The 288,358-nt window shown below is 42.7% G+C and overlaps 6 protein-coding genes and 1 long non-coding RNA gene across 22 annotated transcripts; 3 read left to right on the top strand and 4 right to left on the bottom strand.

The window, feature by feature from the left end:
- The first annotated feature begins 47,811 nt into the window (after window positions 1–47,811).
- Window positions 47,812–81,460, top strand: TSC1 (TSC complex subunit 1). 8 transcript variants are annotated; one of them, XM_075185299.1, is made up of 24 exons: window positions 47,812–48,037; window positions 60,760–60,947; window positions 61,611–61,643; window positions 62,615–62,718; window positions 62,941–63,093; window positions 63,535–63,679; window positions 64,825–64,979; window positions 65,928–66,001; window positions 67,154–67,317; window positions 67,537–67,643; window positions 68,742–68,865; window positions 69,385–69,497; window positions 69,578–69,638; window positions 70,534–70,626; window positions 72,363–72,906; window positions 74,075–74,104; window positions 74,208–74,251; window positions 75,036–75,202; window positions 75,280–75,462; window positions 75,599–75,709; window positions 76,486–76,608; window positions 76,812–76,999; window positions 78,595–78,753; window positions 78,967–81,460. In XM_075185299.1, the coding sequence occupies exons 2-24, from the start codon at window positions 60,842–60,844 to the stop codon at window positions 79,433–79,435; spliced, it is 3,450 nt and encodes a 1,149-aa protein (XP_075041400.1). In that variant the 5' UTR covers window positions 47,812–48,037; window positions 60,760–60,841; the 3' UTR covers window positions 79,436–81,460. The 8 variants fall into 8 exon arrangements, with proteins under 8 accessions (XP_075041400.1, XP_075041397.1, XP_075041398.1 ...); XM_075185296.1 differs by having other exon boundaries at window positions 60,760–60,953; XM_075185297.1 differs by having other exon boundaries at window positions 47,812–48,056; window positions 60,760–60,953.
- Window positions 81,461–82,136: 676 nt separating this feature from the next.
- Window positions 82,137–85,915, bottom strand: LOC142101116 (sperm acrosome-associated protein 9-like). Of its 2 annotated transcripts, none has more exons than XM_075185317.1 (4): window positions 85,798–85,915; window positions 83,824–83,982; window positions 82,804–83,006; window positions 82,137–82,551 (listed from the first exon to the last, which is right to left on the bottom strand). In XM_075185317.1, the coding sequence occupies exons 1-4, from the start codon at window positions 85,819–85,821 to the stop codon at window positions 82,212–82,214; spliced, it is 726 nt and encodes a 241-aa protein (XP_075041418.1). In that variant the 5' UTR covers window positions 85,822–85,915; the 3' UTR covers window positions 82,137–82,211. The 2 variants fall into 2 exon arrangements, with proteins under 2 accessions (XP_075041418.1, XP_075041419.1); XM_075185318.1 differs by lacking the exon at window positions 85,798–85,915 and adding an exon at window positions 84,700–84,755.
- A 369-nt stretch (window positions 85,916–86,284) lies between these two features.
- LOC142101115 (sperm acrosome-associated protein 9-like) lies at window positions 86,285–122,457 on the bottom strand. 2 transcript variants are annotated; one of them, XM_075185315.1, is made up of 4 exons: window positions 122,350–122,457; window positions 89,381–89,539; window positions 87,311–87,513; window positions 86,285–87,101 (listed from the first exon to the last, which is right to left on the bottom strand). In XM_075185315.1, exons 1-4 carry the CDS (start codon window positions 122,407–122,409, stop codon window positions 86,777–86,779), a joined length of 747 nt encoding a protein of 248 aa, XP_075041416.1. In that variant the 5' UTR covers window positions 122,410–122,457; the 3' UTR covers window positions 86,285–86,776. The 2 variants fall into 2 exon arrangements, with proteins under 2 accessions (XP_075041416.1, XP_075041417.1); XM_075185316.1 differs by lacking the exon at window positions 122,350–122,457 and adding an exon at window positions 91,102–91,158.
- On the top strand, window positions 88,501–275,880 carry AK8 (adenylate kinase 8). 7 transcript variants are annotated; one of them, XM_075185307.1, is made up of 15 exons: window positions 153,783–153,896; window positions 155,198–155,256; window positions 160,956–161,160; window positions 197,803–197,887; window positions 211,494–211,543; window positions 213,198–213,311; window positions 216,722–216,790; window positions 232,395–232,476; window positions 234,737–234,808; window positions 235,159–235,359; window positions 236,653–236,784; window positions 239,522–239,611; window positions 246,520–246,661; window positions 274,288–274,368; window positions 275,448–275,880. In XM_075185307.1, exons 3-15 carry the CDS (start codon window positions 161,104–161,106, stop codon window positions 275,701–275,703), a joined length of 1,431 nt encoding a protein of 476 aa, XP_075041408.1. In that variant the 5' UTR covers window positions 153,783–153,896; window positions 155,198–155,256; window positions 160,956–161,103; the 3' UTR covers window positions 275,704–275,880. The 7 variants fall into 7 exon arrangements, with proteins under 7 accessions (XP_075041410.1, XP_075041408.1, XP_075041407.1 ...); XM_075185306.1 differs by lacking the exons at window positions 153,783–153,896; window positions 155,198–155,256 and adding an exon at window positions 155,388–155,529; XM_075185308.1 differs by lacking the exons at window positions 153,783–153,896; window positions 155,198–155,256 and adding an exon at window positions 156,388–156,489.
- On the top strand, window positions 96,042–116,660 carry LOC142101118 (uncharacterized). Its single transcript, XM_075185321.1, has 8 exons — window positions 96,042–96,166; window positions 100,393–100,611; window positions 101,316–101,375; window positions 103,646–103,705; window positions 107,139–107,180; window positions 108,506–108,570; window positions 110,776–110,864; window positions 115,785–116,660. The coding sequence occupies exons 1-7, from the start codon at window positions 96,088–96,090 to the stop codon at window positions 110,854–110,856; spliced, it is 606 nt and encodes a 201-aa protein (XP_075041422.1). The 5' UTR covers window positions 96,042–96,087; the 3' UTR covers window positions 110,857–110,864; window positions 115,785–116,660.
- LOC142101117 (sperm acrosome-associated protein 9-like) lies at window positions 159,219–164,411 on the bottom strand. Its single transcript, XM_075185320.1, has 4 exons — window positions 164,308–164,411; window positions 161,987–162,145; window positions 159,924–160,126; window positions 159,219–159,713 (listed from the first exon to the last, which is right to left on the bottom strand). The coding sequence occupies exons 2-4, from the start codon at window positions 162,140–162,142 to the stop codon at window positions 159,389–159,391; spliced, it is 684 nt and encodes a 227-aa protein (XP_075041421.1). The 5' UTR covers window positions 162,143–162,145; window positions 164,308–164,411; the 3' UTR covers window positions 159,219–159,388.
- LOC142101119 (uncharacterized) lies at window positions 175,555–194,669 on the bottom strand. The gene is made up of 2 exons (XR_012678965.1): window positions 194,535–194,669; window positions 175,555–178,874 (listed from the first exon to the last, which is right to left on the bottom strand). It is a non-coding gene; the product is annotated as an uncharacterized LOC142101119 (long non-coding RNA).
- Window positions 275,881–288,358: the final 12,478 nt, after the last annotated feature.

The following is a 288,358-nucleotide window of genomic DNA, read 5'->3' as shown; positions in this document are numbered from 1 at the left end:
TGTGATGAAGGTACATGTTAGAGCATAATACATAGAAAAGAACTAAAATCATCAAAAAAATTGTCTGTTATCAGCTTATTGTGTCAAGTTTTTTGTTCTGAAATCTAACACCTGTAGTGTATACCTATAATCTAGAAATCACGTGCTTGCCACTGGGCAGCAGTGGTGTCTGGAAAGTGTTCTGCATGAAACATCACTGCATCTGGGCCGCTGGTGGAGGTCAGGCTTATCTTTTTTTTTTTTTTTTCCTTTTCTTACAAAATCAAGTTTGTGAGGATCTGGGAAGTAGGTATTTGGTGTGTGTTGGAGGGGTGGGGTGGTAGTTGTAAACTTTGCCTAGGGCGCCGAGACACCTAGCACCGGCCCTGCTGACAGGCAGGATAGCTGAAACAGAATACAGTTTGAGTTATCTTGCCTGTGAGAACCATGTTTTTGGGGTATCACTGTACAAATAAGTGGAGGTTTACCAAGCGGTTTGCCCAACCTGAATCCATCCCATTTGAAAAATCAGGATTGTAGTTTCAGGTCAGGTGGTTTTGATTGATGCGCTTTGCTGTGGGGCCACACATCACATAGCATGAAATCCTGCGGTTTGCTCAAGCCACAGGCTAGTAAATTTCCACCTTAGTCTGTGGCTTCCTGCTGCCTCCATTCCCCTCCTCACATCATGTCACTGACCCTGTCACATGCAGCCCTGTCCTCACTAACACATCACTCATCTCCTGATATACTCTGTGCTGCTGGGGAACCCTGCTCCTTCCACTATATAACTCTCAGTCTGTGGCTCCTGCTGCCTCCATTCCCCTCCTCACATCATGTCACTGCCCCTGTCACATGTAGCCCTGTCCTCACTAACACATCACTCGTCTCCTGATATACTCTGTGCTGCTGGGGAACCCTGCTCCTTCCACTATATAACTCTCAGTCTGTGGCTCCTGCTGCCTCCATTCCCCTCCTCACATCATGTCACTGCCCCTGTCACATGCAGCCCTGTCCTCACTAACACATCACTCATCTCCTGATATACTCTGTGCTGCTGGGGACCCTGCACCTTCCACTATATAACTCTCAGTCTGCGGCTTCCTGCTGCCTCCATTCCCCTCCTCACATCATGTCACTGCCCCTGTTACATGCAGCCCTGTCCTCACTAACACATCACTCATCTCCTGATATACTCTGTGCTGCTGGGGAACCCTGCTCCTTCTACTATATAACTCTCAGTCTGTGGCTTCCTGCTGCCTCCATTCCCCTCCTCACATCATGTCACTGCCCCTGTTACATGCAGACCCAGTGGCGGATAGCAGGGGCTTGCTGCTGGCGGCTGCACAGTCTGTGCAGGTCCACTCGGCAGTGACAGGTAGGGACAGTGTGCTGCCCGGCTGCTATGATTGTGTTTTAAACACAATCAGAGCATCCGGGCAGCACACTGTCCCTACCTGTCACTGCTGAACGGATCTGCACATAGTATGCAGCCGCCGACAGCCTCAGATGTAAAAAAGGGGGCGGGGCCTGAATGCCCCCCCCCCTAAATCGCCTCGGGTAGAAGTATTAGAAGTATTCTCTAGATCCGCCCCTGTGCAGACCTCTCCTTTCACAATCATAGGAATGGACAGGCAGGGGCGGTGCAAGGGTTCTTGGCGCCCTAGGCAAGCCGCCCCCGCCCGCGCCCCCCGAACACACTAAATTAAAAAAAAAATAGATTTCACTTACCTTATCTTCCTCTAGCTGCTCCTCGCGATGCATGCTGAGAGGGGAGAGGAGGGGGGGAATAACTTTATTCACACTGTCTGTCAGTGACAGACAGTGTGATACCTCAGAGGCGCCGGACAGACTATCACATGATCACTGACTGACGTCAGTGATCATGCGGACATTAAAAAACAGCGGCGGCCGCCCCGCCGCCGCTGCTGTGCATCTCTCTCGTGCCGCTGAACCGCTGACTAGATTAGAAAATCTAGTCAGCGGCGCCCTGCAGGTCCCGGCGCCCTAGGCAACTGCCTAAGGTTGCCTAATGGGAGCGCCGGGCCTGTGGACAGGGCACTGCCTCCCACAAGATCAGCTCACTCATCTCCTGAAATAGTCTGTAAGGACACCCCAGAACTGCAAGAGTTGATGATTACAATGCAGTGCTTAGACCTTAGTCAAACACACCTTAAAATAATACCCCATTGTTTTTTTTTTTAAATGATTACTTTATGGACTATAATTACACTTTAAACAACCATGTATTGATTTTGAATATTTTGCTCTGAAGTCCTATTGATAAGGATCTTTACCATGAAATTGACACCACATTCTATAGATATCATAAGTTCACATGTGAATCCGTGCTACACTCAACTGGCAATCTTAATGTAGATAGCTGAACTTCGCTAGATAACAGCCAGTCATGGGGTAACTTATAGATAATATGGACGAAATGTCATGTTGAAAACCACAGTACTCAGAAACCTCCCAGTCACACACCCTGATTAAAGGATATCATTTTTTTTTTTATCAACCAACTCATACAATACCAGCAGATGGTACAAAATCTTTCATAGGTCGATAAATGGTTATCAATCATTTTAGGAGACCTTGTGTTTAATGGCTCTGGGACATTTGAGGTGGATTTACTAAAAGTGGTAAAAGGAAAAGTGGAGGTGTTTCCCATAGCAACCAGATTCTAACTGTCATGTTCTAGAATGCACTAGATAAATGATAGCTAGAATCTGATTGGTTGCCATGGGTAACACCTCCACTTTTCCATTTAGAATGAAATATACTCCTTTGTGTTATAAATAAAAATATAAGTTGGATTTATGAGATTTGTTCATTTATATGTGCATTTGACCACAATCTTCCTGCACTGGTTCCCTGAAGCCGCACATCACTGCTCTGTACCGTTAAAAATTAGTATTGACCATATTGGCTCCATCCCTCCGACTTCAAACTGGCCTTCACGTGAAGTCGCTAAGCTGACCCTAGATGAACACTATATAAAGATTAAGTAGATGATAGGTTGCAATGGGATTCCCAATAATATGCTTTATCACTTCTTCCAGCTTTGACGTACAGCCCTGTATCAATATAGGAACTTTGTTCTCAAAGTTGCAAGGAACTTGTATGTGGCTGGGTACCTCGTTCCCCTCCCAGCGCAGTATGCGGGAAATAGAACTACAATACTTATGTACTTACTGAACCATATTGCCAAGGCAGTACCTTGTGTAAATCATCATCATCATCATCATTTATTTAAATAGTGCCAACATATTCCGTAGCGCTTTACAATTGGGGACAAACACGGTAAACTAATAAACAAACTGGGTAAAACAGACAAGGAGGTGAGAAGGCCCTGCTCGCAAGCTTACAATCTATGGGACAATGGGAGTTTGATACATGAGGTTAAGTCTACATTTTGCATTTCGGCCCAGCCAGACTGCAACGGTAAAAGTGACTTATAAGCTAAATGATCCTGTCACACAACAATGTTGGTCAGGGGGTAGTTGTCTTGTGTGAAATTGTGTAACGGGTGGTAATAGACTAATGTAGTGAGGCTAAGAGGGTGGTTGAGGAATATTATAAGCTTGTCTGAAGAGGTGGGTTTTCAGAGAACGCTTGATAGTTTGTAGACCAGAGGAAAGTCTTATTGTGTGAGTGAGAGAATTCCATAGAGTGGGTGCAGCCCGAAAAAAGTACTGTAACCGAGAATGGGAGGATGTAATGAGGGTGGATGAGAGACGCAGATCTTATGCAGAACGTAGTTGCCGAGTTGGGAGATATTTTGAGACAAGAGAGGAGATGTATGTTGGTGCAACTTTGTTGATGGCCTTGTAGGTTAGTAAAAGTATTTTATATTGAATTCGGTAGAAAACAGGCAGCCAGTGTAGAGACATACAGAGTGATTCAGCAGAGGAATAAGGATTTGCAAAATAGATTGTAGGGGTTTGAGTCTGTTTTGGGGAAGACCAGTAAGGAGGGAATTGCAATAGTCAATGCGGGAGATAAGTGCATGAATTAAGGTTTTTGCAGTGTCTTGTGTGAGATATGTGCGAATTCTGGAAATGTTCTTTAGATGTATGTAACATGATTTAGAGTCAATGTGGAGAACAAAGGATAGGTGTAAAATGTACTGATATATTTCTGATGTGTGATGTTCACAGCATGGTTTAGTATGGGGCGTGCTTATTAAGTATCTGCTCTGAATAAAAGGAAAGGGAGATGGCGTTACGCCACGGCTCGTAACATCCAGGCAACTCAGCGAAGTGCGTTAAATGCGGCTGCATGGTGATAAGTTTAAAGTGCATCAGGATAGAGTTTAAATGTCTCTTGATGGCATAACAGAGACGCATCATCATTAACTAGATGGTGATTGTCGTTTCAATCTATATTTAAAAAGAAAGCAATAATGACCCCCCAAATGTGATGTAAGCACCATTGCTCGTAGCCTGGATACCGGTAATACGGGAGAATGAACAGCGTGGGGTTCTCCCTGCAAAAGCCGCAACCAGCACGAGGCTGAGCTGGTCACACTGTAACAGAGAGAGTAGTGGTACACAGCCCTGGGTGCTTGAGTAATAATGTGTAAAAATAAGAAAATAGTATTATAATATGTGACACTACTGCTCCCAACATTGCTGCTCCGAGCCCCGTATTATCTGCAACCCTTGAGTGAGCTATGAGTGAATGTCTCACCTCTGGGCATGGCTAGAGTTTAGTGGCGAGACCGGTGCATTGAAATATCCACTTCAGTGCCCGGGAAATAACTTGGTCAGGACAAAACTCCATCGGGGGAAGGACACCATCTTTGGTCTATGGGATCAGAGATGCTTACCTTTGAGATGTCATCCTTACCCTTTGGTTGTGGGTGAGACTGAGTTGCGAGAGGGAGGTTCTGGAGCTCGGTGATGGAGAAATCAGTCGGAGAGTTGCAGTGATGGCTTGAGAGGTACAGCCAAGCCAGGCCCCCATCCTACCCAAGTCCCCACGTGAAGAAGCTTGTTCCCTTCACTTGATGTCTATATTCGGATGCCTATTCTGGTACCGTACTACATGTGCCACTGTTTGTATTGGCTTTGGACGGTTTATGCTACTTATAATCCTCCAATTGTTATACACAATAGTTTTTATTAAAATATCAAAGGATAATTGCACAATGTTCCATATCTGGTGCTTATATGAATATGTTGCTAAGAAAATTGAGACAAATCTCTTGCCAAATATAAGAAAAATGGAAAGCACCGTCCCGTACTCCCTGTGAGGACTCTTATTTCTCCTGCAACAGCTGGAGTCCTCAACAAACCTCCCAATGATTCCAATTTAGGGGCGACAGTCCCGGTTTGAGGGGTCGGTTCCATAGACCCAACCATTGGCCCAACAATTGGAATGTACAAGGCTGCTCTACACAGGGGTATGTGGAAATGCATGGGGGGTATTTAGGAGAGGGAGATAAGGGGTGACCTAGAGTTTGAGGAGCTCTAGGTACACCCTCAGGGCTGTGGCCATGCCCCATTGTGACATGATATGTCCCTTTTCATCTTCATGGGGCTGCTTTGGTATGTCCCGATTTAATGGTTACAAAAGTTGGGAATCGCTCATAGTCCCCTGCTCTGATCGGTAAGGGAATGTGGCTCTATTACCAGTATTCTGTGTCAGGCCTGTAAATCAGCTCACGGACTGTATGTTGTGCCCAACTGCCCCACAGCCTCCTTAGACTTGCCATTTCAGCAAGAGACTGGATGAGTCGGAGTCAGTTGTAATGTACAGTATATGTATAGTGTTGGAGTTTCATTTCCACTTAGTGTAAGAAAAACGCTGCAGTCCTTTTTAAATGCCACGCTTTGCATGGGGAAGATTTCGCTGGAGAAAGCCGGCAAATCTTTGAAAGATAGGAAGAAGCTCCATCTCTGGTGAAAACCGATTGGTTAATAAATAAGACCGATATTGTAAAAAGTAAAAAGTTCAAACTAAATTAAATTGCAATAATATGAATGGGGTTAATAAGGTCATACATTCTAATTCTCCTGGATCTCTCTGCTGCATTTGACACTGTTGACCACTCTCTCCTCATACAAACGCTGCAATCCCTAGGTCTTGAAGGCACTGTCCTATCCTGGTTCTCATCCTACCTATCTAATCGATCTTTCAGTGTTAATTTCTCTGGATCCACCTCTGCTCCGCTTCCTTTATCAGTTGGAGTTCCACAAGGCTCAGTCCTAGGTCCTCTGCTATTCTCTATCTACACCACTTCTCTTGGAAAACTAATAAGCTCCTTTGGAATTCAGTATCATCTCTATGCGGATGATACACAAATTTATCTATCCTCTCCTGATCTTTCACCATCTGTGTTGTCTCGCGTTACTGACTGTCTTTCTGCCATTTCATCTTGGATGTCTTCTCGCCAACTCAAACTCAATCTTTCAAAAACTGAATTAATAATATTCCCACCCAAGAACAGAAGCTTCCTGCCTGACATTTCTATTTCTGTCGATAACATGACCATAAATCCCACCCCGCAAGCTCGTTGCCTAGGTGTAATCCTTGATTCACAACTGTCGTTTATTCCACACATCAACTCTATATCTAAATCATGTTACATACACCTAAAGAACATTTCCAGAATACGCACATATCTGACACAAGACACCGCAAAAACATTAATTCATGCACTCATCATCTCCCGCATCAACTATTGCAATTCCCTCCTTACTGGTCTTCCCAAAGGCAGACTTGAACCCCTACAATCTATTTTGCACGCAGCGGCTAGACTGATTTTCCTTACAAACCGTTCTTCCTCTGCTGAGCCACTCTGTCAGTCTCTACATTGGCTGCCTGTATTTCAACGAATCCAATATAAAATTCTTCTACTAACATACAAGGCCATCAACAAAATTGCACCGACATACATCTCCTCACTTGTCTCGAAATATCTCCCTACTCGACACCTCCGTTCTGCACAAGATCTACGTCTCTCCTCCACTCTCATCACATCCTCCCATTCTCGGTTACAGGATTTTTTCCGGGCTGCACCTACTTTGTGGAATTCCCTCCCTCGCACAGTAAGACTTTCCTCTAGTCTTCAAACCTTCAAGCGTTCACTGAAAACCCACCTCTTCAGACAAGGTTATGATATTCCTCAACCATCATCTTAATTTCCCTAGATTACCCTATTGCCATCCTCTACACTGCTAATGCAAGACAACAACCTTCTGACCAACATTGCAACACACACAGCCCACTCAGTACATTTACCTTTGCAGTCTGGCTGGTCTATTGTGCAATATGATGTAGCACATGCCTTGTGTTTCTAACTCCCATTGTCCTATAGATTGTAAGCTTTCGAGCAGGGTTCTCTTACCTCTCTGTCTGTATGTATTACCCAGTATTGTCTTATTAATGTTTGTTCCTAATTGTAAAGCGCTACGGAATTTGCTGGCGCTATATAAATAAATGATGATGATGATGATGATACATTATACGGCACACCAGGAGGTACATAGCACAGGGAATCTAGATGTACACAGATATTCAAGCTAAATTAATTGATGACAAGGGTGGTTTTAAACATGAATTAATTGGTTCAGCACGCAATAGTAAATCAAGTGGAATTTTTTTATGTAGGAGAGTCTAAGAAAGGTTTTTTTTTATTGTGCAGTTTGATTAATGACAGTGTCTTTTTAAATCATACTTTCCTAATCTACTGGAGTCTCCTAAATTTAGGGTAGTTCTCCTGAAACCCCGGGAGAGCAGGTCTTTATCCCAGATCCCGCCCATTTCCTACTGAACTGGGCTGGATGGGACGGAGGGCCTCAATGATGTGATTTTAGCATTTTGGGGTGGGGCTAAAAATGCATTGACCTCCCCTTCTGGATCTTCGCAAGTATGCTTTAAATTAAAACAACCTGCACCTAGCCTTAAAGTTCTGACATCATTCATTAGCCAAGTCCTTGTCACAGTTCTGGGTACTGTGGCTACTTACTGGTATTAGCTCTGCTAACCAGAAGGCGCAAAGTCTAAACATATCCCTGGTCTTCACCAGGGACCCTAGCAAGGAAGTTTGGGGTTCGCTGCAGGACTACGCAGGTTGTGGCCCTCCAGGTCAGCCACCAGTTCCAGTGGCGTAGATAAGCGATCCAAGGACAGGCTGCAGGTAGTACGGTACAAGGGGTCAGGCAAAAGGTAGTGAGACAATCCAAAGTCATGCCGGGCTGGCAGCGCAGTACAAAGGGAGCAGGCACAAACTTAGTCAGACGGTCTGAAGTCAATACCAAGGGAGTTATAAATGCCAAGGGAAGATCCGCAGGGAAGGTCAGGACAAGCCGAGTCAGGAGCCAGGAAACCAATCGGGGTGCTGGGATGCACAGTGGGACGTTGGAGAAGAAGGACCATGCCTTGATACTCTGGCACCCTAATGATGCCAGAGACTTCCTGATATAGGAATTACCTCCCTCTCATTGGTGGACAGGGATCAACCTAGCAACAGACGCCCGCTACTTCTCATGCGCCCGGCAGCCGGGCAGAAGTACGTTGTTCCGTCAACGGGACGCGACGAGCAGGAAGATCAGGCGTCCTTGGCACCGGGTGAAGGTGCGGGGACGGCGCCTGACAGTCCTACTATAGTAAAAAGTTACTTACATTAATAGTTGCTGCCCGGTATTGGGGTGATGGTTAGAGGGCCCCAATTACAATCCTGCTCCTGAGACCTAAATAGCTAATTCCCTTATTTATTGCTCTTCCCACTTGGACATGCCTTCAGGATCGATGCAATTAGAAGATGTACGTCAATATACCATCCTCATGATTGCTTTTATTTTATTTATTAATTGCTTATTGTTGTTAGGAACCCCTCCAGCCGGCACAACACAACCCGGAATCTACTCTGCCAATCAGGTGTTCACTGGAGCCCCTGATGGTGGGGACAGACTGGGCCGCAGACTGACAGAGGGTCGTGAAATGCGTAGCGGCTGGGGAGAACCCAGGCAAGCGGAGTGAGGTCCACGCAGAGGTCAAAGGCCGTCAGCAGACAACAGTATCGGTAAACAAGCTGAGGTCAGGGGTCACAGGCAGATAGCAGAAACGGTAAACAGGCCAGAGATCAGGGTCACAGGAAACACAAGCGAAGTCCAATTCAAAGCCAAGGGTCATACACGGGAAATCAGTAGCGGTATCAGAATACGGGAACAGGAACAAGCAGGTCAGCAGACTGGAGCACAGAAGCTATAGCCGGCAATGAGGTAGCAGACCTCATTGCCTTAAATGTACAGGTGAGCCAATCAGAGCCTAGCTCTGCAACTACTCCCAGGAGCTGACTAATAAAATAATTACAGCCTAATAGCCAGCAGGCTATTAGGTCCTTCTGCGCACGCGCCCGGCTGTCCCCTGTTGCCGGGACGCGGCGCCACACTGCTGGGCGTCCGGCCGTTGCCTCGGCAACGGTCGGGAGTTGAAGGGAAGTGACGTCCCGGTCGTCATGGTGATGGCCGGGACGCTGGAGCAGACAGGAAGCGAGCCGCGGCGGCTGTGAGTACCACCGCGGCTCGTGACAATTGTGAAATAGAATGTTTCATTTCTACTCTACCATCATCATCTGTACAGTAATCTGATTTTTTTGTATATTTTCTTTTGTGAAAAATAAATAAAATATACTCACAAGAGGACCTTTCAAGTTTGTAAGTTAGTAAAAAGGTATGATTTATATAGTGCATTGTGAGTATAGAGGAGGATAGTGTATGGGCGAGTACTATACTGTATAGTCGGCAGCTATGTTGAAAAGCATACATTCAAAGTGGTAAAAATGGGAGGTGCGGATTAGTATTTATAGATAACTGTGTAAATAGAGTATAAATCTACTGGTCGTTAACTTTCTTGCTACACATTTCATCCTGGAGCAATTACTTGACAGACATGCATTTCAAGCATAGCTTTTATCTAAATGAAGAGGAAGTAGGACTGTCATGAGATGAAACTCTTGAAACCATCACCCCCTGGTGGTAAATTCATTATCTTAGCTGTGCAGTGAAACATTATCAATGTGTAGGCTACGCAGTGGGACTCACTAATATCGGAACACAAATTGCACTGAACCACAGCAACCAATCACAAACTTCCTTTTATTGTCTACCGGATGAAAGCTAATTGCTGATTGGTTGAGCATATTTTGCTCATAAATGTGCTTAATTTACTCAAATTATCCCCAAGGTGCAAAATTGCATGTACGTATTAACCCATACCAACCTATCACACATTATCTCCCATAATCTAATGCTGACCACGCACATTGCGATCTCTGCATGTAAAACGGAAGAACTTGAACCCCAAACTGTCATCCAACTTTGGCCACTTGTTTGCGAGGCCTAATTGGACTCAGAAGCTGTTACTCAGTGCTCGGGCTACACTTGTGTGGACGTGTAGGTTGCATTAGCTTCATTAAGGCTAACTGTTGATTAGTTGCTGCATTTTAACTGAGAAACCCTTTTGGAAATGGGGCTACCTTCATCATCATCATCATCATTTATTTATATAGCGCCACTAATTCCGCAGCGCTGTACAGAGAACTCATTCACATCAGTCCCTGCCCCATTGGAGCTTACAGTCTAAATTCCCTAATATATACACACACTCACACAAAGACAGACAGAGAGGGAGACAGACAGAGACTAGGGTCAATTTTTTTGATTGCAGCCAATTAACCTACCAGTATGTTTTTTTTGGAGTGTGGGAGGAAACCGGAGCACCCGGAGGAAACCCACGCAAACACAGGGAGAACATACAAACTCCACACAGATAAGGCCATGGTCGGGAATCGAACTCATGACCCCAGTGCTGTGAGGCAGATGTGCTAACCACTAGGCCACTGTGCTACCTATATTTAATTTTCAGGAAGAGGATGGGTGTATGAATTTTTATGAAGTTTATATTACACACCTTTTACTTTCCTGCCGCAGTTACTATTGCAGCTTTTGAGAGACGCGTATAAAAGTTGGTGTTAGTAATCTTAAGAAAATGTGCATATTAGGTGAGGGATATTAAGATGTACTTTTTAAAACTAATCTGTGACAGGATGGACCGCCTATGCGATCCTGTCTGTTGTTGCTGGGAACCGGCTGGGCTTACTTTGCCACCGTCCCCTTTCGTTATTCCGAATACGCCCCTCCTGCCGCAGTAGGAGGAGCCTGCTGCCACCACTGGACTCCTTTATGGCGCCCAGAACCAGGTTCCTTCTGGGTTACTGTCGCTGCTAGTGTACTCCCGTGCTGGTACACTTGGGCTGGTACCTCTGACCGCTTACTATGGATCAGGGTGCTGTGGATGGATCACCCTGGCCTATCACACTGGCCAGCTGCCGGGTAGCGGCAGAGCGGTGGTACTGGAGAGCTGGGTCCAAACCTCAGAAACAGTCGGAGGACGGATTTAGGGTCTAATCTGTAGGTCACAGGATTACAGCAATATTGAAGAAGTTGTCAAACTGAGTGATGTTTATTTAGCTCAAGGACAGTTCTACTGATTAAAGGTATCAGTGGTCAGGTCAGATGGAACATCAGAATGATACCTTTCAGTGTACAGGACAGTGCTTTTTATACTGATTTGGACACAGGCTATTTTTGGAATCAGGATGCAAAGGGTTTACACAAACATAGATTTACATGCACTGCAAAGCTAACAATATTTACGCTTATCTGTGATATCTTAAAACCTTGCTGTGATATCCTGCATCTTACAGTGGACAGCAAGTCTAATTACATCTTCTTATAACCCTCACACATCAAAAGGTCTGATTAGAATGAGTCCTTTCTTCCAACAGTTGCAGAATATAAATTTTCTCCAAAGAAAATAATTCCCCAGGAAAAGTTGTAAACCCCAAACAAGACATTTCCTTACACCAAGATCTACAACAGCTTTCAAAACAAAGGCTTGTTGTATCAAATATATACATCAGAAATAAAGCATTTCCTCTAGAAAGGTTAAAACAGAAAAAAAGACATTTTCTCCCTCTGGTCTTAGAAATTAAAGATTTCCCTTACCAAAATATACACAATATCAAAAATAAGTGCATGTGTAATTATATAAATAAGCACCCTGCGCTATTTCCTTTAAATAAATTTATACCATAAGTTATTTATAAGTGATCCAGTCGCACTTCTCCCCCCCTTGTCCATGCGGCAACCAGCATGCCATGTCCCAACAATTTGGCTCCTGGTCCGCAGTTCTTAGGGTTACCGGGGGTGACCTGGGGGTTCTGGCTCTTCTTGCTGAGACAGTCCGTCCGCATTGCTGTGAGCCTTTCCTTGCTTGTGAATTATGTCAAAGTCATAAATTTGAAGTGCAAGGCTCCAGCGCAACCAACGGCCATTTTTCCCTGAGGTGTGTTGTAGCCACTTTAAAGGATTATGATCAGTCATGACAGTAATTAGCCTGTTAATTAGCCACAGTGTGTCCACAAATTTGTCTCATTTCAATCATATGGCTCTGTAAAATTAAATTGTGTTTTGCGCTGCTCCAGAAAACTAGGCGCACTGCACACAGGATGCGAATTAGGTGATTATTAGTGTATGGCCTTATATGGCAGAACATGTGATAACAACAGAAGAACAGAAATATAATAATAAATAAATGCAAACATACATCTTCATATTAGAGATAAGAGAAGCTGCAGAGACATTTCATGCAATATAGAGAATTAAACCAACAAAACTGTATATAATACAGAGCCCATCATAGTCACTAGTATAGAATACAGAGCCCATCATGATGACTAGTATACAATACAGAGCTCTTCATGGTGACTAGCATACAATACAGAGCCTATCATGGTCACTAGCATACAATACAGAGCCCATCATTGTGACTAGTGTACAATACAGAGCCTATCATAGTGACTAGCATACAATACAGAGCCCATCATTGTGACTAGTGTACAATACAGAGCCTATCATAGTGACTAGCATACAATACAGAGCCCATCATGGTGACTAGTATACAATACAGAGCCCATCATGGTCACTAGTATAGAATACAGAGCCCATCATGATGACTAGTATACAATACAGAGCTCTTCATGGGGACTAGCATTCAATACAGAGCCCACCATGGTAACTAGTATACAATACAGAGCCCACCATGGTAACTAGTGTACAATACATAGCCCATTATGGTGACTAGTATATAATACAGAGCCCATCATGGTAACTAACATACAATACAGAGTCCATCATAGTGACTAGTATACAATACAGAGCCCACCATTGTAACTAGTATACAATACAGAGCCCACCATGGTAACTAGTGTACAATACAGAGCCCATCATGGTGACTAGCATACAATACAGAGCACATCATGGTGATTAGTATACAATACAGAGCCCATCATGGTGACTAGTATACAACACAGAGCCCACCATGGTAACTAGTGTACAATACAGAGCCCACCATGGTAACTAGTATACAATACAGAGTCCATCATGGTGACTAGCATACAATACAGAGCCCATCATGGTGACTAGTATACAATACAGAGCCCACCGTGGTGACTAGCATGCAATACAGAGCCTATCATGGTGACTAGCATATAATACAGAGCCCATGATGGTGACTAGTATAAAATACAGAGCCCATCATGGTCACTAGTATAGAATACAGAGCCCATCATGATGACTAGTATACAATACAGAGCTCTTCATGGGGACTAGCATACAATACAGATCTCACCATGGTAACTAGTATACAATACAGAGCCCACCATGGTAACTAGTGTACAATACATAGCCCATTATGGTGACTAGTATATAATACAGAGCCCATCATGGTAACTAACATACAATACAGAGTCCATCATAGTGACTAGTATACAATACAGAGCCCACCATTGTAACTAGTATACAATACAGAGCCCACCATGGTAACTAGTGTACAATACAGAGCCCATCATGGTGACTAGCATACAATACAGAGCACATCATGGTGATTAGTATACAATACAGAGCCCATCATGGTGACTAGTATACAACACAGAGCCCACCATGGTAACTAGTGTACAATACAGAGCCCACCATGGTAACTAGTATACAATACAGAGTCCATCATGGTGACTAGTATACAATACAGAGCCCATCATGGTGACTAGCATACAATACAGAGCCCACCGTGGTGACTAGCATGCAATACAGAGCCTATCATGGTGACTAGCATACAATACAGAGCCCATGATGGTGACTAGTATAAAATACAGAGTGTCACTCACCGGACTGTGAGTGCTTCTTCCCGGACATTTAGGAACCGTGGCCGTCCTCCATCCTGAGGGACTGCGCATGCGCAGCCCTTTCTATACCTCCAGTGTATGTTCCTTTAACTTAATTGGCAGATCAGGCAACCTCCCTATATTAAGCACCTGTGGTCATCACCACATTGCCTGATCTTGGAGTCTCATTCCCCATGAGTCTCTGAAGGTGTTCCTGTGTTTCCTGGTTTATTCAGCCCTGCTGATTCCTGTGGTTTCCAAACCACTTCTACCTCTGTGGTTTCCAAACCACTTCTACTACTGTGGTTCCCATACCACTTCTACCATCTACTGTATCATCGTGACTGTGAGCTGATTCCTATCCGCTGCCTCCGTGCACTACAGTCTTCTAACCACTTCAACTCTACCATGTATTATGGGGACTGTTAGCTGATGCCTATCCGCTGCCTCCGTGCACTACAGTCTTTCATCCACATCCACTCACCTGTTCATGATTGTGACTGTTAGCTGATTCCTATCCGTTGCCTCTGTGCACTACAGTCTTCAACCTGCAACTCGTCTGTATTTCATCATCGTGACTGCTAGCTGATTCCTATCCGCTGCCTCCGTGCACTACAGTCTTCTACCTGCAACTCGTCTGTGTTTCATCATCGTGACTGTTAGCTGATTCCTATCCGCTGCCTCCGTGCACTACAGTCTTCAACCTGCAACCCGTCTGTGTTTCATCGTGACTGTTTAACTGATTCCTATCCGCTGCCTCTGTGCGCTTCAGTCTTCAGTCCTTGTCTACTCTACCGTGTTTCCTTGAGTCTGCTGCCACTATTGCTACCCGCTACTCTCCGTGATCACCTGTTCCAGTTCAACTCTGCTCCGGTGTCCCATCGTTACTGCACCTGCTGGTTGCTATTGGTTACCTCCGTGTTCCCGCAGAGACCCGCTGCTGTTACTTCTCAGCGCTACTCATCCATCTACTGCTGATCCGCTCTCCACGCCTTCCTGTGTTCCCTGCTGGTCTACCTACCTGTGCGCTGCACCTGCTAGACCCCTGCTTCACCCATCCAGGGACTTGTATCCTGCTGGCCTCCGGCCCTTCAGGTATCTCTGCACTCCTGTCTGACTGCCTTCTCCTGAACCACGGTATGCATACTTCCCATTGACTGTGCTGTGTATTGCATACCTTGCTGGACTGTGTTGGTTCTCCTCTGGAGTGTACTATCCGCTGAGTCTATTGCCATCATTGACTGTGTTATCTTATGCCGGATTACTTCAAGAGACTTTCTATATTGGCAGTGTTGTTCAGTCATTTATACATTTATATTGTGCATATTACTGTGGATCAAAGTCAAGGTGCCCGTGTATATATTGTGTTGCAGTCTCTCCCCGTGCACCTCCTCACATATATATTCAGTAGTACCACTTGCTAGTGGCAGACCACTGACTCCTGTTTACAGTTTCACCTGTTCCAGTATCCTCTCACATAGCAGTGGTACAACTTGCTAACGCAGACCACTGACTCCCCGGATACCTCCACTTGGATTCCATTCCTTCACTCAGACAGCGGTACAACTTGCTATCCGCAGACCGCTGACTCTCATCACCTCCTCGTTTCTGTTGGACATTCCTCCTCACTATAGCAGTGGTACAACTTGCTACCGCAGACCACTGACTACCTTCACGTGTCCTTTGTCCATACAGTTCCTCGTGTATTACTACCTCCATATTGCCAGTGCTGCTAGTCATAGACTTTCCTGAGCATCTCATCATCTGCTATTTCCTGTTCCGTGATCACCCTGCTACCAGAGTACCATATTACCACCTATACTGCTCTGGTAAGCCTATCACCTGGTGATCCCTGGGTAAAGACTCCTAGTGCCCGTGACAGTAAGATCAGGCCATGACAGACCCAGATACGGAACCTACTGCTAAAGAGATGCTGCAGCATCTGGTCAGCCGTGTGGAGCAACAGGATGCTCGCCAACAGCTGTTACTTCAATGTTACCAATCGTTAACCTCCCAAGGAACATCTGGACAGACTGTTACAGCTAGTATTGAAGCTCCTGTGCTTTCCTCCGTTTCCCCAGTGCCATCCCAGGTGTCTACAGCTCCTACGCTTCACCTGCCTACTCCGTCAAAATATGACGGGGACCCCAAAACTTGTAGAGGTTTCCTTAACCAATGTTCAGTCCATTTTGAACTCCAACCTCAAAATTTTTCTACCCATCGTTCCAGAGTGGCCTATCTTATCTCATTGTTTTCTGGACAAGCCCTGGCTTGGGCCTCCCCTCTGTGGGAGAGAAACGATCCAATTCTACAAGATAGTGCCAAATTCATTTCCACGTTCCGAAGTGTGTTCGATGAACCAGGTCGTGTGACCTCCGCTGCTTCCAGCATTCTTCGTTTGCGACAAGGCTCCCATACAGTAGGACAGTATGTCATTCAATTTAGGATCTTAGCCTCTGAACTTCAGTGGAACACTGAAGCATTAGTTGCCGCCTTCTGGCAGGGGCTCTCCGATAAAATTAAAGATGCACTGACTACCCAAGAGCTTCCTTCGTCACTAGAAGATTTGATCTCTCTTTGCCATCGTGTAGACATGAGATTTCGTGAAAGAGAATCCGAGAAAACAACTTCTGCTAAAGCACCTCTTCGTTTAAACCCTCAATTTCGTCCAGTTTCACCTTCTGTGATTCCCATGGAGATAGGACGTTCCAAATTATCTTTAGAAGAGAGGAAACGAAGAGTAAAGAATAGACTCTGTATCTATTGTGCTGATTCCACACATATGCTCAGTTCTTGCCCTAAGAAATCGGGAAATGCCAGGCCCTAACTAGTTCTGGAGAGGTGAAGTTAGGGTCCCTGGAGTCCTCTCCATTGTCTATGAAATCTAAAGTCTGCGCTTTCGATGTTACGATTTCCTTTGCTACCAAATCCTTTGAGTCACAGGCATTGATTGATTCCGGAGCAGCAGGAAATTTCATTTCTAAATCACTAGTGAATCAATGGTCCCTACCAGTGATCACTTTAAAAACACCCATTACTGTGACGGCTATAGATGGATCACGTCTCATCAATGGTCTCATCACCCAGAGTACGTCTCCAGTAACCCTTCAGATTGGTGTACTACACCATGAAGAAATTTCGTTTTTAATTCTTCCTGTTACGACAAGTCCGATTGTCTTAGGCCTTCCATGGCTTCAATGTCACTCTCCCCAGATTGACTGGCGCACCCCTCAAGTTACGTCTTGGGGGCCTGAATGTCACCATCGTTGTCTCTCTCAAGTTATTCCTCTTAAAGTACAGCAATCTTCCATCTCATCTTCCTCCCCGGGACTCCCTCCTCAGTATGCTTCATTTGCCGATGTGTTTGATAAAGCTCAGTCTGAACGTCTTCCTCCTCATCGTTCTTGGGATTGTCCGATCGACCTTCTACCTGGCAAGACTCCTCCCAGGGGTCGGGTCTATCCTCTCTCGTTACCTGAAACTCAAGCCACATCTGAGTACATACGGGAGAATCTCCAGCGTGGGTTCATTCGACCTTCCACCTCTCCCGCTGGAGCTGGGTTCTTCTTCGTCAAAAAGAAGGATGGATCATTACGCCCTTGTATAGATTTTCGTGGACTCAACGCCATTACTATCAAGAATCGGTATCCCATTCCGCTGATCACTGAGCTATTTGATCGCATCAAGGGAGCTCGGATATTTACTAAGTTGGATCTTCGTGGTGCCTACAATTTAATTAGAATCCGTTCCGGTGACGAATGGAAGACCGCGTTTAACACCAGAGATGGGCATTACGAATATTTAGTAATGCCCTTCGGGCTGTGTAATGCCCCCGCGGTTTTCCAGGGTTTCATCAATGAGATCTTTCGGGACTTATTATATGTATGTGTCGTTGTCTACCTGGACGACATATTGATCTTCTCACAGGACCTGCCTTCTCATCACCAACATGTGGCAGAGGTCCTCTCCAGACTACGGAAAAACTCGTTGTTCTGTAAATTGGAAAAATGTTCATTCGAGTTACCCCAGATTCCATTCTTGGGGTATATAGTTTCCGGAGTTGGCCTGAAGATGGATCCAGACAAAGTAAATGCTGTACTACATTGGCCTCAGCCAACTACTCTTCGTGCCATCCAGCGTTTTTTAGGTTTTGCCAATTACTATAGACGCTTCATTCAAGACTTCTCATCCATTGCATCTCCCATTGTGGCCTTAACTCGGAAAGGGGCTAATACTAAGCAATGGTCATCTGAGGCTCTCCAAGCCTTTCAAATCCTCAAAGAGTCCTTCTCGTCTGCTCCCATTCTGCGACAACCTGATGTGACACTCCCCTTCTTCCTAGAAGTAGATGCCTCTAATGTGGGCTTAGGAGCTATTCTCTCCCAACGCTCGGAGCAACAAAAATTACATCCTTGTGCCTTCTACTCTCGGGGTCTTCTGCCCGCAGAGAAAAACTATACTATCGGGGACAAGGAGTTGCTGGCCATCAAAGCTGCATTAGAGGAATGGAGATACTTGTTGGAAGGAGCTCGCCATCCGGTGACGATCTTCACGGATCATAAGAACTTGTCATATTTGCAATCTGCTCAATGCTTGAACCCTCGTCAAGCAAGATGGTCTCTTTTCTTTTCCCGTTTTGAATTAATTATAACCTTCAAACCAGCTGCTAAGAACAAGAAAGCTGACGCTCTATCTCGAGCTTTTGTGACGTCCTCTGATGTAGAAGAGGTTCCCAACCATGCTATTCTAGACCCCAAATGTATTTCTCTGGCTGCTTCATCCACCAAAATGCTACCATTTGGGAAGACCCTCGTGCCTCCTACTCTGAGGAGGAAAATCCTTTCGTGGTTCCATGCCTCTCGTTTTTCTGGACACGCCGGTGAACATAAGACCTTTGAGATTCTCTCTCGTAGTTACTGGTGGCCTTCAATGAGGAGAGACGTCAAAGAGTTTATTGCTTCCTGTGATTTATGTTCTCAGTTCAAATCCTCCCGCAGAACTCCAGCAGGGTTGCTGCGACCACTACCCATTCCGTCCAAGCCTTGGACCCATATTAGTATGGATTTCGTTACTGATTTGCCACCAAGTAAGAATCACAATACTATTTGGGTAGTGGTAGACAGATTTTCGAAGATGGCTCATTTCGTCCCTCTGTCCGGTTTACCTTCCTCGTCTACTCTGGCTGAACATTTCATTAAAGAAATCTTCCGCATCCATGGATGTCCGTCTGAGATTGTGTCAGATAGAGGAGTACAATTCGTTTCCAGATTCTGGCGGGCCCTTTGTAAAACCTTGGGCATACGATTAGCACTCTCATCGTCTTACCATCCGCAATCTAACGGACAAACGGAACGAGTCAATCAAGATCTTGAGACTTTTATTAGGATGTTCTCTTCAGCCAACCAAGACAACTGGGTAGAATTGCTCCCTTGGGCTGAATTCGCCCATAACAACATGTACCATGAGTCATCATCCAAAACTCCATTCTTTGTGGTCTACGGTCACCATCCGTCTTTTCCGGAATTTCCTGCCCTCCCGCCCACCCAAGTTCCTGCTGTGGAGACTGCTTGTCAGACCTTCAAAAATATCTGGTCTCAGGTCAAAACCTGTTTAAAGAAGACATCTAACAAATATAAGTCTTTCGCAGATAAGAAGAGGCGGGCTATTCCACCACTAAAAATTGGAGATCGTGTCTGGTTATCTACCAAAAATATTCGTTTGAAGGTTCCATCTATGAAATTCGCCCCTCGTTTTATTGGTCCATATAGGATCATTCAAGTTATCAATCCAGTATGTGTTAAACTTCTTCTTCCTAAGAATCTTCGGATTTCCAATGCCTTCCATGTGTCCTTGCTCAAACCTCTCATCATCAACCGTTTCTCGACTCCTTCCTCAGCACCGCAGCCAGTTCAAGTTCATCAGGAGGAGGATTTCGAGATTACTGAGGTATTGGATGCAAAAATTTCGCGAGGAGTCCTCCGTTTCCTCGTTCATTGGAAGGGCTTTGGTCCTGAAGAGCGTTCATGGATCAAAGCTGAAGATCTTAATGCTCCTGCCCTTCTGAAGAAGTTTTATTCCAAAAATCCGGACAAGCCCGGTTCCAGGCGTTCTGTGCCCACCTTTAAAAGGGGGGGTACTGTCACTCACCGGACTGTGAGTGCTTCTTCCCGGACATTTAGGAACCGTGGCCGTCCTCCATCCTGAGGGACTGCGCATGCGCAGCCCTTTCTATACCTCCAGTGTATGTTCCTTTAACTTAATTGGCAGATCAGGCAACCTCCCTATATTAAGCACCTGTGGTCATCACCACATTGCCTGATCTTGGAGTCTCATTCCCCATGAGTCTCTGAAGGTGTTCCTGTGTTTCCTGGTTTATTCAGCCCTGCTGATTCCTGTGGTTTCCAAACCACTTCTACCTCTGTGGTTTCCAAACCACTTCTACTACTGTGGTTCCCATACCACTTCTACCATCTACTGTATCATCGTGACTGTGAGCTGATTCCTATCCGCTGCCTCCGTGCACTACAGTCTTCTAACCACTTCAACTCTACCATGTATTATGGGGACTGTTAGCTGATGCCTATCCGCTGCCTCCGTGCACTACAGTCTTTCATCCACATCCACTCACCTGTTCATGATTGTGACTGTTAGCTGATTCCTATCCGTTGCCTCTGTGCACTACAGTCTTCAACCTGCAACTCGTCTGTATTTCATCATCGTGACTGCTAGCTGATTCCTATCCGCTGCCTCCGTGCACTACAGTCTTCTACCTGCAACTCGTCTGTGTTTCATCATCGTGACTGTTAGCTGATTCCTATCCGCTGCCTCCGTGCACTACAGTCTTCAACCTGCAACCCGTCTGTGTTTCATCGTGACTGTTTAACTGATTCCTATCCGCTGCCTCTGTGCGCTTCAGTCTTCAGTCCTTGTCTACTCTACCGTGTTTCCTTGAGTCTGCTGCCACTATTGCTACCCGCTACTCTCCGTGATCACCTGTTCCAGTTCAACTCTGCTCCGGTGTCCCATCGTTACTGCACCTGCTGGTTGCTATTGGTTACCTCCGTGTTCCCGCAGAGACCCGCTGCTGTTACTTCTCAGCGCTACTCATCCATCTACTGCTGATCCGCTCTCCACGCCTTCCTGTGTTCCCTGCTGGTCTACCTACCTGTGCGCTGCACCTGCTAGACCCCTGCTTCACCCATCCAGGGACTTGTATCCTGCTGGCCTCCGGCCCTTCAGGTATCTCTGCACTCCTGTCTGACTGCCTTCTCCTGAACCACGGTATGCATACTTCCCATTGACTGTGCTGTGTATTGCATACCTTGCTGGACTGTGTTGGTTCTCCTCTGGAGTGTACTATCCGCTGAGTCTATTGCCATCATTGACTGTGTTATCTTATGCCGGATTACTTCAAGAGACTTTCTATATTGGCAGTGTTGTTCAGTCATTTATACATTTATATTGTGCATATTACTGTGGATCAAAGTCAAGGTGCCCGTGTATATATTGTGTTGCAGTCTCTCCCCGTGCACCTCCTCACATATATATTCAGTAGTACCACTTGCTAGTGGCAGACCACTGACTCCTGTTTACAGTTTCACCTGTTCCAGTATCCTCTCACATAGCAGTGGTACAACTTGCTAACGCAGACCACTGACTCCCCGGATACCTCCACTTGGATTCCATTCCTTCACTCAGACAGCGGTACAACTTGCTATCCGCAGACCGCTGACTCTCATCACCTCCTCGTTTCTGTTGGACATTCCTCCTCACTATAGCAGTGGTACAACTTGCTACCGCAGACCACTGACTACCTTCACGTGTCCTTTGTCCATACAGTTCCTCGTGTATTACTACCTCCATATTGCCAGTGCTGCTAGTCATAGACTTTCCTGAGCATCTCATCATCTGCTATTTCCTGTTCCGTGATCACCCTGCTACCAGAGTACCATATTACCACCTATACTGCTCTGGTAAGCCTATCACCTGGTGATCCCTGGGTAAAGACTCCTAGTGCCCGTGACACAGAGCCCATCATGGTCACTAGTATAGAATACAGAGCCCATCATGATGACTAGTATACAATACAGAGCTCTTCATGGGGACTAGCATACAATACAGAGCCCACCATGGTAACTAGTGTACAATACAGAGCCCACCATGGTAATTAGTATACAATACAGAGCCCACCATGGTAACTAGTGTACAATACATAGCCCATTATGGTGACTAGTATATAATACAGAGCCCATCATGGTAACTAACATACAATACAGAGTCCATCATAGTGACTAGTATACAATACAGAGCCCACCATTGTAACTAGTATACAATACAGAGCCCACCATGGTAACTAGTGTACAATACAGAGCCCATCATGGTGATTAGCATACAATACAGAGCACATCATGGTGATTAGTATACATTACAGAGCCCATCATGGTGACTAGTATACAACACAGAGCCCACCATGGTAACTAGTGTACAATACAGAGCCCACCATGGTAACTAGTATACAATACAGAGTCCATCATGGTGACTAGTATACAATACAGAGCCCATCATGGTGACTAGCATACAATACAGAGTCCATCATGGTGACTAATATACAATACAGAGCCCACCGTGGTGACTAGCATGCAATACAGAGCCTATCATGGTGACTAGCATACAATACAGAGCCCATGATGGTGACTAGTACAATACAGAGCCCATCATGGTGACTAGTTTACAATACAGAGCCCATCATGGTGACTAGTATACATTACAGAGCCCATCATGGTGACTAGTATACAATACAGAGCCCATCATGGTGACTAGTATACAATACATAGCCTATCATGGTGACGAACATATACAATACAGAGTCCCTTTCAGTGATTACTATACATCACACCACCCATTGTGGTGACTAGTATACAATACAGAGCCCATCATGGTGACTAGTATACAATACAGAGCCCATCATGGTGACTAGTATACAATACAGAGCCCATCATGGTGACGAGTATACAATACAGAGCCCATGATGGTGACTAGTACAATACAGAGCCCATCATGGTGACTAGTTTACAATACAGAGCCCATCATGGTGACTAGTATATAATACAGAGCCCATCATGGTGACTAGTATACAATACAGAGCCCATCATGGTGACGAGTATACAATACAGAGCCCATGATGGTGACTAGTACAATACAGAGCCCATCATGGTGACTAGTTTACAATACAGAGCCCATCATGGTGACTAGTATACATTACAGAGCCCATCATGGTGACTAGTATACAATACAGAGCCCATCATGGTGACTAGTATACAATACATAGCCTATCATGGTGACGAACATATACAATACAGAGTCCCTTTCAGTGATTACTATACATCACACCACCCATTGTGGTGACTAGTATACAATACAGAGCCCATCATGGTGACTAGTATACAATACAGAGCCCATCATGGTGACTAGTATACAATACAGAGCCCATCATGGTGACGAGTATACAATACAGAGCCCATCATGGTGCCGATTATACTATACAATACAGAGTCCCTTTCAGTGATTACTATACATTACACCACCCATTGTGGTGACTAGTATACAATACATAGCCCATTTTGTTGGTTAGTATACAATACAGATGCTGCCGTCATGCTGGTCACCTCTATACCCCACTGATGGCAGAACTGGAATCTTATTTAGCTGGGAGCAGCTGCTTTTGTCTTCCTGATTCATTCAGAGTCAGAGGAGAATAAGTGACCCATGACACACAGCACCATCATCACATGTTCACGTGAATAGGCTGTTATGGGAAGGAATATGTACAAATGTAATGAACCAGTACGATAGCCTTGCCTGCACACTCCTTACTTCTGATTACAGACAGGAGGGACGGCATTAGTGCCACCTTTTATACCCCAAATATATGTTGTAAAAGGTCTGATCATACCCTTGGCCTAAAATATGTCCTGGCCCTGTACTCCATTGTACTGACATCCTGCAATATTCAGATATCGGGATGACTGACACTCGGGAGTAGTTAGGAAAGGGGAAACCCCCCCCCCCCGAAAACATGGCTAGCCTTTGACATTTGTAGGGTATGAGTCTACATATTTTATTTCCAAAAGACATGTTTGAAAATATGACCCCTGTTAAGGGCCAGTGAGACCTATTACAGAGTTTCATTTGCCAGCAATCCCTGAACATTGTATGTTATACAGAAATGTATATGTCCTGATGTGTGAAAAGGCCACTCTAAGCCCAAGCCTATGTGAGCTTCTCACCCATTAGGCCACCTAGGTGTTGGCAGAATCGCAGGGGCGGCAGGCTCGTTCATTCTTATTTACATATATATTTTATGTATCTGCACTTCTGCTAGAGGTGAGGGGTCTGTTGCTTCACATCTGCCATCTAGCATAAAATATCATGATTTTTTTTTTCATTATTGGCATAACACATTTGTTTATTCTGTAGAGATGCAATTATAGACAGTAGAGCTGAAAGGACAGCACAGTAATAATGACCTGGATCGCCAATCTGCAGTGGCTCCTCATTACTTCCAAAATTCAAGTAGCTCACACTCACCTACAAAGCCTTCACCAGCGCCTCCCCATTCATCTCTGACCTCCTAACAAGATTTTCCCCAACTAGCCATCTCCGTTCTGCCTTGGACCTATGCCTTTCTTGTCCTCTATTAACCGCCTTTCACTCCCGCCTCCAAGGGGTATATTTACCAAACTGCGGTTTTGAAAAAGTGGAGATGTTGCCTATAGCAACCAATCAGATTCTAGCTGTCATTTATTTAGTGCATTCTACAAAATGACAGCTAGAATCTGATTGGTTGCTATAGGCAACATCTCCACTTTTTCAAACCCGCAGTTTAGTAAATCTAGCCTCTAGACTTCTCTTGTGCTGCTCCCCACTTATTAATCTCCCTACCCTGAATGATCTGAACTCTCCCCAACCTTCAATCTTCCAAGAGCTCCCTCAAAACACCTTTCTTCACTCTAGTCTATCCTACCCCCAACTGAGACTACTACCTCTACACAACCTACCTACCACATGTACTCTTGTCTCCTTGGTGTCTATTATTTCTTATTTGCCCCCTTCTTCTAGTCTATAAGCTCTCACGTGCAGGGCCCTCTCTTTTATGTTTAACGAGCATTTTGTACAATGTTGCATTTTGTACATTGTTTAACTAGCACTTGCATGATTTGTAATGCTGACTGGTGCTGCAGAGATTCAGGTGCCTTACAAATAAACAAGGATGATGAGGTGTTAGGGCTAAAATATGCAAATGCAGGCCTAGGTAGAACTCCTTTCTACAGAGAGGACAATCCATCTCAGCTATTAGATTCAGGCTAACACAAGATGAAGAGCTGTTAATTGAATGTAGGTTTTATCCTTTCATTATCTGACATGTCGCGGGTCACCACTCCGCAGACAAGGAACATGCTCCCACAAACAGCTAGTCAAAGCTGCCCTATACTAGGAAGTTCACCCTGTCGCCCTTTTTGGAATTTGATATATCTGCACAGCGAGTCTGCTTTGCATGAAAGAAACGGTGAATTATCAGCTCCCAGGAAACTTTGCATAAAAAGAGACACTTTCTGTTCCAACCTTGGCCACAAAACACCTATTGTTAATATATATATATATATATATATATATATATATATATATATATATATATATATATAAAATAAGCACATTATTTTTACTCTGTGCTTGGTAATGTCACACATATCCTCGGATTACGCTGAGATATAAAGACCTCTGAACAGAATTTTTTCTTTTTAATCTCTAAAGACTTCATGTGTTGGAGCTTAATAAGAGTAAGCGAGTTAGCTGACCTCTGCTGTACACTCTATGACAGAACAAGCAGCCCCCAAGATCTGCACCGGAATCCAGATAACCCCAACATCTAAACAACCTAAGACCCAACTGAAAATTTCAAGCGTGACAGGGGGGGTACAAATGGCTAAAATGCAGAAAGCAACCGAGTTATTGTCCACAGCAGTGAAGAAACACCAACTAGGTGAGACTGATTTCTTATATGAGAAGGAAGAGACCCTAGATGAGTCATTAGCAGCTGGGTGGATATCACAAAATTATTGGCACAATCTGTATTCAAAGATCCTCCCTACAATAACTACAAATATTGATAAAGCCCAATATTGCTCAAATCCAAAACTATATTGCACAATTCTAGCAAAGATTTATAAAAAAAGATTGCTCCGGATGACAATTGGCTCGTGGGGCTACCAGGAACATACAAACCGGCCAATCCGCAAGACTTATTTTGCTTCCAAATTGCCACAGGCATTGGAACCTCCCTGTAGGTCGGCGCTACCATGATATTGGCACAGATAATGTTCATATTGATTCCAACACTTATGGAAGGCCAGCCAGAACATCAGGAACGTGTCAGTAGTATTAGAGTGGGCAGAGACCAAGCATAAGACAGTGCCAATCCAATAATGCCAATTGTAGATGCCAAAAAACCTTGGATAATGTGCGGCCAAGCCTTGACTCATGAAAGTGTAGGGCAGGATAAGATTTCAGGGGTTATCATATCGCTAATACAGGCAATGTACCCCGTGCCCTAAACCAAGCATGTGCCGAAAGGCAGGAGAGAGGGGGTTCCACCTGTCTCCATCTTTCAACATGGCCATTGAGTACACGGCTAGATATCTCTTCAAAGAATTAGAGTATATTAAATTGAGCGAAATGGCGGTAAGGATTGCATTATTCAAAGGTGATTTAATATTACTTTTTACGAGACTCTAGGCTGCATGCGGAGAAAGATAATAAAAAAAAAATTTTCAGCTTCTCTCTGTCAATAGCATTCTGAGATGAAAGACAGCGAAAGTAACGCCGGAGATTATAGGGTAACCGCTATGATGTATAGGGCGATGCGTAACCAAGCCAGTGAAAACGTCCATCTTCACTGACAATAGGAATTTTCACTCTTTGATAAAAAAGAGTCCTTTGTTTTAAACAGAGTATTCCGGGTTTGTACAAGAATTCAAGTCAACAGATTTTGTGTTAAAGACGTACATGGCTGCCACCTTGGCACTGGAGAGATGATGGGTCTTCTTATGATGTCCTGTGAAAGGGGGAGAAAGAGAGAGAAGGATAAGTGTACATGACATGGTATGAGCAGAGGAGAGAATGAATGACAGCTGGAGAGCACAAGACAAAGCAAAATGAGGTGAGGTGTCATCGCGTTGGCATACCAGCTGCTGCCCATTTATGTCCTCTGGCAACCACCGTGGCACTGGAGAAAATTATAGATGGTAATTTTCTGATCAACTAGGCTGCATAAAATACTTTGAGTTAAACTATTGTAGTGTTCTTACACTGACCCCCAAATTATTGTACTTTTCCAGAATAAATATGCTGACTTGATCTGGATATCTAAATGTAATAACAAATATAAAAAAAACTCAACAACAGGTAACTTTTGTAACACAACCAATGCCCTGGAACGAGAGCTCGATGGAACTCCTAGAGACAAAAACAAAACATATTTATTCAATCAATGCATACATACCTCAACAGCTTCATGCTAAACACTAACATTGGCAATAAATTAAACAAACATACTCATATGAGAAGAATTTCTCAATGATATGGCAGTGTCGGATCTGTCTAGACAACGCAATCGGCTTTAAAGGTGCGTTTTATAACTCCTCTGGAAGTGGTGTACAATGCTGGGTTATTTTTTGGCTATACAATAATAGTACATCACAGAGAGAAGACATCATCAGATATTTATATAGCGCCATTAATTCTGCAGCGCTGTATAGAGAACTGAACTCGCATCAGTTCCTGCCCCATTGGGACTTAGAGTCTAAATTCCCTAACACACACACACACACACACACACACACACACACACACAGAGACTAGGGTCAATTTGATAGCAGCCAATTAACCTACCAGTATGTTTTTGGAGTGTGGGAGGAAACCGGAGCACCCGGAGGAAACCCTCGCAAACACGGGGAGAACATACAAACTCCACACAGATAAGGCCATGGTCGGGAATCAAACCCACGACCCCAGTGCTGTGTTTCAGCACTCAGTCAGTCAGCTACCCTGCTGGCCATTTGTAGTCTAACTTTCAAGAAGACAGTTGAACAATTGAAGATTTATGAAAGGGAAACGGGGCAGAGCCAGGAATAAGCAGTGCAGGTATAATGGGAAATACATATTGCAAGGTAGAGAGTAAAGAATGAGTGAGGTAGCTGGGGGGTCACCTCACAGCAGCACTGACAACTTTTAAAAGCTGGTAGTGCAGGTCTCCAGCCAAGCCAGAGTGCGGCCATTTTTCCTAGGACTATTCACACAGACCCAGGAGGACCAATCACAACCTGCACTTGTCATACAACCCTTGGCAAACTAAAATGTTAGGCAGAACCGGCATTTACACAAGAAAAATGGCTCCTGGGACTCCAGGTGGTGGAGGAAAGGGGGGAGACAAATGGCTCTGCACTTAAAGTTAAAAATAAGACCAGCTAGAAGGTGCAATTTTGTACCTCAGTAAAACCATGTTAAACTGCAGGGGAATTTGCATCCAAATGTTTGTGTTATGATTTACAGGTGTATCGCCAAGTGAGTGAATGACAGCGGAATTGACTCTCAGAAGTGCTTACCACAAAGCCACCGTCATTTTCTATTGCTACAGTAAACATCTAGTAAAAAAATACACTTTCTTCATGATATCCATTATTATGATAAATAAAGTGAAAGGACATACAACTGAACCAACTGATAATTATTCCTATGATATATTATTATTATTATTATTATTATTATTATTATTATTAATAAACATATTGACATATTAAAAGAAGGATAGCGGATGCATATCACATGCTCACATAAGTTCTGAGGTATTTCCTCATTAAAGTTGATGATGTGTAAAGTGATTCACCACCTTCTGAGGTGAGAACTGTTTAGAGTATTTATCACCAACGCACTAATGTGATAACTTCACAGGTTTAACACTTCTTTGACAGCGCCGCGGCTGCTGTATAGTACAGTGCCGCTATGTAGGGACACTGTTCTTTACGGAGGGGAGGAGTTTCTGGAGAACCAGAAACCCCCCTGCGTGCGCCCCTGCGCACCAGTTCACAGGACACCAGCGATCACCCTCAGGACACTTCACCCCTCTTCTTATAATCTGGCAAATATGATGCTATACGCTGATTCTGTCTTCCTCAAATAGAGCAACGCTGCCCACCGGGAGTCACATGTCTTGTCTCAGTCTAACCCCTCCTCTCCCCTACGTCCCGGGCCCTCCCTTCCTTATTACATAACAGAAAACAGACCTCACACTTCGATATATCATTCAATGGTTTGGTATTTAATACATACTTTCCAACCTTTGAATAGTGAATTCCGGGAGATCCTGGGCAGGGGGCGTGGTTGGAGGGCGGGAGGGGACGAGGCGCGGTCAAACGCGTCATTTTTGCCGCACCCCCGCAACAAAAACGTCATTTTGTCGCGGGGAACGGTGCCAAAATGATGCAATTCACCGCGAATCGCGTCATTTTGGCGAGTAAATTGCAGTATGCGGGATACTTGCCTGCTCTCCCGGGAGTCCGCGAGACCTACCCGGATTTCAGGAGTCTCCCGGACATTCCGGGAGGGTTAGCAAGTATGATTTAATACTTTGAGACGATACAGGCCACCCAATTGAACGTGTATTTTATATGCTTTTTTGTTACTTTCTTTTTGTACTTTCTTCTGTGTAAAGGCTGGGGCTGCCAACCCCCTTCCCCCTAGTTGCATATACTGTCACCTATGTTAGCCTACTATAACTTTTTACATTGTATGTGTACACTGTGTGTTGGTTCTTTATAAATAAAGTTATTACAATTTTTTTTTTATAAATGCTTAGATAGATAGAAGACTGATTGGGAGGAACGTATAATACATCCCATCTCTGGAGGTACAATTTGCAAAATCCTGGACATGAGGGAGAATAATGTATAGTAGGAGAGCAACTTTCCCAAAGAGATAAGAAGAACCCATGTACTAATTACAGAATCTACAATACCATAAAAAGCATACAGTAAAACTATAAGTAGACTGATTATTTTTCTATTCATTCTGAAATAACAAAAATTATTTACACCTTAGCTCAGTAGGGAAGAAGAGATTGAGGACAATGGTCAACAGGAGTCTTTGGTGAGGACAAATGCCTAGCTAGCGTCAAGGAATTCTGGCATAAATATGGACTACCGACTGCTTCCTATTTTATGGTCAAGTATATATATATATTTTAACTGGCAACTAATGACAAATTTAAAAAGCAGACCTACCAGACTCGTATGTGTCTTCAGTTGGTATATTTTACTAAACTGCAGGTTTGAAAAAGTGTAGATGTTGCCTATAGCAACCAATCAGATTCTAGCTATCATTTATTTAGTGCATCCTACGAACTGACAGCTGGAATCTGATTGGTTGCTATAGGCAACATCTCCACTTTTGCAAACCCACAGTTTAGTAAATATACCCCCAAGTGTTTAAAGTTCAGTCTGGTAGATTTGGGGAAGGAGGAGGAGGAGGATTGAAGTTTTTAGTGTTGATAAAAATTTTACAACCTGACAGATGTGTGACTGTTAACATTTATGTAAATATTTGTGATGTTTCACAACCTAAAGCAAGATCTTCTTCTGATAACTGGGACCTGTGTCCTCCTAGAGGGAGAACATTTGCTGTGTTAGATTCCTATGCATGCCAGAACAGGTTTCTTTTACAAAGAAAGTAATTCTGACATTTGTGTCTCCCCCTTCCGTTTGGAATGTAAGCTCTCAGGAGCAGGACCCTCATCCCCCGTGTTCTCCTTCAACTATTCCATCACCCTCTGTACCTCTAGGCTGCTTCCCTATTTCTGTCTTCTTGAGCCTAGGCCTATTTCACGTTGAACATTACCATCCCTCTCACTCACTGTCCCGTAAATAACATGATCTGCATTACCAAGTTATCTGTGCATTTGTTTAATCAGTATGCCTGATCTTTGTATTCTTTTGTTTTTTTCATGTATTATGTAATTTATCATGGATCACTGCAGTATGTTGATCTTTTGTGGCGCCTTATAAATAAAAGATAATAATAATAATAATAATAATATATAATAATAATATAGAATTTTGCTCCTGCTGTTGTGATGAGCTGGGTTGAGAAAGAACCTCACTTTCTGGTCACATGCAAAAGCAAGATATTTAAACAACCTTTAAAGGGTGGAGACTGCGCAATGAGATTGGACATCATCATCACCACCATTTATTTATATAGCGCCACTAATTCCACAGCGCTGTACAGAGAACTCACTCACATCAGTCCCTGCCCCATTGGAGTTTACAGTCTAAATTCATTAACACACACACACACAGACTGGGGTCAATTTGTTAGCAGCCAATTAACCTACCAGTATGTTTTTGGAGTGTGGGAGGAAACCAGAGCACCCGGAGGCAACCCACGCAAACACGGGGAGAACATACAAACTCCTCACATATAAGTCCATGGTCGTGAATTGAACTCATGACCCCAGTGCTGTGGCAGAAGTGCTAACCACTGAGTCACCGTGTTGCCCTGATTTGCCATAATTGGCTAAAACCCAGGCGTCGACAAAAACAAGTGTTTTCTCCAATGATAAGGAGTTTTTTTGCTTCATTCTATAAAGGAAAAGTCAACTGCCAGCTATTGACAGTTAACGGTAACCCCTGTTGGTGGTAAGCTTTGCCGACTTTGCATATATCACATATATATATATTTTATTATTTGAATAATGAATTAATGAATAACTTTTTTTTTTACTTTTTAGAATACTTTTTATCTATTTTTGAATGTCTTTTCCCTCCACATTAGTGGAACTGGATCCCACCACCCCAGTGCATCTTACCATGAAGTTTGAAAATAGTCACACAACAACACAAACACTTTATTGGCAGTGTCAACCCAAATTGTAATTTACCAAGCCGAAAAAAATGGAGTGTTCTGTAAGAACAAGTGGTGGAATGAATGCCGGAGAACCTGGCACCTCAAGTTTATCTCCGGTTATGAAATCCCAAATTAGTGAAGGAAAGGGAATGTTGATGAGACTGTAGTAGGGAATATTTGCCTAGTCTTCTGGAACATCTGGGAGACTCCCGAATTTCAAGGAATCCTCCCAGACTCTGAGGAGTGTAGACTATCCTCCCAGATCTCTTCTCTTGTAAAGATGGCGGAATGGGGCTGCAATGATGTAACCCAAAGAGGGGTTTCTGATTAGAAACCTAATCTAAGTAGAGTGTGTTGCAGAGTTAGTGATATTTGCAGAAGATCTGCCAAGCAGGCTGTTCAACATTATTAAAGCTGCAGAAGCATTTAGCATTACCCTGGAGGAGCACAAACACGATAGGGATGTTACTCAGGCTTAATAGAATACAGTGGCTATTAGATCTAGCTGTTCTCACAGATCAGACAAGTATAAAGCTGGGTGCACACTACAGAATTTTCCACCAACTTTTTATGCCGCTCGATTTTACATGCGATCGATGGTCCGTCGCTCGGTCCATGGACTGCATACACACTAGGCTTGTTTAGGACGATAAAGGGAAGAGCGGACGTCCCTTTAGCGACTTTTTACAGCCATGTTGTTGTGAGCAATGATTGCAATTGTGTACACACTGAAGCAACATTTGCGGGGCATGTAACGATATAACAAAGACATTAGCATAAAGGGGCGGAGCTTTCACTATAGTTAACACCCAAAACCGCATAAAAAGAGAATACTAGTGTAACGGTCTGCAGCCAAACAGGTGCAATACACATCTATACAAAACACGAGCCTGTGATGTGCGGATACCGCACTACGTGGGACTGGTACAGGCATCACAAATTTACATACACAGGCCCCACCAGGTCGAGGAAGTATCGGAGGATTGTCGTGGTTCGTTTGGAAGTTTATACACAATACACAACGGAAACGAGATTGGAACGAAAATATTTAACGGTACGACCGACCAAATGAGGCGACAATCGTCCATTTGGGCAGACTTTCGACCATCGTGTCACTACACACACTGGCCCGACTTTTGAACGAGCGGTCGTATGTCGGCTGGTTGAGCCGATTATTGGACGAAAACCCTGTAGTGTGCACCCAGCTTAAGTAAACATTTCCCTGCAGAGAGAAACACCCACTCTTGTTAAAAATGTTATAATATTTATGGTCCCGTTACCCCTAACGTATAATCAGCTCAAGTACGGTCACTTTACCCACTTGCCATATCTTAGTGAGGCCCTGACTGTGAGCTCTATTGTCTCCCAAACCAAGCCCAGTGCGTGACATCACGAAATGACTTGAAGCCCTTCCTATCTTTGCTCACTGATCCATTAAGTTCTGATGTTCGGAATAGTGAGAAACATGGCGTGTACAAGAACCATTTTGAGGAAGAGTTCATATTATGCAAGCACTTGAGGATGGCAAACGTAAACACTTGAAAGAAAATATTTCTCAACTTTGGAGAACTTTCCCAGGCTCTGTTATACACCAGTCCGCTGCAAAGTTGTTGTCTATTATTTTTTCTCACTTACACATGTGAATATACATTATCTATCATGGGGCACATTAAAAGCCCTATAGTGACATGGCCATGATGGGACGTATGCCGTTCGGCAGCACCAGGTACTGGAAGACCCCTGATTGGAGCAGCAATATGGACCTCAACAACAAATGATCACATCTGACCAATTTGGCAGAAACGTGTGGACAAATTAGATATAGATCCAGTTGTTCTGAGATTAATATGTCCACAAATTGCTACAGGTATGGCTAACTTTAGGTTTGACTCACTTGTGGAGTTCTGGGTAACTAGAATATCCAGTCTAAAGAGTAGACTTGCTAAAGCTTGTAAAAAGCAAAAGTGTAGGTGTTGCCCATAGCAACCAATCATTTTCTAGTTATCATTTTCTAAAATGTACTAGATAAATGATAGCTAGAATCTGATTGGTTGCTACAGGGTAACACCTAGGACCTGATTCGTTAAGGAAAGTAAAGCAAAAAAAAAGAGTAACTTTGCACCTTGGCAAAAGCATGTTGCATTGAAGGGGAGGTAAATTTAAAATGTGGAGGCTGATTGATAGTTGGGATAGGGCATGTCCTAGATCAGGCTTGGCACTCCAGGTGTTGTGAAACTACAAGTCCCAGCATACCCTTCCAGCAATAAGCTACTATATATTGGCAAAGCATGCTGGGGCTTGTAGTTTCACAAACACCTGGAGTGCCACAGGTTAGCCAAGCCTGTCCTAGATCAACTTTACATTTCAGTGTAAAAATTAAGCTATCAAGTATTTGTGTGTCACATGAAGAAAGAGCCAGTATTAAACTTATGTGCAAAATAATAAACTCATTTGCGCCCCTTGCATTGTAACATGGTCCCGAAGAAAATATTGGTTCAGCTCACCAATGGCTGCCTGCACCATGTGTACACAGGTAGACTTTAAATAGCTTCCAAATGACAAAATAAAACAAGGGTTAGTCATTTGCATGTCTCGACACCTGAGTCTGAACAGCGGTATAACCAAGTTTTCTATTGGACAGTGGAGCGTGTGAAATAGGCTGTGGTTTCTTCAGTCCCTGATCATGTTTACATTGGCCTCGTCGTCTTAAAATCTTTTTTCTATGACACATTTGCCTTATATTTGCTTTGTTCCAGTATTTTGTGGACAGCGTTGGCTTTCTCAGGCTCTAGCCTCTATTGTTCTCCTACTGTAGTGATTGAATTTCATCCTTAATTACTGTATTCCGAAGTCAGATTCCACTTCGCAAATAAGCTAAACCAGAGAAACCAACAGCAAGACTTCTTACAGCAGCGGAGTATTAATCAGGTGCTTTCTGACACAACCAAGTTGGCTTGTGGTATCTGGGGTGGTCCCATGGTCAGTTATTTGCTATAATGCTCTAAAAATAATTATGTTGATTTGTGTAAGGAATAAAGTCACCTTTTAGCGTCTGACGCTGATAAAATGATCGGCTCCTTGCCTATTTCGAGACAGTGCTTATTGCATATTTTCCAACTCTCCCGGAATATCCTGGAGACTCCCGAAATTGGGGTCGGTCTCACGGACTCCCGGGAGAGCTGGCAAATCTCCCGCATCCCGTAATTGCTGGGCTAAAATGACGCGTTTCACGGTGTATTGCGTCATTTGGCCCCGCGACAAAACTGCATATTTGTCGCTGGGGGCGGGGCCAAAGTTACACGATTCACTGCGTCCACCCCCTCCCACCCTCTAGACACGCCCCTCTCCTGGATACAATTTGCCAAAAATAGGCAAGTATGGCTTATTGACAATACTGAATACCCAGAAGCCAATGCTTCAAAATTGATGTACTTGTCACTAGGGGATTAGATGAAGGAAACTAAACCATTTTCAGATATGAACCATAAGGGAAAAATACATTGTTCAGTAGTAATCGGATGTCATGGGGGCGTGGCCACACGAATCACATCGTTAGGCTCCACCCCAGTCCACTAAAGGCAGCTGAAGCTCCTCATACATCTTTAGGACAGTGTCCTAGTACATACCTCCCAACATTTGAGTCCCAGCAGTGCGACAGGGGACGGGGCCATGTCACTATGGGGGCGTGCCTCTGATAAATGAACCCTAGCTTATGTGGTAGAGAATTTAGACTGTAAGCTCCAATGTGAGTGCTGAAATATCATCTGTACCACACTACATCAAATGGTGGCGCTACATAAATAAACAATACAAAGACATATTTTGCTCTGTTCCTGTACAACCAATCCCAAACTTTAAAATCTGCAGGTGGAGATTAAATGGACAGGAAAATTATGGGGGAAAAACATATTTAGTTTGGAGTGCTTTAGCAGTAAAAAAGAGACCACATTTAAGTAAGACTACACAGCACAGTTCTTTATAACATTTGTTTTTCATAGGAAGTCAACTTATATTACCGCTTTGTTTACCCTATTACAGTGCCCTGGCATTAAGCCTTCAGTCACCCGCATCACACCTGTTCCCAAATGTTTTATTCTCTGTCTTATTTGCTGTCATGCCCGGCTGCCTCTATAAATATATGTTAATCTCAAACTGATTTAAGGGGTGTGGAAGGCTGTTTCCCATGGAAAACGAGTAAAAATATGTGTCACAGTCAGATGTAGTCTGCCCGTGATGACTGGTAATATTAGCATGGTTTGATTGTTCGTTCCACGTTCAGGGATGTATTAGACTTTCCTATGTTTTAAACATTTAAATACATCTCCATGTAGACTTTTATAGGTTCGTCTATTCATACTGTGGCTGTGTAGAGTCAATTCCGCTGTCATTCACTCACTTGGCGATACACCTGTAAGTCATAACACAAACACTTGGGGGTAAATGTATTAAGCTGAGAGTTTTCCGGGGGGTTTAAAAAGTGGAGATGTTGCCTATAGCAACCAATCAGATTCTAGCTATCATTTTGTAGAATGTACTAAATAAATGATAGCTAGAATCTGATTGGTTGCTGTAGGCAACATCTCCACTTTTTCAAACCCGCCAGAAATCTCTCAGCTTGATACATTTACCCCTTGGACTTGGATGCAAAGTCCCCTGTAGGTTAACATGGTTTTACTGAGGTGCAAAATTGCACCTTCTAGCTGGTTTTATTTTTAACTTTAAGCGCAGAGCCAATTGTCCCCCCTCCCCTTTTCTCCCGCCACCTCGAGCCCTAGGAGACATTTTTCTTGTGGAAATGCCAGTTCTGCGTAGCATTTTAGTTTGCCAAGGGTTGTATGACAAGTGCAGGTTGTGATTGGTCCTCCTGGGTCTGTGTGAATAGTCCCAGGAAAAATGGGCGCACTTCGGCTTGGCTGAAGACCTGTACTACCAGATTTTACAAGTTGTCAGTGCTCCTGTAAGGTGACCCCCAAGCTACCTCACTCAATCTTTACTCTTTACCTTACATTATGTATTTCCCATTATACCATCACTGCTTATTTCTGGGTCTGCCCTGTTACCCTTTCAAATTTCTTCAATTGTTCAACTGTCTTCTTGAAAGTTAGACTACAAATGGGCAGCAGGGTAGCTGACTTGTTCTAAAACGCAGCACTGGGGTCATGGGTTTGATTCCCGACCATGGCCTTATCTGTGTGGAGTTTGTATGTTCTCTTCCGTGTTTGCGTGGGTTTCCTTCCACACTCCGAAAACATATTGGTAAGTTTATTGGCTGCTGACAGAATTAACCCTAGTCTGTGTATCTCTGTCTGTGTACGTGTTAGGGAATTTAGACTGCAAGATTCAATGAGGCAGGAATGATGTTAATGACAAATTAAATTATCAGTCGTCCCAAGGCCTGCTGGGTGCTCTCTCTATCTGCTGGAAATCCCTCCCTCCCGTCAATTTTACCTGTATGCATGTTATGTCTAACCTATTTTCTTTCCCTTTGATACAGAGCAGGCAGAAAGGCAATTGTGACACGGCGACCAGTTCATACGGTGCTATCGCCGATTGGCCGCAGGTCACTGCCCTCTTTAAGGTACTTTGGCTCTTGGTGCCCCTGTGAGGCTAGATTGATTTTCCTTGCAACCCCTTATTCCTCTGCTGAGCCACTCTGTCAGTCTCTACACTGGTTGCCTGTATTTCAACGAATCCAATATAAAATTCTTCTACTAACATACAAGGCCATCAACAAAATTGCACCGACATACATCTCCTCACTTGTCTCGAAATATCTCCCAACTCGACACCTCCGTTCTGCACAAGATCTGCGTCTCTCTTCCACTCTCATCACATCCTCCCACACTCGGTTACAGGACTTTTTTCGGGCTGCACCCATTTTGTGGAATTCCCTCCCTCGCACAGTAAGACTTTCCTCTAGTCTTCAAACCTTCAAGCGTTCACTGAAAACCCACCTCTTCAGTCAAGCTTATGACATTCCTCAACCACCATCTTAATCTCCCTAGATTACCCTATTACCATCCTCTACACAGCTAACACAAGACAACAACCCTCTGACCAACATTGCAACACACACAGCCCACTCAATACTTTTACCTTTGCGTCCTAGCTGGTCCATTGTGCAATATGATGTAGCACGTGCCCTTGTATTTCAAACTCCCATTGTCCCATAGACTGTAAGCTTGCGAGAAGGGTTCGCTTACCTCTGTGTCTGTATGTATTACCCAGTATTGTCTTATTAATGTTTGTTCCCAATTGTAAAGTGCTACGCTATATAAATAAATGATGATGATGATGATGATGGATGGTCTTTGTCAAGGCTTTGTCAAGATTATCACCTTACTACATTTTTCATTCATGATTCCTGTTTACTTTAGAGAACAACAATTCTCTTATATTTAAAAATGAATTTCAGTTTATACTGCTCCCTTTCACAATTTTGTATCCAATAGCTTAGTCAGCCTATTGGATAATCAGGCCTTGAAAATGTGTAAGACTGTGTGTTGGGCGGTCGATGAGATAGGAAATGGATGGAAACTAGAAGAAAGGGTAATTGAGACCAGATCTAGGACCCCTGGTACCCCAGGTCTAACATGGAGGAATCAACGCATTTTAATGTAACAGCTAAACTAAACATTTAGCTAAAGCTAACGGAAGAAGTCTGACAAGCCCTCAGCAGCATCTCTTTCGGTAGGCGGACTATTATAAATTAATTAAATTATATTTGTGAGACTTGTTATTTAAGTGTGCAGAAATTTTCTCCATATTCGCCAAGAAACATATTTTATTGAGGAGCTGTTGTAGGGATGGAAATCTGGACAATTCCTGCACTTTGCAACTAAGCATCTAACTGCATTGAGAATTTGCATGGAGTACTTATCCAATCAGTGGGGAGCCAAGAAGGAAGGACCATGGGCAATTAGAGATCGAGACTTCTGTAATGTCGCCGATGGGGCTGGCTACACTATCCCAAAACTGAGCAATTGTAGGACAGGACCACCAGATATGGACAAAAGATCCTATCTCACCTCAGCGTCTTCAGCATTGACCAGGAGCGATATCGTAAATCTTTCTTAACCATGTTGGAACTATCATCATCCTCAACATCATCATCATTTATTTATATAGCGCCAATGATTCCGCAGCGCTGTACAGAGAACTCATTCACATCAGTCCCTGTCCCACTGGAGCTTACAGTCTAAATTCCCTAACATACACACACAGAGAGAGACTAGGGTCAATTTTGATAGCAACCAATTAACCTATTGGTATGTTTTTAGCGTGTGGGAGGAAACCGAAGCACCTAGAGGAAACCCACGCAAACACGAGGAGAATATACAAACTCCACACAGATCAGGAATTGAACTCATGACCCGCTGTAAGGCAGAAGTGCTAACCACTGAGCCGCCATGCTGCCCATAACTAGGAACCATCTACAATATACTTTATAGGCCTTCTCCTGAAAATATTGAAGCCACAGTTGTCCAGGTGTCCTCCTCTGGTGGCTTGTCCAAGTCAGTTCCCACATTCTCTCTCTTGCTAAATCCTGCCGCTTCCAGCTGCGTAACATCGCTCGCATCCGGCCCTTCCTCTCCCAAGATGCCACCAAATGTCTTATTCACTCTCTGATCATCTCCCGCTTGGCCTACTGTAACCTCCTCCTCACTGGCCTCCCCCAATCTCATCTTGCTCCCCTTCGATCTGTTAACGCAGCCGCTAGGCTCATCTTCCTCTCTCGCCGCTCCTCGTCTGTCTCCCCCCTCTACCAATCCCTTCACTGGCTCCCCTTCCCCTTCAGAATCCTCTTCAAGCTCCTCACTCTTAACTTACAAGGCCCTCGCCAACTCCACTGCACCCTACATCTCCACCCTCCTCTCTATTCATGCTCCATCCCGCCCTCTCCGATCTGCCAATGACCGTCGCCTCTCATCCCCCTGATCACCTCCTCCCATGCGCGTATCCAAGACTTCGCCCGCGCTGCCCCCCTCCACTGGAACAAGCTCCCTCCCTCCATCAGAACTTCCCCTAATCTGTCCATGTCACTCACCGGACGGCGAGTGCCTCTGCGCTGATGCGTGGCTCCCTAGCCTTCCTGCCGGCACCTATCCTGAACCGCGGCCGTCCGCCATCCTGATGGTCTGCGCATGCGCAGCTCCCAAGAACTCTTGTGACTGTTACTTTTAATCCAAATTGGTTGATCAAGCAACTCCCTATTTAAGGCACATGTGTGCATTACCTCATTGCCTGATCTTAGAGTCTCATTCCCTGTGAGTCTCTGAAGGTGTTCCCTGTGTTCTACTAGTGTCTTCAGTTTCCTGCTGATTCCTGATCTACTCATCGCTGGTTTCCATACCCACTACTATCTCCTGTGTACTACTAGTGTCTTCAGTTCCTGTGGATTCCCTGTGCTACTCATCGCTGGTTTCCATACCTGCTACAGTCTCCTGTTTCCTGCTTGTGTCCTCAGCTGGACTCTGATTACCGGATCTACTCACCTGTGGTTCCTACACTCGTCTCTGCCGTCCAGCGTCTCTGCAGTTCCTGCATCTCCCTGTGGACAGACTGTTCTACTGAATAGCGGTATGCCTATCTGTTATTGACTTTCCACGTTTACTCTGCATATCCGCTAGGACAAGTTTCCCCTCTCAGCAGCGGTATCCATACCCGCTATAGACTGTTATTGTTACGCTGCATACCTGTTTAGAATTAACCATACTACTCAGTCGTTATATGCATAACTGTGATTGACAATCCATTATTGGCCTGCATATCTGTGCTGAGCAAGTCTCTACCAAGCAGCGCCACACATACCGTTATATAGACTTTGTTGGATACGCTGCATACCTATTGGGATCAAGTTCCTCTGTGCTCTCAGTGTCTGCATCCTATTATCTTTGTATGCTTCCACTCATCAACACTTGTACATATCCTTACCTATTAAGCAGTGGTACAACTTGCTGTACGCAGACCACTGACTTCCCCACTACCTACCTGCACCTGGACAAGTCTTCTCACCATAAGCAGTGGTACAACTTGCTATACGCAAACCACTGACTTCCCCGCTACCTACCTGCACCTGGACAAGTCTTCTCACCTTAAGCAGTGGTACAACTTGCTATACGCAGACCACTGACTTCCCCGCTACCTACCTGCACCTGGACAAGTCTTCTCACCATAAGCAGTGGTACAACTTGCTGTACGCAGACCACTGACTTCCCCGCTACCTACCTGCACCTGGACAAGTCTTTTCACCATAAGCAGTGGTACAACTTGCTGTACGCAGACCACTGACTTCCCTGCTACCTCCCTGCATCTACTCACGTCCATCCTGATCTCCGTGTTCAAATCTGCCTTTCCACTATATCAGCTAGTCGCTGATTCATTGACCAAAGATTGCTGCAAGTCACTGACTTTCCTATTATTTATTGGCATTCTCTCTCCATCTGCTGTGATATATGTTCCGCTAGTCACCCTGCTACCAGAGGACCGTTGTGTGAACTTCACTACTCTGGTAAGCCCAGTCATCTGGTGAATTCCTGGGCAAGACTCCTAGTGCCCGTGACAGTCCAGTTTCAAACGGGCTTTAAAAACCCAGCTTTTTCTTAAAGCCTTCCAGTCTCCCACTTAATTTCCTATCTTTTCTTCTGCCTCTTCCCCTTCATTCCCCTTCCCCTATCCTCCGTTCCTCCCTCTCTCCCCCGTGTCTCTCTGTCTGTCTACCCACCCCTTAGATTGTACGCTCCTTTGAGCAGGGTCACCTCTCCTCCTGCCTTCACCACTGTTAACTCTGCTCTCCAGCTACCTTGCCCTCCTCCTCGAGGACCCTCTCCCCCCCCCCTCCCCGTCCCCTCTCTCTCCCTCCTCTCCCCCTTGGGGGTCTCTCTGTCATTCGTGCCCTCCCTCTTGGGCTCCGTCGTGTGCAGACCTTCCCCTCTCCCCTCCCCCGCCCCTAGCTGTGCTTTGAGCTCACGGAGTTACTGTGCTTATTGTTTACTGTACTATGCTGTCTCTCCTAGTATTGTAATTTCGTTTGTCCCTGTACGGCGCTACGGACACCTAGAGGCGCCCTATAAATAAAAATTAATAATAATAATAATAATAATAATTGATTTAATGTTTTGGGACAATGGCTTGTTCGGTGGTGACGAGTAGATTGTAGAGAATGGAATGGAGATAATGCCTTTTGGGAGTGGACGGTGCACACAGTGGGACCAGAACAGGGTTAGGGATCCAGTAATGTCAGGTTTAAGGAGCAAGTCGACAAAGTTCTTCAGCTGTAGGTATACAAAGGGGCTGAGTGGTGGGAAATCAATTTTTTCTTGCTGAGTAGCCAGCCGGACGCAATGACCGGAGTCAGTAACATCCCAAACCATCCTGGTACCTGTTTTATGCCAAGATAGGAAGCAGGACGAACATTGCCCTGAAGAAAAGTCAGGGTTATTATTACAGAGGGGCGTGAAAGTCAGAGGAAGGTGAAGTGGTCCCAAAATGGGATTTGCACTCTTTAAATCGTATGTTTATAATGTAAATTTATGTGATTTCTGCTCAATAGGTATACATTATATACTGAGCGATGTTTGCATGCCTTGCTCAATATGCTATATTGATAAATTGTATTAGGTATCAAGTGAATCTATTTGTTGTTTTGCGATTTTCGAGTTTTAACCCTTTTGCTGCCTTGTGAGCTCAGAAGTCCAAATTAAAATTGAATTGCATAGTAGCTGTGACATGAATTAGAATTGTATAGGGAGCAATGAGCTGTAAGACAAAAGATGTAGAAAGATCTGCGATCCCACAGATGGTTAGCTTATTGACTGCTCCCACCACTGTATTGTTCTTGTAGAAAAACAAAATGCAGTATGATGAATGTACTCTAGAGGGTGCAGTCATATATGTTTTACATTTATGCTGAGGATGGTTGTTTACAAGTAGAACAGAGAAAGCATTAAGTGAGTTCTACAGTGTGGCAAAGAATTCCCACAATGTTATTTACAGAAGGTTAGAAGCTGCAAGAATAACTGTTTTATTCTGACAAACTCACTGCAAAATATGGCAATATGAACTATATAACTACCAAGTACCCAGCTTTGGGGCCCCAACACACCTCTCACACTTTGCTTCCAAAGTTAAAAATATGATTCTAAAACAGACTGACCCCTAAGTGCTATTTTTTATTTTTATTTTTTTTGGGGGGAGGGGGGGGGGGGAGAGGGGCGATTGTTTGGTGTTTGTGGCTTTTTGTAATAACATGTGTGTTTTTTATGTGTATATATCTGAAATGCTAATGGCGTTTATGAACACAGTGGCTTCTTGGTGTCCCTCTTTGGGATATATTTCTCCATAAACAAAATGTAGAATTACATTATTAAACTAAGCTATTTTGAGCTTTTGTTTGCAAGCTGGGCAAGGTTGAAAAGTGGGCAAACGAAGGCTCGTTGGGCCGCTGACGGCCTGCAGACCCCCTGTTGCCCAGCGCTGGTCTATAGTTAACAAACAAGATTCTGTCTTAAAGGAGTGGAGCTAATGGATGGGGGGGAATCTTTCACAACCCTGCTAGCAGATTCTAAAAACACCTGCCCAATCTCCTGTTGGGGGCAGTTACAGGCAACGTAGGATCAGGAGGAGTGCATTTAAGTGAGATTTCTTTTAACTTACCCCACTTAGGGGTAGATTTATCAAACTTTATAAAAAAAAAAAGGAGAAGTGGAGGTGTTGCCTATAGCACCCAATCAGATTCTAGCTGTCATTTCTCTTGTACCGTCTAGAAAATGAGAGCTAGAATGTGATTGGTTGCTATAGGCAACACCTCCACTCTTACTTTTAGAAGGATTTGATACATCTACCCCTTAATTAATTAATATTCATGAGAATGTACCCTTCAACTCATTAGGAACAATTACCTCATGAATGCAAGTCAGATCTGAAGCATATTTGTCAGTTAGTGCCTCATAATGTCACTAGTCTCAAGCAGCAACCACAAAATGGATACCTCCGATGTGTGTAAATGGCTGGTCCACTGCATAGGAGCCCCAACTTCTCTAAGCTAAATTAATGCTCCAGCACAACCCTACCCAACACTGCAACAGATAACATTTGTATTACTCTGTCGCTGTTACCTGATATATATTTACATGTAATTCTTATAATATACCTATAACGGCATATGTTTTATATGCTGTATGTCCGGCACGGCACTATATGTGGCGACTTATAAACAATGATGATGGGGTTTTACAGAACTCCAGATTGTAACCTATATATGAAAAGGCTTCAGTGTTCAGCATCATATTAATGTGTGCTCGCAGCAGTATAACTTTGCACTTTTAATTAAACAGACTGTCAGGTGCATCTATGCAAATCGAGCTGTGCACCAGATTTGCAGCGAAGGCGCTTAATGAAACAAGCATAAAACAACGATATATAGAGATTGTGTCCTTGACTGTACTATTCCTTATACAGCTCTGATATAAATATGTACTGGAAAGAGATAGCTATCAAGTAATAACCAACATACAAAGACGTTTAAGAAAACAATGGTAGCAGCTTTGCAATAAATAAATCTTGTCTTATAGAACATTGTTATACAATACAGTAACATGGCTATTTTGGAATATACTCATAGGTGAGAACTTGTTTCTTAATTTGTTGCTTTTTGGTTCTTCTCATGTAACTGGTAACATTGTAACCACGGGAAGTTATTCCGCAACCAGCCATACTTGACGACTGTCTCCCAAATTCCCAACAGGGTGTGGCAATTTTCCTGATGCCCATGCACAATGAGGTATTTAGGCCATAACACTGTGTGGCAACGCGATTTGCTTTGTAATCAACATGATGTCATCATTACCACAGGCAGCACGGTGGCTCAGTGGTTAGCGCTTCTGCCTCACAGCACTGGGGTCATGAGTTCAATTCCCGACCATGGCCTTATCTGTGTGGAGTTTGTATTTTCTTCCTGTGCTTGCTTGGGTTTCCTCCAGGTGCTCCGGTTTCCTCTCACACTCCAAAAACCACTCCAAAAACATACTAGTAGGTTAATTGGCTGCTATCAAAATTTACCTTAGTCTCTCTCCTTGTCTGTGTGTGTATATTAGGGTATTTAGACTGTAAGCTCCAATGGGGCAGGGACTGATGTGAATGAGTTCTCTGTACAGCGCTGCGGAATTAGTGGCACTATATAAATAGCTGCTGATGATTGCAAGTTGCAGAGTGTGATGAGAAAATTGCATCATTTAGACCCACCTGACCTGATGGAGGTCCCCTCCTCATCTAAGCAGAATGAATTGGGGGGGTTGCACCTTGGATTCTTCTTGCTGGTAACCGATGATTGTACCCCATACATGACTTATTCCTTGAACATCCTAATACACAATTCTGGTGTATTTTTATTTCACCACCAATAATACATATCTTATACAGCATACAAACAAAATATTGCATATTTCATCTGCCTGGCCTAACCGGAACAGTGGTAGGCCACAGATGTGCATGCATACAGAATATGCTAAGATATCCTGCATAAAGTATAAGGGAAGTGGTACTGTGAAGCTGTCTATAACAACAACAACAAAAACCCTAGATACTGAGCATTGCATCCAGCAAAACAAGGAGAGAAGCGATACTGTGCAGTTCTTGATATAATCTAGTAGACAGCTACAGGAGAAATTATACTGTGCAGGTCATAGGCAAACTGAGGGGGGGTTTCCTAGTGCCTGAAACCCCCCTCCAAGCCTGGGGCACTGTATAATTGAGGTGGCTGGACCCTGCTCCCGCTTCACATGGCTCTGCTTGAAAAGAGAGAGCTGCGTGCACCTAACAGTAGTGCACGCAGCATGGCCCATGTATATTATGGGGATAGGGAGAGTTGGAGAGCAGCCAAGCACTCTCTAAAATTATAGCCACGCCCCCATGCATGCTGGTCACGCCCACTGGCGGCATGGTGTGGAAACCCCCTCTACAAATCCTGCGTTTGCCCCTGCAGGTGGCTGTGCATGCAGAATGAGAACAGATACTGAGCATGACAACAAGAAAAGTGTTGTTGCAGGATTGTCAATACCTACAGATTCTCAAGATAATAAGTGCCACTTATTATTACAGGATCCCTACCTCTGGTGCTCAATGGAGATATAAGATAAGCCTGATTTTTCCTGCTCTTTGGTTCACAGACACTCCCACCTATATTGAAAGACTCTTTTCTATTACAATTATTACACTATGTTGTGCATCATTTGTTACTAATTACCCAGGCCCGGACAAGCACTGTATTTTATAATTACCACTTATTATTAATTACCCCAATAATAAAGGGCAATTATAAAATGATAAGAAATCAAAAGGCAACTATATATAAGATACCTCAAAATATATTTCAATAAGGACCATTATTATAATACAAATTCATTGTGGCATGGAGTGAGTTTCAACTCACTGTTTTGTATAGCAACATTACACAGAGCACAATGTTGAGTTTAATACTTGCTGTTTCCTTATTTTTAAGGATTTTAATTGATGAATAATAAAGTATAGGTTTTTTTTTTAGACTTATGCCCAGGAGAATAGAGGCTAAGTAATTAAAGCAGCAATTACAGGCTGTGAGTGAACCCTCTGGAGGAAACTCTGTTCTTTCTAACTTTTATGACATATTTAACAGTTTCTGTTTGCACCTGTCCATAAGAATTACAGAAGAACAAAACTAATATTAATATTGAAAGAGAAAAAAAAATTGGAAACTGAACATTCTTTCTAAATGCTATAAGCTTTATACATTCTATGTAACAAGTGCAGACTTGCCAATTCTCCCTGAATGTCAGGGAGACTTCCTGAAATGGGGGTGATCTCCCTCACTCCCTGAAGAGTCTGGCATTCTCCCTGATGCTGAGCCAGTACAAGACATGGTTGGCTTCGCCATCTGTGGCATGGTGACACAGTTCAGAAATTGTGTCCTACGTTCATGTATTGATGCCTATGGAGGTGGCCATTTTCATGGAGACCAAGATTTAATGAAAGACTGACAGGTAAGACAACATGACTTCAGTAATGGAGACAGAAATGTAAAGACACTTCAGTCTCTAGAGATTCATTAGCTGCTTTTCTTTAACGCATAGTTGCCTATTGGAGACTCCCGAATTTCTGGGAGACCTCCCGGGAAGAGCAGGGCAACCTCCCACCTTCCCAGGGATCTCCCTGAAGCCAACGAGGAAAAGTTGTACTGTTCAGTTGTTTGTTCATCCAGAATAAAAAAAGTGGTAGTGTGCACAAACACATTAACATAGAATAAAAAGTTGTACTATTCATTTGGTCAATAATTAAAGAGAAAAAAAACCTAACTATTGCAAAGGCTTCATGCACCTGCAGAATATTGTCAGTTTATGAGTTTTTTGCTTATATAGCACCAACAATAAATACTGGTAAACAGAACCAGACTCTGTCTAGCTGCAGAGATAAGGGGCTGCCTCCTAGCTGTTGACTTGCAGGTAACATGACACTGACAGTCCTTATTCTACTTTGACACTTTGATAATCACGTGCACTCGGGCCCCGCCCCCATTTGAGACTTTTATAGGATTCCGATGACGTCATCCCAGGCAAAATAGTGCCGTGCTCTATAGTCACGAGTTACACTGAAAGCCCGATGGTATCCTTCCGCGCCGCTGTCCATAGGGATATCTCTACCGAGAGGCGGCCAACGGGTTTAGGACGCTGACGGACGTACTGGGGAACGATCTGGGAGAGGCTCTGGAGGGTGTTCTCTTTGGGGAAGCTGACGGCAGCGAGAGGAGTCGCGGGACTACTTTCTCTCTCAGGCGGAAGGAGAACGACGGAAGGGGGAGGCACTGCGACGCAAGATGGCGGCGCCCTGAGGAGTTGTGAGGTAAACAGGCTGAGTGCTAGTGAGTACAAAAACAGAGGCATCTAGTGGGCATTCCTGGTGTGAGAGGCGGTGTGAGGTATTGGGAGAGAGTAGGCAGCTGGCAGAGGGAGGACACTGCGGAGAGGTACAGGGGGGACTGCTGTGTTATGTGTAATTAGTCATGGGGCTGCTGGAGATGGACAGGGGGCTCTTATTCCTTTCTTATTGTTATTGGTGTCATGGTAGTGTGCAGATCTGAGTGTGTAATACTCAGTATAATTATATCCCAGCTCCCCTGCCTTATTCTGAGCTGTGCAATGTGCAGGTCTGAGTGTGTAATACCCAGTATAATTATATCCCAGCTCACCTGCCTTATTCTGAGCTGTGCAATGTGCAGGTCTGAGTGTGTAATACTCAGTATAATTATATCCCAGCTCCCCTGCCTTATTCTGAGCTGTGCAATATGCAGGTCTGCATGTGTAATACCCAGTATAATTATATCCCAGCTCACCTGCCTTATTCTGAGCTGTGCAATGTGCAGGTCTGAGTGTGTAATACTCAGTATAATTATATCCCAGCACTGATACCTTATTCTGATAGGTGTCTTGTATAGGTCTGAGTCTGTAATACTCAGTATAATCACATTCCAACTCTCCTGCCTTATTTTGATAGGTGCAATGTATAGGTCTGAGTGTGTAATACTCAGTATAATTATATCCCAGCTCTCCTGCCTTATTCTGATAGGTGCAATGTATAGGTCTGAGTGTGTAATACTCAGTATAATCATATTCCAGCACTGCTACCTTGTTCTGATAGGTGCAATGTACAGGACTGAGTGTGAAATACTCTGTATAATTATATTCCAGCTCTCTTACCTTATTCTGATTGGTGCCCTGTATAGGTCTGACTCTGTAATGTAGTATAATTATATTCCAGACATCACCCCTTATTCTGATGGGTATCATGTAAAGTCTGAGATCTAACATCCAGTATAATTATTTTCCACTGTCCCCACCTTATTCTGATACATGTACTGTCAGTGTACAGATCTACAGCTCATAATACTCTTCCAGCTCTCCTTATTGTGATAGGTGTCCTGCAGGTGTGTTCCTGCAATCTCTACCCTCGGTCCCATGCAGTCAGGTCTGTCACCCATGCTGGAAACACAGCCTGACAGACCACTGCTCTCCCCCTTCTTGTCTGTATCTCTGCACAAAGTCCTGTTGGTGGACAGGGTTGTAGTGCTTTTGGGAGAGGGGATATGTGGCTGCATCCAGTTCAGAAGTGTGATCTTTCCTTACTAAACATAACTAAATCCTCCCTGTAATGACAGGTTAGTGGAGTCCAGTGGCCTCCGTGTAACTAAGAAATACCTAAATATGTTCTAGTTATCTCCTCCACCTTAGTATGATATCCAATCCATGTAAATTGCTGGGGTAATAACATCCATCATAAATGTATTGCAGGCCAGTCACTCCTTATTGGCATAGGAGTCTTGTCCTTGTGCTGGTGTAGAATTATAACACCATGTATAATGATATTTTAGGTCTTGTCCTGATGTTATAGGTCTGGTTTTAGAGCAGCTGACAAAATTATATTCCACCTCTCCCTTATAGTGTTAACTGACCTGTCTGTGCAGTCATGTTATTCCACCCATGGTCTCCTTTATTTTAATTGATTTGACAGATGTCCACACAGTAATTCACCTCCTTGCTTGTGTTATCAAAGTTTATAAACAATTGTAAACTTTTGTTATATATATTTGTATCTGGTGAAGTTAGAGTATTTGTTTTTGGTGCATTTTAGAAAATAGGATTCGTTGCTTTGTCTTTTTGTGAGATTTTCTTACAGCAATCAAACAATTGTTCACACCCAAAAATATTATGTTTTCAATATTTGTTGTGTTGTCGCTGTGTGATCTAATAGGATACTTTTTCAGTACTAAATAACTATGCAAGGTTTGGCAGGGTTTATCTTGAGAGCTGTGTAAGATATTTGCCAACAAACAAACTTCTTTAGATAAGGCTGTACTTGGGGGTGCATTACATAAGATTTGATAAATCTGCTATAGTTCCAAATATTTGTAGTAATGAAGTGTTTGATGGACAAACAGTTTAATGAAGCCCTTGCTGTGAGAGGTGATCCATCTTAAGAGACCTCTCCTTGAAGACAGTCTACTGTTGTGTTATTTTGGACGAAGGGGCGGTTTGTGGTTCTTTCAATTTTAATACATGTAGCTGGGTGTTCTGCTAATCCAACGCCTCTCATTTATCTGTTTATATTATGAATGTGGATAGCATGTTATGAAAGCTCACAATATCTAGAAATACTATTTTGCTCTATTCTAAATGCTTCGTTCCAGGAAACCTATAGATAGCTAATGGAAATCTGTTAGAGTGATTAGTTGGTGTCAATGCATATGTCTGCCTCAGGCTTTGCTCCTTTCACTGATGGTATAAAGAGATATTTTAATTGATGTGTTATCTGTCTTCCATATCTATATATAGGCAATTATTTATATAATGTTTGTGTTGTGTTTTTTATGTAAAGTTTGTTGGATTTATCTCTTCCTGTCAAGTTAGTACAGAAATTTGGATGATGTCTACATTGCATAATTTAGGCTATGAGGCTTACTTACTAACATTACTCAAAGGTGCAAATCTGTACGAATATCATGGCATCCAATTTAGCTTTAGTCTGGCTAGTGTAATATGTACAATTAATGCAATGTATGTAAAGGCCTCTCAATGTCCAGGTAAGATTTGCTTGCATTTCTGCTACAGGAACTGGTGTTGAGGAAGATGTGGTTTGTTTAATGAGCATTTACTTTGGTTTTAAGTGACTTACCAAACCATTAACCCTGAAACTATATATCTATATCTATTCTAAAAAAAATTCAGCTTTTTGTAATGGAGAAAGGAGAAATTAATCTTTACCATTTATCAGGGCTGCAGTGGACAAAAGAGTGCTAGATTAGTAAACACACATTGGTGTAGCTGTACTATATAATAAAACTTTAGTGACCCTCTGAAGACTCCCACCACCACCCCCCTTTTTTCCATTCTTTACCTAACGTTTGTTCTCTCCTTGAGCTCTGTATATATGTACCCCATTGTCCTGTTTCTTGGGTTTTGTATTATTTGAGCATGTGAGGTTGGATTGTTATCTGTACCAAACTTTATTGTTGCACTAGTTACATCTCATGTTTTTGTTCAATAAAAAGATTGCACACACAAAAACTTTATTCACATTATCCTTGTTTTAAGCCTTGGCGATAGTAATATCTTGGAAATATCTACTGGATAACTTGCTAGTGTTATTTTGAGCATTGTATTTCTGATAATTTTCCTTGGCCTTTACCTGATGTGTGAATTGTCTGCACGTAATGTTATGGCCAAAGTGGAAGAAGGCTGATAAGAGTATTGGGCCCCAAAACGTTTTGTATGTTTTGCAAATGAATCCTTTAAAGATCTCTGAGGAAATCTTTTCACTATTGGTCCAGTCACAAGGCACAGCTGAGCGAATAGGCAATGTAGTGTATTTAGTTTTACTTGGAAGATGTGACTGACAACCCCTGAAGCCCCTTATGGGACGGCTTCAATTGTTGGCAGTTTTCGCCGCAGAAAAAGTGTTACCGTTATTACTGTAATATTAAGCAGGATTTCAGCCCTGAGTCGCGAGCTGAAATCCAGCGGGAAATGTACTGTAATAACTGTATTTACGCGTAATGACGGTAATAGTGCACGCGCCGCGTTACTTTAGGCAGTAATGCCAACAATTGAATATGCCCCTTAGTGTCTGAATACCTCAGTCATGTGCTTAGTTTGCAACATTTGCATTGGATCTGCTGAAATGTATTTAGTTTTGCACATTTGATAGTTGCATATTTGTTGTAGTTGCATATTTTATAGTTATTTAGGCGGTGGGAGGTCCCTGCTCGCATGACTACAGTCCCGATCCTGTAAATGCACCTTATTACATTTTTGGTACAGTGTTAAACGCAACAATAAAACTGTTTGTTTTTTTTGTTTTGTTAATATAGTGCCAGGATAATTAAACGTTGGTCTTCCCTGCATGCCTACAGCTGACACTTGGTGTGATTTCTTACTTTTACAAATAAGGACAGATGTATGTAGAGTCTAGAGGTGTCGAGTGGTGCTAGAAGATTGCTTTTTCCCTCTTTAACGCCATTGCTTAAATGTGTTGGACGTTGCTGAGAGCTAACAATGCCACCATTCCTCACCATCTGGCACCCCTACTAAGAGTGCAGTCAGTAGTCGTTGCTCTACGCTAGGCCCATCTCTAGCTGAATCAGCAAGTTGTAGTGGTCACATGAGGTAATGAGCAGCTATTAGCCCAGATTCTTCTGCTAGACTGATCCCTTCTTTTTTTATTCATCTGGTATTTCACAGCATAAATATGGGCAGGTAGAAATGCCCATCTAGACGAGACTTTGTGTCTGAAAACAAAAACACATAACTTTGTTTATGCTACGATAGGAAATAGTCTAATCCACAGCTTTACATCTCCATCTACTGGGTTTGTTTCATATATGCAATTAACTAGAGGCTTCCAATGGACAAACCTTAAGAAATCAGTATAAGGTTGTGGGCTAGATTTACTAAGAAAAAGTGGGGATGTTGCCTATAGCAACCAATCAGAGTCTAGCTTTCATTTATTTAGTATATTCTACAAAATGACAGCTAGAATCTGATTGGTTGCTATAGGCAACATCCCCGCTTTTTCAAATCCGCAGCTTAGTAAATCTAGCCCTGCGTCTTTGATGGATAGGTTTAAGTCTACATATTGATGACATTGGCAAGGCATTTGTGGCTGTGTGGAAGCTTTTTAATTGTGTAGTGTTTGCTGGTTTTCTGTGAAAGCAACAAAAGTACAAAAAATCTTTAGAATGGATGAAAGGTTTGTCCCATTTTTAAATCTATAATATTAGTTTCTTCAGCAATTGGGGGGGGGGGGCACAGATAGTGGGCTATATTTACTTCTCTCTTCCTGCAGTTTTATTTAATAGAATCGTTATTTAGATTATAATCCAATGATTCTCTTGACTTCTATTAATTAATGCTGCGTATACATATCTAGATGTTTTGCATTTTACACACAAGTGCAGTTGTATTTTTATTTGGTATTTTGCAACATATATGTGTCCATGGTAAGTTCTACTATTAAACATGTTACTTTGTTGCTTAAGTACTTTTGTCCAATGTTCGTTTTTTTTTTATTATTTTACTCTGTTTCTGGTGCCAATTTTGGAGTTAAACTTTTTGCGAGTTAAAGAATAGTAAAGAAGCCAAAATAGTCATTAAGTTACACCTAGAATTACTGGCTTGGTATGCTTGTGTACATATGATTTCACTAACCACTTAGAGTAAATTAATTAGCAATGTAATTATTTTTAAATATTTTTCCTTTTGGATGTAAGAGGGTTAGCAGTAGAGATGGTCACTGACCCCCGTGTTTTGGTTTTGGATTCGGTTTTGGATCTGGATTACCGTCGTGTTTTGGTTTTGGTTTTGGTTTTGCAAAACCTCCATTGCGTGTTTTGGTTTTGGTTTTGGTTTTGTTTGGTTTTGTTTTGCTATTTTTTGGGAAAATCCATGTTTTTGGGCCTAAATTAACCCAATTTAGTGCTCCAACTGTTTTAGAGACAAGTAATCTAATTGTTGAGGTAATAAATCATCCCAAAAAACAGTTTAATTCTTCGTTGGTAGGCCTATTCTACACACAAAACAGATTGTCTTCCTCTCCATCTATGCATATTGGCAATGCAGCCATCGTCTTTGAATGTATATTACACCCTACACTTATAGTTAAATATGTAAAGAAATGGAAAAAGCCAGTTTGGTTTCTGTCTCTCAAGGCCCCCCTCCACTTGTATAAAATACCAAAAAATTCAGCCATTATAGACTGTACAATATTAATTGACATGGAGAAAGCCAGTTTGGTTTCTGTCTCTCAAGGCCCCCCTCCACTTGTATAAAATACCCAAAAATTCAGCCATTATAGACTGTACAATATTAATTGACATGGAGAAAGCCAGTTTGGTTTCTGTCTCTCTAGGCCCCCCTCCACTTGTATAAAATACTAAAAAATTCAGCCATTATAGACTGTACAATATTAATTGACATGGAGAAAGCCAGTTTGGTTTCTGTCTCTCTAGGCCCCCCTCCACTTGTATAAAATACTAAAAAATTCAGCCATTATAGACTGTACAATATTAATTGACATGGAGAAAGCCAGTTTGGTTTCTGTCTCTCTAGGCCCCCCTCCACTTGTATAAAATACTAAAAAATTCAGCCATTATAGACTGTACAATATTAATTGACATGGAGAAAGCCAGTTTGGTTTCTGTCTCTCTAGGCCCCCCTCCACTTGTATAAAATACTAAAAAATTCAGCCATTATAGACTGTACAATATTAATTGACATGGAGAAAGACAGTTTGGTTTCTGTCTCTCTAGGCCCCCCTCCACTTGTATAAAATACTAAAAAATTCAGCCATTATAGACTGTACAATATTAATTGACATGGAGAAAGCCAGTTTGGTTTCTGTCTCTCTAGGCCCCCCTCCACTTGTATAAAATACTAAAAAATTCAGCCATTATAGACTGTACAATATTAATTGACATGGAGAAAGACAGTTTGGTTTCTGTCTCTCTAGGCCCCCCTCCACTTGTATAAAATACTAAAAAATTCAGCCATTATAGACTGTACAATATTAATTGACATGGAGAAAGCCAGTTTGGTTTCTGTCTCTCTAGGCCCCCCTCCACTTGTATAAAATACTAAAAAATTCAGCCATTATAGACTGTACAATATTATGAAAAATGGACAAAGCCAGTTTAGGGTCACTCTGTCTATGACACCCTACCCTTAAGGATAAATTGCCCTAACAGCAGCCTTTCAAGATGGTATGTGATATGGAAATGCCACAAGTCCCTTTCCTCTTTGGGGGTAGATTGCACCCTACACTTACATAGAAAGTTTTAAAAAGATGTTATCGGCATCATCTTCAGCTTCATCCTCACCCTCATCAGTGTTATCGTCATCATCACAGACTATCAATTCATCGCCGCTTGAATCCGCCATTAGAGAACAGTCAGTGCTTGCATGTCTTGGATGGTGAAGGCCTTCCTCGTGGAAGATGTAGTTCATTTTTATAAACATCATTTTCTCCACATTTTTGGGAAGTAACCTTCTACGGCGATCACTGACTAAGTTCCCTGCTGTGCTGAACACTCGTTCAGAGTACACACTGGAGGGTGGGCAGCTTAGGTATTGCAAAGCAAGTTTGTACATGGGTTTCCAAATAGCTTGCTTTTCTTCCCAGTAAGGAAAGGGACTGTCTGACATTTCCATATCAACTACCTCTTGAAAGTAATCCTCCACCATCCTTTGCATGTTTATACTCATATTGGATGGACTTATGGGCAAAGTGACACTTTTTTTTGAAAAATCCTTCAAACCAGCCCAGATGTTAAATTGTTCTCGTCTGCCCCCTGTGTCTTCCCTGCTTCTTTTTTGGAAATTTAATTTTTTACGAGCAACAGCTTGAGAAAGTGAAGGAGGACACGTCGTCAAGCCGAGGCCCAGTTCAGCGGCCAACTTGCTGAGCAATAGCTCCTTGCAAAAGTTCACATCTCGCTCATTTACAAGTAAAGACTCAATGTAGGTTTTAAACCTTGGATCAAGCACAGTGGCCAAAACGTACTGATCCGAGTTCAAGATCTTAATAACTCGAGGATCATTGTGAAGCGAATTAAGTACTTGATCGACAAGGCCAACATACTTTGCTGAATTGCTTGCTTTCAGCTCCTCCTTCATTTTCTCAAGCTGCTTTTCCAATAGTCTAATTAAAGGAATGACTTGGCTCAAACTAGCAGAGTCTGCACTGACCTCACATGTCACAACTTCAAATGGTTTCAGCACCTTGCACAGCACTGAAAGGATTCCCCACTGTGCAAGAGTGAAATACATCCCCCCTCCTTTCCCAATGTCATGACTTGTGCAATATGCTTGGATGGCTTTGCGCTGTTCCTCCATCCTCTGAAGCATGTACAGGGTGGAATTCCACCGAGTTACCACCTCTTGCTTAAGTTGGTGGCAGGGCAAGTTAAACTGCTCTTGGAGCTGCTGTAATCTCCTACATGCTGTGGCTGAATGCCTGAAATGGCCTGAAATTTTACGGGCCACCGAAAGCATCTCCTGCACCTCACGGTTGTTTCGTAGGAAGCTCTGCACCACCAAGTTGATGGTGTGAGCAAAACAGGGAATATGTTGGAAATCACCCAGCTGTAATGCTCGCACTATATTGTTGGCGTTATCTGAAATGACATACCCTGGGGAGAGTCCGAGTGGTATAAGCCATGCATCAATCACATCTCTCAGTTTGCGTAACAAATTGTCAGCCGTATGCCTGTTAGTGAAGCCGGTGATACAAAGAGTGGCCTGCCTGTGACAAATGTTACGTAGTGGTGTACATGCTGCTGCTGTTCCTGCTGGTGAAGGTGAATGACCAACCCAGTGGGCTGTCACAGTCATATAGTCTTTGGTTTGGCCACTTCCACTTGTCCACATATCTGTGGTTAAGTGAACAGTGGGCAGAATGGCATTTTTCAGCGCAATCTCTACATTTTTACACACTTTTTGGTATAGTTGTGGAATAGCTTTACGGGAGAAATGGTGTCGCGATGGAATTCTGTAACGCGGACACAAAACCTCAATTAACTGTGAAAAACCAGCTGCGTTTATGGTGGAGATTGGACGCAGATCTAACACTAACATTGCAGCCATGGCGTCTGTGATTCGCTTGGCGACTGGGTGACTGCTGTCATATTTGCTTCCCCTCGCAAAGGATTGTTTCACAGTTAATTGCTGAAATGTAGGACTGCTCATTTTATTCACCTGCCTCTGGGATGACGATTCACCCCCAGCAGCAGCAACAGCAGCAGCAGGACTAACGCTTTCTTCAGAGGAATCAATAATAGTGCCGGAGTCATCCAGCCTTAAGTGGGATGCCGGGCTAACTCCGAGCGCTACTGAGGATATTGATGAGGATGGTGTGGTGGGTGTATTTTGTGGCCGTCGGTATGTCGGTGAGCGGAGGGTCTTAGCTGATGAGGGAGTGCTTGTATTCTTTTGGGAAGAACTTTCAGCTTTTCCCAACACTTTGCCATGAACTCTCGTTAAATGGCGTAACATAGACGAGGTTCCAAGATGGTTAAGGTCCCTCCCTCGACTGACTGTGGCTTCACATACACTACAAATGGCTATACAATTGTTGTCTGGATTTGGGTAGAAATAATTCCACACATAAGAAGTGGATTTTTTTGTTTTATGCCCAGGCATGACAATGGCCTTTTTCTTGTCACGTGCCAGAACTGCTGCCACTGGTGCAGGACTTACACAAACAACCTCATCCTCATCAACATCCTCATTAGCGCCCTCGTCGCCTACACAAATCTCCCCCTCATCCTCTTCTAATTCCAAAGTGGCATCCTCAATTTGGGTATCACCGGCTACACTCGGGCTATTAAGGCACACATCAGCAGAATGCTCACGATTAGACATCCCACTGTTGGATGGACTCTCCACAGGGATTGTTGTCATTTGTGAATCAGAGCAAATATTCTCCTGTAATGCCTCACTGGTATCTTGCAGCTCAGCTTTGACGCGTAACAGTAGTTGTGCACCAATTGTAGGCTGGGTAACTTTTTGGGATCTGCCACTAATAGCCAAAGGTGAAGGCCTCATTCTCTCTTTGCCACTGCGTGTGTAGAATGGCATGCTTGCAATTTTTTTTTTATCGTCACTTAACTTTTGCTCAGTTACACTTCGTTTTCGCTTCAATACAGTAAATTTTTTTTTGGTTTTTGTTTTTTGCACTAATTTGAAAACACTCTGTTGTTTGACATCGCCTTGGCCAGATGACGTACTGGGAACACTAACATCAGGACTGGTGACAGAACCTGGTTGCTCATTTAGATCATATGTGGACTGCTTTGAATCCATTGCGTAGATACTGCTGACAGATATGACTTTTGACAGCCAGAAATATTAATGCACAATTAGAGAGGACACCCCAAAAACACTGAGGAGTGCTAACATTTATTGAGTAGATACTGCTGACAGATATGACTTTTGACAGCCAGAAATATTAATGCACAATTAGGGAGGACACCCCAAAAACACAGAGGAGTGCTAAAATTTATTGAGTAGATACTGCTGACAGATATGACTTTTGACAGCCAGAAATATTAATGCACAATTAGAGAGGACACCCCAAAAACACTGAGGAGTGCTTAAAATTATTGAGTAGATACTGCTGACAGATATGACTTTTGACAGCCAGAAATATTAATGCACAATTAGGGAGGACACCCCAAAAACACAGAGGAGTGCTAAAATTTATTGAGTAGATACTGCTGACAGATATGACTTTTGACAGCCAGAAATATTAATGCACAATTATGGGGGACAACCCAAAAGCGCTGGGGAGTGCCAAATATGAAGAAAAAATAATAAACCTCTATCCTCCTCTCTGCACTAGCGATTTTGGTTAGAGCAATTGCAAGAACAATATTGTATTCTTTCTCTGTCCCTGCTCTAATTAGCCTATGACTACACCCTGCTCTCTCCCTCTGTCAAATGGCGATGGATTGCTGTGGAGGCGTGTATTTATAAAGTTGAAGTATCGCGAGAACCGAGTCCCGAGATCCGACGACGTCACAATGACGTTCGGCCTCGATTTGGATTCGGAATTGGCGGGAGAGTACCGAGCTGCTCAGCTCGGTACTCGGATACCCAAAGTTCGGGTGGGTTCGGTTCTCGGAGAACCGGACCCGCCCATCTCTAGTTAGCAGTAATCCCTCCTTTAATGTAATGTGTTTTAATGTGAAGACTAACAGGGGTTTCTCTGTATATTCAGAGAACACCTGTGGAGGATGACCTTTAGAATGTTTTAAAACTGTCAAAATATCTTATTGGTTGTATTTTTGGGTTGTCATTCCATTTTAAAGAGCATCAGTTGTGTGTACACAGGTGGCAGTGGTTTTGTAGGCTGAACTGGTTTATGAAAATGCAATCTATTAATTCACCAGTAACATTACTGAGGTATGAGACAGGCAGTGCCTCGTGCCTCTTGCCTTATTGGCTGCTTCTCCGGTGAGCAGCTTTGTTGTTGACAGTTGCTTTCCTGCACTTTGGAATCGGTCTACAAGCACTGACACATTTGCTTTCTGTGGTAACTACTTTGTGTGTAATACAGGGAGCCTTGTGTGTGTCTGACAGTAAAACAGGTCTATTTGCCCTGGAGAAGGAAACAAAATAAAACCAGTTCTTTGGTGTGGACATGGTACATGTACTAACAATGCTGTGTCAGTGACCAGATTTCCTAGCCTCTCAATGACACATTTTCTTACCCGAGGGCATTAGCAAATCTTCAGCTGTTTGATGCTCTGTCTGAATGATCTTTGACAGGACATGAAAATGCCTTGGTTAATATGTATCCTAATTACAAAAATATTACACCACTGTCAGCCTGTGAACAGAACTACTTGTACATTAGGCGTTTGTGGCTCTTTAAAAGTTTATATTACTGTATTTACTTGGAGGTAGAATGTGCCCATTTTTAAAGGTTTTTGTTGTTGTGGTCTCCCTCACCGTTTCAACAAGTAAACTTTCTTAGGCCTCATATCCAGTGGGCTCAAACTTGTTTCTTATGGTTTCTTATTTTTTTAACAGTAGTTCAGACCTGGCCAACCTGCAACTCTCCAGGTATGAAGCTACAAGTCCCAGCATACCCTGCCAGCTGTCGACTAGCTGTCTACTGGCAAAGCATGCTGGGGTTTGACAACACCTGGAGAGCCACAGGTTGGCCAGGCCTAGACTAGTACAAGTCACAAAAACAGGCCTGCACATGGAATCCATTGCTTCCAGTGACATCACTTATAATGCACTGTCTGCTCCATTCAGTGTATTAAACACATGTTAAAAATATATTGAGGTTAATGGAGTTGCTGCCGTTGACCTCCCGAATATACGTAAAAACAAGGTAACATCAACACTTGCATCGAACATGTGGTTTTACTGGTGCCTTAAACTTGCGCTTTTAAACTCTAATCAAATGCATATGGATGTGAGGCCTTAGGAGGTGGAGTAAACAGACTATAGATTTGGCGCAAGCACATTCAAAGACTTAGTGGTTAAAGTGCAGTATATCCTACATTGCTTGTGAATGTCCGTCATCTTTACTTCAGGAACCGCATATTTCATAGATATACACCTGATTGAGGCAGGGACTGCAAGGATTGTAAACATACTTGCAGAATAAAACTGAATCTAAATGACTGATTTGTGGAGCCTTTTGTTAAGTAATAGAAGATTGTCCTCCTATTGAAAAGCTGTTGTGTCCATAATTAATTTCTTTGAAGTACCATGCAAGTAGTCTCACTTTTTGTTTTGGACTATTTAATAATACTCATATTGACCTGAAGAGGCTGTTGGACAAGTGTAAGAGCTGACTTGTCAAAGCAGGAGTGCAACAATTCCATCTAAACAGAGGGCCCCCCAAAAGTGCTGGCAGTATTTTTATTTAATGCCTCTTATAAGTATCGAGCCCCCTTGTTTTGTTTTTTTGTTGATGTGCAGAACTTGTGCTTTACTTGAGAGCATTTCCCCTATTTGTTTGGTTTTGTAACTTCCCTGGGTTCTGTTGTATCCCTGCAGTTTGGAGGAGGCACAGATGAGGACCTTGCTGTGACCTTGAACCTCCGGAGCCCTGTGACGGCACTTGAACCTACACTGCAGCATGGCCCATCCAATGAATGTGTTGGAGCACCTGTACCTGCTCGAGTCTCCAGACCTGCAACAACTGGATGAAATCCACAGGCTTATAAGAGATCACCTAAATTCAGGTACAGGTATGCACCAGTCTGTGAGAGATGTGACCCGGAGGAGTCTGGTCTAGAGCAGTTTCTTAAACCTGGTCCTCAGGGAGCCCTAACAGTGCAGGTTTTCCATATCTCCTTGCTTTAGCACAGGTGTAATCATTGCTGTCTGACACATTGTAACAGATCCACAGGTGGTGTAATTATTTCCCTTGTCTCCTGGAAAACCTGCCCTGTTAGGGGGTCCTGAGGACTGGGTTTGAGAAACACTGGTCTAGATTAGAGTCTGCTGCCTGATTGCTCTAGTGGGCCAATTTCAGTGACTGAGGCAGTCTGTTACCTAAATTCTGTTTTGCTCCCGTCAAATTATTGTATGTAGCAGCTAAATTGGTCACGGCCAGGTTGCCTTGCAGTACCAGAGCTGCCATATGCTTAGTAGAAAATGTAATTAAAATCTCTCCAGATATTTCCTTATCGATAGAATACTAAACATAAGATTATAGTGATAAACATTCTACCATCAACAATGGGGTAGCTGTAAGCTGGTGTACAGAATGGGACCCTCTTATTCCTGGTGAGAAGACTGGCCCCTTTTGCTGAGGACTCATCTAATATGTTGCTGTCTCTCTTTCCTACTTCCTTGTTCCCTTTTTTTTCTCCTCATATTTGGTTGTCTTTCTGATCTTCGAGGCCTTTGTCCTACAAAGCGTACAGAGGCAAATGGTAATAACATTCTCAGTTTATTTTCAAATGGCTTATTACAAAAATTTAAGTCTGACTCCAATACAAACTTAAATGATTATAAATGACTTGTATAAGAAATGTAGCAAATTCATATATTCTGGAAAGTAGGGATTGCCAACTTACTGCTGGCTCTTGGTCACGTAAACGGTGTGTATGCCACGGTACACCAAAACTGCTTCCTTATCAGGAGTACACAGCGGTAGAGGGTCTGTAAAGCCAATCTTGTGCCACGTTTATCAACACGTGGATTGTTTTGGAATGCATTGAATGGGGCAGCGTGGTGGCACAGTGCTGGGGTCATGAGCTCTCTTCCAACAAGGGCCCTATGTGCAGATTGTATGTTCTATCATTGTTTGTGTGGGTTTCCTCCTACAGTCCAAAAGCATACTGGTGGGTTAATGGGCCTCTGACAAAATGGAAATGTGTGTTAGGAAACTTAGGCTGTAAGGGGGGAATTCAATTACCCCGGAATTTGCGCGGTGTTAAAACAATTACCGTTATTACGGTAGTGTTAACCCAGCTTTCTGCTCGCAGCTCGAGCAAAAAGCCAGCGTTGAAACTACCGTAATAACGGTAATAAAGCACAGGCCGCATTACTTTTACCCGTAAGGCAGCCAATTGAATCCCCCCCCCCCCCCCCCCCCTAAGTTCCAATGGGGATTTGAATGATTACGTTTTTTTTCTGTACAACAGTGTGATACGATTGGCGCTACATAAATAAACTATGATAGTAAATTGGAAGTTCCTGGTACTTTTATTTTTAACTTTTGCATAAATATTTAAGCTTTGTATAAAAAAATCTCATCAAAGGGGATAACTTGGCTCCAGAACCGAAATCTGCTGCAGTGGGAAATTCCCTCGAAAAATTTACTCAATTCACTTTTGCAGCAAATTGAATATTACATGTTGAGCAAAATACAAATCATTACGACTTACTGTCTCTATCATAGACCGCTCCCCAGTCCTTGTGAACAATCTGGTGGATCATTACCTGGAAACCAATTCTGAACAAGCAATGCTCGTCCTCTCTATGGTACCTGAGCCTCATGACAAGGTAAGGGATGAATCTCATGTACATTTTGGGCTCTCCATATTATCTTTATGTTGCTGCAGATGACTGTAGTTGGTGGTGATCACCACTAGGGGGGTAGCACAAGTGTCCGTTGCTCCACTTATAAATGTTTTCATCTTACAATACGGAGTATGTCCGTGTAACAAATGTGCAAATCCTGTTAAAAGATCATGTTGTGAAATGCTCTCCTCTCCTCTGTGACAGCACCTATTGGACAAGATAAATGAGTATTTAGGTAAAGCAGCTACCCGTCTAACAACCTTGACACTACTGGGCCATGTGATTCGTCGTCAGCCATCTTGGAAGCACAAGTTGTCGCAAGCACCCGTCCTGCAGTCCCTCTTAAAGTGTCTTAAGGTACGTTTTCCATGTAGAGCTGTTGCCGGATCCACTGACAACTCCCAACTTAGTGAGGGAATCTTCCTTCTCGTTCACCAAGGATGGTCCTCTCATTAACAGCAGTGTCAGATGGATGATATTAGAACCCTGCAGTTGTCAGGAAACCACGGTGGTGGTAGGTGAATACCCTCTCTAGACAGAAGCTCCGCTCATTATCGGGTTATTCTCATACTTGGAACCTATTGAAACTAACTTTCAGCCTATTAAAACTAGCTTGAACCTGCTCCGTTTTGCTTTTCACGCCAACGGCTGCTAACAATTGAAAATCTTTCACTACTCTTGCTTACAAACCTGTAGAGTATAGAAATGTTTCAGTGCACAGTCCAACCTAGACGGGACAGAAAGCTGGAAGTAAAACTGCAGAAGACACCTGTTTACACAGTTTGTTCTGCTTTACAGACAGACACAGATGTTGTCGTTCTCACCACTGGCGTCCTAGTGTTAATTACCATGCTGCCAATGATTCCACAGTCCGGGAAACAGTATCTTCACGAGTTCTTTGAAATATTTGGCCGCCTGTCAGCCTGGTGCTTGAAGAACCCAGGTGAGACTTTCCACTCTCCCTCCAGGGATTTTTGTGTGTAATATGGATATAAAATTGAGACATCAGAAATCTGCTATCTGTCTATAACTGCCACCCATGTGCAATACTATGTTTGAAACACCAATAACTTTGTTGTGCTCCAAACTTATTTTGCTGCAAATGTCTTGTGAGTTCCCTGTGTATGCACAGAGTACCCTGCGAGTTCATGTCCTATAGCCTGGCACAGGAAATACATTCTGCCCTAGCCAAGTGGCATGCTGCCACTTTCTAAGTTTGCAGTTGGGAACGGATTGCTAAGATACTATACTCCGGCTTTTAACCTCAAGCACTAGCAAAATGGGCAGGCTAGCTAGACTTGTATTCTCTTCGATGATCAAATTCTGTGTTTTGATTTTTTTAAAAAGCTGAAAGGCTTCAGCTTTCAAGTAAAGCTCTGAAAGATAATCATGCCGTTTATATTTGCTGAAATGTGACCTGTTGGTAGTCATTATCTGTGTAGATTTTTGCTTTAACTGGTCCTCCTGGCTGTTTATGCAAAGTGACCAGTGGTCTTTACTGATAATACTGTCCCGGTTTTTTAAAAAAACATATTGCACTAATATAAAAGAATGAAATACCACAACCACACTCTTAGCTTAGTAAAACTGTCCAGCGTGCCATCTGTTCAGCCGCTTATATATGTTTAGAAAGCTGTTTAGAGAGCACCAATCTGAAATGAGAGTGGAGCAATAAATAGAATCCGGAAGTGCAATAAAGGAAGGATTGGCTTGTAGTCACCTAGGTAACGGAACTCTTAGACTTTTTGCCCCTCCCGTTAGTAACAGTGATGAAGGAATTCCTCTGTCGCCGTTTCGTCTTTAGCAGTGCAGCCATCGATAGTTCATGTTTTCTATATACACTTGTAGTATTAGGTTTACTTTCCTATTGTGCTATAATCTGCACCCAACAGAATCTTAAGTGGTTGTAAATAGAGGTCTTTGTTGTGCACTTTGTGCTATTTTTATGTAGGAGACCTTGATACAGTACAGTGTTCTGTTTAATCCAATGCTTCTACTAGAACTCTTCCCCCTCCCCCCCCCCCTCCCCTTGATATTAGAGAGGGTTGCGCATGGATTAATTGGGACATCTGTTTCTGCTCTTGGCAGGTCGTGTAGCGGAGACTTGCCTCGTCCATCTCCATGCCAGTGTGTACGCCCTCTTCCACCGCCTCTATGGGATGTATCCGTGTAACTTTGTTTCCTTCCTGCGCTCTCATTATAGTATGAAGGAAAATCTGGAGACCTTTGAAGAGATTGTGAAGGTAAAAAGGACGTCTTAAGTGCGCGGCTTTTTTCTGCCATGGAGGTGACAGACAGGGATGCTCCCAGTCTATTGCCTTGAAGTTTAAAGTAACGTTACGTTGTTGGCAGTCCTTTAAGCGGGTATGATGATGGACTGGCAAATAGCAGTTGAATGATGATGTCAAATGGTTTTGGTCTGAGAAAATGTAAAATAAATAAACCAAGACATACTTACCTTTTGCTGGTGCAATATGTGACCATTAAAGCCATTGGTGGACCCGTTGAACTTAATATTGAGACCACCTAAAGCTGTCCTATCTCACGGAGCAAAGCATCTGTGTCTAACTGAGGGGAGGGCTCAAATGACATGTGAGTCTTCGGTGTCCTTTGGCACTGCTTCACATGGGTGACTTTTGATGTAGTTGACTTTATACATATAAAACAAATTTATTTTTTTCTTGTACCCCCGTTAATCTCTATCTCTAAGAGGTTTTTCTTTAAGTCTCTAATTGTTGACATTGAGCATTTGATATTTATTTTCAGGGCTGTCATCCTTTTTAAATGTTCATGTTGCTTCAGTGTGTTTGTGTTGTGTTTTTTTTTTTTAAATTTAATATAGACCTCTAGACTGATCTGATCACCACCGACATTGTTTCTGGGAGTTTATTTTTGTGTGCACCTTGGCAGGATCTTCTTTCCCAATCACTTCTATATATACTTCAGTAAAACTGTTATGAATTTGAAATAGTTAGACTTGGTCCCCTAACCGTAGACCTGTCCTTGAGCTCTGACTGTCGTGTTTTGTTTTTGTCTTGTTTGTTTTTTTTGTTTTTTTTTGGGTGCAGACCATATGATTGTTTTATGAGACCACTGTTTAAGTTCTAAGAATTTACTGCAGTTCTTTAAATGTCTACCTTTTGTCCCCTCCTCCTAATTCCACACCTCTCCTTCATCCCCCTTATCCTCAGCCAATGATGGAACATGTGCGAATTCATCCAGAGCTGGTTACTGGTTCCAAAGACCATGAACTGGATCCGAGCAGGTACTTGTTCGTCTCCAGGAATATTTGTCAGCTTCCTTCTTAGGGAGTCGTTTAGCTGGTGTACAGATAACGGGTCACCAATTGGTTAAGAGGGTGTCATGGGTTTGTGTATAGATAGCCACATGGGAAATCTGTAATAGAGAATGAGATGGAATAAAATATATACATTGTTGGTCTTTCTGTAGTGCTCCCTACTCTTCCTTATGCTGTGCTTCACCAATCCCTTTAACTGACAGTTTAAGCCTTAAAACCATTGAGTACTAAATGTTCTTTTGCCAAGACAAATAATTGTTTATATGTTACATGTATGTGTCTATAGCAGATTAATCTGTATTACTGACCTACATAGTGAAAGTATATACATAATCTCTTGCTTTGTTATAAGCAGGGCCTATGTTGTACCCTAAACATGATTACCTACTCACCTGGTATTTCCGTGAGGCTCCTAAGGAGTAGGCTTCATTCTGGATCCTGGCGTCCTCTGCATTACATGGCAGGGGCCACTGTGATGTCATAGCGTCACACACCCCACCCCTTACGCACGTGACAGCTGGCCTCTTGGGTGTGTGTGGGGGGGGGGTTTTGAAATTGGGAAATGAGCCACTGAGCAATCTGTCGCTAATGAAGATTTTGGTTTTTCTGGTTCTGGACACACAAGTCTACATAGGTTCCTTTTTATATTCTTTTTCCTTTTCAATAGGAGTTCACTTAGGCAACCTTAAAATGTACTTACCACATATGCACAGTGGTGGCAGTAATATTCATGAGTTATTGGTTTCCTGTTATAAACGGTTCAGCACCATTGTTCCGGTTAGACCACCCGCTAGTAATGTCTAATATCCTCACATACTGCATATACATATATACCTTTTTTTTTTATTTTCTTTGGACTGGGGTGAGAAGGAAGCAATTAACACTCCTGGCTGCTCATTGATTAAACAAACTCTCCGCCCCCACACATGTATTTATCCAAAAATAAACTGATGCAGTTGAAACTGGTGACATGAGAAGGCCAGTTACGTATATGTGAATGACATGAGAAGCCATTCCTCATACATATATTTGTTTTTATTCCCGAGTTCAGTAGTGCTCTCTGTATATAGGACTGAAGTGTCTAGCATTCAGTTCCCATGTCTTCTGATCCTGACGCAGGTGGAAGAGGTTGGAAACTCATGACATTGTTGTAGAATGTGCCAAAATCTCTCTGGACCCTAATGAAGCCTCCTACGAAGAAGGATATTCTCCCCTCTCTACCCGCCTCTGGCAAAGGCAACAGGACACAGCCCCTAGCCCTTTCACTGAGACGAGCAACTATGGTATGTAGCTGTTCTGCTTATTCAGGTACAAGTCTGCTAATGGTCATTTATCCCTGTCCTGCATTGATGCTTTCAATCCTGACTGTTCTAGCAGCTGCGTAATGTACATTCCTGGTATTTACAAAGGTTTATCAACATATAATTAGGAAAAACTAACCTTTCTTTTGTTTGTTTGTTTTTTAATCCAATTTTTTTTAACTTCATGCTCTTCTTGTTTAGGAAGCAACTACTCCACGCCCTTTTCCACTCCTAGGCCGTGCTCACAGGGGCCCTTGCTGCACTATATCGGTGTTCAGACTCTCTGGGTGCAGGCAGAGATACCACAGGTAAGCGGTGCTAGTATTATGTGGAGCTAGTATTCATCTGTGATAGCACCTGTATCTGGTGCTGGAATTGTGTTATACAGTATTGGCCAGCTGCTTCAATGAAATCTGATCATTGGTGTCATTGGAAATCTTTCCTGGATGCAAAATAAAGTGTAAATGGTTATCGGCAATGACCATTAACATCATTAAAAATCGGGGAACTCTAATTTGCTGATTAAGTCACTTTGTCAATATAATGGAGAATCGTAGATGAATAATGGGTGATTCAGTGACTAGCAATGTGCACTATTCCGGGTCCTACGGTACCCCAATATTACATATTTTACTACGCAGCTCTAGGAATAATCTGCAATGCTTAGCCGTGGTGTGCCTTGGAGACCACTCTGTCATTCCGCTGCACATCGCTAATAAATTAAATGGCAAAATGGGGTTTAACTTCACCTCCTGCATAAAAAAACAAACCAGAAATAAAGAACAATGAACCACAGCCGGCAAGAAAGACTGCACCTTATGGGCCTTCCTGGGAGGATTGGTTTGTGTCCTTCATTGTCTATATTTTCTAATGGAATTCTGAGGAACTACATTTATATAGTTGTACATATTAAAGATTCTGCTACCACTAGTGGTTAATTAGCCAATAGGAGCACCTCTCGTGGGTGTTAACTCGCCACAATCTGTGCCTCAGCCCCCCCCCAGTATATTGAAGCACTGCAATTTCTACAGATGAGACTGCTCGTGGCTGCCTGTTGTGCATGAATAGTACAGAAATGTGTCTATCCCAGAAAGTAAACAATATTATTAGTTGCTTAGGACATAAGTGACATTTGGTTAGTGTCCCTTTTGTTAGTAAGGGATGAGGATGAGTTTTCTTCCAGATACAGGGTAGTATTAATATGGTCTGTACCTTTTGCTGAAGGAACGGTTTTCTTACCCTGAAGTTTATACGGAATGATTGTGTGCATCTAGTGGGCTGTATAATCCACTATCCTGCATTTGGTGATGGGTAATTTGTCCCCAACACACGGTTTCTTCTGTTGTGCTGAACACCACTTTTTGTCCTCATGAAATATAATTACTGTCCTTGTGTTGATTATCTAGGACTCTATTTGGAGCCCTTCCACCTTGTGCGGTATGACCACACCACCCAACTCTCCCATCAGTGCGCATCCGGATACATCCCTGCCTGCTTCCCGTCCTCCCAGCAAAGCTCCGAGCACACCTGGTAGGTCTGGAAAGGAAGAGGACCTGGCTACATGGTGTGGTAGAGCTGCAAAGTTCACTTATTAACACTTTGTTTCACTATAATGCTAGCTAGACATATGTATTGATTGTGTTTGTATTTCCATAAATATTGTGTAATCTAATGGGAGGACTCTTGCGATAACGGCTGAGTGGAAGGTTTCCTTGCAACTTATCGGACCTCTTCCAGTCCCACCAGGTTCTCCCATGCCATTAGTCTTTTCCTGCCCACCTGCCACCTTTCCTAGCTCTTAGAGTTCTGTATTTAAATCAAAATTTAAAGACCTCTGACCTGATGACAATCCTCGACCTGGAAATACAACTGCTTCTGATGGTCCTCATTGCTGAAACGCTACAAGTGGCTTGTATAGTACTGCTGTGTCCTGTGTTCCCGGTGGATTAGATAGACGTAATGCTAGGCAGTTCAGAGGTTGTGTAACTTGATGAGCAAATCTTTCCTTACATTTACGTTAAACCACACGCACTTAATTTTATTTCATAGGTAATAAAGGAACTCCAATGGGAACACCAGCAACCTCCCCTCCTCCAATTCTCAGTTCCGATGACACAACGAACGTCGCACATGTCCCATCCACTGCAACGCCCCCCAGAAAGGCAAGTTATGTACATGTGAATATAGAACTTGGTTATCCTACTCTGCCACATACAGCTGACCTGCAATTTTCACCTAACAGAGTGAATCCTCTAATCAGGAGAAGCTCAAGCAGCAGCTCAGCAAGGGAGAAAAGGGCTCTGGTAAGTTGCTGGTGGCCACTTTAGACATATTTTTGTGCGCTTCACATTTTGGCCACTGGAGGGAGCTTGGATACTTAAACATTTGTATTGGTGGGGGGAGTGGATGTGTGGTTATTTTTGTTTTCTTGTCTTCTGTCTATTTTTTACTTTTTTACAGTTTTCAAGATACATTGTATCGTCTGTAACCTAGCGTGAGAGGGCACACATGCATGGCAACAGTTGCCACATTAAACACTACTCAAAACATGCCACTGTAACTAAATAAGACTCGCTCATATAAAAGCAAGCAGGGCATTGAGTTTATTGCAAATGCTGATGTGTGTAAATGGATCCTGGATTACAGGGATGTGTTCATACTGTTTATAAATCTGTAATTCGAGCGTTCAGGAAAACCGCAAATGTTCACCCAGGTTAAGACTGATTTAGATTGGCCGTGGGACAATGACACGCATCCACGCTTCTAAAGCTATATCTCAGACACGGGAGCCAACACTGATCTATAAGTCTTATATTGTGCACCTCTTCTAGAATAGTCCTTTTATCTATAAGGTTGTAGGGGGACCATTTGGGCTCTTTTAAAATGTAGCTATTGCCTACACGTGGCGGATGGGGTAACTAGGAAAAGCAGACGTCTGAGACGAGAGTTACAAAGTGATGTCAGCTACACCGTGGAAGCAGCCTGAACCCACAAGTGCTTTTCTAAAGGTTTTCCAGGTACACACTTTGCACACGGATATTTAGAGCCCTAGTTTAAGCATAATACTGGACTAAACTGCTGACATCAGCTCGTTATAAAGAGATATAGGATGAAACCTAGCGTTTGTTACGATGCCGTTGCTATGGTAGAAACGAGTGTGCTTAGAGATATAGGATATCTTCCTTTTATTCCCCACAGATGACTCTCCCAAAATTGTGAAGACTGTGTCTCTGAGTGAGCTTCCTGCGGTTATAGGAGTGTTGGCTGCTGACCCCAACAGCACAGAAGAAGGTGAGGGTAGCTCATTGCCTGTCCTGACCTCTAACTTCAATGGGTTGTTAAAGTCCCTTTCCCCCTATTGCCTAAAGGTTGCGTTTGTGTCCAGCCAGCTTGTATCTGCTATAGCTCTGCTCAGAGTAATACAATCAGTGTTCCTCTTCAGTGGTGTGGAGGGCTGGGTGGGTTGAGACCTCAATCATTGTGAGCGTTTTTGTTTTGTTTAAATTCTGCTGAAGTGTGTCTACGGTAATTTTTTTATTTTATTTTTTTTATTTTTTTTTTAACAATCATTTTTAATCCTGTCCATTTAGATAATGGATTGCCCTTTGGCTTGTTAAACTTTTTTTTATGGGAGGAGACGTGTAGATCCAGACCGTTCAAAAAAGTTTCACTTTCTGGTGTAGTGTTTTTTTAAAAGGAGTTTCAGACTGCAGATATTTGGACATTCATAAATGTGATCAGTTTAATAAAAAATCAATAGGTGTCATTTTTATTGTACAAATTGATTTTACTTGGCTTGTTTAGCCAGTTTCTGGCTGTGGCGAAGTAGGGGCCATTTAACATGAATGATATGCAGCAGAAGTGGGTTGCAGAGCAATTGCCTGATGTCAGGGGCTGATCCTACTCGCCTCAGCCCTCCTTAGTGGTATCCATAGGTAACTGGGATCTGGAGCAATGGCTCTCTCTGTAACATACACCCATGTTGTGTTTGAATGTTTACTGACCTTATCTTCCTTTCCACCCATCCCATTCCCCTTTAATGATTCTTTAACATCTTCTTGACTGACTATTTTTAAGTGGCGTTAATTGTCTCCTCCTTTAGGAACAAAAAATAAAGGTAGGTTGTGTAATGAACAGGTAACTTTAGCTGCAAATCCGAATTGGTGACTGGGATCACGGTGAGGGCTCAGTGGTCACTTAAGTTGACTTTTTAAAAATGAAAGAAGTTTGGAAATGAACATTCTTTAGAGTCTGCGTGTTCACTTATACTTGTACAAAAACAAGCATCGGAATCCCTGTATTAACAGTGTATCAGTGAATTGTGAACTCGAGACTTTGCCTTTACATAGTCCTTTTGTATTTATTTTTTTGTCACTTTACCCCATTGTTTATACAAGCAAAGACCAACAAAACTGGGAAGGAATGATTACATATCTAATAGTGTAAGTGGATTGGTTCTTCGTTTAGATCAAATTATGGAAGTATCCATCATGTTGCAGTTGCCTAAATTTTTTTTTTTCTCAACATTATTTTATACATAGACTTGTTGGTGATGGCATCTTTTTGTTAAAGGCCTCCACTGTATTGGCAAAATCTTCTGTTCTTGGTACAAGCAAAGAGGTTTTTCAATAGTTTTTGATGCAGCGTGTCCCTCTCTTCCATCCTAAAGAATGAACACGTGTCGTTGGTTTTGAAAAAGTGTGAAAAGTTTTATTAGTAGTTTCATATATTTGAATGTATTGATCATCTGCCTTTTTCATGCTGAAGTATTTTTATATTGCACATTTTCTATTTCTGGCCAGGGAGCGTATAAGTGAGCACGTAAAACATGTTGACATGATTGAATTGAGTGTTCATTTTCAAACTTTCCAAACTCTTGTTCCGTTTGACAAGACTTCAGGAGCTCACGGTTTCACACAGGCTTGGATTTTGCACCCATGTATACTGGAGGGGGAGGGGGAGCATTGTTTTGCACATAAGAATTTTAAGGTCTATGTTTTAAGGACATGATTTTATTACCCCTCCAGCTGCTATATCGCAGGAGCTGTCTCAGATCACCACGTCTGACCACGAGCATGCTGTGCGTCGCGGAGGCTTCGATTCACCCTTCTGTCCTCGGTGTGACAGTCAGCCCACTTCTCAGAAAAAGGTGTCCACTTGTAATGCCCCCCAAAACTTTGATACCCCGACTGCTGACAAGCTCCGCTATAATGGGTCCCAGGACTCTTCTTCTAAACAAGCATTCACCCCCATTGAGCCACCCAATGGCAAGGAGAATGTCCACTCAGGGAAGCCACAGACTAATGACAGGAACATCCTCACCCCAAGTCCTTGCAAAACTCAGGCCCACTGCAGATCCTGTTTCAATCCTGTCCCCTATGAGCACCTCTTTGAGCTGGCCCTGCCCAAAACGGCCAGCCTCTTCATCTCCAAAAAGTCAGAGGAGCTGTACAAAAAATTCAAAGGGAGCAGCGAAGAAACCGAAGAAAACAGCACATCCATCTCTCCTGCAGAGGTCCTGGACCGGCTCATACAGCTAGGAGCGGATGCACACACCAAAGAGCTGAACAAGTAAGGCACCCTGCTGGTTAGGCATGGTATTACAGGCAATATTGGTACTGTGGTTCTGTTGCGTCTTTAAGCTTTAGTACTTTTGTCTAGTCTTGGTTTGGTCTACCAAATACAAGAGCCAACAAGGTGGAGTGAGGTGATGACAAACTACAGGTTTTTGTGGGGTTTTTTTTCGTTTGTTTTTTTGTTTCATAAAATAGGATATTTTAGACACTAGTTTAAAGGAACCTTCACCATACTTATTGAGCCCCGACCGTTTGTGGAATGCAGCTGTCCAACATAAGCCCTTGTATTGGCAGCTGCTGTTTGGATGGAGCACTGGCAACGTTTGTCCTGGTGGGCCTTTTGTTAAATAGCGATCTAGGTGCAAACGTCCTTGGAGGAATCCAACCCACAGACCAAGATGACGTTGGCTCCTAATCAGACAAGTGCCAGCTGTATCGCCACTCAGTCTGCCCTCTCCTAGTTCCATTAAAGTGTGAACTCTTATAGAACTTTTTATTTTTCAACATTGATATCTAGCATAGAGTGTGTTGCCTCTGCTGTTGTCTTAAACTGTATCTTGTATATCTCTCATCAAATGTTCCACCTTGCCACGTCAGTATGGTGCTTTTCCTCAACAAAGCTGTGTGAATACATGTTTGAAGGCAGGTATGCAGGGTAGCATGTAACAGTCGTGGATCCTGTCGAAACTCTCAGCCCAGAATTTGAGGGCCTAAAATATGACCACATGCGCCTGGGATCTCTCCACCTTTATTGCAAACTGCTAAATTATTTGCTTTTTACTTCTATTTAAAATACAATGCCACACTACAAGGAATCCAGCACTGTTTATGAATAGGGCATCACACATGACACAAATGTATTGTGCACAGAACTTGGCACACATCTTCCTTTATTAATTGCATTTTATTTTTTGGGGGTACCTGCTGTGCACCTCTTAGCTGGTAGAAGTTCTGCTTTCTTGGAATATTTGCCCCTCTTTTTAAGCAGTTAACCTCCATCATTACCCCCTTAAATCGCTATTGTTCACGGCCATGTTTTCATGGTGAGAAGCGATGGCATTTGCAGATATTGACAACTGTTAATATCTGTTCTTCCTTTACACTTACACAAGCAGTGTCCCATAAATTACTGTATATTTATGTCCATATTCCTCTGTACACAGGATTCAGAGATATCTTCCTGCAAGTGACAAGTGAGTTTAGGAAAATCTAATTGGTGGTGGTTTTAGAGTCTGAGGTGAAGGATCTAATACTGAACGCTTACCCACATGTAAACTGTCCTGTTTTGTCCCACAGGTTGCCTTTACCCAGCAAATCAGCTGATTGGACTCATTTTGGAGGTAGGTCTCATTTACATGTGTTGATTGGGGATCCAAGAGGTCTGGAGCTGCTATCATTATTAAAATAGTCATTTTTCTTGGAAGCTTCCTCTCTGTCCCAAATATTATCACACAGCAGCTTTGAGCTAGGGGTTTGACAGCGGTATTGTCGTGGTGACTGGTGCAGAAGTGTAAACCCTTCATTCTTGTGTTCATGCAGTATGAATAACTATCCCCTGGCAACGATGGTGACTGGAGCTAGGGGCAGCAGTCATTACATGACTTACAATAATTTGTATCCTTAAAACTATGAGCCAAGTAGGCACTTAATCAAGAATTACCCCGGCGTAGCTCTATTATAGATAATTGGGATTAGTTGGACTTGCTAAATTAAACATACCAAACAATAGTTACCTACTATATGAATGAGCTCACAGTAAGGAAATATAAAGCCTTGAGAATATAAACTGATTCGTTTATGGAATATTTTAGATGGGATTGTCTCCTACACCCAATCGGTAATAGGGCACAGATGTGTGTAACCTACTTGGTTCAGAAAAGAGATCATGCTGATCGTGAATTGTTAGATCTTACCCCTTCCTAAATGTATTTGCTTTGGGGTTTTGTTCTTGGCTAATGCACAGGTAAAGTACTATGTATTACATCGCTAAAGGGTTTTCTCAACACAAATAACTAACCTGTGTGGAACTTGTCTTAGCAGCTGCTGAGCCACTGCTGGCTGACTTGTAGTACAACACCTCGTCCTGTTATGCTGTAGTCTCTAGACTTGTCTTGTACTTGTCAGGTTCTCCTCCAACCGATGAGATCCACACCCTGCGAAACCAGTTGGTGCTTTTACACAACCAGCTTTTGTATGAGCGATTCAAAAGGCAGCAACACGCCCAGCGCAACCGGGGCCTCCTGCGCAAGGTGATCAAGGTGACGACACTCGAGGAGCAGAACGCTGCTATGGTGAGTGATCTGTCTACATCCTTGGGGGTGGGCCTAAGAAGGGTCATCGTCATAGGACTTGTTTCTTTTACCCGCAGAAAGGCCTGTTGAAGATGCAAGAAGTGGACATCCAGTCCATGAAACACAGCCTTGTACAGGAGCAGGCGCGGTACAGGAGGCTACAGGAAGAGAAGGACACCGTGGTAACCCAGCTTCACAGCCAGATCAGGCAGCTGCAGCAGGACAGAGAGGAGTTCTACAATCAGAGCCAGGAGTTACAGGTGAACACTAAAGACTAGTCTGGGAGACCCCTTGTAACAATCCACTAGTTAGATATCGGTCTCATCCAATGACTACAGATCATGTGTTGCTGATGTCCACAGTTCCTTACTGAGCATGCTCCCCCTGTATTGACAGACTAAGTTGGAGGATTGTCGCAGTATGATAGTCGACCTGCGGTCAGAGGTGAAGCAGGCAAACAACAAGGTGTGCAACACGGAGCTCCGACTCAGCCAAGTGTCTCAGAAGGTTAGAGCCGTTTAGTTCTATCTTGTTCTGCGTTTGTCCTGTAGCTTTAGTCAGCCTTTTATATCACATTGCTGCACAGCAACGCTTACATTCTAGTATGTTTGTGTCTGGGACAATGACTATGTTTTATAGGGGCTCTCCACTACGTATAGCAAATTAAGGAGCCTACATCAGCTGAACCGTAAAGTGCTCAATCGTAGAAAACTAGTTGTGAGCTGTGGACAGACTTTGTATCGGGTAACGTGGTTTATGTGAGGCAAAGATGAGTATTTTTCAAGAGTGGAAGATGACACCGATATACGCTCAGTAATATAAACGATAAGCATCCTAATCCACTAATTAACAAATAATTGGGCATTTTTCTATAAGGAATAAAGCGTATACTAGAGTTGTTTTTGCACCTCTACTTATCTGCTGGAGAATCCAGCTAACCTTTATCCAAGTGAGTTGGAAAAGCTACCAGTCTGAGCATTTGAACCTGCCCCTTTCCTGATCACTACAACAGACATTAGCAGGCTGCAGCAGTCCTGATTCCTTTTAATACTTTGAATTCTGACAGTTTCATGCAGCATTTGAAATTGCTTACAGAGTGTACACGTCAATCTATGTCCATGCAAAATACGTTGCAAATCATCCAATTGTTTGCTTGGCAAATGGTGTACCCTTTCTAACATGTTCTGGTTGTATGAATAAAACTGCAGGAAATGCCACATGTTAATCTTTTTATTCATTTAACCTATTGCTGAGCTGTGTCTTCTGTGTCTTTATCCTTGAAGCTGTCAAACAGCGAGTCTGTGCAGCATCAGATGGAGTTCTTAAACCGGCAGCTTCTGATTCTTGGAGAGGTGAACGAGCTCTACGTGGAGCAGCTGCAACATAAAAACACCAATGCTGATAAGGTATTCTATTATCCGTTCACTTCTGTAGTGTCTCCTATTCTACATGGTGGTGCTGTTAGATAACCACTCTCGGGGGTCATGGCCGTGAGAGAGGTTGTAGCTGAAGGGCACAGTATTTAAGTCGCAGGACTGTTGCATTGATTTCCGCGACTCTCTGCGTTCCTATAGACATATTTCTCACTCTGGTAATGTGGTTCCTCCAGGAAGTGGAAATGCTGCAGGTCTCCTTCAAGAAGGAACTGGAAAAAGCTCGCTGCTTGGTGGCTCAGCAAAGTCAGAGGTTGGAGTGCGTTCAGAAACGAATAGCAGAGCTAGAGGCGCAGCTGACCAAGAAAGAGCTGCTCTTACAGGAGCAGAAGAAATTCTTGGAAGATATTAAAGTGAAAACCAGGTAACGTCTGACTATGGGGATTTGCAGATTATGAAAATATACCTCCATTTTCCTCTTCCCTGCCATTGTGAGACACTGTAGAAATGGAGCCGGGCCACTTTAAATCTGAAAGGATCTCCTCCCCACTATGCTCCTTCATCCATAGCATCCTCTGATTTGGTAAACTGTCTTTTGGAATAAGTCTTGGGGTGTAGCTGCTGAACTGTGGAGAGGAACGCTCCGAGTTGCTTTCCTATCCCCTTGGCAGTGAGCAGCTCTTCTCAGGAAGGGTACTACTGATAGGGGACACGCTGCCGGTGCAGATCTCCTTTTTGGAGTGAACAGCTTTTGCGTCCAGAGCAGCAGGTTGTAGTAAATAATACTGGATAGAGGAACAGACGCTGGGAACACAGAGCAATTCCTAGACAGGGCGGCAGTGAGCACGCTTCGAGTGTGGGGCGTGTTTTCTCCTTCTTGTGTTGGCGCGCTTTCCTCAGCGGAGAACGCCCTTTCTAAGTAGTCATCACTGAACTTCGTCGCTGGCATCAGAGCTATTGTGTTTCCCTCATCCTATATCCGCTTCTTAGACTGATAGGCTTATAGACATCCTCCCATTGGTTGCTTAAAGACCACCACTATTTCAGTGCCACGAGTGGCCTTGCTCTGTACAGTGCAGAGAAGTGTGATTTTTCTTCTCTGGTCTGCAATAGGCAGATTTTACAAAGCGGTTATATTTACTGCCTGGGTAAACAAGGCGATACAAAAAGGGGTGGTGCTATTGGACTCTGAGAAGTTGATTTTATGGTAATTAAAAATCCTTTAGTTGTCTCCTACATAGTCAAGCAGCCTTTTTGTGGGCTGAACAAATATTCATAGAATTGTAGTCTCTTAAATCTCTAAGAACCTGGTCTAAAATTTGCTTGTCTGTTCCTTGCTTATAGCTACTGATCTGTTACAATGTTACAATTATTGCCACTCTTGTCAAAGCATAGTAGGTAGACTGGGCAGTTTGAATCACTTGGCCCATTGTTCACTGACAAGATTGAAGCAGCCCCCCCCCCCCTCCCCCCACATCCTTCCAGTTTCTAAGCCAAGTGGGTGGTGGCAGTACCTCTGTGATGGTACTGCTGCGTGCGGGGCGCACTGGGCTGTCATGTGATTCTTGACTGTTACGTGACTCCCCTAGAGAGGTCCTGCAGTGTCTCGTTTGCACTCCTTTTAACCACCTATTGATTTAGAACCTGGACATGCATTCATGCTTGGTCAGCCATGCGTGCACATGCATGTTGCCTTTCCACATATTAAGTATGAGTAAGCGTCACCCATGAGGACTTCTCATTACACAGTGAGGAGAGAAGGCCCAGCCCCCCTCCCCCATAGGCTCCCTGTTATCCTTTGACTGTCAATCACCCCCATAGGCTTCTTGTTATCCTAAAGCTTTGTGTTGGGATGGCTTTCACAAGCATAACCTGCAAACAACCAATGGTAATTATTGCTTAGCTACTACAACAAATGTAAAGTTGTTATGTGTTAATTGGTTGGTTTAGGTTGCAAAGAAATATATTATAATTTAGCAATTCTAATGGTCTTCTGTGTCATTAACCTGATGTATTTAGACAGCAGCTCCAAGCCTCTGAGAGCAAGTATAATGCTCAGAAGAAGATAAGCCAGGTTTTCGAGGTGGAAATCCTTAGTCTGTACAGCCAGCTGGAGAGAGAAGGTCTGTTCAAGAGGCAAGAAGAGAAAGCGGAAACTGCAGAGGTTGCGGAGGAAAGGTGAGATTGGTCAGATTACACTTTAACCCTTTCCAAATGGACAGTGTGGTCAACTGGGCCTAGCTGCTATCTGTAACCTGCCTGTTCTGCCAGCTGTCTAGGCAGTACCGGATGGCAGCAGTTTGCCATCTCATATTATAATTGATTCTGTTCTTTTCATGATCTGAAGTCACAATTAAAGTTTATAAACTATATTCTCATGTCACGTTGCAGGTTTGGTATTGACAACGCAGTTGTTTGTATTCCTGAACCCTCCACCAGTGAAGAGGTAAATGGCAGTAATGGTAACAAGGGCGTATTGCCCAGCACGGTCCTCAGTAGTCGTAGCAGAAGCAGCACTACCACCTCCACCTCCACCCCAGAGAAGGGAGTTACTTTGCCGCTCAGCCGGAGAGAGATGTTGGAGTTACCTTCCAGCGGCCCCTTGACTGTTGGCTCGTACCCGAACGCTAAGAGCTTTCTTGGCATCCGGGCCCGTGAGCTGTTTCGCAACAAGAGTGAGAGCCATTGTGACGAGGGAGCAATCAGCAGCCTCTCTGAGATCCTAAAAACTGAGCTCTGCCAGGAGCCAGGGTCGGAGGCCACGGCCGCCGGAGGCCCATCCACAAGCAGTGCAGGAACTCCATGTGTACGGGATTTTCAAATCATGGACTATGACGAGACAAATAATGACCACAGTTAGGAGACAAGCAATCAGTGTTATCTATATTTTTTTTTTTTTTTTTTTGCTCCTGACTTCAATCCTTGGTGTCTGAACTTTCAATAAATGACTCGCTACTTCTGCAGTGCAACAGTAGCAGACCCACCGGAACTGGAAGGGATAGAAGAATCTCTTTATGCCACACCTTACTTTATTTTCACACCTCCGCTGTACCCCCCCCCCCCCCTTCTCTTAGGTCACCCACCATCAATACACTCCCTATCACCACCATGAACCATATTGTGTTCCATTCCCCTTCTCACCACGAGCAGATTGGGCCCTGTGATTGGGTGAAATGAGCAGCTAATTACTCTCAGCAGAGACCAGCTCTGGGCACATAACTTTCCTCTGGACTTTCAGTTCTAGGTTAGAAAATTGGCTTTCTCTTGGTTCTTGTAATCATGGTCTCCATTTAATTGCTGTTCTTGCTCACTGGGTTGGGAAAGATGTAATTAAATTAATTGTTTTTTGTTTTTGTTTTTTTTCCTTTTGTATTTGGGCTTTACTATCAGGGCGACCTGGATATTTAAGAACTGGAAAGAATTTTTTATTTTGGCAGAACAATGCCGAGTCATGCCCACCTCAGATAACTTGGGATATATCGCCTGCGTCTTCCCCATGATGCTGGCAGCTTGCTCCAGCATAATGCTTGTTAGAAGTGGCCTTAAATATTAGTTGGATGCCAAAATGACATAAGGGACCAACATTTTTTTTTTTTTTTTTTCTGGGCTCATCCTCCTTTTCTAGTTGTCCACACCCCCTCACTATTGCCCTGCCACATCGTGGAAGCATCCATTTACATTACAGCAAGCTGAGCTTGCCTCTGGCTCCTTCATCATTTCATTCTGCAGCTTATTGGCCCCTTGTCAGTGAGCGGTTCCACTTACAGGAACGGCTTCCATTGTTAGTCTGAACCTAAAAGTTAATTTGAATTCTGATGTTTGCACTTTGAGGAAACCCTTCCTGATTTAAACACTACACACACGCACCCTGCGCAGCTTCGTTATACAATAACAAACCATGCTGATCTTGAAGGAGAAGGGGGATCAGAAGTTGGTTTTCGCTCCACCTACAAGTTCCCTTTTCCCAAAGTCAGTATCTTGTGTTAATGATTTCTCATATCCATATATCACATCAACATTACACAGATGGTAATGGTTCTTTAGTTTGAATTTTCTCTTGACACTTTTTTTTTTTTTTTTTTTTTTTTCTTCTTTGTTTATATAAAGCAACTTTATAAACACTTCAATGTGATGACAGCCTCTGCTGGACATGTCTGCTGGTTTCTGGTAATAGTCACCCTTGTGCACTGCAACCTATCTTTAGTAATTGTGTCCTAGTTACAGCTTTGAGATCTATGTGGAAAAGATACAATGGTTATCGTATTGTATAGTTGCAGGTAACCTATACGGAGACCAAGTAGAATGCGCACACCTCGTTGATCCCTGCTTTATCCTCACTAAGGCTTTTGGATTAAGGAGATTTTCAGAGTGTTGTGTATCGGATGTGGGAAGAGTAGTTGCCTAATTGCGGAGATCTTGAAAGCATTTATCCATTCACTTCATATATCCATTCGTCACTGGAACAAGCTTTAGTCGCCCACATACAGTGGAATCCACTGGTGATTGGCTCGGTGATATCACTAGGTCCTAGTGAATGAATAGGCTCTCCTGGATGTCGCTGAAGCTCAAGTATCTGTTTCCACTGTGTGCGGATGGATGGCTATATACAGAATAACCTGGCTGCAACACAAGCAGCTGATGCCCTGAATTCTATTTTCTGCCTTTTATTTTAATTCCCCTCTCGGTGTCTAGTTCTTGCCATTCTCTATGTAAGCTGTCCAGCAGGTGACCCGTCGCCATTGAAGCCACATTACTGCCAGCGGCTGGGCAGGCTGCAGACAGATTGTTGGACTGGAGCAGTCTACACCAGGATGTCCTGAAATGTTTAAGACTATTTGCTTGTGTTTAACTGTGAACAAATAAAACAGATTGTTTTGCACTATGATCATTGGATGGCTGGTCATGTGTTTTTCTAATTGCATTTAGTAAAACACCATTCAGTTGTTAGACACTGGGGGAAAAGTACTGTAATAGTATAGAAACAAATCTGAGGTGTTTCTCTAGCTCAAAAATTCAATGTTAGGTTGTTGTGCCCAAAAGTGAGAATATGTAGCTGTTATCTAATGTACAGACAAGTGATGCATCCTATTACTGAAGATGTTCTTAATAATGAATTTTATATATGATTTTTAAGTTAAAAACTTTAATTCCTAGTTTGCAGGCATGAATATAATTACATTAGAAGTGATATGGGGCTATTGGGTTTGTGTTGTGGCGCAGACTCATATCAAACTGGATTATCTTGATGCTTAAATAAGGTTCTAGGTGGGGGAGGAATAAGTGGGCACTGTAGCTTTTATAGGGGCAGCTAAACATGTGTAATATGGTTAAAATTCAACATATCTGAACTATTTATAGTGCTTGGAAATATTATTTTTTTTTTATATAAACTGCCATAGCTGGGCTACAATGTATAATGTACCAGGGAAAGATGGTCAATCTATCGTAGAACATCGTATTGTGGAACACGGCAGAACATCCTGTTTAAACCAATATTGTGCACAGCTGCATATAGATAAAGGAGACAATAGGACTAAGTGGATGTATCAATTACTGGAAGATAAGATGCCAAAGTCAGATTTTAGTTTTGTTTTTTTTTTGTTTTTTTTTCTGCTGCTTTGGAGAATCGTTGCTATTTAAGCGTTGTAGGATTTCCCAGGAGGTCTCCAGGCGGGTTTGGATGAGTCTACGTAGCTGTCCATGTCATTTATCTGGAGAGATGAGAATCCCAGGCTGACTTTGGACTGGACCCCAGTGGTCTGTTTGTCACTGCAGTAACACAGATTAACCGTGCTGGGCTTCCTGTCTCTCTGTCCGGCCCTGTTCAAGATATCACACTGGGGTGGCGGTATCCTCTCCATCCTGTACAAGGCCTCCCGGATGTTGTCCAGAGCTATGGGGAGGAGGCTCACTACTCCGCCATAGAAGTTCTTGGCTTCATCGCAACTCAGGTGGTTCACAACATCGTGAGGGTATCTGTGGAAAAGTAGAAGTTTATCATTTACAACTTAACCTGTTCCGGACAGCTCAAGCTTGGTAAAGAAAGCTGAAAATACCTTATTACAAAGGATGGACTTGTCAACCATTTAAAACTACACATGCGATTAATGTATTGCATTGGCTGCATTGCATCGCAGAGGAGTCTGCTGGATAACTACAGCCCCTTGGCACTGTGCGGGCAGCTCTACACGGCCATCATAATCATAATGTTGCTATATGTTCACTCACTTGGCTCTTAGAGCAGACAATTTGTTGGTTGGGCCGAGAAGAGTGATGGTTTCCTCCACCAGGCCTCTTGATGATCCCGTCTCACACTGCAAAGCTTCCAGCTGAACGCAAAACTTTGCCAGTTCCGTACAGGTGTCCAGGAAATGGGAAAGAATGCGCTTGTCTGTACTATGGTAACAATGGTTGTCTAAGTAGCTACGAACCTGCAATCACAGTATAAAAAAAATTATCAGACAAATATAAACTTCTTTATCTGTTTCCGCTATCTCTCTCTACCCTGCTATATCTTCCTCTATGTCCATGCCACTTCTCTCTCTATATGGATAGTTCTCTCTGAATCCGTCTGTTTAAGCTGCTCATACACGACGGCCACACACATGGTGGTTGACCAATAAGGCTTATTGGTCAACCACCAAGATGTCCACAAGTAACAACTTGGCTCTAATTGGCTACTATAAGGTGTTGATGTGAACTGTCAACCTATTTAATTTTTATTTATTTTTTTCATCCTATCCAATTCTGTTTGTATCAAATTTAATTTGCATAAGATACATTATAATGCACGCTCTCATATCAACATTTTGTGATCACCATGATCTCTGTGCATCTGGCTACTTTTCCAATTGCTCCCCATCCTACCATCTCCCAGTATTTTTCTTATGTACACACCTTTTTCTTGGCAGTGCTACTAATCCACAACAATATCTTTCCAGGTATTAGGGGGTCAGACAAAGGTCAGATTTCTGGATATCACAAATTAATTCTTAATATGGCATTAACCATTACTGCTTCAACAAATGACAATAGTGATAAACGAGGGGATATCCCAAGTGTATGACCTGTGTCTGGTTATGAGACCTGAAGAAGTGCAGTCCCTAAACATCTCTCTTCTAACCCTAGCACTGTCCTCACCTTTGTTCTGTTCCTTAGTCCTCTTGCCTTTCTAGGTTCACTTACCTGTCTAATTTAGATAAAGTTCAAGTTTGTGTAGTGCCCACGTGCTCGTCGGTGGTTCATTACCTGTTGTAGGTTCCTCACAGGCCCGATCTTATCGTTGGCATTCTCACGGCATCGCGCCAAAGCTGTGATGAAAATCACCTGTTGTTGCCGCAGGAGTTTATAACGTTGTTCCAGGGTCTTAAAAGTCGTCTTGGTTTCATTTGTGGTATGAGACATCTTCTGGGGGGTGGGGGGGACGGGACACAGAGACATCTGCATTAGATTGTCACTCATCCAATGTTTTCTCCAGGTCATGAATATTTGTGTCAGAGTATTATTACCACCATTTATTTATATATGGGCAGCACGGTGGCTCAGTGGTTAGCACTTCTGCCTTACAGCACTGGGGTCATGAGTTCGATTCCTGACCATGGCCTTATCTGTGTGGAGTTTCTATGTTCTCCCCGTGTTTGCGTGGGTTTCCTCCGGGTGCTCCGGTTTTCTCCCACGCTACAAAAACATTCTAGAATGTTAATTGGCTTCTATTAAAATTGACCCTAGTGTCCATCTCTCTCTCTTTCTGCCTGTGTGTGTTAGGAAATTTAGACTGTAAGCTCCAAGGGGGCAGGAACTGCTGTGAGTTCTCTGTACAGCGCTGCGGAATCAGTGGCGCTATATAAATAAATGGTTATGATATAGCGCCAATAATTCTGCAGCGCTGTACAGAGAACTCGCCCACATCGGTCCCTGCCCCATTGGGGCTTGCAGCCAATTAACCTACCAGTATGTTTTTGGAGTAGATACTATTTAGAGATGGAATTATTCTTTAAAGGGCTCTTAATTACTTCACACATTGCTGGCAGCTGTGTTGGGGACTGACGTAATATTTATGAGCGTTCCTGGCAAACTGATAGACCAAATTTTCATGCAAGGTTGGGGAAAAAAACAATACATTACATCCATGAAGTTGTCTTTTAGAAGTTCCTCCTGTGCTGATCTTGCAGCACACAAGAGAAAAACCCCAGTGAGTAAAATTTAAATTCCTTCCTGACCCCAAAAATTTCCTCCACACCCCTGTCTGTTATATTGCAACTACACCTATTGTGGAACTACATGTCCCAGCATGCACTGGCACCATCTGACTGGAAGATCAGTGACCATTATTTGACACAGCCTAGTCATGACTGTTTGAGTGGTTACCCATGGGTATGAAGAAAACACCAGTGATACAACATGGTAATTGTATTTGAAATGCGTTCTGGGAGGGTCCAATAGAAGCTGCCACTGGTTCCAACAGCAGGCACAAAGTTTACAGACTGTTTTCTAGCGTTAAGCACATATGTAAAATTTATATTTTTTTAACGTTGAGCAGTGATTTGTAACTGTTATTACCCTGCAATGTCAGTCTTCACAATCACCTGAAACAGTCTTTACTTTAGTAATTGATTTATTTTTAGGAGAGAACAATTGCTCATTAAAATAATCTGAGTGTTTTTCCATTGCAAAACTATCCTTAGGTGAAGATTTCTTTTTTTTATTTCTTTTAAAGCAGTTTATTGGCCAAGTCTCCAACCACCACCACTTATAATAATGTGTGACTAATTAAATGTGTCTTGTTCTAATTGGTAGAATAAGCTTAACCCTTTATCCACTGAATTACAACTCGCCCACGTCTCAGAAGAAGAATATCTTATCCATAACGGGAACCATAGAGGAAATACTAGTAACCTATTTGTATTCAGTTTCCAATACTGCAACATTCTGCAGGTAACAGTTATTATGTATCAGAGTACAATCTACTTTTTTTGGAAACAAAACCTACAATGAAAGTGCTGTGTATTAAAATGTGTTTTTATTCTTTTCACTTTATTTGACTATTTAAAATTATATATCTGTTCAAATGTATCATTTCTATATTTTAGTGCAGTGAGTGGGAGTTAAAACAATGTAATGCAGGATAGTACAGAACATATTTGTTATCAAGAGCTACAATGTCTATAACAGATAACTGAATCCTATAGTAATCTCACATGTGCTGCGGATATGTGTCCTTACCTGGGGCAGGTTATATAAGCTCATAGCTGTTACCTCTGGGAGCTTCTGCAGAGTGACGTGGAGGTAATGGTCTCCCAATGTCTCTGGATACTCCTTGCTGTGTCCAGTGTGATTGTTTAAGCTGTTGCTAGGTGATCATTATGATTTATCAGTAATTATTGCAGCCTGTGTCCTCAACCTCTGTACACACAGTAGGGCTGCTGTTTAGATGCACGGGGGTATACATGTGAAATGGTGCACATTGACACTAATACAAATCACTCAAAAGTTTATTATTTTCCAAACTGAACTAGGAAAATTCCTGAAACAAACAGGTTACAGCGCTTATTTCTTAAATCGTTTTAATAAAAGTCCCCCATTTCAGCAGCAATCTCTGATCACTCTTGGTTGAATATATATGGGGTAGATTTATTAAACCGTATAAAAAGTAAAAGTAAAGGCGTTGCCCATAGCAACCAATCAGATTCTAGCTATAATTTATCTTGTACATTCTAAAATATCATAGCTAGAATCTTGTTGGTTGCTATGGACAACACCAACACTTTTCCTTTGATAAATCTACCCCTAATCCCAATGTGCCATAGCCCAGAAATTCATTATCGGTACAATGAAAAGTGATACATTCTGTAGTAATGAAGGTGGTGCACAGTAAAGGATGTAGTTTTAGTTATTGATCAGACAGAGAAGAGTTGAATTACATACGTACTGTAACTGATCTTTTTAATGAATTTAGTGTATTTGACATTTAAGTGTTAATTTCTGGATTGCAAAAATATATACGGTATACATTACATTAACTGATTAAGAGGAATAGCAAGTTTGTGTCTTGTTGCAGCTGTGTCCTATCAAACTGGATTATTTTAATGGTTTAATAAGGTTCTAGGCGAGGGAGGATTAATTGGTTCCTCTAGATTATAGGGGGGGAGCTAAACACGTGTAACGGAGAGCGGTCATATCCTGCTTTGGACATCCTCGGCATTTATGTGGTGTAGGATCTCCCAGGAGGCCTCCAGGCAGGTTTGGATGAGTCTACACAGCCTTCCATGTTGGTTAACTGGAGAGAGGAGTCTCCCGGACTGAGTTTGGTCTGGACCCCAATTGTTTGTTTGTCACTACAATATCCTGGCTTCCTGTTTCTCTGACCGGGCCTGTTCCCCATATCACACGGGGGTGGCTGTTGCCTCTCCATCCTGTACAAGGCCTTCTGGATGTTGTCCAGAGTTATGGGGAGGAGGCTCACGACTCCACCGTAAAAGTTCTTGGCTTCATCACAACTCAGATGGTTCACAACGTCATGAGGGTATCTGTGGAAAAGTAGTTTACCAATTATAACTTAACCTGTTCCGAACAGCTCAAGGTTGGTAAAGAAAGCTGAAAATACCTTATTACAAAGGGTGGGCATGTCAATTAGTTGCATTTAGTCCATATGTATTGAGCATGTGCTGGATAACTACAGCCGCTGGCACTGGGTGGGCAGCCCTACATGACCACTATAATCACACTATTCACTTACTGGGCTCTCAGAGCAGACAGGTCATTGGTTGGACTGAGAAGAGCGATGGTTTCCTCTACCAGGCCTCTTGCTGTGCTCGTCTGGGACTGCAGAGCTGCCAGCTGAACGCAAACGTTTGCCAGTTCCGTACAGGTGTCCAGAAAACCGGACAGAATGCGCTTGTCGGTGCTGTTGTTACAATGGTTGTCTAAGTAGTGACGCACCTGCAATTACAGTACATGAAACAGATTACCAGGCGAAAATGTAAACATCTTTATCTGTCTCCTACAGCTTCCTCTATCTCTACCCTTCTGTATCTTCCTCTATGATCATTCCACCTCTGGCTTCTGCTGGGTCAGTTTCTCATGTGATTTGCCTTTCATCGCTCACTCTGATTCCTCTCTTTAAGCTACACATTCATGGCCTGAGGAGCCTACATCGTCCCTAAAACTGCCACATATCTGGGTATTGACCAATCAGGCTTAACGGTTGGGTAAGACATGGCCACAAGGACCCAGATTGCTGTAATAAGCAATACAGTATAATGCAGTCTATTATATCTGCATTATTTGATTATTATTATTATTATCCATGTGTGTTTGACCACCTTTCCCATTGCTCTCCTCCCCATCCAACTATCTCCCTGTATCTTTCTTCTGTATCGACCTTGTTCTTGCCATTGCCACTAATCCATACCTATACCGTTCCAAGTATTAGGGGTCAGGCAAAGGTCAGGTTTCTGGACATCACAAGTGAGTTCTAAGTACAGTATTATACATTGCTGCTTCACTAGCTGCCCAATGTGATAAACCAGGGATATCCCAAAAGTGTGACCTGTGTCCAACTGTCCAGGCCAGAAGTTGTGCCGTCACTAAGCATCTCCCTTTCCTAATCCTAGCGCCATCCTCACCTTTAGTCGGTTCCTTTAGATTCTTTTATCCTCCTCTTTCACTTCCCTATCTAATGACATAAATGGTAATGTTTAAAGTTAATAGACATAAAATGATATCTTCATGATGGTTTCCATTGAATGTCCTTCATATTTTTTCTTCTTACAGACCTCTAATGATGACATGAATTCTGCCTGTTATATTAGTAACTATAGCATAATGCGTAACCCTAATCCCTGCTAGAGACTCCTGCAGGTGACAACAAGACATGAAACAGGGTGAATTAGTTTCTTTGGCAATCTTGGTTCATATCAAATGTGCAAGTTGATGGGCCGTATGACGGTGGTTCCTGCTTCGCAAAATGTTGGAGAGGTAAGAAACCAACATTCACTTCAGATAATGGAGATGTGTTTGTCCTTTGTTTAAATTTCACTACTGGTAATACATTGCCAAATATTGTAGATTAGATTGCTTATTGTGTAATGAGTGAGAACTAGCTACTTGCTGGAGATGGGCCAGTATAGATGGCCAGGAGATTGGGCAATAATCTTATGCACAATGGAAGTGTGCCAAGATGGCGGAGGAGGAGACTGGGTAATGCAACACTACACAATGGAGGTGAGCCAAGATGGTGGAGGAGAAGACTGGGTAATGCAACACTACACAATGGAGGTGAGCCAAGATGGCGGAGGAGGAGACTGGGTAAAGCAACACTACACAATGGAGGTGAGCCAAGATGGTGGAGGAGAAGACTGGGTAATGCAACACTACACAATGGAGGTGAGCCAAGATATCGGAGGAGGAGACTGGGTAATGCAACACTACACAATGGAGGTGAGCCAAGATATCTGAGGAGAAGACTGGGTAATGCAACACTACACAATGGAGGTGAATCAAGATGGCGGAGAAGCAAACTGGATAATGAACTGCCATACACTGAAAACAATGTGACATCACTCATACCCGGGCACTAGATGAGTCCACACTCAGGTAAGTGTGAGGTAAGTGCCCCGATGAAGGAAATCCTCTTCCTGTGAAGTATTGCAGCTTTGTACTGTATAAATACCAATCAAAGTTTGGTGCCTGCACAAGAATTCTTTGCTGGATGGATATTGTAACATAACGGTGAGATGCCATTATTGTTCCTGCCCCTCCATACTGAGTGTGAGCAGTGGCTACGTGCTCGTCAGTGGTTTATTACCTGTAGCAGGTTCCTCACAGGCCGGATCTTATCATTGGCATTCTCACGGGTTCGCTCCAACGCTGTCACAAAAGTCGCCTGTTGTTGCCGCAGGAGTCTACAACGTTGTTCAATGGTCTTAAAGGTCTGCTTGGCTTCATTCATGGTATGTGCCATCCTCTAGGGGGACAGGAGAAGACGTCTGCATTAGATAGTCACCCACCCAATGTTTATATATTACTATATGACGTATATTGGCTTCATACCCGATACTATGTACATTCTTTAAAGTGCTCTTGATGATTCCACACATCGGAGGCAGAAATATTCTGGTCTGACCTAATGTACATGAGAGTTCCTGGCAAACTCATAGGGAAAAATTCAATTGGCCACGTTACTGTAAAAAGTAACGCAGCCTGCGCAACTATTACCGATATTACAGTAATACTGCGCATAATTACAGTTAATACGGGGTCAATGGAGATCCAGTAGAAGCTGCCACTGGTTCCGACCACAGGCAGAAATATATATAATTATTAAAAAATATTTTTTTAATGTTTTTAAATGTGTGGAAGGAGTGAACAATTCGCAGAACAATTGCTCATGAAAATAAACTCAGCGTTTTTCCATTTACAAATCTATCCTGAAGAGCTTTAATTTAAAAACAAAAAAACATATATCAAATATGTGGAGTTTATTGGCCAAGTCTCCCAGATCAATCTCTCATAATAAGGTGTGCATAATTAAATATGTGAATCAAATAAATAAAGAGAGACTTGAAGTAAATTTTGCCTATGATGGCTTAGTCATGGGAAATCCATTTCTAAGCCGTCATAGGCAAAACGTACGTCGGGCTAGACGTCACGTGACGTCAGACCCGGTAGGAACTGTTTGCGGCGATTTATCCAATATAAGAAATGCTCCCATTGGTCCAAGATATATGAAGCCCAAATTTTGTGACATATATGAACTACTACTTGCATAGGACCACATATCAATAATTCCACAATAATACTTCAGCTGATCCAACCTATGAGAAGTCTAATTTCTGAGACATACATAGATCAAGAACAATCCCACCACAGGATCTACATTTTATTCACCTTTTTACTACTTTTCTCACATCTTGAAATTTTATATACATTCGCCTAAATTTTGTTTTATTGATGGCAACCCCTCTAAACCTGGGGATAAATGTATCGAGCTGAGAGTTTTCCGGTGTGTTTGAAAAGTGGAGATGTTGCCTATAGCAACCAATCAGATTCTTTCTATCATTTTGTAGAATGTACTACATAAATGAAAGCTAGAATCTGATTGGTTTTTCAAAACCGCCGGAAAACTCTCAGCTTGATAAATTTACCCCCTGGAGTGCGTTAAGATTCAACTCTCGCTCTTTTTTTTTCTCTTTAACATTATGCAGGTAACAGTTATTATGTATCAGAGTAGAATCTAAGTTTTTGGGAAACAAAACCTACAATGAATGTGTGTTAAAATCTGTGTTTTTATTATTTTCACTTTATTTGACTATTTAAAATGATATTCCTGCTCATCTGTATCATTTATATATTTTAGTGCAATGAGTGGGAGGTAACACAATGTAAAGCAGGACACTACAGAACATAATTGTTATCAAGAGCTACAATGTCTACAACAGATAACTGAATCCTATAGTAATCTCACATGTGCTGCGGATTTGTGTCCTTGCCTGGGGCAGGTTATATAAGCTCATAGCTGTTACTTACCTCTGGGAGCTTCTGCAGTGACGGACATGGAGTCAATGTTCTCCCAATGTCTCTGGATACTCCTGGCTGTGTGTGGAGTCCAGTGTGAGTGTTTGGGCTGTTGCTAGGTGATGACTTTGATTTATCAGTAAATATTGCAGCCACAACCTCTGTTTCCACAGCGTGGATGCTGCTTCTTGTAGGACGTAACGGCTGGTTGTGGCATATTGTTATTTTATTAAAGACTGACTACATTATTGTCAACATTTGAGAACACCTTACACTATTAACCTTTAATTAGATATAGCCACTATTATTACGCAGAGTATTACAGATAATCTTTTATTCAAATCAGTATCTGCCCCAATGGAGCTTACAATCAATGTTCCATAACACACACAATGCACAGTACTGTCTATATATATATATATGGTCCTTCATGTGCTACAATACCCATAATGATATATTTAGAAAACTTGGTCAGCTATGGTCTCTGTATAGAGAGTGCATCTATGTACCCCTGACTCGAGTTGAACTTCATTTCTAAGGATTGGGCTGAAGTCTGAAAAACTTGGAGAAGTTTGAGCCCGACTAGTTATACTGTAGGAACTTGAATATTAAAAATAATTAGTTACACTCTGGTCTAAATTACCCCTTTCCCAAATTTCCATCCTTCCTTCTATCCCATTCCCTGCCCAAGACACGTACGGACATGGCTCCATGACCTCCTATATGGTCAAGATGAATGCTGCTGCATCGAATGGGTTTAAACCTGATGTTGCTGGGCCGAATGGGTTAAACCCAGCAGTTAGAGATTACAGCTGTATTAAAGGGTATTGTTTATTCATTTAAAAGTATATATTTAATGTATGGGTACTGTGGCGGTGATTAGTAACTGGCACGCAGCGCCAGAAAGGGCTATGTCACGACGCTGGGTGAGTAAATGTATTTATTTTCAAAATGAATATGTGTTGATTTAGGAGGTAATATGCCATGTTGGAGGAAGCTTGTTTTTGGAAGAAAGGAACTCCCATGCTAATTAAGTCTTTTCAACTCAGAATGACCAACAATTTTTTTTTTTTTGTCTGAACGCACAGCAGGGGGATGTTACCTTTCTATACTGTGTAGTTTTTCATCCTGTCTGAATAATGGACAGCAAGTGATTTGGGAAATCACAGATTGATGTAAAAAAATTTAACTCAATTTATATTTATCTCCATGTCTAGAGAATATTACAACCTGATGGTAAACTTTGAATGTAATATCTCAGACATTGTGGTGCCAGCTAGGATCAGAGGGCTGGGTTACCCCCTGCCACAATGTATCAAAAACTGTATAAAAAGAGCCCTGATTGCCAATATGTATTTTTCCATCTGTAACTTTTCTGGGTGATCACTAGTACCTCAAACTAGTGTGAAACTGTCCCTGTAAGGAATTCTTGAGCCAATAAACATCACTGCTTAAGGATCCTGCTTACCTGCTGTAATTCCTGTTAACTACAGAGTAGACCAATCTAATCTGTTATCTGGCTGTTCTGATGTTGGGACCGACGGACTATTACTAATGCATTTGTACCAATACACTGCCCAATGCCCGCTACCTGCAGCTCTGGCCAGTGTTATAGACCAGGTGGAACCATCCACAGCAACTTTGATCTGAAGAAAGGGATCAGGGGTACCAGCCCAGGTGCCCAGCAAGGGGGCAAATGAGCAGGAAGCGGTTCTAGGTACCATTGAAGGAGCCTAGTGGTGGCAGTAGAGCCCCTCCTACTGCGTTTAGAGGGACGTAATTGGTATAAAGGAGGACAGGGGCAAGGCAAACCCAGATGGTCCCCAGTAACACTACAGGGTGGCATAGGAGGTCCATCCTGTCACAACACGGTTATACATTTCACTATATTTAGTTTTGTGTGTTTTTCTTTTCTTACCGTTACTGGATATCTACAAGTACTTGGCGATTTACTTTCTTGTATTAATTTAAATAGTTTTTTGTTCACCTGGTGGTGGGTTTATTATTCTGATTGTCTACTTTGTACAACAACTACTTTTGTCTTTGAAAACATAAATAAAACACTTGCCAAATACAATACAGAAGAGCAAATTCTTAAAGGGAAAAAATATAGTTACAATGTAAGATACAATGTCCAGGTTATGGGCCCGGGGTACTTCACATCATATTTTACTTAAACTAATTCAAATCACAATAGATTGGTCCAGAAAGCCTATAAAATCTACTTGCTGTTCAAAACCACAGTGCGCTTGGAGAGATGTTTGGAGATATCAATGTTTAATGTTTTCTGTTCCTCATACGATTCGTGCTGGTGTTATAGGCCCAGTAATGATGTTTTTTTGTAAGAAGTGATTTGGGCCCCTCTCCCTGCCAGCGTATCGGTTGCTGGAATCCTTGTGGGTAATTAGTTGCTAAATCATATTTAATGATTTCTAAATTCAGTGGTAGCTCGGATATTAAACTCCTGCACCCAGATGTCCATGGTCTAGGTACCACCTCCATTCCTTACGTACCTGTCGAGACCGGTTTGGCCAATCTGTTTTAAAATTCTAAAAATCATTAAGGTCCTCAAATTTAGAAACTTAAAATATGACAACTGGTATTGACCATATTTGATTGGTTTGAAATTCATTGAGTTCAATTTGAATAATTTTGGCACTTTTGTAACCATAGTGTGTCAATGCTTCTCCTTTGTGAACTTTAGAAATGGGTGTAATCTACAGGGAAAGTGAGTGTGGGTGCGATTGGTGGAGTTTTGGCACGGCCTGGTCTGATTGGGTCTGGTTTCGGTAGATTTTGGGCTGTACATCTTTTGTTCTTTTATTTTGCTTCCTAAAACATTGGAAGGTCTGGGCCCACTTTACCTGGTGAGGAGACTGAAAGGTCTGAGAAGTCCAGTGGATGTTACCTGAGGACAAAGCTTTGACCAATGATGAGCCTAGATTTATAATTGTCACTAGAATTATTTTTTTTTTTTATAAAGTGGTATTACATTATTTTATATTACTTCACAGAATATAAAACGAATGTTAGAATACTAAAAACGAATAAATTAATATAAAGACAAAAACCACAGAAGTAATTGTAATGCTGGTTTCCACATTATTTACTAATACAAATTAGGTTTTAGCAGAAAATAATAAATGCATGTTAAATACATACAGACACGTGACATACAGAATGCTTCATAGATCTGTGCAGGCCGGTGATGTGCCCAGTGCAGTCTGTACAGTTAGTTCTTTGTCAGTTTGTGCTCAGTTGTCCTTTCAGCCACTTTATAATCATATGGACACAGTTGTAGGATTCTGGGAGGTGATGTTGGGTGCAGAAGTTATCCCCACATCTGTACTGGAAGCTGCTGGCCAACCCGGTCTTTCTGCTGCACAAGTGGCAGCGCTTAGATCTTCTCTTCTCATCCCCCACATTAGATGTTATGGGGAGAATAAGGGAGCAGCACCCACTCTGCTCTTCCCACAGCCACGAAGTCTCATTTTCTCCCCGAGACCATGATCGGTCACACTGGTCTTTCTTCAGGTCATTAATCGGGGGCAGTACCGGGAGTGCACTGTAGGACGGCTCTGTGCTTTGTACATTGCCGGAAATTTTTCAGGTCTGTTAAATGTTGAGGAGCAGGGCCGCCTTCAGAACAAATCGGGCCCAGTACGGGCCCCCGTGCCCCCCCCCATGAGCAACACATACTTACCTGGGGCCCGCCGCTGGTCTCCGCTATTCTGTTTTCAGCCTGGCTGATACCGTGATAGCCAGGCACCAGGATCCGATCGCAGGGGTGGAGGAATCCTTCCCCCTGCCTGCGATCTGTCACAGGCAGAGCACATGATCGCAGGGGGAAGACAGAATAGCGGAGACCAGCGGCGGGCCCCAGGTACGTCTGTGCTAAGCTGTTGTACCGGGCCCCCTGGTGAGCCCGGTACAACAGTACCCCCCGTACCCCCCTGATGGCGGCCCTGTTGAGGAGCACTATGTAACTCCTGCGACGGTAGCATGATGGTGCAGCCATAGCTGGCCGTGGAACCAACCATGGTTGGTCTTGGTGTCATCTTGCTTGTGTTCAGAGATGGCGTTATCTGATATGTTGGCCAGATGTAGAAGCCATCATGGCATCCTCTTGGGCAGAACCCCCGCTCAGACCCGCTGATGATGAAGTCCCACTGTCTCTGGCCACAAGCTTATTTGAACATTAAACCGTGAAAATAAAAACTCGTATAGTTTTTACTTACAGTGCTCTCGTTTACATTAAACTACATATATTTGGCATGTTTATACTAACATAGCAGATGTCATTTTTGGGTAACTTAATGGCTTTGAACTGTGTAAAAGTTACAAAGAGCTAAAATCTCTAATATGTTACAAAAAGTCTTATCCCTTCCCAGGAAAAAAAAAACAATATAATATAAAAGTAACTCCCAGAGGAATAACCACACCACAAAAAAAAAAAGAACTGAGCTATACTCTCATTGCGCGGTAAGAACACTGACACTCAATGGACGACACTTGTAACTATGGCAACTGACTGAGGCGTGACGTCAAATTCGCGGGAAAAAGATGGGCGGGAATATACAGACTGCCGCCAGCAGAGAGCACTATAAAGAGGTCTGCGCTGCGGGCTCCAGGTGAGTGATAGACAGAGGCTGCGGGGATAGGACTGGTGTATGTACAATAATAAGAATATAGTATGAGTGAGTCCGACATCCGGGGCTCTGATAACTGAGGTAGAGCTGGTTCCTATGTGAGCAGGGGGTTTCCTGTATGTAGTCAGTGGGGAGAGCCGGACGCAGCCGGGGCGCTATGCCTATGTCACAGCGTTAGTCTGTGGGAGTCTCAGCTGTCACCTAACACACACACCCCCCCTCCCCGGTCACATGACCGCCTCGGTGCCTATTGGTGCAGGTGAGTTCGCGGTAAATGTTTGAAGGGGGATCATCCCCGATTCCCTTTAAAACATTTACCACCAGCTGCGCCATATTAGATCTAAGTATCATGCTTAGATGTACTATGGCGCAGCTGCCGCTGCTCTTCCTGGTGTTACCGCTCCTGGTGCTGAGCTGTGCGGCCACAGGTAAGCCGGGGAAGGGGTCAATGAGGTCTCCCCCCTTCATAAATGTACCTGATTGTTGCACTGGGGGAAATGTGTTCATAGTGAAACTTGTTAGAACGGACAACAAGGCAGAACCTGCTACATTGAATGGGGCTTAATGTGCATTGGACTTTTTATTTTATTATTTAGTTTTGGTATAACTACTCTAAGAATTGCTCCACATGACTGCAGCAGTGTGATTTATATAAATAAAGCCATGCACCCTTATGTTTGAAATTTTAATCTGATTTTGGGGATACTTTGACAGCACCTTGGTCATAAATTGCTTAGAAGAGAATCTGTATCTTGGATTCTTACCCAGCAATTGCATGAGTTGTGCAGAACTCTTACTGGCGGTTTCAATACATATAATCTTTGTTTTTATTTCTTGAACATATATTTTTTACTTTATTCTGTTTTCATTGAATATACTTACAAAACATCTATTGTAGAACGTTAAGCATCTGCTTAATATGCATACAGGCATTTTTTCTTCTTCATGAAGGATGGCAACAAAGTGCAGGCTTTCTTGTGAGACAAGAAAGGATTACAGCATGTTTTCTGAAATTCTTCATATTTTAGCAGCAGAAGCTTTTTATGATGGTAGCAGACTGAGGTTTCAGGATCATTGGTTATTGCATCAGAATCAAAAGTTGTTTTTTTTTCTTCATCTGTAAAGTGGTCCCAGCAATGTAATCCAATGGTTTTTGAGTAAATAGTAATATGGCAGTACATATTTAAAAGACTACTAAATGTGCAGCTGCCATGATTGACACTTTCTGTGTCTCCCTCTCTTTCTCTGGAAAGTTTCAGTTTTGGTCTCTCTAAAGGGAATCCCCTTTCTATCCGTTTCTGTTTGTTTAATTTCCTTGTATGGGAGTTTTATCCCATTGCCTCAGTTTAGTTCACTTTTTGGTATGGTTTTTAAACAATGTGTAAATTATGTATGCGGTACAACAGTAATCGAGCATCAACTAAATTATTATTTTTTCTCCACTATGAAAGAGTACCCGGCTGATTTTTTTTTTTTTTTTTTTTGTGGTAGTAATTTATACCTTTTTTTTAAACACCCCCCAAAAATGGTATTCCTAATGTCAATTGAATCTAGCGTTTTTAATTATATTCGAAAAATGTGCGTTTTTGCCGTAACACTAAACATGAGGCAGATAAAGTAATTTGTTTTGGATTCGGGAGGAAGTAACCTTAGGGGTCAAAATTTTGTGTTGATTCCTTAATAAACACCCGTAATACTTCAAATAAACTGGATAAAGAAGCCGCGATTAGTAAATTATTTAATAAACTGAAAAATCGATATTTAATCAACTAATTGTCACAGTTGAGATATTTGGCGAAAATAGTTGTTTTGACATCCCCTCAACTAAAAAAAATTTCAAGAAAATCTGAGACGGGTGGTGGACATTTCATGTTTTTTGGGTGATCTGATGTGGAATGACCCAGCAGCTGAGGTCTAAAAGGTCAACATTGGTATTTAGTTTTGTCTCAGAAGGTTGTCGTTTAGGTGGAATAGGGTGTGTGAAGAGAAACTTTTTTTGTATTTGGACCACAGCTGAGGCCTGCCTCAGAGAATTAGGCCTAATGGCGTTGGCCATAGAGGTAGTGCCATAGGCCAGACTACACTTGAAGTATTGAACTAAATTTCCTATCCAAATGGAGCAGAAATACACAGGATCAAGGTCAGCTTATTTCACTAACAAAAAGGTCAGAGGGGACCTGCATTGTTGGTTTGCAAACAGCACTCTGGAAAGTGGCAGTTCCTTTACAGATCATGAGCATATTCTCATTACAACAGACGCAAGTCTATTTGGCTGGGGCACAAAATGCATACAGCAAATAGCACAAGGCCAGAGATGGGAAGAGATAGCTCTGCTACCCTTAAGGGGGGTATTCAATTGTCCGCGGGTTTGAGCGCGGAAAAACTAATGCCGTTAATACGGTAATCTCCGGCTGGATTTCAGCTCACAGCTCCCTGAGCTGCGAGCCGAAATCCAGCGAGTAAATTACCGTATTAACAGTTTTTCCGCGCAGGATTACCGTAATAACGGTAATCCTGTGCGGACCGCAGGATTTTCGGCAATCCCGCGGACAATTGTATATGCCCCTAAATGTAAGGGAAATGAAGGCTGTGGTCAAAGCATGCATTTACTTCTAGGGCCTCATTACAGGTCAAGATGTCAGAATACACTCTGACAACCAGAGTAGTGTCTTTTATAACCCATCAAGGTGGAGCGAAAAGGTCGAGCTATGATGGAGGTACAGCCTCTACCGTTGTGGGCAGAGAACAACTTGACAAGCCTGACAGCAGCTCATATAGTAGGTGCTATCTGCACCAGAGCAAGATTATCTAAATTGAAATGTCTTGCACCCAGGAGAACGGGTATTGAACAAACAAATATTTCACGATCTAAGGTCGTAAGGTCGGGCCATCTACAAGTCGACCTATTATACGTTCATAATTTAACTGAAGCTTAATGCGTTCAACTTGAAGGGTTCTGCTCTAGGCAAAATGCAGCTTTGGCATCACATCATAGCAATGGTTCCCAAACTGCGCCAAGGCTCCCTGGAGTGCCAGGGTCAGTGGTAAGGAAGGCGGGGGACTATTTGGTAATTATTTTGGCTTAGGGGTGACTTGAAAATTTTTTGGAGACCCTAAGGGTGCCTTGAACTGAAAAAGTTTGGAATCCACTGCCCCGTAGTGACAGTGTATGCTGCCATGCAGGTGTAAGAGGAAACGAGTTATTTTAGGCTGGTTTCCTTTACTCTTCCATGGCAGCATACTGCCCGCCCTAAATTTTTGTTTCTAATATGGTATTAAGATAATTTTTTCAGCGACCTGGCCGGGGGTCTGGTCATGTATAGGTGGGATGCGTATCGGAGATGCGGTTTCCTGGGATAGACTGGTACCTCCCCGCAGCCTGTCGAGTTCTACCCTGAGGCCCCTCCCCTGAGATCGCCACACTAGCTGGATTGTTGACTCGTGTTGATATGTTCATATAAGGCTCCGCATACTCAAACCTTGACTCTATGGTTAAACTATTTATTTATTTTCCCCCCTAAATGTACAGGACCTTAATTCCCCGACTAAAACACGATTAGCAATTAAAACATTTTTTTCCAAGATAAAGAGGGCACGGTGGCACTACAAGAGACTTATTTCTGTTCCAGAGTGCCCTCCTATCCTTACGGATCAAGATTACCCAGCATGTTGTTCGGCAAATGGCCCACTTAAATGCAATGGTGTGGCCATATTATTTAGATCTAACATTTCATTTACGCTACATCAAAAACTGGAAGATAAGCAGGGACGATACTCAATCCTAATGGGCCAGCTGGACAACAAAACGGTCACATTATTCTCCTTGTATACACTGAGCTCCCATCAGATACCCTTTCTAAGGACAGTATTTTGGGAAATGCAGAAAATCTGAATGGGTAGCCTTATACCAACGGGAGGCTTATCTAATTTCATCGAGTAATTGCGGAATATGACTTATGATGCCTGGCACGCATTTTCTCCTGGAGAAAAACACTTCACGTACCACTCCCATATTCAGAAACTTGCTCTAGAACTGACCTAATCCTTACTGACAAATGGTTCCTCCAACATTCAAAATCAGTGTCCAATCACATGGTCAGACCATGCTCTACTACTGTGGTCCTGGTCTCCCTTGGTTCTGACCTCTCCTAGTCCGTGGAGATTACCTTCTTACCTCCTTAACTCCCTCAAAGGTAAAACTGCCCTCCAGGAATCGCTAAATGACTACCTTGCCATAAATTCAGCGACGGACACCTCGGTGGTCACACATTGGTGTGCCCTTAAAGCAGTACTTCGGGGAACTGCGATCCATACATAGGCCAGACTTTAAAGGGCCAACGTCTTTATGCAAAAAAAAAAAAACTAGACCGCCGCCACCAAAAATTTTCCAATTCGCCCTTCTCCACTCCAAGAGTCCTGGCCCTATGTCTTCTTTCCTGTCCTGACTCATGTGCTAAGCCCATAGTGTATGCTGCCATGGAGAAGTAAAGGAAACTAGTTTAACATCTAAAAACAACCTGCCGTTTCAAATGGGATTACCTCTGTGCTGTCTGACATACCTGTAATAGACTGGTTAAGAATAATTCCCTGGTAATTTTGATATATGTAGGGTAGTAAAGCAATATATTTATAATCCTCTCTTTTTTTATTACAGATGGTTGTCCTGTGATATTTGTAAGTAATGTGACAGATGACTGCCGAGCCATCTGTGGTAATGTTACTTATGATATAAACACAGACTGTTTATTAGCCAAACAAGCCAACGGTGGTGGATATTGTGTGACAATCCTACATAACCTTGCAGCTTGCAATGGTACATGGGAATACACTGATGGATCTGGCCACATTACTACGGAAAATGTGACCTCTGAAGGTGATTATTATAAATCTGACTTCTGATCTAAGGAGGAAAATGTCAACAGTATCAGTGGCGGACCCAGGGGGGGGGGAGCGGGTGATCGCCCCCCTAGCAGGGGCTTGCTGCTGGCGGCTGCACATTGTGTGCAGGTCCGTTCGGCAGAGAGTCCTGCCCGGCTGCTCTGATTGACACAATCAGAGCAGCCGGGCAGGACTCTCTCCCTAACTCTCTCTGCCAAACGGACCTGCACACAATGTGCAGCCTTAGTTGTCAAAAAGGGGGCGTGGCTAAATCGCCCCCGGTACAATTAAGTTCTGGATCCGCCTCTGACCAGTATTGTAATCAAATGACCATGTGGTAAATCATTCAATGAATGGTTAGGAACTTTAGTGTATTACACAAAATGACACTTATAGCATTGTAGTTATCAGATATCCATCCAAGTGCCTTTTATTAGAGCTAACCTTTAATGAGCCAATAAACTTTGTATGTCCATTAATGAGTTGATCTACTGTGAAGCAGAGCTCAATCCAGTACATTTACCATATATAATCAATAGTCGGTATTGAACATTTGTTTGTGTGAAATGACACACAAATTAAATAGCAACTGGTGAAACCCCTACTCTAAATTCTGTCTAGTTCTACAGTCATTACTACAGGTGATTTTGTATTACTTTTTATTCTTTGTACCTTTATTCCATTCTTTTCCCTGTATAGAAGCGCTGCAGAGATGTCTTCCACCTACAAACAGTTCTCACACCGCAGTTTCTGTTACAGGTTTGTTGCACCTTTTTCCTAGAAATAAGTTTACACCCTCTTGCATGTTACTGGCATGGGCAATGGCTGAAATGACGGTGGGTTCATTTTCTTCTGAAACATTACCTTTAACATGACCTAATACATCATAAAAATTACTAGTTACATTTTTAACATTTTTTTTGGCATCGGCTGTACTTACCACTCCAACCGCATTTTGCGGCGGGGGCGCGCTTGCGCACAGTTCTCTTCGCTTTGCACCGCTTGCTTCCGGTATGCATGTATTACCCCGCCACGTGTTACCTTCCTGTTGCCACAGTTTTAAGCAGTCATAATGTTTAATTCTCTTTTCCGTTGGTTCGATCAACCATATTTTATCCGTTACAGTATTTAGTGCCACTAAATCAAAACTACCTTCCTTGTGGAAAAGATCTGGCACACTCCCGGGTCATCTTGACCCATTTGTCGCAGTACGCCGTTGCGTACTCGGCATATTTCTTATGTATAATATACCCCACCGAACCAATCGGCCATTCCTTAGGCAACACTTCCCTGACCATCTCTAGTGTTTCCATAACGCACCACTCCGCAACAACTGGGATCAGAAAAGTACCAACTTCGCAATACCCTGTCTTTCCAGTTTGGGCACTTTACAACTGTCAGCACTCGATATTTTATTATTATTATAATTATTCATTTTTATTTATAGGGCGCCACAAGGTGTCCGTGGCGCCGTACAGGGACAAAACGAATTACAATACAAGGTGAGACAGCACAGTACAGTAAGCACAGTAACTCAGTAGGCTCAATGCACAGCTAGAGAGGGCGGGAAAGGGGGAGGGAGGATCCGCAAACAACGGAGCCCAAGAAGGAGGGCGCGGAAGACGGAGACCCCCAGAGGGGACGGGGCGAGGAGGGTCCTCGAGGAGGAGGGCAAAGTAGCTGGAAAGCAGAGTTAGAAGTGGTGGAAATAGGAGGAGAGATGGCCCTGCTCAGAGGAGCGTACAATCTAAGGGATTTACTATATTTACTATAATATCAGCGGTTGCAGCGTATTTCCCCCCCACAACTCCCAAGTCACAATCACGGTTGCACAATCAACCATGCCGCTCCGATCGCACCACTTACAGATGCTAGCTATCGGTAAGCTTTGCGATTATTATTGGCAATGCGACGAAAACCTCTTGTTTTCGCTTCGGCGTCTATTTATAACCTGTTCTTTTAGAACACAACGCCACAAAGGTTTCTTTAACTGTTCTCTCTTCAAACACAGCCTTTATTTCGTTTCCAGTATACCTGCCCTGTATACCAATCCTCGGCCGTCCAGCCTGCCTCGTCAGGCAGCAACCAATGTTCCCTGTCTCTTCAACAGTAAATCAACTTTTACTTCAAAATAATACAATTCATATACACATACACATTTGTATTCTGTGCAGAAAATTAATTTCCCAAACAATAGTAATATCTTTTCAGAGGCTTTAACAAGTGATTATACTTATACATATATAACGGACTATCAAAACGACTGCTCAAACACGTGGCAACAATACCGGTAGTACACATACGCAATGCAGGCAATACACATACGCTATGCAATGCAACACATTTAAAACGCAAAACGACAATAAAAAAACAATTTTTTTCTTGTCCCTAGATTCAAGTTGGCGCTTCTTGGATTACACAAAAACAGACATTCGGATTCACAACACAGAATGAACAGGTTTTGAACACATTGCGTTCTTACCCGTATATGACGCGTCTCCACCCTTTGTTGAGGAACCGAAATCCGTAGGCTTTGTGAATCGTCCGGTAGCATAACCTCTGCTATGAGCCCCCAAATTATTAGTTATTTAATCGTTTTCCAATAACCATTGTCTATGCGATTTGTGTGGTTCCAAAGCACAAGCAATTTATTTCGCAAAAGCAAATAGAAAAACAGTTCAATAAATAAGTACAGCTAATACATACTGAAGACTGTGGTCAGAGTGACTGCAAGCTGATTCCAGGGAGCGATATATATTAATGTTACAGTAAATACAATACAGATGACTTGGCATGTTTCCATAGGTTCAGGCTTCAGGAAGGTCCAGTGTAATGCAGTCCATAGGTCAGTTCAAACGGCGCCCTCCAAAGTTGGTGGTCAGCTCTCCAGAGGATGAATACTAATTTTCCCGCCAAGGACTAGTTTAAACTGGTCTCTAAATCCAATTTAGTGCTACAGTCATTACTACAGGTGATTTTGTATTGCTCTTTTTATTTTTTGTACTTATTCCATTCTTTTCCCTGTACAGAAGCGCAGCGGAGATGCCTTCCACCTATAAACTGTCCTCCCACCGCAGTAACTGTTACAGGTTTGTTGCACCTTTTTCCTAGAAAGAAGTTTACACCTTGTTTCTATGATGCTAACCCTTCTATTAAACAATGCTGAAACACTAACGATAGTCCTAAATCCTTCAGGAATAATCCTGCCCCATCCTCTAGGACAGTGGTTCCCAAATGTTTCAGTTTGCAGCACCCTTAGAGTCTCAATTTTTTTTCAAGTCGCCCCTCCAAAATAATTACCGAGTAGTCCCGTATAATACACATAAATCCAAGGGAAAAGTATGTTTTTATATATTTTTTTTTCAATTATATTTCTGTCAAAGAATAATTTACAGCGCTAGTAAGAGGAATAAGATCAAACAAAATAAAACATGTACAAAAATCATCACACTGCCCCCCTTCACGATCTCACACTCTGGAGGGGGGGTCCCCCTATAGATCTCACACTCTGGAGGGGGGGCCCCCCTATAGATCTCACACTCTGGAGGGGGGGCCCCCCTATAGATCGCACACTCTGGAGGGGGGGCCCCCCTATAGATCGCACACTCTGGAGGGGGGCCCCCCTATAGATCGCACACTCTGGAGGGGGGGTTCCCCTTCACGATCACACACTCTGGAGGAGTTTCTAGTCACCGTCTCCCATTTATACCTTGTCCGTACATTTGCCTCCTGTTGCATAAAATAGTTCTATATAGACGGGATACCAGACCCTTCCTACCAGAGCAAACCTGGCCAATCTGTGGCTTTCCAAGTGTAGTGAAACTGGAGGTCATCGCTGGGGGCTTGTAGTTTCACCTGGAAAGCCACAGGTTGACCAGGCCTGTTCTAGAGTACATGGGGTATTCGGTTATTGTATAAGGGTTCTGTAGGTTGTGGCTGCATGTCTGAATTGGGAATAATTATAAAAATTGTCTATGCAGGCAAAATGCAACTTGTAGCTCTCTAAATTTACTTTAGGAAGTTGTCTCTAAGCACATGCTGCCTCCTATAGATTCGCAATTACTTTGACTCCTTAGATGTTTGGCTTTTGGAAAAAACTGTATTTTCCCACCTACTTATTTAATGAACGCAGTTAGGCCACTTGTCTTTACCATATACCAGGTTGTTGACCCACACTAATGATTTTAAAGACAGCCAGCAAACAGTCATTCGTACACCAAAAAATGTGTAGGGTGTTATCTGCGTACATCTCATCACTTGTTCATGGCACTGGTTACATCACAATCCTTTCCATCTGCCACCTCTTAAGGGAATAGGTAGTGGCTCGATGGCAAAGGTGCCCAAGAGGAGGACACTGTTGCCATTTGTCCTAATCCCAACGATCATGCAAAGGTAGGCACAGAGAAACAGACTTTTACATTATAAGATGTATGTGACCTCTCCACAACACCAGGTATTTAAAAAGATAGAAAAACTCTAAAAAAAAAAATTTCCAAGTGTTCTTGTATGAGTAAACTATTTTTGTTACTTTGGGGGGGATACTAGAAGTCAGTTCCTAGAAAGGCCATCATGTGGACTTTTGTACTTTTTTTTTATTTATTTTTTTTTTATTTATATGAATGTAGAAGTACTTAGCAACTTGTAATGTCCTTAAATTTGACAGTAGAGGGGACTTTTTTTTTTTTCACTGCTTTTGTACTATTGGTGCATTATAAAGGGCATATTCAATTGGCCAAAATGCCAAAAATCAGTATGAAGAGTCCACAGCTATATCTACTAACAGAGGGAGCCAAATGAATTGTTTGAATCCCAAGTAAACCCAACATGCGAGGCATGAAAGTAACATGGTTGTGGGATAAACCTGGTGTCTGTCGGTCCTTACCCTAGTAAGACTGATAAAAGGTGATGCTTAGTGTTGCTGAGGAACTTCGGGTGAAACTAGGACTTGTGATTTTTTTTAGTTTGACTTCTGTGGGGCAGTTTAGTGTTGGTTCTGTTCCTATCAGCTGGGTTCAGTGAGGTATCCAGAGTAAAGTGGCGGGAACTGATCCTTGGAATCCTGTCGTGGTGGCAGAATATAGTAATGATGGACAGTTGCATTGTATGTTTCACTAACAACAACCATATGAAGAGGGATAGTGTAAAGTGCTAAGAAGTTGTACATACTGAAAGAATAGAATTAAAAATAAAATAGAACGCAATAAATGATGTGGTAAGGCTATGGTTGTAAGTTAGAGGAATGGGAGTCTTATGGTGAGTTGGCAAATCTGAGTATAGTTCATGGGGTGGGTGGGAGGTGTGAAAATATATGTATAACTCCCAAGATTTGGCCTCAAGATTTAGTGGCACATTCAAGCCGAATTTGGCTTCTGGGGCGACAGACCACTGGCTGGTGAAGCGATATGTCTCCTGGGTCTGCCTGGAGGCAGTGTGTTTGCATTTATTTGGTAGCCTCGTCGCTGGCAATGCTCAACAGCTCCCAACCATGGCTGAAGTGTGGCAGCTAGCGCACTTGGGCTGCAGCGCCTCAACTGGACCACAAAGTACAGACAACCCTCAAGCACGGTTTCAGTGCCCTCAAATGGAACCAGATATAACTGGCATAACTCTGCTGGGTGCTCTCAGATCCGACAGGACCACCAGTGTAACTGTCCTCTTTACTAATATAAGTCTATCTTTGCACATACATTTTACGAAGCACCACGTCTAAGTAAAGCATGTGCAGAGGTAGGAGAGACCTGGCCACAGAAATAACTTTTTGTCATAGTGGAAGTGGAGGGGTAAAATTTTAGCATGACTCTGGCAGCCAATCGCAATCTCTCACTCTGGTTTACTGTGAATTGGAATCTTGGGGACTCTGCTTTAATCATTTAGCGGCATGTATTGCTAGTGAGCTTGTGATAGAGATATATATATATATATATATATATCTCTATCTCTATCTCTCTTTCCCATAGCTTTATAAACTGCAAAAGGTTCTGTATTGGAAGAGGTACTTCCGCTGTAAACTTTAACGGTCTGTACTTTCAACATTAGTGCCTCGTTGTGTATTAAGTTCTGTACACTTCATAAAATCGCTTGGCCTGAAGTAACATGCTTATAAATCTGATCATGGAACTACTTTTAATCTTGTAATTTACATTATGGGCAAATACAGTTTCTAAAACCAATATTGGTGCACGTGTAGCAGCCCCAATGCAATCAATGAGTGATAAAATTGGAGGTGATTAAATTTTTCAGTCATGTCCAGTAATCTGATCGACGGAAAACCAATATTTGCCTGTGCGTGCGGTGATCTGGTTATCCCCATAGCAACAAGCCTTTTGGTACAAATGTCATACACACCTGCATGGAAAAAATGGAAGCTAATTCTGTCTGGCTGATTGGCAGGATTGGTCCATGTGTGGCTCAGGATAAGCCAATGAGGGTTAAATTAACATCTGCTTATATAACACTTATAGCACAATTTTATGTATTACTTTGTCCTAACTTAATCACAATTTTTTTTTATTTTTTTTAAAGTTCCATGTGGTGGGAATGATTCTTCTTCAACCATGGGTACAGGTAAATGTTTGAAAATATTTTTCTGTAAGTCTTCTATTATGTAACATGAATTGTTCTGGTGCTAAGTTTCTTCTGCAGAGTTGAAAAGTTGTGCAATAAGTGTATAGTTCAATTGCTTCCATCACAGATGGCAAAACCAATTGTATCACACCAAGGTTTCATAGACCCCTCAAGCAATGTGATCACTTGTTTCTAAAGCTGGGTACACACTACAGAATTTTCTACCAACTTTTTATGCCGATCAGATTTTACATCTGATCGATGTTCCGATCGCTCGGGCAGTGGATTGCATACACACTAGCCTCGTTTTTAGACGATAAAGGGAGGAGCGGACGTCCTGTTTTGGACTTTATTATGTCCATCTGGTGTAGACATAAATTGCTGCCAATAGTGCTAGATCCAAAATACCTTTTTAATCTCTACATATTAAATATAGAACATATTCAAGAACATTTAGACATAATTATTTAGTCTTATTTAATCCTATAAATCAGCCGTCTTCCGATCCTGCTGTTTGGAGAGGCTAAACCATCAATATTTCAACAGGAAGACTAAGCCAGAAACTACAATCTATTCTACAGGATATAGATGAGCTGTTAATACTTTTTTTTTTTCTTATGTGTTTTGTATTTAATACGTAGAAATTAAAGGTATTTTGGTGTAGTGATGACTTCTACACCTGCGTGAGATACAGACCCTAAGGATGTGGGGATATGAAATGTGAGTGAACATATCAGTCCCTTGCAGTTATCTGTTTAGTATGTAGATCATAGGAGGGGGAATTCAGATAAAATGCATGTACAAGCCTCTAATGTTTATAACCTGTTTTGCACAAAGAAAGTGTTTAATTACATTTATTCTGTGATGTTTTTTTTTGTTGTTTTTTTGTAATTGTATTATAATATTGGATTATAATGTAAAATAAACACTTATGAAGACATGATTATCACTTATAGTGCCTACTTTACAGAAATCTTTTGCATCCGTCAGGCAGGGCTTTAGTGATGTAGCAAAGTTCTGTATTCCGGATACAGAACAAGTGTAGAGCAACAATATCTGTGAGGAGCCCCGGGTCTGGTTTACCATGATTTTGGGCCACTGCAGGTATTCCTTGAATTGCCCTAGTCAGCCTTACTGGCTGGTGACTGATCAGAAGGAAGAAGCCCACTTTGCCTTTTTAACTGTATAAAACCTATTAAGGACGCAAACATGTTACCAATGTGGAACTCTGGTCTGCAAAACATTTAAATTAAGAATTTGTGTAACAAAGCTAAAGTAAACCATTAATTTACCAAACTTATTTATGGATTTTGTTCTTTTTTTAGTTATTGGTATCACAGTAGCTTTTGTCTTAGTTGCCATTGCCGGTGTCGTCGTTTGGGTTGTGTTGGTAAGTAGCTATCGATTTCTACAGCACCATTAATTCCGCAGCGCTGTACAGAGAACTCACTCGCATCAGTCCCTGCCCCATTGGAGCTTACAGTGTAAATCCCCTAAAAGCAGTCAGTTAAGCTACCAGTATGTTTTCCTTTCCCTACTCCATTTCAGCCCACACAATGGGTTAATTCTTCCTGTCTACACTAGCTGATCAGGGGGTTATGTCCCACCTGGCCCCTATATAAGGCAGCTCCTCCCTCTCCATGGTGTCTTTTCGTCCTGTTTCAGCAGTGTTGGGACATGGTAGTGAGTGTTTGTTTGTTTGTTTTTTATTTGAGAGGGCTTACCTGGCGAGGTTTCTGGCTTTTCCTCTGTGCTGACTGTTGTGTGCAGTTCCAGCCGGGGAGTTGGTCAGGAGTTCTCTCTGATAAATTCTTATGAGACTCCCGGTGGTTGTGCACGACGGACACGCGCGCATGTGGCATGCGCTGCCTGTAGTGAGTTTCTTGTTTGGCGCAAAGCTGGACAATCTAATGCAGAGGTTAGCAAGTGGCAATGCTAATCGGTTACCACAGGACAGAAAGGTGAGACGTTTCGGGGTTAGCACTTGTGTGTGTGTGTGTGTGTGTATATGTATGTATATTCTTGTGACATGCTAAGTACAGAAATCCACTAGCTTGACGTTGCACTCCCACTCTCCTAAGTATAATTAACAGATAAATAAAAACCTCTATACTGCATTTGAAAAAATGAATAAAGGCTATCTAGACTCTTAAGTACAGAATATGCAATGCCTGTAAGACAGGCAGTTGTAGGTATGTTGTAGCTTCACTGACCATGATATAGTCTAGTGATGGCTAACCTGTGGCACTCCAGGTGTTGTGAAACTACAAGCCCCAGCATGCTTTGCCAGCTATCGGCTAGTTATCTACTGGCAAAGCATGCTGGGGCTTGTAGTTTCACAGCACCTGGAGTGCCACAGGTTAGCCATCACTGATATAGTCTATAGTCCAATGAGTCTTGGGACCTAAAGGGTAAAATCCCTATGTTGGTCCCTGTGACTTGCTGCCATAACTTTCAATATATGAAAATGATTTCTGCCTGAAAATACCTGTTGAAACCTCATATCTGTTGCTGCAGTCTGACCTATAGCTCACCGACCTTTAGCAATATCTGTAACCATGGAAACAGCGGACTGCAGTAATGACAGACAGGCACTGCGCTGATTCCAATATTCAAACTTGGTATAATTAGCAAGTGACCATCCATGCATCATTATTAGTCAAACAAGGGTGCTGTTTCTACTCTGTGCAGGTTAACTTATCGGCCCCTAATAGAAATGTAAAACTATGCCTTGGATAACAAAAAGAAAGTACAATGTAATAGTAGAACTATAGCGTAACCATTTTATACAATCTTGGCACTCTTATGGCATGAAATATTGTAACCAGCTCCAGTCCAAAATATTTTGACTTGACAAGTTCCTTGACACACAAACTGGTACTGATCAGTGTTGCAAGACCTAATCGGCAATAAAGCACTGCACAAAGTTGGGCTCACGTTGCTTTATTTATGCACCTCATTCATATCTAGTTACACAACTGCTTCCCAGTCATTGGACCTGCTTATTTAAAGTGGGAGATGAGCTTATATTGGGTTTACCTGAAAATGGGCATTGTGCAAACGGTAAAACGGCCACTGGAAGTCTGACCACGTATTGAATAATCTATTTGTAACATGATGATGTCTGCTGCCCCGTATGACTTAATCTTAGCAGAACAGCAGTATAGAAAATATTACTCCCATCAGACTTGCGGTTTAAACTTTTTAAAATGAAATATTTCTTTCTTACACACACTTCTGCACACATTTCTCCGCTAACCTAGTAAGAGGAGGATCTGTGCTTTAGTAACCCCTACAACCTGGTGTGCAAAAGCCGTGCCTCACCCCCAGCAGGTCACATTGTACTCATGCAGACGTCTGACCTCAGATGTGGATTGGCTGGAGTGAAAGGTACCTATGCTTGAGCATGTCTTCCCCATAGTGCTTTTGTAAAGCTTTATTTCCATAGAGTTTGCAAAGATCTTTTGGATCTACTGTGAAATTTGCAGACTTGGTCCTGTGATTTAAGATGAATTTTTATATTAAGCTCTGAAGTCATTGTGCTTTAATTTATTCCTTTTTTTTTTTTTTTGTTTGTTTTTTTTAATCCTGACAGGATAGGATCCGGTTTCCATGTGGGCGTGAATATAGAGGAGTAACACAGACTGACCCAACACAGCAGACCACCTCTGTATAACGAACTATGTAGGTTTCTTAATCTGTAGCATCCAAGTTAATTTCTCTTTATAAATTTGAATGTATTTTGTGTTGCTAATAACTGGCTATGCTGTTCTTCATACAGTCTGTTGTAGGCGAATCTGCACTCTACCAGGTGGACTGCACCTTGTAGATTAGGGAATTATACTGAAAAGTGGAGATGTATGGAAATGAGGCCCACGATTCCCACACCTTGTTGATGGCCTTAGATGTGTTATGGAGAATACTAGGCATAAATCCATGTGAAATGCCACATTCTACTGATGACTGTCTGTAGGGTTGGAGCTTGAGGTTGCTTTTGCAGGTAGCTGCTGAAACGATGTGGCTAAACAGCTTGTTCAGATGTTTGGTGATTGATTGGACCACTAAGAGGAGGAACCTGGGGGAGAGGGTCATTGAGGTGTAATAGAATGGACAAGAAATTTCTGAGTTCCAACTAGACAGTTGCTAGTTTGGGATATTGCCACCATATGGGGAGAAATCGGCAGTCTTTTAAACATCCTCTCCAGCGTCCGCCAGTTGTGTCAGGAAAAAAACTCCTTCTGTATTGTTGGTACTTGGTCCCCTCCAAAATGCAGGAGTTTATACGTGTTCTTCTTTACCCTAACACAGAGCTAGAGGCTGTGTTTTACACTTATTTCTTCCTAATCCTTGTCCAGGATCTCCCCCAGATCCTCCTCCCAAGCTTGCTCAGGTGCATCTCTTGTAGCATGTTCTCCCAGTACAAAAGAGATGACAACCTTTAGTTGTTGATTGTCAGAGAGATGGTCTAGTGCACAATTCAGATTTGACAGAGGTGTGAATTCCTCAACTGTAGGAACTGAAAGAAATATTTATTTGGATTATTTAAATTTAGTTTTTATATAGTCAAGTGAACCAAACGAGAAGTCTCTAGTAATAGAATTCAAATATCTGATACCTTTCCTTTTCCATGACTCAAAGGAGAACAGACTGCAGCCTGGTGAGAATCTAAGATTGTCATAGTGTGGGATAATGGGTTCCAGGACCTGAGGCTAGTTTAAAAATTTTGTTTGCTCTATTCTCAAGTGTCAGTCTGTGGGAAATTGCCAGATGGTGAAGAGCTCTCTTTGGGCGGCTGACCTCGGGAAGCCAAAGGACAGAAGAGACTGGTGAAATACCCAAAATTTACACCTAGAGAAAGTTCAAGTTCTTGTTGAGTTTGAGGTTTTCCGTAGTACACACTGGGCGAGCTGTGCTGTCAAATATCAATGTTATTTTTTATCAAAGTTTTTATTGAAAAGTTTTACATAAATATGGGGTACAGAATATAAAAAGGGAGTTAAACAATGAAGAGGGGGACGGAGTAGTTGCTCAATGAGTATTTTCATAAGCATATTATGTTACAATAAACTATATATTCTCAAAGAATAAAAACATTATTCAACCTGAGTAAGAAGAATAGATATAACATAGCCAAATGAAGAAGTATAGACCTTTCAAGGGGAGAAAATGGAACCATTAACCTACTGATCGACCTGTGGAACTTCAAGTAGAGCTTGTGGTGAATGGGTAGTAGAAAGGTGTAGGAGGTCTACCAGCGCTCCGGCTCCTTCCATGACAAATATGTGCCAGTTTAGCCACTTCAAGAGTGGGGCTTAAGCGGAGGTAGAATAAGGCATATCGATCGTCTCCATCTTGAAACTGTGCTGAATTTTCTAGATAGCGTAGGAGGAGCAGCAACCTTCCAGTTTTGGGCTATCGTTGCTCTGGTTGCTAACGGTATAGGGCCCAGAAGATATCTATCTTGTTTAGAAATTGAGGAGGGATATATATGAAGTAGAGCCAGGCCTAGATCGATGTCAATAGAACCACCCATAACAGGGAAAAAAAATAAATCTAAGACCTCTTGCCAGAGAGGACGTATCCTAGGGCATTCCCCAAAAACATGAAATATATCGGCTGTTTGGTCGCATTAACGTCGGCATAATTTTGTCCGTGAGAGCCATATAACATGGAACCTGGCCGGGGTGAGGTATAATCTGTTCATCAATTTAACATGCATCTCTGTGTGATTGATGCATTCAGATATGTGGTGTGAAGTAGAGTCAATCGTTACCCATTGTTGGGGAGAAATATTAAGGTGTAGATCCAATTCCCATTTAGTTTAGGCTGGGTACTTCGTGGGGACTGTGAGAGACTGAAGGTATTGATACCAAAAGGTTATACCTCCCCTGTTGGGGCTTTTCGTCAGTCTGTCACCTATGGGGGAGGGAGGTAGAGCTAGAGAATGAGGTGTCTTGGAGGCCGAGTGTATCCAGTGACTATTTTGAGCATATTTAAAAAAATCTCTGGCAGGGATATTAAAAACCCTCCTGGATCAGCGAAAAGGGGAGGAAAGCGTCCTGAGCATATAGATCTTTAAGCGAGAACCCACCCCTAGAGCACCAGCTGATGAGGTTAATATCTGGGATGAGTTACGAGAGGGCCTGAAGGGAGATGTTACGAGTTGGTAATGATAGCTCAGGATGCCAGTTCATTAATCTGTCCCAGATCAGCAGAGCATCAGAGATGGAGAGGAGGAGACGACGGGGAAGAGGGACGAGCGTTTTTAGGGGTCCACAATAGGTCTAGCAGGGAAAAGGTTGAGTAGGAGCCCCGTTTTAAATCTACCCATGGCTTAGTATTAAGAGGGAGAAACCACTCTCTGAGGCAAGTTAAAATGTAAGCCTCTTGTTCCCCAGGTGGGGAAGTGCCAGACCCCTCCAAACCCCTGCCCCCCCCCCCCCCCGTTCCCCTGTTGCTTGGAGAGAGTCATACGTTGGTTAGCCAGGAGGGGGCGTTTTTGTTTCCATACATACGATGACGTTGGTTTGTAAAGAAGATCCATATAACGTTTGGGTGCAGCATAAGGAATAGTGCGAAATATATGCATTCATTTCGGAAGCAACATCGTTTTAAAAGAAGCAATACGACCCAGCCAGCAGAGCTCGTAGTTGATCCAATTCTTGGTTAGTAACAAAAGAAGTTTGAGTAATTGGCTTTAAAGATATCAGCAATCTTAGGGGTAACCTGAATACCCAGGTATGGTTAGGATTTCTGAACCCACACAAAAGGAAACCTTTGCTGCAATGATGCTAGGGGAAGAGGGGGATGGAAACGGGCAATGCTTCTGATTTAGTGACATTTAATTTATAAAAAGAAGCAGCAGTATATTGATCTAAGATGAGTTGCGGTGCCACCAACGAGGTCTCTGCCCTGGTAACAAACAGAGATACATAATCTGCGAACAGGAATAATTTATGGGAGGTTAAGTAAAGTTTTATCCCTGGAAAGTCAGGGACAGAACAAATTGTTTGGGCCAGAGGCTCAATGACAAAGGCAAACATAAGTGGGGACAGAGGACACCCCTGTCTAGTTCCATTAGAGATGGAGAGAGGGGGGGAGGGAGGGGGGGGGGGGGAAGAGACAGGAAACCATTGCTAAAATCCTAGCTGTTGGATCCTGGTATAATGCAAATATTGAATGGAGAATGTTGCCTTGGAAACCAAGTTTGACGAAGACCTCCCGCAAATAAAGCCAGTGGAGCCTATCGAAGGCTTTCTCTGCGTCTAGGGAGAACAGTACCAGTTCGTCTGGCGTAGACTGTATAGAGTCCAGCACATTCAACACACATCTAGTGTTATCAGATGCCTGACGGCCGGGCATAAAACCTACCTGGTCCAGGTGGATAAGGTGAGGAAGGAAAGGGTTTAGTTGAGTAGGGAGAAGTTTGTCAAAAATCCTCAAGTTGGAATTCAATAGGGCTATGGGCCTATAATTTTTGCACTCTGAGGGGTCTTTACCCAGTTTCAGTGATGGTCAGAGCTTACAGCATTTCGGCCGGAAAGCTGCCTCCCTCCATCACAGTATTATATAGAGAGGTAAGCAGGGGCACCAGGGTTTCCTGGAAGGTGGATTAAAAGGTATTTGTAAATCTGTCTGGACCAGGGGCCTTCTCTTTTGGGATACTCTTTATGACAACACCTACTTCTTGATGGGGGAAAAAGGAGGTTGAGAGATGTCAGGCAATCATTATCTAAGGTGGGAGGGTTTAAATGGGCTAGAAAAAGCAGAAATTGAGTCGGGCAAATAGCAATGTTTGTTGTAATCTAAAGGGAGCTAGAGTGGAAGAATGAGGGGGTGATGGGTGGAAAGTATTAGGGGGACGGTGGTGACCACCACCTTATTTCACTGAAGAGAACACTAAAGTCAGAGCTACAAGAGAACTCCAAATCATCAGCTAACCCAGATTGTAAGCTGCCACTTAGGGTACGAAAGGAGACTAGGAAGGGGTCAGTCTACAAGGTATAGGCAGGAATACTCCCCAGATCCTCTAATTCGCTTACAGATGGCGTCTAAATTTGAAGACCATCAGAAGATCGCTGTCATTCTACAGAAACCACCACCTTCCCTTATATTGGATGTTGGAGATACCCTCATATTAAGTACAGACTTTCAACATTACAATTAATTTTTATTTTATGTTTTGGGGAAATACGGTTTATTGGTATCATCACAAGAGAGATAATAAAAAGGACAAGCCAGAAATGGTCATAAACAAAGAACAAGTAGTTGCGTGTAGAACAATATGCAGAGTCTATGTTGGACTTGACTAAGGGATACACTTGCACAAAGTGAAAATGACATAAACACAGCCTTTTGTCCCAAGTCCTATATAAACACAGTAATAAATAGGTTTCCACACTGCGATAAACCACAATGATTATGGGGACCAAGCCTTGATTTAACATTCTGAGAGAGATTGGAATCTATATTCAATATCTTAATAAAATGAGTATTAAGTAAAAAGTTTAGAGTCTTGTAAAATGTCATTATCATATATGTTGTTGAATCCTTATTCATTTAAGACTAAATATGATGTCACTAATTGTAATATTTCTATTTCAGATTTTCCTGTGATTAATTCACCAGAGCAAGATCCATATGTCAACATTGCTCGAGTGACCGAAACAGACGCCATTTCATCCGCCCAGAGAGACAGACCTTATTGCATATTTTAATTACCGTAACTTCTTTTTGAAACATTGTATAAATACTGTAATTACTTTATGTATGTGTGTGAACTGCTCCCATTGTTCAAATAGTATAAAACTTCTGTCTTACTATGCTTAGAGGGTTCAGTAATGAAACTCTGAGCGATCGTTAGCTGCACTGCATAATTCAGTTTTAAAGTAATGTTTTATTGTATTTATTTTTCCCTTAAAGCAACTGGTTTAGACAATTAATTGCTCACTTTAATATTCCATCACTACTTGCTCCCATTGTCGACACTACACCCACTCTGTAGAATTCCCCTATCCTCCAAATGTACTTACCTGATTTGTCACCCTTCTACATGGCTCACGTAAAGCATGTGCTCATACAACCTATGGACCTCCAGATCGATGTTGTGTAACTGGATCACACAGCCCCACTAAGCACTTTATCTCACTGATATCTGGCAAGACCAGTATGCACTTTATGGCTATTATCCTGAAGTAGCAACCTTCTGTTTACCTATAGATTGTAAGCAGCGCCCTCCTACCTCTTTGTCTCTTACGCTCCAGTCTTGGTTTGAGGATTGTTTGTTGCGGTGGTACTCATTCAAACGATTACCGGATCCCGACAGGAATACACCGCCGGCCCTGGGAGGGCCCTCTGGGGACCGCTGGGCCCTAGGCAATTACCTAGGTTGCCTAGTGGTAAATCCGGCCCTGGCTGTGAGGCAGAAGTGCTAACCACTGAGTCACTGTGCTGTCAATAATAAACGGATTTTGAAAAAAAAAACAAAAAAAAACATGTGGAAGTGTTTTTATTCTAACCCCAATCTGATGTAAAGTATTAGAAACACACACAGTGATAGCTAATAGGGAAATCACAGTTCTACAACTTTTATCCATGAAAATCCTAAAAGAAAAGATTACAATCATGTAACATGGTAACGGGCCTCTACCAGGAAAGGAGGGTCAAAGAGAAAGGGTAGATGGATGTATCAATGTAGCAACATTCATCTGTTGAATAAAAGTAGGGAGGTTTGCAGATAATTACCAGAAAACTCATTTCAGTGAATGACCTGTTTATGCCATTCACTCAAATGAGTTTTCTGGTAATCGAGTACATTCATGTGCAAAATCCCAAATGTGACCTCACATAATTCATAAATAAAATACATTATTGAGGACAATATATAATGTACAATGGAAGTAATCAGTTCCACTGAACTACTTAATATTTTGTATTTTACTTTCCATGTTCCTGCAAGGCTTATTTATATATTTTTTTTTATTGGCTGTAATATCTGCAATGTTTCGCCATATGTCATTTGTAAACCAAAAAGGTAGGTGTGTGTATGTGTGTGTATATATGTATATATGTATATGTATATATATATATATATATATGTGTGTGTGTGTGTTAACCCGTGCATGATACTCATGCATTCTAGTCAAATCAAGCTACTTAAGGTGTTCTTGTCATGCATTTGGGCCTAGCCCAGGCCTCCTCAGGGGAAGAGCGTTACTTATTGACGCAAGCACCCTTTTTTAACGTGGTTTTGTCCACATGTCACCACCTCATAATTTTTCTCCACCTCATCCTTCATCTTCATCGCCACATCCTTCATCAAGCTACTTAAGGTGTTAAAAACTCCCCACTGTCACCCCCGGCAACCACCAACCACTCCCAACTGTCACTTCTCCTTCAAGAAATATATAGGTCAGTGTATAACTCTGCCCAGCAGGTGGCGCTGCAGCTTGGTTTTGTTTGTTTTTTTTCCCACACACGCCACTAGGCTTATATATATTAGATTCTTGACCATTATATAAAATCAGTAAGTTTTATTACATGTACGATTTGCTAAAGAATTAATTGCTCCAAAAATGAAATAAAGACCAAAATAGAATCATATCTTCATAAGGGATATCAATGTAAAAATTCACAAAGTTTATATCCTTAATCAAGAACCATATAAAAAGAATAGTTCACAAAATTTAAAAATTCTGGGTCCTGTCACAATCCATAAACCGATGTTAACTGTCTTTTACCCACAAAACTATTTTACAGGCTGGTGCTTCAGTAATCGTATCAAAAACCATCCTCCGTATATGTGTTACTCACAGTGGTTCGGGCCACATCTCCTTTCCAATAGTAGCCGCGTGTGTTCTACGTCGTTCCTCTGCCAACGTATTGAGACAGGCTATAGCGAAGAAACCTGTTTGAGCAAGGCGATTGGTACCCTAGATGATTGACAATTGTGGATCCGGAAGTTGTGCGCACAACCAGAAAAACACATGCATTCCATATCCCATTTAAGATTTTTAATTTGCGTATTCCTATTTTGCACCTCTTTGCGCCGGGAGAGGCAGAAGGGGCGTGTAAAAGTAGGCCAAGTATAGTAAAGGCATGTTCACATAATTCCTTTTATGGTTAGAGGTGACACATCCGCGGATACTCCTGTCAGGAGGGGGGGTGGGGTGTAGCTGTTGTGGGTTCTCTACCCCCTGAGCTGAAAGCACTTGAGGTCCTCCCAACACCCCTGCTGGTTTAGGTAATGGTGTAAATTATTGCAAAAAATTTAATTTTTGTATATGACGCAATTGGTCACGCACATAATTATTGGAGATGTTCAGGCTCGGTTCCCTGAGAACCGAACTTAGCAGATCCAAGTACCGAGCCAAGCCAGCTCTGTACTTTCGCGCTTTTTCAGAATTGAAAACGAGGCAAAACGTCATTGTTATGTCGTCAGATATTGCGAGTTTTGGATTCTATAAGTACCTCCCTCCACGGCGATCCAGCACCATTTCACAGAAGGACACAGAAAAGTGGTAGCACAGTCGCCATGGCGTCTGTGATCCGATCCGCTTTGCAACTGGGTGACGGCTTTCAATCTTGCTTAGGATTGTTGAACAGCCAATTGTTTTAAACTACTAGTAGTCTTCTTGGTCTGCTTCTGTGTTGAAGATCCACCCCCAGCAGCAGCAGTGGGCCTAACATTCAAGGATTCTTCAGAGTAGTCCTGGATAGGGGAGGAGTCATCTTGCATTAGCAGCTTGGATGCAGGAATAACTGATCACTTGTGAAGATATTGATGATGAAGGTGTGTTGGGGGTGTCAATTGCAGGTGCTGGGATCTAGTTGAGAGAAGGGAGGTAGCTGATGCTGGACTGCTTGTTGCTATTTTTTAGCTATTTTTTTATTTTTTAGTTTCTGATTTTCCCAAAAGCTTTCCATGAATTCACTTCAAATGCTGTAACATGGATGAGGTTCCTAGATGGTTAAGGTCCCTACGTCTATTGACTGTGGCTTTACAAACGCTACAAATGGCTAGACAACTGTTGTCAGGATTTGGGTAAAAATAATTCCACACACAAGAGGTGGATTGTTTGGTCTTATGCCCAGGCATGACAATGGCCTCCTTCTTATCACTGGCAAAAACTGCTGCAATATTTGTTTGAAAGTGTATGAAAATAATATTGTGACCTGTGAGGTGGTCAAAATTGACTGCAAATGACTTGAAATTGGTGTTATTGAGGTTAATAATAATGTAGGAACAAAAAAAGAGCAAAATTATGTGATTTTAGCATATTTTAGCAATTTTTCTAAAAAATACAGATCCAAAATGAAAACCAAAACACAAAGCTAATCCTGATCCAAAACCAGGTCACGGGGGTCAGTGAGCATCTCTAATAATTATACCTTTGTACAGTCCTTAGCCAGGCAGGTTGCCACATTGACAAAACAATAATAAAAAGCACTTTAAAACCGGCACTCCTAATCAAATGCAGTTGGTCCTGTAATTCCAGTATAGATGAAATAAAAAAAATCAGTTTTCTTGATGGTGTCCTAGGAATCTTTTAGTCAAAAATGAGATTGTAGTCAATCCTCATTTTTAAGCATTCTGAAGATGAGACAAACTCTAGAACAGGTTGTCATGAACAACTGGCACCAGAAATTAGATTTGCAGAAGTTATACAGCTGAGGTTGTATTTCCTGTCCTGCACTGACCACGCTCCCAAACTTTACATCCTGCACAAATTGCTGCTCAGTCTCTCTCAGACTGTTACTGGTATGAGGATGGAGGTTCTTACCCCATTCACCATTGTGGCCCAGATCCTGCTTTTAGGTAAGTACCTGAAAAACCCCAAACTCCATCAATGTCAGAGGTTTCATAATGGGCACAGGACTTGTGTGTGATGTATTCATGGGACGGTAAATAAGAGCAGATGGACCCATTTCATGCCATAAAACGCAGTTATTTTACTATTGCAGATATCTCAGCCGGGATGGAGATGAAAGTTCTCAATGACTCCATGAACGTCACAGTCAGTCAGTCCATCCTCCTGCAGACATCATACACTTTATCCACCCAGATCTCCAGATATACAGTAAGGTGGAGAATCGGGGATAGTGCCATCGTATTTTACCATGGTCTGAATTACTCCATCGGACCACAAGGATTTCCCACCCAGAGCAGAGGAGACACCAAAGTATATCCGAAGTATGAAGGGCGAGTGGAATTCTACACCCTGAACGCATCCCTGTTACTGTACAATCTCCAGGTGAATGACTCTGGGACTTACACCATTATATTATCCGCTGGTGGGATAATAGTTGAGGGGAACATCAGAGTTGATGTCCAGAGGAACCCGGTGTCTTCTGGTAAGTTGGATTCCCAGTTACAGGTTTATTTTGTAATGTGTTCAGGTGATTGTGTTTATGTGTGCATTACCTGGGCTGGCAACCTGCGGCTCTCCAGGTGCTGTAAAACTACAAGTACCAGCATGCCCTGCCAGCTATCGGCGGGCTATCCACTAGAAGAGCGTGCTGGGACTTGTAGTTTCACAAAATCTGGAGTGCCACAGGTTGGCCAGGCCTGCATCAGACATACATATATATATATATATATATATATATATATATATATATATATATATATATATATATATATATATATATATATATAGATAGATAACTGGAAGGCAACTTAGATGCAAGATTTGATTCACATAACCAAAGCTCCAGCAAAATTGATATATTCTGTTAGAAAGGGGTAAAAAGGAACAGGGGGCAGGTGTAAGTAGCGGAGGATGATGAACACCCGAACCGCTTGTAATTACAAGTTTGCGAATGATTTGCAGACACAATTGAGACTTTAGCAGTTGCTTACACATTGGTCAGAATTTGCAGAGTGTTTTGTAGCAAAGACCAAAAAAAAAAGCTTTTATGTTAGTAACATATAAAATGAAAGTTTTTTTTGTACATGTTGGCAAGTTTGAGTGCGTCTGTTGTCAAGCGGATGTGTTCAGACCTGGACACATATTCAACTATGAAAATGTTACACGCAAGTGTATGTATGTACGCCGAATTCAATCGCAAGTTGTGCTTACATTTGTGTTACGTTCTGAATCAGGCCCTATTGATACAATGAAGTTCATTTGCAAGCCGCGTGGCTTCTATACACAAATAGCCAATCAGGTCGGCTTTCTCAGGTTCTAACCAATCAGAAGTTTCCTTCAGATTTATGAGTATAATAAAGTGGAGAATGACAGCGTGCCACACTTATATGCATGACCTCACTGTATTTCATGCGCACTAAAAAATGCAGAAATTGGCTCTTGAAATTTTGACTCTACATGAGCCCCATTGTGTTCATACATTGGGCGGGACAGTAAATGAAGTAAATCAAATAGTGAAGTTATATAAAGTTTAACAAAATGTTTAGAATCTCGTTTGCAGTTAAAGGAAATAAAGGAGGTTTTTTTTTCCAGAGCATTTTTCGATTCAAATTTTAGCCACGTAAAACTGAAAGAGCACGTTCCGTCATGTCTGTGCTTAGAGATGTATATATGAAGGTTTGCAAAAGTATTGAACCACGCAAAAGTCAACATATTTGTCCGTATTACAAATGACATGCAAATTGGAATATGACAGTATTTTTTTTATTGCGAACCTGTAGGCTCTTAAAATCAATTTTCAAACTCATAATCCATTAGTTGTCTGCAGATTATTTGTAAAAACATAAATGAATAAAAATGATACATGCATAAGTATTCACACCCACGTGCTGTGGAAGCTCCAAGTTTACACAGATGAAAGATATCGTCCTAACAATTGGCTTTCAATTAGACTCTACCAGTGAATCATTATAAAAGGTCAGATTTTATGGATAAAAGAACCCATAATTCAAATAACATTGGTCATACTGTGAATCTGAAGCAAAGTTGTGAAAATGAAGATCAAAGAGTGTTGCAAGAAAATGAAAGATACCATTATAGACATGCACAAGGTGGGGAAGGGCTACAAAATAATATCCAAGTGCTTTGATATCCCAGTGAGCACTATTGGCAGAGCCCCCAATCCCACCCACTGCACAGTAGACGCTCCGCTCTCCCCTTCATCTTAGTACATGATTCGTTACCCGCCCCCCCCCCCCCTGCCCATATCACAGCAAATACTACGCCCCCAATTCACTCACCTTGTGGTTGGCACGATGCGGCGGCTCCCAGTCACTGATGGGAGCGTGCAGTGACGTCATTGTGCGGTGCGCTCCCAGCCAATCCGTGACAGAGCCGCGGCATTGCGGATGGACTATCACTTTGAAGGATCTGCGGAGTTCAGTGACTGAGACTGGAGTGAAGGTGACCAGTCGGCCATATCAAGAGCTCTGCATACAACTGGTCTGTATATTATGATGGTTAGAAAGAAACCATTACTGAAGTAAAACCACAACACAGTATGTCTGAAGCTTGCCAGAAAACACACTGACCCAGCTAAAATGTGGGATAAGGTTTGTTTGGTCAAATGAGACAAAAAAATGACCTTTTTAGCCACAATTCAAAATGCTGTGTGTGGCACAATCCTCCGCAAATAACCATCCCAACAGTGAAGTATGGGGGTGGCAGCATCATGTTGTGAGGATGCTTCTCCTCTGTGGGGACTGGGCATCTTGTTAAAACTGAAGGATGGATGGTGCAAACTACAGAGAGATACTGTAAGACTGCCTGCTTCAGTCTGCTAGAAAACTAAAGCTTTGGAGAAAGTTCACTGTTCAGCAGGACAATGATCCCAAGCACAAGGCCAAAGGAATACTGATGTGGTTCAATAAAAAGGTGAATGTTGTACAATGGCCAGGTCCAGATCTCAATCTAATTGGGAATCTGTGGCACTATTTGTAAACTGCAGTCCACAAGCGTCACCCAACCAACCCGACCGACCTGGAGTAAATCTGCAGGGTAGAATGGGAAAAAATCACTCCCATACAGTGTGCCAAACCTGGTAGAAACTTACCCTAACAGACTTAAGGTGTTATTGCAGTAAAAGGTGATTCTACCACGTACTAGTCTGTAGGGGTTGAATTATTATGCAAGCAGTATTTTTCAGTTTTGAGTTTAGAAAAAAAAAATCTGCAGTCAAATAATAAATTTATGATTTTGAAGTTACTTTAAGAGCCTACTGGTTGACAATAACAATACTGTCTGGAACAATCTAAGTTGAATTTTGTAATCAATAAAACCTTTTAGGGGACTGAATACTTTTGCAAGTTGTTATATATATATATATATATATTTAACACACAGCAGATATATAAACAGCGCTAATAACCTCAACGTAACCACCAGTATAGATAACTGGTGAATGGATTTACCAAAATATACACCATCAGTCCCGATAAAAACACATAGCTCGTTTAAGAGCGGCAGCCTTGGGTCACTTGGGTCCAGATGGTTAATCCGGAGGGATGTGATAACTGCGGATAGATAAACAAGTATGGCGCTCCAATGTGTAGTATTGATAGTAATATGGGAAGATGTAATAAAATGCATCATCTGGTACGCAGTATAAGCTGTTGGTGTTTTTTGGAGGTGTACTCATAAGATTAACCCATTTGGTGCCGGGCTAACATTTGATCCTGGTGGAGGTTTATCACATGTGGTGATATATTACATAAACTCTATTACACTAGATGTGTTTCTCTATTTTTTGACCCACATTATCGCTATTGTTGGAGAGGGGGAGACATTACCTCAGAAGAGGAACTCCGTTTCTACCATACGATCATTGATTTCATCTATATGGTACGCATTTTATTACATCTTCCCATATTACTATCAATACTACACATTGGAGCGCCATACTTGTTTATCTATCCGCAGTTATATACATATATATATATACACATACATATATATATACATACACAAAACCAGAGAAAAATAAGCCTGCGCTCGGTATATCCCATATTGTATGTGGTACCAGCTGCGTGGCAATAAAATGCCCATATATGTATATAAAACAAAAAGAAAGTTGTCAGCGCTTATCCTTCACACTGCATATCTGTATGTGTCTAGCAAAATGAAAACATGAGGCATTCGTTCATATTTTGATCAAAAGACTTAAGCCTGCATCCCAACGTCATTTTGCTAGACACACACAGATATGCAGTTTAAAGGATAAGCGCTGGCAACTTTCTTTTTGTTTTGTATACATATATGGGCATTTTATTGCCACGCAGCTGGTACCATATATAATGTGGGATATACCGAGCGCGGGCTTATTTTTCTCTGGTTTTGTTTCAAAATATTGCCTTATTGTCATAGCAGCTGTCCATCAAGCCTATTTAAGGCACATTTGGGTGTGGCTCACAAGCCAGCCTTTGCTAGATGTAAACCCCTATACCTGGGAGGTGAGTGCATCTGATTTTAACAGTGTTTAAAGCATATTTGTCAGTGTAGGACCTGCATATAATAAGGTACCCTTGACGTTGGGATGCAGGCTTAAGTCTCTTGATCAAAATATGAACTAATACCTCATGTTTTCATTTTGCTAGACACACACAGATATGCAATGTAAAGGATAAGCGCTGACAACTGTCTTTTTGTTATATATGTATATATATATATATATATATATATATATATTACACATTTTTTTACATGCACATTTTTTTACATCATATACAAACACTTCATTATCTACCACATATGGGAATGTGGTATAGTTCATTACACGCAGGCATTATCATTGTAGATGTTGTGGGTTGTGTTTCTTATAACTGTGGCTGGTGGCAGAATTCTTAGTATTTCCTGTTATGCAACAACAACACGACCTACACTGTACATCCTCTATACACTGCTGGACATTTCCATTCTTACTCAGCATGATAATGAACGGTTTTATCTGCTTCATCCTCACGGCCCAGATCCTTGGTTGATTGTTTTTGGGGGGTGGGGTGAGGGGGGTTTAGCTGGGGACCTTCTAATTCTGCATAAAGGTATGTAACACCTGTTGTACTCACCTGATATGTCTGTCCGTGTGTACTCTATAAACAGACCACTCCAGCTGGGCGCCTGACATCACTCGCTATGAAAGTATTCCACAGTGGAATGTGCATCAGAATCGGTGGGGATTCCACGAATTAGGAGAGGGGATGGGAGGATTAGGAGAGGGTAAAAGGGTAATGGGCTAGGAATTGCAGGTGTAAAATAAAGGGGGAGGAGTAGGAGGAACGGACAGAAGAGACTAATGAGCTTTGCTCCACCCCCCCCCCCCCCCCCCCCCTCGCTCTTCGCTCTGCTCGTTCCCAACTCCTTGTTCCTCTGCTGCGCTCCTGTCCTCTCCTCCTATACCCCCCCTCATCACTCTCTCATTTTAGAGACCAAGGAGGGAAGGGGACATACCAGTGCAATTTGTAGAAGGAGAAAGCAGCCCAGTGAGGAAGAGGAGAGCGGAAGACACAGGAAACAGGGAAATACTTGATCAGGAAGGACGACAGCCGAGTAAAGCAGTGACCAAGAAAGAGGTCCTGGTAATGGGAATATGGGAGAGCATGGAATGTTGAACCGTGTAAACTTGTCTGATTCATCGGATTCTAATGCCAGTGATAGCTCAGATTCTGATTCAGAACGGGGAAGAATTATGAGATTATTTAAGAAACCGTTTAAAGGAACGTAGACAGGGATGGGGAATAGAACATCAGACAGAGAGAAAGTAGATGAAAGAACAAGAGGGGTAAGTGATAGGATACGTGTGCAGACACAATAGAGGATAGAAAAGGGTAGGTATGTGGACATATTCGCTGTAACAGAGGAAGCTAAGATAGAGGCTGATAGAGTAAAGGGGTAGCAGCGGGGAGGGCATACAAGTCTTGCTCTAATTGGCTTACTGGGATGTACACGTTTGGGGCGTGTTATTTAGAGACTAGACCAGAAGAGCACACAAAGATTAGGCCAAAGTGGGTGGTGACTGTTCACAGCATTGCTTTAATCATGGCCAGATCGGTTTAGTATTATTTTATTTTATTTTATTATTTTATCTTTTAGTGTTTTTGCTATGTTATAGTACACTGTTGCATGCTTTACAGTGCCTGTGATCTGTTTTATGATTTCCTTCTCTACTCTAATGGCCAGCAGCTCACGCACCTCTTCCTCTAGCCGGTGTGCCATGCTTTCTCCTATCTCTTCTCTGCAGCATTGAAATGACGTCATCCTCCAGTGTCCCCAATCCCCCCAATCAGTTTCTTTATGCGTACCGTTCACACTGCAGGCGACCTGGGACTGACATGGGAATAACCCTGCAAAAGTCCCAGATGTAATTCCGGGATTTTGCACTGAGCCTCGACCCGGTTGTCGAAGCTCGCAATGGAAAAATCCCGGGTTTTATAGGCAGTGTGAATGGGGTATTAGTTATAAGGGAAAGATTTGGAAGGAATACAATGAGGAGTTTAGAAAGAAGGAAGATGGGTGCAGAATTTGAAAGATGTCGAGTCATGAATCCAATGCAGGATGATATATAGGTCAAGGGAGGCCTAGTTCAAGTGGAGGGTACAGACAACGGAGTCCGTCCTATTTTGTTACACCTGAGCAGTGCAGGTAGCCACTCAGGGAAAGGAGCGGGCATTGGGCGAGACAGGACAAGGTGAGAGTAGTTAAAGGAGAGGGGGAAGGAAGTTTATTATACATAGTTTTTCAGTCTCCCACCCACCCATCCCCTTCAGTACATGCAGGTATTTCTTTAAAAATAAATAAAAATAAAATGTAAAATACAAGAATATAATATATTAAGCACTTATATATGTAATCTTTGTAAATGCTTGACAAGTAATGTTGTTGTCATTGTATGCTTTGTGAATATAATTTATTGCTCAAGTTGCTTTGTCACAGTTGGAAGGACGGGAAAGCAGCGAGCAAAGCATAGAAAGTGGGGAGCCAGCAGGGCCGGGCAGTATCACCCAGGGAAGACGGACGCACGCCTGGTTCCAACTTCAACGGTTGGGTCAATACTGGCGGCGTGCCAGGTTTATTTTATTATTATTATTATTATTATTATTATTATTAATTTTTGTTTATAGGGCGCCACTAGGTATCCGTAGCGCCGTACAGGGACAAGCAAAGTTACAATACAAAGGTGAGACAGCACGATACAGTAAACAAAACGCACAGTAACTCCGTGAGCTCAAAGCACAGCTAGAGGGGCGGGGGAGGGGAGAGGGGAAGGTCCCGCATACGGCGGAGCCCAAGAGGGCACGGAAGGCAGGGAAAGCCCCAGAGTGGAGAGGAGGGCAAGGTAGCTGGAGAGCAGAGTTAAAAGTGGTGAAGACAGGAGGAGAGATGACCCTGCTCAAAGGAGCGTACAATCTATACCATCTTATTGTATGGTGATTTATGCCAAGGGGACTGGTCTCCGGAGGGTGTTGTTGCTACATGGAAGTAGGCAGAACACGTCCTATTTTTCCAGATGGAACTGGAAAAGGTGGTATATTTTATTAGCCTTGCACGCCGCTTGTCTGCCAAGTTTGGAAGTGTTTAATAAAGCTGTGACCAAAATAATTTTGCCTAATGCTTGTCTCAGAGTCTTTCTTTATTAGCTCACTGCGTGGGACGCCGGCTGGTCGACCTATATCCCTTATAGGTTGTGATTTTACAGTTATGGCTGGAGCTGATGGATGCACTGCTTTTATCTTGCAGCCTTTTCAGAAAATTGATGTTCAAATTAAGCTGTGACCTCTCTTTGGCCAAACGATTCTCATGTCTTTGTTTAAAGGGAAAGGGGTTTTGGTAACAATGAAGGGGGGCATCAGCCGTTAGACAGTTTGAGTGAATGGAACTGCATATATTGATTTAACTTGGATCCCGTTCATCTGTTTCAGGAGACAAGACAATGCAGGATCTCATCGTCTTCTCTGTACGCACGGCCTTCTGCTTCCTGCCCATCGCTGCACTCGTATTTATCATGCGACGTTGGGAGTGTAAGTGGGGATAAGTGTGACACCACAAATATCTTATATTTAACCTCCAATTGAAACAACAGATTTTGTCTTGAATATTGAGTCTCAGCATTTCATTTTGTTATATATTTTGTGACCTCATTTTATATTAAGGATTACTTCATATCAGCAATCATGTTGTTTTCAAAATTAAAGTTTTTCTTTGAAGTTTTAATAAAGAATCACAGATATAGTAAATGCCTTTTACCAGCATAAGCTTTGTCTAGGAGGGTGATGTGTGTCGGAGGTTGCCTTAAATTCCCCCAAGACAAATAATATCTTCCAAATATACCAAGAAAACAAGCTGTAGTACCACTAATGACCAACAGATGGTCTCCTATTACAACCTGATTGTTATACAATGTAGTTTGTAGATTATACTAGGGTAAGATTGCCGTTCACAATTTGTGTTTGTTTGTTAACTTCAGTGTCAGACAAGTATTCCGTGTGTGTGTGTGTACATAATATAATATATATATCTATATATATATATCTATATATATATAGATATATATATATATATATATATATATATATATTTTGTAACAAAAGGAGGCATTTAGCTGGCAATATACAGAGAAAGCAGGGAAGTAGAGTAAAACATTTGTGCAGTAATGCACCTAGAGTGAAGACTTATGTATGAAAAGCAATAGTTTAAATTTGGTTAAACCTACATGATCTGAAATCCTTCCTCTCAGCAAACAGACAGGGCATGTCTGGTTGTGCAAACAGAGGCAGTGATGGGTGTTTTCTTTTAAAGAGAAGGTGGGTGTGTCACCTGTCCATCAAGCTAAGGCTGGGGGAGGAGCATCATGTATAAAAGCTTGTTTGTTTCATTTGTTCAGGGAGACCAATGCTGGGTGAGCTGGCTGGTCCTGAGAGAGAGCTGGACTATGTATAGCTAGTGTTTAGGGTCTCCATGAAAGCTGTACAAGTATACGGTGTCAAACATTTACCATCCTGACAATAAAGCACCATAAAAAGGAAGTTGTTGTTCGCGTGTGCTTCTGCAGTAGCGGGCTCTTGCCACAAGTGGTGTCAGGAGTGGGATGCTCCGGGAAGCAAGTTTCCGCTACCCAACCCACGCAGACGTCAACATGGAGGAAGTACTGAGAACCCTCGTGAATGTGGCCGCTGCGCAGCAACAGCAAGCTCAGATGCTACAAGTCGCCGAGGCACAGGTGGAAAACACAAGGCTCTTAAGAGAAGAGTTAAGCCAGGTGAGGCATGACAGAAATGAACCACCTGGTCCTGTTCTCCAGAAAATGTCACCAGATGATGACATAGAAGCATATCTGGTATCCTTTGAGAGACTTGCAAAAAGGGCAAAATGGCCTCCTAAAGATTGGGCTGAGAGACTGGCGCCATATCTGACTGGTGAAGCTCAGCGAGCTTATATGGATCTAGATGAGGAACGGGCCTCTGATTATTTGTGCCTAAAGTCTGAGATATTGGCTCGCATTGGAGTTTCCGGGCCAGGCCGAGCCCAGCGCTATCACCAATGGCGCTATGATAAAGAAAAACCGGTCAGACCGCAAGTGGCTGAGCTTTCTAAAATTTTAAAGAAATGGCTGCAGCCTGAGGAGAATTTGCCTTCTCGGATTATTGAAGTTCTGGCGATAGATCACTGCATCCGGGGGCTGAACCGCGATTTGCATAGGTGGGTGCTGCAATCAGACCCACAAACTTATAAAGGGCGCCACAGTGGTAGAGAGGTTTTGTGCGCTACAGCAAATGACTAAAGAACCTGCATTTGTGCCAAAGCCGCTGCCACGCCAAAAGCCAGGTTTGACAATCCTTGCCACAGGGCCCAATGGCAAAACTGCTACGGACAGAGGGCCAGGTGCAAAGCTGTCTTAACTGAAGTGTTTTGATTGTGGTGAGCCAGGCCACTTTAAGGCAGAGTGTCCTAAACTACAGGAACCCATGGACTGTTCCGTGGCACATATTGGGCCTGCATTTCCAAGCTGTTTTACCATGAGTCCCACATCAGGAAGTCCTTGTTTGTTCCGGGTGACTGTGCTAATCAACCAAAACCTTGTTCTGGCCTTGGTTGACTCGGGGAGTGAACGCTCATTGGTTTCCAGCTCTGCCTTACCCGAAACCATAACTTCTCAGTTGCCTAAAGTGAAGGTTCTTTGCGTACATGGCACAACAGAGGAGTATGAAAGAACAATACTACCAGTCACACTCAAAGACAAAACTTGTTATGGTGGTAGCTGCCATAGCACCTAAACTCCCATATCCACTCATTTTGGGGCGAGACTTCCCACTGTTTAATGATGTCCTCGGTGAGCGGATCCGGCCGGACGTGCCGGCAACTGATGCAACGGTCGGAAGCCCGGTCTTAAAGGAACCGCCTAAGAATCCACAGCATCTGGACATCGATCTTTTAGAACCGCCAAACCGGAATGCCATCCTGGGAGTCATAGCAGGAGTTCCTCAAAAGCACCCAACTGTGGGAAAACATGGACAGTCCAAACTAGCATTGGTCGGTGATGTCGCAGAAGAGCCCACCCCGCCTGTCAGTGAGGATACGGACTGGTCCGCAATACCAATTTTGTTTCCTCTGCAGGACTTTGCTCGAGACCAACTTAATGATGCCATTTTGGAACATGCCTTTAAAAGTGTGACTGAGGTAAATGGGGTAGCGAAAGCCGCCCAGCCTGCAGAAGGTATACCATATTTTATTGTTAAAAATAATTTCCTGTATAGAGTTGCTACTGTACAGGGGGATAAAGTAGAACAATTAATGGTTCCTCAGGTCCACGTAACCCTAGTGTTAAAAGCAGCACATACACATGTCTGTGGGGGACACCTAGGGGAGGATAAAACATGGGAACGAGTTCTGCTTAGGTTTTACTGGCCCGGTGTACACATGGCAGTGAAAAAGTATTGCCGGTCCTGTCCCATTTGTCAGAGAACCTGTCCCAAACCCATGTACAGGGCACCTCTCATTCCGATACCAATAGTACAAGTTCCCTTTGAACGGATAGCTATGGACCTTGTGGGGCCACTGGAAAAATCCGCACGTGGGCACCAATATATACTATTGGTGCTTGACTATGCAACCAGATATCCAGAGGCAATTCCCCTACGAAACAAAGTCCAGCACCATAGCTAAGGAACTTGTATTGAAGTTTACACGATTGGGAATACCCAAAGAAATTCTCACAGATCAGGGTACTCCTTTCATGTCTAAACTGATGAAGGACATGTGCCAGTTGCTAGGGGTTACGGCGCTTCACACCTCTGTATACCATCCACAAACAGATGGCTTGGTGGAACGCTTTAACCGCACATTAAAGCACATGCTCAGGAAAGCAGTGGCTCAAGAGAAAAAAGATTGGGACACTCTTATTCCCTATTTGATGTTTGCCATCCGTGAGGTACCTCAAGCTTCAACAGGGTTTAGTCCCTTTGAGTTATTGTTTGGGAGACAGCCCAGGGGTATCTTGGATATGTTAAAAGAAGGGTGGGAGCAGCAAGGTCCCAGGGAGCCAAATCTGGTACAATTTGTGTCACAAATGTATGAGAGGCTAGGAAAGATAGGGCCCATTGTGCAGCAACATGTAAAAGAGGCTCAGGAACGACAGAGAAAAAGTTATGATAAAAGTGCTGTTGTTCGATCTTTCAAGCCTGGGGACAAGTTCCTACTCCTGGTTCCCACCCAGGAAAGCAAACTTTTTGCCCATTGGCAGGGTCCATATGAAGTTCTAGAGGCTGTCGGTCCTGTCAATTACAGAGTCCGCCAATTAGGTAGGAGAAGGGAGGAGCAAATATATCATGTCAACCTCCTTAAACCTTGGCATGATGAGGAAACCTCTCCTCAGGTAGTGAGTACTGCCATTGAAAAGTCTGAAATGCCCATAGAGCCAGCTTTGTCCATTCAGCAGAGACAACAGACTGAAGAAATGGTTCGTCGGAACAGGGATGTCTTCTCTTCCATTCCTGGGCGCACTACCTTAATCGAACACGACATTGTCACTGCGCCAGGAGTCATTGCAAAGCAGAAGCCGTATCGTATTCCAGAAGCCAGACGGGTGGACGTGAGAAAGGAGGTCGAGAAGATGCTCCAGTTAGATGTGATTGAAGAGTCCACTAGTGAATGGAATAGTCCCATTGTGCTTGTCCCGAAACCCAATGGGACAATTAGGTTCTGCAATGACTTTAGGCGCCTAAACAGTATGTCGCAGTTTGATGCCTATCCAATGCCACGTGTGGATGAACTAGTGGAAAATCTTGCTGGTAGCAATTATTTAACAACCCTTGATCTAACAAAGGGTTATTGGCAAGTTCCCCTGACTTCCACAGCCAAGCCAAAGACTGCATTTTCCACCCCTGATGGTCTCTATCAATATAAAGTCCTACCCTTTGGGTTGCATGGGGCACCTGCCACCTTCCAAAGGGCCATGAATAAATTACTACGACCTCACACAGCTTATGCAGCCGCTTACTTGGACAATATAGTGATTTATACCCCAGACTGGGGATCACATTTAGCCAAAGTTGAGGCGGTCTTAACTTCATTAAGGTCAGCAGGGTTAACAGCTAACCCAGAGAAATGTGCCATAGCCATGAGAGAAGCCAAATATCTGGGGTACAGTGTCTAGCTGGGGTTTTACATGCCCTCGACCAACAAAGTGGAGGCAGTCAAAAATTGGGCAAGACCAGAAAAAAAGTCGCTGTTAAGAACCTTTTTAGGCTTAGTAGGTTACTACAGACGGTTTGTAAGCCACTTCGCCACTAGAGCTGCTCCACTTACGGACATGTTAAAAAAAAGTTGTCCAGATACATTAACCTGGTCTGATTCTGCAGAAACCGCCTGGTCTGATCTTCGGTTAGCTCTTTGTTCCTCCCCAGTTCTACAAGCACCGGATTTTACCCGGAGGTTCTTCCTCCAAACTGATGCTTCTGGTGTTGGTTTAGGTGCAGTCTTGTCACAGGAGAAGAATGGAGTAGAAAATCCTGTCCTGTACCTAAGTCGTAAGTTGCTTCCAAGGGAACAAAAATATGCCACTGTGGAGAAAGAATGTCTCGCCATAAAATGGGCTACAGAAGCTCTGCGCTATTATCTCCTAGGCAGAGAGTTCACCTTAATAACAGACCATGCACCATTGAGATGGATGCAGAGCAACCGGGAGGTAAATGCCAAGGTAACCCGCTGGTTCTTGGCACTACAACCTTTCAAGTTCTCAGTAGAACATAGACCTGGGATTCTGCACAAGAATGCAGATGCATTGTCGCGAAAATATGCGCTCCTCGCGAAGTCCGCGTCCCCCGACTTGGAGACGCTAGGGGGAGGGATATGTAACAAAAGGAGGCATTTAGCTGGCAATATACAGAGAAAGCAGGGAAGTAGAGTAAAACATTTGTGCAGTAATGCACCTAGAGTGAAGACTTATGTATGAAAAGCAATAGTTTAAATTTGGTTAAACTTACATGATCTGAAATCCTTCCTCTCAGAAAACAGACAGGGCGTGTCTGGTTGTGCAAACAGAGGCAGTGATGGGTGTTTTCTTTTAAAGAGAAGGTGGGTGTGTCACCTGTCCATCAAGCTAAGGCTGGGGGAGGAGCATCATGTATAAAAGCTTGTTTGTTTCATTTGTTCAGGGAGACCAATGCTGGGTTAGCTGGCTGGTCCTGAGAAAGAGCTGGACTATGTATAGCTAGTGTTTAGGGTCTCCATGAAAGCTGTACAAGTATACGGTGTCAAACATTTACCATCCTGACAATAAAGCACCATAAAAAGGAAGAAGTTGTTCGCGTGTGCTTCTGCAGTAGCGGGCTCTTGCCACAAGAGATAGATATATATATATATATATATATATATATATATATATATATATATATATATATATATATATATATATATATATATATATATATATATAACAAATAACTATAATATATTACTCTGTGGTACAAATGTGGAAAAGATCCCTTATTGTCTGGCTTGTATCGCTCCTTATCTCTCTGGTCAATCGAGATGGTAAAATTGTATCTAACATAATGGCTGATTGCTTACCACTGGTTCTACAACAGTGGGAGTCTATCAAAGGTTTGTCAGAGGTGGGCAATATGGGGGAAGTATTGGAGACGTAAAAACTCAGATTAGAGGCCTTTAGGAGCAGATATTGGGCAGCATGGTGGCTCAGTGTTTAGCACCTCTGCCTCACAGCACTGGGGTCATGAGTTCAATTCCCAATCATGGCCTTATGTGTGCGGAGTTTGTATGTTCTCCCCATGTTTGCGTGGGTTTCCTCCCGGTACTCCGTTTTCCTCCCACACTCCAAAAACATACTGGTAGGTTAATTGGCTGCTATTAAATTGACCTTAGTCTCTCTGTCTGTCTGTGTGTGTGTGTGTATTAGGGAATTTAGACTGTAAGCTCCAATGGGGCAGGGACTGATGTGAGTGAATTCTCTGAACAGCGCTGCGGAATTAGTGGCGCTATATAAATAAATGGTGATGATGATATATGGAGAGAGAACATGATCATTTTAATTGGTCATAGCTCAATAAGGTATTACTTAAAATGGGATTCATCACCTAATGCATGGGTATCTGGTGCTTTGTAATTTTCCATTGAACTCCAGGAAGGTATAAAACAGGGATGGCCATTATCCCCTATATTATTCCACAATGAATTGGAACCGTTAGCACAGTTCCAGGATACTTGTGCTTGGATGGTGGTCATTGAATTCATCTCTTTTGAAGCACAGATGGAGACATATCACTTTTCTTTGCCAGTCTAGATTTACATGTACTTAGAAAATGACATATATTAAACATATTTGGTGGTTTCTCTGGATTTTGTATGAAAACCAATGGATAGGAATTGCTGCAACGGGTTTTGATTCATTTTAGAATAGGTCTAAGGCATTGGATCATTGCACGCAATATAATTTGGTGTTAAAATAGGCAGGTCTTCCGTGGGTAGGTACGACCCCATCAAAGTGAGAGGTAATTGTTCTTTTTCCAACATAAAATTGCACAGACTTTAGTACATCCTTTGTCTTTGGCATCTCTCCTACACTGTATAATTCCCAAACTTAAAATGTCGTTTTGGGTGGAGTTTATATGATAGAATACATAGCTTGACTTACTTTCGTTGTGTGATCATCCAATCAAAATGCTGAAGGCTCCTGGCTCTCTCAATTATCTACCTACTCTCATACTAGGGGTCTTCAAGATCCCCATCAGAAACCCTACTCCCCTGTAAACTTCTCATGCTTATGTCCTCCTGTGGTTTCTCTCAGTGGACTTCATCTCCTACCCATCTTGATTAACACTTCTTTGACCTCGTGTTCAGTCATCCCCAGCTTCACAAACTCTCTTGTCCAACTCTCAGTCCACAACTTTGTTTCCTACACCCCCACGCAAATCCATGCACACAGAGCAACATCTAAATGTCCTTGACCCTATCCTCTTCTCAACCTCACTTGAAGCATTCCTCAAGCAACTTTTCCACTCACCTACTCACCCCCATTTCTTTCTTTCCTGTTACTGAAGACAATGTCTTCGCACTCCAGTATTCCTGTTCCCCCTCTACCTGTCCCTTCGACCTCCTCCCCCAAAAGCTTACCTGGACCCAGCTGACCTCTTGTCCTTCTCCACTGGCATTTTCTTTTCCATCTTCAAACATGCGCTCATGTCTCCTATCCTCAACAATCCCCATCTCTTAACATTTCCTCTCTCTTCAGCTACCTCCCCATTTCTCTCCTCCCCTTTACCTTCAAAGTACTTGAGAGACTAGTGTCCAATGCCCTGACCCACTTTCTCTTTACTCAGTCTTTTCTTGACCCTCTGCAATTGGGCTTTCAACCTCTACACTTGGCTGAGTCTGCCCTCGCTACAGGAACCAATGGTCTACTCGGGGTTAAATGATAGGTTCACTTCTCCCCACTAATCCCCCTTCCTGAATGCACCTTCAATGTCTCTACAACGAACACATCCTCCCCTTCACTACCTCTATCGGTTGGGGTTCAACAATACTTTGTCCTTGGCCCTCTTCTCTTGTTGAACTAATATGATCCTTCAGCCTCCGCTATCACCTCTTTGCAGATGACGCACAAATCTGCCTCTTCTCCCATGATATCTAACTTTTTTTTATTGTGTATGTCCAATCTGCCTTTCTACCATCTCCACCTGGATGTTCCAACACTACCAAAAGCTCAACATGTCCAAAACAGAGCTCATTATCTTACCCCCTCCTAGTGTCACTACCCCTCCTCGTCTCTTCCTCACAGTTGGCAAAATCAGACTCTGCCCTGTTCCCCAAGTCCACTGCATTGGTGTAATCCTCAGCTCTGCTCTCAGATCCACTTCACACATCCAGTCCCTTGCACTATCTTGTCTCCTCGTCATTTGAAACATTGCCAGAATACGTCCCTTTCTCATTGAAGACCTCACCAAAGCCCTTATCTATCTCTTAATTCTCCCATTATCTCTCACCTTGACTATTGTAGCCTCCTACTAACTGGCCTTTACTCACTTTTTCTCCACCACAATCGCTCCTAAATGAAGCAGTCTGACTGATCTTCCACGGTCATCCCATCACATTTGCGCCACCACTCTGCAAATACCGACATTAGCTTCCCATTATCTCCATAAATCAATTCAATCCACTCATCCTTGCCCAAAGACCTCACCAAATTCTCCAGTTCACCCATCACTGACCTTTGATCCACCTCTGACTGCTGCCTCCTAGACTTCTCCTGTGCAGGTCCCCACTTATGGAACTCACTTCAACACCTGAACAGACTCTCGCCCGACCGTCAATCTTTCAAGCACTCTCTCAAAAGCCACCTTTTCACTATAGCCTATCATACTCTTGTCTGTACATGTTTTTATGTGCAATTGCATTTTGTATGATTTATTGTTATTTTCAAATTGTATTTTTATAACTTATGATGTTTTTTTAGGCAATTGTATACCAAATTTGTGGAATGTTTTGCCCATTTGATATGGTATTTTGTATTCTAAGGTGCGATTAATGTTTCTAGGTTACAATACCATGATAAAAGTATATTTACATAAATCACTTTTTTTTACCTTACTTTTTCTAAATTAAAGTGTCTTGTGACCACCATGGCAACCACAGTCAGATGACAATTGTACAGCGCTACGGAATTTGCTGGCGCTATATAAATAAATGTTGATGATGATGATATGATGTCTTGTCAGGAACAAGTTTAAGTTCCAAAATATAAAGACATTTCAGCGACTGTGTCCTGGTGGGTGCCCTCCTAAAAGTAAAACCTTAGTGTACCTTTTCAGAGCTCTGACTTAAGTAACTGTAACAAAATACATTTTTAAACATACATAATGATACCAAATGGTGCAATTTAAAAATACTTAGGGGAACGTACCACTGACATACTTCCCGATGAGAAGATTAACCTTTATTAACAGCATCAGGAACCCCACTCTCGTCACAGGCAACCACTGCAGTAGCTACACTGGGTATACCAGGTCTGGACAGTCTGTGGCTCTCCAGGTGTTGTGAAACTACAAGTCCCAGCATACACTGCCAAGTATCAGCTTGCTGGGGTTTGTAATTTCACAACATATGGAGCCACAATTGTGATAATGTATTAACAATAATAATAATGAATGTCTTATCGCTACAATATGGTGTTTGCTATATCTAGGATTTCCAGCTTTATGTCCCATCTGTAATGTTCTTTTTTGTTTTTTTTAACGTGATCTAATTTAAATTTTGTTTTTGGCACCAAGTTTTATTAGTTGATTTGATTGTATATATATTTAGTAAGGTGTACAGCTGTACATCAGAGACCTATTGTGTATACTCTACGAGTCTGATAAAGTTTTGTATATATATCTTAATATATTATATTTTTTTGCTGTGTAACCAATTACATGTCCATGCATCACTGCTCTGTAAGTTTCCTATAAAAACAGACTGGGCTTTTAAAGCGGCGGTCTATGGTGATCATGGAATATTCAGGACATTTTTGATTTGCGTTGAACCGCTCTTGACAGTGATTGGCTGGCTGGTTTGATGGGACAGTCCCGGCTACCAATCATGCTGCAGAGAGGGGGGGACAAAAAGTTTATACTGTCCTGAAGAGCCATTAATAACGATGAATCAGTGCGCATAGCACAATGGAATGTTTCATGCAAATTAAATGAAAATCACGTAAGTCGCAGTGGGGCGGGGCTTAATGTGACAGGTATTGAACTCTTCTGTCCTTATTTACTCACTGAGTGCTGTTAATTACTTTGTTGTTGATCTCTGCCTCCATAGCTCAACTGAAACACACTGCTAAAATTTCCAGGTCAGAGGTTTCCACTTATACCTAAAAGGGCTAATGGAAAACTACCGCTACCTGGAGCAAAATGGCATTTGCATCAACCGCATTTACCTCCTCCTTTCATTATGACTTTTTGAGTATGTATGGACGCATTTTGTCATCCTGATATAGAAATGGCAGCAGTCTTAAAATGTGAGGTTTCGAAAAAAAAAAAGAAAAAAAAAAAAAAGTTTAATGTAAAGCTAAGGTACAAATTGTGTACAATTGTTTTTTTTTTGTTTTTTTTTTAAACAGTTGTACTTTGTGCTCTGTAAAAGTGCATTTTGGTATACCGGTATTTGTATATGATTCGTATATTTACTTACAAATAAAAAAACAAGCACATGACCATCAAGAGCTTTTAAATCCTGGTTTTGTTCATGTTTATATTTGTCATTTTACATATTACTAATCGACTTACTTAACATTTGTTATAAGTTATTGCTTTGAAGACTAACAGCAGCAGATTCCATAATTCTATTTGCTGGACCTATATGTTGTCATTTTGTCACTAATGACAGTACAGCATTGACATGAATATTTGTTGTTGGGGCTCAATCACACAATGCTTTTGCATCTGCATTAGAGTTGGTGTGATCGGGGGAGGGGAGTCAGTGACCATAATAATCAAGGTCCAAGGTCTTTAGGTGCTTTACAAGCAGCCGACTGTCTGTGCATCTTGACAGCACAGCCTGTAAAATGGGCACAAAAACTGTGTGAGCAAGCCTTTAGGGTACATGCACAGGGGCAGTTTTGAGTCGCCAATGTCCAGTTACATCTTCTCATGAAGAGTTGGCTCACAATAGACGGAAGCTCAGGAGCCCATATTTCCATTTTTGCCCTCCACTGTTCTGTGCTGCTCCAGACCCACACTGCAGTCCTGTTATATACGTTTTGATTGCTATCAATGAAAATTGTCCGCTGCGATATGGTGTGGTTCCAACGCACAAAGTGATTTAATAGCAAAATGCAAACGATAACAATTCAATAACAAAGTACAGCCGATACATACACATGTGTCCTGGATCCAGCATACAGTCATTCAATCCTGAAGTCTGTGGTCAACTAGACTGTGTAGTGGACCCAGAGCCTGGTTTATATACAGTAGTGATGTCTTGGCAGGTTTCCATAGGTTCAGGATTCAGGACAGTCCAGTATAATGCAGGTCATAGGTCGGTTCAAACGATGCCCTCCAAGGGTGGGGGTCAACTCTCCAAAAGATGCATACTAATCTTCCAGCCGAAAGCTGGTTCAAACTGGTCTATTTACATTACACACTCAATATCATTCTGATCATTATTCCTCTATCATCCATAACTTGTATAAGCAAGATGCGACCGATTAGCCGATAGTAGCGGATGTCTGATGGGAAAAAGTGGATTAGAATGACACTAAACATTATATGTTTCCTAAATCCCAAACCTTAGATATCAACAAAGTGGTTTTAGCACTATTATATTTAACTATTGACGCTATTACATTTGATTATAAACGACTGTGTGTTGGAACTATTTTAAGGTGAACCATTTACAAGTGAATGTGTAAGTGTAAATGTGTGTAGAAGTGTTTGCACGTGTTGTGGTTAAATACGCCCTTCCATGCCGTAGCGTACTATTCACATATTTTCAGACAAAGGCAACCAAATTGATGGATATTAATTTGAAACGACTTCATCCAATTATTTGACTTCGACAGCCCATATTATTATTTCTAAGGCGCAGGATACAGAGGCAGGTAACAAATAGTTGGGGTGATACACATAAGTAGCACAGATGAGTGTAATACTTTGGGGACTCACAGTGCAGCAAAACACACGACAGGACGTACAAGGGAATCAGACAGTGGACAATAGGAATATTAAATTATGTAAGTAATGTTAATGGGACACTAACTATATATTTGATTTTGTCTAATGTGAAGCTGGGTACACAATATTGCATTTTACTTCAGATGCAGTTTCTGTAATAATTTCACGTCCCGGTAATCATGCCAATTCATGTGTACACAATTTACCTTCACATCTGTGCTCTTCATCTCTCATAACCATCTGCTGAAAAGATGGTGACTCTGAACACTCTACCGATATCTGCCTGGGCTGCTGGTCGTGAGTGTGTACACACTTCCAAATTTGCCCAACATCGTTCCATTGTTGATAGCAGTTTTTAGGAAGTTTATACAACCAAATCAACAGATGTTACGTGCTTTGGTACAATAAAACATGATCGTATGAGCGTACACACTAATATATCTGTCCAAACGACTGTGATCTGTGTGCTAATTGCATAGATGTGTATCCAGCTTAAGACTGGTGTTATACGAGATCTTTTCATACAGTGGAAAACCAGCTAGATGATTATTTGTTTTCCTGTGAAAAGTTCTAGAAAGTATCCTTTTCATTTTTACATATTCTATTAGCCAAACATTATATACTGGTATATTTTAAACTTTTTTTTTCTCTTTTATAACTGAAATGCTGAAAAAAGTTAGTGTCATAACCAAAGGATTTCAGATATCTCCCAGGAGCAGGTGGTTTGATTTTAATTGCTTAGTACACGTTGGCTAAAAATATTTTAAGTGGTTTCTCTTCTTGCTCTTATTAAGCTATAACCTTTCACATATATATTATTTGTTAATTATGGCTCTACTGCCATCTACTGGTTACAGTCATAACTGTTGTCTCTTATTTTACTTTATTCTTCACATGGAAAAGAGACAGCGCTATTGGGTTAAATTAGTCTTGGACTAATCCTGAGAACAAATTAATCACATGTAGATGTGCAATTCTTTGTCCTCACCAATTGGTTTGAATTCAATTCTCCTGATCACTGGCATTCTCATTAAGAGGAGAATGTGGCTACAAATTCAGCTATTTAATCTCATGACAGGTAAAAGTATAGACTTGGATGAAGTACTTTTTCTTTTGGTTGAGCTGCTTTGCAGCTGGCCCTGAACACTGCTTTCTGCTTTTTAACAAATGTCAGAACAGAAAATCTGCTTCATGTGATAAAACCTCTTCACTTCAATAGGAAAACATCTTTAGCCATTTGATGACGGAGTTTCATGTAGATGTGCGACCAGAATTTCACTTTTTTGGGGGTTGTGGCAGTTAACATTTTTTTTTTCCTGTTAAGTTCATGTCATAAGTTGTACATGGTTTCCTAGAGGGAAGATAGGGAAATAAAATGTACGCGATTGATCATTGTTGCTTTAATGAAATTTGTGCAACCTTTCTTTGGGTGGGAATAAGGAGAGATATGGTGAGGGGTGGACAGAAAGCAGTTGGGGACATGGAGTAATTTGAAAGGTTTTTTTTTTAATGGGGGTGGGGGAGTAACATTCTGCATCATAATTATACTTTATTACGTGTGACACACATATGTAAATTCCATTTGTGACATAGAAACCGATTTAAAGGCAGCAGGAAAAACCTCTTGCAACTCCCATAATATGAAAGGATGAATGGTGTGCAGAGTGCAGGTGGGGGGTCTTCTCATAGTAACAAACACCCTTCACATCCAACAACTCATTGTTTACTTTTTATTTATAAGGCAGTATGGCCCGCAGCGCCGTACAATACAGATACATTACTCACAGTTCATCCAGAAGGCAAATCCACCAATAGGTTTATACATAGTATACATACATGTCTGCCTTAGGAGGGGACGGAAATATAACTGACAAAGATACGACTCTCAGCAGCTGAAGGGCTCCCCCATGAGGAAATGACAATCATTTTACACAGCTAATCATTATTAAACACAAAAGGTCCGAAACATCCTGGGAAGGATCTCAGAGGGAGCTATTATGTGGGCTCAAAATAAAATTTACTGTGCTCCCAAATTTGACAGGAAAGAGGTAACTGGATGCAACCTCACCAGAGAAGTCTTACCACCAGGCGGAATGCCCAAATGCAGAACCCAAGATGACAATTTACAGAAGAAGGATTCCAGGTCCAATCATCTCGGACCACGTCCAACAGGAAAACCATGCCCCAACCTGGCTCAGATGAGTAGCAAGGTAATAAGAGACATAGCTGAAAACCCCTGCATCAAAGGCTTATTGTTCCACACAAGTGCTGTAGATTAATTAAAGTAGACTTGGGTACCTTGATTGTGAGAGTCTGGAAGAGATAGAGCAGGCGAGGCCAGACGTTCATCTTGAGAACAACAATCTTACCCAACCAGCAGATGCAACTTAAATAATTCGACAAAACAGGGAAAATTTTCTGCATAAAGAGATTTATGGTTAGCACTTCTGCCTCGCAGCACTGGGGTCATGAGTTCAATTCCCGACCATTGCCTTATCTGTGTGGAGTTTGGATGTTCTCCCCATGTTTGCATGGGTTTCCTCCGGGTGCTCCGGTTTCCTCCCACACTCCAAAAACATACTGGTAGGTTAATTGGCTGCTATCAAATTGACCCTCGTCTCTCTCTGTCTGTCTGTGTGTGTGTGTGTGTGTGTGTGTGTGTGTGTGTGTGTGTGTGTGTGTGTGTGTGTGTGTTAGGGAATTTAGACTGTAAGCTCCAATGGGGCAGGGACTGAGGTGAGTTCTCTGTACAGCGCTGCCGAATCAGTGGCGCTATATAAATAAATGGTGATGATGATGATGATCCAGTCATTTATTGTATCCATGCAGTTCTTCTGAGTGCATCCCAGCATTACTGCTCTTACTGAAAATAACCTTCTTCACTGTGCAACTCTTCATTCCAGTGACATCTTTGGTTTATTACAGTCACTAGTAAAACCATTGAAAAATAATTTTCAAGATCCCCATTGAATAGAAGTTGGAATCACTCAGGTGTTGGGATGAAGAGTTTTTAAGACAACAGATCTTGTTCTGGCTCCTTTTGAGTTTTACACTAAAATATAAAAATAAATAATTTCCATCATGCAATGAAATTCAGTGCAAGACCGCATCAGTCACCAACATCCTATCAATACAGAAATATTGGAAGCAATGTCTATTTGCTTTCACTTACCAACACAGTCCAATTTCCTGTCACAGTCCCATTTATTGTTTAAATTAATCAGTAAAGTGAGGGGACATTTGGACATCTGTCACCCCCATTACATACACACAGTGGTACAGTCACATGGACAGTTAGTGGAGGTGGCAGCTGGCATTAGTAGTGGGAGGGGATTAGTGGCTGATTTGATGCAGACGTCAGGGGACCCTCAGTACAACTTATTCATTTGAGTGTTTATAGTTAATGCCCACGTTCTTAGACCAATTAAAAATTTGTGATTGAAGTGCTAAATACTCTTTACATTACTTTTTTTTTTTTTAATAACCTCAAGTTGCAGTTGTTTTCTCCCTCTCTTTACTTGTCAGGGGGGCACTGAAACCAGTATACACCACTCCCCAAAATACTGGCCATGGGATCACCTAAGGTATACCAGGGCAGTTTTAATGACGGGAACTTTGTCCTCGGCTTGCAAAGAGAGAGAGGGGCCTGTTTAAGAGCTTGCCTAGGCTTCCCCCAAATTCATTCACTTGTCGTGAACGTAACTGAATGAAGCAGGCAGTGTTTGGGATTCTGCAAAGCTTCATACCCCATACTGCAGGCTTGGCTAACCTGTGGCACTCTAGGTGTTGTGAAACTACAAGCCCCAGCATGCTTTGCCAATATATAGCAGCTTATCGCTGGAAGGGTATGGTGTGTGTGTACACACATATACACACACGGTTCCGTAAAGGAGACGTGCACGCTACAGGACTTTTTATACATGCTCAACTACAACGCTCTATCCACAGTCATAACCAGTTACCACACGCTATTTACATACATGATCTCTTCTATTTACATAAGCAACCCCCCTGAGCCTAGTCCTACTTAGTCCTAGGTGACTACCCATACCCACCTTTGTGAGCAGTCCAGTGAAGTAACTGGAACATCGGGAACAGGACCGGAATCAGGGCCAGACCCAGAGCCAGGACAAAGCAAACAGCAACAATTATACCCGTCCTGTTTCTCCCTAAGAACAATTCCAAATACAATAAATTCAGTACATGAAGGTCTTATGTGACTTATTTAATACTGGAAAATACATTTCTAGTAAAGATCTGATGAAGTGGAAACAGCTGGGATAAATCACATCATACATGTAACGCTTGCACTGTGTGTTAGTATTAGGATTATATATATTGTACGATGGAGACTTGTGCTCAAATGGGATATACGAGTACTATTTCCCGGACCATGGAGTACAGTAAGACTGAGTACACACTACAGGGTTTTCAGGCAATTATAGGGCCAATCACACAAACGACTTAGGTCTGATATCACATTAATGTGTACACTGCAACGACAAACGATTATTGTTCCAAAGCTCATCGTATCATTTGAATTATTTTTATAAACGGATTAAAAGTCTCGTTCAACGATGGAACAATGTTGTTCCAATCCTGCAGTGTGTCTGCACTCAGGACCGGCAGTGTCCATAGATCTCTATGCAGTGTGTCTGCACTCAGCACCGGCAGTGTCCATAGATCTCTATGCAGTGTGTCTGCACTCAGCACCGGCAGCGCCCATAGATCTCTATGCAGTGTGTCTGCACTCAGGACCGGCAGCGTCCATAGATCTCTATGCAGTGTGTCTGCACTCAGGACCGGCAGTGTCCATAGATCTCTATGGAGTGTGTCTGCACTCAGCACCGGCAGTGTCCATAGATCTCTATGCAGTGTGTCTGCACTCAGGACCGGCAGTGTCCATAGATCTCTATGCAGTGTGTCTGCACTCAGGACCGGCAGCGTCCATAGATCTCTATGCAGTGTGTCTGCACTCAGGACCGGCAGCGTCCATAGATCTCTATGCAGTGTGTCTGCGCTCAGGACCGGCAGCGTCCATAGATCTCTATGCAGTGTGTCTGCGCTCAGGACCGGCAGTGTCCATAGATCTCTATGCAGTGTGTCTGCACTCAGGACCGGCAGTGTCCATAGATCTCTATGCAGTGTGTCTGCACTCAGGACCGGCAGTGTCCATAGATCTCTATGCAGTGTGTCTGCACTCAGGACCGGCAGTGTCCATAGATCTCTATGCAGTGTGTCTGCACTCAGGACCGGCAGTGTCCATAGATCTCTATGCAGTGTGTCTGCACTCAGGACCGGCAGCGTCCATAGATCTCTATGCAGTGTGTCTGCACTCAGGACCGGCAGCGTCCATAGATCTCTATGCAGTGTGTCTGCACTCAGGACCGGCAGCGTCCATAGATCTCTATGCAGTGTGTCTGCACTCAGGACCGGCAGCGTCCATAGATCTCTATGCAGTGTGTCTGCACTCAGGACCGGCAGTGTCCATAGATCTCTATGCAGTGTGCAGAGTTATGATGTTTTCAGCCGATGGTTATGACAGATGAAGAGCACAGATCTGATGTAAATCTTGTACAACGTGTATACACACGATCTGCATGCTGATCGGGACTTTCAGTTGTTGGTAAAATTGTTAAGATGTCGAATCGGGAGAATTTTCTGTAGTGTGTACCCAGCCTAAGACAGTGTCACCTCTTATTGTGGTGAGGTTGGATTTCATATAATCTACCACTGGTTACCATCCCATGATCTACACAGTACCACCCTATTCCAACTATTCTAGGCTTAACGGTCAACAAAATTTAAAATAAGGGAGGGGGGGTCACCATTTGAAGACTTTATTTTTTGCTTACAACTCCCTGCAACTTTTACCAAAAGGATAAAAAAAAAAAAAAAAGTTTTATTTTTCTTCATTTCCCCATCTCAGGCTACTTTAACTAAACTCAAACAGAGAAAGGGAGAGGCTCCAGTTGTCCTGCACAGCATGGTACTAATTTAATTATCCGCAAGGTTACTACAGAACCTTGAAGCTATGTTTCTGCGCACAAAAACTACTATTACAATAATTAAAACAAATGCTTATTTTTGCTTGTACCCCTATGAGAGAGCAGTAGCAGTGACTGTTTCTAGAATGGCCATGGCTGAAGGGGGTAGATGAAATGGCTGAAGGGGGTATTTAAAAATAAATAAAGAGCAGCTTTGGGAGGGCATGATCTTTTTATTGTGTGGCGGTTATTCTAGGGTCACTACAATGCTAAATATTAGTCAGGTGGGGCTGATAGAGGTTTGTATTTGATTATAGCTCTTTGACAACAATGTTCGTATACGTTATTGCCTACATATGCCTGTGCAATGGGGTAGTTTTATCTGGCCATAATTGACTATTATGTTTGGACTAAAGAGCCTAATCATTCAGGGTTTGTTAACATTTTGCATTATAATACAATTGCTGCATATTTTCAAAACAGGATCCCAACTTTCCAGAAGCCAACAACAAAGCTGCACGGACAAGTAAGATAGAATGCTGGAGAATACTCCTGAATATTCCTATACGACTATATTTTGGGAGGGAAAGCCCTCAATTGGGCCCTGGGTACTTGCTATATGAACATTACACCAGATAAATAGTTTGAGTGTCAGACGCAGTCCCGCACTCTTACCTGGTGCCGGGACGGACGCCTTCTCGATCCCCGCTCGTCCCGTTGCTAGGCAACGGGACGTCACTTCCGGCCACAGGAGTCCCAGGCGCATGAAATTTATGATACCTAATAAGTTTTGAAACTTGAAGGATTCAGACCATAAAGAGGATTTCAGCCTAATGCAGGTCAGAGGAACCAGTTTTATAACCTCCTAATACACCCATTGTACCGGACAGTTACATGGATCGCAGGTATGTAGCCCATTAATGTACTTACCTGTGTGAGCAGGACCTGTGGTTCCCTCAGATACCAGGTTTGAGGTAGACGGTGCAGTCAGGGAGACTGATGGGGTTGAAATTCTCGCTGCTCCGAGAAATAGAGGGATGGAGAGAAAAACTCATTACTACAAATCCAGATTTTATTTTAAAACAATAAAGTCACCATCTGATTGCACTGTGGAATCCTCCATACAACAATTTATTAATTCTATCTGTCACCATGACAGTCAGTGGGGTACAGACACATCCTGGGACAAGACCTATAACATCCCTCAGGGCTTGGACAGAAGTTGCTTGTTCTTTCTGGTATTAATGAGCTGAATTAAAAGAGCAAATGTGGTTTCCAAAAAAAGATGAAAAAAAAACCATAATTGTATTAAGTTACATTGTAAGTGGGGGTGTGAACTGCTTTGGCACATTTTCCCCCTTTAAAACATTCTCTTTTTAAAACACAGTCGGTGAAATTATGTGGTGGAGTGCGCACACACACACAGACACTGGTACAGGCCACGCTACCAGAGGCACCGCACAATTCCCTTGTGTGCATCTGTTCTGCAGCCGCAAAACCGTGGTAATCACATTAACTTTGTAGATAACACAGACAACGAGTTTATGGACAAAATATATCCGAACACGACTTCAACGACAGTAAAAAAAAAATTCCAGATTTACCTTTTTAATGACAACAGAAGTAACCTACTGTCTTCTGAAACTCCCCGATCTTCAAATGGCGACCGCCATATCACAAGTATTTAATGCGGCAATGCCGGCTGTCATGCAAGGAAAGTGCAACTGTTAGGGATCGTCAGCCGAAATTGCCGATTTAAAAACTTCTGATATGGTGGTCGCCATTTTTAACGCCGTCAAAACGCAGTGCCGTTATTACTTGTGATCGGGATGTTTCAGAAGACAGTCAGATACTTCTGTTTTCATTAACAAGGCAAGTCTGGATTTTTTTAATGTCGAAGTCATGTTCGTTTATATTTTGTGCATAAACTCGTTGTCAGTGTTATCTGCACCGTTCATTCGTACCCCACTCCTGCAAAAGGGGGTGAAATGAAGTGTGGGGGGCTGCTGGACCACGAAGGATGGTGGAGCCACCACAAGGCGCCGTAGTATGCTTGGGACATCACCCTACAATCATCATCTCTCCTTCCATATAGCCATGATCAACCCCTTTATCCTCATGAATGCCCCCATCCACGATCATTAACTCTTCCTTCCTGCATCATTAGCCCCAACATTCTATCACACCTCCATAATTGCATTAACCTCCCATCCCAACATTAGCTCCTTCCCTCATTAACCCCATCCTTTATTGGTAATCCCTCCATCATTAACTCTGCCCCCTCACTCACTGTGATGCTCCTATCAATTTACTTAGAGTGGAACCAAGCATACATAAGTTTCCTTCTGAATACTAGTGTACCACTGCCAAGCCAGAGCCCGCTTAATCAGAGAGAGGAGCTCGTCACCAAGAGTAATGTCACGGGCACTAGGAGTCTTTGCCCAGGATATCACCAGATGATGTTCTCACCAGAGTAATATAGCTGGTACTATGGTCCTCTGGTAGCAGGGTGACAACGGAACAGGAGAATCAGCAGATGGTGAGAGAATGCTCAAGGAAAGTCTATGACTAGCAGCAACTGGTAATGACTTAGATGTATGTACACGAGGAACCAGATGGACAAGGAAACGTGAGGAAAGTCAGTGGTCTGCGTACAGCAAGTTGTACCACTGCTATAGTGAGGAGGAATGTCCAGAAGTAGAGAGGAGGTAGTGAAATTCAGTGGTCTGCGTATAGCAAGTTGTACCACTGTCTATAGTGAAGGAATGGATTCCAGGTGCAAGTAGGTAACGGGGAAGTCAGTGGTCTGCGTGCAGCAAGTTGTACCACTGCTATATATATGTGAGGAGGGACACGAGGAGATGAATGGAATGCCGAGGATACACGGGGCACACGGAACTTGATCCCACGATGATAACCACAATGCAATAATAACTGACAAGCGCTGCTTGAAGTATACAAAGTCACTATAGAGAGATCCAGGTAATAGGAAACACAGTCAATAGTAACAATAGCTTCAGTAGATGGAAGACTCCGGAGATGAACACAACACAGTCCAGACGGATATGCAATACAATAGCAAAGTCAATGGAAAGTATGCATACCGCGGTTCAGGAGAGCAGGCTGTCAAGGAGACGTGCAGGGATACCTGAACGGCTGAACGCCGGCAGGAGTAGAGACCACTGGAGAATGGAAGCGGTAATCAGGTTGGTGCAGCGCACGGAAGGTAACCGGTAATCAACGGAGCAATACTCAGGAAGCAGTAGTAAGTAAAACTGGAAACATGATGAACACGGGAGAGTTGAGGCTGTCTGGTATCCAGCAGTAGTAGCGGAGGCAGCGGAGGGAAGGCACGCTGAACACAGGAGAGTAGAGGCGGTCTGGAATCCGGCAGCAGAAGCAGAAAGGAATCAGCTGAGTGCAGGCACGATGAACACAGGAGAGTTGAAGTGGTCTGGAAACCACAAACGTAGTAGACAGGAATCAGCTGGAGCTGAATACACGAGGAAACACAGGAACACCTTCAGAGGCTCATGGGGAATGAGACTCCAAGATCAGGCAACCAGGTAATGATCACAGGTGGTTTAAATAGGGAGGGTTGCCTGACCATCCAATCAATTAAAAGCAACAGGTACTGAAGGTTTCATAAGGGCTGCACATGCGCAGACCCTCAGGATGGCGGACGGCCACGGTTCCTGAACACAGGAGAAATGGCACTCACAGTCCAGTGAGTGACAAGTAAGTGTTAGTCTACATGATCTCATGACCTTTTGACTCTTACCACTGATTCCGCCAATAGACCAGTGGCCCTGTAAATAAGAGCAGGAGGAAGCACCCCCATCACACTCTGTACATGAAGCAAAGGCCTTGCTTGGTCCACCCTCACCCCAGCTCTAATTTACATTTATATTACACACCCACTCTATAATCATAATATAGAATGGTCACACCAGATTTCTTTCTAAGGATTAAAATGACTCTTAACATTTCACATTCACCAATGTCGGGAGGTCCCTACGTAGGGATTTGTGGATGGTTGGTACAAGCCAGCAATCAGAGAACAAGAAGCGGTCTACTGCGTATGACGTTGAATCAACACCGCCAAACATTTTTTCCCCCAGAGCGCCATGAAGCAGTATTAGACTGCATGAGGGGTAAAGTACATCCTTTGGGTCTCCACCACAGATCTGATGTCCGATTTGGTCACCAACGTAGATTGGGGGCCTGCATTTTATAATGGCCTCTGCAACAGAATCGGCATTGAATAATAGTAGCCACTAATATGCATTTTGTTTTGACTAGTGGTCACTCTTTTCATTATGTGTCCGACACAAGACGCTCTTTGCATTGCGAGTGGTTGTGGAAAAACGAGGGGTTAAACTGGCCCTACCCTTTATGGAACTCGTTTCACACCGTGAAAGGACTGTGGCGAGAAAACTTTGTATCCCTTTATTTTTTTCACCCAATTATCCTCTATGGTCAAAGTCAGATGGGTACAGAGCTTGTTCAATAAAGGTTAAACCTATATAGGACCACCTCTCCTCATAGCAGCTGGAGACAGTAGCCCCAATACTAATATGGGATAAGTAACACTACAAGGACTGTCTCAAAGGCATCCCCTCTTGCACTGTGCGCTAGACACCAGTCATTGCCGCTTCAGGTCCCAGAACTATGTATGCAGATGGTAGACAACACCCACAGCAAGTGCCATTCAATCTGGAGCTCTGGATCACACAAAAGGGGGGAAACGGGATTGGTGGGGGGGGACTCAGGAAGGTGAAGCGATCACGCTCCTTTGCTGTGATTCATTGCGAGAGTCGGTTATCTGCAGAACTCGGAGTCATCATCAGTAGTCCAGACACAAGATGGCCTGAGCCTCTTCAGCCCCCAGAAGCAACAGAGAGTCAGGATAAAGAGCCATCACCAGGAGACCGTAGTAATGGGTGACAGGTAGCCCTTCAAGACTTCACCTGTGCCTCCAGAAGCAATGAAGAAGGATGGCAAAAATTAGACAGTCTTCCTTCATCACAAAAACCACAGTGATTGTGTAAGGTGTGTCCACCAAAAGCCAGGGGATACTTCAGCAGGGCCACTGCTTTGCTGAAGGACTGAGCCCAAGAAGGATACCCCAGGGTTACTTCGAGAGCAGCAATTGTTATGTATTGTTCCCATTAACGTGTGCGATTGGATAACCGTACTTTAAAAGGGCTGAAGAGCTATTGGCAATTTGCGTTAACCAAATGTAATATTCTTTGTTCAGATATTTGTCTTGGTGGGACAATACTTCCTACCCCCACAATATTATGGCAGCTGAAAAAGCTGGAAGGCAGTTTGGTAATCATCATCATCAATTTATATAGCACCAACATATTTCGTAGTGCATTGCAATTATCGCTGAATTGGTACGGTTGCAATTGTTATTGAGATAGTCGGTCAAACAGGATGCTCACTGCATTGTGCGTTGGTCAGCAGGAAGCTCTCTATCTTATAGGGGTTAGTAGAATGCACCATATATTGTAGAGGTGACTAGAATAGCCTCCTCATTGAATGCTAGACAGATTGGGCTAGCAGGTGTGGTATTATAATATAGCTCTTTGACTGAACATATACTTCATCAGCCTTATAAAAGCAAGCGCACACGTTTTTCATCACAAATTTTCCCATTTTGGCAGAGTGGTAAAATAACCTGGGTCACGTGCGTTTGCCATCCCAAAATTGCCAACCTACATATGTTAGGATATTAAAAAAAAACACACCCACACACAAACTTTTCATGATTACACAATAGGTTCCTATTACCTTTCAGAGGGACAATGGTGACTTGGATCTCCTCTCTCTTTCCTGAGTCATCAGTTCGCACCGCTTCACAAGGTGGGGATATGTCAGACTTTGGGATCACACAGAAGCCATTCATGTCCGCTCTCTGTTCACACATAGGTGTAAGGGACCCATCCTGCACTTCACAGTGGAATGAATCTCCACAGTCTATATTGATGCGCCCAGTCAGGTTTTCCATGCATATTGATCGTGCTGTCTTCTGTGCGCCAGGCAGTGGAGCACCATCTGAAAATAATGAAATTCTATTACTATTCTTCCAAAAGATAAGGTGTACTATTAATCCAAGTTTCAGTAACCTGTGGCGTCGCCATTACCGGCGCAGACCACGTAGTTTCCATAGGGCCCAGCATAAGTGGGCTCCATCTGTACTGAAACCCCTGCTCTACTCTTCCACACCTGAAAGTCTGAACAGGGCTTCACTGCATATGCACCAGCCCCCCCTGTACACTCAGACCTGACACCCCATTTGGGTGGTACCCCTTTGTGACAACCAAAGGCTCTGAGATATGTAGCGCATTGTGCCCAGTGTGTTTTAACCCTGCTTGTGACTTTTTTAACTACAGTAGATCTGCAAGTGCCAGCATTCCCTGCAACCACAGGCTTTTCAGTAGCTCTGGGACTACAAGTCCCAGCATTCCCTGCAACCACAGGCTTTTCAGCAGCTCTGGGACTACAAGTCCCAGCATTCCCTGCAACCACAGGCTTTTCAGCAGCTCTGGGACTACAAGTGCCAGCATTCCCTGCAACCACAGGCTTTTCAGTAGCTCTGGGACTACAAGTGCCAGCATTCCCTGCAACCACAGGCTTTTCAGCAGCTCTGGGACTACAAGTCCCAGCATTCCCTGCAACCACAGGCTTTTCAGTAGCTCTGGGACTACAAGTGCCAGCATTCCCTGCAACCACAGGCTTTTCAGCAGCTCTGGGACTACAAGTCCCAGCATTCCCTGCAACCACAGGCTTTTCAGTAGCTCTGGGACTACAAGTCCCAGCATTCCCTGCAACCACAGGCTTTTCAGCAGCTCTGGGACTACAAGTGCCAGCATTCCCTGCAACCACAGGCTTTTCAGTAGCTCTGGGACTACAAGTGCCAGCATTCCCTGCAACCACAGGCTTTTCAGCAGCTCTGGGACTACAAGTCCCAGCATTCCCTGCAACCACAGGCTTTTCAGTAGCTCTGGGACTACAAGTCCCAGCATTCCCTGCAACCACAGGCTTTTCAGTAGCTCTGGGACTTCAAGTCCCAGCATGCTCTGCCACCCTGAGACTGGCATGGAAATCTAAAGCTAATAGTTCTAAAGTAACTGAAGGGACCACACACAGAGGGTGGGCGAGGACTCAATACCTGGACCTGTATTTTTAACCCCATCCAAGCCAGACACCTTCCAAACCTAGTCTAACAGTCCAGTGCCCAGCGGGCGTCCCTTCCTGTCTGTCAGTGTAACACCCGGCGGGAGACTGCAGTAATGTGTCACCTGCTCGGCCGGTACTTAGCGCCCAGAGACCCAACAGAGCAGTAACGAGTCCGCCTATGTCTGATCCCATGGCGGCTGCTTCCCGGCGTTCTGTTTGTATGACAAGGACCGCGGGAAACACAAATACATTAAACCACGTCCACGCCACGTGACGTCAGACCAGGCAGGATCCACAGCACGGCCGGCTCCAGCCAGGACTATGTAATACCGGTGTCTATTCACCGACACGGCCCGACTCTCTGCGCTCCTCTCGGTGTGATTCCTAACCGGGCGCCGGGGTGTCCATACTCTGCTTGTATCCTCAATGCAGGATCCAGCAGAGGAAGGGTGTCACAAGGTGCGAAATATATTTCAAAGCCACATTTTGGCAGCCGGTACCCAGGGCAACATATATATATATATATATATATATATATATATATATATATATATATATATATATATATATATATATATATATATATATATATATATGTTTATGTCCATGAGTACCGGCTGCCAAAATGTAGCTTAATGAGCATGAAGGCCACAGTGAGGGGTTTGTAATGGAGCAGAAGAAAACTGAAAAAGCAGAAAACAAAACATGAATTGTCACCAAAAGATCATGAACTGCAGATTAGTGTAACAGGATATACAGCCCACAGGACATCAGACAGCTAATTTAAATAAAGCCTAAGCAGGCGCGGGCTGGCCCAGGGCAGGGAGTCATATTCCCCCAGAACTGTTACCTAGTTCAATGCTTTGGGTTGGTATCTGTGTAAGCTGGATGGCATGCTGCGCACAACTCGGCCCAGCCAGGGCCGGCCTCCAGCTGCGCACAACTCGGCCCAGCCAGGGCCGGCCTCCAGCTGCGCACAACTCGGCCCAGCCAGGGCCGGCCTCCAGCTGCGCACAACTCGGCCCAGCCAGGGCCGGCCTCCAGCTGCGCACAACTCGGCCCAGCCAGGGCCGGCCTCCAGCTGCGCACAACTCGGCCCAGCCAGGGCCGGCCTCCAGCTGCGCACAACTCGGCCCAGCCAGGGCCGGCCTCCAGCTGCGCACAACTCGGCCCAGCCAGGGCCGGCCTCCAGCTGCGCACAACTCGGCCCAGCCAGGGCCGGCCTCCAGCTGCGCACAACGTGACCCAGCCAGGGCCAGCCTCCAGCTGTTTGCCTGTGTCCCAGTCCCCACTCTACTTCCCCTCTGATAGAAAACTCAGGCGGAGGATACTAGATAATTAATAGCAGACTGATAGGTCAGCTGACACTGGTGCGTGCCTGTCAAAAGCGGGGTGACACCATAGCATATGCTGTAATAAATATTGTGATTGATACTTTGAACTACTATACTATTCTGCACCAGGGAAAACAGATTTTAATGATATTTCCTCTCTAGTGGTAAGGGACACACCTCGAAAAGGGAAGCGCGGTTCTTTGCCCATTATACTGTTTTAGCATGACACCATAGCATAGCTGCCTTTAATCAGTGTGTAAGGACCCCAAACAGCAGTATTTCATTCCCCAGCGCTGTCACTTAGTGTTTTAGTGTGTGTGATCCTCCGGTTTTAACCATTTATTGTATCATACTATTAATTTAATGATGTCATGTACAGTCTTTTGAATGTTAGCATTAAACACTTTTTTTTTTTTTCTCACACAGGTATTGGTCTAGTTGGATCTTATTGCTTTACTCTAAGTGCCTGAGTAACCAAGGAGCCAGTTAAGTGACCCCATCATGGGTGTATAGAGGGCGGGACAGTGGGCAGAAAAAGACTAGTGTCAGAAGGCAGCAAGTTCCAGCCAATAAGGGAACCTGGTATTGTTACATTGTTATGCTGCGGAATCAGTGCCGCTATATAAATAAATGGTGATGATGATTGTTACACCCTCATATAACCAGCCTATAGCAAGGACTAGTGCACACTGCAGTTTCTATACTACAACCTCCCTCTTCCATGTGGCCTCTGGCAAGAGCACGTGTTTCATCAGAAGGTATCGGGGTCTAATTTTATATATATATATCTCTATATATATATATATATATATATATATATATATATATATATATATATATATATATATATATATATCTATTCTGTCCATTACTACTACATTGATAAAAAAAAACAAGTGCAAGGTTATTGTATATTTCTTTAGTTACATTGTTGCCAAACTATTACTAGATTGCCACATGTGTCCAGATATACATGACATAGTAATACAAGTTAAACAGCACTTTACTGCATTTATGGCAACTATAATAGTAAAAAGTGACCTGACCCAAGAGCTTACATTTTAACTATTCCCTATAAAGCACTAGCTTGTAATACCAGAAAGCGATAAGAAAATACAGGTCACAATTAATGATATCAGAAATAAGGGCGGCACTTCTTACATTTTAACATTACTACTCTTCAAATATAACTATAATTTGGAGCACTCCATTATAAATGAAACTTGCTGGTGATTAATAATAACTATAATACAGAGTAACACAATTTTTAAATATGTACTGGTCAGAAAATTATAGTTGTAATTGAAAAATAGCCAATATGAGGATGGTAAGTTACTGTCCAGCTAGATGAGACATACCACTGGTGTATGGTTACTGTAAATAGTAAATATGATGCAGCATTATCTATAATAATACATTGTATGACTCACCCTCCTGTATGTTCTCCTGCAGGCACCTCCATATTACAGGTATAGTAACAGATGAATCAATATACTGTGGAATGTGCTGTATACTGGTTGATTGACGGTCCGACTGACCAATCACATCTTATATAGAACCAATAGGACTAGAAGGGGGCGTGGCTGCGGCAGGAGGACACGTGACGTCAGCGGTATATCCCGCGCTCTCACATGTAGATGTCAGTCATTCCCTCAGGTCGCTGCGCTGCGGGCTCCGGGGCCGCCGCCTGACATCCGGGGACCACTGCGGGGCTCCCGGTAACGTTATTCACATCAGCGATGGTCTGAGAGAGAGAATCATGGAGGGGGATCTGGCAGTTTGAATTTAGCCCCATCTGGCGCCGGAAAACGGGGCGGGGACCCGGATGTGGGCGGAGCTGGTCCAGATGTGTAGTCGCACGTTGGTGTCGCTGCGACTGTGCGTTTATTTGTCGCTCTGTCTGCATTCTTCAGGTTTATTCATAATCGTGTCACCTATACCCAGTGATAATACTTATTAGATCTGTGAGTGTCCTGTATACACAGTGTAATCCAGCGACCTTCATTCACTCTATTCTCATCCAGAACCCCAATAATATTTTTTCCTTTTACAATGTACTATAATATTTCTCTATCTATCCCATCACATACTTATCGCTCAATTCTTCTGTTTCATTCAAAACCATTGTCATTTGCTTATTACAACCACTCAGTTTTTTTTTGTTTAAGAAAACCCTACTACAACATTCATCTTTTTCCACTTTCACTCTATAATCAATCTCTCTACCTCCCTCTTTCAAACGCTCATTCACTTCCCATATGACCATCTTAATCTGTTCTTTCACATCCATTCCCAACTCTCTTAATTTATACAAATAACACAACCTTTTGTTACAACCATTCATACCTCTTCCTCCTAGCCCAGTGGTTCCCAAACTGTGCGCCACAGCGATCTCACAGGGGTGTGGCGGGCAGAGCTGGTGGTAAGCAAGGCAGGGGACTACTTGGTAATTATTTTGGCTTAAGGGTGCCTTGAAAACCTTATGGAGACCCTAAGTGTGCCTCGAACAGAGAGAGTTTGGGATCCACTGTACTAGCCATTCTATACCCACACTTGCTAAAAAACCATACCATTCTCTTTCATCCAATCCCACAAATCTCCTTTTAACTTCCTTGTCCTCCAACACACTAATATTCAACTTCCATAACCTGTCTCCATACTTCCTCTCGTACTGGGGGCTGGATTCACTATAAGGCGATTTTTGATTGTTTTTCTAGCACTTTAAAAACCCTCGCATTTACTGAAGGCCAAACGGCCAGTAAAACGGCTGAAAACAACAATTTTACAGATCGCCATCCTGATTTTTACAATGATCAAAGTACAAACAAAGTGATAAATTCTTTATTACTGGAGATGGTCCACAGCAAAGGATGTGGATGCAGCTATTTATCCTACAGAGAAGATATGGCATTTATTGAATTGCATGCATACTGTAACTAATCTTTTAATTAAATGTATTTGTTATTGAATTAAAAGTATTTTAATTCCTTGTTTGCAAAAACAAGATTAGAAATACATTAGCTGAAGTGATCAAGAGGAATATAAAGTTTGTGTCTTGGTGCAGCTGTGTCATATCAAACTGGATTATCTTTATGGTTTATTAAGATTCTAGGTGGGGGAGGATTAATTGGTCCCTCTAGTTTATAGGGGGAGCTAAGCACATTTAATGGAGAGCAGTCATATGTGGTATAGAAAAAACTACTACTCTTAAGGTCATTTTGACCTTCTTGGGTGAATACAGGTCTACATTAAGAATAAACCATATCTTTGACCTATACACCGGTCAGCCACAACATTAAAACCACCTGCCTAATATTGTGTAGGTCCCCCTCATGCAGTCAAAACAGCTCTGACCCATCGAGGCATGGACTCCTCAAGACCTCTGAAGGTGTCCTGTAGTATCTGGCACCAAGACATAAGCAGCAGATCCTTTAAGTCCTGTAAGATGCGAGGTGGGGCCTCCATGGCTCGGACTTGTTTTTCCAGCACATCCCACAGATGCTCGGTCAGATTGAGATCTGGGGAATTTGGAGGTCAAGTCAACACCTTGAACTCTTAGTCATGTTCCTCAGACCATTCCTGAACAATATTTGCAGTGTGGCAGGGTGCATTATCCTGCTGAAAGAGGCCACTGCCATCAGGGAATACCGCTGCCATGAAGGGGTGTACTTGGTCTGCAACAATGTGTAGGTAGGTGGTACATGTCAAAGTAACATCCACATGAATGTCAGGACCCAAAGTTTCCCAGCAGAACATTGGCCAGAGCATCACACTGCCTCCATGGTCCAGTTCTGGTGCTCACATGCCCAGTGTAGGTGCTTTTGTCAGTGAACAGGGGTCAGCGTGGGCACTCTACAGCTTCATAGGAACCAAGCTGCGATGCACTATGTTCTGACACCTTTCAATCATAGCCAGAATTAACTTTTCAGCAATTTGTGCTACAGTAGCTCTTCTGTACGATAGGACCAGAGGGGCCATCCTTTGCCCCCCCCACGCATCAATGAGCTTTGTGTGCCCATGACCCTGTCGCTGGTTCACGGTTGCCCTTCTTTGGACTACCTTAGGTAGTTACTAACCACTGCACAACGGGAACACCCCACAAAACCTGTCATTTTGGAGATGCTCTGACCCTGTCATCTAGCCATCAAAATTTGGCCCTGCTCAGATCCGTACGCTTGTCCATTTTTCCTACTTACAACACAACAACTTCACAAACTGACTGTTCACTTGCTGCCTAATTAATATATAACCCCCCCCTTGACAGGTGCCATCTCCCAATCAATGTTATTCACTTCACTTGTAAGTGGTTTTACTGTTGTAGCTGGTCTGTGTATATAGTGCTTGGAAGTATTTATTTTACCTAAAGACCTGCTGTATCTGGGCTACACTGTATAAAGTACCAGGAAAATATGGTCAATACCACTATAGTAGAACATCGTATTGTGGGAATACACAGCAGAACGTCATATTTAAACCAATATTGTGCACAGCTGCATATAGATAAAGGAGACAATAGGACTAAGTGGATGTATCAATTGCTGGAAGATAAGATGCCAAAGTCAGAGTTTGTGGTTTTTTTTTTAATTGTTTCTCTGCTGCTTTGGATATCTTTGACACTTAAATGGTGTAGGATCTCCCAGGAGGCCTCCAGGCAGGTTTGGATGAGTCTACACAGCCTTCCATGTTGGTTATCTGAAGAGAGGAGTCTCCCAGACTGAGTTTGGTCTGGACCCCAATTGTTTGTTTGTCACTACAATAACCTGGCTTCCTGTTTCTCTGACCGGGCCTATTCCCCAGATCACACAGGGGTGGCTGTGGCCTCTCCATCCTGTACAAGGCCTCCTGGATGTTGTCCAGAGTTATGGGGAGGAGGCTCACGACTCCACCGTAAAAGTTCTTGGCTTCATCGCAACTCAGATGGTTCACAACGTCATGAGGGTATCTGGAAAAGTAGAAGTTTATCATTTATAACTTAACCTGTTCCGAACAGCTCAAGGTTGGTAAAGAAAGCTGAAAATACCTTATTACAAAGGGTGGACTTGTCAATTCGTTGCATTTAGTCCATATGTATTGAGCATGTGCTGGATAACTACAGCCGCTGGCACTGGGTGGGCAGCTCTACATGACCACTATAATCACACTATTCACTTACTGGGCTCTCAGAGCAGATAGGTCATTAGTTCGACTGAGAAGAGCGATGGTTTCCTCTACCAGGCCTCTTGCTGTGCTCGTCTGGGACTGCAGCGCTTCCAGCTGAACGCAAACGTTTGCCAGTTCCGTACAGGTGTCCAGAAAACCGGACAGAATGCGCTTGTCGGTGCTGTTGTTACAATGGTTGTCTAAGTAGTGACGCACCTGCAATTACAGTACATGAAACAGATTACCAGGCAAAAATGTAAACATCTTTATCTGTCTCCGACAGCTTCCTCTCTCTACCCTTCTGTATCTTCCTCTATGTTCATTCCACCTCTGTCTTCTGCTGGGTCAGTTTCTCATGTGATTTGCCTTTCATCGCTCACTCTGATTCCTCTCTTTAAGCTACACATTCATGGCCTGAGGAGCCTACATCATGCCCAAAACTGCCACATATCTGGGTATTGACCAATCAGGCTTAACGGTTGGGTCAGACATGGCCACAAGGACCCAGATTGCTGTAATAAGCAATACAGTATAATGCAGTCTATTATATCTGCATTATTTTATTATTATTATTATCCATGTGTGTTTGACCACCTTTCCCATTGCTCTCCTCCCCATCCAACTATCTCCCTGTATCTTTCTTCTGTATCGACCTTGTTCTTGCCATTGCCACTAATCCATTCCTATACCGTTGCAAGTATTAGGGGTCAGGCAAAGGTCAGGTTTCTGGACATCACAAGTGAGTTCTAAGTACAGTATTATACATTACTGCTTCACTAGCTGCCCAATGTGATAAACCAGGGATATCCCAAAAGTGTGACCCGTGTCCAACTGTCCAGGCCAGAAGTTGTGCCGTCACTAAGCATCTCCCTTTTCTAATCCTAGCGCCATCCTCACCTTTAGTCGCTTCCTTAGATTCTTTTATCCTCCTCTTTCACTTCCCTATCTAATGACATAAATGGTAATGTTTAAAGTTAATATACATAAAATGATATCTTCATGATGGTTTCCATTGAATGTCCTTCATATTTTTTTCTTCTTACAGACCTCTAATGATGACCTGAATTCTGCCTGTGATATTCTTAGTAACTATAGCATAATGCGTAACCCTAATCCCTGCTAGAGACTCTTGCAGCGGACGGCAAGACATGAAACGGTGAATTAGCTTCATTGGCAATCTTGGTTCATATCAAATGTGCAAGTTGATGGGCCGTATGACGGTGGTTCCTGCTTCACAAAATGTTGGAGAGGTAAGAAACCAACATTCACATCAGATAATGGAGATGTGTTGACCTTTGTTTAAATTTCAGTACTGGTAATACATTGCCAAATATTGTAGATTAGATTGCTTATTGTGTAATGAGTGAGAACTAGCTACTTGCTGGACATGGGCCAGTATAGATGCCCAGGAGATTGGGCAATAATCTTATGCACAATGGAAGTGTGCCAAGATAGCGGAGGAGGAGACTGGGTAATGCAACACTACACAATGGAGGTGAGCCAAGATGGCGGAGGAGGAGACTGGGTAATGCAACACTACACAATGGAGGTGAGCCAAGATGGTGGAGGAGACTGGGTAATGCAAAACTACACAATGGAGGTGAGCCAAGATAGCGGAGGAGGAGACTGGGTAATGCAAAACTACACAATGGAGGTGAGCCAAGATGACGGAGGAGGAGATTGGGTAATGCAACACTACACAATGGAGGTGAGCCAAGATGGCGGAGGAGGAGACTGGGTAATGCAACACTACACAATGGAGGTGAGCCAAGATGGCGGAGAAGGAGACTGGGAAATGAACTGCCCAGATGATGATCAATGTGACATCACTGACACCCGGGCACTAGACCAGCGTAAACTGTAGGTGAGAGCCCCGATGAAGGAAATCCTCTTCCTGTGACGTATTGCGGCTTTGTTTCTACTGTATAAATAGATTGATGCCAATCAAAGTTTGGTGCCTGCACAAGAATTCTCTGCTGGATGGATATTATAACATAACGGTGAGATGCCATTATTGTTCCTGCCCCTCCATACTGAGTGTGAGCAGTGGCTACGTGCTCTTCAGTGGTTTATTACCTGTAGCAGGTTCCTCACAGGCCGGATCTTATCATTGGCATTCTCACGGCTTCGCTCCAACGCTGTGACGAAAGTCACCTGTTGTTGCCGCAGGAGTCTACAACGTTGTTCAATGGTCTTAAAGGTCTGCTTGGCTTCATTAATGGTATGTGCCATCTTCTGGGGGGACAGGAGACGTCTGCATTAGATAGTCACCCACTTAATGTTTATATATTACTATATGACGAATATTGGCTTCATACCCGATACTATGTACATCCTTTAAAGTGCTCTTGATGACTACACACATCGGAGGCAGAAATATTCTGGTCTGACCTAATATACATGAGAGTTCCTGGCAAACTCATAGGGAGGAATTCAATTGGCCACGTTACTGTGAAAAGAAAAGCAGCATGCGCAACTATTACCGATATTACAGTAATACTGCGCAGAATTACCGTTTATACGGTAATTTAAACACCAGTTTTTTGCTCGTGGCTCCCTGGGACAGTGAGACTAAAGTCAGCAGTTTTTAGGAGGAAAATTACAAAGCAGTGAAGGTTGTGGTCCTAGTGGAGATAGCCCGGACCTCCCACTATGCATAGGGCCATCTCTTCCATTGGGCACAATGGGCCGGTGCCCCGGGGCTCTGCAGGCAAGGGGGCCCGTCCAAGGCAGCACCGAAAAAATAAATGCTGCAAAAAAAAAAAATACTTACCTTGCGGTCACGTCAGCTGGCAATCCGGCTCCCTCCCTGGTCCCCTCTTCCGTGCTATGCTCGCAGTGAATGTTGGGCGTGATGTCACGCCCAACATTCACTGCAAGCACAGCATGGAAGAGCGCAGAAGAGACTCAGCACGGGAAAAAGAAGAGATGGGGATCGGACTTAAGGTAAGTTAAGGGGGCCCATATATATATATATATTAGTGCGTGTGTGTAAAAGAAAAGTGATTATATATTATTCATTTATATTTAGGGGTCCCGGTGCGCTGCATTGCCCGGGGGCCCATAATGTAGTTCAGGTGGCCCTGACTATGCACATTCTATACTGCAGTTATATCTGTTTTACGGGGCAGTTTCCAAAGCCCACACCAGGGCAGCACCTTGTACAAATAGACAGGAAAAGCGATATGTATCCACGTATTTTGCAGTTAGTGAATGAACCTTACTGGGTGTAAATCTAAGGGAAGGATCTGTGAATACAGCACATTAAGGGCCTCCATAAGTAACGTTCAGAATGTGCTTTGAAAACTATTCTAGAAATTAGATTCAGACTTGCGACTGACAACAATTTAGATCAGGAACTAAAGTGTTACCAGGAAATGCAGCTGTTGTGAAATTGGTGATAATTACCTGGCACACAGATTAGTCACTACTGTTAGAGCGGTTACCCCAATGTATCAAGAAAACACTGGTGACACCAATTATATTTGAAATGTGTTCTGGGGGGGGGGGTTCAAATTAGATCCAAAAGAAGCTGTCACTGGTTCCGACCACAGGCAGGAATGGAAGTTGACATGAGGTACTTGGAACCGATAGTCTCAATCTATACAGGCTATACAACCCATTTACAGGCTGTTTTCTAGTGTTAAAAAGCACATGTAAAAAAAAAAAAAAATATATACATTATACATTTTTTTTTTTACGTTTTTATATGTGTGTTTTGCAGAACAATTGCTCGTGAAAATAAACTCAGCGTTTTCCCATTTCCTCAGGTAAAGAAAATCTTTAATTTAAAAACACAAAAAAAACATATATTAGATATGTGGAGTTTATTGGTCAAGTCTCCCAGCTCAACCTCCTATAATAAATAACGTGTGCATAATTAAATACGTCAAACGACAAATAAATAAACAGAGACTTGTTCTAATTGGTAGAATAAGCTTAACCCTTTATCCACTGAACTACAACTCGCTCTCGTCTCAGGAGAAGCCGATCTTGTCAATAACAGGAACCATAGAGGAGATACTAGTAACACAGTTGTATTCCGCTTCCAATACTGCAACATTCTGCAGGTAACCGTTATTATGTATCAGAGTACAATCTACTTTTTTTGGAAACAAAACCTACAATGAAAGTGCTGTGTATTAAAAAATGTGTTTTTATTCTTTTCACTTTATTTGACTATTTAAAATGATATACCTGCTCATCTGTATCATTTATATATTTTAGTGCAATGAGTGGGAGGTAAAACAATGTAAAGCAGGACACTACAGAACATAATTGTTATCAAGAGCTACAATGTCTACAACAGATAACTGAATCCTATAGTAATCTCACATGTGCTGCGGATTTGTGTCCTTGCCTGGGGCAGGTTATATAAGCTCATAGCTGTTACTTACCTCTGGGAGCTTCTGCAGTGACGGACATGGAGTCAATGTTCTCCCAATGTCTCTGGATACTCCTGGCTGTGTGTGTGGAGTCCAGTATGAGTGTTTGGGCTGTTGCTAGGTGATGACTTTGATTTATCAGTAAATATTGCAGCCACAACCTCTGTTTACACAGCGTGGATGCTGCTTCTTGAGGACGTAACGGCTGGTTGTGGCATATTGTTATATTTAGTTATCTTATTAGACTGACTACATTATTGTCAACATTTGAGAACACCTTACTTGTCTATTAACCTTTAATTAAATAGAGCCACTATTATTATGCAGAGTATTACAGATAATATTTTGTTCACATCAGTACCAACCCCAATGGAGCTTACAATTATTGTTCCATAACACACACAATGCAGAGTACTTTCTATATGGACCTTCCTGTGCTGCAATGCCCATAATGATATATTTACAGAACTTGGTCAGCTAAAAATTTGGAGCCTAACTAGTTATATTGTATAAACTTGAATATTAAAATTAGTTACCCTCTGGTCTAAATGACCCCTTTCCCAATTTTCCGTCCTTCCCCCCCTATCCCATTCCCTGCCCAAGACACATGTGCGGCCGGGGCTCCCCCACCTCCTACACGGTCAAGATGAATGTTGCAGCATCGAATGGGTTAATACCTGATGTTGCTGTGCCGAAAGGGTTAACCCCAGCACTAAGGTATTAAAGGGTATATTTATTAATTTATATGTTTATATTTAATGTATGGGCGCTGTGATGATAATGAGTAACTGGCACGCAGCACCATAATGGTCAAAGTCCCGACGCTGAATGTAGGGAGTGTAAATGTGTTTATATTCCTATTGTTCATGTATTGATTTAGGAGGTAATATGTAATGTTGGATTAAGCTTGTTTTTGGAAGAAAGGAACTCCCATGCTAATTAAGTCTTTTCAACTTAGAGTGACCAACATATTTTTTTAGTCTGAATGCACAGCAGGGGTTCGTTATCTTTCTATTCTGTGTAGTTTTTCATCTTGTGTCTTAGAACCAGTTTGAATAATGGAACAGCAAGTGGTTTGGGAAATCACAGATTGATGGATATAAAACGATTTTAATTTAACCAAATTTACAAGTCTAGAGAATAATTACGTCCTGAGGGTAAAGATCGGTTGTAATATATCAGACTTTGTGGTGCCAGCTAGGATCAGGGGCCTGGGTTACCCCATGCCAAACTGTGTGTTAGAAACTGTATAAAAATATCACTGTTTGACCATGTTATGTATTATTCCATCTGTACTTCTGGATGATCACTAATACATCAAACTACTGTGTAACTGTCCTTGTAAGGACTTCTTGAGCCAATAAACATCACTGCTTAAGGATCCTGCTTTGAAACCTACTTACCTACTGTACTTCCTCTTATCTACAAAGTAGATCAATCTAACCCGTTATCCGGCTCTTCTGAGATTGGGACCCAGTGTCTAGTACCAATGCACTTGTACCAATTTTCTGCCCGCTACCCTTCAGCTCTGGCCAGTGTGATAGGTCAGGGGAAACCATCCACAGCAGCGCTGATCTATTAATTTAAATAGTTATGTTCACCTGGTAATGGGTTTATCATTCTGCTTGTCTACTGTGTACATCGACTTCTTTTCTTGTCTTTGGCAATTGTGTTTGCTTTTTGTATTGTATTTGAAAAAATAAATAAAATTCTTTAAAGGGAAAAAAAATAGTTACAATGTAAGATATAAAGTCCAGGTTATGGGCCCGGGGTATTTCATATCATATTTTCCTTAAACTATTTCAAATCTCAATCGATTGGTCCAGAAGGCCTATAAAATCTACTCACTGTTCAAAACCACAGTGAGCTCGGAGAGATGTTCGAAGATATCAATGTTTAATGTTTTCTGTTCCCCATACGATTCGTGGTGGTGTTTTAAGTCTAATAATGATGGTTTTTTGTAAGAAATGAACCGGGCAGCTCTTCCTGCCAGTGCATCGGTTGCTGGAATCCTTGTGGGTAATTAGTTGCTGAATTATATTTAATGATTTCTATATTCAGTGGCAGCTCAGATTAAACTCCTGCACCCAGACGTCCATGGTCTAGGTACCACCTCCATTCCTTACGTACCTGTCGAGGTGCTCAAACCGGTTTTGCCAATCTGTTTTAAAATGCTAAAAAATCGTCAAATTCCTCAAATTTTAGAACCTGTTAAAAAAAAATTACAACTGATTGACCATGTTTGATTGGTTTGCTTGAGTTCAATTTGAATATATTTGGCACTTAATTAATCACAGTGTGTTGTCAATGCTTCTCCCTTGCGATCTTTAAAAATGGGCGTAATCTACAGGGACAGTGAGTGAAGGTCTGGGAACTCCAGTGGATGTTACCTGAGGGCAAAGCTTTGACCAATGATGAGCCTAGATTCATAATTGTCACTAGAATTCTTTGTTTTTGTTTTTTTAAAGTGGTATCCACATTACTTATTTTCTATAGTGTTTATTTATTGAAGGTCAACTAGATACATATACATAATAACAAATGCAGTATTACTTCACTAAATACTAAAATCTAATACATTAACATAAAGACAAAAAAAAATGTCTGCTGGTATCCATATTATTTAGTAATACAAATTAGGCTTTGGCAGCAAATAATAAATGCATGATACATGACATACATACAACAAAATGCTTCATAGATCTGTGCAGGCCGGTGATGTGCCCAATGCGGGTTGTACAGTTAGATCTTTGGCAGTTTGGGCTGAGTTGTTCTTCCAGCCACTTTATAATCATATGGACAGTTCTGGGAGGTGATGTTGGGTGCAGAAGTTATCCCCACATCTGCACTGGAAGATGGTTGCCAACCCGGATTTTCTGCTGCACAAGTGGCAGCGCTTAGATCTTCTCTTCTCATCCCTCACATTAGATGTTATGGGGAAAATAAGGGAGCAGCACCCACTCTGCTCTTCCCACAGCCACTAAGTCTCATTCTCTCCCCGCGACCATGATCGGTCACACTGGTCTTTCTTTAGGTCATTAATCGGGGGCAGTACCGGGAGTGCACTGTAGGAAGGCTCTGTGCTTTGTGCATTCCCTGGAGGTTTGCAGGACTGTTCAATGTCAGGAAGCACTCTGCAATGGTAACATGATGGTGCTGCAGTGGTGGGCCGTGGAACCATGGGCGGCCGTGGTGTCATCTTGCTTGTGTTCAAAGAGATGGAGTTATCTCTGATCGGTTGGCCAGATGTAGAAGCCAACATGTCAGCTTCTTGGGCGGAACCACCACTCAGAGCCTCTGCTGATGAAGTCCCACTGTCTCTGGCCACAAGCTTATTTGAGGTGGCTTATGTGGCACCTGGATGTTCACTCTCCGTTGCCTCAGTGGACCACCCCTCATGGCCACCACCAGCTTCAGGATGGAACCATTGGTAATCCTGTAATCATTCAGGCAACAGAGGTCCCTCAGCTCCAGATAAGATGCTGGTTGTAGCTGGGGATGCCTTCCATGGTCTCAATTCTGGCTTTCGCTCTGGCCACTGTCTCAAATGGGGAGACATAGATGTCAAAGCTCCTCCCTGTAAGTGATTCAATGACCACTTCGACGGTCTCAAAGAAGGGAGCACGTCTAAACAGTGACCGGAGTCCATCGTCGCTGTCCGACATTGCACAGGGCATAGAATATCGGTTTCCTGTTAGTGGGGCCCCAGGAGTGACTCCTTGTCACCAGTGTTCCTGGGGGCTCCTCTGTAGTAGCGAACACATGCTCTGCTCTCAGATACCTTATATGGGTATAAGTGGGAGGGTCATACTGTGTAGTGCTCTCGCTCGAGTCTTTTCAGCTGTCAGTGAAATTCCCGATAAGAGTGTAAGCGAGAGTACCAATGAGCGGCAGTATCCGTGACTGTGACTTCTATAGGTTAGCCACCTATCACCGATCTAGTCACAATGCCCCATTATTACTGGTGTGAGGACAACGCCCGGCCCACCGGGATCCGAGGTGGCAGTGCCGTGACGTCAATAGAATTGTATTTAAGCTGTTGGGTTCTTTCCTTTACTTAAACCTGATGTAAATAATATATTTCCCCAGGTTATCCATTAGCCCCTAAACTCCTGCATACAGATACTGGACTAGGTTGTCACAGAGATCAGAGCATGTGTCTATCACCCGCCAGAAATTTGTCTGTAACTAGAAGTCGTCATGCAGCCTACCAGGCAATGTACAATACTAGTATGAATGAAGTGCAGTAAGTATGTGTGAGGGGGCTAGGACTAGGGGGAGTAGGAGCATATAAAAAGACATTGGAAGAAGGGAACTAGATGTTTCGGGTGGCAGTCCCCAAGTGGGTACGGTACAGGTTGGAGCTGGCATTTGCAGTGCTGTTTCTTTGCACCATGTTGCTGGAATTTATTAAATAAATCTGTGACCTCTTTTCTGCCACACGTCTTTTGTCTTTATTTGGGTAAAACAGGGATTGGTATAGTGGGCCTAAAAAGGGAGAGGGGAGGGCAGCTACCGTTAGGTAGCTTAAGAGCTTGGGTAGAGAAAGCAGTTTGGGTGAATAAAAAGAATATTCAAATTCCCCCTATGGGTATATATTATATACAGCAGCTCATCGGACAAGAGTTGTCACCAGTATACATAGATGCCACATATAATCCTCACCCAAAGCAGCAATGCCAACATCAATACCACTAGGCATAAGATTACATCTACCACCATCTTTCAAAGCATTAACGGGACATTCAAAATAAAATTCAAGTGTATTGACATATAAGATTGCCCCCCCCAGAGCCCTGGTTCTTGTGGGAGAGTCCCACGTACTGCAGACAAGAGGGTTAAGGCCTTCAAAGAAAGTATCTACATTTTATTGTCCCACTCGCCTGCAAGTTGGCAGTTTTCTGCCTGTAGGACGTCTCATAGTAGTTCAGATTGTAGGTCCATAATTCCCAATATTTTGATTTTCAGTAACTCAACATTTCAAGCAGGATTTTCTATCCTCCTATCACGAATATTAGCTTCATAGCAGCTACTATTTACAGATGGAGTTATCTTGTAAAGTGTACTTGTGATGGCTACATACCTTGGAGGCAAAATCATAGACCGCAATTGCATATAAGGGTGAAAAAAGCATGAAGCTCAGTCTTTTATAAGTTCTACCTTTGTTGATCTAGAGGAAGGCAAAACAAAACCCCAGTGAGGCAATTGTTAAGTTGTCCTCATGTTGATGGAAAATAAATCCTGACCCCAAAATTGACATTCAGACTCCTGTCCATTATACTAGAACAACACCTATATTGGAACTACATGTCCCAGCATGCACTGGCAGCCAGTGATTGATAGATCATGCTGGAGGAGCCAGGCTGCAGAGAACAGCTGGGGACAGTGACTAGGAGCTGCTGACTGTTTAGTTTCACATTCAACTTTCCTGCTCACCAAACCCCACACTTTTCACGAGAGTTCTGTTGAGTAGGTACTTCCACTGAATGAGGGCATACGTTGGGCATGGATTATAGAGAAGGTGCATGTAATACATAATTGAGGATAAAATGAGCAGTAATTTAGGAGCAAAAAAATATATATATGAAAACAATGAAGAGAGTGCTCCTAGTAGAGGTAGGCAGGACCTCCCACTATGTGCATTCCATGTTACACGTGGGAGACAACACAATATCCAATATGACTGAAAATGTCTGATACAGACATGACTACTGGCTACATCAGCACAAATAATGGGCAGTGTGGGAGGAAACCAGAGCACCCAGAGGAAACCAATGCAAGCACAAGGTGAACATACAAACTCCACACAGATAAGGCCGTGGCTGGGAATCTAACTCATAGCCCCAGTGCTATGAGGTAGAAGTGCTAACCAGTGAGCCACCGTGCTCTCCCTTGCCACACATAGATGTCTTCTATAATGAATCAGCTGGGATATTGACAGAATATTTAGTATGATCTTTGGACCAGCTTGAGCAGTATAACAGTCACACTTATGCACAAGTATTAACATCCAGCTGATATTTCCACATGTACAAACTTTGCTTTATAGCAGCAGGTCCATAAGACAGCTAAAGAAATGTTAAATACTGGATTTTCTTTTAAACTAACATCCTTTAATGGTTCCATTTGCTACAGAATTGTTTCCTTACGCGTTTCTCCGCCCCGTATGTTGGCGGTTTCAACAGAGGTACCACGTGTGACTGTTATACTGTTCACGCTGGTCTGTTAGAGGATGTGCAACAATCAGATTATTCAAGTGGCTGGGAAATTACTATATCAACCTGCTACGGAGGTCTGGAGCGCATAACACCTCAATGATCAATATCGGACTGTAAAGGCAATACTAGATACCACCGTATAAAGGCACTCTTTGTATGTGTTCTGGATTTATGGGGGGTGACGTCTGGAATCTGTGGACTCTTCATTACACGTTTCATCCACTTGGGCTGGTTACACACTACAGGGTTTTCAGCTGATTATCAGGCCAACCGGACAATAAACAACCGTTCTGCCCAATATTGCTGAGTGGGATTTATTTATTTCAGCCGTTGGTAAAATCGTTAAGGATCTCGCATGGTGAGAAATGTTGTATAGTGTGTACCCAGCCTTCTTTCTCCTTTTCATTGCACTAAATAGCAGATAAGCTACAGTTAATCTTATATATAAAAATCATTGGTCTGTTTGTCTATCCAGTTATGCATTCGGACACCCCTGCAGCGATTGGGATGAAACTAATGTGAGGTGGTCCAGCTGGATCCCGGTCAGGTTTTAGAGGGGTTTAGGGTCCTGGTCGGACCTCCCGTTGGTGTACGCTGGGCAGAGCTTTGACCCGGGGAGCCTGTCCTGAGCCTTCCATTGGATGGATTTGGATGAAAACTTCAGACTGGTAATATTGGGTCCTAGAAGGGGGTTGAAGTCTCGATCGGACCTCTCGTTGGTGTAAGTTGGGCAGAACTTTGATTTGGGGAGCCTGTTTTGCGCCTTCCACTGGATGGATTTGGATGACATTTAATATAAAAACAAAAACGACACTGGGCAGCCACCTCAGGGGTGTGTTACATCCAACTCATTGATAACTCCATAACTGGAAGACTTAAACCTTGGCAATGCCGCGTACTATAGGCAAGTCACTGACTGACTCCCCCAACTGTCCAGCACCAACTGTCATCTCTCACAATCTCTGCCATGGAAGGTCGGGGCAACTGCTTTACTTACATGGCAGTGCCAGTCGCTACATAAAATAGATAAACTCCACCCAATAATGACTGCATATGTCTGGAAACACAAACCTCAACGTGTCGTGTACAACCGCACGATACGTACAAGAAGACAGGGTGACCTACTAGTATGTCCAAACCCGATCGCTGGGGGCCATAACGAGGGCTGTGCGAGAGGGGCGACCGACCAGAGTGCAATGCTGAGGAGGGCGCAGTTTATGATTATTTTAGGTTCATTTTGTTAAAATTGAAGGCTGGGGGGGGGCAGTTTTCCTTCCTACCCCGGGTGCTAAAATGTATGTTAGGGCTCCGCCTGATCGGTTACCAAGAGGCTTGTAATTTACACAGTTAAGGGATTGGTCTCTCTCTCCAAATCCTTAAATCCAGATTATCCCGTTGAAGAATTTGGGCTCGCAGATACATGAGACCTAATACCAACAATATGATCACAATAAATTCATATACACCAAAAATATGGGGCAACTTTAAATATAGAGATTATTATTACTCCTACTCAAACCTGATCCCTTATAGCAAGCGCCAAATTCACTCTAAATATGTCTCTGAAGGGCATTACATCTCTACCTAATCTAACATTACATTTTGGTACCAGTGTTAACCCCGAAATCATTATCCAAATCCCCCAAACTAAGGTGGGAAGATTTAAATATGGGAATATTGCGCTGATGAATTCAGGGGTAGGTCTGCTGCGCTCTCCTATTCAAGATACTGCACGATACGTCCAATACCTATAAATACCTAAACACATTCATTTAATGTCACCTTTTAATAATAAAAGCATTAATGACAAACCAGTTAAAAAATGTTTTTGTTTTTTCTTCCTTGAAATACATTTATTAGGATAATCTAAATGTCTGCTGAACATTAAATACATTTTTATAGTTGCTCCTGATTGCAAACACATGTTATAGCATGCATACACAGCCGTCATCACTGGTACTCAGGACTTAGACTAGCCCTGTAGCTGGAGCAAGAGAGACGGCAGAAAAACAAGTAACTTTGCGTTGCTCAGAGCTTGATTCGGACGTGGCTGCATACGCCCAAGTTTGCCACGCCCTTACTGTACATTAACTACGAGCGAACGCCCGTTCCCCGCCCCGTTCCTTCCCAGAAATCGTAGGCTTGCTGTAATAAGTGTGCTTTGCGCACTTGAACTGAACGATGCTGTGTTTAGTTGCGTATAGTCTGGTTAGGGGCATGCTTAGAAGAAATTTGCAGATTATACGCACAAAATCGTCATTTACCTGGTGAATCAGGCCCAATAGGAAATATCAAACGAAATATTGATGGTGCAATTGTACTGAAACTGAGATCTCATCTATATCGTTTGGAAGTGTCCTAAACACCAGCCATAGGATGGGGGTCTTAACTGCAGCCAGTAAGGTCATTGGTATAGCAGTTACTCCTTCCCACACTCTTGCACCATAATCCTCCCCAAATTTTGAAACCTAACCGATGCCTAAAAGGACATGTGCTGATAGCTATGTAACGCCCCCTCTGGTGTTGTCAGTCACCCCCTCCAAAGTGACTGGATGTGTGACCCTGGCACTAGGACCCAGAGGAGACAGGAACAGTTGCCTAGCAACACAGCCCTGAAGAGAACCTGTCTGGGGAGATAGTGTCAGTCAGGGACCGGGACTGAGGGGAGGAGGAGGTCCCAGGATGTCCTGCTGGCAGATTAGGAGCGGGGCCCTTGGCTTGCTGCCACCAGGGGCCACAGTACATCATAACTGAGGGAATATGAGTGACAAGGGACAGATTTGAGGGAGAAATTACCTCAGAGCTCTTTGAGGGCTGTTTGTGGCATATTCTTATATTTAGTTATTTTATTTACATCGCTGTCGACATTTGAGAGCACCTTATGTCCTTATTAACCTTTATTTATATAGCGCCACCATTATTTTGCAGCGTTTTACAGATATTTCAGTAACATCAGTGCCTGTCCCGATGGAGTTTACAATCTATACCAGTGGTCAGGGAACAGGGGTAAATGACCCCAAATGGGGTAAGAATGAAATTCCTGGGGGTAATGCTGCCGATTCACACGCTGTCAGTTGGATTGTAGACCCCTTTACATGTGAAATTGCTGTTTTACCAGAAGAGCCTCCAGGGTTGGCAGAGGCACTTCTTGAGCTTCGATGCAATAATGAAGCACGTTTTGCAATTGAAAACAAAGCAGATCTGTCATATAACAACTGCAAAGGCATCAAAATTGCACATGAGGAGGCAGTCATAAAGCTGCTGCCTTTTGCAACAACCTACCTTTGTCAACAAGGATTTTCCGCTCTAACGAACATAAAAACAAAGCAGAGAAATCGATTGGACGCTGAAGACTGTATCCAAATTGCTCTGACATCAAAATGCCCCAATAATGATGCTCTCGTATCAAAAATGAAGCAACATCATTTCTCCAAAACCTGAAGTTTTGAAGTTGAAGCTTTCAAAGAAATTTCGAATAGATTCAATAAAATTTTGAATTCCAATAATTAATAATATATGATTTCTTTTCTTTCAAATCATGGGGTTAATGTCAGCGTATCTAAATATATTTTGGGTACAGAGAGATACCAGAGAGGAGGTTTGATGGATATCAAGTTGAGCGTGACAAATGAAGTTTGATAGGTGCCCGAGCTGCAAATATTGATAAAATTGGAAGGTGAGGATATGAAATTGTGTTTGGATATCTCCAAATGTCAAAAAAAAGTTGTGTAGGGGCCAGATCGTTGAGGAATCTAATATCATGTCGAGTCCATTCAGAGAATGTTTTGGGGTTCTGTCCTGGAGGGAATTGCGGGTTGTTCCATAAGGGAATCCTGCGCTATGAGTTTGAAGCAAGCTCATAAGAGTTGATTGTGCAGTTCCAGATTGCTAGTGAGAATGCTAAGGTGTTGTGGTTTAAGCCAGAGTAAGAATGATGGGGAGCAGAGGTTAGTGGCACCTGCTTCTATATCTACCCGTTTTCTTGCCTTGGGGATAAGTGTAGTAATACACATTGTGTAAGGTGCGTGGCTCTGTAATATTTGACAACGTTGGGAACATTGAGTGTCCCTCCTGAATGATTGTTTCTATTAAAGGAGGGTAGATTGCAGCATAGAGTTGTTTTCAAGTTGTTGTAGGGAAAATCCCTAGATATTTAAGTTTTTGGGGTTCCCACTTAAAGTCAAAAGTAGCCTTTAAATGTTGTAACTGGTCAGGCAGAAGGTTGAGGTCCACAATTTTATGATTTGTTTCCTTTGCATTGATCTTGTATTGTCAATGCTTACCCTTGTGAACTAAATTTTTGGTGGGACCGTCCTAATTCACAGAACCAGAAATCGGTGTAATATACAGTTAAAGTGATTGAAAGAAATGTAGGTGTGTTTGGGTGCATCGATTGGAGTGTAGTTTGAGCAGATTGTGGGCTGGACATATGTGAAAGGGTCAATCCTAACTATTGATAAGGCTGAAAACTGTCCCAGATTCTTGAATTCCAACTGATGACAAAGATGTAGCCAATGATGACCTTATACTTATACTCATGCATTCTAGTCAAATCAAGCTACTTAAGGTGTTAAAAAGGTTCTTGTCATGTATTTGGGCCTAGCCCAGGCCTCCTCAGGGGAAGAGCGTTACTTCCCGACGCAAGCGCCCTTTTTTAACGTGGTTTTGTCCACATGTCACCACCTCATCATTTTTCTCCATCACCTCATCCTTCATCTTCATCGCCACATCCTTTATCAAGCTACTTAAGGTGTTAAAAACTCCCCACTGTCACCCCCGGCAACCACCAACCACTCCCAACTGTCACTTCTCCTTCAAGAAATATATAGGTCAGTGTATAACTCTGCCCAGCAGGTGGCGCTGCAGCTTTTTTTTTTTTTTTTTCACACACGCCACTAGGCATTTATATAGTAGATACATATATATATATATATATATATATATATATATATATATATATATATAAACATAACTATATTAAATCAAATAACATCTTAAAATTTGATTCTATATATGCAAACATTTATATGTACAACATAGGTGAGTTTGTAACAATTTTTATAAACGAAATAAATAAAGACAACAATAAAAACACACATTACATCAATAACTAGTATAGCAATTATAACTATAAATCACAATAATATCAATATTCAAAGAAATTACACTTTTTCCAGTTGTCGAGAGTCAGTCTGAGCACATCACAATTTGATATCTATGTGTGACCAGTCTGGGTCCCAAGAGTTTAAAAAAAATCTATTTTATTTAAAATCAAAACAATAAATGAAGTCTATAACAATAATTAAAAAAAAACAAACTATAAAACTAACAACTATTGCTCACCCAAATCTATTGATCAGCGATTCTTCCTTGTAGCTGGTGATTGGATGTATGTGTATATATATATATATATATATATATATATATATATATATATATATATATATATATATATATATACACACACACACTAGGGAGTAAAAGGGATCAATATAAAGGTATTGAAGCTGGTGTTGGTATCAAGATCTGTAAGTAATGGTAGGGTGTGTATAAATCTCCCCCAGCATTGGAATAGGACTGGTTTCAAGAGTTCTTTATTGTAGTTGTCTCTCGCCAATGCATTTGAAATAGAAGGAGAAGTCTGGAGGTGGCCATTTTTAGGATTGGTGTGGTAGTATGGAACAATTTTTACAGGATGGCCTTACGGCCTACTGCTGCTAATATTATCAACAATTTTAATTTTAATCAAATCTTGGGATTTGGGTTTGGTCCACTAGATGTACTAATATAGCTCATTGTGGGGTAATTTTCATTTTAATACCAAGTATATTATTACCAAAGGTAGGTAATGTATCACCAAAATGTTTGTATATGTTGACATTGCCACAAACAGTGATATAAATCTGCCTCTGTTTTTCTACATTTTGGACAAAGACTATCCATGGAGAGGTCAATCGTGTGTCTTTGTTTGGTAGATGGATAAGCCTGGTGTGAGATCTTGTATATCATGTCTTGATAATTACTAGCTGATATGATATTGAGTATGTGTTGAATGGTTTGGAAAATATCTAGTTTTGTTCATCTATGAAAATGTGTTGCCCATTTTTGAAATTTGTGCTGTCTTCTTATTCCGCAGATCAGATGTTATCAGTGGGAATAAGGGTGTTACTCAAACTGTGCCTTTACACTATTTTTCATACTCTCCCCAACTCCAGGGGCTATCTTATACTTGTCCTTCTTAGGCTACTCTGTAATTGGAGGGGGAGTACTGTAAGTGCTCAGTGGTTTGTGGATTGATGGGAGGTTGAGTAGACTGTCCAATGTGGGGGATAACTGGTAAATGTCTGTGATTGGCAGATCTTGTTAAAGTATCAATGGGACATGGAACCATGGGTGGTCATAATTTCATATTTGATGGTTTTTGGTATTTTATTGATGTCCATGCTCTTTATGTTTTATTTTAACAACTTGATTTTGCGCACAGAGATGGAGATGTCTGGTGCAAAAGTTGTTCCCACATCTTCAATCAAAGCTGGTTGCCAGGCTGGTTTTCGTCCCACAAAGATGGCAGCGATTTCATGTCATCTTCTTATTCCATAGATCAGATGTTATCGGTGGGAATAAGGGTGCACCAACTGTGCTTTTTATACTATTTGTCATACTCTCCCCAAGTCTATGAGCTATCTTAAACCTGACTTTCTTAGGCAACTCAGTAATAGGGGGTAGTACTGTAAGCACATTGTAAGATAACTCAGTGGTTTGTGGATTCATGGGAGGTTGATAAGACTGTCCAATGTGGGGGATAACTCGTAAATGCCTGTGATGGGCAGATGTTCTTGAACCAGTGGTAGGACGTGGAATCGTTGGTGGTTAAAGTTTCAAATTTAACATTTACTTCGGCATTTCACTGATGTCCATGGTCTTCATGTTTGATCTTAACAACATGATTTTGCTCACAGAGATGGAGTTTCTATGATTTTTTTGGCCAGATGGAGAAATCTCAGTTGCATTCTCCGGTGGTAGTGAGCATATCGATCCTGACTACAGTAGAATAAAGCCTGGACCATTAGATCTTCATTAGATCTTCAGGAGTTTTGTTGCAGCAATCAGCTTCTTCCTTTTCTGCAGACGTCCCCTTCCAGCCATTTTATAGCGATACGGACAGTTTTGAGTTTCTGGGCATTGATGTCTAGTGTGAAAGTACTTTCCACATCTGCAATCAAAGCTGGTTGCCAAGCCGTTTTTCTTTCCACAGAGATGACCGCACATTCATTTTGCCTTCTTATTCTGCAGATCAGATGTTGTAGGTGTAAATAAGGGTATTGCGCCAACTTTGCTCTTTCTACTAATTTCCATACTCTCCACAAGTCCATCAGCTTTCATAAACCTGTCTTTCTTAGGCAACTCTGTAATAGGAGGAAGTACTGTAAGTGCACTCTAGGATAGCTCCGTTGTTTGTGGATTCATGGGAGATTGAGAAGACTGTCCAATGTGGGGGATAACTCGTAAATTCCTGTGATTGTCAGTTCTTGGAAATGTATCGATGGGACATGGAACCATGGGTTCAAATTTGACGTTTTCTTTGGTATTTTATTGATGTCCATGCTCTCCATATTTGATTTTAACAACTTAATTTTGTTCATAGAGATGATGTATTCTATGATTTTCTTGGCCAGATGGAGAAGCCTCAATTTCATTCTCATGGATCGAACCTCTACCGAAAGAGACTGATAATGGAGTTAGGGTACCATTCTTACTGTGCACCACCTTATCTGCTTGTCCTTTATTTTGCTTTCTTAAACGTCGAAAGGTGTGCAATGGGCCTACTTTAACTGGTCATGAGGCTGAAACCTGTCCCAGGTTTTGCACAGTCTAGATCAGATGTTATAGGTGGGAATAATGGTGCTGCGTCAACTGTTCTTTTCAAGTTTTGTGTGCACTGGAGGATTGCTCAGTGGTTTGTGGATTCCAGTGAGGTTGGCAAGACTGTCCAATATTGGCGTGGGAACTTGTAAATGCCTGTGACGGGCAGATGTTGTTGAAGCAGTGGTGGTATGCAGAACCGTGGGTGGTCATAATTTCAAGTGTGAAGGGTTTTTTGTCATTTCAGTGAAATCTGTGCTTTCCATGCTTGTTTAGGAACAATTTGAATTTGCTCATAGAGATGGAATTTTCTATGATTTCTTGGCTAGAATGAGAAGCCTCAATTTCATCCTCATGGACCAAACCTGCACTGAGAGAGTTTGATAATGATGTTGTTAGAATACTTCCCTTTCTGTCCTCATGTCGCATTGGAACTTCCACGGGCACTGTCTGTGTGTTGCGTGGATCACCTCTCATCGCCAATACCAGCTTCAATACCTGCAAAAATAAAGATCTGATGTTATCTTCATTGTTTGTCATTGGGACAAAAGAGAAAGAACAAAAGAGGCACTCTTGTTTGTCATTGCACAGGATATAGAATTTATGTCAATTTTCACCGACCTGATGTGTCCTCTTAGTAGGGCTCCTATACACTGTTTTCCCAGGGGCGGACGAGTCTGCTCTGCTTACAGTATAATACCCAATAGCAGTGTAAGCGGTAGGACCATATAGTCCCAAGGGCTCCTCTGTGGTAGTGCTCTCCTGCAAGCCTTTTATACTAACAGGCACGGTATAATCTACAGGATCAATAAGCATCAATCTTAGTGACTGAGACTTTTAAAGGTCAGTGCAGCGTCCTATCAAGTTACAATGCCCCATTATTACTGGTGTGAGGACACCACTCCGCCCCTGGGCATCCGAGGTGGCACTGCCGTGATGTCACTAGAATTGTATTGAAGCTGTTAGGTTCTTTCATTTACTTAAAACCTGGTGCAAATATCTTTCACTTGACTTTTCCACAGGCTGCCCCTTATCCGTTAAACACCTGTGTTGCACACAGATACTGGACTAGGTTGTCACAGAGACCAGAGCATGTCTCTATCACCCGCCAGCAATTTGTCTGTAAACAGAAGGCGTCATGCAGCCTCACAGGCAATGTACAATACTATGAATGAATATAATGTTCTTTCTTAGGCTTCTTTATAGGTAAGCAACATCTTTCTTCTCCAAGATTTGTGCTTTATAGTGTTGTGGCAGATGCCAGGTTACTGGCTTTGATGGCAGGATACACAGAACTGTTTTTGAACTCTCTCACGGTATGGAAATCAAAGGTTTGCAGGGCTACAGAGGCTTTGCACAAGAGGATGCGAAAAACAGCTCTCATAGTGTATGTTATCTCAATCAAAAAAAGAGTTTGGGAAGCAGATTAAAAAAAGGCTACGCTGTTCAGGGAACCAACAGCACTTCACCTAAGGCTTTTATTTTTTTCGGAAACAGGTGAGGACGATATCAATTATTTTTCACTATCGCATTTTCAAAGGTAAAATATGCCATATTTTCCCTTTACAAAACAATAAAGTCAGAATTTAATTTAAAGTTTGAAAACATACATTTCTTATGGTTTATTTATCGGTGGGAGTCATGTGGATATAGAATATTTAATAGATAAAAAGTACAGAATCAGCGCTCCTAAATTAGTGCTGCTCATATATATTAAGGATATTATACACCTCCTAACAACTACTAAAATAAGAAATAACATACAGTATGTAGGTGATTGGCACTTCCACATATTAACAATTTTTCCTGCAGCATAACTTGTTTACATGTTGGATATAACTCAGACATAGGATTGTAAAAGTGCTGTCCATTTGGAGAATCATTATTATTTAAACAAACCCCTTTCCACCCACATAGTTCTTAAGCTGGAGTCCCAGGGCTAGATTTACTAAGCTGCGGGTTTGAAAAAGTGGGGATATTGCCTATAGCAACCAATCAGATTCTAGCTTTCATTTATTTAGTGCTTTCTACAAAATGAGAGCTAAAATCTGATTGGTTGCTATAGGCAACATCCCCACTTTTTCAAACCCGCAGCTTAGTAAATCTAGCCCCCAGTGTTATTTGTAGTTAGGAGAGAACAGTCTGGGCAAATATGAGGGATATTCAAATTCTCATATGGGTGTATACTATATGTAGCAGCTCATTGGACAAGAGCTGTCACCAATCTAATTCGATGCCCCATATCCTGCTCACTCTACGCAGCAATGCCAACATCCTCACTACTGGGCATAACATTTCATTGAATACCATCTTTCAAAGCATTAGGACAATAAATGTAATATTCAAGGGTATTGACATAAAAGATTGCCCCCAAAGTCCTGGTTCTTGTGGGAGAATCCCACACACTGCAGACAAGAGGGTTAAGGCTTTCAAAGAAAGTATCTACATTTTTCTTTCCCACTCATCTGCAAGTTGGCAGTTTTCTGACTGTAGGACATGTGTCTCATAGTAGCTCAGATTGTAGATCCATAATTACCAATATTTCAATTTTCAGTAACACAAAGGTTCAGGCAGGTTTGAGTCTGTTCGGAAAAGTCTTGAACCTGTAGGGATTTTTAATTTGAACTTGTATGAGCCTGTTCAATGTTCGTTATGATCACATTCAACATACATGTTCGTTTAATGGTGAGCGCGCTCAATGTCTGTATTAGCATGTCTTGCGCGCTCTAACACATTTGACTTCAGGCTGTCATTTTCATTTCGCTTCCAGGAGAACTTATAAAATATTGTTCAAAATGGGAACAAACCGGCCTAGTTTCTGTAGAATGTTGAACTTGCTCAAACGGTTGGAGCATCTCTTGCGCTGTGCGGTCATCCAAAACAGATACTAAGAATCACATCCAGTTTTAAGAACAAATATCTGGACTAACAGTTGCCCAGACTAACGGAATAAAAACAGATACTGAGAATTGTTTTCATCGGTAAGCACGGACATCTTCAAGGAAAAAAAGAAACTCTTCATGACAAATTTCCTGTACGATGACAGAAACTAGTAACACTACTGGGAGACATGAGGGAATGGAGGTGTGCGGGGGTGTATGGGCCTTGTAGAGCTGCTTGTCATGCACAGTCCTGCATTCACTGGAACATGAGAACAGAGAGAATAGACCTTAATATATCACTATGAGAATTACGCTATAAGAACTTATGGTGCTGACAGCAGTATTGGTCCATATGACCAGGCCTGATGCTAGCATGTCTGGTGCTCACCTGCAACAAATTAAATTTGCAGTCTCCACTTTTATAAAGTATTTTTTTCTACAATAATGCTTTTCTTCTTTTAATACAAATCATATACACTTTAGTAAAGAGAGTAATACAAATAAATGCATTAAACAGCAAACACTTATTGCTATATGAATAATATAAATAATAAATTAAATTAAGACTATGTGTTCTTTGTAATAACATTTTACATTTTTGGCAAATTAGTTTGGTGAGAAAAAATGCCCCCCCCCTTTCAGCACAATGTAGATAAAGTTCCCCCTTCATCATCACATTGTGCCACCTTCATCACACTGTGGCCCTTCATCATCACTCTGTGCAGTCCATCACAGTTGGTGCCCCTTCATCATCACACCGTGCCCCCTTCATCGTCACATCAGGATTCTGGGTAGAGATATTTGCTACACACTACCAGCCTAGTTTTCCTCCCACACAGTTTGCAGCGCTTAGATCTTCTCTTCTCAATCCCCACATTAGATGTTATGGGGAGAATAAGGGAGCAGCGCCCACTCTGCTCTTCCCACAGCCACTATGTCTCATTGTCTTCTCAAGACCATGATCGGTCTTACACTGGTCTTTCTTCGAGTCATTAATTGGGGGGAGTAGGAAGGCTCTGTGCTTTGCAGACTCCTGGGAGGTTTGCAGGACTGTTCAATGTTGAGGAGGAGAACGCTGTAACTCCTGCGACGGTAGCATGATGGTGCAGCAGTGGTGGGCCGTGGAACCATGGGTGGAGTTGGAACCATGAGTGGCCGTTGAACCATGGTTGGCCTTGGTGTCATCTTGCTTGTGTTCAGAGAGATGGAGTTATCTCTGATACGTTGGCCAGATGTAGAAGCCACGATGTCATCCTCATGGGTGGAACCACCACTGATACATAGCATACAGAATGCTTCATAGATCTGTGCAGGCCGGTGATGTGCCCACTGCAGTCTGTCCAGTTAGATCTTTGGCAGTTTGGGCTGAGTTGTCCTTCCAGCCACTTTATAATCATATGGACAGTTGTGGGATTCTGGGAGGGGATGTTGGGTGCAGAAGTTATCCCCACATCTGCACTGGAAGATGGTTGCCAACCCGGTTTTTCTGCTGCACAAGTGGCAGCGCTTAGATCTTATCTTCTCATTCCCCACACTAGATGTTATGAGGGGGAATAAGGGAGCAGCGCCCACTCTGCTCTCCTCACAGCACTAAGTTTCATTCTCTCCCCAAGACCATGATCGGTCACACTGGTCATTCTTCAGGTCATTAATCGAGGGGAGTACCGGGAGTCCACTGTAGGAAGGCTCTGTGCCATGCAGATTACCGGGAGGTTTGCTGGTCTGTACAATGTCAGGAAGCACTCTGTAACTCCTCCCATGGTAATGATGGTGCTGCAGTGGTGGGCTGTGGAATCATGGGCGGCTGTGGAGCCAAGGGTGGCCGTGGAACCATGGGTGGTGTCTTCTTGCTGGTATCCAGAGAGATGGAGTTATCTCTGAAACGTTGGCCAGATGTTGAAGCCCTGATGTTATCCTCATGGGCGGAACCACTAATCAGAGACTCTGATGAGGAAGTCTCCCTCTCTCTGGCCACCACCACCTTAGCTGAGGGGGCCACTTCAGATGTCTTATGTGGCACTTGGATGTTCACTCTCCGTTGCCTCGTTTGAACACCCCTCATGGCCACCACCAGCTTCAGGATGGAACCATTGGTGATCCTGTAATCATTCAGGCAACAGAGGTCCCTCAGCTCCACATCGCTCCAGATTAGATGTTGATTATATCTGGGGATGCCTTCCATGGTCTCGATTCTGGCTTTCAGTCCGGCCACTGTCTCAAATGGGGAGACATAGATGTAAAAGCTCCCCCTGTAAGTGGTTCTATGACCACTTCGATGGTCTCGAAGAAGGGACCATGTCTATACAGTGACCGGAGTCCATCGTCGCTGTCCGACATTGTATAGGATATACAATATCTCGTCTGCACTGCAGTTGCGCACACACGCAAGTCTCAGGTACCCAATAAGGGTCACACAGTCCCTAGGGGAGGACCTTGCTGGGCCCCAGGAGCGACTCCTTGTCACTGGTGTTTCCGGAGACTCCTCTGTAGTAACGCACACGTGCAAGTCTGCTCTGCTCTCAGATACCTCATAGGGGTATAAGCGGGAGGACCACACAGTACCGAGGGCTCCTCTGTGTGTTGCTCTTGCTCAAGTCTTTCTGCTGTCAGTGAAATTCCTGATAAGGTTTAATCGAGAGGACCAATAAGCGGGAGTATCCGTGACTGTGGCTTTTACTGGTTAGTGCGGCCACATATCACCGCTCACAATGCCCCATTATTACTGGTGTGAGGACACCGCCCCGCCCCTGAGGATCCGAGGTGGCAGTGCTGTTATGTCACTAGAATTTTATTATAGTTGTTGTGTTCTTTCCTTTACTTAAACATGATGAAAATATTTTCCCTTAGTTACAACCATTTAACTTTGTGCGCCTTCATACTTACCAATCTAGAAATCTTCAATCTCCAACTGAGAGGTCTACAAGCGTTTCTTGGGAAATGCTAGATCATAAATATTTTTTTATTAATTTTAACCTTGAAAAAGATGGTTCGCCACTTGCTACGCTAACAGGAAGTGTCAGTAATATTCTTAGGGCAATGCTAAAATTCGGGAACAACAAATCATCGGTTTGAATAAATTTCAGCATTTCATAAGGATTACTTAATTTTGGTAATTCAGATTTATATAGATCTTTGAAGGCACATAGTTCAGATCATATAATTCTCACTCTTTTATGTCTCTGTTATCACTGTCGGATAAATGGATTTGCAAATTATTGTATTAATGATTCAACGTCTCCTGGTCTGGTTCATCAAATGTATTGATATCAAACAAAAATGCAAATCTATTGTTATGTTGTTGTATCGTTCATCAAGAGATGACATCGCAACATCAAAATAGTGTAGAAAAAAATCACTCAATGTGTCTTCAGGTGTTTTAGGGGATTCATCTTTGATCTCATACTGGAACTGTGTAGACTTTTTCCTTCTACAAATTTCAGTTATTGCGTTGAATTGAGGCTCTCCATCAAGATCTTCACAGAGTTGCTTGGAGGTTTAAATTAAGGACTTGTAGCTATCATCAGTACAGTATTTTGATACAAATGTTCTTAAATTGTTCATTTTCTTCTGTATTGTGAAGCATCTTGCTGACAGGATTGAGATGATTCAGCAAGTCATGTCACAGTATGTGGGGGCACAAAAATTGGAAATCTTTAAGTTTGGTGCAGAAAATCTGGGTGTCATATCTTGTTTCTGTATCAAAATTTTCATTGCTAAAAATATCATTTGAAGAGTCATATATTTCTCCTGTTTGATGCCTGAGGGTTGCAGAGCATCAATGAGACTTTCCCATTGAGTTTCTTATATAGGTTTTCATGTAAGGGAAGAAATATGTTTTTTTAAAAAATGCCCCATCCCTTCACTGATGCTGCGAAAAACTTGAATATTTCTTGAAATGTTACAACAAAACTAATTGTCTCATGATTAACTTTGGCAGCATCAATATCATACTTGCCTACTTTTGGGCACTGAAGTCCGGGAGATCCCGGACAGGGGGCATGACTAGAGGGTGGGAGGGGGCGGGGCGCGCGGTCAAGCGCGTCATTTTGGCTCCACCCCCACATTGAAAATGCTGTTTTGATGCGGGGGCGAGGCCAAAATGATGCGAATCGCGTTATTTTGGCCAGGTATTTGCCAGATGCGGGAGACTAGCCTGCTTTTCCGGTAGTCCGGGTGACCGACACGGATTCGGGAGTCTCCCGGACATTCCAGGAGAGTTGGCAAGTATGATCAATATTATTTCCTGAAGGCCGATCTTTTTACCTCTCATGATGGCACCATTGTCATAGCCTTGACCTCTGATATCACCATTGTTTAGATTCCAGTTGTGCAATGTGTTGATAATGATGTCGCGAAGCCTCTCTCCACTTGAGTCATCCACTTCTACGCAGCTTAAAAAGTGTTCTTCCGTGAGTACAGTATTGTTTTTGCTTGTAACATAATGAATAATAACAGTCATTTATTCGGTGACGTCTGGAGAACAGTCCAGGATTATAGAATAATATTTCCCTTCTTTTATTGAAAACACAATTTTTTCTGTGATTGCATTGCTCAAATAATGATTTTTTGAATATGCCGATAGTTCTTGTGAATTTGCCAAAGAGTTCTATTAGTTTAAAAAAAATTACATTATTGTCTTGGAAGAGCCAACCCCTTAGAGCCAGGCATTGAGAAGCCAGATATTTTATTATTTCTATAAGCCCTGTAATCATATATGCCCAATACTTTTTTTTGTCGCTCATACAACTGTTCATTTTGGGCATCAAGTGCTGTCTTATTTTTCCAAAAATGTTTTCAACATTTTCAAATGCCTAATATGTCCAAGACTTATTTTATGTGTATGAAATGCCTTGGATAAACGTCGCGAATTATTGTAACCTGTTGATACAAAGACGAATCACTGAAAATAATTTGCAACTGAAACAGAACAAGCAGTCCTTTGACTTTCAATATACTAGCCAAGCCCTGGGCACTAATTCACCATTTTCTATTTTACGCTTATAATATGTGTAACTGAAATTGCATTGATTAGAATCCATAAGGTACAACATGTTTTTCTTTTGAGAAGATCCGGATTCTATAAGAGTAATTCTTAATTGATCAGTGATTTTTGGCCAGTTGGCTGGATCTTCTAGTTCCATGGACAATAAGCTTGTATTGGATGAGAGTAAGGAGGATTTTTCTGTTTCACAAGTATCACTATTACTTTGCATGTCACTTTGCTCCTCTATACTCATATCCGCTCCTGTTACCAAGTTATCCTTTGTGATATTCTGACTATTTGTACAAGTACCTGGTTGGTTTTCTCCTGGTTGGGGGTACTCAATTGTAGAAGTATCTGGTTGGTTTTCTCCTGGTTAGGAGTACTCAATTGTAGAAGTACTTGTTGGTTTTTTACTGGTTGGGAGTACTCAATTGTAGAAGTACCTGGTTTGTTTTCTCCTGGTTGGGAGTACTCAATTGTAGAAGTATCTGGTTTGTTTTCTCCTGGTTGGGAGTACTCAATTGTAGAAGTACCTAGTTGGTTTTCTCCTGGTTGGGAGTACTCAATTGTAGAAGTACCTAATTGGTTTTCTCCTGGTTGGGAGTACTCAATTGTAGAAGTAGTACTCAATTGTAGAAGTATCTGGCTTCTTTTTGATGCAGTATTTTCATCTTATTTATAAAGTGATTCAGCTTGTTTTTTGATGGACTCTTCTTTTGCTGCTTTTCTTTTCTTGTTTTGCCATCCTGAGAGTTTCTTTTTTGCTTTCATTATAACCAAGATAAATTGACTCTCTTGATTTGCTTATTGTTTTAACTGTCAAAATGAAGTAAAATAACTATGGCTTGGTGATGTTCCAGCGCTACTTCTTAGAAAAACGTGTACTTGTAATGAATAGATCTTATAATAACACTCTAGGCCTGATTCAGACTTGGACGTAACTGAAGATCCGTGCGTCTATGAATACGGATGCAATTACCACAACCGTTCCAACGATGGAGCGTTCCATTGACTTTCTATCTAAGTCGGACCTTCTATATCTTTGCCAAAATACTATCCAGGAAGATATTGATTCCTTTCCAGAAAAAAAGGCATCTCACCCAGCATACCATAAGCATTTCAGCATTGTGAAAATATATTATGCTGATAGCGGAACCATTAGTAGATTGTGCAGCGCCTTTAACTAGCATGTACAATTTAGTTTGGACACCTAGAATTGATTTGATCAGATTATGGATCTCTTCCCAATAATCTTGTAGCCTAGGACATGACCACCAGATGAGCAGCAGGGTACCATTGTGACCACACGACCTCCAATGTTGGTCCGAGGAGCCGGTGGAAAAATGGACCACAGGCGGACTCAATACCATCTGTAAAAAATGTTATAAGAATTTTCTTTTATCCTTACTGAGATCGGGGATTTGGAGAGATTAGTTCTGATTTTATTCCACTCTTTGGGGTCCAGAATCTCCCTTGGATCCCTCTCCCACAAGCTAATATCAACTGATATAAAGCTTAAATAAACCCTCTAGATATTGTGACATTCCGGAAAAGAGACTCTAATGGGGAGCACTGAAGTTCTGGTGGCAGTACAGGAAGTGAGTGGAAAAACTGCCATAATTGAAGATATTGATAAAATGCTGAATGAAGGAGTCTAAGGGCTAGATTTACTAAGCTGCAGGTTTGAAAAAGTGGGGATGTTGCCTAGAACAACCAATCAGATTCTAGCTGTCATTTTGTAGAATGTACTAAATAAATGAAAGCTAGAATCTGATTGGTTGCTATAGGCAACATCCCCACTTTTTCAAACCCGCAGCTTAGTAAATCTTGCCCTAAATCTATTTTGGATATCAATGAACTGTGGGAAAAAATGAGTAGGGTCAAGGTCGAGGGAAAAAATTTGATGTCACCCCAGTCCTATTGCGGAAGATAGATGATCCTGACCTGGATTGATAGAGGGGTTGGTTCCACAACGAGGTGATAAGGAAATCATGAGAATGTAAATCATATATAGGTGTAACATGATCCCAAGTATTAAAGAAAACCGTATTGTTGGGAGAAGAGCTATATTTTTAATCCGAAAGTCTGTGGAGATTGAAAGTAAGGTATATGATGAATACATTTTAAGCAAATCGGCTTCTATGGTTATCCATACCCACAAATGTGGGGGGGATAACTTTGACAATCACCCTAGATAGTAATGGGGGTGTAGGGATATGTCCAGCAACATATTTGCGGTGGGACAGGAAATTATGCAAAAGGGCCACACATAATAAATCTTGTCACATCTACCCAATGGGATTTTACAATCCCAAAACACATGTAATAAATCGCCTATGAAACCAGAATTTCTCCAACGATATTGTGAGTGGTTAGCCCATATTTTGTGTTGTCTAGCTGGAGTGAGATACATTCTATTTATCATTTTAATTAGCCTTTCGGAATGGTTAGTGCATTTAGAAATTCGGTGACTGTCTCTAAAGATTCTCTCCCAGTCATCTTTTAGAAAAGTTGTCCCCATGTCAGCCTCCTATTTTAATTGGGGTAAAGATTTACATAGTTTGTTCGTCATTAAAATAAAGTTATACCATGATGTGATACCACCCTTATGGTTTTGGGAGCAAAGTCTAGAAACAATTTAAGTAGACAGTGAAATAAGTCAGGGTCTATTTGTAGAGAAGCTGTGAGTCCAGCATCTTACCTGGAGAAATTTATAGAAATCATGAGAATTGATGGATTTGAAAATGTTCCTGGAGTTGTGAAAAGAGGATGAGTGATTCATCCAAATATAAATCATGTATAGTATGAACTCTAGAAAAATGTTAATTATGTAAACTTAAGTTTGGTCTAAGTTTTGCAACGCTCAGTAGAGGTAGATTGAGAGAGGGTAACAAAGGGTCCCCAGTATTGGCTACAAACATACCCCATGCTTGTAGTTTAGCAGAAGTAGCCTTAGAGGTGGTCACCAAAATAGGTCTAGATTTCGAGAGAAGCCACAATAGATCAGATATGGAAAAAGAATAACGAACATAATTTTCTAGACTCACACGCTGCTTCACCCGGTCAGTAGCAAACCAATCTTTCGATTGGTCTAATAAAAAAGCCAATTGAGAATATGCTAAATCGGGTAATGCAAGACCACTATTTGACTTAGGAAGGGACATGCGCTCTCTGGCCTGTAAAAGTTGTCATCACAGAATAGAACTTATTTAACAAAGCGGTGGGAAGTAGACGCGGGATAGTTCTGAACAAGTATAACACTTTCGGTAACAACAGCATTGTTATGGCCGCTATTCAACCCAGCCATGAAACTTCATAGGTCATCCAGTCCCTGGTAAGAAGGACAATCAGAGTATATAATATGTAGCTATGATATCATTTTCCACAACTGTGATACAAATACCCAAATAGTTTACTTGCCAACTATATTTAAAGATATCTTTGAGGTCGCTCAGTAAACCTGTGTGTACATTAATTGGTGGCGCCTCAGTTTTGGTACTAAGTCTACAGAAGGATGCTGTTGAGTCTTTTAGAGTTAGATTGAGGCATAAATTGTTGTTCCATAACTGTATTAGCGTAAAGTTTGTGTTTGTTAACCCATCCACAATGTAGTGGCAGATAGCTTGCTAATATAATGCCATATTAGGAACATTTATCCCCCCTTCCATTCTCTTCTTTTGTAGAATGTTAAAGATAGTTTAGTTTTTTTGCCCCTCCAGATAAATTGTTTAAATTTAGCAATTAGGTTTAATTCTTCTTTATTTGTTAATACAATCGGTAATGATTGTAGTGGGCAATGGATTTTAGGGAGGGTAGCTGTATCTAAGTAAGATAAGTGTAGGTGTTGACAATTTTTTAGTTCCGTACATTGTTCTAGGATTTTAGACACATTTAAGTGGTATAGGTTATGTATGTTTTCAGTGATCCTGATCCTTAAATTTAAGATGCTATTTGTGCCCACTGTAACTCCACTGTGTTCACCCCATTTGGGTTTCCTGTTTTGACCTAGGAACAAAGCTTTGGATTTTTTCATGTTTGTTGTAAAACCTGAAATGTCCCAGAATTGTTTTATCTTATTCATGATGGGTTGTATTCTGCTTTCAGAGTTAGCAATGTATAATAGCAAATAATCTGCATATGCTGTTATTTTTCTCTCAGCGTCTCCTATCCGAATCCCTTTAAATAAGTGAGGATTCACAACACTAGCTCCAGATGACAGCTGTCAGATAACTATTCACAAAGACAGCAATCTAGCTGGTCACATCACCAGGACTACTGCACAGCTTTCTCTATTCTGCAATCAGCCCTGCAGTGAAACCGTCAAGTCAATCAGGACAATTGATCTCACCTGTTTGTAGTCCCTGTAAGTCCCACAGTTCTAGCAAATGTTTGAAGGAGCAAATTTTTTGGGGGGGATCTCTCTGCTTGTGTTTTGTAGAAGACCTGTTTTGTTGGACTGTACATTGCGATTCTACCTTCTCTAATCCTTCATCCTCGGCTTCGTCTCCCAATATTCTACCTTCTCCAATCCCTTGACTTTTGCTTCGTTCATCACTACTTCTACAATCCTTAGACCTCAGCTTGTACCTCACTGCCAGTCCCAGGGCCGGATTTACCGCTAGGCAACCTAGGCACACGCCTAGGGCCCAGCGGTTCCCAGGGGGCTCGCTGTGAGCAGGGTAAGAAAGGTGGGAGAGCGCCAAGCCTGAGATGCACTCCCCTCCACCTGGGCTCCCCGCTGCCGCTTGTCCGCCGGCCCAGGATAATAAAGTGCGGCCGAAGAAAAAAAAAAAAAAAGAAATCACCTGACTTGGAAGTCACATGACGCGACAGCCTCCTCCCCTTCTCTCAGCTCCTCACTGAATATGTTGTCGGCGTGATGACGTCACGCCCGACATTCAGTGGAACGGAGCAGCGAGGAGGGGAGGAGGCTGCCGGGCCATGTGACTTCCAAGTCAGGTGATTTTTTTTTTTTTTTTGACCATCAGCGCCACTCTTTGTCACTCCCTTTTTTCTTTTTATGTGTGTTTATGGTCATATACAGTGACATATCATTTGCAAGGTTTTTTCTGTAGGAGGGTGGCCTAGCTCTTTTCACCTGCTAGACACGCCCCCAACGATGAAAGCCACGCCCCCTTTGACAGCTACATGGCGGCACATAGCTTCATAGCTTACTTAGTTCCTCTGCTATAGGGGTATATGCTATGTTAAAAAAATATAGTGCTATGGATTGCCTAGGGCCCCATGAGGTCTAAATCCGGCTCTGACCTGTCCTCTCAGGACTAAGCGACTTAGCTGGATGTGGTGTGTCTCTGATAGCCAGCCAGGTGGCTCTTTCCTGGAGCTGCCAGCACCGTGACATGTCTGCAGAATTCTGAGCCGTGGGTCCAGTGCTAAAATTAATAAGAGTAGGCAAAGGCGGCGTGTACCTCTCGTCATCCGGATAGACTCACTCCTCATCTCATTTATAATTCATTTTGTGGTTGGAACATTATAAATATATTTTATAAGATTGGAGAAAGTTGAAAAGTCCGGAATTTCACAAATTTGTTGTAGGACTCTTTATCGAAAACCTACTAAACATCTAAGCTGGGATGCGTATTTTTTTTTAGTTTTTTTCCTAGTTTGTAGAGGCTATTTAATATGACCCTTGACATCAGTAACATGATTACTAACAATGTGGTTCTCATATTGATCTAACAATCACTATTATTAGGTCTATTCAACCTCGGTTCCCCTTACATAAGTAAGCAGAGGCCTACACTCCCGTGGCACCTTTACATCAACCTTGCGTTTGTCCCACATAAAGTCCTTTAAGTATAAGATGGACGGCAAAGGGACGTTGGGTCAGAACGATTTTCTGCAGACCTCTAATGAGCTTGATGAATGAACGGTCTACAAATCCCACATCAAGGGGACTGACCGCCCTGTAAGAGAAGACAAGTCTACTGCCGTCGGTTATAATATAACATATTAACTTATAGAGGCCAACAAATTGCATTCAATATACAGAATAAATGAAGGGCTGTGAATTGTCAACCATGCACATTCCTCCTGAGAGTATCCTGTTTTGGAACGTGTGAGAAACACCCATAAGCATTTAGCGTAGACATAAGACGCCAGTATTACTATTTACTTTACATCTAGAGTATGTTATGCAATAGAATAACAGTAGTTCTATGAATGGAAGTCAGTTGATTTGTCATTGTATTATAGAAGCCTAGGTTTTCTCAACTGGAAACTGAATGTAAACAAAGTCTTATTAAATCAACAATTAGTGAACCGAGGAGGAAATTCTCAATGTTAATCTATACCATTGTGCAAGTTTGTGCAAGACACATATACATTTCAATGTTCTGCAAACCAATAGCCAACCATCAGATTATTATCATACTGCCCAGATTAACAAACATACCATGTAAACTTTGATGGACAGGATGAATGACTCACAATACAAGACACGCTGTCAGATTTCATGTGATTTAAAGGGAAATTTAAAATGTAGAGTTATTTATACTCCGTACGAGTAGAGATTTGTCCTGTGTTTTGAGTTGTATGGATCTTAAGATGCAGCTCAAACATGTGCAAGCTTAAAAAAATGGATAGATGTGGAGCAAAGATACAAAGATACGGCAGCTATTATTATTATTATTAATTTTTATTTATAAGGCGCCCGCAGCGCCGTACAGAGACAAACAAATTGCAATACAATGGGAGACAGCACAGTACAGTAAACAGTAAGCACAGCAACTCAGTAAGCTCAATGCACAGCTAGAGAGGGCGGGGAAGGGGGAGGGAGGATCCGCAAATGACGGGGCCCAAGAAGGAGGGCGATCATCATTAACTCGTAAGGTTATACCTGGCTTATGGACATGCTATCATAAGCCTTGTAAAAGGTGTAGCTAAAGATATGTGTAACTCAGATACATCTCATAAGGGCCTAGTTACCTTGTGTCTGCACACGCTTACTGTACTGTATGTGCAGAAGCTAGAGCTGTACCTGTATCTACCAATTGTGATGTGTCCACACCCCCATTGTGATGTGTCCACGCCCCCATTGTGATGTGTCCACGCACCTATTGTGATGTGTCCACTCCCCCATTGTGATGTGTCCACGCCCCTGCTGTGTTGTGTCCACGCCGCCATTATGAGGTGTCCACGCCCCTTCTGTGTTGGGTCCACGCCGCCATTATGATGTGTCCATGCCCCCCCTGTCATGTTTCCATGCCTCTTTGTGACTTATCCATTCTCCCATTGTGATGTGTCCACGCTCCAAATGTGATGTGTCCACACCCCTATTGTGAAGTGTCCACGCCCCCATTGTGAATTGTCAACGCCCCCATTGTGAAGTGTCCACGCCCCCACTGTGGTGTGTCCACACCCCCACTGTGATGTGCCCACGCCCCCGTTGTGATATGTCCACGACGCCATTGTGAAGTGTCCACGCCCCCATTGTGAAGTGTCCACGCCCCCATTGTGAAGTGTTCAGACCCCCATTGTGATGTGTCCATACCCCCTCTGTGATGTGTCCACGACTCCATTGAGACATTGTTATGCCCCCTGTCCCGATTCAAGGACCTCCAAAGCTGGGAGGTATATGTAATTGTATGTCATTTATTTCTAAATGATCCCCTCAATATGTTGTTGATTAAAATGTTTGCACTTGGTTAATAATACTCTTAAAAATACATATTTTAATCCTACAAAGGGAGATCTACAAACATATAGTTTTCTTAATATAAATACAGCACAACTTAATGTCAACCTATGGCCAAGCTTCCCGGTCTGTGAATATAACCCCAATTCATTTGCTGTACAAAACGGCTCATTTACTAACATTGCATTTAGGTATTTACACTAAACCAACATCAACAATCAGACACTTTGTTTTAATGATCTAACTTGCACTACATACAGATAAAAGCTAATTGCTGATTTGTTGATGTGTATTATTGTAGATGAGCCCTAGAGAGTTTAACTTGCTCACCTTCTATAACCAATGCATCTTCTACAACAATACATAGCTGCTAATGACATTTATTTCATATAGCTGGATACACTGGTGGATCCAGGAAAGGATCCCTGGATTCAGCAACTGCGGTACTACTTATGTCCAGAAGATGGCAATGCAAACTCCATTATTTTAATCACTAGTAGAATAGCAGTTCTTTGTCATCATTATCAGCAGCAGCTATTTATATTATGTGTAGAGTTGTTACACAAGGCCTCATTCATCAAGAAACACAAAACTAAAGTAAAGTGCATTATTTTATTTTTTTTAAACTCACGTACTTCGCGTATACGCACGTCCGTATTCAACAAGGAGCGGATCTGAAGACACGTCTGTTGATGAATACATGTCTAGGTCCTCTCTGCTCTAACAGACAATACACTGCAGAATACGTCCAATACACGGGTGGAATATAAAGTCCTAAAAGAAAGCACAGAAATAAAAAATTCAGTTAATGTCACCTGTTAATAATATAGGGCCTGATTCATTAAGGATCTTAACTTGAGAAACTTCTTATTTCAGTCTCCTGGACAAAACCATGTTACAATGCAAGGGGTGCAAATTACTATTCTGTTTTGCACATATTTTTTTCAGGAGAGGTGGGAGGTATGGATAAATTATGAAATTATTGCACTCATTATTGCCTTTATGTAACTAACTGACCTTTAATAAATAATAATAAAAAAAAGATAAATTATATCCACTGAAGGTTAGAATTTAGGTATAGTGGTTTTCTAAAAAAAAAAAAAAAGTTAAATAGAAATGGTAGCACAAAAGTAAGTGGTACAGGAGTAGTAAAGGATAGAGATATAAGGTTTAAGGTTTCAGAATTAAAAAAAGTAAGACTATATTGTACAAATTCTAACAATTTGTCAAACTTCATATGAACGCATTGTCAAGCTATTTACAACTAGGATATAGAAGCAGGTTATGAAGGGGCTATCAAGGGAGGATTAGACTGGGAGAGGATGGGAAGCACGCTGGGGATACCTATGTGTACCTACAAAGTGTACTGATAGCGATTAGGTCTAAATTGAGGTTAAAATTCACACAGTAATAAAGGGGAACTATCAATAAGTCGAATAGGCGCTGAAATAAGTTATCATCATTTATTTATATAGCGACAGCAGATTCCGTAGCGCTTTACAATTACAGAGATTACCAGATCTCATTAAATGAAGATGATGAGTTGTTCAGCATACTCATAATATATTCCACACATACACAAACCAAGTGTTTATTAAATGCCGCAAATGCAGGGGGATCAGAATCTTTCCAAACTGCTGCACTTTGACACATGAGAGCAGAGCAAATATTCCTAATAAATTTAGAAACATACAAACATACATGCCGATTGCCGAAATACTTTTCATTTATTAAAAATATCTAAAAGTATTTTTTTGCAAAAAAATAAAATGAAATGTAAAAACACTCATTTTAATGCGTTAGGCTAACTTCAACCGTGAGCCGCACATTTCAAACCACAAACTAGAATTGGGGTCTATTGACGATTGTACCGCAAACCTGTCTCTGGCCATCGGACTGGCACAATTCAATACAATTGTGAACTGGTTTGACATTTTCAAGGATCTTTATTGAATAACCCCATGTCGCTTTGCATTATCAGCAGAGGTGGTGGGGGGAAACATCCCACAGTGGGCTACCTGCATTTTTTTCCCCTTTAAACTTTTCCTAATAGGCTGCAGAGAAGAGTCTCTACCCACAGGCTAAAATTTTGGCAGCCAGCCCTTGGTCATCAGCAAATATCCCCATCTACAGGTTATATTAATACATTTAAAACTTCCTATGCAATATATCCTTATATTTGGTGAATAGTGATGTCACTCCTGTAAAATACGTCTACAGACCCATTTGTTTTTCAGTTTACTGTGCAATAGGCACTCTTTCCATAAGTGTGTACTTCAGTACTAAGTTTCTCAATTGACAGTCCATTGTCTGAGTTTGTAAACAGATAACTATATAGTATATAATACACCTACATGGAACATGGGGCACAATGCGCATGCGCAGAGTGAAAGTAGGCGCCTGTAGTTGGCGGATGACGTTGAAGGAGTCCATGGAAACGCTGGTTGCTAGGCAGCCGCGCACCACGTTTGGTTGCTAGGGAGCGCTGCTGCCGGGCTCTGAGGCCTAGTGATCGGTAGACCGTGGAGACAACGAACTATCCGAGATGGACGCCACCGCCAAGCCGCTGAGAATCCCCCCGCAGATGGCCGTGTATGCCGAGGAGCACAAGGTGTTTGATATCCTCCAGGTAAACAGGGCGCTGGATCATACAACCTGCGTTTAATTCTAGCTGTCGTGCAACTACAAGTCCCAGCATGCTTTGCCAGCTAGAGGCAGTTACACAATAGCTGGTGGAGCCTGGCAGTGCATGATGGGAGTTGTAGTCCAACTACTGTTGAAGACTTTTGTACGACTTGGCACGCAGAAACTAATGAAAATGCTGTCAGTAAACTGTCAGTAAAGTCTTAGTTCTACCCAGAAGAGCAAACTTTTTTTTTTTTACAACCCCTAACCACTCATTTGTTGTAAATGTTGCTTCTTTCAGTTTCACATTAATATTATATAGTATGTGTCAGTGAAAATGATACAGGTCAGTACATTTTTTCATGAAAAAGTAAAAAAACTATAAATGATGTAATTTTATAAAGGCTAGAGAGCTTATTAGGGTCTTGGCATGCTGGAACTTGTAGTTCCTCTACAGCTTAAGCAGCTGGCGTGGAATGTTGGCACTATCTGTATTATATGTGGTGTCATTGAATCAGGTGGAATAGAAGGCAGAGTAAGCGATATGGTAATAACAGCCTAGTATGGAAAAAACTTTGAAAGGCACAAACAGATAAAAAAAAAAAGAAAACATTTAAATAATTTGATATAATATGAATAAAAATATAAAGGATGTTAAATTATAACTATACCCATTAGTGAAAAGTTAATTAATCATCTATAAATTTTAACGGACGCCCCTGATTTTAATGCACATTTATACATTTATTGGTATGATCACTCCGGTAGTACGATGATGATGTAGCAGACCAATGCTGCACGGCTTTATTTTTACACTAAAATTTAGAGTTAATCTAGGACACGCCCCCTCCTAACTACATTTTTCCGCACATGGTTTTCCTAAGGTGCATATTTGCTCCTTTTTGTAGTTGTTGGTTTTTGTTCCTAATTCTAAATGATGCCCATAGTATATGTATTGGGAACTAACTTAAGTAAAAGCATGCAACATATGAGTAAGATTTACATGACTGATTTGGTAATAACATTGATGTAAATATATACTTTACAGGACTATTATTTATGAGAACAAAAAAAAATTACTTTTTTTAAGCGTGTCCTTTACCTTTTGCTGCTCCCAACTATTCCCATTCAATAACAACACCTATTAATGAGTGCGGATTGTTTTTAAGAGATACATGGTCTACTGTATATTCAGTTCTGGCTATTCTGGCTGGTCATATTGAGCCTTTTAGGTGTCACTGACTATATCTCCGTCATGGTGTGTGCTTTTTTTTCCAGAAAATGGTGCAGAAACTCCTCATAGACAGACCAGAGGACCCTATCCAGTACCTGCTTGATCACTTACGTAAGGATAACGATGAAGGTAAGCGCTGCTGATTGCTAAACGGGAACATTTATTAGATTTGTATTTTTTTCTAGCTAATACAACGCCAGGCTGCTAGTTTATGAGTCCCTGGGGTATATTTACTAAACTGCGGGTTGGGAAAAGGTGGAGATGTTGCCTATAGCAACCAATCAGATTCTAGCTATCATTTATTTAGTACATTCTACAAAATGACAGCTAGAATCTGATTGGTTGCTATAGGCAACATCTCCACTTTTTCAAACCCACAGTTAGTAAATATAACCCCCCCCCCTCCCCTTGTGTTTTCTGGACTGTATGGTGGTGCTATTTTATTTACTGATCTGTTTGTGTTAATTCACACCCTAGTAATTATAACATGTATCTGCTGCAATAATTTTTCTGCTTTCCCCACTTCTGTCAAACGGCAGATAATTAAGATTACAATATCTGAAACCCCTGCTAATTATAAGATACTTACGTGCCACCCTCTGAGTTTATTTCTGCCGTCATCCAAAGTTGGCTTATTAATGGTCAATATTAAAGGGTACAGTACTTTACTTTAAATGTAGGTTAATAACGGTAAAAATAAAGTATTATTCTGCTACCATTGATATTGATGTTAGTGACTGTAGATCCATGGACCAGTCTTTCTCATATGTAAATAGATGTCCCTTATTGCAGTATTATGGGGATTTTAAGGGTGCTGCTCACTCCCAGGATATTTGGATATATGGACTCTGCATGTTTTATAGAACTGTTCTTGCTGAGTAAAAGAAAAGTTCCCTAATATATGAGAAATGCTTTCTCTAACAGTTGGTAGTCTACTGTTTGCTAAATAATTTGGCCACTAGGGGCACTGTTGCCTTTGGACAAGCATTACTGTAATAACTGTGAATATGTAGATAATTGAGGTTCTCACAGCATATTAAAGGAACTTTTAACAGAAGGACAATGATCTGTTAGTTCATCTCTCCAATTCCAAAGTTTCTGGATGTTTTTTGATAAAGGCAACACACACCTGACCTGTCGATATGCTCAATCAATGAGCGATTACCTCTTAAATAATGTAGATGCATTTGAAAATGTTTCATATTGAAATATATATATGATTCCATTACAGGGGATTTCCACCTGCTTATAAGTTTAAGTTATTGCCCTGTACATGTGCACACTTAATAAATCATCATCATCATCAGTTATTTATATAGCGCCACAAAATTCCGCAGCTCTGTACAGAGAACTCACTCACATCAGTCCCTGCCCCATTGGAGCTTACACTCAATTCCCTAACATACAAACACACAGAGAGAGACAGACTACCCTTCTGGGTTCCTTCTGTGTTTCCCAACAGTATTTTTATATCAGACATTGTTTATTGCTGTTCCCGTTAGATACAGCACAAAGCTGCTTTTTGCAAACAGTTGAACCCAATACAGTGTACACAGCAGAGCTGTGACCTATCCAACGCCACAAAAACAAACAGCTCTGACCGATGCTATAAAGACATGGTCAAGGGGCACAGAAGGAAGACAGAAAGGTAAAGCGTATTTCGTAAAAGTTGCAAGAGAACGTGTATATGCCAGTCATCTGGAAGTTTAAACCCTCTTTAAGGCAAAACAGACCTGATATACAACTGGCTAAAATGTTTGGATCATTCCTGGACCGGTCTCCTCCAGCATCTATATAGTATAAGGAGTAAATTTGATCCTGGACAAAACCATTTTACAATGCAAGGGGTGCAAATTAGTTTATTATTTTGCACATAAGGAAAATACTGGCTTCTTTTTCATGTAGCACACAAATACTTGATAGCTTTAGGTTTACATTGAAATGTAAAGTTGATCTAGGACATGCCCTACCCCAACTATAAATCTATCCCCACATATAAATTTACCTCCCCCTCCAATGCAACATGGTTTTGCCAAGGTGTAAAGTTACTCTTTTTTTTTTTTTTGCTCTCCTTAATGACTCAGGTCCATAGATTTTAGCATAAAGTACTATTATATCATATAGATCTTATCATACAATACTATTACATCAGTGTTTGTGAATTAATGGTGATAGTTCTCCTTTAAGTGCTTTCATAGGAGTTAGAAATAAGTTCTGTTTGACAGCTGTATCTTTCTATCAGCTAAAGAGACTCTTCAACACAAAGTTCTGGTGAGCCGGGGAGGGTTGTCTGCGGGCAGCGGGGCCTGGGGGGCCAATCAGTGTTTTTACAGTTATTGATTTATATCCTGGTACAAAAAACTCCTGACAGAGGGAGATACCTTGTGATTTTCAGGCTTGCTGAGATGCTAAAAGAAAGCTGAACATATACACTTCTCATCCCACTGGTGTATGTGTCAATAAGATGGTTTATAGATAAATGCGTACAGGTGTAGACATTTGCCGCACTGCGTCCACAAACTCTATTTATAATGATTGGGTAAATAATCGCTACAGAGATGGCTGTATGTCTTGGGAGTGAAGAGTTTCCAACTGTGCAACCTAGCAAAGAGTTCTCTAATTCATAATTGCCTACTATCCCATAATGTCTGGGAGACAACCGAATTTCTGGGAGTCATCCCAGACTCCCGGGAGAGCAGAGCAACCTCCCGCATCCCAGGCAGTTCAGTAAGTTGAATGGAGGGGGTGGGGCTTAGTGACGGGATTCATGCAGCATCACGGCCCCACCCCCTGCTGATATAGGCCAGAAATGGTGATGACTGTTTAGGGGGCGTGGCCTATTACACAACGCTCCGAGACCAGCCCCCACACGGGGAAACCATTTGCCAAATTTGACAAGTATGCCCTTATTCTTATCAATTGGAAGATGGAACATGTGGCTCCCCAGGTGTTGTGAAACTACATGTCCCAGCATACCCTGGCAGTTATCGGATGGCTATCTACAGGCAAAGCATTCTGGGACTTGTAGTTTCACAACGCCTGGCGAGCCACAGGCCTGATCTAGTATATTCTAAAAAATGATAGCTAGAATCTGATTGGCTGCTAACACTTCCACTTTTCCTTTTTAGACAATTTAGCAAATCTACCCTTTAGAGTTTGATGCGAGTACATTTTATTCTGACAACTTTTTTTCTATAATATGCTCTTGAAATATTTATTTCTTAAGAGTTATTTATATTGCACTTACATCCTGAGCCGTAACTAGGGCTGTGTGAGAGGGGCAGCCGCCCAGGGGGGCGCGGGGAAAGGATATTTTACTTTGATTTGGTTACAATTGAGGGTTTGGGAGTGTTACATTTCCTTCTTGCACCAGGCGCTAACATTTCTAGTTACAGCTCCGTCTATATATTACTGTACAGAGCACGTCTAATCGTTCTATCAGCACACTACATGTGCCTGCTGGAGGGGGGAAGGGTGCTCTGCCATAGATTGTGAGCTTGTGAGCAGGGCCTTCTCACCTTTTTGTCTGTTTTACCCAGTTTGTTTATTAGTTTATTATGTTTGTCCCCAATTGTAAAGCGCTACGGAATATGTTGGCGCTATATAAATAAATGATGATGATGATAGTGAATTTACAGTTGGGGCGTCAGTCCGAAGACGGATCAACCCAATTAGTGACATTGTGCGCACTACCACCTACTGTAAAATGTTACTAACGAGCTCCCCCCTCCCTAACCGGAGCCCCAGGAGCTCCTACATGTAGCCATATTTCCTGGGTCTCTCCCGATTCTGTAATACAGAATTATGTTTGTCACTTTGTTGAGCAAAAGTGGCATACATAATTTGCACTTCTGCCTCACAGCACTGGGGTCATGAGTTCAATTCCCGACCATGGCCTTATCTGTGTGGAGTTTGTATGTTCTCCCCGTGTTTGCGTGGGTTTCCTCCGGGTGCTCCGGTTTCCTCCCACACTCCAAAAAAACATACTGGTAGGTTAATTGGCTGCTAACAAATTGACCATAGTGTGTGTGTTACGGAATTTGGACTGCAAGCTCCATTGGGGCAGGGACTGATGTGAATGAGTTCTCTGTACAGCGCTGCGGAGTTAGAGGTGCTATATAAATAAATGGTGATGATGATGAAAGTTGCGCTTATGAGGGTGGCTCGTGATTCGTCCCCCTGTTCACCCCCCACTCTCACACACACACAATTTTTCGTCCATCGCTGTGAGAGTTAACTGCCTTTAATTTTAATAGGTGGTAGTGAAGCTTTATATTCAAAGTGAATAGTTTAATTAAAATATAAGTTGTAATGACCCACTAATGAGACCGATGTTTTGCACTTCAAATTTTGTTACAGACATATTCCCTTTAAACATTTCAAATCACAATAGATTGGTCCAGAAAGCTTCTAAAATCTACTCGCTGTTGAAAACCGCAGTGAGCTGGGAGAGCAGATGTTTGGAGATATCAATGTTTAATATTCCCTGTTCCCCATACGATTCGCGGTGGTGTTATAAGCCCAGTAATGATGGCTTTTTGTCAGAAGTGAACCGGGCTCCTCTCTCCTGCCAGCGCATCGGTTGCTGGAATCCTTGTGGTTAGTTAGTTGCTGGATCATAGTTAATGAATTCTAAACTCAGTGGCAGCTCAGATAAAGGAATAGCAGGTGTGTTACTGTCTATTATATTCAGCAACAGGAGGAATGATAAGAATACCAGATGCATCCAACACAGAGCTCTGTACGGATTCTAATGGGATCCATGAACTGTGCTGCCCCCCTCTGGCAGATCCATTACTGTGCGCTACGGTGGATTCCTGTCTACTTGTTTAGCTGTGTGACAAGATAGAAACATGGAATGTGACTGCAGATAAGAACCGCTTGGCCCATCTAGTCTGCCCAATTTTTTTACCTATGGTAACCTCGAACCCTATTTGATGCTTTATTCTTTGTAAGGAATATCCTTATACATACTTGCCCACTCTTCCGAAATGTCCGGGAGACCCCCAAATTCCTAGTGAAGTGGGCAGGGGATCGGAGCCTCAATGATGCGATTCACAGTGAATCGCTTCATTTTGGGCCCCCCTACTGCGACAAAATGTCACTTTCATTACAGGGGTGGGGTCAAAATGATGCAATTGTCCGCGCCCTGCCCCCTTCCTCCCTCCCCCCACACTCTCCCTCCGGGATCTCCTGGTTAACACAAAATTCGAAGTTGGCAAGTATGTCCTTATGTCTATCCCAAGCATGTTTAAATTGTTCTACTGTATTAGCCTCTACCACCTCTGACTGGAGGTTATTCCACTTATCCACTACCCTTTCTGTGAAGTAGTTTTCCCTCCAATTATCTCTGAACCTACTTCCCTCCAGTGTCAGTGAACGGTGGTTGGCACTTTTGTCTCACAGCACTGGGGTCATTAGTTCGATTCCCAACCATGGCCTTATCTGTGTGGAGTTTGTATGTTCTCCCTGTGTTTGCGTGGGTTTCCTCCGGGTGCTCCGGTTTCCTCCCACACTCCAAAAACATACTGGTAGGTTAATAGGCTGCTATTAAGTTGCCCTTAGTCTCTCTCTGTCTGTCTGTGTGTTAGGGGATTTAGACTGTAAGCTCCAATGGGGCAGGGACTGATGTGAATGAGTTCTCTGTACAGCGCTGCGGAATTAGTGGCGCTATATAAATAAATACATGATTTCTTCATTCATGCGAGATAAGTTAGCAGAGAAATATGGCAGCATGAGGTGGGCAACTTCTGAGCTTCTCCCCCGGAATAAAACAATGGGAGTTATTTACTAACAATGTGCAAATTTACAGTAACTCATAGCAACCAATTAGTTCTGATCACAAGTTATACAAAGAAAGCAAATCTCTAATTGGTTGCTACGCATGACCTTATTTGTCCTTTGTTAACAAACACCCTCCTAACAGCAATATAACCACTTATTCATATAATGATGTTACGTCCTTTATCACACCGTCAGCAGAGTGAGTCTATCTGGCATAAAATTACTACTAATCACAAATATACTTCTTTTATTTCTTGTAAGAATAAAATGTACTGTCTCCGAGTATGCAGTATGTGCGTAAGCAGCCTGTGCGATTCCCAGAGCACAGTACAACATAAAAAAGTCTATTTTGAAAGCACTCTCTAGTGAACTGATGCAAATTAATAAATAAATAAAAGGAATCATGCAAGAAATATTAGGTTTAATTAGCTCTAAACAATGTGGTGTTTCTCCAACACCATTTTATTTAATATGCCATGCATATTTATTGTGATAAATCCCACAGGGGGCAGCCATGCTTGTTTCCTTGGTGGAAATTCATTTGAAAATAACGACACATAATTTATTTTCACTCTTTTCTAAATTTTGAACTTGAACTTGAAACTTTAAGGAAAGTTTGTGTTTGTTTGTAAGGTAAAAGCAGCGTAAAGTTGTGTAGGACAGGGAACTGATAAGTGTGTTACATATTCCAGTTATGGAGGACACAGGGCCTGATTCATTACGTCGCGCACAATGAATGTAAATTGCGCTTTGTTTTTTTTTAACGCACGTAAATCGGACAAACGCTGGTCCATGTTCAGCTAGGAGCGGATCTGAAGAAACGTCTGTTGATGGATACGTCCAATACATATGTCGAATTTAAAGTCCCATAAAAACGAATAGAAAAAAAAATTCAATTATTGTCACCAGTTAATAATAATAATAATAATAATAATAATATAGTCATTAATGATAAAACTTAAATTTATTTATTTTTCGTCCTTAAAATACGTTTATTAGAATGTTATGAATGTACATAAAATACATTTTTACAAGTGCTTCCGATTGCAAACACATGTTCTAGCTGCATACACAGCCGTCATCACTAGTAATCAGCACTTACAGCCGACCCGTAGCTGGAGCAAGAGATACGGCTGAGACCTTTGGGGTACCCAAAGCTTGAATCCTGACGCTGCTGCGTGCGCTCAAGCTTGCTGCATATCATCATCACCAGCTATTTATATTATCAGCGAACAGCTGCTGGTGTGCGGTAAAAGGACTCTTATTACTTCCTTGAGGTCAATCTGCCTTTGCAAAAGATAGAACATATCTCTTTAGTATAAAAAATGCTTTATTTCTCCTTACATAGACCAATAAATGTTATTGTAGACTGTGTCTTGCACTCGCGGTCTTAAGCCACCCACCGCAGAGTTCCAAAATAAACAACGACTGATCTAATTCAGAAAATGAAGAGGGCCGTGGCCATACAAATTGGGCCCCCTATGTACTTTTATTTGGCCTGAGCACTAAACGACCGTTTGTGACCCAATAATCATACATGCCAACTTTTAAGATTTTTCCGCTGGAGATCCGGGGGAGAAGTCATGTGCCATGGGGTAGGGCGTGGTGACATTGGGGGCGGAGCTTAATGACACAATTAAGCCCCGACCCCTCCATTCACTGCCGTGAATTTCGGCAAATGCGGGAGCTTTGCCTACTCTTCCGGACTCCCCGAAATTCAGGAGCCTCCCGCGGGAATTTCCGGGAGAGTAGGAAAGTATCCCAATAATTTAGCCGAAAAAGGTCACATTTCCCGATTAAATCACCAGTGTGCCCTTTACTCTCCTTTCATTGTAAGAGCAGCCGTGATTACACCATATTTAGACATTTTTGTAGTTGATTGCTGAGCGCCGTTTTGTCCGACTCATGTCCGTCCTTGACGATGTTATCTCATCTAAGGTTCTTAACAAAGCATTACGGCTGCTAATTTTTTTTTTTTTTCCAACAATAGTTTTTATTAAGTCTTTTTCAGTAAAAGAGGTACAAAAAACAGGAATATGGGGGGCTCGTTGGCTGAAATAATGGGGGGTAGGTACATTAGTCAGTAGAAAACATCAATAGAAAACATGCAGATCTTTTTTTTTTTTATGTATTAGTTGCAGAATACGAAAAAAACACGCAAGTCCTCCAACGATAACCCAACAGAACAGCGTCTAATTTAATGACCCGTTAATCTGTTTTGTCATTGTGCGATGAATAGAATTCTTCTTATAAATACGACCACTCACTTGTTCTACTCCATCCAATAAGAACAGCTACAAAAAAAAAGCATATTTAGTACAAACCGAACACTTACAGTAGCCCCGGGCAATATTAAAGCATGATACGAAGCATATAATAGAGTGTTTCCTTTTTCTTATCAAACGTTTGTCCAAAAATGCTGTGCATAAAAGATCCAATACCTTGAGGGCTTTCTTGTGAATTTTAAATCACTTTCCTCGTTAAACCTCAAAAGGATCTGTGGATGGAGAGGTTTCTTGATTTCCTTTGATGTGCTTTGCAGAAGTTGATTAATCTTGGCAACAGAGCACTCTTTCATGGCTACACTAATAAATTATTCCAGCACGCACAGTTGGAGTTGCAAGGTGCGCCGAGTTGGGTTTTTATAAAGGAAAGAAACTAACGTCTCATAAAAATCCGCAAGACCAATCAGCTTGCAGCATTTCTGAGTGACGTGATCAAGTTTTTATAAGCCGAAAAAAATCCCTTTATGTCACGGTCAGGCAAAAGTATTTCGGCAGCTTGAAAAACCCGGTTATTATTATGTAGAATATTCAACTTTTCTTTCCATCAGAACAGTTTCAATGGCTTTTTGTTATTTTTTTTTTTAATTATTTTTCTTACCCACTTCTTTTGGCATTTTATTTTTGTCAAAGAAAGGCGTCAGGGCTTTTGCCTTCACAATTTTCCCCAGTGAGCTAAACAATAGCATTGTGTGGAGCGTTGGATGGTGTGACTGCTGTTGTATGGGGCTGTACACACAGCAGAGAGGTTGCAGAACATCACAGTCCGTTTTTTAACAATATAATGAAAGACAAAGTGCAGGCGGCTTGTTCCTTGTAAAATTTTGGCAAGTAAAGCTGGGTACACACTACAGAATTTTCCACCAACTTTTTATGCCGATCGATTTTACATTTGATCGATGGTGCGATCTCTCGGTCCATGGACTGCATACACACTAGCCTTGTTTTAGACGATAAAGGGAAGAGCGGACGTCCATTTAGCAACTTTTTACAGCCATGTTGTCGTGAGCAATGACTGTAATTTCATACTCACTGTCGTAGATTGGTCAGAAACTTATACACACTACACAACAGGAAAGAGATTGGAACGAAAATATTTGACGGTACGACCAACCAAATGAGGCGACATTCGTCCATTTGGGCAGACTTTCGACCATCGTGTCACTGCACACACTGTCCCGACTTTCAAACGAGCGGTCGTATGTCGGCTGGTTGAGCCGATTATTGGACAAAAACCCTGTAGTGTGCACCTAGCTTAAGTTGGGCTGGGTACACACTACAGACAATTTCTCCCAATTTGATATCGTTACTGATTGCACAGCTGAAAGTCCCGATCAGCAGCCGTTTCATGTGTACACACTATACACGGTTTACAAGATTTACCATCAGGTCTGTGCTCTTCATTTGTCATAACCATCGTCTGAAAAGATTGTGACTCTGTAAACTCTTGGAGATCTGCCTACACCAGTGGTTCCCAAACTTTTGCAGTTCGCGGCACCCTTAGAGTCTGCATAATTTTTTCAAGGCACCCCTCCAAAATAATTACTGAGCAGTCCTGTTTTATAAGTAGTTGGATCAAAAAAACGTAATAAGTATTTAGGTCAAGACAGAAATACTTATTTAGTTGTATGCAAAAATAATACACATAAATCCAAGTGAAAATAATATTTTTATATATTTTTTTCAATTATATTTCTGTCAAAGAATAATTTACAGCTAACTCACATTGTGCCCCTTCATCTCCACACGCTCTGTGCCCCCTCTGCATCTCCACACACTCTGTGCCCCTTCATCTCCACACGCTCTGTGCCCCCTCTGCATCTCCACACACTCTGTGCCCACCTTCATCTCCACACACTCTGTGCCCTCCTTCATCTCCACACACTCTGTGCCCCCTTCATCCACACACTCTGTGCCCTCCTTCATCTCCACACACTCTGTGCCCTCCTTCATCTCCACACACTCTGTGCCCTCCTTCATCTCCACACACTCTGTGCCCTCCTTCATCTCCACACACTCTGTGCGCCCTTCATCCACACACTCTGTGCCCTCCTTCATCTCCACACACTCTGTGCCCTCCTTCATCTCCACACACTCTGTGCCCACCTTCATCTCCACACACTCTGTGCCCCCTTCATCCACACACTCTGTGCCCTCCTTCATCCACACACTCTGTGCCCTCCTTCATCTCCACACACTCTGTGCCCTCCTTCATCTCCACACACTCTGTGCCCTCCTTCATCTCCACACACTCTGTGCCCTCCTTCATCTCCACACACTCTGTGCCCTCCTTCATCTCCACACACTCTGTGCCCTCCTTCATCTCCACACACTCTGTGCCCCCTTCATCCACACACTCTGTGCCCCCTTCATCCACACACTCTGCCCCCTTCATCCACACACTCTGTGCCCTCCTTCATCTCCACACACTGTGCCCCCTTCATCCACACACTCTGTGCCCTCCTTCATCCACACACTCTGTGCCCTCCTTCATCTCCACACACTCTGTGCCCTCCTGCATCTCCACACACTCTGTGCCATCCTGCATCTCCACACACTCTGTGCCCCCTTCATCCACACACACTCTGTGTCCTCCTTCATCTCCACACACTCTGTGCCCCCTTCATCCACACACTCTGTGCCCTCCTTCATCTCCACACACTGTGCCCCCTTCATCCACACACACTCTGTGCCCTCCTTCATCTCCACACACTGTGCCCCCTTCATCCACACACTCTGTGCCCTCCTTCATCTCCACACACTCTGTGCCCACTTCATCCACACACTCTGTGCCCTCCTGCATCTCCACACACTCTGTGCCCTCCTGCATCTCCACACACTCTGTGCCCCCTTCATCCACACACACTCTGTGTCCTCCTTCATCTCCACACACTCTGTGCCCTCCTTCATCTCCACACACTCTGTGCCCCCTTCATCCACACACTCTGTGCCCTCCTTCATCTCCACACACTCTGTGCCCTCCTTCATCTCCACACACTCTGTGCCCCCTTCATCCACACACTCTGTGCCCCCTTCATCTCCACACACTCTGTGCCCCCTTCATCCACACACTCTGTGTCCTCCTTCATCTCCACACACTCTGTGCCCTCCTTCATCTCCACACACTCTGTGCCCTCCTTCATCTCCACACACTCTGTGCCCCCTTCATCCACACACTCTGTGCCCTCCTTCATCTCCACACACTCTGTGCCCCCTTCATCCACACACTCTGTGCCCCCTTCATCTCCACACACTCTGTGCCCCCTTCATCCACACACTCTGTGCCCTCCTTCATCTCCACACTCTGTGCCCTCCTTCATCTCCACACACTCTGTGCCCTCCTTCATCTCCACACACTCTGTGCCCTCCTTCATCTCCACACACTCTGTGCCCTCCTTCATCTCCACACACTCTGTGCCCTCCTTCATCTCCACACACTCTGTGCCCCCTTCATCCACACACTCTGTGCCCTCCTTCATCTCCACACACTGTGCCCCCTTCATCCACACACTCTGTGCCCTCCTTCATCTCCACACACTGTGCCCCCTTCATCCACACACTCTGTGCCCTCCTTCATCTCCACACACTCTGTGCCCACTTCATCCACACACTCTGTGCCCTCCTGCATCTCCACACACTCTGTGCCCTCCTGCATCTCCACACACTCTGTGCCCCCTTCATCCACACACACTCTGTGTCCTCCTTCATCTCCACACACTCTGTGCCCTCCTTCATCTCCACACACTCTGTGCCCACCTTCATCTCCACACACTCTGTGCCCACCTTCATCTCCACACACTCTGTGCCCTCCTTCATCTCCACACACTCTGTGCCCTCCTTCATCTCCACACACTCTGTGCCCCCTTCATCCACACACTCTGTGCCCTCCTTCATCTCCACACACTCTGTGCCCTCCTTCATCTCCACACACTCTGTGCCCCCTTCATCCACACACTCTGTGCCCCCTTCATCCACACACTCTGTGCCCTCCTTCATCTCCACACACTCTGTGCCCCCTTCATCCACACACTCTGTGCCCTCCTTCATCTCCACACACTGTGCCCCCTTCATCCACACACTCTGTGCCCTCCTTCATCTCCACACACTGTGCCCCCTTCATCCACACACTCTGTGCCCTCCTTCATCTCCACACACTGTGCCCCCTTCATCCACACTCTGTGCCCTCCTTCATCTCCACACACTCTGTGCCCCCTTCATCCACACACTCTGTGCCCTCCTTCATCTCCACACACTGTGCCCCCTTCATCCACACACTCTGTGCCCTCCTTCATCTCCACACACTGTGCCCCCTTCATCCACACACTCTGTGCCCTCCTTCATCTCCACACACTGTGCCCACTTCATCCACACACTCTGTGCCCTCCTGCATCTCCACACACTCTGTGCCCTCCTGCATCTCCACACACTCTGTGCCCCCTTCATCCACACACACTCTGTGTCCTCCTTCATCTCCACACACTCTGTGCCCTCCTTCATCTCCACACACTCTGTGCCCTCCTTCATCTCCACACACTCTGTGCCCCCTTCATCCACACACTCTGTGCCCTCCTTCATCTCCACACACTCTGTGCCCTCCTTCATCTCCACACACTCTGTGCCCCCTTCATCCACACACTCTGTGCCCCCTTCATCCACACACTCTGTGCCCTCCTTCATCTCCACACACTCTGTGCCCCCTTCATCCACACACTCTGTGCCCTCCTTCATCTCCACACACTGTGCCCCCTTCATCCACACACTCTGTGCCCTCCTTCATCTCCACACACTGTGCCCCCTTCATCCACACACTCTGTGCCCTCCTTCATCTCCACACACTCTGTGCCCACTTCATCCACACACTCTGTGCCCTCCTGCATCTCCACACACTCTGTGCCCTCCTGCATCTCCACACACTCTGTGCCCCCTTCATCCACACACTCTGTGCCCTCCTTCATCTCCACACACTCTGTGCCCTCTTTCATCTCCACACACTCTGTGCCCTCCTTCATCCACGCACTCTGTGCCCTCCTTCATCTCCACACACTCTGTGCCCTCCTTCATCTCCACACACTCTGTGCCCTCCTTCATCCACACACTCTGTGCCCTCCTTCATCTCCACACGCTCTGTGCCCTCCTTCATCTCCACACACTGTGCTCCCCTCCCCCTAGCAGCACAAGCATACCTTTAAATTTCGTCTCAGAAGGCCATCAAAACGGAGGAGGGGGTGGGGTCAACCGAGGATCAGTCAATCAAAATTAAGGAGGGGCGTTACTATGCTAAATCACCCCCCCCCTAAAAATAAAGTCTAGATCCGCCCCTGTGCCAGACACAACCCCTCTCTCCATTTTTGCAGCCATATAGGTACAGACATGCCTTAAAGGATTCTCCTGGGCAGCAACCCCCTCTCTTTCACCAGGAGCACTAATCCCTTTGTTTTTATATACAGTGGAATATTAATCTCTCATTTTAAATTTTGCATTGGCCATATGACTCTAGAGTTGCTTATTGTCCTTAATCGGTGTCACGGTATTTGTGTGATGATGAGATGAGATTAAGTTGCTCCAGTTGTGGCTCTGGCCCACACACCTCCATACAATACCTCTGAACAATCACTATATAAATATTAATGCTTAAATTAGATTATAATGACAATTTTTGTGCTCCACAGTTCCAAGAATTTGTGTTTTGGGTCCACCAGCATCAGGAAAACACACCATGGTATGTACACAGAGACAGCGATGGTTCACAAGGAATGTACTTGGGCACAAAGATGTGGGTATGTTTTTTGCAAGATTAACATGTAAAACAGTTATAATCAATTTCATTGCGGCCCCAAATGTCCAGTATTCAAAGAAGAGCATGCTAGTGACCTGTATATAACACAAGGTGTATTATAGTGACCTGTATATAATACAAGGTGTATTATAGTGACCTGTATATAACACAAGGTGTATTATAGTGACCTGTATATAATACAAGGTCATGGTCGGGAACTGAACTCATAACCCCAGCACTGTGAGGCAGAAGTGCCAACCACTGAGCCACCATGCTGCCCATAGTGACCTGTATATAATGCACCCTGTATTACAGGAACCAATATACAATACAGGGTGTATTATAGATTTATAGTGACCTGTATACAATACAGAATGTATTATAGTGACCTGTATACAATACAGGGTGTATTATAGTGACTGATATACAATACAGGGTGTATTATAGTGACCTGTATACAATACAGGGTGTATTATAGTGACCTGTATACAATACAGGGTGTATTATAGTGACCCGTATACTATACAGGGTGTATTATAGTGACCCGTATACTATACAGGGTGTATTATAGTGACTGATATACAATACAGGGTGTATTATAGTGACTGATATACAATACAGGGTGTATTATAGTGACCTGTATACAATACAGGGTGTATTATAGTGACCTGTATACAATACAGGGTGTATTATAGTGACCTGTATACAATACAGGGTGTATTATAGTGACCCGTATACTATACAGGGTGTATTATAGTGACCCGTATACTATACAGGGTGTATTATAGTGACCCGTATACTATACAGGGTGTATTATAGTGACCCGTATACTATACAGGGTGTATTATAGTGACCTGTATACAATACAGGGTGTATTATAGTGACTGATATACAATACAGGGTGTATTATAGTGACCCGTATACAATACAGGGTGTATTATAGTGACCTGTATACAATACAGGGTGTATTATAGTGACTGATATACAATACAGGGTGTATTATAGTGACTGATATACAATACAGGGTGTATAGTGACCTGTATACCATACTTGCCAACTCTCCCAGAATGTCCGGGAGACTCCCGAATTCTGGGTTGGTCTCCTGGACTCCCGGGAGTGTATGGCAGTCTCCCGCATCTGCCCACTTCCTAGTGAAGTGGGCAGAATTAGGTCCAAAATGCCGCGATTCTCCGGGAATCGCTGCATTTGGCCCCAACTACCACAAAGTGCCCTATGTATCTGTGAAGGTCACGGGTTTCCAGTCAATCAACAGATTGAATTCTCTGAAAACACTGGGTCAGCTGACAAAATGGCCGCCTCCAATGTTTGTGCATTTTCCACGGCAGACGTAGTTTATACAACAATATATTTTTTTCCTAACAACTTGTTTTGCCATCCGCGGTTGAGAATTGTCTCCCTCCGTCCGTACACAGCAGAGGAATATCGCTGTGTTTAATCATACATTTGTTTTGTTGATCATTTATTTAAAGCACTAGCTGCAAGGAGGTAGAGGTTCGCTTGGCATGAAGAAAAAGGCCTTTGAAACCTATTTTCTTTTGCAAAAAATTGGACTTTTCTTCTCGTCTCCCCCCTGCAGGCAAAGCTGCTATGTAAGCATCTGAATGTCACTCACCTCACCCTAGAGAATTTGTTGTCAAGTGATGTCTCGGTACTGGTGGAAGAAGCACTCTCGTACAAAGATAAAGGCCAGGTAGGACGGCTGGAACCTTATGCATTATTTCCAAACACATCATTTATATGTACAATAATGCTTTGCTCATTCTGCTGACGGTTTCACCACTCCTGCACATGTTCTTAAAGGACCCCGAAACGTATAGTATACGGAGCTACTAATGCCGTGTACATTTATGTCAACGTTTCGGGATCTTACCAGCAATGAAGACAGAATACGTGAGTTGGTATTCGTACTAGCATCATCATGGTATATTTCTAAGGGGCCACGGAATTCGCTGTCCTGTACTATCAACAAAATATAACCAGCACCATATAGAAATAAACAAGGGGCAAGATAAACTGTAGGATCTATAAAACCAGTATAAGAAGAGACAATAGACAAAGCTGCTACATCAGAAGACCCAACGAAAACTAAGGAAACCTGATAAAGAGGATGGGGAGATGGGAAGTAGAGAGGACCAAGCTTGTGAGACCTAACATTCAGGAGAGGCATGGAAGCGAACGGAGATGGTTGGGGTGGAAGGGGCAGGTGCAGCGGGAGGAGAGCGGATGTGGCACGTAAGTGTGAAAAGGTGAGCTTTGAGGGAGCGCTTGATGGATTGGAGGTTAGAGGCAGGAAGTGTGAGGTGCTAGGAGGAGAGAGACAAGGGTTGTGGTCCGGAGGGAATGGGGAACCAGTGGAGGGCTTTGTAGAGAATGGGGAATGGCGGGAGAGGAGGCCACTTTCAGACGTGTAAAAGGCAGACCAGAGAGGAGATTGCAATAATGGAAGTGGGAGATGACAAGAACATGGACGATGGTATATTACCTGTATAAACAGCTGGGAAAGATATGCTTATCTTTGGCATGGATGAAGTCTGTCCTAATAGATATTGTTATCTGATGACAAGTGACAAAGAGTGACAAACATAAGGATATATCTTGCACTTGTTCATACACTAAGGCTCGGTACAAACTGAACAATTTTCTGACCGACGTGTTATCTCAAGCGATTATACCTACAACTGAAGGTCCGATCAGTCTGACGATTCATCCGTACACACACACACGATTTACCTTCAGATCTGTGCTCTTCATCTGGTCTTCTAGTCCGGAGAATGACAGCATAATATTCATTCATTCATTCATTATTGTCACATTGTCACACTGATTAAGACGCCTTGTTATAACTATCCACATGTCCTAAGGAATGTCGTTAGCTTCTGTTACTCTGAAACTAAACATTCAGTCTCAGAACGACCAAATGAATTATTCCTTCTACAGCGCTCTCTACATTTATTTACCGTGAGATTCATCACTAGCATCGGCTGAAAAGAGCCCGATACTGTAAACTCTATGGAGATCGTGAGCATGAGGGCATACACACTACATGATCGTGATTGGTTGGAAAATATTAAACAGTACGACCAACCAAATTGTGCTTCAGTTTTCTAAACACTACTTGAAGAATTACATTTAGGGTTAGATTTTTCAAACCTTCTAAAGAGGACATGCGGAGGTGTTACCCATAGCAACCAATCAGATTATAGCTCTCATTTTCTAGAAAGTGCTAGAAACATGACAGCTAGGATCTGATTGGTTGCTCTGGGTAACATCTCCACTTTTCCTTTTTAGACGGTGTGATAAATCTACCCCTAAGGGGGGGAATTCAATTGACCGCATTGTTTGTGAGAACAACGCAGCCCGCGCACTATTACCGTTAACCGTTACTACGGTAATAGTGCGCATTATTACCGTTAGTACGAACAACGCAGTCAATTGAATTCCCCCTTAAGAATCTGATTGGTTGCTATGGTTACATCACCTTTTTATTGTACAGCAGTTTTCATAAATGTCCCCCAAGGTATATCTGTCCTAAATGAAAAATAAGCCACTTTGTTTTCCCACAAGATACATTGTACTCTTATGTTAATGCAGAAGAAATTTGCATTAAAACCTGTTTTGACTCATAATCCTTCCTTGATGACCATAGACAGCTGCATTATCTGCCAGCTTGGTAGTTTCCACCAGGTTCTAAACAATTCAACCAAAATCACATTCCAGTTAGTGTCTTGAGATCCTTCAAAATCTCTTTTTATTCTTTATATTCTCATATTACTACATTATATTAATGTTCGCAAATCTGGGTGATCCCAAAAATCAGTAAAGAAACACCTCAGATTGACCCCTCCGCTAGCTACGGATGGCGCGCTCCCATAACCAGTTCTTTGCATCAGTGGGTACATCTTGGAAGAGAGTGATGCAATTAGCAGAAATCATTGAAAACCTCTTTGTTAAGCTGCGGGGGTTGCTTGAGATCTTTAGAAGGGATTAGAAGGGTGTCAGTGGTTTGTATATATGCAGAGCCAGTTAATCCTCCAATGATCGGCCACACGCTCCTCACTTGCGCTTAATGAGAGGACATATTCTTCCGTGCCGTCGCTAATGATAGCAGAGTCTGTGCATGTGAAATTTCTACCTCATCAATATTAGGATTAAATGATATGCACTCATTGACATAAAGCTGGTTTATCTACTGTATAAAGGTATTAGGCAAGGATTTGTTGCTGAAATACGTTTCCCAGGATTCCCGTTTAGATCCTCCCCATCTCTCGTTTACAGGACGCAATAAACCTGTAATGAGTTTTTTGTTAAAACTGCACAATAATTGTAAAAAAAATCCTTTTGCTTTTGTCTGTTTGGCTAATTTTATGACTGAACAAAGCCTACATATTTTCTTCTGAAATAACTACAAGCCTCCAGAGCACAAATCCCAGCCAAAGGAGCAACTGGGTAATATTTTCAAAATGGCCGCCAGCGAACAAAATCAACAGAGAACAGAGGAAACTGAGCGAATCTGAGAAATTCCCTGTTGAATGACATAAATATATTATTACAGCAAAAAATATGAGGTAAATCAATGTTTTAACATAACTTTCAAAACAATAGAGATCCCAAGGAAAAGGTATTGACGTGACAACCGAAGAGAGACTTCTGAGGCTGTGGCTCTGGTTCGACTAGGCCTGTGGTAGTCTGCTTTCTTTCTGTTAAATTGGTTTGGCGACGCTGTGTAGCGAGGACCCCCTGGTACAGGCACGTCTGTTTTGACATGACACATCAAAGGTGTGCACTAGACACCAGCCCTGCCTGCAAACAGCGGGAAACACCTTTGGAAGGAAACATACTCAAAGCCACAAATTTGCACTCCAGCAGCTAGAGGTTCTGACACACACCACCCACCGGGACGTGATGACTGACGACAGTCCCTGCTCTTTCCTTATTCCTCCTCTCTCCTCACGGTTATGTATTTTTTTTCTTGTCGTCCCAACCCCCCCCCCCCCCCTCTTTTTATTTTCTTACAAAGACACTATACGAACAGATGGTCTGGTGCAAGTTCTCATCTTGCAGTATATATTTTATTTATTTATTTGTTGTGCTTTTCTCTAGGAAATCCCAGACGCGCTGTGGGCCAGACTCATCCAGGAGCGACTGTCAAAAGTGGACTGTGTGAAACGAGTAAGCAGATTTCATAGAGTCGGGAGGGGGTGAGAGGAGCTGACTGAGGTATATACAGAATTCCGGGAGGGGGGGCGGAGAGGAACTGTTTAGGAGACGGCTTGTTTACTTGGCATCTAAGGATGCCAGATAATACGGTAGTCAAAATATACAAAAGTAAACTTCCAACAGGATATTTTTATCAGCTGGCAGAGTGACACGTATATGAAAATGTTTCAGATTGGAAGTGTTTGAAATGGCTCGGCCAGGCTTTTATACCAGGCAAACAAAAATACTTCATCTTGGAGGTGGCTTCTAGCAGTTGTGTTCATGGCATTTTAATGAAGTCCCTTCCGCTATGGGGGCTTAAGTACGCCAGAAGTAAGGTACAATGACGGGTACGCAAACCACTATATTAAACAGATACGGTAACTTGCAATGAAGGCTGTTCCACAGCATCCTGACCTTCTATACATAAATGAGGGTTAATTAATCAATACATTACACAACAAATGAAAAAACTTTAATATATATATATATATATATATATATATATATATACACATTGTATATTACAGGCAATGTTTTAATCTTTGCCATATTTACTAGAAAGTTATACCCTTCAAACCCCAATGATGGACCACGCTCAATGTTGGCCAGGATATATGTTTTCGCTGATGCACAAAAGTAGGCAGACTCTCACATATATGCACATATATGGATAGATGTGCAGCACGGTGGCTCAGTGGTTAGCACTTCTGTCTCACAGCACTGGGTTCATGAGTTCAATTCCCATACCAATCTCTTGTAAGGGCCCCTATGTCTCGCCAAGCGGACACATAGCACCGGGCTCTTTAACAGTCACACTCTTTGCTACTCTTTTAGTTACACCCTTGATGGATGTAATTTTATGTTTACATTTTGCTGTTTGTAAATGACGCTAAAAGCTAACAATGGAACAGCTCCCCCTTGTGTCAAGAGTATTATAGACAGTGGCAGAATGCATTTTAGACTGATCACAGCCAGGGAGATGTTCTAGGGTTCCCCAGCTGGCTAGCAGAGCATGCTGGACCTTGTAGTGTCACAGCAGTGGAGTAAACGTTGCCTAAGCTTGTTCCAGGGAAGATGAATCTCCACTCCTTTGTGAGATTGAGCTAGTGATACTTTGCTGATTGCAAACAACAGGCAATTAGAGCTACCAGGACAAAAGCTTATGCAGGGGATGAAACATTGTATAACATACGGCACAAGGGACGAACTGTTCTACAAAGGAATAAAATCTGGTCTTGTAAATAACTGTTCTCTCCCTGTGACAGTGGAGTTAGTGCAATGACGTCTCTGCCCTGTGCACTTGGGTCTGACTCTGTGTCTGCCAGAAGAGTTCTCTGTAATTTGGTTTGATTCATTGGGGTCTGTGGAGAGTGGGTGACATTGGGATCTGTGCATTGTGGCTGCCAATAGGGTCTGCGCATTGTGGCTGCCAGTAGGGTCTGTGCAGTGGGGATCATGTGAGGCTGACAATGAGGTTTGTGCCATGTCCAGAACAGGTCAGACCAACCTGTGGGTCTCCAGGTGTTTTTGAAACTACAAGTCCCAGTATGCCTTGCTGGTTATCTGCTGGCAGGGCATGCTGGGGCTTGTAGTTTCACAACACCCGGAGAGCCACAGGTTGGCCAGGCCTGGCCTAGAAGATGAATTAAAGAATCGGTTTGTGCACTGTAGTTTGTGTAATGGGATCTGTGCATTGTAGCTATGAATTGGATCTGAGCAATGTAGCTATCAATAGGATCTGTCCAATGTAGCAATCAATGGGATCTGTGCAATATAGCTATCAATGGGATCTGTGCAATGTAGCTGTCAATGGGATCTGTGCAATGTAGCTGTCAATGGGATCTGTGCAATGTAGCTGTCAATGGGATCTGTGCAATATAACTATCAATGTGATCTTTGTAATGTAATTATCAATGGGATCTGTGCAATGTAGTTATCAATGGGATCTGTGCAATGTAGCTGTCAATGGGATCTGTGCAATGTAGCTATCAATATGATATGTCAAATATAACTATCAATTGGATCTCTGCAATGTCACTATCAATGTGATCTGTGCAATATAACAATGTGATCTGTGCAATGTAGCTATCAACATGATCTGTGCAATGTAGCTATCAATGTGGTCTGTGCATTGTGACTCGCAATTACACATGACAGCACTATCATGAATACACTGTAATATGCAGATAATGATACATAAGAATGGCAGATTGCTCAAAGACCGACAAACCCATTTATACAAACACTATTACACTTACCAATAAACACAGACTTGACGCACTTTATAGAAATAGACAGCTGCATATAATCACACAGACATTCAACAATAGACTCACTTCTTTGCAGAACCGTTTAACCTTTTCATCAACAATTTCACACCAGGCACCAACCGCGTGTGAACAGAATTAAAAATACATAAATTAAACAGCAGCCTGTACCGCAAAATCAAAGGAATCGATTCCTAGCAAGTGAACTCCCCCCCCTTTAATAAAGTCCATATCCTCACTGGCTCTGAGCAGCAACGTGGGCAGCTCTCCGCACAGGAAGAGGGCGCAGTGCTGGGCACAGGCTCTATTATCAGAAGAGGAGAGGATGATGAAAGCTTGCATATGCTAATTGCAGAGCACAGGCAAGATCAAAGACTGAACAAGCAGAGCTTTGTTGATGGCCTGGGGCAGGTGGCACAGATATAAAGCCGACCGAGCTCCGAGAGCAGCAGAATGTCAACGTCAACACACCGACTGCGCTTTCTAGCACGTATGCTCCGCGTTACGAACCATTAGTTATGTCACCTGAGACTTTCTATTACGGCGTTCAGTGTTAAACATTCCAATCTACAAGCTAAATTGTTCCTCACACAAGTCAGAGTTTTCTGATTCCCAGGACAGAGGTTACACTGTGCCCAGACTGGTATGGCGAGATTAGAAACACCCGTTGCTTTGTCAACATACCCGAGACACGGCGGCCAACCGTGTACAGCAAGAATAACTGACATGCTTGGCTTTGCCGTCGTACATTTCTCTTTCAAGTGCTGTATGAATATTTCATTTTCGCTGTTTTGTAGTGTGAATCACGCACACTTTATACAGGTCTTTTTTACTCAGTAGATTGATATCTGGAACGCGTCAAAAAAAGGAACAACTTTACTGCCAATATTAAAAGTTCCACCACAATGCGTATGTTATACTTTATTATTTAAAAAGTTGGTTGACTTTGAGCTGTAAACAAAACAGAAAGGTAGAAATGCCCTATTAGTTACACAGGAAGAGGACAAATTCTTTTTTCACGACTAACATCCCTTCTAAATCTGACTCCTCCCTCCTATTTGCATAAAGTCTTAGGGGTATATTTACTAAAACTTAAAAAAAAGGAAAAGTAGAGGCGTTTCCCATAGCAACCAATCAGAGTCTTGCCAGCATTTATTTAGTACCTTCTAGAGAATGATAGCTAGAATCTGATTGGTTGCTATGGGCAACACCTCCATGTTTCCTTTATAAAAGCTTTAGTAAATTTGTAAACAGGTTTTTTTTTTGTCTGGAGTCCTACTGACCGTACTGGGGGATATGATATAACGGCATTAGGGGTGTGACTTAGTCTGAAGGCCAGAATATGCTTTTCTTTGTACTTGGCCCAATGAAATAATAATGTTTTGAGGTTAGAGTGCCTTTAAGTAGCATTCAGTTAGGTAATGTTATTTCTTGGCCTGAAAGGTCCAGGAAAGCCTCCAAAAATATGTCTTATTCAACCCCTTGTCACTATAAATACACACCTCCCAATGTTTAGGATTTGCGATAGAGTGCGAGAAGGGGGCTTTGTCACACTACAGGGGGGCCCAGCCAATCATATTGGTGGTGTGCCATATCTCCGTTGGCATGCCTAGCCCTTTTCCCATAAATACACCCCGTCAATAAAGCACGCACCTGCCACCGGTACTAGTGGCATTGAAGGGACATCACATAGTGGGACACATCTCCCAACTGTCCCTGAGTCAGGACTAAAGTTGTGATACGCGGGACAGTCCCCTCAAATCGGGAGGCTGGGAGGTATGTCAGTACAGACCTATCCCCTTTCCCTTGTTGTACTTGGTGTCATTAAGCAACTGGTAGAGAAGCTAGACAAGTGTGCACTCACATTCTTGGATGTCCAGCAAACAATGTTAGCCCAACAAAGAAACAACAGGGGGAAAGGGGGCCAAGTGTATATATGGTAAATAATAATATTTTTGTAGAGTTTTCAAGCCATTTAAAGGGGATCTCTAACTTCAGAGAATTCTGTTTATACACTTGTTTTTGTTTTTTTCTGTATAGTTATTAGGTTGGCCATAGACAACGATTTTCACCTTTTAGAAACATTATAGCATTCTTAGACTTTTGCCAGCTCTTCAGTTTTTCGTCCCCATTTCTAATTGTATTATGAATAAATTTAGAAATCTACATCTGGCTGTATTTAATCTGTTGTCACCCAAACACGCTTTGATCGTCTTACATTTTGATTGAAAATGGCACACAACAGTCTTAGGCTGGGTACACACTACAGAAAATGTCTCCTGATGCGATATAGTAACGATTTTACCAACGACTGAAAATAAAAAAGTCCCGATCAGCATGTCTATTTACAACATTTACCGTCAGATCTGTGCTCTTCATCTGTCATAACCATTGGCTGAAAAGATGGTGACTCTGCACTCCAGAGAGATCTATGGACACTGCTGGTGCTGAGTGCAGACACACTGCAGAATTGGAACAACATCGTTCCATCGTTGAACGAGATTTTTAGTTAGGTTTAAAAATCAAACGATACGATAATCGTTAATCGCTGGAGCATACGTACTAATGTGATATCGGGCCGAACGGTTCTTTATCGTGTGATTGGCCCAATAATCTTTTTAAAACACTGTAGTGTGTACCCAGCCTTATAAAGAGTGTTCTTTATGTAAATAGCTAGTCATAGATACGACAACATATCTTCTGTATAGCTTATAGATGATGTAGTATTGTATTAAGTGCACAGATTTGAGTTTATCTGTAGTCATATAGTCATATGTGGGCAGCACAGTGGCTCAGTGGTTAGCACTTCTGCCTCACACTACTGGGGTCATGAGTTCAGTTCCCGTTCATGGCCTTATCTGTGTGGAGTTTGTATGTTCTCCCTGTGTTTGTGTGGGTTTCCTCCGGGTGCTCCGGTTTCCTCCCACGCTCTAAAAACATACTGGTAGGTTAATTGGCTGCTATCAAAATTGACCCTAGTCTCCTTCTCTGTCAGTCTGTGTGTGTGTTAGGGACTTTAGACTGTAAGCTCCAATGGGACAGTGACTGATGTGAGTGAGTTCTCTGTACAGCGCTGCGGAATTAGTGGCGCTATATAAATAAATGGCGATGATGATAGTGATGAAAATAGGCCAGTGTGCCTGGATGATATAAAGTCCTGATGGCAGAGTTCCCCTGCAACCGACAGTAGGTAGTTATTAAGCATGTATTTCATTGTATGCTATCATCACTTTTTCAGCTCAGTTCCATCCAGCACTGACACAGTTAAACTTTATACGTTGGTTTTTTTTTTTCCACCCAGCAGTCGTAATCTCTTGTAATCAGCATGTTGTGATCCAGAACTAAAAAACCTGGACAGGAAGAAATAAATGAGGAAAGGGATTAGTTGCGCTCCACTGCCGAAACTCCTATGCTGTAATCAATAATGCAGCTCCTCCCTTTGAACTTACACGGTAGAATTAAGGCTTTTGCAATGCAAAATGCTGCACTTCAATTATTTGTGACCGCTGAGCGCCTCTCACTGCTCCGTCAGCCTGAGATGTTTTTAATATTTTTTTTTATTGGTACAGTAATCCATAATAATAATTTTAGGCCTTATTTTTTATGCAACACCACCGCTCAGTCCTGTTTTATATATAACACACGTTTATTATTTCATAAAAGGACTGAAAATTAGCTCATAGAAAACTATACTGGACCTGCCGTGGTCTCATAACAATTTCAGAATAAGTAGTACATGTAAATTACCTATTTATAATAGTGGATGTTAGTTTTAGAAATTATTCTTTAGTTACTTTGATTTTTATGCTGTCTATAACCAATGCTAGTGACAGTTTTAAGACAATTGCTCAATTCAATTGCTTGTCTGCCATGGGAATTATGTTACCCTCCCTAGAGCCTTGGCTGAAGCAGCCAAACTAGCCCTATTCCTAATCTTCACAGCATCTTAACCCTAACCTTAACCCCTCCCTTGTAGCCCAACACCAACCTCCCCCTCAGCCGAAACCTAAGCACTCGCTCCCCTGGCTAACCCTCTTCTAGCTACCTCGTACCAGGTCCAACAGAAGGAGCCTCTGTAGTAGTACAAGCAGCAGTGGCTCTCGGCTCACAAGCAGTTGTACTAGTTCATCATGGAATTGTCTCCTAGATCAATTGCTTGCAGGTTCACATTCAGTTGTCACCAGGGAAAATTTGTATTGCAAGCAATTGTCTCAATACTGCTAATGGCATTGTGTGCATATGGAGGAGACAGATTCAGCTGGCATTCATGGTACTTAAAAAGAAAGAAGGCCTCCTCCACTTTTGAGTAGAGCATGTTCTACCTCACCATCGCCGTCATCAGTTTATATCCTAGGATACTGCTTCTTATAGACTTGGCTCAGTTCTGCACCATATGCAGATTCAAGTGCTTTTGAATAATAATAGAAGCAAAAGAAAACGCGTGATGTCACAAACGGTACATGGACTGCAGAGCGCATTTCTGCACATTCCTTATTGATCCTTACTGTTTGTGTCTTATATGACCGCACATAAGCTATATCTTTCCCTGACACCCAGACTACAGAGCCGCTTATATTCAATACAATCCCGTGCTTGGGATGGAGAATACAGAGAGTGGAACAGCCAAAGGGTGAGGACTATGGATGTGCAACAGCGCAGTTATTCTTGTTGATGAAACAGGGAACCTTTTTATAAGAAAATGAATTTAGCCGGAGTTCTCCTTTAAATTTCCTCTTTGCAGTTGAAATGCTTAAGCCTCCGTGATTGGCTTGCAGTCTCCCTGTGATTATAATTGGGCTATACAGGCAAGCATTACCCAAAATATTTGGCTCTATCAGCCCCCCTCTACCCTCTCTAAAATATGTGGGGTGTGGTTTTTCCTGTTTGAGATGGATAAGGGAGAAACACATATATATACAGCTGCGTGTGAAGCTCACAGCCAATATATATATATATTTTTTATAAAGTTGTATTTTCTCAAGAACCAATTTCGGTAAATTTCCTACAAGGTGAGTAGGCGTCAAACAGTTTAACTGTCAATCATGCTCGATAACATCCCATAATATCCCATCTATCTTTTAGCTATTTTGCTTGACAGCCTTTTCTCCCCGAACCATTCATGTTATTGAGAATTCTCAGTCACACCCAGCACCTTTAAACTGTCATTGGGATTTCCAAGCAGACTCGGATATCTTTATACCTACAGCAAAGCGACACGGAAGAAAATCTGCAAACAGTAAAGAAAAGGAAAACACAATAAGTTTTTTTTTCGGGTAGGATTTCAGTTTGTCCAATTTGTGCTGTTAGGGCGCCCAACACCCCCCCTCCCCTCCTGTTTGTAGACTGTAAAATGAGAAAATATTGGGATAATATGCTGGCCGGGGGCTGGCAGCTGTGTGTTTTATTTCTCCATACTGTGTCGTTGCATTGGCATTAATTGCTCCGTTCCCATGGCTGACGGTGGAAGGGCAGAATTGCTTTGCCATTTTTTTGACACTCCCAGGTTTAAAGATGTCAAAAGCAGCCTCAGAGGAGAGTATTTTTTATTGATCAACAGGCCTGCCGAGACTGGCTGCAGAGTGTTAAATCTCATCTAAATGTGCTGAGGCGTACAGGAGCGCAGACCGCCAGGTATTATGGCGCAGCAAGAACAACTTATTGCAAGCATTGTGTTAGAAACCAGGTCTAAGCAGGCAGAGCTGATGACTTGTCTCCCCACCGGGGCTCGTACGGACTGGCTAATGTCCCACTGAATCCCGAGCACCGTACCCCCCTCTCCACCAGAGACAACTTGGAGAGAGGGCCTGGGGAGGAATCTGACTCTTCCAGTTGCTCATTTGAAAGAATAAACAACCTTCAGTATAGCTGGATGGTGGGAGTGAATTACAGCTCTTTTTCCGTCTTTGTGCTATGTGTACGATATAATGCAGCAGTTACCTTGTCAAGGCGGGATGTAAACGATTTATATGGTATCTTAACCATTAAAATACTGCTGAGACTGGTGTTGATTTATCATTCCCTCCCTCTGCAGTTTGTACCGCATGTAGCTGAGTGTTATACTTCAAGATCCCTGAGATGCGTTTTTAGGTTTTACAACTATCCCCGGTTTTTCGGCACATGTCTGGTTTCTAGACAACTGTCCTTGGAAATGGTTACTACTAAATATTGTCAAATTCACAGTGGCACTTCTCTTGTTCTGTACCAAGCATGTAATTCCCAGCATTTGTTCTTATTCTTTCTGTACGGTCAACTGCTTTATCCCAAAGGGGGGTGGACGTCGTCATACGGATCTGGCCAACTAAAGTGTCACTCCGAAGCAGTGCCCCCCACTCCCAGGGTTTCTAACTTTGGCAGGTGGAGGATAGGGGTGTCTTCCATAGCTCCTCAAACTAGGAGAATGGCTGTGGGCAGGTCTGCCAAGAGGAATGCAGGGTCCCGGAACAACAACTTCATGGGGCCCCCCTTATAGTTGAGCACAGCAAAAAAAAATGCGCCGCCGCTGTGAGTGGTCATACAATTGGGGGCGTGGCTGTGCATCATTGGGGCGTGTGTAGCAGGAGAAAAGCGCTAGGCTACCCTCCTACAGAAAAAACCTGCATTGCTGTGTACACCATTGGCAGAAGTGTGAAGTGCCCACTTGCCGGAGCGTGACATATGTTTCTGTGTGAGCAATGTCACTGAGCAATGTCACTGGAGAATGGAGAGTGACAAGAACACTGCTACACCTGTTTCTGGGTGAGCAATGTCACTGGAGACTGGAGAGTGACAAGAACACTGCTACCCCTGTTTCTGTGTGAGCAATGTCACTGGAGAGTGGAGAGTGACAAGAACACTGCTACCCCTGTTTCTGGGTGAGCAATTTCACTGAGCAATGTCACTGGAGAGTGGAGAGTGACAAGAACACTGCTACCCCTGTTTCTGTGTGAGCAATGTCACTGAGCAATGTCACTGGAGAGTGGAGAGTGACAAGAACACTGCTACCCCTGTTTCTGTGTTAGCAATGTCACTGGAGACTGAAGAGTGACAAGAACACTGCTACCCCTGTTTCTGTGTTAGCAATGTCACTGGAGAATGGAGAGTGACAAGAACACTGCTACCCCTGTTTCTGTGTTAGCAATGTCACTGGAGAATGGAGAGTGACAAGAACACTGCTACCCCTGTTTCTGTGTTAGCAATGTCACTGGAGACTGGAGAGTGACAAGAACACTGCTACCCCTGTTTCTGGGTGAGCAATGTCACTGGAGACTGGAGAGTGACAAGAACACTGCTACCCCTGTTTCTGTGTGAGCAATGTCACTGAGCAATGTCACTGGAGAGTGGAGAGTGACAAGAACACTGCTACCCCTGTTTCTGTGTTAGCAATGTCACTGGAGAGTGGAGAGTGACAAGAACACTGCTACCCCTGTTTCTGTGTTAGCAATGTCACTGGAGAGTGGAGAGTGACAAGAACACTGCTACCCCTGTTTCTGTGTTAGCAATGTCACTGGAGACTGGAGAGTGACAAGAACACTGCTACCCCTGTTTCTGTGTGAGCAATGTCACTGGAGACTGGAGAGTGACAAGAACACTGCTACCCCTGTTTCTGTGTGAGCAATGTCACTGAGCAATGTCACTGGAGAGTGGAGAGTGACAAGAACACTGCTACCCCTGTTTCTGTGTGAGCAATGTCACTGAGCAATGTCACTGGAGACTGGAGAGTGACAAGAACACTGCTACCCCTGTTTCTGTGTGAGCAATGTCACTGAGCAATGTCACTGGAGAGTGACAAGAACACTGCTACCCCTGTTTATGTATGAGCAATAGCGCTGGATCTCCTGGGGAGGGAGGTACTTATGGAATCCAAAACCTGTGAAATACGACAATGCAACAATAACATTTTGCCCCGTTTGAGATCCTAGGACGTGCGAAAGTAACGAGCCTGCTCGCAAGCCTACTCGGATCCCCTAAGTTCGGGTGGGCTCGGTTTTCCGAAAACCGAGCTCAAGCATCTCTATATAGAACCATCATGCTCACATACCCTCAGGAATTTAATTTCCAGAATTCTAGAACTCTATATACCTAGAGAATGTAACCTCATGTCTAACACATTTGGAAGAAGATCCGGCAGTTATTGTAAATATTCCACTTTAGAGATCAGCCAGTTTTTCAGGTCTACATTTTTGGTGATCGCAAATCCCTCTTAGTATTGCTGCTTATAACAATGGTGGATAAAACCGTATGGCTGCACAACGGAAGACTTTGATCTTGTTTCCTACTTAAGCAAATTAACGATCACGATTAACAAGAACCAGAGGCACGCTGATGATAACGATGGGAATTTGTTAATCTTGTGGAACCTCTGATGAGAGCCTCCTAGAACAGGTCCCCAGTAAACATTGGTTCCTGTGAATCCCACCTGCCCCATTTCCCAGCTAAATTATATTAGATTGTTTTGGGTTCATCATAATATTGATATTATCATGTGAGTACACTGAACTGCAAAATGCTGAACGGTGATTGGCGGAACTAGCAAACTGTGGGCCACAGTGCAGGGAGGAGGGAACTGGGGGCTCCCGACCCGCTGCATCTGCCATGCAGCCGGCCCCATTATCTCCATGGGCCCTGGTGCACGCCACCTTCCGCACCAGTGGTAGTTCCTCCACTGGTTGCAACAAATCATTGATCTTTCCACCATGCTATAACATAAGCTTTATCCTATCTCTCCCATCTCCCTTATTCACCCTCCTACACTGTTCCTGCGTCTCTCCCTTCCTATGGGAATATCTGTGTCTTCTCATTTCTCCTGTCAATAAACAGAATGGAGGGGAAAGCTTTGAAAGATGCCGCTGTGTGCACATGGCTTTATGTCATGTAGCCTTATGTGTCCCAAAGAGTGTCTTACACCACCAGAGATGTTTTATCAATAGCAACCAATCAGATTCTAGCTATCATTTATTTAGGACATTCCACAAAGTGACAGTTAGAATCTGAATGGTTGCTATGGGCAACATCTCCACTTTTCAAACCCGCCGGAAACTCACAGCTTGATACATTTACCCCCAGATCTGAGTTATTTTATACTATTGATGTTATGAATGAAAATACTGGTACGGTCAGGGTTGTCAAGTGTCAGTAAATATTGCAGTCGCTGACAATCAGTAAATACTAACACAGCAGTAGCATTAATAATGCACTAATTCACTGTATACTATATATATATATATATATATATATATATATATATATATATATATATATATATATATATATATTTATTTATTTATACACACTCACACTAATCCTGCTCATTAATAAATATACTAATGTATTATGTCCCTGTCTCTGTATGAGAGATGCCTCTGTGTCCGACACTAGCTGTACAACATGGAAACATGTAAGGTCTGCGCATACTGCAGCATAATCCTCATTACTACTGTTGAGGTCTCGGAGTACATAAGGAAGTCTGTTTGTAAGTCAGGTCTCGGTGTGGCATGTGTGTTCTTGTTTCCGTGCGGTTCCCCAGCCTCCTCTAACCCTACGACTGTCCACATATATATATTTATAAGCCCAGATTTCATTTTATCTGTGACATCTGCTGGCGCGGCGTCCCCTTGTGATAGCGGGCTCTGTACAGCTGCTAAGACCTCCAGCTTGGAGCTGTGCTGAGGGTGCCCCCAGCATACGGTTTTTCGATGTGGGATCAAACAGAAGCAAACCACCGGGGGTATGGAGCCAGCGCCAGCCGGAGAAGTAAGGAACATCAGAATATCAATTAACCTGTTCTGAACAAAGCGCAAAGCTCGGCGGTGGAAAAAAGACATTTCAGTGTGATGTGTCAAGACGCCGGGTAATATATTCTAATTAAAGGATTGATTGATTCTCTCTTTATTTATGTCCTTGTGTATCTCTGAGTTTCCAAGACCCCAGGAAATATCGAAATATCTGCAATATACAAAAACACAAAAAATCACTGGCAGCCGTACGCAGCGTTTAATATGCACAAAGACTGGGTCCGCTAGGTTATGTCTGCTTACAGCAAATTGCAGCGTTCTTCTACTATAACTGTTATAAAGCCACTTCTTGTGGCTCTGGTAAATCCGGTTGTTTTATTGTAAAGTTTAACTCCAACCTACTCCATAAATACCTGTTCATTTCAATGAGAAATGGAAATATTTTTTGCTACAATATTATTATTGTTTATTTAGCACAGATCATATTACATAGTGCTATATCATCATCACCATTTCATCATCATCATCATCATTTATTTATATAGCGCCACTGATTCCGCAGCGCTGTACAGAGAACTCACTCCCATCAGTCCCTGTCCCATTGGAGTTTACAGTCTAAATTCCCTAACACACACACACAGACCGAGAGAGACTAGGGTCAATTTTGATTGCAGCCAATTAACCTACTAGTATGTTTTTGGAGTGTGGGAGGAAACCGGAGCACCCGGAGGAAACCCCAGCAGTCTCGGGGAGAACATACAAACTCCACACAGATAAGGCCATGGTCGGGAATTGAACTCATGACCCCAGTGCTAAGAGGCAGAAGTGCTAACCCTAAGCCACTGTGCAGCCCATATACAGAAGATATGTACTCATTGACGTCAGTCCTTGCCCCATTGGACCTTGTAATCTAAATTTGCTAGGCATCAACAAAATGGTAATGTTTTTTTCATGCCACAGCTGTCAGAAATATTAAGTTTCAGATACAGTGAGCGTCTGCAGGTTACAGTGAGCGTCTGCAGGATACAGTGAGCGTCTGCAGGTTACAGTGAGCGTCTGCAGGTTACAGTGAGCGTCTGCAGGATACAGTGAGCGTCTGCAGGATACAGTGAGCGTCTGCAGGTTACAGTGAGCGTCTGCAGGTTACCTCCCGTTTCTCAGTGTACTGCCTTAAAAGTGGCAACACATGTATAAGATCACGACTGGTATCATCGTGGTTGTTTTAGAGCCACACATTGCAATATTGGTGCCAAGTCAATGCCCCTGAGAGCTGTATAAGTGACTTATGGGCACATTTATCAACACTTGCAAAATATGAAAAATAGTTTTCAATCCTTATCGCATTGATAAGGATTGAACTATTTCTCATATTTATTAAAAAAGCAACACAGGAATAGCAGTTCCGAAAAACTGCTGTCCCTGTGAAGTGTAAATCATACTTACCACTCCATCTTCGTTCCCGAAGCAGCAAGCGATGAACGGGGCTCCTCTTCTTACACCAGTGCCCATGCGCCGAGTGAAACCCTCGGGCATGCGCACAGACATCTCTGCTCTCTCTCTTGGCAATTATAGTTGCAGAGAGTGAGCGGTGAGTGACAGGGAGGGATCATCTGATCCCTCCACACATGCGCTGTCCAGCTCTGCTCTTCGGAGCAGAGCTGACAGCACTGAAACTTTTCATTAATGATAATGTACACCAGCTTCAGCTGATAACATAACACCTCTATCTCCCCTGTCCCCCAACTTCGCTGCCTTGGTGTCATCATCCTCGACTCCTCTCTCTCCTTTGGCCCCCACATCCTCTCTCTTGCTAAATCCTGCCGCTTCCAGCTGCGCAACATCGCTCGCATCCGGCCCTTCCTCTCCCAAGATGCCACCAAATGCCTTATCCACTCTCTGATCATCTCCCGCCTGGACTACTGCAACCTCCTCCTCACTGGCCTCCCCCACTCTCATCTCGATCCCCTTCGATCTGTCCTTAACGCTGCAGCTAGGCTTATTTTCCTCTCTCGCCGCTCCTCTTTTGTCTCCCCCCTCTACCTAGCCCTTCACTGGCTCCCATTCCCCTTCAGAATCCTCTTTAAGCTCCTCACACTCACCTACAAGGCCCTCGCCAACTCCACTGCGCCCTACATCTCCACCCTCCTCTCTATTCATGCTCCATCCCGCCCTCTCCGTTCTGCCTCTGACCGTCGCCTCTCTTCCCCCCTTATAACCTCCTCCCACGCGCGTATCCAAGACTTCGCCTGCGCTGCCCCCCTCCACTGGAACAAGCTCCCTCCCTCCATCAGAACTTCCCCTAATCTATCCAGCTTCAAACGGGCCCTAAAAACCCACCTTTTTCTTAAAGCCTTTCTGTGTCCCACTTAACTTCCTACCCTATCTTCTGCCTCTGTCCCCCTACTCTCCCTCTCTCCCCTGCATCTCTCTGTCTGTCCACCCCTCCCCTTAGATTGTACGCTCCTCTGAGCAGGGCCATCTCTCCTCCTGTTTCCACCACTTCTAACTCTGCTCTCCAGCTACTTAGCCCTCCTCCTCAAAGGTCCTCCACCCCACATCCACTTTCGCTCCCTCCTCCCCCCTGGGGGTCTCCCTGTCTTCCACGCCCCCCTTCTTGGGCCCCGTCATTTTCGGATCCTCCCTCCCCCTTCCCCGCCCTCTCTAGCTGTGCATTGAGCGTACTGAGTTGCTGTGTTTACTGTACTGTGCTGTCTCCCATTGTATTGTGATTTTGTTTGTCTCTGTACGGCGCTGCGGATGCCTTGTAGCGCCTTATAAATAAATATTAATAATAATAATAATAATGAATGAAAAGTTAATATCATTTATTGTTAAGTAGCGTTACTGAGCACTCCCCATACACTGTTATGGGGAGTGCTCAGTAAAACGATAGGAGATGAAAAGCAGCAGATATCTATGATATCTGCTGCAATGCTACTATCATAAATAGCAATTTAGTGTTTAATCCCCAAAAACTGATTTTACAGGGGGGAAACCTTTGATAACTAGGCCCCTTAATACTGTGTTTGCCAATCAACTTCCCCAGCTTAATTACACTAGTAGCACTGGAGGAGGGAGGGGGGGTAGATCAGGGGACATCCAGTACATGACAGAAATAATGATTATCCAAAGATTTAATTAGTGTGTTTTAGAGAGAAATAATTATTGGGTGCACAGACACTCACAGAGGTTTGTAATATACAAATACACTCCGATGCTGCATACAGCGCTAGGAAACAATGCCTGTGTTGTTTGCCTGCTTCCTACTAGACTCAAGCTGTTGTTTGTGTGGCCATGGCCTGAGCAACTTTTTATTATAAATCTTCATCTCCGGCTTTTCTATGTGCCCCAGATTTGAGATAGGCGGGGATAGAACAAGTTGAGCAGGGTCATGATGTGAGGACGGGAATGGAGGTAAACAGGAGGCCACAGACTGAGAGTTATATAGTGGAAGGAGCAGGGTCCTCCAGCAGCAGTAGAGAAGTCAGGCCTCAAATTATTTTTGTATATTGTGTAAATGTCAGTAAAAATTGTATTTAGATTTGTTTAAAAGTAGTTTTATGTTCCCAGATCGTCCATTGGTTACTTGTTTTTTAGGGCTGGGTCCTTGAAGGATTTCCCCGGACCAGAGAACAGGGATTATTATTGCAGATGAATGGATCATCTCCTGATCATGTTGGTAAGTTATTGTACTGTATGAGAAACCAGAAAGACTACACGATGATCCTTTGACAGAGGAAGAATTAAGTGTCACATATATAGCAATTACTGCATGGTGGAATAAATAAAAGTATATATTATCCGAAAAAGACATTCTGGGCCTGAATCATGTTCAGACGTAAGTCTGGTCGCGTAACGTATCATACATGATGTAGCTCTGCACGTGGCCAGAAACGCACCTAACGCCAATGAGCGCTGTTGCATGCAATTTATGTCTGAACACTAATGACCGCTATCTAAGACTTGAGAGGCGGAACGGGGAAAGGAAGGGGTGGAGTAATGTAGGCCGCGTGCTGTAAGGGTGTCCCCGACAGTTTATGTAATTAATGTAAAGAAAAGGAGAAAAAAATCAATATATTTGAAAATCAATATATAAATGATTATATAGATAACAGTTGCTATTTTATTTTATGATCAAATAAAAGTTTTATGCGTTCTGATGTGATCTTGTATTGTACATACATGTGCGTGTACTGCAGTCTGTTCTGTGTGTCTACATGCAGTTTAGGCAGAGCCTACTTATACCCAGATTCCAATGGAGACCTATCTAGAGATCCGATTGGATTTGAATGGGGTCGGAACTATGCACAAATCGGTGCTCTTTTTCAAAAAGGAAACGTACTAACAGGTTGTGTTCGGACGTGGATCAGGCCCTCTACGTGTAGGAATCCACCAGAGCCTCTTAATGAGGATTACAGGAGACAACGTATTTTCAGTAGCTCTCCTGTGGATATGAATGTATAAATGTGACACTTTGTCACTCACATATCTACTCTATAGCACTCAGGGTTTTTTAGTTTTGCAGAGAACATTGTTACAACATCGTAGAGTATCACTAGTCCTGGCTGAATGCTCTATTGTAGTGAATATGGATGGAAAAGATCAGACTGTTATCATTTCAAATTGAACTGATATGTGTTGGATGACATCTAACGCCTAGGTTGGGTACACACTACAGAATGCGATATAGTTAACAATTTTGCCAACAACTGGATAAAAAAAAAGTCCAGATCAGCTGATTCCTGTGTACACATTGTACACGATTTACCGTCAGATCTGTGCTCCTCATCTGTCATAACCATCTGCTGAAAAGATGGTGACTCTGTAAACTCCATAGAGATCTATGGACACTGCCGGTCCTGAGTGCAGACACACTGCAGGATTGGAACAACATCGTCCCATCGTTGAACGAGATTTTCAGTTCAGCTTAAAAATAAATGTTATGATGAGCTTTGGAACGATAATTGGTCATCGTTGTAGTGTGATATTGGGCCAAACGGTCGATTATTGTGTGATTGGCCCGATAATCAGCTGAAAACCCTGTAGTGTGTACCCAGCCTAACAAAGGAAGGACAAATATGACAGCACCAGTATCTCCAATCACTAATATCCTGCCATGTTCTCTTCTTCGTTCTGTCCTTGGAAGTAAAAGTTTATCACATTAGATTTATTTGGGGAGGTTCCATCACTAGAAAATTAAGTTTATGATTCACAACACAAAGAAGCAGAAAAGTCTCTGTGTTAGTGAAGCACTACATGGATTGCACTATTATCGTGTTAAATATATCTATTTAATATAATATCATTATATATTATTTTAGTGCAACCCACTTAGTGCATCACTAATATAGAGACTTGTTTTTCTACTTTGTGTTTTGAATCTCCAGCTAGCAAGTGGAGCAGGCCTGGCCAACCTGTGTCTCTCCAGGTATGGCGAAACTACAACTCCCAGCATTCCCTGCCAGCTATTGGCAGGCTGTCAGCAGGAAAAGCATGCTGGGGGCTGTAGTTTCACCACACCTGGACAGACACAGGTTGGCCAAGTCTGAAATAGTACAATAGATGATGATGATGATGCTAATGATTATTATTGTACTAATATCCCTTAGGATGTAAGCTCATATGAGCAGGGTCCATCTTCCCTCCTGTCTCCATACCTGTTCTTCCACTCCGTCTCTACTGTATCTGCCTGCCTGGAGTTTCTGAAGTACTGGTACTTTGTGTTTATTGTTCTGTACTGTCTTACCCTGTATAGTCTACTGTTTGTACCATGTACGGCGCTGCGGAAACCTTGTGGTGCCTTACAAATAAACAATAATAATAATATACTATTTATAAAAATATAATATTATTGTTTTCCCTTTAATTATGATGCAATTTGTTCAGTAGGGATATCTCATATTCCTGTGTCTTATCTCTTGCTCTTTCGTTGCTTGTAGTGGTGCTGGAGGCCCCGGATATTGTCTTGATTGAAAGAAATATGGGAAAAAGGACGGACCCCACAACTGGAGGTAGCAGAGACCTTGTTTTGTACTAATTGTACATGTTTTATGTATATTCGTCCATTTACATTAACTGGTGCCTGGCTGACCATCATTGGGGGATGTAGTTTAACAACCACTGGTCCCCTATGTCTTTCCTGTACAGTTATTATTTTTATTTTACATATTAGATACATACATATATTGCAGCATTCTACTTATCTGACTATATGTCAGCCTTATATGGTATAAAGACTGTCATTGGATAATTAATGACCAAGGACTGTGACTAGGCTCTTGGCTGAATGAGTTACTGTAATATAAAGAGATAATTCTCTGTATAGGGAAGATTTCTTAGTGCACATGTGTGTGTCTTGCAGAGGTGTACCACACATCCTTTGATTGGCCTGATGATCCTGCAGTGCAGAGGAACTTGGTGGAACCAGAGGGGATCACAGAGGAGGAAACCGGACAAAATCTTCTTCGGTATCACAGAAATATCCCCGGAATTCTTCAGATTTTCTCTAATATATTGAGGCAGATCAATGCAGACCAACCGTGCATGGACGTCCTCTCACAAGGCAAGAATGGGATTTTAGGGAAAATGGAGCATATGGGATTTTTCTTCTAATAATACAATTTCCGCCTCACTGCACAGTAGTTTCTTCTAATCTCACAACATGTCAGTGTGTTATTAATATGTACTACAAACAAATCTGTCAATAATTCAGGAAGGAACTGGGGGCCACAGGTGAAGGCTCAGAGGGCCGCCAGTGGTCCTTCTCTGTCCTCATCACTGTGCGGCTTCTACTTTTGCGCTTTTAATTGAGCAGTGGGTTATATTTTGACCTCTTGCCACAAACGTGTGTCAGACACAACACTTTGCCCTTCCAGCTACAAACATGAATAGAAATGGCGGCTTTGTCCCTATCTTCACACGGCAAATTAATTAGTTTTCAAATTGCTTAATTACATCTAAAAGTTGATATCAGCTTTCATAAAGAATTCATGCAGAAATCAATAAATAAAAACATGGGTGCTTGAATATTAATTATGATGAATTAATAATGTAGAGAAATAAATTAAGGAGGGGAAAGGAGAAGGAATAAACAGAGGGCACATTCCAGCAAATCCTCACTAGGCACATCAGGCTTCAAATTCCTTCTTTATGCAAGTTTATTAGTCAAGCAAATCATCTAGGGGATTATTACTCCTAATTAACTTACAGTTATTTGCAGAAAATTAGCAGCATTTGTAAGCTGAGCTTTCTGCCTTTATCCGATCGGAGGATATTAAGATAAACGAGTCCATAGTTGACTATGAGGGGGTTTCGTTCAAGTCCCCCTAGTTGCATTGCTCAAGATAAATGAACAATTTTTGCTACATCACACATTTGTAGCAGAATTAAACACAACAAGCTGAAATACTTATCACAACTTTGTATTGACCTAAATAGTAACCATCTTCTGCTGGTCCCATCACTTCCCTCTGAATTTCAGCTCTAGGGTAAATTTATCAAGCTGCGGGTTTGAAAAAGTGGAGATGTTGCCTATAGCAACCAATCAGATTCTAGCTGTTATTTTGTCGAATGTACTAAATAAATGACAGCTAGAATCTGATTGGTTGCTATAGGCAACATCTTCACTTTTTAAAACCCGCAGCTTGATAAATTTACCCCTTGGTGATGGATTATGTTATCTATGCAAATAAACTCCAAAAACCCCACCAATACAATTTGGAGAAGACTTTGGTTTCATTATCTCTGCATAGCTGTTGCTACCGATATCGTCCAGTTTGGACACATATTTTCTGTTTGGAGAATATTTTATTATGCTGTTTGTATACTATATACTGAGTTGTTTTCTCTCCCGCAGTTCTTACATTTGTTTTAAGCAAGCCGCGGTCTCTGGCCCCTTATACGCCTCGGATTCTTCTGTGTGGGCCGCCCGGCAGCGGAAGGAGCCTGCAGGCTGCATTACTGGCCAAGAGATATGACCTTGTCAATAGTAAGTCTGAGAGTGTCTCTTATGGCAGTTAGTCCTCCATATATTCTGTAGGATGGGGAAACATTACAGAAAATTTATCCTGATGCATAATCGTTAGCGATTTTACCAGCGGCTGAGATAAAAAAAAAAAAGTCCCGATCAGCAGCCGATTCCTGTGTACACACTACGCACATTTTACAAGATTTACCTTCAGATCTGTGCTCTTCATCTGTCATAACCATCAGCTGAAAAGATGGTGACTGCTCACTCCATAGAGATCTATGGACACTGCCGGTCCTGAGTGGAGACACAATGCAGAATTGGGGCGACATTGTTCAATCGTTGAACGAGATTTTTAGTCTGGTTTAAAAATCAAATGAAATAATACGATGTGCTCTGGAACGACCATCGTTCATCGTTGGAGCGTACACACTAATGTGATATTGGGCCCTACAATCGTTTATCGTGTGATTGGGACGATAATCGTCTGAAAACCCTGTAGTGTGTACCCAGCCTAAGTGTGACTGTCTACTGTGTATAATATTATTCATAAATAAAGTAAGCAAAGCCTGATTAAGATCCCATGAAGCCCCAGGCAAGATAATGGTTCGGATCCCCTTCCTCAATCTGATTGTGGAAATAATACACATTAACGCAGTTCGGGTAATCCTAGCCCCTTAGAGCTCAGTGGGCCCTGGGTTACGTAGTGAATGAACCAAATCTGACAGTCAGGATAATTCACAAACCATGAAACCTGTAGAAGTGTACGTGCAGGGCGCCTGCTGGTCCTTCTAGTTCTTTTCATGGTGCTCGCTCACTTTCCGATTCTCGTAAATGTCCTTAGAAAATTTGCATTTAGATTTACAGGATTACGGGTCACCTGAAAAGGCGTTAGGTAGAATGAGCGAAACGTCACGTCATCGCCAACCTACTTTATACCGCACGGTGTAACCTTATAATAATGAGAGTGAGCAGACATTGAGGCCGTCTTTATTACGTGTTTACGCTTTTGTATGTTTAAAGGTTTTAATCACATTGGTGAAAGTTCACATTGTCAGGAGTGTCAGTCACTGTGAGGTGTGAGAGGTGTACCCCCTCATACAACCCAGGCAGTAGCCATGTAAATGCACCTTTTCCCTGTCTTTATCTTGTTTAAATAATCTAGTCCCCAAAAATTCAATTTCGGTGCACTTGTGTGCCCATCTAATCTCATTGAACAGTTCATAGATTGGCACGGCGCCAGGCGTCAAGGGTTTGCCTCCCAAGTCCATGGCCTTCCCCGCGAGACCTGGAGCAGTTCACCAACAGTGGGTGCGTGATGTCACAGAAGAGCGTCTGCTATGTGGGTTTTTAGTGGGCGTAACCGATATTCACAAGAACACAGTTTATCAGTTCACTAGGGAGATCACTGAAGCACATAGGGGTCTATTTACTAAGCTGGAGAAAACAGAGACTGGTACATGGACTCCATCACTGCTGGAGAAGTCTTTTCGTCCACCGCCGGATCCCATCACGGTGCACATGCGTGACCTTAGCCGCGCATGCGCAGTAGGCACTGGGGTCAGATCTGTTAGGCTACCGGTGAAGGAGGTTTTAGTTAGTTTAGATGTGGGGGTTGTCCAGGGCTCGCCAATGAGCCCTTGCTTCATAAATTCAAGCGGCAGTACATTGCGTATAGCTGCGGTATGCCGCCCACTGAGCCCCAGTGTTAAATATACCCCATAGTGTCTGTAGGCGTCTCAGCGATGTCACTGGCTCCTAGCTGTATTCTCAGAAACACTGCCAAATAAATGAGGATGCTGGTCCTAAACTGTGCTCTTTAAAGAACAATGTTCTCCCTAAATCCAGAGATTGTAATAAAAATCTCTTTTGCAACCAAAGGTTAATTAACGGTGCTGAAATCCCTTCACTACAATAGTAATAAAAAAATGAGAGGAGCAACCTCTCACTCAACCCGTCCAGAAGCCAACTCCAAGCAGCGATCTTCAGCGTTCCATTCCTGAGTGATGTCACTGGTTTCTAACGATATGATAGGCTGCATTCTCATGAACGTTAAATGTGACCTATCAGTTCTCCAGAAACCAATGACATCACTGTACTAACATAATAGGGATATATCTGTCTTAAGCTGGGCACACATCTATGCAATTATCGTGTAGATCACATAATAAACGACTGTTTGGTCAGATATTGCAAGAGGGTGTAGTCTCCCACCATCATATTTTATCATACCAAAACACAGCGAGTCTAAACTCTCTGAAAATCATGATCAACGATGGAACGATGTCGGGGGAAATGCAGAATTGTGTATGCTCTCACGACCAGCAGCGTAGGCAGTATCTGTAGTGTGCAGAGTCACGATCCTTCCAGCAGATGGTTATAAGAGATGCAGATCACAGATGTGAAGGTAAATCGTGTAGGTGTGTACACAGGAATCGGCATGGTCATCGGGACTTTCAGTCGTTGTTGAGATGGTTACGAAACTACCCAGCTTTATTTTACAGTACACCAGTCACTTACACACATAACCCATAAGAACCGGTGATACTACGGAAACAGTTTATCATCATCTAGGCTGCAGAGACATTCCTGTCCTGCTAATTCATTTTATTATTTGTTTAAGTGAAAGTTCCAACTATAAGGTTTCACGTACCTGGCTACAGCAGGGTTGTACTTTTCTCCTCAGGAAATATTGAAACCAATATAAACAATGAGTTTACTGTGTGAATCGGACATTTTCCTGCATTTGTATCCACAGTTTCATGCGGTCAGGTCCTGAAGGAGGCTGTCGCCGACCAAACAAAGATTGGGCAGTTGATTGAGCCATACATCGAGAACGCACAGCAAGGTTGGTTGCACGGTTTGATCTCTGTCATTTACCAAAAAATGTTTTAAATATATTATGAGCTTCAGCTGAACACACAGATATCAGACCTGATTCAGGTGCATGAAAGACTCTGACATTATCGACATGCCAGAGAATGAGCCAATCAAAATCCTGTCGTGACAAAAATCCAGTCTGTGAGCGGATTCCTGCGTCACGTCCTGACAGACCCACATTCCATCTGGCGTATCAATCTGATCCCTGAATGGTCGGATTTCTCTAGTTCGGTCACCCACATATGCAGAGCCAGATTAACGGTAGGGCTAAAGGGGCTACAGCCCAGGGGCCTCGGGCAGCTGGGGGACCCGCCAGCATTCGTCAGGTTGGGGGTGTCCCCCGGCTCCGACTGTCACCTGTTCAAGGAGAATGGCAGGCAGCTAACAGCAAATGTTATGCTGTTAGCTGCCTGCTGTCACTGTAGTACTTCCACGGCGCGCAAGGGGAGATCTCGTGAGAGTGAGACTGAGTCATAGTCTCACTCTCACAAAATCTTCTCAGTATGGAGATTACAGCGCACCGCGGAAGCACTACAGGGAGTGGAACAACGGAAGGAGGTAAGCTCACGGGGGGGCCTCATTGGGGGGGGCCCTCACAGTACCCTTAGCCCGGGGGGCCTCCCTTCCTTTAATGCGGCCCTGCACGTATGTGGCCAAATTGAAGATGGCTGATCGGACTCAAAAATATGGGTTTACTCCATTTTTTATGACTGGTTTGTCAGCGGAATTATTACGTCTTTCTGTGGGGTTTCTAATATCAAATAAGAGTGATCGGATTTCCTTCCAAAACATCTCCCTGATCTGTGGCGACTGGCTGCTGTGGGCACCTCCAGGTTGGCATCAGGTGGCGGTTGTATTGTAACGATAGTTCCTGCTACAGGGGATTGAAGGGAAACGTTTGGCTCTGGAAAATGAAGCGGTTTATGATGAGTTAATGTGAAAGGACTTGACGGAATCTCTAAAGTCTCTTAGTTCTATTTTTGACTTCAAAGTCACCTACTTGCACTCACCACATTCATCTATCCATCTGTACTCAGCCATCACCCACCCATAGAATAAACACATAGGGTATTTAATTAGTCGAGAGGAACTGTGCGCAATGTGTTCCTGCGCAAATTACCAGCTTATATGGTACAGAAAACATTGCTCAAACGCACTTAGATTCTTTACCTACAATATTGTGGGGTCGGTGTAATTCAGTGAAATCTGCAGACTTATCCGGGTACTGCGCTGCCTCAACTTCGCTGATTTTCCTGTGCCAGAAAAAATTTGCGATGTCACATAGCTGCGGGGTACCTAGCGACCATTCGGAGGCAGATCAATTTTAATTGAATCGGCCCCTATATCCGATTGATTGAAGCAAGTATTTTTAAATGTGGGGGCAGCACGGTGCCGTAGTGGTTAGCACTTCTGCCTCACAGCGCTGGGGTCATGAGTTCAATTTCCGATCTAATGCCTTATCTGTGTGGAGTTTGTATGTTCTCCCCGTGTTTGCGTGGGTTTCCTCTGGGTGCTTTGGTTTCCTCCCACACTCCAAAAACATACTGGTAGGTTAATTGGCTGCTTTCAAAATTGACACTAGTCTCTCTCTCTCTCTCTCTCTCTCTCTGTGTATGTTAGAGAATATAGACTGTAAGCTCCAATGGGACAGGGACTGATGTGAGTAAGTTCTCTGTACAGCGCTGCGGAATCCGTGGCGCTATATAAATTGATGATGATGATGAAATGTGAACAGGACCCTCTTACCTCTCTGTCTGTCTCTTAATACCTAATCTTGTGTTATTACTGTTATTTGCTCCCAACCAGAAAGTTCTGTGGAGTATTCTGGTGTAATATAAATAAAGATTAATAATATTAATTCCTCAACTCCTGGGCAGCTGCTAAATCTATATTGTAGGCTGATGGTTGAAAGAGAACCTGTTACAAATGAGCTCCAGACATCAAAATTAGATTGTAAGCTTCAGCGATCAGGAACCTACGGCACGCAGTATTTGCGTGCCATGTAACAGGTTCAGCAATTGACCATTCCGCCCTCTCTAACCTTCTAAGCGTTGCGTTCCAGTGAGCGCACTGTCCGAGGTCCCAGGCTCGCCAGTACGCTCCCGCTCACTCCTCTAGCTAGCCCTTCTGGCCTGGCGGATTTGCAGTGTAAAGCTCTCCCCTGGTAGGAGTCGGAGGTGGGGGGGAGGGGGGCACTCGGGCAAAAAAGCAGCAAGGAAGAAAAAAGAGGAAAGCAAAACAAGTGAGCGGGGAGAGAGGAACTCAGTGGGGACCTTCTCCTGCTTCACTCCAGCAAACCCTTTACTGTCGGTGTATTAGCACTAGCTGCAAACAGCACTTGGCTGTGTAAATAATTTACCAGTTGATTAATAGACACACATGGGTATAATTAGTAGAAGGAGAGACAGCAGCTACAGTAACGGGTACAGCGCTTGGGGGAACAAGAGACTTTAAAAAAAAAAATGAAATAACTTATTTTCTTTCTTTTTTTTCAATTTTTTTTTTTTATTTTTTTTTTTATTTGGAAACTTTCTAGGGCACTGGGCGTTTGAAGATGAGTTGGGAAGATCTCAGTAGCTTCGGCTCGTTTGAAGTGGAAATAGGACAGTTTGAATCTGTTGAGTTAAATTTTTCACTAGCTTTCAGAGCCCTGCAGAGCAACCCCCTTTTCTGTATATTACTGGGAGAGGAAAGGAAGAAAATCTCTTTCATTCCCACCTCCCACCTTTTTATAACCTTGCTGGAGGGAGAAGAATCCCATTACCGAGCAATGTGTTGCTGACCACATAGGTGAGGGAAGGGTCAGTCCGGCAGAAGGGGGGAAAGGGGTCATTTTGGACCCCCGTAGAGTTGCCAGTCTCCCAAAATAATCTTGTGTTAGTTAGACGTACTCAAACAGTGATAGATACTACGATTGACAGCGAAAATTTTCAGTCCTTGGATGGTATTTCTTTCCTTCAAGGTTTGAGGGTGTGCGGCCATTTTGTAAACTGTCATTTACCTCAGAAATTGGCGCAACTGGGGTGGGCGGGTGCAGGCGTGAGCTGAGTACAGGAATGTGACATAGACATTGATGCATCCCCGTATATGCCTCGTAGGAGGCCTTTCTCTTGTGTGTACGGAGGACTGGCGCTTCTGATTGGCTGTTTGCCCATTGACCTCTAAAAGTTAATAGTGTCATTCATTGGTGTCGCGGCTATATGATATCTAGTGGCGCCCGCCTATTCGCGGCACTCATTTGTCATTTTCATTTAGATTACGTCAAGAAAGAAAATTCCTTTTGGATTTTTAAAATTGTAAACAACGGGCATGGAGGTTTTTGTGTTTGATCACATATTATATTGAAAATGTGACTTTGACATAAATTAATCATTTTTAGGACAGTATTCTGTCTTGAGTATACAACACTTCATCATCATAATCTATTTATATAGCGCCACTGATTCTGCAGCGCTGTACAGAGAACTCATTCACATCAGTCCCTGCCCCATTAGGGCTTACAGTCTAAATTCGCTAACACACACACACACACTAGGGTCAATTTTGAGAGCGGCCAATTAACCTACTAGTATGTTTTTGGAATGTGGGAGGAAACTGGAGCACCAGGCAAACACGGGGAGAACATGCAAACTCCACACAGATAAGGCCATGGTCGGGAATTGAACTCATGACCCCAGCGCTGTGAGGCAGAAGTGCTAACCATTGAGCCACCGTGCTGCCCACTTCATAACATTATTATATTGTGTACATATAATGTGACTTTATTATTGACTACACTGTAAATATATGCATTTGTACGGCTGACCTACCCCTGGCTCAAATATTGCTGTTGGACGCATTTAGAGATACATCCCACTTAACTTACACACATAGGTATACTTTTTGTGTACGTTTCTATGTGCGTTCATGGACTGTGCATTACGTTTCTACCAGGAGACTTTTAATTGGTCCTGCAGTTCCTCCATTACCTCCTCCCAACAGCTTCACATTGTTGAGAACTGTTGCGACTGTTTTATGGATGAAAGTGCAGGAGGGAAAGATGGTTCAGAGCATCTCCCCCCTGAGGCTATTAGAAATGGAGACAGCTGTACAGGCAGCACAGTTAGTGCTGGAACCAACAACCTAACTAATGTCTCCCATCCCCGATTACAGGACTTTTTTCCGGGCTGCACCCACTCTGCGGAATTTCCTCCCTCGTACTACAAGACTTTCCTCCAGCCTCCAAACATTCCCTGAAAACGCACCACTTTAGGCAACCTTATCAAATCTCCAAACTATCTTTCTAGTCTCTTCCACCTGATTACCACTACAGTACACAGTTCATACAAAATTGCATCTATTCTCCTTCTCTGACCCCTGATTGGATCACATACACCCTAAACACTTTATGCTATTGATATCTGGTGGCACCAATATGCAATATCTGGCACTTATCTCATCATCATCATCACCATTTATTTATATAGCGCCACTAATTCCGCAGCGCTGTACAGAGAACTCACTGATATCCGTCCCTGCCCCATTGGAGCTTACAGTCTAAATTCCCACACACACACACACACAGACTAGGATCAATGTTGATAGCAGCCAATTAACCTAACAGTATGTTTTTGGAGCGTGGGAGGAAACCGGAGCACCCGGAGGAAACCCACGCAAACACGGGGAGAACATACAAACTCCTCACAGATAAGGCCATGGTCGGGAATCGAACTTATGACCCCAGTGCTGTGAGGCAGAAGTGTTAACCACTAAGCCACCGTGCTCTATTTTCCTATGGATTGTAAGCTAGCCAGCAGCGCCCTCTTAACGCTTTGTCAGTGTGTATAATTTAAAGCTCTACGGAGTATGCTGGCGATATATAAATTGCATATTATTTTGTACAGGTTAGCCTCCTGCTGTGTCTCACACACTATTTACAGGCACAGCAGGGGTATGGATACAGAGTGCACACGGAATTTGCTCTCCATTCAGTAGTTCAAAACACCACATACACCTGACACTTGGTCAATGTTTGGAATCTTTTACATATATATTTACCATATTGTTTGATGCAGATGCTGCATATACCATAGTTTTGATTTTACACTTAATCTATTGCTTTACAATAATATGTCTTCCATCTGTTTTTCTAACAGTGCTTACAGTTGCTTCTTGAATAGGCCATTTGAGGTCCTTAAGGAATATTTCTGGTATGGCATATACTCCCTTCCCCGGTGATTCATTAGCACTTCTATAGCATTGTTGACCCTTTCCAGATGCCTGCGATTCACGTGCCGTAATATCCGATAATCTAGCACCTGCAAGTCACACTTTCAGCCAGCAGATGGCAGTAAACAATAAACAAACAATTCACTGACCAGCTAGTCAATGCATTCGCTGTGACAATTGTTTCAGCAAGACGTTCCATCTCTCAGGATCTGTTCCAAGCTGTAGGGGTTAAAACTGGCAATGATTACGCTACCTCTTAACTCCCGCAAGGCCATAAATATATTGGTGGTTGGTGAAAGGCAGAGCCGTAACTTAGAATTCTAGCGCCTGGGGCGAGAAAGACAAATGCTACCCCCCTAGCCCTCATTTTTAACCAAATGAACCTAAAATATTCCTAAACTGCGCCCCCTTCAGCCTTGCGCCCTAGGCAGTCGCCCCTATCGCACAGCCCTAGTTACGACCCTGGTGAAAGGTGCTATCCTAGTCTTTTGTGAGTCCAATATTAGTGATCAGGGACAGTTCCATTTTCCTCCCTGTATGATCACACATTAATGCCATTTAATTTTCTTTAAGGCCAGTGAGTAAAAAAGACCTACTGAAGGTATAATACACATCTCTGTATCATCCGTATTGGACAATAACACAAAAGGGGGAAATGTGGCTTCGGAATAAATATTGGGCTATACTGGTTATACTGCAATCATTAGCACACAACTGTGTGTGGAAATCCTGTGCCTTGTACTGGAAAAGTTGTCACCAATCAAACATGGGACCAGTTAAAAGTGTTATATTCTTCTGAAGGTTGACAGAAATGCTGCATTCTGTTTCAGAATGTCGTGGAAGAATCTGGCTTGTAGCGGGTCAGGGGGTGGGAAGGCAGCAGTTACAAGTTTCCTAACTGGAAACGTTCAATTTGACCTGCAGTCACAAGTACCTGCAGCAAACATACAATAATAATATAATAATACAATAATAATACAATAATAATACATGACCTGACTAATCTTCGGACGTAAGTCCCGTTGCGGGACATATGTTGCGTGAAATTGTTCTGCGCATGCTCCGAAACGGCAGTGAACCCGACTGCATCCAATTCATGTCCGCACACAAATGACACTTATGACTGCCTACGATGTTGAAGGGCGTAACGGGAGAGGGTAGGGACGGGTGCACGTAGGCAGTGTACCCATTCAAGCTCTGGACATCTCTGAGGTGTGTGATTTTTAGCCGTATCACTCGCATCAGCTACAGGGCAGGCGTAAGTGCCGACTGATAGTGATGGCGAATTGTAAAGCGCTACGAAATCTGCTGGCGCCATATAAATAATTTATATAAATAAATGATGATGATGATGACAGACACGTATGAATGCCAAAACACGTGTTGAGAAGCTATAAAAATGCATTTTATGAACAGTACACATTGAGAACATCCTGATTTATGTATTTCATTGTAAAAAATAAAAATATATGTATATATTTTTTAATGGTTATGGTTTTAATAGTTGCCTGCGTGCAAGTCAGATGGGATTTTTTTAATGCACGTTGCGCTGGAAGATGATTGAGACCCATAACGTGTCTCTGTGACAGTGCAGTGATTCTAGAACGCTTGTACAGAAGCTGATCTGTAGTATAAATATCAAACTAATTATATTCTCTTTGTTCTTAGTGCCAGATAATCTTGTACTGAGGATCCTGGCTGACCGCCTTAGCAGATTAGAGTGCTCCACCAATGGCTGGGTACTACACGGCTTCCCGAGAGACGTGGAGCAGGCCGGTATGCTGAGCGACGCAGGGTTTGTCCCCAACAGGTAAGACATTGTCTGGCTGACTTTCACGTATTTATGTACGGGTACAGTGGGCAGATATGGTCGAAGACAAAATCGTTTGCAGCTCACAGCAACCAATTAGATGTTGGCTTTCATTCTCTATACTGTACTACAAAAATGACAATTACAATCTGATTGGTTGTTATCGGCTACAGAATCCGTTTTCATAAATGCCCACCAGTGCTTTCATGTCTAGCATTTATGGAGTTAAAACCCAGATAGGTGGTGATGGTGGCTGTTGGTCCCATTTAGAAGGATGTCATATGAACAAGCGTATTTATGAATAAAACAAGAACACATGATTTAGATTCCCGACCATGACCTTATCTGTGTGGAGTTTGTATGTTCTCGTGTTTGTGTGGGTTTCCTCCGGGTGCTCTGGTTTCCTCCCACACTCCAAAAACATACTGGTAGGTAAATTGGCTGCTATTAAATCGACCTTAGTCTCTGTGTGTGTGTGTGTGTGTGTGTGTGTGTGTGTGTGTGTGTGTGTGTGTGTGTGTGTGTGTGTGTGTGTGTGTGTGTGTGTGTGTGTGTGTGTGTGTGTGTGTGTGTGTGTGTGTTAGGGAATTTAGATTGTAAGCTGAACTAGTGGCGCTATATAAATAAATAGACGAGATATATATATACATATATATAGATATATATATATATATATATATATATATAAAACCTGTTGTTATAATGGGCTTATTTATAAATCGACGTATACTTATCCCAATATATATTGTTTCTTATTGCCTGAAGAAGGTGAAGAAGTTCCCCCCCACTGCCCCAATGACATAATTCTCCGCTTGCTAAATGCAGCAGCGAAAGACCCCGCTACCTGGTTTTCCGCTGCTTGTATGTACTGCCCATGCTCGGTGAAACCTCTGTACATGTCAGGTGGGGAAAAGATGTTAAAGTACTATTTCATTCATTCATTTAAGTTAATGGACCGATCCATTCATTAAAGGTAATTTAGTTCAATTGAATTTATTAATTTAAGTTAATTTAGATTACTGTGAGGGGAAGGAGGAGAAGGAGCGTCCAGGAAGACTGAGAAGAATCAGAAAGAAATTACTGGTCTGAGATTCTCCTCTCCGGCGGGTCTAGAAATCACTGAGACCACGGTTAGCGGCACAGATGGCGTTAACTGTTCGGGCGCTGGAAGGCAAGCATCGCTTTTCGTCGCTTGTTAAATGGGCTCTTTTCGCCCTGTGATTTCTCCGGCTTAATCCTTTGACAAATTATCCAAAGTGATAACAGAGCCTATCTCCGAAGTATTGGTATACCGCAGCTTCGTAAACAGACCCATTAATGTCTAACACTGACCCTGGCATTACCATGTTCTACTTACGTTTTCATTCTCATTAATAGTGATTCAGCTCAAGAAAAATGGCTTTCCCACCGTCTGCAGGCCACAAGCGCCTCCGTGATTTCACCGGCTGGTAGTGTAGCGATAGGCTACGTTCTCATGAAGATTGGTTCATCACCGTGTCTCTGTGATAGGTACACTTTATCACGTCCAAACCACTAATTACTGGGCCCTTCCACAAGGAGAAGTTAATTCCCTGGTCTGATGTCCCATCACTGTACCCCCCTGTCACTTCTGGTCTTGTAAAGCATTAGTTCAATTTTAGAAAATGCTTCTTGCAAATCTCAGCCAAGTGTCATCTCGTGAACCATCTAGCGAGGATGTTTCAACTTTATTTGTATAGACCTCAGATGTTATATGTATATGTATATATATATATATATATATATATATATATATATATATATGATATATCCTGCACTGCAATACATGTTACTGTGTTCTTGTCCAGCCAGTAGACTGATGCTAATGAAGATATCCTCTTGCCATTGCTTATAAAGAAGCTCTATTCTCAGCACTGTTCTCAGTGCCAATTATTGCGTTGTATTTCAATCCTACTGATCCTTCCACCCAAATAATAGAACTGCAGGTCCCATCCTCTCGACATAGAGAATTCTGACTCTGGCATTGACTTGAGAGAGGGAGTCGAGCATTGAAGCTGACATAAAGATTATGGTTCACACAATGGACACCTCATTCGGGGTGTTATATCTGGAAAGTTTATCTAGTTCCATTACAGTGTTTTCAGCCGATTATCGGGTCAATCAGATGTTAAATGACTGGTCAGCCAGATGTCACATTCGTGTGTACCCTGCAACAATGAATGATGGCTATTCCAAAGCTCATCGTATCATTTCATTTGATTTTTAAACCGGGCTAAAAATCTCATTCAACGATGGAACGATGTTGTTCCAATCCTGCAGTGTGTCTGCACTCAGGCCCGGCAGTGTCCATAGATCTCTATGGAGTGTGCTGAGTCGCCATCTTTTCAGCCAATGGTTATGACAGATGAAGAGCACAGATCTAACAGTAAATCGTGTCAAACGTGTACATTGTGTACACATGAATCGGCATGCACGCCCAGGACTTTGAAGTGAACTGTTACGCACATCGTCGGTTATCTGGCGGGAGTCAGTCCTATGGGGGAGAGTCTCCTCGCCTTTCACCATGTAGCAGTATAGGAAAGCTTAGCAAATCCGACGAGCAGCTCTCCTCCCTGGACAAGGACATTATGATCATCATCATCATTTATTTATATAGCACCAACATATTCCGTAGCGCTTTACAATTGGGGACAAACATAGTAAACTAATAAACAAACTGGGTAAAACAGACAAAGAGGTGAGCAGGCCCTGCTCGCAAGCTTACAATCTATGGGACAATGGGAGTTTGACACATGAGGTTAAGTCTACATTTTGCATTTTGGCCCAGCCAGGCTACAAAGGTAAAAGTGACTCATAAGCTAAATGATCCTGTCACACAACAATGTTGGTCAGGGGGTAGTTGTCTTGTGTGAATTTGTGTAACGGGTGGTAATAGGGTAATGTAGTGAGGTTAAGAGGGTGGTTGAGGAATATTATAAGCTTGTCTGAAGAGGTAGGTTTTCAGAGAATGCTTGATAGTTTGCAGACCAGAGGACAGTCTTATTGTGCGAGGGAGAGAATTCCACAGAGTGGGTGCAGCCCGAAAAAAGTCCTGTAACCGGGAATGGGAGGATGTAATGAGGGTGGATGAGAGACGCAGATCTTGTGTAGAACGGAGTTGCCGAGTTGGGACAGCGGACAGTGCTCCCGTAATACCAGCTGTGAGACCTTAGGTAAGACGGGAAACAGTGGTAGTCAGCATATCGATGCTGACTACTCCAACAAGACTTACCCCGACGTCTTCACACGAAGGGCTTCTTCCCGACGTGGCTGCAGGACGACCGATGTGCCCACCGACTGCAAGCACTTGCGATGAATGAAGAAGCAGGAGCGACGCTGATGACGTCACTGGGAAGCGCGACGCTGTTATCGGTGCTGTTAAGGGGGTAATGTAAGTATGCGCCCATGGACAATGTACAACGCTTTGTACAGTACATTGTCCATTGCCGCATACTTGCATTACCCTCTTAACAGCACCGATAACAGCGTCGCGCTTCCCAGTGACGTCATCAAGTCGCGCCGGCTTCTTCAGAAGTTCGAGACAGCATGTATTTATACCTGACTGGCACCACTAGGGTGCCAGAGTATCTAGGTCCCTAGACTCCAACACTTGTTTCCTGAGCCTACTTTATTCCTTGGATTTTGACCCGGTTCTGTTTGACTACTCTTTTGGATATTCCTTTGGACCTCTCTGATTTCCTGGTTTGATATCTTGGCTTGCTGAGTGTTGTTCTGCCTATTCCTTCGGTGCCTCATTTGCCCACTCGGTTTGACCTTTGGATTCCACGACTACGCTAATCACCTATACCTTGCTGGTAGCTAACTGGGGGGGACCGCGACCTGTACGCCTCTGCAGCGAACCCCAAATTCCCTTGCGGGGTTCTCTGGTGAAGACTCCGCGCCTACTAGCTTAGCAGCGCCAATACCGGCAGGTAAGACCATCAGAGCAAGTTTGTTTTTGACAAAGTCATAGCATTCTCCCAAATATGTAAACAGTGGCCTAGTGGTTAGCACTTCTGCCTCACAGCACTGGGGTCATATGATCGATTCCTGACCATGGTCTTATCTGTGTGGAGTTTGTATGTTCTCCCTGTGTTTGCGTGGGTTTCCTCCGGGTTCTCCGGTTTCCTACCACACTCCAAAAACACATTGGTAGGCCACCGGTAGGCCCTGCCACGTTATAGCTCCGCCCTCTCCATTGTTAGGGAGGAGCTAAGAAAACAGCTGACTCCCAACTTGCCTACAATTCATCTATTGGACATACGCGAGAACAGGAAGGGACGGATGTGTTCCACAGTGGAACGCAGACGCCTTCCTCTCCAACAGTAACAAGCCCGGACTACTAGAAACATCCTCTGATTTCAGCACACTGGGTACCCGGCCACCATTTCTATATACATATAAACTGCAAGTAAACAAAGTTAAATTTCAAAGCATCGCAGCAATAACCATGTGATATATGTGGACAGTGATCTGAATATTTATATCGCACTAACAGAGACTTAAAAGAATACCAATTCCCATCTACTGGACTTGTATGCTATGAACATTATTTTATTGAGATATCAGTGACTGTGTTATATGTGGATCAATACAGCATTTATACCCACTGCCATTTGCCTCCCAGTAGCTAGACTAGTCCCGGTCTATATACCTAGGGTTGTCTGATATTTAATGTATGTTCAATTGATTCCATACCATATGTATGTATATAGAAACCAATGTCTCATAATATAGATACTGTGGTTTAATAGGAGTATTTTATTTGTCTATATTAATGTATTTTTATGTATTTTAACCAGGATTCAATAAATTGTGATAAAACTAACATTAAATGTTATCCCACTAATTGAACCGAGCCTCTTGGTCACAGCCTAATACAAGATATAGAAAAATACGAATTGTGTTCAAGATAAAAGAATACAAATTTTATTATTAGTATTATAACACTTGGAATAATACATAAGTCAATGAGCGCTTAACTTTTAGTATATTATTAGTTTGTAGGAAGGGATACCCTGTGTTAATTCTGCCCTTGCAATAATAGGAGTAGAGCGCAACTCCTCCCCCCTGTTCTCGCCAAACACTCCCGTTAAACACACTACCACACAGGTGCACAGAGCCGCGTCTGGGCTCTCTGCGCGGTAGTGTGTTATTCACTTTGAGCAGGGCAGATGAGAAGAGACGCCCATGGAGTAGGAGTTCCGGATATCCAACCACCCAGAGGAGCATGAAGGATAGACGCAGGAACCATTTCTTTGCACAGGTTAGTAACTAAGTGCGCAGTCAGCCTGTCATTTTAAATGAGAAGGATGAGCACACTGCATTCTTTATATACTGCACTATGGTGCTAGCTGTCCTTCGTGGGCTGACCACTCCCCCTTTAGTCTGGTCTCGCCTCTATAATGGCTGGCCACACCCTCTCTGGTGGGCCCCTAGCGTTGCAGTCCCCGGGGGGGCCCTTCATGCCTCAGTCCGACACTGTATATATGTGTGTGTGTATATAAATATATATACGTGTGTGTGTGTGTGTGTGTGTGTGTGTGTGTATATATATATATATATATATATATGTGTGTGTGTATATGTATATGTATATATATATATATATATATATATATATATGTGTGTATATATATATATATATATATATATATATATATATATATACGCACATATATACACACACACATTAATGCTTAAAAGATCACAGGAGACCAAATTCTGTTTATTTTTATTTTATTTAATATTGCAATTTTATTTGCAATTTTGTCTTTACCATGGCCATTGGCTGCAATATCAAAACTGGTAATGTCCAATTTGGGTTTAGCACTGAGCACATAAAGACCTTCCATTAGCTGATGTATAGCCTCTACCAGTAGTTGATATATAATCTCTACCAGGAAGTTTTGATCACTGTCTTCCACGAGCTTTGCAAGGTCTTCTTTCAGGAGCCATGGAAGATCCTCACCGAGGAGCTGCGGAACCCCGTTCTCCAGGAGACGTTCTAGGACCTCCAGCCCCTCACTCAGGAACTGTTGGGGCCCCTCACTCAGTAGTTTTTGGTAGAGATATTGGAGGCCCTCCTCTGGGATATGTTGGTGACCATCAGCCAGGAGTTGTAGGAGGGCTATAAGAAGGAGCTGATGGAGGGCCTCAGCCAAGAGTTGCTGGATCCCCCTAGTCAGGTGCTGTTGGATCTCCCTAGTCAGTAACAGTTGGATGCCCCCAGCCAGCAGCAGTAGGAGCCCCCAAGCCATTAGCAGATGGAACACTTGAAGCACTCCTGCTAGGAGCAGATGGAGCACTCCCGCTAGGATTAGTTGACATCCTCCAGCAATTAGCACTTGGCGCCCTCCAGCAATCAGAAGTTGAATCTTTATCGTCATTTACTAATTGTAGCTTTCCAGCTTTAGTAGTTGACTTGTGGCCTCCCAACCCCCTCTTTTATACCCTGAGACTACTGTGTCCTTTATGACATCGCATGGGTGTGGTCTGGGTGTGGCCAATTAATCAGTCATAGGGGTGTGGTCTATTTATACTTGAATGGGTGTGTCATCTTTATTGTGTTATATAAAATTTACTAAACATTAACATCCGTTTGTTTTTACCTATTGTGTATTAGCCTGGCGTGGAAGGCAACGGACGTTACGAGTGTTTTAGCCTAGGGCTACCTGAACTCTTGTGACAATGCAGAAGTTAAGCAGGCGCCAGGGATCTCAAGGTTCCCCAACCCACTAGAAGTGTCCATCCATTATAAATTGTTGACTTTTTCAAAGTTAAAGAAAGTTTCATATGGAAAAGGAGCAGAGGGTTGGGGGTACACCTAAAAAGTTAAATGTTGGTATTGACAGATTCAAGAGCATTCAACTGAGTCCGGTGATACAGATTTTACTGACCTGGCCCCTAGGAGTGTGGACAGGTATGTCGGTAGACTCACCCAACCTTTTGGACTCTCTACCGACAAGCTTTCAGGCAACTTTTTCTATGACTTCTCTTGGAAAACTAGCTTCTTTGGATTCTATATCACCTCTATGCAGATTATACCACATTAATTAATCTTCTGATCTCTCGCCAGCTATGTTGGCCCGTGTTACTAAATATCTTTATGCCATCTTGGATACGCTCTCGCCACTTCAAACTCCTTGTTTCAAATCTTCCCAAACGTCAGTTGAAGCTGCATAACGGACATCTGTATTTCTGTTGGCAACACAACAATAAACCCTACTCCTCAAGCTCGCTGCCTAGATGTCCTCCTTGACTCAGAACTGTCCTTTGTTCCCACCATCCAATCTGTAATCATATTCTTACATATATCTAAGACACCTCTTTAGCATAAGCATATATCTTACACAAGACACTGCTAAATTTTTAATTCATGCACTCATAATAACCTACTTTGACTATTGCAATTACTGGTTTTCCCATAACCTGATTTTCACCCCTTCAATCCATTTAGAATGCAGGGGCTAGACGAATTTCCTTCACAAAAACTGTTACAATTGCTGCTCTGCTCATTAGTGTCAGGTTACTGAAGCTATCTGCTGATATTAGCACAGCCCTATCTGGAGGCACTGAGTCTAACATGCCTCTGGCCTTCGCCTGGGACAGGGTTCTCCAGGAGGGCAATTGGGGAGATAAATGAAGGTGAACGGATAGTCAGGCCGTGCGGACTGCACAGTACACAAGGAGGATCCAAAAGGGTAGTCAAACAAGCCAAGGTCAATTAGCAGAACATCTTGCAGTGCCAAAGGGAAAATCCAGAAGGAGAGTCAAACAAGCCAAGTCAGGAAGCATGGAGACAGACCAAAAGGAACACATTAACATAATTGCCTGGAGACAGGGTTAGACCTAATACTCTGGCACCCTAATGGTGCCAGAGTCTTTCTTAAAGAATGCAGGGAGAACGGAGTTTACCAGCGGCAGTGACGTCAGCAGCCGGCCCCGGGACTCAGTATAGCGTCCTGGCGACCAGATGCCGCTTCCGGTAAGAGAGAAGGCGCCTGACAATTATTTGCTTGTATTTTATTTTTATTTTACCTTTACTCACACTCCCCAATCCACCCTTAATTAATTCTCTCCATTAACTGAAGACGAGGTCTCTGCACTCATCGCATCATCTCATCCTACAACCTGTCCCCTGGACCCTATTCTCTACCAACTTCTCTGCTTCCTCTCCTCCACTGCATGCCCACCTCTTCAACCTGTCTCTACATTTCCATCCTCCACATGCGCTCAGCCTACAAATTCTAAAGAAACTATCTCTCAAAAATTCAGCCTCTCTATAACTACCGCCCTATTTCTCTCCTCCCCTTTGCCTCCAAACTACTTGAGCACTTTCTCTCCTCTCACTACATTCTCGACTCTCTGCAATCAGGCTTCCACCCCCAGCATTCCACTGAAACTGCTCTCACAAAAGTGCAGCACAGTGGCCTAGTGGTTAGCACTTCTGCCTCACAGCACTGGGGTCATGAGTTCGATTCCCGACCATGGCCTTATCTATGTGGAATTTGTATGTTCTCCCTGTGTTTGCGTGGGTTTCCTCCGGGTGCTCCGGATTCCTCCCACACTCCAAAAACATACTGGTAGGTTAATTGGCTGCTATCAAAAATTGACCTTAGTCTCTCTCTGTCTGTTTGTCTGTCTGTCTCCCTCTGTGTGTGTGTGTGTGTGTGTGTGTGTTAGGGAATTTAGACTGTAAGCTCCAATCGGGCAGGGACTGATGTGAATGAGTTCTCTGTACAGCGCTGCGTAAATAGTGGCGCTATATAAGTAAATGATGATGATGATGATGATCATAGATCTACTTACTGCAAAATCTAAGGGTTAGATTTACTAAAGTGCGGGTTTGAAAAAGTGGATCTGTTGCCTATGGCAACCAATCAGATTCTAGCTGTCATTTATTTAGTGCATTCTACAAAATGACAGCTAGAATCTGATTGGTTGCCATAGGCAACAGATCCACTTTTTCAAACCCGCAGTTTAGTAAATATACCCCTAAGAGTCATTTCTCCATACTCATTCTCCTAGCCCTCTCCTGCTTTTGCTACTGTTCATCACCCTCTTCTCCTACACACCCTTCACTCCATTGGCCTTCGTGACACAGTTCTTTCCTGGTTTATTTTCTATCTATCGAACCGCTCCTTTAGTGTTTCTACCTCTGACACATCCTCCCCTCCACCCCCGCTATCTATTGGGGTGTGTTCTTGCCCTTTACTTTTTTCATTTTACACCTTTTCTCTTGGGGCACTAATTCATTAAATCAACCTTCACACCACCTCTATGCTGATGACAACCAAATCTACATCTCTTCCCATGACCCTTCTGTGCTATTTTCTGTAACCAAGTATCTTTATGGTATTTCCACATGGATGTCCCAACGCTACCTAAAACTCAACATGTCCAAAACAGATTTTTATTATCTTCCCTCCTGCCAGATCCATCTACCCTCAAATCTCCCTCACTATCAATAACACCACAATTCCCTCAGTCTCACAAGCCCGCTGCCTGGGTGTCACACTTGACTCCACCCTCTGCTTTATTCATCACCTTAAAAACATTGCCAGAATACGCCCTTTTCTTACTTAACATGTTACCAAAACTCTTATCAGTTCTACCATCATCTCCCATCTTCACTATTGCAACCTCCTGTATCTGGCGTGTGTGTATGTTAGGGAATTTAGACTGTAAGCTCCAATGGGGCAGGAACTGATGTGAATGAGTTCTCTGTACAGCGCTGCGGATTTAGTGGCGCTATATAAATAGCTGCTGCTGATGATTCAGATTGGGACTTTTTTATTTCTTCTGTTGGTAAAATCGTTAAAGATGTCACGGTGGGAGAAATTTCCTGTAGTGTGTACCCAAACTTAGCTCCTGAGCTAGATCTCCTGCCCTTCTACAAGCTTGGGGAACATGACTCTGTGACAAAATATTTTTTTTTACTGGGCATCTCTTCTAAATTACATAAAGAACACATTGCTGTAAGTTCACTTTATACTGTAGATGTTTAAAATGTTTAGATACTTATGGTCATTTATTCCTACCGATCTCTTCTTTTGCTGGGAAGATACACTCAGCATATAAGTGTATCTAACAGCAGCATCCTATGCATTGTTTATTCTGGTTGGCAGGGGAAACTATTTGAAATGGGGACAGAAGCCCGTCACTGGCACATTACTCGCTGGATGTCACTAGGTTCACACTCCCAACATGAAAAGCTATTCTCATTGGGATGTTAATCCCAGCCTTCCTCCCCCAACTAGCAGAATAAGTGATTTGAACTTCGGCACTTCAGATTTAGGGGTAGATTTAGCAAACCTTTTAAAAAAGAGAAGTGGAGGTGTTGCCCATAGCAACCAATCAGATTCAAAGCCAGCATTTTCTATTATGTATTCTAGAACAGTGAGGGGCAACATGAAGTAGCTGGAGGGCCGCAGGAGTGGACCCCCCAGCCTTCAAAAGGGCTGCACAGAGGAAAGGGGGAGAGCACAGTGTATGTCATGTGACCTCCCTGCACTGGGCAGAGGAGGTCACATGACTCCGACGTTGGTTGCCCCGTTCTGATAAGATCGGGAGCAGCCAGCTTGGGGGGTCGCACTCGCAGGCAGCCTGTTGCCCACCGCTGGACTAGATAAATGAGAGGTAGAATCTGATGGTTGCTATGGGCAACACCTCCACTATTTTATTTTTAGAAGGTCTGATAAATCTACCACTTAGCATTATTGTGTTTCAAGAACTGCAAACATTTATCCAGTGCTCTGAGAAGCAGGAGAACTGGCCATTACAAAGGCATGGGGTGTGTAGCTTGCATTCAGCAGCAAATTAGGGACTCTAATTGATGATACTAGCACGGTGGTTTAGTGGTTAGCACTTCTGCCTCACAGCATTGGGGTCATGAGTTTGATTCCCGACCATGGCCTTATCTGTGTGGAGTTTGTATGTTCTCCCCGTGTTTGCTCCCTGAATCCAAAAAGATTCTAGTAGATTAATTGGCTGCTATCAAATTGACCCTAGTGTGTGTTTTAGGGAATTTAGTCTGTAAGCTCCAATGGGGCAGGGACTGATGTGAGTGAGTTCTCTGTACAGCGCTGCGGAATTCGTGGCGCTATATAAATAGCTGATGATGATGATACTATAAACACCGGCTTGGACACTATAGTTGTATTCCTTCAGCAGATTATGTATTTGCTGAATGGATAATTGTGCTGATCTCCAATTTTTCATGTTTTTTTTTTTTCCAGATAATCCTTATTTGCCATCATGATTTGCCTATAAATAGAATTGACTCTATGGCCCCATACAGAATATGGAGGAATGTCAAGTAAAGGGTGTTTGTGTGTGGGTGTGGGGGGGGGCAGTTAACTAAGTAAGAGATGTGTTCAAGGATCACTGAGTCTTGTATTCATTTGAGGACGGGCAAGGGGGATTGAAGAGAACACTGGGCAAAAATGATGGCCGACTCTGACAAAGGGTGTGCTTTGCAACAATGCTGCTAATGGTCTTATTTGACAGTGAATTGACTTGAGTAGCCTTAAAAATGAGGGGTTGATGTGTTTTCAGCTGCATCCTACGTTTACTTTCCTACTCTCCTGGAATATCCCGGGCAGAAATGGGGCTTAATTATGCGATTTGTGTCATTAAGCCCCTCCCCTGACGCACAGTATCACGAATCACAACAGGGGGCGGGGTCAACGCTGACACAATTATGTCACCACTCCCCTCCCAAACTTGCCAGCTGACCTCCCTTCCGGGATCTCCCGGAGGGCTGAATGGGAAACTTGGCATGTGTGTTCCTATGTTAGTGTAAGGAAGGAGAGAGGTTCAGTAGGCTTTATAGTAGTTTATAAGTTAAGCGTTGGCCTTAGCATTATGGTTTGGGAAGGTAACACACAGTCGGTCAGGCAAAGTCCTATGTTTTTAGGGGAAATCTATTTTGGCATTTGCCTTCTCAGCAGTCACGTCTTTGCGTAAATCCCCCCACACTCCATTTTTAAACACACATATTTGTTTTGATGACGAGTCCTTGGATAATACAAGGAATGAGCGATGGTTCTTATCTTCCAGGATATAGAAGATATGGGTCTGTTTTCTTGTCCGTCTATCCATGTATTTCAGGGAATGGCATCTGCTCACTGCACCTTAAGAGCTGAAAGTGCCGTATTGACTCATCTGCTTCTACAACAAGACATAGGAATTGTTCCCCCAGCCGCCTCCCGTGTGGATTAAGCACAATAAACAGCCTATTAATAAAAACTTGAACTGCAGAATGGAGCTGGAAGCTGCAGCCAAATCCAGTGCCTGGTAAAGGTTAATAACACCATTACTAGCAGCTCAATTCTCCCTGCGTGTGAAGAGCTTGGTGTAAGCCTTCTCTTACTCCCCGTTAATTGAGCTAATACAACCTCCGTGACCCGTCCTTGCTGCCATTATCAGCCAGTTTACTAAGACCGGGGAGAATATTTATCTTCGGATATGGGATTCTACCCGCGTGCTGCGCTCGCTCACACTAGGGCGAGATTGAGTATTATGTGAGCTTTCAACGACTCCACCGGATATCAGGCTTCGATATTAATGGACATTAAGGCCGATACGTAGAACATGGCTAAAAAGACCAGCTTATAATTATAACCGGTGTTATTTATAAAACATCTGAGCGTGCTATGATCCTATTTATTGGTAGGATTTCTTTTACCTTTATTTTTTTTCTATTAATATTCATCAACCCGTATAGATGTAGGTTATTCTGCAGAAATATCCATATTTCTCTGCATAGTTAATCACGGTTATATCGTAATCTGTCATATACTGTTATTCTGCTAAATTATTTATATATAGATTTTTGTTTTGATTGCAATGGACCTCAGTGTCCAAATTATATCTCAAGGGTTCTAAACGTCCCGTGATATGCGCACGTGTGTAGCCCCAGGAGGGTGGTGCAGGAGTACGGCTAGGTACACACCAACCAATGTGTTATCTACAACGATTGTACCTACGACTGAAGGTCCGATCGGTTGGTCGATCCTTGTGTACACGCTGTACACGTTTTAAACCATTTATGCAAGACCAACCGTACGGCCAGCGATGTTTAACAGGCATAACGTCGGCTCAAAAGATTGTGATTCCATGCACACAGTGACAATATATGGGCTTCCTGCAGCAATATGCCGAAGAAGTTTAAATAAAGGCCACCGCCTAATTCAATAGAATCATTTTAAGAATTACGCTTAGATCCAGGTGTCAGAAGATCACTGAGCAGAGCGGGGCTCTATGTGATTGAGGCCACCCATCCTGAACGGCCGAATCTGTCTTGCTTGCTACCCACAATTATACCCAAATTGGAGATGGATCCTGTGTGTTGGCATTCAGGTTAAACAACAGGATTAGTCTTTAGCTTAACGCTCAATCTTCCTTTAAAGAAGCACTATATATTGGGCAGCACGGTGGCTAAGTGGTTAGCACTTCTGCCTCACAGCGCTGGGGTCATGAGTTCAATTGCCAACCATGGCCTTATCTGTGTGGAGTTTGTATGTTCTCCCCGTGTTTGCGTGAGTTTCCTCCAGGTGCTACGGTTTCCTCCCACACTCCAAAAACATACTGGTAGTTTAATTGGCTGCTATCAAAAATTGACCCTAGTCTCTCCCTCTCTGTCTGTGTGTGTGTGTGTGTGTGTGTGTGTGTGTGTGTGTGTGTGTGTATGTTAGGGAATTTAGACTGTAAGCTCCAATGGGGCAGGGACTGATGTGAATGAGTTCTCTGTACAGCGCTGCTGAATCAGTGGCGCTATATAAATAAATGGTGGTGATGATGATGATATTGACACTCTTTTTTAGAAACAAGAGGGGCTGTGGGTTAGTTGCCCTCTTGCAACCTTTGCCAGCTCTCTCCTGTACACAAAGTTTAGTGGCAGTGTTATCTGTCTTTTTAAGCTACTAGAATACCGGATAAATCTGCCTCCTTCATCTCCGTTGCACAGTACAACTACCATGAGAGAGGTCTACCAGGAAGGGAGATTGTGGAGGCAGATTAGAAGGTAACTTACTTAAAAAGTCATCTGTTCTGTACTATCATGTTGAGTCTACATTAATAATCAGTTTTCCTTATCAATATCAGATTTAACCGGTGATATTTCAGAGCCTCTTCCAGCTCAGCGGGTGTAGACGTGACTTCCCGATTGAGAAGTGAAATAGCTTGAAATGGGAATTGAGTATGGTCCCCTAAAGGTCAGGGCATTAAATCGAGCTGATGGGTACGGCCCGGCATATGCTATTCCTAACACCTGGAATCTTTGAGAAATAAAAAGCTAAAACGTGGCAGAAAATGAAGCAGATTTCTTACTTTTTATATTCAAGCAGAACGTTCACCTCTGACCTCCTCACATTTCCATCAGTGGCTGAGATACCGCCGCCGTACAAGCTGCACTTTGAAGCCCCTCTCGCTTGAGAGGGTTTGGCGAATTAGATTTGGAAGAGACATCACAGGGTCATCGCTGCTTTCGCGTGGGTTAAAACTTAGTTTATGAAAGTCTGTTACTCAGTGTGCAGCCAGTCTCGCTGGAGACCAGAAGCAATTATTTTTTAAAGCAAGTCCATCTAAAATGTACACTACCTTTGAACCGCCTGCTCCCCTGCCCTCGCAGCAAATGGGATGCTCCTGTGTTTGAACAGAGGTTGCCTTCTGAGAACAGGCTTAGGACCTGTCAATCTGCATCCACACAGGGGGAGTCCTCTCCCTAAACTCCCATCGATTTTACTTTACCAAGACACGGACTGTTCCAGGCAGTGAACGGGTTAAATCAGTAGATCGATATCACATTCTGGTTTCCTGGCAGATTAAAGGATAGTTAATGCTTAGTGCAAGGTGGACGGAAAATATCCCCGCTTAGGAACAAGGTACTAAACGGTCATGTACACCTAGCACAGACCTCAGAAATACTTTTCTTATTTTCATCACATATATGTAGTACTAGGAGTTGGCCCACATTACATTAAACTTATACCTGCTCCCAAATAAAATCACTGTTGTATTTGTGTTGTCCATGTGGACGAATAAAGCTACATACACACAAAGTAAATTAAGTTTGGAGGCGTTTGGGTATACCTCCCAACTGTCCTGGTTTCAGCGTGACAGTCCTGATTTTACGCTGGGAGGTATCTTCTATCCACCGCCGCTCTGCCGCACACCTGCTTTGGTGCATGCTGCAGTGTTTGGAGCTGAAGGGAGGTCTCTAAGTGGTAGCTTAGTGCTTCACAGTGCTCTGAGAGAAGTCACCACACCACATGTCTTGATGCCGGGTACTAAAATGTTGGGAGATTTGGTTTTGGATGTAACCAGTCCATGTGCTGGCAGGAGCATGCTCAGTGTGCGCCTGAGAAATTTTCTGTTACATCATCATACAGGAAGTCTGTAAGCTTTCAATATAGGCTCCTGATTGGCTCTGATTGGTCACATGAGTGTATCACAGGATCTTCAGCGCACACTGACAGCTAATTTAAATAACGCATTTTAGCAAGAGAGGGGCGTGTATGGTTTTATATCTGATTTTCTCAAGGTTGGTACGTGTGTTACTTACTGTTCAATTCCATTAGGCTTTTTACTCAGACTGTGGGGCTTTATCCACATGGATTAGGCATTTTTAAGTATAATTACAATTTAACAAAAGATTAACACAGGACATATCGGAGATTAAGGGGACTACCGCAGTCCCCATAATACTCAATGGGGACTATTGTGGGCAAATTTATTAAACTCTGAAAAGCTTAACTATTTGGAGCTTGTCCCCAATGGCTAACTTCATCTGAAGATGGTGTTTTCATTATTATCCTATCAGATGCGTTGTTCCAACATGACTTTAATAGTAAATTGCTCCTTTGCTAAAGTCCTTGCATCTAAGCCAGGCTCCCAGTCCTGCATGTGTGCACAGTTAGTGTAAGGGTCTGTCAATCTACATGTGCTACTGTGAATATTCAAATGGGGGGGTCAGCCTGGATCATAAGGTAGCCCAACATTATATTTTGGCATTGAAGCCCGAGGAGCGGGCTTCAGTAACCCACTGCAGTCACTGTGCTGGGGATTGGGGAAGGGAACTATCCACCCCTCCATACTGCAGGAGCCATAAGCCCCTAGAGAGGCATAAGGGTCTTCACCGAAGCCAGGGGAGATGCTTTGACATCCCTGACCCACAGAGCTATAATGCCCTTAAAGGGGTCTTCAGGCCCACCTCCACCGCAACGCTTAGGTGGGCCCCTTTCTCTCCCTTGGGGAATTGGATCGTCAGCTTCCCCCAGAAGGAGGGGGGAGGGCTTCTCATAAGGGTCATGCCCAAACCCCTAAAAAAAAAAAAAGTGGCACACGACAACAGAATAAATTAAATTAAAATAAATAAATTAAATTTAATTGCAATGCTCATCGGGAAGCCCCATGATCTGTGTAATATCTCTATAATCTAAGTAGCTCCACTATAAACTACTAGTTTTAATAGCAGTGCTGTACTATAATTTATCCAGCACTTGTCTCCCATACAGAAGTATAGCCTATAGGCAAGATCCATCGTCCTCACTGCTTGGATAACACGATTTCTCTACTCAAGCAGAACGACAAGACATATTTACTCTAGAAATTGGTATTGACAAAGTTTAATAAATCTTTTACAGCGAGCAGGTATCACGGCCCCTAGAGGCAGCTCAGTGTGCTGGAAAATTCTGGTGACACTTCAAAGCCTGGCACAATTACTGCAGGATGTTATAGGGGGGTATGGGACACACAAGATCACCTTTCAGCACGTACAACATAACAAGAGGTAGGACTTTAGGACAAGCTCAATAAAGGCTAGGTCAACATTAACAGTCATCCAAACACATCCGTTGCACATACACAATATGTTCACTAGATACATTCAATCTCAGAGAAGAAAAGTCATTTAAAACATATTTCTAGAGATATTTCACTTTGTTTAGGGTATTGTTTTAGTGTAATATCCCTTTAAGTCGTAGAGGGTTAACATATATCAAAAATGATTGTTAGATTAGATTTAAGCAAACTGTGGTTCTCCTGCTGTGGGAACAATATATATATATTGTGAAAAAGATGCTCATTTGCCACACCTCTCCTGTATAGGCATAGGTAGAAACCCAAGGAGTCTGCAGCAACAGGCTGCGGACAGGGTTAAATTACCTGTTTATCTCCCATGCTGCACATACACACACAGGTGCACCACACAGGTGCAGTTGGTTTGTTGTTTTCTTTGATTGGTTTGTAGTCCTTTAGGATGTAAGCTCTCAGGAGCAGGGCCCTCTTTCCTTGTGAGCTCCTTCTACTATTCCATCACCCTCTGTACCTCTTGGCCGGCTTCCCTAGCTCTGTTTTCTTAAGCTTCTGCCTACTTCTCGCTGATTTCTACCATCACTTTCACTCATTGTCCCAGAAATAATTTGATTTGCATTACCATGTTACGTGTGTGTGTGTGTGTGTGTGTGTGTGTGTGTATATATTTATATATTTTTGTTCTTCATATTTTGTTCTTTATGTATCATGTTGTGTCAAGGGTCACTGTTTTCTGTATATGTCATGTACGACACTGTGGATCCTTTGTGGCGCCTTATAAATTAACGATAATAATAGTGCTTGGGTGGAAGATAAAAAGACTGTCTGTTCTTGGGGACGGGCGACCGATGCTAGTTAGTTGGCCGGTGACTAGGCAGGTGAACTTGGTCTAGCTAGAGCGAGGAGAGCAAGGGTTCCCTGGTGTCATCCTGACACAGCGTTCAAAATTGTAGCTTCATCAAGTGTGGGGTTGCTCTGGTCTCCTCCCACAGTCCAACAGGTAGGTTAATTTGCTGCTCACTATAATGGTCCCTAGTCTGTGTTTGTGTGTACTAAGGAATTTAGATTGTAAGCTCCAATGAAGCAAGGAGTCGCTTGTATGACTACATATTCTCTGTACAGCACTGCATAATGTTTGGCAATGCATAAATAAATTATAATAATATTTAAGTTATTGTAGGTAGTCATTTTGAGTGTGCTCTGTATTTCCACTGTATTGTCATTGAAATTTTTTGGGGGGATAGTTCCCATAAATTTCATGAGTAATGCACCTATAAGTGCAGGAGGAGAACACAATATTTGTACAGCATGGAGCGCACCACGTACCCCCGTATAGTGATGCTATTAAAGACCCTTCCTGAGTTACCTCCTGATTACCGTTCAGCCAGATATCGTTATGTTTCACTTGTTACATTCTGAAACACTAATATAGATAGTTTTCAGGTTCATTCTGAAGGTTCAGTAGGAGATTATACACGTTCTACCTGTTGTTCAGTAAGTTGAAGAGTGACTGAAGCCTCTTTATTCATTGGCATTCTGACCACACGAAATCTGGGCCAGTAAACTTCAATTGCCCCAAGTCAAACAAAACACAGCTCCTGTTTGAGCTAATAAAGTAAACCATACGTATGATGTGCCCCAAGGATACGTTGCCCCGACATAAACAACATATGTATTGCTAAACAGTTCAGTGTGCTCATTTGTATGATGGTATGCATTCATATTTTATATAAGACTCCAATTGCGTTGATATTCAACACTCTCAAGAGAAATAGCCCAGAGGCTACAGGATGTCTGTAGTGACACGGTGCATAATATATCCAGATCCGCCGCACCGTTCTGCAAAGCCGTACACTGACTCCCCTTATCCTGCAGAACCCAATAACTCACCCTCACCTACAAAGCCCTCAGCGGCACCCCCTTCATACATTCTGCCGCTACCCACCTGTGGGATTCCCTATCATGCCCCATTAGAAACTCCCCCAGTCTTTAAATCTTTACATGGTGTTCGAAAAATCTTTATACTGAATACAGAACAAACTAATACAGCAGATAGTGCCCTATATTCAGATATCAACGAAGAGACATTCTTAGGTAAATTAAACACATTTATTAGACAAGTATTTTAAATTAGTACAAGTAAGAATAGAGAAGGTGATGGAGGTCAGAATAGGTGTAGCCTGTTATGTACTGATTTGCACAGGCACAGTAATGCCAACATTCATGACTTAAATGTATAATCTTCCTTATTTTAAGATTTAACAGCAGCTTGATTTGTTCAGGGACGCCAAGGTTTCCGACACAGCGCACAGGGTTACATTGGTGAAGGAGCAGACGTTTACCGCCGATGGGTGGAGTGATGGGGTTCCCTGCTAGGTATGAAGCAGGCGCATCAGTGCAGAGTTTTGAGGAGAACTGCAACAACGGCTTTTAATTTTGCAGAGTGCGATTATTGAAATGGGATTGAGGAGTAGAGAGAACATATTTAAGAGCGTTCCTTGACGTGCGTAAAGGTGCACAGCCGTTTCCACTCTGCAAAAGGATTGGATTTTTGTGCCCACTCTGAGATTGGGTCTTATCCTTTACTTATAGGTTACACTTTGCACCCTCCAGTTGTATTTTGGCGTAGAAATGTCCAATGCACCACATTCACTATAGTCAATCCTGGATGCACTTCTAGATGGCGGAGGCTTCTTCCGGGAGCTGAGACCTGCACCTTGGTATGTGTTAGATGGACAATCTGGGCGTATCTGTGCTGCACAACCATTATGCGTCATAAGCAGAATATTGGTATTTACCATTTTCCCTTGTATCTTCTTCTGGCTGCTGTTAATGATTTATGAATCTGGACTACCGTGGCAACCACAGTCACATGACACATGATGTAGTGAGCAGAGAGCCATTGCAATACCCTTCTGAGCTCTGTCAGCACTGTGTACTGTGACACACTCCTACTCCCCCCTCTGCCATCACATGACACACTGAAAGCTGCGATCTTGTGTCTGTGCAGCAGACTGACTGTGTCTGACTCTGGTAGCCATTTTTGTTTGCCAACCAGAGAGCTTTTGAAAAGGAGACAATGATTTGTAGGAGGATAGCTAAGAAAATTGAAATGCCTGAATAAATAGGTATTTAACTTGCTATTTAGAAAATAAAAATAAATATAAGTGAGTTTGTTGCTTTAATTTTTTTTTTTTTTTAAATATCCACAAAAGTGTACCCTTAGACACAACGGGGGCAGCAATTTTGAGAATGCCGTGCCTCAGTCACGTCATTGATGCCTATAAATTGTTAGGCTGCCCTCTACAAAATGTTGATTTAGCAAAATGGCCGCCTCCATGGCACATGGGAGACAGGTACACTTTACGTTTCAAGGAGATCCTGCACAGTCCCACCTGTCTCCTGATCCTGAGGCTTCTCCTTGGCAGTTTTGTCTCTATTTGCCGTAGCCAGCTGCCCCTCTCCGTGCACTGCACCAGGCTACGTCCCCTCGCTCCCATCAGCAATAATTAGCCTTGTAAGACTAATGGAAAAAGTCATGTCTAATTACCCTGTTGAAGGCCCAATTATACTATTAACGATTGTGGGTTTTAAGCTAATAACGTGGGGAGCCGTCTCATTTGCATAGCATTAAGTTAATTGACTTGGTAGCTCCGGGGCGGATGCTGCTACAGATAGCGAGATTTCATTACGAAACGGATAATGATGACTTGAGAGGAGACCATTCACCTGACAGTTTTATTAATTAACGGCTATCTTGTTACTCGCAGTGTCAGAGCTCTCTCTAAATGCTCCCTCCAGTTCCCCCCCCCCCCCTTTTTTTTTCTGCTCTTAATGAAAACCGAGATAACTGTGCTAATTGTGGCCGGTAATTAATTATAAAGGGGAGGCTGCCTTTCTAATCTAGTTTTACTCCTGGACGGGGTTAGCAGCTGTTTGTGAATAGGCCAAAGGATGTTTGCAGCCCCGTGTCAATCTTTTGCTAATGCAAACAGGTCTCGTTTTACGTATTTCTGGAGCTCAGATCACCTTTGTCATCTGAAATGTTTAAGATAAATCCATCCTGCCCGGTGCATTGGCTTATTTATAAGAGCCACTAAAGTGTTATGGTGGAAATAAGAAGCTGCTTTTGTCATCAAAGAGTTAAAAAAACATGGATGTCGTCGGGTTTTCTTAGTAGAGACAAACGTATTATCCTGTCTCTGAATGGACTTATTATATATAATCTGATGCTTTGTTTTGTTGGGTTTTTATCCATTTAACCTCCATGTTGTTTTGAAAGTTTTCTGTTATAAAAGTATTGTAATGTCTCTGAAAATACTGGTATATTTCATTTTACTTTATTTAACAATATATAACGTTACAACAGATCCACTTGGACAGAGCAAGTTAGATAATTTTCACACTGAAATGAATATATGGACTTAAAAGAGAGAAACCAACGTATGGTTGTTGGAGAATGACCTGGATACACATTATCGGGGGGGGGGGGGGGGGGGGGGGGTGTATATACTTTTAAGATGACCAATGATGTTTAGGTCTGGTCCATCAGCCTAATTGGTGAATGTCCAGTTTGGCCACGCATAAGGATGGGCTATTGGATAGATTTGGTTGTTCGGCCGTTGGGTTATACGCCTGGATTACATGGTATCAGCCAGTGAACCTCAGATACACAGATTGCAGACGTTGGTACTCTCAGGAATATTAACTCCGCTCACAATGCTTATTTTTTTTATTTTTATATTTGCAATTTGTTTTAGACCTGTGTCCTGTTTAGTGTTAATTGCAGACAGTTTAATTCTGTTACGACAGCTTGACACATTGTTGTCTCATATATCTGCTCCCTAGGTCTCTTACATGCTCCCCATGTCTTATATGCTCCCATTGTTTCTTACAGGCTCCTCAAGTGTCTTATATGCTCCTGTGTCTCTTATATACTCCCATTGTTTCTTATAGGCTCCTCGTGTCTCTTACAGGCTCCCCAAGTATTTTATACGCTCCCCATGTCTCTTATACGCTCCCCATGTGTGTAATACTCTCCCTGTGTGTGTAATACGGTCCCCATGTGTCTTATAGGCTCCCCATGTGTCTTATAGGCTCCCCATGTGTCTTATAGGCTCCCCATGTTCTCTTATAGGCTCCCCATGTCTCTTATAGGCTCCCCATGTCTCTTATAGGCTCCCCATGTCTCTTATACACTCCCTATGTCCCTTATAGGCTCCCCATGTGTCTTATAGGATCTCCATGTCTCTTATAGGCTCCCCATGTGTCTTATACACTCCCTGTGTCCCTTATAGGCTCCCCATGTGTCTTATAGGATCTCCATGTCTCTTATAGGCTCCCCATGTCTCTTATAGGCTCCCCATGTGTCTTATACACTCCCTATGTCCCTTATAGGCTCCCCATGTGTCTTATAGGATCTCCATGTCTCTTATAGGCTCCCCATGTGTCTTATAGGATCTCCACATGTCTTATAGGCTCCCCATGTGTGTGATACGCTCCCCATGTCTGTTATAGGCTCCCCATGTCTGTTATAGGCTCCCCGTGTGTCTTATAGGATCTCCATGTCTCTTATAGGCTTCCCATGTGTCTTATACACTCCCTATGTCCCTTATAGGCTCCCCATGTGTCTTATAGGATCTCCATGTCTCTTATAGACTCCCCATGTCTCTTATAGGCTCTCCATGTGTCTTATACACTCCCTATGTCCCTTATAGGCTCCCCATGTGTCTTATAGGATCTCCATGTCTCTTATAGGCTCCCCATGTGTCTTATAGGATCTCCACATGTCTTATAGGCTCCCCATGTGTGTGATACGCTCCCCATGTCTGTTATAGGCTCCCCGTGTCTCTTATTGGCTTCCCATGTCTGTTATAGGCTCCCCATGTGTCTTATAGGATTTCCATGTCTCTTATAGGCTCCCCATGTGTCTTATACACTCCCTATGTCCCTTATAGGCTCCCCATGTGTGTGATACGCTCCCCATGTCTCTTATAGGCTCCCCATGTGTCTTATAGGATCTCCATGTCTCTTATAGGCTCCCCATGTGTCTTACAGACTCTCTATGTGTCTTATACGCTCCCCATGTGTCTTACAGGCTCTCTATGTGTCTTATACGTTCCCTGTGTCTCTTGTATGCTCCCCATGTCTGCTCTCTAGGCCCCTTATATGCTCCCCGTTTCTGCTCTCTAGGGGGTATATTTCCTAAACTACGGGTTTGAAAAAGTGGAGATGTTGCCTATAGCAACCATTCAGATTCTAGCTGTCATTTTGTAGAATGTACTAAATAAATGTTAACTAGAATCTGATTGGTTGCTATAGGCAACATCTCCACTTTTTCAAACCTGCAGTTTAGTAAATATACCCCTAGGTCTCTTATACACTGTCCAAGTCATATATATTTATAAATGTCACTAGTAGCTGTTACATATAAAGCAACGTGTATTTTGGGACTCATGGACTGATGCTAAATTGTTGCTGTAATTTCATTTAAACACATCCTCCCAACGGGTTAATAATTTAGTTTCTCTAAAAACGAACACCACCCCCCAACCCTGTGAAGTCATCTCCCACAATGAGTGTCAGCGAGATGTAAAACAAAAGACTGTCGTATGCTGGTGCCTTTTAATCATGTAATTGCAGAGTGACATTTAACACTGAGGCTTCCTGTTACCCTCCAGTTTAATGAAGGGTGGAGGATCCCGCACATCACATTCCCTCCGCGCCCCCCCCTCCTGCCCCAGAGCAGGCGGCCTTCTGTGGAAAGAGCACTTTAACTACACCAAAGTTTGGCCGGGCTTCTACATATTACAGCAGCAACACGAACACACACAATTGAAGTATTTGAAAACAATAAAATATGCATGGCTATCGGTGACAGCCCCATAAAGTCAGGCAATTAGCGGTGTAATCCAAGAGGCTTCCAGCAGATCAGAATGGAGCCCGCGGTTCTCTATTAGTTAAATGCATTTTGTAGGTCCTCATTCCATCAAATCAACTAACACTTCCTTTAATTGGCTGATAAATTATACAGCCGCCCGCATTATAATTTAATAACTCGTAAACATTCCTAGGGCCCGCTGTAAAGTCTATATCTTGCTCATTAATTCTTTAATTTCAGCTGATGGAAGGGGAGATGGGAAAGCGTGCGTGTACAGTCTGCCTGGGGCTATGAAGAAGGAAGAAGGAGCTGGGAGAAGGGGTGCCCTTTAAGGGGTTTTTTTTTTTTACTTATATTTTTTTTTTATTATTATTTTTTACATCTGTCGGAAACTCAATCTTTAGCCTGTCACCGGTAGCAGGCTTCCCCCCCTCCCTATTCAAAGGCTGAGTGACAGATTCCTACCGAGTCTTGTCAAACTATCTTTAAACATCAAGCCAGCCAGTAAACAGAACCCAATGTATATTAAATCTTGTTATATCCCCCCTCCCTTCCCCGTTCTACCACTCCACCTCCGCATCTCCCCCCCCAATTCCTACACACTCTGTCCCCATGAATATTTCATGATAAGGAGCATAAATATTAATTCTAATAGCTCAGTATAGTAGTTATTATTTCTGTTTTGTGACAAACATGCATAAAATATTCAGGATCCTTTTTATTTAAAAAAATAAATAAAAAAAATCACATTTACACATTTGATTGTTGAAATGATTCCCTCTATCCCGGGGAGTTTTTTCGGGACTCCTGATTCTGTGGTTAATTGATGAATTAAATGGAAAAGATATTTTGTAAATGCTATTTAGCCGCTTGCGTCATTTAAACGAGACGTCGGAACTGATGGGGCACAGAATTAAAATCCTTGGCAGCGTTTGAGGTGATGTAGGCGATGCAGCGTTTTAATGAAGTGGGTTGATAAATGTGTGTGATCTATAAACTTATCGGATGGCACTGTGGCACAGTGGTTAGCATTGCTTGGTGTGTCTTTCCTACCAGTGCCTATCTCTGTGGGGTTTGTAATGTCTCCTTGTGTACACCTGGGTTTCTTTCAACTGCTGCAACTACACAATAGTCTCCTACTCTCCCGGGAGATTCCCAAATTTCCGGACTCCTAGGAGAGTCGGCTCTTCTCTATCTTGAGAATGGGATGAGGGTTGATTACGCCGCCATTCGAGTAATTGCTCAGAGGGGATGCCATGATAAATGTGAATAGCATAACTACCCCTCCTCCCTACTTGCCTCTTAGTTTTACCCTCCGTAATTCCAAAAAGTAGGCAAGTGTCATCAGCTATTTATATAGCACCACTAGTTCCGCAGAGAACTCATCAGTCTCTGCCCCATAGGAGCTTACAGTCTAAATTCCCTAACATATACACACACACACAGACAGAGAGAGAGAGAGGCTAAGGTCAATTTATTAGCAGCCAATTAACCTACCAGTATGTTTTTGGAGTGTGGGAGGAAACCGGAGCACCCGGAGGAAACCCACGCAAACACGAGGAGAACATACAAACTCCACACAGATAAGGCCATGGTCTGAAATCAAACTCATCACCCCAGTGAGTGAGGCAGAAGTGCTAACCACTGAGCCACCATGACTTACACCCACATTCCAAAACATGCTGGTATCTTAATGATAGTTTGTACATGTCTGTGTGGTAGAGAATTTAGACTGTAAGGATGTGAATAATTAAATATTCTCTGCAAAACTGCTAATATGTTGACTTTATGTAACCTAATAATAAACCTGTTTGACAAGTTATTTTAAATATCTGTCTTAATCCACTCATCTAGGACCATGATTCTTCCAAAATAACTTTCCCAGGCAACATTGTTCTGCCTGAGCTATTACTAAACTACAACTCTCATCCACCGCAGTCAGCTGGGTCTATCCTGGTAGCGACACAGTAAGACGGTGAGACTCCTACAATGGAGTCTCTTATGAGTATTCCCAGCGAGAGTCTGTACGGCGTCTCCCCCTATTAATGTGTAGGCAGGTCATTCAATCATAGAACCACTGTTTGTTCACAAGAATATTAACGGAATGCAATCTAACATAGATAATTGTCCTGAGACTGCCATCGTTTGTTTCTCTAAGTACCAGTTCTATATAGGAAAGGCGTCCAATTCATAGGAAAAACACTGTCGTATCATTATACTATAAAACTTAGCATATATATATAATATATATATATATATATATATATATATATATATATATATATATATATAGTGGATTCTGAAATGTTTATTATTAGAATATGTTCATAAAAAAGGAGAGATGGACTTGGCTGAACAACACTGTGCTCATCTGTCAGTCTGTATGTACTCAAACACCCATCAGCTCCCATTGTATTAAAACAACTGTAAAGTCTAGAGTCCTAGGGATATATTTACTACAAGTTAACCCGTGCATGATACTCATGCATTCTAGTCAAATCAAGCTACTTAAGGTGTTAAAAACTCCCCACTGTCACCCCCGGCAACCACCAACCACTCCCAACTGTCACTTCTCCTTCAAGAAATATATATTATTTTTTTTTAAATCTTTATAAACACTTTTAACAATCAACAAATTAAATGAACAAATTAAAAACATCTTAGTATACCAAATTTCAGCCCTTTCTGAATTTTTTTTTCCACACACACTAACGGGCATATTCAATTCCGATCCCGATTCACGGGATCGCGCCGGAACGGCTGCGAACCTAATCCGCGGTACCGCAATAACGTGGATTTTCGTTCGCAGCCCATAGGGCTGCATACGAAAATCCGCGTTATTGCGATACCGTATTACCAGCAGTAGTGCGGATCGGATCGGAATTGAATATGCCCCTAAGAATTTAGTGGGTCAGTGTATAACTCCGCCCAGCAGGTGGCGCTGCAGCTTGGTTTTATTTTTTCCACACACAGACAGACTAACACACGCCACTAGACATTTATATTATAGAAACTGCGGGATCGAAAATGTGTCGATGTTGCCTATAGTAACCAATCAGATTCTAGTTATTATTTATTTAGTACATTCTGCAAAATTACATCTAGGGGTAAATGTATCAAGCTGAGAGTTTTCTAGTGGGTTTGAAAAGTGGAGATGTTGCCTATAGCAACCAATCAGAGTCTAGCTGTCATTTTGGAGAATGTACTAAATAAATGACAGCTAGAATCTACGGAAAACTCTCAGCTTGATACATTTACCCCCTAGAATCTGATTGGTTGCTATAGGCAACATCTCCACTTTTTCAAACCCGCAGTTTAGCAAATATACCCCCTAGAGACTTTTTTAATACATTGCAGACCTGTGGATGATGCTGACTTGTGCCTCCCGCACATGTGACGGTCACTTTCATTGTCTGTGATTACCATCGTGACTCTCCATAAATAACAAAAGCAGCAGTGACCTGTTAAAATCTGGATTATATCTAAAAGAAAACTCTTGCAAATTAATGTATGTTTAATATGGAATCTCTGCACAATCCTGGTGCTCTTGTCAAATGTAAGGAAAATGGAAGATTTCTGTGACCAATTCTGAGGCGGCTTCTTATAAGCTCTTTTTATTTTACAATAAGGTGGTACATTACTTCTTTAATAGATAGATATATATATATATATATATATATATATATATATATATGTTTAATTTTGACCCTTGGAATTTAGAACATAACATTGATTCAGTCGTCTGAGTCTGCCTCTTGCTGTAGGTTTCGCTGGGAGAGATTGTGCTTCCAGTATAACCATCGGCATCAGCCCCTGTCTCATTCATTTCCTCAGTAATGTGAATAATGGTGTCTTTTTAGCATATAGATCTCAGTCATCTAATCACATCCCTTCATGTCTCTCCCGCTAGGGTTTTCTTCCTGGATATCCCAGACGATGTCGCAGTGGAGCGTCTGTCTCTACGTATGACAGATCCCGTCTCTGGAGAGAGGTTGGTTGACAGTTATTGTTTTGAGACGGTCTAGTCCCATCCACCCACACAACCAACATGTTCTGATTGTAATAAGCTTATACACGGCCTGACATGATTATGGCCCCACGGACAAGCCTTGGATCAGCGCTCACACAACCTGCCACCTTGTGATTCTCAACATGCCAAAACTTTCTCACTTTGCCTGGGAGGGAGAAAGAAACAGACTGGTTTTGTTTCCAGCAATTGATTCAGTTTAAAAGCACAAAAATATTTTCTCATATGTCGTTTTTTCAGTCAGTTTATGTTTTTTTTTTGTTAAATTATTCTGCCTAACATTAATGTTTTTTTTATATGTAAGTTTGTCTTTCAGGTTACACTTAATAATAGCTATTTTCTCCAGTCAGAATACTTTTATAAACTGTCCATTTTGATATTTGCAAAGTCATGTGACTGGCGGCCATTTTGCCTAACTGCTCACGTTAACTACAGTAGGTCATTCAGTATAAAATGTTAATTAGGATGCATCTGATCCAGGATCTGTTTGGGAATTTTTCCAAATCCCTAAGGGTTCAAATGGGCATTATTTGAACTCTGTTTTCTTTAACCTAAAAATTTTTTAAATAAAAATAACATCAATTAGGTCATTCCCCGACCCCCAGTTAATTGCATTATGCACCTAGACCATCAATGATGAGATTTGATGAGAAATTATTTCAATTGGAACTGATGATGTCAATGAAGTATTAATAAGGCACTGCTTCCGGCGATGTGATTGGCTCTATTCCCGAGACTTTTAGTTCAACCCACAAAATGGCTGCTTCCACTGTGTGAAGACAATAGCAGCTCTATACTAGGTTGCCGTCAATCAAGACTCAGGCTAAGCAAACCAAAATAGCTGCTGAATGTTGGTGACGTTGGAAGTAAATACAAAAATTTTGCCAAGGGGTCAATTAAAATGTAAAAAATTAACTTTTAATTTGAGATGAATCTATTTTGGTGGATGTAACATCCTTTAAATTGTGTTATTGGCCTAAGCTGATTAGCAGTGTGGTTCTTCCACCAAATGAGGTGTAAGACAACTGTGTGTTATTGTGCAGGTATCACAGCCTCTACAAACCAGCTCCCAGAGTGGAAGTCCACAAGCGTCTACAGCGTAACCCGGCGGACTCTGAGGAGAAGGTTCAGGCCAGGTTAGACATGTATCACGCCAATGCCGACGACCTGGAGGAATTCTACGATGACATCTTTCATGTTAACGCTGATCAGGACCCCTACACGGTGTCTGAGTTCATCGAGAGCTGCGTGGTGAATCCCCTTCCCAAGAGTGTCCCTGAGGAACGGCCGCTACCCTAATCACCGTCAGCAGATGCAGCACCGCCGGTTAGCTGGTGTCCTAGAATATGTCTTTATTTCACCCCGGGGTGCCGTGTCTGTCTGTTCTTAACTCCTGTTTATTCACCTGGGTCACACTGCAATTGTTGCCTCTCACAGACGGCTGTTATAACGAGAATTAAAATAAATCTCCTAACAGATCGCTTTCCAGATGTGGTTTCATTGCAGTTTTCAGTCTTCTGCGGCCATAGAATTAAACCGGTCTTTGAACTAGAAAACAACGGCCTCACACATGTTGTTTAACGTGCTGGGGGTACAACACTGCGTAGGTGGCAGGAAGGGACTGGACCACATGGTAATGGCTGCTGGTACTACAGAGGCAGGTCTGTCAAGGTCATTCATTCATTAAAATGTCAGTTCTGAATGTAACTTCCTTTGATAACAAACAGCCACGTTTCCATAATCGTGGCAGTCACTGGTAGTGAGCAGACTCGAACTGTGGCGTTATACTGAGGTATGAAATACTCCATAGAAAGTATATATCGTAGTGTACCCTTCACCAACACACAGTGCAGGCGGCCATTTTGGACCAGTTACTGACACACAGTAAATTGGCCATTTTTGTTGTCCAAACTAAAATACAGATGCCAACAAAATGGCTGCCTCCACTCTGTGTAAGCAACTGGTCCAATTTTTTTATTTTATTGTAACAGTGCACATTTACAACTGTATGTACTCCTCTAAAAATCAACATCAAATGATATTGTCTGATAGGAATTAGAGCAGATCTGGTGTGAGGATCAGTTGCAGGTAAAACAAATCTGCATCCTGGTGTCCCAGCTTTAATGACCAAACTTTAGGAAATTTGTATATGTGGAATATTAGCATTAATACACTAGGAACGAAAGAAACAGACATTATTTCAATCCCATAACTCACAACATGATTTTACACCTAGGGGTGTATAGAAAATCACCTTCTCGCCTTACTCGTTAAGGCCGTTGGGCGATGCTCAGCTACCTCAGCGATAATGGCTGGAGAGGTAGGAGGTACCTTATCGATTCGCTGGTCTAGTCTCCAAGGATAGGCGGAGGGGTGGCCTTTCAGGTGCACTTTGTGAACAAGGTATATAAATAGTTAAAATAAATTAAAATTATCAGTAATTGAAAAAATGCTTTATCCTTAATATAACACACTGCTGTTTACATAGACTTTCCCAATCTTTGTCCGGTTAACATGTAACTATTTCTGAACTTGTCAGTAAAGAATAATTTCAAGAATTGTCAACCCTGGATTGTATTTACATATATGTATTATCTGGTGACCCTCTGACCCAGTTTATAACTGTCCCTATTTTCAGGGAGATAGTCCCAGGCTCCAGAGGTTGTCCCTGTTTTTTCAATATTGACCAAGTGCACAATAACATAATGATTCTTTATATAGCACATTTGTCCCAATAAGAAATCATCCGCATCAGTCCCTGACCCATTGGAGCTTACACTATAAATTCCCTACCACACACGTGACTATTATCTTACTGCTATGTTTTTGGACTGTGGGAGGAAACCAGCACAAACACTGGGAGCACACACAGACTCCACACAGAGAGAGCCAGGAATTGTACTCATGTCCCTAACACCGTGAGATAGCAATGCTAACCACCGTGCCACCGGGCACCTCTTAAATTTAATTCTTGGTAACAATTTCTATTCTCTTTATCTGTTGATATCTATTGAAGTATTTGAAGTATGTTGCAGAGAGACATCCCCGAGGTGCTTCCATGCCCCGGCTCGCCAGCAACGTGCCCCATGGATGCCATTTTAAATAGAGATGCTCACTGACTCCCGTGAACTGGTTTTAGTTTTGGATCTGGATTAGCTTCGTGTTTTGGTATTGGTTTTGGTTTTGCTCAAATCCCATATTTTTGCTCTTTTTTTGTTCCTACATTATTATTAGCCTCAATAACACTAATTTCAAGTCATTTGCAGTCAGTTTTAACCACCTCACAGGTCACAATATTATCTTCATACACTTTCGGACAAATACTGCAGCGACCTGGCTGGATGGTAAGCGACAGAGCAATGACTCAAACACACGGCAGTTCCTAGCACATCTAGGGCACATTGGCACACAGCAGTGGCAGAAAAGAAAAATGGTGCAAGATGGAATTGTTCTTGGGCCCAACCTCCCTCATTCACCATTATGTTGGATCTTAAAAAGGAATCCAAAACTCACGAGATCCGACGACGTAACAATGACGTTTTGCCTCGTTTTCGATTCCGAGGGTGCGCGAAAGTACCGAGCCGGCTCGGATCCCCTAAGTTCGGGTGTGTTCGGTTCTTGAGTAACCGAGCCTGAGTATCTCTCATTATAAATGGTTGGCACCTAAGTTCTGACAGTGGCTGATGACCTTGCGGCCCGGTGATGTATGTGAACACCGGCTCTGTCAGACAGAGACAACCTGGTGGTTGGCAGAGGAGACTCGCACATACCTGTACATCCAGCAGAAACCAAGTACAGCGCTTGTAAGTCCTGCTGGAGCGAAGGGCCATTTGCTTCATTCATTTTACTGATTAATATTCTCTCTCTCCTCCTTTGTCTGCTCTGTGCATATCTGCACCATTATATTAGTTCCCCTTGAGTGGCTCAGTGGATAATGTGAGCCCTCTAGAGGGGGGGGTCTGCTGACTTGATCTCATTGACATGCATTGTGAAGTGCTCTCCTTGTAGTCTGGGGTCAGAGGTCACCCCCCTGAGGGTTTGTAGTAGACCCGGGATGAGCCGCGGATGCGTTAGCAGTACATGCTAATACACTTGTTCTATTCTCCCTCTGCAGCGATGCCATGGATAGCAATTCATCTAATTACCACAAACAAAGCTCCTCAACGCATCTCTCGGCATTGGAAGATCACTTAAAAAGGAACACTACTGCCGCCATGTTGACCTCCCGCGTAACGCCAACTACATAATCATTATACCTTTAAAAACATGATTGTTCCCTTGCAGCAGTCTAAACTTTATATCATTTTTATTTTTACTATACTACTTGTGTTGTTTTGTAGACAGGAAACTATATTTTATTTCAAATTCAATATTGACATCATCAAATATACGAACGGATAATGTCAGAAATATGAATAAGGTTAAAGGATTAAAGCCGAACATCAGCTAAAATAATAAATGATATCAATAAATTCTCTTTATCTCCTGCTAGAAGTACTACAAGGGTTCAAAGCCAAAGATCCCTACAGTACGGAAGTTATACCCCCCACCACCACCACAAGAGCCTGGAGACTAAGGGAACTATAAAGGCTGAACTGAACAGTTATTTATGCTGCCGACTGCAGTCAATATTAGTTGGGGGCAGAGGGATTATTTACACAGAAAATATGATTTTCTTGGAAAGTACATTAAGTAGTTTCAAGGTTATTTTCGCTGGAAGATACGCATCACAAGAGAGAATTAAGGGAATCTTAGTGATTTACAGAGAATTCCGTCATTTTCAATTAATGTAGTAACTATCCGTTTTCTATCGAGGATTTTTGTCATGATGACAATAACAGTGGATCACTCTGCAAAAAACGTACCCAAATGAACAGGGGAGCGATGCTGCTTTGGAAATAGATTGTGTGAGTGTCACTATACAACAGCATTCATCCGACCAATGGCAATGTAGTTTGATGCATTGTTGCTCTGAACAAATCTTGCTTTTGGAGCCCATTGGAACTCTAGGTGGAACCCAGGGGTCTATTTAACAAGCGTAAAAGCTGGCAAAGGCTCTCTTCTTTAACAAAGGGTTAACGATGGAGAATTCATTGATTTCTCCATCCTCAACCTTACCACGGTCTTCATACACCTCTATGAGTGCAGTGGTATTGTTTAATAAGCAGGATGGCGTTACTTGACTTAAATATGGAATCCAGCTGAAGCCTTCGCCGGCTTTGTCGGATTCCTAGGCGGCCAAAGCACTGTATACATTCGTTGCCATTAGCCCTGCATGCGTATAGCACATTATCCATTCTCCAACACCTACAAAAGTGAATAAAAAGGAGCATTTGCGCAACTAGAAGTGTATTGTGGAGTTTTTTTCCATCAATAACCTTTACTGTGTTTGAGCACTACTTACAGCTTCTCTCCTTCATTCTTTACTCTTCCATCTCAGTTACTTTGGCCAGAGATTACACTACCAGCAACAACACACCCATGGGTAATCCTAACTACCATGATCAATAACCCCGTACCCACCCAGGCCCTGAATTTGTCAAATTGAACAAAAAAGTAACATAATTTAATAAATAGTAATATAAATACGAAAATGTTTAATTTGTCCAAAACTACTTCTCAGGTAATGACGCTTCCTCTACTTTGAAATATAAGAATATTATTTGGCCTGGGAGCACAAGATTTTTTATAAAAGCTTCTTCATGACCTCTGCTATCATTGTTCAGTATATATCTTTTAAGATTTATAAGAGACTTATAAACTGGGACATTATGGAGGGGAGAAGGTGCAGGGTAATTTGGATAAGAAAGTCTAAGTTGTACGCTATCGCTTAAACTTATTCTGTGTTGCTGACGTCTCCTGGTTACCTCAGTGTAAGGCTCCTTATAAATAAATATTTATTAATGATTTCGGAGAGGCGGCTCTGCTGCCAGCTGTGTGCTGATAAGAACCAGTTGATGTACGGAGAACTTCTCCTACACAGCCAGCATCCCCGAGCCTTTGTCTGCAGGTAACATAAAAGCCTGTAACGTTGCTTTGCCATCTCATACACTGAGGGATACGCTGATCTTCTGTCAGATATCTGCATCCGCTGCCTTTTATGTGGAAATGTTGCCTTGAAGTCCTGGTGTATAAGTTGATTCAGTTCTGGGAAGAACGGATTCCTTTTTATGTTGAAGCTTCTGAGCGTCTGTTCATTCTCCCGTAGTCGCGGATGTAACATACATACGTTTGTGTGTGTGTGTCTGCACGGGTTACTCAGAAGCTGGGCTGGGGGGGCAGAGGGACATCTGGCCCCCGGGCCGGTCCCATAGTGGACTATCTTGGGCTGGGTCAATGGGCCACCTGAATTTTTTTCCTTTAATATAGGCTCCTCGAGGCCCCCCCGGGGCTAAAGCTTGCCCGTCCTCCCCTGGGGTTACTACATTAAATACACCAATCTAAATAAAGTTTGAACTGTCGCTGTTCAAAACCGCCTGGCTGTGATTTTCTCGTCTCTTCTAAATCTTGGTTAACGACTTTGATTGTACACAATAACTTACCTGTATATGACTAGTCCAATGTTGGCTAACCTGTGACACGCCAGGTGTTGTGAAACTACAAGTCCCAGCATACCCTTCCAGCAATAAGCTGCTATATATTGGCAAAGCATGCTGGGACTTGTAGTTTCACAACACCAAAGGGTATATTTACTGACCTGCGGGTTTCAAAAAGTGGAGATGTTGCCTATGGCAGCCAATCAGATTCTAGCTGTCATTTTGTAGAATGCACCAAATAAATGACAGCTAGAATCTGATTGGTTGCTATAGGCAACATCTCCACTTTTTCAAACCCGCAGTTTAGTAAATCTAGGCCCTGGAGTGTCACAGGTTAGCCATACTTGCCAACTCTCCCAGAATGTCCGGGAGACTCCCGCATTTTGAGAGAGTCTCCCGGACTCCCGGGCGAGTGTGGCAAAATTCCGGATCTGCCTAGTGGGCAGAATTAGGTCACAAACGCCGCGATTCCTGGTGAATCGCGGCGTTTGGCCCCGTCCTCGATGTCAAATGACGCATTTTGCGTCAAGCCGTCACGGGGGCGGGTCCAAAATGACGCGGATTTTGGAGGCCCGCCCCCCATGACGCCCACCTCCCTCGCAGGCTCCCGGATACCAACATTGTAAAGTTGGTAAGTATGAGGTTAGCCAACATTGGACTAGTCTGATATGGTTTAACTCAGTGATTGGCTACATGTTCATTCACAAACTGGTCATTTTGCTAAATAACAAAAATAAATTCTCTACAAACATAACTGTAAAACCATTTAACAAACTACACTCCTGCATTAATATTTATATACTATGCTTAGAGTTTGAACAACATTTTATATCTTTTTACATCTAAATTTTATTCTACTAATAATAATTTTCCTTTATAATTTCTCAGATCATATTAACAAAGAATGTGTCATGTTTCAGTATCTGTGTCTCTTTTTCTTTAAAATAACTTTATGTAAAAATGTTAATTTTGGGCGTTATTGTTAATTAAAAAAATTTACTTCATGGGGTCCACTTATTAAGACCTCTCCTATAACAAGATTGTGTATCTCTGCTTATCGCAGCAATAGAAAATCTTTTATACCGCAATTTACCTCAAAAATATTACTGGGGCGATGCTCCAAAAAAATCTTGTAACGTTCCCTAAATAAATATGTATATATATATTTTTTTTTTATTTTTTTATTTTTTTTGATTATTTTTATTTTTTTTAGGGAAAGTTACAAGATTTTTTCTTTTTTTTTTTTTGCATTTTAGGTTTAAGGGGTGAATTACAAGATAACAGTTAATTACATGAAATTCATTTTTTTTTTTATTTGCATATTTTCACCTCCTATTTTACAAAGTTTCCCGTCTCTGGATTCTTAAACAGAGACGTCCAAATGCAATTACCCAGCATGCCCTGCACCTTCCGCCCAATTAAACACGGCCCAGTTCCATGACTTACAACCACAGAAGCCACTGCCTACTTACACTTGCCCCAGCCATTCCCAAATAAATCATTACGTGTTACGGTTCTCTTAGCATGAAAATGTAACCATCACTTGCACGCCTGTCATAACTTCTACAACTCATGTCAATTAGGACGGCCTCCAAACTGGCTGAGAAAATAAGTATTGTGGCAATAACACATCCGGCTGAGACGCTGCGCGCTCACCCTGGCACGTGAGGGCATGATAGAGCCCTGCCATCTGGCCCTCTGACACCATGGTGGGGTGGACCCTTATTTAATAAAATGATCCATGTCCTACTCGCCGCTCCTGATCTCAGAACACACGTTTAATGTATATCATTTATATTACAGGAGGCGGGAACTTCTGCGGCTGTTACTGTATAAATTAATAACAATAACAGGCCATTTTCAAGGGAGGGGGGGGGGGGTGCCGTTGCTGGACCAGATCCTAGTTGGCGCGTTCTCCTACGTTATGAAGTACATCCTTTTTTTTTTTAATGATGCACAGACCGCATGGCAGTGAATAGAGGCAGCCAAGCCGGTTTAAAATTGCAGATGGCAAATTATACTATATGCACGAGGGTATGGCCATAAGTCACATCTAGGCTAACATTGGAGGTGATACTTTGGCTTTTAACTCCTCATAGCCATCAAACTATCTTCACTGCCCCCATTGTAGATGCCCATGTGTTCTACCGCCACATACGCTTGTGCTGTGTACTTTAGGCCAAAATAATCTCACTAGATGTTAAAATAAACAATATATTCAGAAACAACTGGCAATGCCAGGGTGTCGTGCTCCTGCCAAGAACAGAGTAATAAAGTTTTATCACATTGAATCTCATTGACGATGACAACATGGAAGTGCCCGTGATTATTTTCACACAGTAAAACCTATTGCAAGTTAATATCAGCAATAAAAGTTGTCTCTATTGTTATAATGGCGGTGCAGCTGTAGGCACTAATCCTGTGTAAACAGAGCAGCTTCCGTACTGTCGTTTTAAAGCGTCTTGTTCTAACCAGCTAAATAATTTCTCTGGTTGGGGAGCATGTAATGCTTAAAAATATCAAATTAACCAATGTAGGGAATCAGAGCATCATGATTTGATTAAAGGACAAGAAAAAGACAAAGTGGTAGATTTACAATAGCTTCTAAAAAGTAAAAGTGGAGGTGTTGCCCATAGCAACCAATCAGATCCTAGCTCTCATTTTCTAGACTGAACTAAAATTGATGATAGCTGATATCTGATTGGTTGCTATGGGCAGCACCTCCACTTTTACTTTTTAGAAGCTTTAGTAAATCTACCCCAGTATGTTACATGTGATAGAAAACAAAACCATCTGAATACAAACCAAGTAGATGATGCAGTGAGAGAGACTATCCAAATTTTAGCCCATGGGGCAGTACTCGACTCAGCAGCCTATTAGGAACATTTTAAAGGAAAAAAAATATGCAGGTAGACCAATGTCAAGCGTTGTATGGAGTGGTGTAAAGCACAACGACGCTGGACTGTGGAGCAGTGGAAACCTGTTCTGTGGAGTGACAGATCACGCTTCTCTGTTTGGCAGCTAGATGGGGAGTCTGGGTTTGGTGGATGCCGGGAGAACGTTACCGGCCCGACTGCATTATGCCAACTGTGAAGTTTGGTGGAGAAGGGATAATGCTACGGGGCTGTTTTCAGGGTTTGGGCTAGGGCCCTTATCTCCAGTGAAGGGCAATCTTAATGCTTCAGCATACCAAGTCACTTTGGACAATGCTATGCTTCCTACTTTGTAGAAACAGTTTGGGGAATGCCCTTTTCTATTCCAACATGACTGTGCCCCAATGCACAAAGCAAGGACTACAAAGACATGGTTTGATGAGTTCGTTGTGGAAGAACTTGACTGGCCCCCACAGACCGCTGACCTCAACCCCATCAAACACCTTTGGGATGAACTGGAACGGAGATTGCGAGCCAGGTGTTCTCGTCCAACATCAGTGTCTGACCTCATTAATGCTCTACAGAATGAATGGGCACAAATTCCCACAGAAACACTACAACATCGTGTGGAAATCCTTCCAAGAAGAGTGGAAGCTGTTATCACTGCAAAAGGGGGACCAGCTCCATATTAAAGTATATGCATTTCAATACAACGTCATTACAGTCCCCGTTGGTGTAATGGTCAAGCGTCCGAATACTTTTGTCCATATAGTGTATGTGGAATATAAACTCACGTATAGAAGGGAAAAAAAATGTCACCTGTTATAGTTATTAATGACAAAACACTAAAAAATAAACAATTACAATTTTTTCTCTGCATAAAATACATTTATTAGGATGTTATTAATGTCTACTGTACATAAAATGCATTTTTACAGTTGCTTCTGATTGTAAACACATGTTCTATCATGTATATGCGCCCATCATCGCTAGTAATCGGCACTTACATCAGACCTGTAGCCGGTGCAAGTGATATGACAGAAAATCACGTACCTTTGAGATGCCCAAAGATTAAATCAGACGCTGGTGATTGCGCTCAAGCTTAGCCCTTACTGTACATTGACTATGTGCATACGCCCATTTCCTTTCTTGATTGCCCCTGAAATTGTAGTCTGTAGTAGGGTCCTTTGCGCTCAAAGAAGAATTGGACGTTGCTGCATTCTCTGGCGTCTGGTTTGTTTCTGGGCATGTGCAGAATTATTTTACACAATGAATCAGGACCTTTGTGTCTGTCCTATAGAGTAATATCTGACATTCATCACACAGTAAGGTATTTTCAGGTTTGTATCTAACTTAGTTATAACGTCATTGTACCTAACTTAAATATGTCTCTCTCTCACTAACTGCCCCAAGTGTGAGGAGGCCCCAAACGTCTCTCTTTAACCATTACCACAAACTGCCCCCAGCTGTGATTTGTCTGGTGTAGAGGTGACCACACCAAAATCATCATCATCATCACTCCACATATCACCTGTCACCTTCCCCGTCCTATAGTCCTTGACATGTACCAACCCCACCACAGAGCAGAATGATTTGACACCATTGTTTCAAAGCTCTAAAGGTGCCTATGTAGAAATATAAGATAATCAGATGCCAAAGGATTTTGCAGTCAGAGAAGTAGAGGACTCCAGTTGTGACTCTCTCCGCTGATGGTCAAACAGAGGTTTATGGAGTTTGCTGGGACTTGCTGTTCATAAACATGGCCCATTCCTGATACAAAGTTACTGATTGAAGACAGTGAGAAAAGTCTCTCTCCTTGCACAAAGCAAGAAATGGCTCAGCAGGCTAGTAGCCAGGTTCTCTACTTGCCGTGATAGTGGAGGTTCTGGTTTGAATCCCTTGTCAGGTTTCATTTTAATAAATTGAATGTTGCTGCAGGCTGATTAAAGACATTGAGAAGAGTATAAGTTAGCTCAGTTGACCAGTAGTGAGGTGCCCATGGACAGTCATAGTAAAGGCCCTGCTTTGAATTCTGAGTGGCTTCCTTTTTAGTACATTTGATGTTGCAACAGTCCATGAGAAAAGTCTCTCCATATCTTCAGCAAATGTTCTAGCTTGGTGGTCCAGTAGATAGGAGATCTGTTTACAGTTGATCTGGATCCATTGTTTGAATCTTCAGCCTGGTAACATTGACAACTCATTTGATTTTGCTCCAGGCCCCTTGATAGCATTTGATAAAGATCTCACTGCTGTTTAGATGCTGTACTGGCTCAGTTGACTAGTAGCCAAATTTCTGACTGTGATGGTGGAGGTCCTGGTTTGAAACCCCAGAGGGTTTTCAAACTGGTCTTTTCTATGTCATCAGCTGCTCAGCGGGCCGGTTTTTGGGTTCTGTCCTGGTATTAATGATGTGTTAACTTGTTTGTCTAGCATTCTTTAATATACTGGGCTGTTGTGTGCAAAAGTACTACAAGCAATGTATGAAAAGACAATGCTTTCTTACATTATTAACTTGACACTAGACTACTCTTTTCTCAATATTGTTAGGAACTCTGCTGTCAGTTGAGCACTTTACTGCTTGCTCACTAACTCATGCCCTCAATGTGAATAAAAACAGACTACCCTTCAAATTAGTAGGAAGACTCCACTCAATGTCATGAACCAGCTAGGTGCAAGAGCCAATGTACAAAGGGGGATCTGAACCAGGACCTCAGCCATCTAATGACAGGAGAGCACCTGGCTACTAGTCATCTGAGCCAACATGAGGTGTAAGCAAGTGGGGAGATTTTTCTCATTGTCCTCAACAAACTAGGTGTAAACTCCAAGGTACAAAATATACAGCTGTTTGTGGATTTGAACTAAGACCTCAATCATCTCTACAATGAGAGAACCAGGGAACTAGTCCTCTGAGCCAGCTTAAGCGTATGGAAGTGGCCTCCTCAGTGTCATAGTTCATCCTGATGCATCAGACAAGGTAGTTACGAGAAGCCAGTCTTGGGGTTCAAACCAGAGCCTCCACCATTAGATGTGAAAAGAGAATCTGGACAGAGCATTGCTTAGGAAGGAAATGGCTCAGTAGGCTTGTGGCCAGGTTCTTTATTTGTAGTGATAGAGGAGGCTCTGGTTTGAATCCCCTCTCTGCCTTCGTTTTAGTAGGTTGATTGAAGACATTGAGAAAAGTATAAGTTAGCTCAGTTGACTAGTAGTGAGGTGCCCATGGACAGTCATAGTAGAGGACCTGCTTTGAAATCCAAGTGGCTTCCTTTTTAGCACGTTTCATGTTGCAACAGGTTTGATGAAGTCCATGAGAAAAGTCTCCACATATATATGACAAATGTATTCTAGCTTGGTGGCCCAGTAGATAGGAAATCTGTTTACAGTTAATCTGGATTTCCTTGTTCGAATCCCCAGTCTGGTAACATTTACAGTTCCTTTGATTTTGCTCCAGGCCCCTTGATGGCATTGATAAAAGTCCAACTGTGGCTTGTTATCATGTACTGGCTTAGTTGGCTAGTAGCCAGGTTGCTGGATCATGATGCTGCAGGTCCTGGTTTGAATCCTTTGATGGGCTTTCCTCTGTCATCAGCCTGGTTATTGGGTTCTCTCCAGATGATGTGTTAACTTGTTTATCTAGCATTCTTTAATATAGTTGGCTGTTGTGTACAAAAGTACTAACAGTGCAATCTATGAAAAGAGAACTCATTGTTAACTTTCCATTATACTATTCGTTTCTCATTATTGTCAGGAATTCTGTGCACTTTACTGCTTCCCCTCAATGCGAATAAAGACAGACCATTCTTCTCAATATCATGAACCAGCCAGGTGATCCAACCAATGTACAAGGAGGTACCTGAACCATGACCTCAGCCATCTAATGTCAGAAGAGCACCTGACCACTAGTCATCTGAGCCAACATCATCAATTTATATAGCACCACTTTTTCCACAGACAATTCAATCAGGTACATACACATGCACTTTGATAGGGGGAACATACAAACTCCACACAGATAAGGCCTTGGTCAGGAATCAAACTCATGACCCCAGCACTGTGAGGCAGACATGCTAACCACTTAGCCACCGTGGGTGCGTCTTTACTCAATATCTTCAACAAGTCAGATGTAAAATCCAAGATACAAAATCTACAGCTTTTTGTGGATTTGAACTAAGAAAACCTCAATCATCTCTACAAGAGATGAACCAGGCTACTGGTCCTCTGATCCAACATATGGTATAAGTAAGTGGAGAGGCTTTTCTCAATGTCTTCAACAAGTCAGATGTAAAATCCAAGATACAAAATCTACAGCTGTTCGTGGATTTGAACTAAGACAGCAATCATCTCTACAAGAGATGAAACAGGTTACTAGTCATCTGAGCCAGCTTAAGTTTATGTAAGTGACTTTCCTCAGTGTCTTTATTTATCCTGGTGCATCAGGCAAGGTAGTTAAAATAAGCCCAGCTTGGGGTTCAAACCAGAGGCTCCACCATTAGCTGTGAACCAGGAACTGGACACAAGTCTACAGAGCCACATGTTTGCTAGGTGTGG

The sequence above is a fragment of the Mixophyes fleayi genome, chromosome 9 (genome assembly GCF_038048845.1).
Source record: "Mixophyes fleayi isolate aMixFle1 chromosome 9, aMixFle1.hap1, whole genome shotgun sequence".
Taxonomy (NCBI): domain Eukaryota; kingdom Metazoa; phylum Chordata; class Amphibia; order Anura; family Limnodynastidae; genus Mixophyes; species Mixophyes fleayi.
Note: the sequence above shows the minus strand (reverse complement) of the source record. Positions and strands in the feature narration are given on the sequence as shown.

Excerpts from the sequence above, each read along its gene's own strand:
- TSC1 (XM_075185296.1), top strand. The coding sequence starts at position 60,842 with ATGGCCCATCCAATGAATGTGTTGGAGCACCTGTACCTGCTCGAGTCT. Across the intron at positions 67,318-67,536 it reads CACTGAGACGAGCAACTATG|GAAGCAACTACTCCACGCCC; the intron begins GTATGTAGCTGT and ends CTTCTTGTTTAG. Across the intron at positions 78,754-78,966 it reads GCAGAGGTTGCGGAGGAAAG|GTTTGGTATTGACAACGCAG; the intron begins GTGAGATTGGTC and ends GTCACGTTGCAG.
- LOC142101116 (XM_075185317.1), bottom strand. The coding sequence starts at position 85,821 with ATGAGCTTATATAACCTGCCCCAG. Across the intron at positions 83,983-85,797 it reads GCTTATATAACCTGCCCCAG|AAGATGTCTCATACCACAAA; the intron begins GTAAGGACACAT and ends CCCACCCCCCAG. Across the intron at positions 82,552-82,803 it reads TTGTCTGCTCTAAGAGCCAA|ATACCCTCACGATGTTGTGA; the intron begins GTGAGTGAACAT and ends ACTTTTCCACAG.
- LOC142101118 (XM_075185321.1), top strand. The coding sequence starts at position 96,088 with ATGCTTAGATGTACTATGGCGCAGCTGCCGCTGCTCTTCCTGGTGTTA. Across the intron at positions 103,706-107,138 it reads CACCGCAGTAACTGTTACAG|TTCCATGTGGTGGGAATGAT; the intron begins GTTTGTTGCACC and ends TTTTTTTTAAAG. Across the intron at positions 108,571-110,775 it reads TCGTCGTTTGGGTTGTGTTG|GATAGGATCCGGTTTCCATG; the intron begins GTAAGTAGCTAT and ends TAATCCTGACAG.
- LOC142101115 (XM_075185315.1), bottom strand. The coding sequence starts at position 122,409 with ATGACGTCACTGCACGCTCCCATCAGTGACTGGGAGCCGCCGCATCGT. Across the intron at positions 87,514-89,380 it reads CTGTGAGGAACCTGCTACAG|GTGCGTCACTACTTAGACAA; the intron begins GTAATAAACCAC and ends CTGTAATTGCAG. Across the intron at positions 87,102-87,310 it reads CTGTCTGCTCTGAGAGCCCA|ATACCCTCATGACGTTGTGA; the intron begins GTAAGTGAATAG and ends ACTTTTCCACAG.
- LOC142101117 (XM_075185320.1), bottom strand. The coding sequence starts at position 162,142 with ATGGCACATACCATTAATGAAGCCAAGCAGACCTTTAAGACCATTGAA. Across the intron at positions 160,127-161,986 it reads CTGTGAGGAACCTGCTACAG|GTGCGTCACTACTTAGACAA; the intron begins GTAATAAACCAC and ends CTGTAATTGCAG. Across the intron at positions 159,714-159,923 it reads CTATCTGCTCTGAGAGCCCA|ATACCCTCATGACGTTGTGA; the intron begins GTAAGTGAATAG and ends CTACTTTTCCAG.
- AK8 (XM_075185305.1), top strand. The coding sequence starts at position 196,445 with ATGGACGCCACCGCCAAGCCGCTGAGAATCCCCCCGCAGATGGCCGTG. Across the intron at positions 216,791-232,394 it reads AAGTGGACTGTGTGAAACGA|GGCTGGGTCCTTGAAGGATT; the intron begins GTAAGCAGATTT and ends CTTGTTTTTTAG. Across the intron at positions 239,612-246,519 it reads CATCGAGAACGCACAGCAAG|TGCCAGATAATCTTGTACTG; the intron begins GTTGGTTGCACG and ends CTTTGTTCTTAG.